Genomic DNA, 229981 nt, shown 5'->3' on the forward strand with positions numbered 1-229981 from the left:
TTAAATAGAGGCTTCCATGCCAGGGATCAAACGCCATCCCTCTTCTCCACTCTCTCATTAAGACGGAAAACCCGAGCGCCGCCATCCGATCTGTCTCCATTTTTCCTCAAAGGAGTCTAACTTGAAAGATCTGCGCCTGTCGGATTTACAATGGTGGGCGAGTGGTGTTTACTGAGACGCAGCTTTGCCAGAAACAACAGTCAAAGAAAATAAATGGAGCCTGCCTAGTGTTTCCACAGGAGTAAGGAAATATGGAGCGAGACTTGTGCCTTGCTGTTTGGTAATTAGTACCTAAACATCCCTGTCCTTGGATCCCATCGCTCACATCCAACATTTCTCCGAGCTGGATAATATACAGTGGAGCATTAACGTCAAACACGTCTGGTCATGGGGCCTGGCACGCTACATTAATCTGTTACTGCGCTCCCAGTGGATCCAGCAGTCGCTGGCCTTGGCTCGGCCACCACAGCACAGGCAGGAGTGTGTAGGTTGACGGCGACTCACACACACGGCATACTTTTATAGCCAGGTTTACTAAACCTTTTCAGGCCGGGCATAAATTGTGTAAATTGAGTCTTGCTTTGAGACCCGAGCTGAATAAAACAAACTGGTGTGTTTGACGTGTGAGGACCCACCAGAAACAGACCTGTGATCCAATTAAGAGCCAGACCCATAGTTTAAGAAATACTGCAGTGTAGACTTCAATGCCCCCTTTGCAAGAATAAGTCACATTTAGCTGCTGCTTACTGTAGATATTGTTCCCAGGAGACAGACACATATGTTTCAGCCTGAAGTGGAGTTTGGTTTTCTTTCCTCCTGCCCGTCTCTTTTAGTAGAAACCTCCTATTATCTGCGTTGTTTTAACTGTGGTGGTGGAGGACAGGGCTTTGTTTGTTGTCTTATTTCATACGATGTCCCCGTCTTTTGCTTCAGACTGTACAGTCTGTTAGTGAACATCGAACAGACGCGAGCCTTCACCTAACGGCTCCTCTCAAACATCAAATAAATCCATCCATTTTTAAATAAACCACAGAAGCTGCTCACATTTTGACGCATTATGTCCACTGCCCAACAAATAGATTTGAAACCTTGTTCTCAATTTGGTTGAGTTAGTCTGTTTCACATAATCCAAAAAACAAAACAACAAAACAAACAGTTTCTGGAAAAGATTTGTTTGCTCAATTGTTGTCAGTTTTGATTATAGTTGTCTTTCTTATAATAATATAAATAAACATATTTCATATAATGGGAAGTGATAGTTGTCACGTCTGGCTGCATGGACAGAAAACAGCACCTGGAACTTTTTCTTGTCCTTCTTAGGATTCTGCAAATATCTTCAGAGCAGCGTGAAGGTGGTGTTTCAAAGACAGACAGGTTTTTTTCTTATCTCTGTGACTTGATTCGAGCACAGTTTCAGCTCTCTGTCGTCACTGACGCACTCCACACGTTCACTAACTGCTAGGATTCCTGGTGCCACTGTAACGAATCAGTCATCTGGAAGGTGAGAGTGGAGGTCCTACAGGCCTGAGAAGGAAGCGTCTAATCACAGCACATGAGCTATGTCATAACAGGAGATCGGGAGTCTCATCTCTTCCACACACACAGAACATCTCAGAGAATATCAGATTCTCAGTAGGTCCCCCAAACCTCCTCCGCACGCCTGCCCTTGGAGGTTTGAGTGACTTGTGGTGAAGCTTGATGGGGATTATTGATCTGCCTGGCGCACGCCTGCGGTTTCGGCGCAAGACTGACGACCTCACCAGAGAGAGTTCTTGGCACGCGCCGGACCCAGTCTTAGATGAGCAGAGGAGCCGTGTAGGCCGGGACATGCTCGCCGGGGCCTGTAGTTTGGGCTGCCTGAGCTCGGAGCCAGGTGATCAAGACATTTTTCTGTGTATTTAAATAATCAGGCCCAAATGTAGACAGATGATAACAATAAACATATCTGATTGGCTTTTTGGAGACGAGTCACTGAAATGAGTAACCATGTCTGCAGAAAGCACAGCCCGGGGGTATTTGTGCTGTTGGTTAGATTTACTGGTTAAGTTTTTAGTTCCAGTTGTGGACCACATGAAATAATCCATGGTCACTGGAGAAGGATGTGGACACTGTGCTAATTATGTGAGATGATGATGTCAGGTATTAATACCCACTAGTGAGCCAGAACTTTTCCCTCTGTGCTGTGTTCCAACGTATATAACCGCACTGCGGCGACCACACTCGCTATACGACCACACTCACATCCACATGTCGGACATGTCTGGATCCTCAGCAGCCCTCACACATCCGCACTGTCAGGCGGGCGCTCACTTTATCATTCGGAGTTGTAAATCATCGCTTCGCCTGCAGGAAACACGCTGCATTTTATTTTCCAGTCATAAACCATAAAACCTGCCTCTAACACGAGTTATGATCCTTGGAGACATAGAGGATAAATGTCTAAAGCAGAACCAGACATGATGGCGGGCATTCTTCAAGCCCCTTTTTTTTTGCGCCTGGCATCTCCACCCGGCTATAGTCGTGTGGTGGATTTTCCAAAAAGCTCTAACATGATCTAAATGTCACCTGGGTTGTATGTTACTCAGCAGTGAGCTGGATCTCTGCGACTCCCCTGAATTACCAGTCCATTAGTTCTCAATTAACACTCACCTGATAAAGTTTTAACAGCCCCTTCATCTGACAGGGAAAACACACAGAGCCCCTTCATGCTTGGTTTCAGCTGAAGATGGGACCCCTGCCCAAAATTTTTGAAATTTTATTGCCTGGCTAAAAACCTATGGAAAAGGCCTGCTTTGCATGAATATTTGGCGCAGAGCGGAGGTTTATCCTGTCTTATGTTCTGTACACTCAGTTGTGCTGCAGCAGCTTTGCCCTTTTTTGACAGTTGAGATGGTGAATAATTTGAAACACTGACATGAAGCAAATGCTTTGGACAAAGAGGCCTTTTGTTTGTGTGTTTGGTCGCTGTCCATGGTCCTGACACTCACATTTTCACAGTCATTCCTGTTTTTTTCACAGGCAGTTGTATCAGATTGCATAATCTGAACTGGCGAAGCTCATTAAACGTTTTTTCTTTTTAAGTTTCAGAAGTGCACTTTTTTTTATCTGAGTTGCATTTCACTTAGCAGCAAATGGTTTCATGGAATCAAATGTTTCCAGACCTGTGCATGGTTTGATCGAGCGATAAACAGGGTGCCCGGCTGCCTTACAGCCACCCCCCCGCGTCTGTGAGGTTCTGAGCTGCTGCCTGGATGCAGCTCACCTTGTTCACTGCTTTTATAACAGGTCAAAAGACAAATTGGCTTTTACAATTACCCTGTGAGCAGAGAAGAGCTGTTCATATCTGGCTCTCATTTACAGAGCAAAAGCGCTCGTACAGACACAAGTCAACAATGTGGGGTGTTGGAACATAAGAACGACGACCAATAACATAGTAAGTACTAGTTTGGCCACAGGCAGCCTGCCTTTGGCTCCATGCTAAACCATATGGGTGGGCCCCTCACCCCGGTCCCTAAGGTTAAATTATAGAAGCCACTAGAGTGCGCCAAAGTACACAGTTATTGTTGACTCAGTTTGAATTTCTCCTTTACTGGGAGGCGGTGGTTCAATTACAATCAGATCAAATTAAGATCATTTTTGTGTACTTTACGGTGGGCACGGGCTGATCTCAACAACGGCCCTCTGATGCATGTGTTACGTTCTGATGGCGTCAGATTAAAGAGGCCGAGGGAGATCAAGACTCAACAGTCAGGGAGCGCGCTGGAGAGCAGAGGCCCGGAGTTTATCTCTGGCCTAAATGGGAAATCAAGATGGTTACATTTCGGTTTTAGGGCAGAAAAGACAAGCACACACACACACACACACACACACACACACACACACACACACACACCCACAGAGCCCTGTTAGAGGAGACGGAAACATAGGCAGAGATATACTGAGTGGTATGAGACCCTTGAGGATCACTTCCCGCCTGAGCTGCTCCTCTGAAATGTTTGCCGAGGTCAAGTAAACCGTTTGTATTGGGGCTTTGTGTGTGTGTGTGTGTGTGTGTGTGTGTGTGCGTGTGTCTAAATGGAGTGGTTTTGTCTCCTCGTAAACTCCTGTTTGTGTTCCTCTCAGTTGATTGCATAATGTGAGGAGTAGAGAGCAGTGTGCGCTTTGTGCTGCTGCTGCTGCAAAACTACTTACAACCTGGTAGAAGAATCAAGCGGACATCATCTCCGGCATCATGTTCAACCACCAAATTTAACAAGGACGAAAAACTCCATACCAAGCCCGGCTAAACGGTGCTGCTGTCTCTCCCGTGCATGCAGGGCATTATGCTAATTTCTCTGGGTGTCTGGATCCCGTTGTTCCTCCGGAGTTCATTATTATAATTGCTACACATGGCTGAGAACGCCGAGAATGCGAACATGAAACCAGCAGGAGCCTTTTCCGTGCAATCTATATGCAGGGAAATCCCAAGAACATTCCCAATCTGACCCTTAAAAAAACACATGGGATGGTGCAGCTCTGCTTCTCTCTTTCTCACTCTTCCACCATGCGTACGTGTGTGTGTGTGTGTGTGAGAGAGAGTGTGTGTGCTCACTTAGATTGGCTCTATTATGTCTTGGAATAATGTAAAACAGCTTCCCTGGTTCTCCCTGTCGCTGTTCCTGTCTCCAGCTCTCTGGTTTCCCAGTGTACCTTTGAAACGAAGCCATGGCAGTGGCAGTGTCAGTGGCAGCAGTAGTCTGGCTGAGCACGCCGGGGCCCCAGTCTGCCTTAGTCCTCGTCCAAAGACAATGTTGGTGTAGACGGAGCGGCAGGCCCAAGATGACACCATTAAACGTGTTTCCTACATGGAACATACTTGCAGATCTGCTTGTTAACTGTTTTGCTAAGTGATTTTAGAGAATTAACGGTGTACTCAGTGGTGGCCACTTATATTTAAACGCATAATCAGCAGACGGGGAAATCTACATATCAAGAAAAAGGTAGTGGACGGCTGCCTGGTTAAATTCTTAATAAGTACACTTCTCATTTATCCCTGAGTGAAAATGTCTAAATGGATGAATATGCAAATGTTGTTTATTACAATGATTTGAAACAGTTTTGGCTTCCTGTTGAGAATCAATTCAACAAATAACTGTACAAACAAACTCCTAGTCTCAAGTTCTTCACATACACCATTCATTAAGTAACAATAAGCAAAATACTTTATTGATTTGAGGAGGTTTTAAATATAAATTCTGCTGGGACACTGCAAATACCCTAAAGGTTCTACTGATACATAATGATCTTTAAATTGAACAAAGCACATTTCCGTGAAAAGAGAAAATTAGGATGAAAAAGTTAAGTTACAAAATTCCTATTTTATTCTTAAAATAAACAAAATGTACAATCACAATGCCAATTTCACTCACTGTTGTCAGTTTTGTGTGCCCCATAAAAAAAAAAAAATCAATCTCACTTGATGAACTTCATGAAACGTACCAGCAAAATCTAATAGACTTTCCATTAGTTTCAATTTCCTGACAAGAGTTCATGAGAGAAGAAGCATAACAATGACATAACAAGTAAACTTTACATAAGAGCGGGGTAAAGTACGGTTCCTGGATATCATACATGGGGTCATCATTAAATAATACAAGGTCTCTGATGACAGTTTGTACCCAACAGTTTTACCAAAAAGACAGAAAAAGATGAACGTCTTGTTTTCTGAGGACGAGAGAGAGAGAAAAAAAAAACCAACACAAACAAAAGCAGATGGGGACAGATTGGGATGTCAGTGCTGCGCTGGTGTGTAAACAGTTTTTAGAACATCATTTCCTGCTCAAAGTTTGGAAAGAAACAACTTTAAATAAATTGCAACAGATGCGCATAGTTACTGTAAAATAGAGACAGTGGATTAATTTGTAATTGAAAAAAAAAATAAAATTCAAATAATAGAAATCTACCAGGTTTTTATTAGCTCTTTTTTTTTTTTTTTTTTTTTTTTTTTGTTAAATGTTACACTGTGACAGCAAGAACAGTTTTTGTTTGGGGTGAAGCAGTTGGGATAATTTACTGTGACATGTCCAATTTGATTAAGTGAGTTCAGAACATGCTCTGCAGAGACTGGAAAAGAAGAACTGCGTGCAAACCTTCAATGAGAAGCCTAATCCTTGGCCGGTGCCGTGTTTTTCTCAGCTTTTTCAAATTGGGTTATTATATTACCTACATGTACTGAATATCATATTGTATGAAATCTTTTTTTTTTTTCCTCAAATACCAACTGCCTTGTGAGATCAGATTCAACTCCAATATAAATGGCTTGTTTGGCCAAGTGTTATCCATTCTGTGTGTGACTCCAGTGGCGTTACATCTGCACCCAGGACCAAAACCACGAGCCCTGCTGGCAGCCAGACGCAAGTGCTGCTCAAAATAAAACAAGAAATAAGTGCTTTATGAAACAAATATACACAAGTCTCCCATATTTTTTTGGTTACCAGTTTGCTGCCAGCAGCTGCATCCAATCACCTTGGTTTTTGCACTTTTTCCTTTTATGCCATCACAAAAAAAAAAAAAAAATCATTTATTTTAAATGGGAAAATATCAGACCTACGCTGGTGCCACACAACTATTTTAGATTGTGACACTGGTTAATAAGAGCGGTTCAAATGTAGTTAAACCATGTCAGCATAAGCTAGAAGAAAGAGAAAAAAAAACATCCTCAAAGGAAAATAAATAAACGTCTGATGGAATGTCACAGTTTCTTGTGTCTGTCGCTGTGATATCCGCTTAAAGACTGCAGAACAACAATGCAAAGAAACAAAAAAAAGAAGTACCCGTGTGTGTCACACACTCAGACAAACTTTTACAAAGCTATCTTTTGCACAATATGAATTCTACAACACACTTGGCAGTTTGTCCCTTTAGTCTTGACTCAACATTCAGCCAAACTGGATATAAAAAAAAAAGACATGCACATATAGCACGTCTGTGGGATCATCCAAGGATTATTTCAGTACTCGAGCGTTTGTTTTACAAAACAAGTGAACCTTAACGTCTGACCTGCTTCTTTGGAGTGCACCACTAGGCGTGGCGCTGCTGTAATCAGCTGCGTTGGATCACACGTCAATTCATGTGTAAACGTACCGTTCCTCATCCGGACCAGAGAATCGATATGTACAGTATCTGTGTGCATGTGAGACCAGACAAATTAAAGAAATCCAGCAGATTTTTTTTTTCCAACAGATAATTATTTTCCCTCATTGAAACTCTCTTTCATGCTGTGTTGCCAACAGGCACAATACGAGTTATTGCTCAATAAATACCAAAGGTTTCATTTCAAGCCAAATGTATGTCAACGCCTAGCTAGGATGTTGGGCTTTTAACGTGTGGAGCAGTTAAACTGAAAGTTACACCAGAAGAAACATGTTGCAATACTCTTTGGAAAACACATTTCATATTTGAAACGATTTAAATCTTTGGGTACTACAGAAATTAAACCTCTCACTCTCTTAAATTACCTATAAAAACAAAAAACAAACAAAAAAAAAACATTTTAACTTAGTAGATGCATCAAAAATATTCAGATTACACTTCTTTGACTCAAGTTTCAAATACAATACATAATTTATGGCTTTATAAGTTAAAACTAAGAAAACGCCTCAATCTACATCAACATTTCACCCACAATATACAAGTTAAATTAATTGGTTTAAAGCAAATTTACTGTCCATACCACTTAAGGTAACATATGTGTTACTCTCATCGCTTGCTACTCAGTGCTTAACTTGCATCTTGATATTTTCGTAGTACAAAAACATGCTCTGCAAAAAAGCCTTAATGAAATACAAACACTATACAAAAGAGGCAGTCTTTTACAAATATTGGTGAAGTATCCCTTAGCTTGCGCATAATAATAAAAATGAAGTAATGTCTTATCCTCTTGGGCCTAGCAAACCGAAATTGTCTTTCTCATTATTGCTGTGAGAATGACTCCCTTTGCAGTGCCTTGGTCAAAACACATTCCAGGAAGACGAGTCCATACAAGTCTGGTCTTTTTTTGATCTCAACCTTAATTTCCAAGCAAAAGGTAGAGATAGCTGATGAGAGCTCCAAAATCCACCAAAGGTTTTGTGCTTTCAAACCATGACATCAGTTGACTTCCAGTCTCCGCCTCCAGGTTTTCTTCAGTATGGCCTCCAAACAGCTTCATCCATGCGGCCTCCAGGGTTGAGAACAGTTGGGGAGTTACTGTGGCTCCCGTCGCCATCCACCCCTCCCTCTGTCTGGCTGGGCAGATTGGGGTTCACCAGAGAGGTGCCCGTGGAGGCGCTAGTGCAAGGCGGGATCATCCGGGATGGTGAGCGATCCCCGCCGGGAACCATGGAGAACTGGTATGAACCGGATGATGCGCCGTAGTAGAGATAAGGTGTGCTGCTGGTCTGGAAAGGTCCACTCTGGCTTTGGGTGGAGCCCGGGTAAGGAGGGGGAAGGTATGTGTGGTAGTGGGCGCTGCCCAGTGACATGGCAGAGGTGACAGGCGGGGTGTAGGTGAAGGTGGCTGGGTAGTGCATCCGAGGACTGGAGAAGCGACTCTCTGTGAGGGAGGAAAGCCCCGGAAACTGACGCTCAAACTGACCAGGGAATGGGCTCAGGTCAGAGGAACCTAAGGACACACACACAGACAGAGAAACACATTCAGTTCTTTAGGATTCTCTGACATCAACAGCGCAGCAGATATTATTATGCAAGTCTAAACAATTACACGTCTTCCTTCCCGTTTGTCAGTTTTGATTATATGAAATGTGGCTTTGGACTCCGCTATTTAGCATTCGGTCTTGTAAAGTAATTGAGTTTAACAAATAAGTCCCCTGAGAAATCAAACAGTAGTAAACTGAACTGAACGTAATCAATTTCAAGCCAGAAATGTGTATTAACCAATTTGGACTGGCTAATGGATTTTGTGGGCACGGTTATGAAAAAAGCCTTTATCTCTAAATATTGTGATATCCATCAGCTTCGGTGGTGCTGCTCACATCAACTCCCGAGTTTTGATAAAGTTAACAAACACATCAGCAAAGTCCCACACATGTATATGGCTTAATATGTTTATGCCTCTGCATACTGATGTTTCTGTGCGTGTTGCGCATGTTTATGTGTATCTGAATAATTGTTTATGCATGCAAATGTGTGTGTGCAAATGGTGTGTGTGCGTGTGTGTTGTGGGGGGTGGTGGTGGTGGTGGGGGGGGTGGTTGTGTGAATACTGTATGCACATAAAAAAGCAGTTGGGATGAATCAGGAGCTGCACATGTGGAAACACTTTGAGCAGAAACAGTTTCCATGAGATCCATAATGAGGCAGGGCTGAGCTCTGATGTGGCTCCTCTCCTCGCCTCCCATCGGCTCCAGCGTGTGTGTGTATGTGTGTGTGCGTGTGCATGCGTGTGAGAGAGAGAGAGGGAGCCGAGAAGGAGCTGCTCCGTCTCACCCTTCGTTCCTCTCTTCGCTTCATCCCTTTAAAAAATACCCAAAAACCACTAACTGGCTGTGGCGAGCTTCGCACTGGGCGCAGAGTTTAAGGCGAATAGGAGGTCCTCCCCTTCTCACACTCCCTCCCTACCATCTCCTCTCAGTGGTTTAGTCCAGCCATGGCGCTCTTATCATAAATCACCAGGCGTCTTCCGTGTCACCATGTCTGCTGTGTGAGGGGTGGCGGGGAAGAGGAGGGGGACGTGTGTGTTTATGTGCGTGGAAGAATTGCGAAGCCCGGGTTTGTCACTAGCGTCAGATAGCATATGCTGCCAATTAAGGCCTTTAGACTTCCTCTTTCCACAAGAGCAGTTTGATTCTAATAGAAATAGTAGGTGATTGTCTCCGCTGTAGAGGAACAGTGTGATCTCAGACATGACCAGCGCTGTTCAACAAACTCCTGCCTTCTGCTTTTAACATTTGGACCTGTTTTAGTGTTCAAAGGGACGGAGTGACGATCATCCAACTCTGACATTATTGGAAAACGGAGGGGGCCATTGTTTGAATCTCTGAAAGATCTTTTACAAAAATTAGCACCTCGGAATTAGGTTTGATTTGTCTGATGAACTTTCGTAACTTGTTCTTAGCAAATTTAACATGTCAACACAAGAGCTTGATCGCGTGAAGATGTCTGCGGTGGAACGGTGCACAATTTGCACTGGTGCATCCACATCGGCTTCTGCTTGTACTTGTCGGTATGTTCTGTGGCTGGATACTGTTACAGTGCAGCCTGGCGAGGTGTCAACATGATCTGAAAGCCTTAGTCACATCACTTATGAGGCATTAAGCGCTCGAGGTGCGCAAGTGGGCGAAGGCGGGAGGCGAGCTTTTGGCCCCTTGTGTCACTTTGAGAACAAAGCCTGGTGCTCGCGAGATGAAAGCTGAAGGGAAAGACCAAACTAATCAATGTTGACAGGGCAGCTGGCTGGATTTTAAACCCCTTCTAATGCAGAGTCACACGGCTGCATCTTGTAATCACTCACCCTGGCTCGGAGCACACACACACACACACACACACACAGGGGAGGGTGTAGTATGTTAGCACAAGTAAACAGAAAGAAAAAAAAAGTAGGGTAGAAAAAAAATGTCACATGGCAGTGAGTCAAACAGGTGTATGGGGGAGAAACTAGTCTGACGGCATGTAGGGATTTTAAAGGAACTTTCCTATCGGGGGGCGAAACAGAGACAAATTGGAGCACAGATGCTGTCGTTACGGCGAACAGACTGGGCTAATGCAATTACCCAGAATGCCTTGTGAGAGTGGCGTATCGCTATAAAGACACTTTATTTGTCAGTCACGAGCCTGTTATTATCCCTGGGCCTGTTATTACCCATACTCCTCTGGGATCAAAGACTTGGAGCGAGGAAAAAAGGAAACAATCGTTTTTCCTCCGCTGTTTAAAAAACGCCATCCAAACCGCTCTCTGGAGAGACAGTCGGACTCTGACAACATGCCTCGTTCCTCATGTTCATTTGAGAATGAGCTAATAGCAGCTCAGCGCTCTGTATTAGTCTCTGCTAAATAGTAACACACTGATGTTTTTTTTGGTGTTCAATGAAGTCTTTGTTTATGTTGCTGCTTTCTTCTGCGTGTGCGGCTCTGTGTGTGAGCGTCTGTCTTTCTCTCCCCCCTCCCCTCCTCCTATCGCATGAGAAAATTTATTATCTGGTCTATTTGTAGCAGATCACGGTGGTTTTCACACAGTGGCAGAGAAGTGGTTCTACCTGGCAATCGTCTAGGCACGTCACTGATGGCAGGCAGGCCCGTGCCTCGGCTGGACGAGAGGGGGGTGGTGGAGTGGACTGAGGGGGACGCCATGGGACTCAGGTAGGATGGGTACGTCTGTTCATACGACCAGGGAGGAGAGGACTGGGACTGACGAGGGTCTGATGGGGAGAAATTGAGCAAGGGAGGAAAAGGAGGAAGGAGAAAAAAAAGCCCAGAAAAACATAAATAAATAGAGAAAAACAGACAAGAAAAGAAGGAAAGAATAATTACCAGTGGCCCATCAGCTGGATCAAATGTTCTCATCTTTTGCTAAACTGTGCAGCAGATTGACAATGACATTCAGTACAGCTGTAGACATTATTAGGGCCTCTCTTTCTCTATGCTTGTGTTTAGAGGTAAGTATCAGTTGGGCGCATTATGCAACATCCTCTATAAGGACACATCTAATGTTTACCTTCCTAGAGAAGATCTTCCTGTTTGCCTTATAAAACATTGTGCTTGCAGCTGAGGCACAGAGAGCCTTGCTGGCACACAACCAAGGTGTAAACACAGCAGTAGACAACCAAGAAAATAACTGCTGCACAGTGTGTGTGTGTGTGTGTGTGTGTGTGTGTGTGTGTCTATGCTGCAACACAATGTGAGAGTTGATCAAGACTGCATTGTATGAGAGCTATTTTTATGTGTTATTATGAAAGTTTGGAAAAAAAAATGTATAGTGATTTACAATCTACTTGTACCCAAGGGGCACTTCTGCAGTTGTCAGGGTGTGTGTAGAAAACTGCAGATTTGCTCAACTAATTTAATTAAATCAAATTAAGACCTCATAAAAAATGTACTGATAGATTATTGGTTGACCTAAATAGCTAAAATGAATGGCTAATGAATAGGTGACATACACACTGGACACACACTAAACTGTAAATGGATGACATAGTTAGTTAAAGGTAATGGATTAACAGGTTAGTTAAAAGAGGTCAATATACAGTAATAGATAAAGAGCTCAAATGGCTAGAAATAATGATTTAAATGGTGAATTAGTTAATATGAACATAATTGTTCAAACAGTTAAGAGCAATGGATGACTATTTTTAGCCATTTCATTGCTTGAACGTCTGCCAGTCCAAGTGTTAAGTATTAAGAATGCAAATGATGAAGGAGTACTTGAGGCAGGGTTATGGGGTTAACTCTGAGGAAGGGTAGGAACCACTCCTCTAATCAATAAAGCTGCACTCTGAAGTTTCACATTTACACTATGGATGCAGTTTATTGCTATTAAATTTATGTCCTATCCAGTATATTATACTCTTTACACACTGCAATGATTTTTCACCATCCCTCAAATGACCCTCTGAGGAGTACTACAAAGCCATGGCGGAGAGTAACTAAGAGCTAAATGATGACCTGTGATGAGCCTTCAGGCGTGTGTGTGATCAGGTAGCAGCCATCCTGAACCGTGAGAGATGGTGTTACCTTCTAGGATGTAGATTGATAGAGTGACGGGGTGGAGAAAGACAGACGATCTCTGAGGGAATGTAACATACTGCACTAGGCGCTCCGTGGCGTAAACTGCTAGTCCCATCAGGACATGATTGCATTTGAGGTTTGACATTTCACCTTGCATACGGTAAAATGTGGCCATGATAGCGACGCTGATATTCAAACAGTGAAGTGTGCTTTAGTGTGGTGTATTACATGAAGAACAAAACATTTGCTGCACACGTACAAGAAAAACTGATGAGAATTTTGTAAAGTAAACTATTTACACTTAATTAGTGTAAATAGTTTGTGTCCTTTGAACCAGGCAATTAAAATAAGATTAAATTAAATTTAGATAACAGACCAGTTTTCATTGTTTAGTACAGGGAAATAGTGCTGCCGTTATTGTACAACATGACGCCTGAGAAGCTTATTCAGTAAATAAATGTAGTATTTTAAATTGAGATTAACAACCCAACATTAATAGAATAGAGATTTAGCACTTTGCTCAACTGTACTTGCTTATTGTAATGGAGCTTGAAACCAGTCTTTCCTGGGTCTCAGGTAAAGGCTGATGCTGGTGGGGGGCTCTCACCTGTTATCTGTGTCTGTCCCTGCGGGTTGAAGGAGTTGGCTGCTGTGTTGAGAGTTGGCCGGGGAGCTTGAGTAGGAACGGTGACCCTCACCCTCATCCTCTCAAGCTCACTGAGGCGGTCTGAGAAGAGACCCGTCTTGGGAGGATCCTCGAGTTTTTGACGATGCCCTACGAACACAAGAACAGCGTTTGAATTCGTACCAAGCTGCACCAGATGGAATCCAAGCTGTTATAAAAGACAGTTTTATGAGGTATCATTGTGATGACCGCTGTGATGTTGCATGAACTACTATTTTTTTAATTAACCTAAAATGAAACCGAGTACATTTAGCTCTGTCTGAATAGTGATCTCAATTTGTTTGTTTTCCTCTTGGCATCCAGTTAGTGTGTCAGTTATCCAGTAATGTACATTTAATGACTCATTTCTTCTGTGTGCCATGCCTTAACTGTTAAACATACTTTGTGCTCCTAAACAAAGAGAAGGTAGAGAGGCTTTTCGGGAATGGGATGCTACATCCTGCTAATTAACAAAGACTTTTTATAACTATAAATTATATAACATCATCTTGCATGAGATAAAAAGCGAGAGTTAACAAGGAGATATGCAGAGAGACAGACGTTGCATGTATGTTAGGGTTTAACCTGAGGCTTTTTCCTCAGGTAAACACAAGTTCTCACGCCATCCCCCCATTATCCCCACAGGAGTCGTAAGCTATGCCAAACATATTTTACCCGTTCCTTTCCTGCATTCCTCGGCTGATAATTTTACACCCTCTATATCCCTGATTTTATTCCCATCCGTCTTTAAGGCTGGTAATTCTAGACTCCTACAATATACAAATACAGTATTGGAAACGCATAGATGTGCACACAAACACAAGACAATGTATCACCCGCATTGTCTAAGTTAGCCCATCCCTATCCGAGCAGCCCTATCTGCCCTATCTGCAGCAAAGCTTGCCCAGGGGCTCAGGTGACTATAGTTTAGCAAAGGTGGGGTAAAAACAGAGGCCTGTGCACACACAGTCCTATTCTAACACTGACACAAGACTATGTCAATGTGTCTGTCTGGTTTTGCACAAGTTCCCCTGTAAAGGCGGTAAAGTAAATATGAAACAGAGAATAGAGACTCCTGCTGTGCTTGGCAGTGCTCCAGTTGGCACAGGCCAAAACAGCAAGCTACCTCAGAATCCAGCCCAACCTGCCTGCTTCATGGGCTTGGAACAAAGACCTGGCACTACACCTACAGCACTGGGTTGGTGTTATGAGAGTAGAGGAGAAGAGATCAATCAAAAACCAAAATCATCTGTGTTACTGAGTCACCATTAGAAAGATCAGAGCACAGAAAACTAGCTCACAGGGTTTCCTAATAATCTCCTACCTGAGGAGGTAAAGTCGAAAGGTTCATCCCTAATTTCTTTTTTTGGACATTTTATACATTCCCTGCCGCATTCACAGTTAAATAAATACAAAATTACAGCAAGAAATCTATTATAAATACCACATTTTGCACAACTTCTCAAAGAATTCTTCCAGTAAAAAAACAAACAAACAAACCAAAATAAAAAAAAAACTAATAAAATCCTCTAAATGCTTTTTTAAACCATCTGAATCTCCACAACAAATGTATTTATTCTGGATTAACTTTCTGGAATTTGATACCAAATACTGCTGCTATGAAGTGAGACTTGCAAATAGCTGCAGTGAAAATGCACCCAGTGACTGTCAGAGCGTGAACTTTACTGCAATGACGTTACCGGACTGGCATCATCCATTTCAAAATAAACAGACAATCTCATAATCGGCTTCTTAACATAGTTGCTTTGGAATGGAGAATAATATCAGCTACTTGAAAACCTCAGCTTATTAAAGACTTTAGAACATAAGTCATGTCCATATTTCATTAATAATATTTCTTCATCGTTCCTGTGGATAATTTGTGCCTCTTGCTGGCATTCCTCATCTCTCTGTGCAAGCTGTGCCCAGTCAATCACAGCGTTTCCATTTTCAACAGACCAAATTTCTATTCTAAAAAAGCCTCGGGACACAGTGTGGGCTTTGTGCACTGCCCGTCTCCTAGTGATGGGAATAAATAGCAACTGGAGACCAAGGGAGATGGATGGAGACAGAGGGGGACAGACATGAAGGGGGAGGAGGCACATAAGAGAAGAAGAGACCCTGATGACCAGTAAATTAAGAGCTTTGGATGGGTCTGAACCAGTGAGGAGTTAAGGCTCTGTGAAGAGTGCTGAGTAGAGGGAATGGCGAAATAGTTAGAGAGGGTTTAAGATTTCAAAATCTTGGAGAGGATTTCAAAATACAGACAGATATTTACATGGACATTTAAAACAATTTGGGGCAGTTTTAATCAGTCAATTTCAGTATGAACGCAACCCAATTTAAAGGAAACCAATGTATTTTTCTCCTATAGGAATGCAGTTTGTCAACCACTGCATTAAGGTCCAATTTACACTCCAAACAGCCAGACCTCAAGTGCATTAGTTTAGTGGGCCCTGACAGTAAATACAGTTTTACATGAGTTAATTACACCTTTTAGACGACAACTGTTGCCAAACACAAGACATCTCAGCTGTTTTATCGGAACCCTAGCAGGGTGGAGGAATGAGCCAGGGGTATTTAAAGGAGCGGGAAAGGCGGATGATTTCACTGCCGTAGGGAAAGTCCCTGAGATTCCCATCATCCCTGTGAAAACAGCGGAGATTTTCGATAGCGCCTGCCACTTCCCTGCCCAGCCAGCGGCCGGAAACATGGACAGATTCAGACCAGATGTGAGCAACTTGCACACACACACACACACACACACACACACACACACACACACACACACACACACACACACACACACACACAGAAAACACACGCATGCAAGAGTGGATGTATGCAAACACGCGTGGACATGCAATCATGCACATTTGCACACATGCGTGGTGCATGTACCTTTGTGCATACGCGCGCATGTGCGCACATAAACACACACACACACACACACACAAAAAAAAGATTCATAATGATTAGATAACACCTCTATAGATAGTATCTCTAATCACACACTGATCCTAGAATAGTATTATTTCAGCTGTCTCAGAGACATAAGTCTGGATTCAACTCGCCCCTGCTGATCTGATAACAGTGAGTAAAAGCAAGTAGGCAAATATAACATAAGTCTTCTGTAAGTAATGGCAGCATTAGATTGGATCTGAGTCTGAGCACAGAGATTTTTGACAGATATTTAGCTTTCACCTCTTATGTCCAGGCTCAAAATACTTCTAAAGTCCACTCAGCTATGGTATGGCTTGTTTTGGGATTTTACACTGACAAGGGTATCAGTGTAGTGTAAAACCTAATTAGTTCATAGGGCTAAAGGCCTTAAAGAAATAGTTTGTGAAATATGCTCATTGACTCTCTCTCCAAGTGTTAGATGAGAAGATTAAAAAAAGAGAAGCTGGAGCCGGCAGCTGGCTAGCTTAGCTTAGCAAATACTAGAATCAAGGAAAAACAGCAATCTTGTCCAAAGAGAACATTTTCTTTTGTAAAGACTGAAGAAACAACACATAAAGAGTTCATCAGTGAGCTTTAGAGCTGCTGAAAGACTGATGTACCTTTAGATAGAACCGGGCTCAGGGAGTGAATGTCTACAACTATAGAATTATATTTACTACACTGACAAGAATGGTTTTGAGACTCCTCTCTCTTTTGAAAATAATTCCACAAATGTCCTTTTAATATTTGTAATATTCCTTTAAATAACACAATTCTCCTCTGGCACAGGTCCCAGTTATCACTGCTGACACATCTGAATTCCCCTCCCTTTCGCCTGACTAAGTAACATGTGAGGAAAATGTGGAGCGCCAGAATATCTTGAATAAATAGGATAATTTAGAAATTCTGTGTCACGTCATGCCCTCTAAGCCCTTCAGTCTGGTTTATGATCTCTGGGTGAGTTTGGATGAATGTATCTTTGGGACTAATTCAGAATCCCCCTCCCACCATGCGCAAGGAGCCTGGGTTGAATCAGCCAGTCTGTGTTTGTGTGTGTACATGTGCGTCAGTCATCTCACAGTGGAACAGCCAGTAAAGTCGATGAATGAATACACTGGGTCCATATTTCACTTTTTTATTTGGAGTCCTCACAGTGGCCATGTTGTTTTTGTGAGCGGTCAGCAACAATGAATTATTTCAGGTGGCGATCTGAAGCTGGCAGAGCATGGCTCGTGAGGAAAAGCGCTGAGTGGGTGACAGCCAGACGCCCGTCTACCACGGGGGTCTGGTATAAAACGAGAAGAGAGGCAGAAGAGAAGGAGAAGAGGGGATATAATAAAGTCAGATTTGAAAAAAGAAAAAAAAGGAGTGAAAAGAGGAAGAAGTGAAAAACAGAAACAAGAGAGGAGGTGTGGGGGACGAGGTAGCGAGTAAAGGAGAGTAGGAGAAAGAGAAAAAGGGGGAGCCAGGCTATCATGGAGTGCTGCCAGCTGTCTGTGTGGTCCATGCGTTCCAGCCTGAAGGAAGCAAGCCAGGCAAGGGAAGGGCACACACACACACACACATTTCCATAGACACACAGATATACACAACAATTCCCAAAGGTGATACATTTATTGAATGCAAAAACACTTTATATGCACACTTGGACAATATTGTGCATAGTCTGACAAGCACATACACACACAGACAGTTTGGCTTGTGTGTGGTTTTTAGACAGGCTCCCTCTGCACCACTGTATTCACATTAGTGTTTTGATTCAGAACAGCAGAGAATGGATCCCCCTGAGATGTTTTTGTTGCAGCTCGGGGCCAACCAGCTCTTTCTAAATCTTTATCTCTTTTTATGATTCACTTTTCTGCCTCCCCTTCTCGCTCTTTATTCTTCTGTCTTCCTGTCTGTCGCTCTCTTCCCGCTGAATGATTATGTGTTTTGCATTGTAGAGGCCTTGGCACCTCTTCAAGGAACTTCATAAGACTGACTGCCTCTAGACTTTTTTCCTCTTCTACTCCCCCTTCTCTCTTCCCCTCTCCCCCTCTTCATTCCTTTTCCTCCTGATGTTTGGGTGAGTTTTATTTGTCCGGCTCCCATTGTTAAAAGCTGTTTTGAGTAAGGCCCCAGCAGATAGGTGTGTGTGTATGTCTGTGCGTATGTGTCTGAGAGAGAGAAAATAGTCTTGAGTCCTCGAAAATCATCTTCATTATCTGGATGCTGTACAAAAGTATAATCTATTTTTGGACAGGTTGTTTGAGGCAGTAACTAATGGAACGATAATCCAGATGCATAAATATCCTCTTACGACTCGAGATAATTCAGTGAAACTACAACTGGCTGACATCATCTAAATATTGTGGTATAATGTAATTAGCATTTGTGAAGATGTTAGCATTTAGTACTGTGCAATGTCTGACAAAGCAAAAGCCTTAAAGCAGGTAATAGTTCCCTAAACATGTAATGGCATGTGTGTGTGATGACACTATTTGGAGGCCTTTTGATGTTGTCATGACAGACGTGCTAGTGGAGGCATCTGACTTACTCATACTGTTTCCAAAGTTGTGAAGGAGGCAGCAGTTTTTAAGGGGTTTTATATAGGGTATAGCCTACTAACCACTCCAACATCGCTGTTTAGGTGTATGTGTTGCCTGATCTAGCTGGAGCCATATCTAGTGTGTAAGTATGTATTGTGGGTGAGTGTGAGTATGTGTGTGTGTTGCTGGAGGGGTTTGACTTGGCAGACAGGTGTCCTGAACCACTAATATTGACTACAGGCCTGTAAGTAACCAGGGCCTCTTCACCAGACCTGTTAACACCCTGACCAAAACAGAATCAAAACTTAACCTCATCCCCAAACCCAGAACCCCCCCCAGACCCGGTGGCTTCAAACACCAAAGCAGAGACAGGCCTTACCATTAACCTCCACCACTGACACAAATCACACACGCACACACACATTATACGCACTTAGTTATGCACAATAACCACTGCAATATGCCACAGCAAGAGTGTGTGCAACGCCAAAATGGTTTTTGTCACCTCCTATGTTTATCTGACATCAATCAAGCATAATGAGAACAGTGGGTTTGGACAGAAAGCCTTGTATATTGTGTTATTACGACTCGGCTATTATCACTCAGGAAGTTTGTCTCAGCTGGCTGTAGCCCCCGTCAGGAGACAGAACCACCTATAAAAGCATATTGGTTTAAACAACCACTCCCTGTCTATTAGCTCAAAATGACATTTAATGAGGCCTATTAGCTCTGCTTTAAATCAGCACTGTGGCTACGCTAGACTAATGACACCAATAATGCACACTCTCTCTACGGTCCATGCCATGTGCGTGCACACATGTAGACACGGCACTACACGACAAACATGCATTTGCAGTCATACGAGCCTACAGACATGCCTATACACATGAATACACACACACAGGCATATACATGTACAAACCCACTCTGCAAGTTGTTGATGCAGTGGCAAACCACAGGGTAACCAAGAGCTGTCAAGTGATTAAGCACAATACGAGCCACAGAAACCGAGTTAGCCTCCCGCTAATAACACAGTGGCCAGAGGGACCTGACTAACCGCTTACTATACCCATGCACACCCATATACACACTGTAAACCACTGAGGAAAAATCTTTAGAGTAGGCCACAATAATATTCGTCGCTCTGACCATGCAATTAATTAACTAAAGCTCAGCACCACAGTTTAGAGATATGAGCCCCCTTCATTCATGGGTGGTCCCACACTGATATTAGATGAGGAACTGCTGGGGGAAATGACATCCCTCAGGAAGACTCATATGGCTACCATAAGGCTTATCAAAGACACAAAATGTCCTTCCTGAATGAGACACCCGCAACCAGGCAAGCCATTAACAGGGATAAAAAAAAAACCCACTAACACCAGGAAAAGTGTAAAAAAGTCAATAAAAGAACAGAGAATTGTTTTTAATTTTGGCTTTTTTCAGACCAGACACCGGCCCACACAAATCTAAAGTTACTGTCAAGTTATTTTCCACAAACAACACAATTTTCTACAGAGGAAGGCAACAGAGTGCCAGTGTGTGACAACTTCAAGACAGCCTACTGTTCTTTCTCTATGTGGACCCTTTCCTGTAGGGGCCCAGTGTACCATAGGCCTCCTAATTACCCACTCGTTTAACACAAAATAGAGCTGTAATGGCTGACAAAGCCCCCCCATGTGTCAATGAAACGGTCATAGATAGAATCACGGTTCTGGAGACAGCTGGTGCTCTCTGCTGTGAGTTTCTCCATTCTGAGGGGAGGTGCAGTTGAGAGGGCACATGTGTGTTTTGCCACCCTCCGACCTCAGCTTAATGACCCCTGAGAGGGAGACGTGTTTTGGCTGCAGTTTCTGGGTAAATTACACCAAACTGCAATTCTGACCACTTAACAGCAAAGTAAAGAAGTTCAGAGGTTACGTATGATGACATACTATTTAATGCTTAAATTACTGTCCTGAGACTGAAGTTGGAACATGCAACCTTCAAAGCTTTTCCCCGGACCACAAATTGAGCAAATAGAAGGGAAGAACAGTGGATGAAAGTGTCAAGCCTCTTCCCCTCACCTGATATCCAAAGGTAGTAGTGCCTTTCACTTCACACATGTCCGCGCTTCCAGTAAGACGTTAAGGATGTAACTCTAAGACTGCGACTTTGCTGAGACCAAACTGGGCTTTTCCAAACAAATTCGGCCCTGATTCCCATCTGCTCGACACCAAATAACAGGACTTGTTTGAAAGTCGTCTGACGGAGGACAGCAGATGCACAGGAAATGCTTTTGATCAAACAACAGGCCTCTAGAGTGAGGAGGGATGAAGGAGGAAAAGAGAGTGTGATTGTGAGTACATGTGTGTTTGAGGACAAGCATGTGCCTTTGTATCAGGATGGGTGTTGATGAGTGCTGAATGCACAGTGTGTGAAGTGTCTTTTGGCACCACGAGCAGGTTTCCTACATTGGAGATTGACGGTGGCATTAATTCCACTGTGTCCCGGCTCCTGCGTGTCTCTGTGCTTCCTGGTGCCATATGTGAGGGTAGGGAGGTGGGTGGGTTGTTTGTGATGTGATATTGTTCATTGAGATGCCATGAGAGGAGAATATGTTTTTTTTATGAATAGGGAGGAGGTTTAGGGAAACAGCTGCATGCCAGACCAGTTGGCACTGATGGCTATAGTAAAGTTTTTTTTTCCTCCTCAGTTGTTTTTATATGGCCCATTAAAATGAGCTGATGCTAGCACTCTGCTACCCAGTGTACCCTCTCAGGAATATTCTGCCTACTTTTTATTTCTCTTCTTTCTCCTAAACTGCCACACGGGAGGCTGGGTTGCTTTCGCAGAGGTCAGCTTGATAGCTGATTAACTCAACCAGAATTTAGACATGTACTTGCTTTGGTCAATCTACCTATTTTATTGACCTGTCACTATTTTAGTTGGACATTTTTGCCATTATGTGGGTTTCCATCCAGCTGTTTTTATTTTCAAATTCTATAATAAAATTTAAAAAAATCTCTAAATATCACACGACTGCATATGGTGAGAAAAGCATCTTGATTATGCAAAATGCAAAATGTGTAAAGGAAACTGATTTAGTAGACCATCATGATGTACAAAAACTGTCCACCAGAGTTAAAAAATAGTGGCAGTTAAAGGCAAATATACAAAATGTGGACTGATGAGAAATGCAACATTTTATATTTCCATCATGTTTTCTACATTCCCACAGTCTGAAGTTTAATTGGTACTGTATTATGTCAATTTTATACGCATTCTTCTTTTGCATCTCATAAATCAGCTTCTCATGATGGCAATGCACATTGAGTTTTTTTTTGCTGACTTCCTTTAATTCCAGTTAAAACTTGCACTACATTTGCATAGAAACCCACTTATTGGCTAAAAGTACAAAGCAAAGCTCAGTTAAAAGGGCATCTATTTTCCACAGCCTATCAAAACAGAACCAGTGTAACCCTTTAAAAGAAACTTAAAAGAAGTATGGTGTGCACACAGAGTAATCCCAGACTGTATGTGCATGCATTTGTACTCACTCCTGGGCTCACGAGGTCCATCCACGGTGACCTTTATGGCTCGGTGGTAAGTGGCCACTTGTGGTGGGTTGGTGAATACTGTGATTGTCAGTGTGAAGCTCTTGCCTGTGGTGACATCAAACAACATCAAATGACAAACCATCTGTACAGACAATGACCTGCATTCATAGCTAAACCATCCCTAAGTCACAAGTGGGGCTGTGATCGCATAATACCCAGTACAAACTGGGGGAAATCAACTTTAAAAAGATCAGTGACCAACGACGCAGGCTGTTCGAGTGTGTTCAGTAGGGACTGGAGGAGCCAGTTTCTTGTTATCCAGACTTTCTCCCTGTCTAATGCAGTTTGAGTGGGCGAGAGGCATTTTAATAGTCACTTCCTTTCTCGATAATCCCCAGCAGTTGCTGCCTTGGGGTTGAGTGTGTGTCTGTGCAAGTGTGTATATTATGTGAGAGCACCAGGAATGCTATGAATCAGAACGCAATAGCCAAGTCAGCAGCAGCACTAACGTCCGTGGCATGTAGATGCATCCTGTAACCATGGCTACATGCAGGAAAACGGAAGTTGGGGGGCAGGTTGATGCAGCGACTCATCTATGCAGCTGTCCATTCAGTCGCAACCATGTACCTGTGTGTGTCGTCCCCTCTTCCGTTCCACACACTCGCTTACTATAAACATGCCTTTCAAAAAAAAAAAAAAAAAAGGCAGCAGATCAGTCTGGGAGATAGCAGATCCCAGATCAACAGGTGGCCCACATGCCTGATTTGAGGGGCATACGGGTGAGGCAGAGATAGTGATCTATGATAAAAGTATGCTCTCAAGTCGTGCATCACCTCCCTGTGCTCCTTACCATCATCACTGCTGTCATCTGCTCCCTGTGATCTCATTTGAGCTTACTGTCAAGGCAAGGCTGTGCACTACTATACTATTAACTCTAATGATGTTATCACAAGTATCTGATTACTCTTAGTCTATCCATGCTGTCATCATGCTGTGGCACCATTTCATCCCTGTATCAATCAATCCTTGTCCATCTCTCTTGGCTCTCTCTGTCTCTCTGTGCATGACTTTTAGCTATCTAACATCCTATCAGTTTGCTCTGTTTATACTTATCTCTGTCATTGCTAGGTATTCATTTCAGACACCTCGTCGTCTGATATTTCCTGGGTCCTATGTCACTTCCTGTCACTAGATTCTGTGTCACAGAGAACTGACGCATGCAAGATCTCCACAGCAACAGGTCCCGTCACCATGCCTCCTCTACGCTACATACTTATTCAGCTCCTATCCCCTTTGACTGCCTCTGCTCCCTCTCTTTTTGACAGCTACAACAGAGAAGTAAACCGAAAAAAAAAGTCACTGGTGGAGCTGCTGACAGCGCTTATCACCATCAACTTGTGGCAGGCGACCACTTTCTGTGAGACCTGCAGAAAATAAAAGTCACTGCGAAAATATTTCCAGTAAGTTTGGAGAGGTGAAAGAAGGTGAGAACACATCCTCACTGTCAAATCACAAATAAGACACAAAATGATTCAGGAACATGATGGAAAATTATGCAGAGTCGCTTTAGTGATGCCAAATATTCCGAGAATGCCATCTGACCCAATCTGAGTGTGCCTCTGCTTTGCTGTCTGACAGCCTGAGGACATGTGCTGAGAGTGATTAGCTGCAGGCTTGCGGCACCACCCAACATGTTTATAAGCCTGATCTGAGCTGGGTCATGTCAGGTGAACGTTAAGTAAAGGATAAAAAAAAGAAAAAGACGTGTTACATGTTGTCAGATCAGCACTTTCTTATGTGGCTGATTCAGAACTGACTGTCTTTGTCCAACGTGTTTTTTTTATTAGGCTAAAGGGCATACAGGGAGCTTTTTTACTTTACAAAACTTGTCTGTCTCAGCCACGTAAAGATAAAAAGAAACTTCAAGGAAACTCAAGTTAAAGCAAAGAAAGTGGTAGCAATGTCTCAGATGGGCAGTGGGCCCAGAGTTATTATGTGGTTGCCACGTAGGGACTGTGACCACTAATCCACACCACTGAAACTAATATGTCCTTACTGAGTCGTGGTAGTTTCCAGTGAATGGAGCACAGACTGTTTCAGGCCTTACCTCTGCCACTGCGGCCCACGAAGCGAAGGTCATTGAAGCGGGCTACCTGGTTCTTCATCACACCTGAGGCGTTCCGCAGCTCGGCGGAGTAGTTCTCATCGTTGCCCGCCATTACTGTGACAACAGTGCCATCAGGTATGTCTCCCAGGGCAACCACCTGTGCAAAATTAAAGTGGCAGAAATATAAAATTAATAAATAAACTATTTTGATCAATGTGTTTGATCAATAAAGAAAACTGAATCAAGCCCTCATCATGTAGCCAAAAATGGGTGAAACATAAACCAGTGATTTATGTATTTCTTTATGCTAAATCATATTATCTTCCTCTTTTCATGGTTAAATGAAAATATTATAAAAACAAAAACAAGAAATGTTAAAAGCTGAGTGAAAGTAAAGCTCCGTTTCACTCCTAAAATAATGAATCAAGCTAATGTGACAGTCCTGTTTTACATTATACTATTCTCCACCAAATGATGTTGATAAATGGATTTAATTTCATTCTCCTGAAACGGTTTGATATCATGATGAATGCGATTATGTGGATCACTTCTATAATGCAGTATTAAAAACAAAGGCACACAGGCCTCTTGTTATCATTTAGATTCCTGGATGCAGATAAAAGGGCATGAGTAGGCCTACAGAGCAGCAATAATTACAGAGCTGTAGCAATAAGAACAGTTAAATAACACATATATTTTGAAATGTGTCACATTTGATTTGAAGCCACAGCTACAAATTTCCACTTTGGTGTCTTTGATCCCTCCTTTAAATAATATCTGTCAAGTAATTAATAGGGCCTGTTCTGTGAAATATCATGGGAGCAGAAATTGTCAAGGCTTTAAATACATCTACAGAGGCCTAAAATGTAGAAATAATTAGTCTTACATTTTCTGCTCAGCCAGTGAAACTCAAAATGTGAAGACTAATTATGAAAATGTGGAATAAAAAAAAGAGGTTCACTCACAACAAATGATCCAATATAAGCTATTTAACTTATCTGATGTCTGTTTACAAAATCTGAAGAGAAAACAACTTGAGCATGTGATTTATTTTATTACACCATCATTTCACTTTTTTTCTGGGTCATCACATCATTTAGTTAACGACATTATTTTTTTCCCCAAAGAATAAAAAAAAAAACATATATTAAAAATATGAACACATCATTATATTTTGTCACTGCAGCATCCATGTCTGAATGATGATTTTAATAGCAAAATTCTGAAACTATTTTTTTTTCCAGAAATGTTATTAACACAACAAAAAGCTGGAAAAATCGAAACTAATCCGACATTAAATGTTGTGTGGTGAACCTTTTTAAAAAACGTGCATTTCTTTCTGTTATAATCAGCTTTTGGATCAGTCTTCCAGTCAGCACTGAATCCCACTGTGGTTTAGTCACCTTTTCGTTTAGCCACACGACTTGAGTCGGGACTCACCTTAAAGGCGACAGGCAGCGTCTTGTTGCACCGCCAGTGGGAGGGCAGGACCGAGCAGAGGAAGTTGGGGCTGTCGGTCCGGACCAGCTCGGCCGGGTGGTCGGCGATGATCTCGGCCATGCTGCGGTTTTCGTGGGGACGCAGTCTTGGCACCGCCGCGGCGTCCGGCTGCCCGGCTGGAGAGCTCACATCGTTCATCTTCCCTGGAACCGGCTGGAGGCTATTGGACGGCGGACTGAACCTCCGGCTGGCGCTGGGATCTACGGGAATTCGCATCACAACAGCGTGGATTATCAGAAAAAGGCACTAAAAGCTTTCCAGATCCTTTCTTTCCTTTTCTCTCTCTCTCTCACACACACTCTCTGGGAGAAACTCAGAGTGTGCGCTGCCGCTGAACCTCAGCGCGTCTGCCAATGGAAAATGGGACTCGGTGAGCGCTCACCGCGTTTCAAAACCCTCTCCACTACAAACTTTAGTGGGCGCCTTCAAACGACATCAAATATACTTCTCCGCGAAGAAAAACAAGCCTTGAAAACTTGATGATGTTCTAAATGACAAGCTTTTTTTTCAAAGTTCTCGGGAGAAGAGTCCATGCGCCATAACGCAGGCTTAGCTGTTCGTGTGTGGGTATAAATAACATCAAATAAATGTCCGGGCGCTTAATAGGCTATACAATTACAAAAAAAAGCTGCTCTAAAATGGAACAGTCGACCCAGAGGCTCAAAAAAGTTTTTGTCTAACTTCCCTCAGTGAAAAGTCAAAGCACTGCTCCAGGTGCGTCATTGAAGTCTTTGTGCCAAACTGAAAGACTCCCTGAAAGCCCGCAGGCTATGTACACACAAAAAAAAAAGGTTTCAAAGGCTTTAACAATACTTAACAGAGCTCTGTATAAACCCACGTCGCCTGCAAATAGTGCATGTTCTTTTTTCCGTAAGGTCCGCAGCTTTTCTATATGGGGTTAAAAAGGTTGATGAAACAGAAAAAAAAAAAAAATCATCGCCGGTGAGATGAAGGAGGCGGAAAACGAATCCCGTTTTTGTAGCCGTAAATGTGGTTAGTGTTTGGAGGCCGGGGTTTCCCGTGCTCAGGCTTTTTGTGGTTTATATAGCTCGAGCGCCCCAGCAATTATTGCGCTGATGCGACTCCAACACGTGGTGTCTGGAGTCAGATCCATTCCCTCCACCACAATCTATCACGCCTGAACAGAAGACCGGACAGGTCTCCGCGCAACGTCGATACCTCGGTGAAACACACATGGAGGCGACGTTTCACGCCTTTCCTCCCTGTCGCTGCCCACACTTTACGCACACACACACACGCACACACACACAGCCTGCTCCTGGCTACATACCGACATATTACCACTCCTCTGGACCGTCCGTGCGCGCTCCTAACTCTGGAAGTGGTCATTTCCAGTCAGTGCACACTCACCGGTCCATCAGTCCGTGTTGTGTTACCACAGTGTGCTGACAACGTGCGGCGGCTCGCGGCAGCGTTCAGAGAGCCGAGCCCGAGTGAGAAGCGACTTCCACTCCATAAGGTAGGAGTGAGTGAGTCACCGGAGAGCGGTGAGTCAGGTTGAGAGGACAGGAGTAGAGTTTCACTCGGGCGCAGGGGAGAGCTGTTGTGCAGGTGTACAGGTATTCTCCTTTACACGGTGCTTTACGTTCATCCCCCCCCCCCGTGCGGTGCTTTCTTGTAAGCCGGCTGCCTTAGTCAGAGGCATTCATGGAAAAATCTACCAACTTGTTGCGCCTCGCACAGCCTCTTAAAATGATCACACAGCCACAATCTCATTACATTTAAACTATATCTAATTCATTTAGAAGGTCAGCACGAGTTTTCATCACCATGCATCAAAAAGACTGACGGTACTGCAGTTAGGTACGAAGGGTTTATATGCAAAACATATAATGGGCTTATAAAAAAATGAGGCTCTATAATAAATTACGCAGCAGTATACAAGTATGTAGAATTAACTAAAACAATACTATGCTGCCTACATATTAATACTATGATGGTAGTACTCACATGACCTTACCCTACAATACACTGTAATAAATATTATGTAATATCTTCAGTGCAAGACTTAATTGTAATGCTGTATAGCTACTTTTATTCAAGTAAAGGAACTCAGTATTTTTTTCGACTACCAAAAAATATGTGCAAGATGATGCAAAAATATTTTTTCAAAGCAAGGGGGAAATCAACAAACCGAAAATGAGCACACATATTGGTCAAGCATTAGCTGCACCACTCGAACCATACATCATTTTTCAAAAACTTTCTATCCAGCGTTAAAAATCACCTAATAAAAAATTAGAAATATTTATTTCATGCTTGAATAATATTTGGTGTGGGTGCTGCTCTGACAGCAGTCACTGAGAAAGCCTGCTTTGCCTGCCCCTCATGTGTCTACTGTAGAGGGCATCCTCTACCCTCTGTGAGCTCTCCGAGAGGCTCCAAAATCTCAACCAGCTCTCATTCACCATCCCACCCTCTGCCCTGATTACCCATCAGTCTGCCAAGGAGTCTTTCTGAGTGCCACATCACACAGCAGCATGTGTACTGCTACTCTGTGTTCCTTTTCCGTTGCTCCTAAACATGCTTTTATTGCAGATTTGAAGACAGAGGCCTTTGATAGTTCAGGCTTGTTTGGAAATAAAAGGGACTACTGGGAAGCACAGCTGTCAGGTTATTTGGATTCTGACAGGGATTTTGCAGCGTGTTTTTATGCTGCGGAGTTGGATATTGCACTAAACATTTTATAATAAGATTTCTGTGTTGAGACAAGCACTACAGCCTGAACACCTGAAATAACTTGACTCTTTGTGTTTCATAAGCATGTGGGTGTGCACTTGCAGACATGTCTGTTGGCATGTGTGTTTGTGCTTGTGTGAAGACATGGGAGGGATATATATATATAAAAATATATATAGTATATATATATACATATATATAAAGTCTGAAAGCCCTGACACGCATCTGGCACCTCGTCATGTGGATGGGGAGGGGAAAAAAAGTGATTGAGTTACGCTTCCCCTCCATGTGCCCCAAACACCAGAAATATGGTTCGCATTGTCCAACATTCACAAAGATCAACTAACAATTCATGGATGGATAAATGTGAATAGTAGTAATTAAATCTATAATATAGGTAAACATGGCCTTGCAGGAACCGTGGAGCTAGTTATTCCAATAGAGTTAAGTTTCAGCTCTGATAATAGCTTTCTTTTTCTTTTTCAGCGCTGAATACATTTGAGGTAATGTGGAAAAATATCCTTAATGCTATAGTGAAATTTAACCTAGGAAATATTAACAAGGGCCCAATATCTACCTTTACTGAGAACATCAGTTTTATTAGGATAATTATTTTAATGCATATTTGATTTAACTGGTTTTATTCAGACTTGATGTGGAATTTTATTTTGTAATTCTTTCTTCGAGTGATTTATCAGTAAAAGCACAGCAGTAAACACGTTCTATCAATTTCACATCCTCCAACACATTTTAAGCCAACTAATCAGTCTTACATTTAGATTTTCTCCACCATTATTGTCCCATCAGAAGCAGTGGCAGGAAGCCTCTTGATTTCCCCAGCCCAACCCCTGGCCCCTAAACGCACCCCCACCTTCCACCCCGGTGTAGTCGTGACTTAAACCCTGACAAGGCTGGTTCATCAAAGAGTGTTTGTCCCATCTGACTCCGCTTTGCCTCTGCACTGTACATCCAGCATCTGTTATCCAGCTCCCTACAGGATACAGCCTGCATTCATAGAGTAAGGCCTGCTGTCTGGTTTTCTGTTATTCAGAGGTATAGGGCGACCCCTGAGTTTAATATCTGTGTTTGATGTCACAGAGATGTGAGGGAGACAGTGAAGGAGGCGTTAATGTGCCGGAATACATTGTTCAATTTAGAAAAACAAAAAAACAAAAAAAAACAAAAAGAAAAACACTTCCTCCGCTGCAGTGTCCTGGATTTAAACCAGCCAAAAAATCAACTTTTGATCAAACGTGAATGCTGGAACGCTCATGCAGCGCTGGACTGATCCCGCTCAGTATTAACAGACTTAATAATACGTAGAAATGAATGTGGCGTAAAGCTGTTCGTTTAATGCGGCTGCTGCTCGCCTGGTGCACAGCTGGATCGTCTCTTTCAGCTCTGGTATTATTCATCTACTGTGTTACACTGGCTTGGAGTCACTGCACAGTAGGAGAAGTCACTAACAGTGAATAACCACAGTATACCACACTGAGCGGGATGTGCGTTTTATGATTTATGGTAATATTGTATTTCTTCTGCTCTGTTTCAATTATTTGTTTTCAATAAAAATCAAACTCAGCTGACACTCTCTGACTAATTTTCCTGTCGAGATATCAAGCGTGCAATAAAAGTTTCTGTTCTCATTCCCACTTGGAATGGCAAAGACTGTGTGAACCGCTAATACAATGTTGTCAGCAAACTAAGCGTGCAAAACCTCTTTCTTCCCTTGTCTTTTTGTACAGTAACTTTATGTCTGTCAGCTTCTTTACATCTTTCTTGCTCTTTGACATCCACAGCAACACTACGCTCAGAGACCTGTGAGTATTCACTATTCACTATTAACAACACCTCCTTAGGAAAGATGACAGGACACTCAACTCACCCTTGATGCTACAAAGTACATCAACAGTCCTGTGCAAAGTTGAAGCAGGACACACCCAAATGTATGGGATCATGCATGAATGCACTTTAACTTTTATAGAAAAGTAATAAAAACGCTGGTGACCACTCCTCCTCTCTCCTTCTCTTCACAAGCGTATACTCTCATCATTGCAGAGGAAAAGTACAGCCACTTAAGACTCAGGATTAAGGTTCCATTTCACAGTGGTGCATTTTTCAAGACACTTAATTATAGCTTTCTAGAGGAGGGCTGTGACGAAGCCCAGGCTTTTTCAGCTCTAACGGGATGTTTCCATGTTTGGCAGGGTACCAACCAACTTGGCTTGCCAGCTAGTCAATCAGCAAGGCCACCAGGCAAGGCAGCAAACCAGCCAAATATCCAGTCTACTAGCCATTCAACCAAACCAACCAGGATAGCAGACATGTAGCTGCAAAACTACCCATGCTGATCAGTTAGACTTAGGCTGGTATCCGGCCAACCAAGCAGTCAATTAGCTAGCCAGTAGATGAGGATGATGATGGGCAGAAACTTTATTCCTTGTGACCTCATCGACACAACCTCACCGACTCACATCCACGCACTCATCCCAGATCACAGCTAAGCCCTTAATGACTGTTTGTCACTGAGCCCGTGACATCACCGTGAACTGTTAAGATGAGGACACCACGTTCTGCGGTGTGTGTGTGTGTGTGTGCATGCGTGCGTGCGTAAGTGTGTGTATGTCCCGGAGCAACCATTTTCACGAAGTGGATTCCAAGTTCTGTATTAGACTTTTGAGATGGCTAGACTGGCTTTCTCTATGCAGTTTAATGTATTTACATGTTCAGCGAGAGATGCAGAAAAAGTTTGTGGCGTTTTTTTCACTCTGTTCTTGAAATAGCACGAGCAGCGTTGGAAAAAGATGGAGACATGATGGGGGTGGCTGCTCACTGCTTGTGGCAGGAGGGTAAAGAGGGAGGGGGTATGGGGTATAAAGACAATTTCCTCTCTGCTCTTATTGCTCTCACTGTCTGCCGCCTACTGCCTTCATGGAGGTCCCTAATTGAGATCACTTGTACTTAAAAATAGGAACAAAAAAGGAACTTCTGTGGGTTGGGTGATGGAGAGGAGAAAATAAAGCAATAATATGTGATGAAGGCTGCCATTAAAGAGTTCCAATGATAGATCAGAGCGACTGGGGCACAGGGCTGAGAACTCTTTCTGTTCCTGCCAGGGAACCTTCAGATGTTGATGTGTCACACACCACCTGCTGTCACAGCTCTAAAACTGTGCGTGTGTAAGAGTATATTTGTAGGTTTTCCTTGTGTGTGTGTGTGTGTGTGTGTGTGTGTGTGTGTGTGTGTGGTTCTTTGATGGCGTAGGGTGACAGTGCCCGGGGCTGAGGCCAGAAATGTGCCATGAAGGAGGTTCAGTTTTTCCACTTTTATATGCGACTGTGTATGCTACAGTTTGTCTTTACATAGCTGCAACAAAATATCTTTACAGTCTTCGTGAATATTTGGCCATCCTTCTCTATGCAGCCTTTGTGTCATTAGCTGTGCTATTAGTAGCCCTTCACTTTAATTCAAGCGTTCCACCAATCAAACCCTCCCTGGAGCTGCCTTTCCCAGACTTAGTCTCGCAGTGTCCCTTAAGGCGCGTTGGTTTTCCTTTCAAACCATCTATCACTCAATCAGGTCTGAACGTGCTATTAATCAAACAATGATCCCACCTCCTTGGAGACCAGTTTGAAGGATTGGCTTAAAGAAAACGCAGCAGATCCAGGAGTGGTACCGGACCACGGCTGGGAACAGGAACCCTGTAAAGAGCGTTTTTCTTGGACTGAGACCCTCTGTAGGTGCTAAAGACAATACAGACACTCGGGCTAGGCCAACATTCCACTTTACACTTTTCCCTTCCTCTGTGTATTTCACTGGTCTACTTCCCCTCTGCAAACTAGCCGGCTAGTATCAAAATATTTATAGTACATCTGCAAGACATGCTGTTCTCGTGTATCCAGAACCATTTAGCCCTGTGTTCATTATGCGAGGTAAAACTAATACCAGATTTATAGGGGGAGATTTCTCTCTATTCTCCCTGTCCGTGTAGTGCGATTGAGGATGATTTATGTGAGGTAAGGCGGCACAGGCAAGATAGATAGAGTGACTATGCGGTGAGAGGCAAACAGGCAGCGGCCCAGACTAGCACTCGCAGGGGGGCTATCGTCTATCGCTCGCCCAGTTCAGTCCACTGCTCCTGTTTTAAGAGTGAAGGAAGGTAAGGAAGAACAGGCAGCAGCTGGAGGCAGGGAAGGAAATGAAGGAGACAGGAGGCAAGGATATATGTATGTATAGCCATGGAGACTGGGTGGAGGAATGTCCAGGTGCACCGGGTCCAAATCAATGTAAGGAGCTGCGGAGGAGGGCCAGATGGGGGGAAATAAAGTCTGTCATGGATGCTCAATTGCACACAGACATAAACATTTAACCAAAAACGGAGTAAACTCACACCTGGAAATGTACCATATACATTTTTTGTGTGTTGGAGCATATAAATGTATTAAGTATATCTGTTTTGCTTGGCCATCTTCACAGCATTAGTATCGTGAATGGCTTTCGCTGCAAGTTAAGTGAGACCTCCTGAAAAGTCCTTCAACTGCATTACCACTCTATTTCTAGTGGGTAATCAGTTTCAACCTCTCAGTCAAGTGAACAGGTCCAGCACTTAGACAACAGCCAATCAGATAAACAGGTAATTAAATAACATAACTGGGTAGACACTGCAAGCAGCCACAGCACTGGGCGTGCATCGAGTAACATCACTCAACTTCCGAGAGTTTTGATCTTGCTATTTTTTTCTTTTTTCCTCAGAGTCTATCCAAAACACTGAGCCTGAACTCTGCAACCCGAAGCCGTACATACTAGATTGAATTCCAAACCATTCAGATGTCAACATGTCCCCAAGAAGTCTTGCCTTGTACAAATTTTAAGGGGCCTTCCACGTAGCTTCCGAGTTAAAAAAATTAAGTTAAGAGAGTCACGGCTGAAGCTCACTCAGAGATGTGCCTTTGCCTAAAACCTTAGCCTGTAATTACACTGAGCCTATTAGGCTATTGGTCAGAAATGACTCACAACAAAGTGGGGGTGTGGAGGGTGAGAAAACAGACCGGTGGATGCAGTTCACTTTTTATGGCTTCCAGCCTGAGATGTCCTCAGGCAAAATCAATTCCAGCCACCTTTGGAAAAGATGGTTCAATGTTAGAAAGCATTATGAAAGTTGAGGGAAAACATCATTTCACAGAAGATATATGACTATTGTCTGATTATGTGACCCGTGACCCTGGATTTTCCACATACACTCAGAACTTGACGGTTATTCCAGAACTGGGCCTTTTCATGTCATGTCTGCTCTGCCCCTAGCTGAGACTCCAGTGACGCCAGCTTTATAGCGCCTAAATTGAGTCCTGAGCAGGGAGACTCATCAACTGCAAAGTCCCATGAGAAACATTAATTATGTTGTGAAACACTGTCCTTCAAATACAATCTATTCTGTGGTGTTGCATTATGGCAAAGCTGAGAATTTGAACGTCACACACATAAAGAATCCCTCTCTGGCAATGGCGTTGTTGGGATGTGGTCTCGGGCTGACAATTAAATTGTCCGCTTGCAATATACTGTCACTCTGGAAGCATACGATTTATGACAAATCATTTTGCGAGAACTGATCATCTTAAATATTTTAACTGTATTTTATGGTGTCATAGATCACTCTGATATGTTCTTGTGTCCTCCAGAGACTGAATACTGTCCCCAGTAGTTGCAGAACTCATTTACAGACAATTAAAGAAGCTCTTAGCAATTTAACCTTCTCTCACTGAACGGTTTAAAAAAACCTCCTCCACTAAATTAGTCTCCTTTAGCAACTTTCCTGAAAAAGAGGCAAATATTCGACATCTGACAAACCACAAGTATTATCACATACCTCTCTCAACCATTTTCAGGCTAAGCTAAGCAGTTTCTACCAGTAAAGAAAACCTTAAAATCATAAAACAGGTACACAGGGTTAAAATCTGTAAACATTAAACCTGTGTTTACATTGCAAGGGATTCTTTTTCATCGGTAATTGCCTCACACTGTGAGCCTGATGATTGGGTAATATTTATGATGGGCCCTCAGGGTGTGCTTCCCACTCAGTCTCTCATATGTCTATAAAATCTGTTACCCTCTGCTCAACTGCTGCACAGACAAGGTCCCATTAGAACCTGATTGTATATGTGCTTTTAACTATGCCTGTATAGTGGCTTTAATGTGCGTAGGTCATGTGCACATGTGTGCATATCCATGTGATGTGAGTGTATATGGACAGTATGCATGTGTGTGTAGCAATAAAGGGGCTGGCTCTGAGACTTTGGTTAACCAGACTATAATTTGGAGGCCCAGTGAAGACTCCCAGCAGCCTCTCACTGTTTGTTTACCAGAGAGACCAGCTCTACTGTTTCTGCTGCATCTGCAGGGTCCTGCAGGAAAAGGGCGTGTATATCTGTCTGGCTGTGTGTAGATGTAATCATGTGTATAATGTGCTATACATGTGAAAGCGATATTTTAGGTAGGTAAATGTATAGGTGAAGATAAATTTGTCTGTGGGCATAATGAAGACCATTTTAGCTATCCATTTTAAATAATATATTACCATATTTTACTTCTCTTTTTAAGAAACAAGTCCTTCCAATTACGTTACAGACATCCCTCATTCCATTTTCTCATGCATCTTTAAGCTACAGTAAATCAAAGCTAAAATATATATATACACCACCCTTTCTATCCAGAAATGGTAGCTTTGTCATAAATAAGAAAACAAAAAGAGCCCAACTTGACAAAAAAAACACCCTTGCATTAAAAAGTGTTTGTCAGCAAAAAAAACAGCTGCTATTTTTGTTTGTGCCGAGTGCAATTCTCCCGAGACTAAACTGCTCGCTTTCTGTCCCAACTGGGCTTTGTTTTTTTTTTTTTCTCCACCAATTCTCCTCCCATGCAGGAATAAAAAGAAAACAATACAATTCAAAAGACCGGAGCTCTCAGCCTGTCATTTAGCTGTAACTTTGAATTGCCTTTGCTCTGCGTGAGCTGTTTTCTTTCTCACACACACACACACACACACACATAATTATTGCAGCATCCTAAAATTCACGAGAGGAAGAAAGAGGGAGTAGGAGAGAGCGACTTTCAAAATATCACTCTTATAAAATATTCCTGCTCCTCTGGGATCTTCCTTTGCTCATTCAGCATCAGGAGGAGAGAAGTGGAAAAGGCCTGTTATTGGTCCCCGTCCAAAAAGGAGAAGGAGAGAAAAGAGAGAGAGAGAGACCTATTTCCTTTGGGGAAAGGGAGAAAATAGAAAGAACAGCGCAACAGTTGACGGAAAACTTTTAACTGCGACAACAAAATGAACTACAGACGACTGTAACAGGGCAGCTGTCTGGATGAGTGACAGGATTCAGCTCCAGACTGACAGCCCGCTCCAGCGAGGATCAGACAATATGTGTGTATTTAGACTTTGATCACACAGAGCTGCTTGTCGGAGCAGTATGATTGGATTGAATATGTGTAAACTGGAACAGCTCAGGGATCAACATAAAACACCAGCCACTAAGTTCTCAAAAGTCTCAGTCATAGGGGAGAGCTTTGAAACAACTTGAACTGTAACATCGGGGATTTTGCAGTTTTGTAACACTGCTGTACAAGCAGAAATTGTTTGAAACTTTTCTCATTTTCTTTCACAGCGGGAGTTATGAAGACTCCTGGAAATTTGCAGCGATGTTGTAAGAGAGGTAACACTTAACATGTACAGCCAGTATAGAAACTGTTAATGAGTGACTTGTAACACACTATGATGTAGTTGCACTGTAGCTGTCAACAGATCTAAGGAGGCTGCTTTTTAATTTACTTGTCAGCAACTCTAACTGTAAAACATTCAAACAATGGATGGGTGATTAACAGTGCCATATAACACAATTCATGAATAATGGTTTATTAATTCACATGAAGTGCTATGTTTATTATATTTATAAATCATCTTTATTGTATTCATGGATGAAGCATGATTTATAATGGCATTTATTTGTGAAGTATGTATTTATTAACAGTGTCTTCCATAACTCCCCATATATTTGCTTGCAAGTGTAGTTCTCATTATATCGATTGATCAAGTTGTTTGTATTTATTTGTAAATACTTCTTCACTATCTATGACAACTGAGCAACAGAGCAAACTACATCCACAGTGATGAAGATTAACAGATGTGGCTGAACGCTGAGAAATTTGTGAGGGGACCTGGAGTTTTTCTTTATTTCCCGGGGCGGTTGAAACTCAACATGTCTTCATTCATAAACAGTTTTAAACCTGCCTACGGGAGTGTAAACAGTTACTAAACGCTTCATACTGTAACTCACAATCCGAGCTGTGCTGTGCTTTCTTATTCATTGTTCTGATTTTCAGATGCAGTCATCATTCATCAACTGAAGTTCATTCATCAACTGAAGTTCATCAGTGTCCTTATATAACCCATTAAAGTTTTGAATCCCAATTATCTACGAGGCGGTTTCCCCGTCTCTTTCCTTTGTCCTTTCTTTTCTCTCTGGAGGCCACTTTACAAATAACAACTTCCATTTCTAGCTTCCCTCCCATCCCCAGAGACTTGTCAATATCAGCTTCGCACACTATTCAAAGTTCAAAGACTAGCATCCCACTGCACACACCTACACACACACTCCTGGCTCCTTCTGTGTCCCTGGGGCATATTTGATTTCAGTGTCTGTGCACACATTGGAATATGTCTCTGTGCACGGTTGTGTGTGCCACAGGTGGTGCTGGTGACTCTGATTATTGCGGCGACCAAACCATAGCCGCCTCGCCACATTTGTCATCAACCTTTTCCTGAAAGCGTGGGTGGGAGGGGAAGGATGAAGGGAGGACATAAGGGGTAGGAGGAAGGAAAGGGATGAAGGAAGAAGAGGAGGATAGATGATGGTAAATGGCTACCCCCGCAGTGCCATATGGGAGGTGGTTTGAAAGAGTCGGTCTTGTGTTGCTGGATGCCCGGTGAATGCAAGCCGATCCTCCCCTTTGTGTAGCATTTCCTCTGTCTCACTTACTCTTTTCTCTCTTTCTTCCTTTGAATGTTTCTTTCTCACTCTCTAATTTTCTCACATTTTAACCCTCACTCTTACATCAAAGAATAAACACGAAACCCTCTTCTTCCACACACACACTCACTCACTCATATAAAGGCGGTCAGACATACACAGTTTTCAGACCACCATAAAAGGCCTATGGAGGCGTTGCTGAGTGGGTGGGCACTCAGATTTTCAGGTGTATTTGATCTGTTGTGTTCACACCTTGGCGTTGGCAGGGGGCCCACTGTGTGGGCAGGTAATTTGAGCAAATTAGGAGATGGGGCCTGTGTGTTATTAATGACACCCCATACCCTTCACTGCACGTCCACCTATTGTTCCCTCCTCCGCACACACCTTTCTTTTCTTCCGCTCGGAGTCCCCCTGGTCCCATCTGCGCCTCCAGTTCAACTCCCACCCTCCACCCCTCTAAAGGCGCAGTGTATGGAATGCATACACACACACGGTGCACATGGGACAGGGGCAGCAGGGGAGGGGATTGGTTCCAGGTGCCAGTTTGAGTGAGAGCATTAATCAAGCAGACAGATCTTCCTGTCACAGACTCCTTTAACACACGCGCACACACACGCGCGCATACATCGATATATACACTTTTCAGTAATAACGTTAACACAGTAGCATTTACATACTAATCTCAACAGCTTCTTGTAAACGTGTGCTGACTGATAAATAAATACAACCTGAGAGAAAGTGAGCACTGATCCTAGAGTCTGAACACACATCGTAACAAGGTGCGCCACATTTATCCCCTCACACAGCTCCACTTATGTGCTGCCAAGCTACTGATGACAGTCAGAACTCAGTGTAACTATTTGTTACTCCTTTACTAGAAAATTAAGTAAAATCTAATCCTTCTGTGTTTACACTCTGGCACATTGTCTGTTACCTCACACATCAATAATCAGTACTGCTTCAAAAATACAGCCAACACGTCCAACCTGTGCTGCTCGATTCATGACCTGCTGCTAAGTAGGTTTATATATTTGGGAGTCCGAGGGGATACCGCATTCCTTTAAGATTAAACTAAGGAGGGGAAAAACCTTCCCTTTTCTCCCATTTGGTGTAGAACAGATAAGGCCTTGTGTAGGTGCTGTGGCCACGCTCTCACTCACATCGTTACAGGCTGAACCCAAACATCCAGGAGGGTCGACACTCCATATTTCCCCTTATAGAAACACAGAGCATGGAAGCGAATCCGCCTTAGCCGTTTTTTTTGCGGGAAAGTGAAGGAACACTAAACTATGATGTTCAGGTTTCCTGTGGTTTGATTTTGCTGTATCAGCTTTGCTTAAAGCCGTCGTCTGACTTAAACGACTAAAATAAAACCTGAACGCTTGAATGGAACCGAGAAAAGACAGAACATAAAACAGAGAAAGCAGAGTAAAATAGATTTATGAATCTGGGTTATAATACTGGTGTTCAGTTTCATTAGGGTGAACTGGTTCCAAGAAAGACCAATTTTCAAAGTGTTAGGTAGTTACTTCCTCTCTGAGGGCTTATATCGGATAACAGTAATTCGCCCAGCATGATGCAATTGAAATGGATGAAGGGCTGCAGGATCTTGTTAAGTGTGAAAATAGCACAGCACTGCATTAAAAGCTTCACTAGCTAACGCAATGGCATTAAGCTACGTGGTAATTATGGTGCATTCAAAAATCTTAGCTATGCATAGCATGAGTTTGCAGAGCTGCCCAAATAACACTATTTGAACTTTTAAGCTGCACGCAAACATTTCAAAGATGTTCAATATTTGCACGGATTTGTCGGAAAATTGAGCTTGATGAAAAAACAGAGGACATAGCACTCAATAATGTTTAATTAATGAGCTTATCGTCCATCATAAAGATTGTTTTCAACACTTTAAACGTACAGTAAGCACAATCAACTGGCAGTGTGCCTTATTATTCTAGTGCAATTAGCCCCACAGCTACTGAATATGAGGATACAACAAGCAAAAATACACAATGCCCTGTGAGTATTTAACTGTATTCTTTGTTTGTTGTTGCAGTCTCCATATTTCAGGGGTGAGTGCAATCTCTCTCCGTTCCCTTCTTGTTTCAATAACTCCTCACTGCTTAATTTGGAAGAAGGAGAAGCAGATATGGTCCATCAGTAGTTCAGTACTTTTCTGGACAAGACAACAAAGGCTGGCCGTTGACACTAAAATCAAAATGCCCTGCAGTCAGGATTTCTTTTGTTTTCTGGATTCACTGACTGAATTTGTATTTTTGTTGTATCACTATTTCAAATGGATCAAAAATATGAACTATGACCATGCAAATAAATTCATAAATTCAAAGAAAAACACAAATGAGTTTCCCACAACTTTCCCTTCTGAGTAGTGGGAAAGACACATTTCAGGTCATTGACATCTCACACATTATAATGTTCCCAAGACGCCCTCATTTAGACCTTAATAACTGCCTGAAGCTTATTTAAGGCCATAATCAGCAGCATTCTCGTATGGGAGAAAATACAGACCAATTAATCTATCTTTGATTAAACACTGATCACATTAGCACCCACTAACCACTGATTACCCCCAGGAATTATGCAGAATGTGAACCTCCAGCACTAATAGGTTCTAATACCTGGCACAGCTCGCAAACACACACACATCCCTATTTTACTCCATCAATACGAGCCTGCTGGGATTAAATAACATGTTTGCCTCAGAGGTACAATTAAGCATCGCTAAATAGAGTTCCTTTGAGCCAGGAGTTAAGAGAAGAGTCTGCGCTGCACAGTAGCAGTCAGTGAAGCGCTCAGATTTTTCCCTCTGGCTTTTTCAAATTACCTATTGATGAGTGGGCTTCACTTCTCCCCCTTGGTTGTGGGGTTGGGATGGGGGGTGGATGTCTGGTTCACTTTTAAGATGTCTCCAAGAAGCAGGCCTGTGGTTAGATCTAAGGCAACACTTGTGCAACAGAAGCTGCCTTTCTCAAAAATATATACATTTTCCTTGCAAATTATCGGAGATTTTCTTTGGGGAAAGTTTTCCGCCTGGAGTCTTCGGATATTTACCCACATCGTTCCGCTTTTCTTTTGATCGTGTTGATTTGGGTCCGTCTATGTAAGCAGTTTTTTTCTCTCTCTCTCTACTGAGACTGCACAACTTTACTAAACGATAATTGCTCCCATGACTTAATTGTCTATATGTAATTAAGTTTGTAATAGAGAAAATAGGCACTTAAATGTTCCCAAGAGAGGCATGGTGGTTGAGTGGGTGCCACACATGTTGAAGATTACTCTGCCCTCCCCACTTGTGTGCCAGTATGAGGAGTTATAAAAAATGTATTTGAGGCAATTAAATGAAAACTGCTTGATGTAAATGCCAAGACAAATTTTAATGAGCCCCCTTTTCTCAGTTTGGAATATTTGCCTGCTCCCTCAAGTCAGCTCAATTTATCGCTGGGAAAGTGTGCTCCGTCCTAAATTAAAAATGTCCTTAAATACAAATGTACAGACGGGATGAGTAATGTGGCTTTCCAACTAACAAAACAATATTTTGTAACTTGTGTTCTCAGCAAACTGGCTGACGCTGGACAAAATGATCCAGGAGAAACATGGCAGCAGGAGAACTTAAAGAAACATATATTAAAATAAAGAAACAAAAAAAAAAGCTAAACTTGAGTTCTTGTCCAGGAAGTAGACAAGCAGTGTGGAATGGACAAAGGAAAAGAGTCAGTGTTAGCGGATATGAGGATACCTATTTAAATTCAAAACCCATGCTGTAAATTTCATATTCAGTTTCACACTATTTCAGGTTGTTGAACTCTCAACAAACTCAACAAACTCAGAGCCTCTCTCTGTCTTGATCAAAATCAAAAATCCTATCAAAAATATTCTAGGTGACGACTTGAATAACAGTTTTTTTGCCTTGCCTTTGTCATGAGTTTCTCATGGTAGAGTACATTACATTTATTTATTTGAAATGATAAACATAACAGAAACCACCGGTGGTCTTGCAAAATCACACTGCGCCGTCACGGGGACTTTTTGTGGTTGTACTGACAGATTTACTACCCAGCTGTTCATAAACAGGGGCAACATCCGTGAGGTGCAGCACAAAATCAACAGCATTTAATAACACAAATCAAAGAGTGATTATCTCCCCTCTGTGCTCCTACACCTGAACATCTGCACACATCTGTTCCTCACTCTCCCTCTGCCACTACAACAGCATGCTTTCAATTTCCTGCAGCGCTGCTCCTCTCCTCTCCCGCGCTCCAACCCCAGACACACCGAGAGGTCGGGGGGTTAACGTGGTAATAGGCGGTGGTGATTGGTAGAAGACGCTCACTCTCTCTGGGCTTTCAAAGTGTATTAGGAGCCACCCTGCTTCTGTGTGGAGCAGGCGCCCCGAACAGCTGTGTCTGACCACGGAGCGACTTCTTAACAACATCGTTTAAACATTTGATTTGGACAGGGTAGCGGAGGCTTCGGACTAGAGAGAGGGGTGGGGGGTCTATTTCTTGTGTCGCACAGGAATGAAAATGTTTGTTTAAATTTGAAAATTCATCTGGTAAACCTAAAACGTAATTTATTTTGCTTATTAAATTACACTGTGTAAAGAAACTGTCACAACAGAATACAGCAAACCCAAAACAGAGGCCGCAAACTGGAGCATGCGAGCTGGCCTTCACAGGTAATTGAAAATCATAAAGTTGACATGGCTACTGTTCACAGGTTTTGAGTCTTTGTGGTCTTATTCCTACAGATCCACCCTCCGGTCAGGGAGGTTGTTAAAATAGATATGAAAAGTAGAAATGAACAAACGGAAAATAAATAAATAGGAAAAAAACTGGAAAGTGAAATTGTGCAATTCTTTGAAAATATAAATGTTTGTATTGGCATTAACAGTATGTTTCAGGAGGGTTTTTGTTACATGTATGTACAAATCAGGGGTTTATAATCCAAACAAATTTTAGTTTCTCGTTTTAGTCATTTGCAGAGAAGCAATAAGTCGATAGGAGTGTGAATAATTTATTTACACTTGCATCATGATATATACTATGGAAGCTGACATGGAGCAACTTCTTGTTTAATGTGGATTTATGCCTGTTGATTAAATGCTCCCTGGAGGCTGCAGAAATCGACAGTGATTAATTAATGGCAGCGGCGAGACTGAACAATTTCAGGAAGCGATTACAGACCTTTCTTGGCAAATTAATCAATACTTCTTCTTCCCTATGCATAACAGAGACACCCAGCACACACAATCCAGTAATCCCCACATCTTGATTCAATGCTCAACTGTAAACTGTCCTGTGCAGCGTCTGTTTACGTTTGTCAAAAATATCACCCATGCTTTTGTTTTTGGTTCCACAATGGCATCGCTTTGTAAATCTAAGCGTATGTTGCACAAACATGTCATCTCCCTCTTTCAGAAATATTTATAAACATCACGTAGAGTAAATACTAGAATCCATAAATACGGAGAGTTTTTTTTCTTCTTCTTTTTTTTGTATTTCTGTACCACAGAAAACCTTGATGATAGTGAGGTCTTTCTTGGACCACAAAAGCTTGGATCTTGAGAGCAGGGTCCTCGATGACCTTAGCTGATCCCCTTCACTCATTTGGACCCAAATCCTTGACCCAAATCCAACACCCTTGCTCCTTTCACCCAAACTTCTTCATTCTTCCATCCAACCCTCAACACCTGACCTCAGGTCCTCTCTATGACCCAAGCCCCTAGCCCAGTTCCAGACACAACAGAGACCAGCAAAGCAGTACTCACCCCAGAAGAAGTTTTGTTGACATGGTGTCACTGTGCTGAAAAGGCTGTTAGATGCCATAGCTGCCTCTGATTGCAGCAAGTCCCACTTTTGTTCCTCTGTGGTTTCCGTGACCCTTGACACGTCCTAAACCAAGAGCACGTAGCATGTCATAAAGGAAAAAAATGGAAAAGCCATCCACAAGACATGCTTTACGTATCAACTATTTGGATGACCACAAGTAACAACCAGGTCTGGTTTTATAGAGAAAAAAAAATTGCAGAGGCAAATATCGCCTTTGCGGATAGATCAGATGATGTCGGACTTGCTTGCTTGGCGAGTGTGGTTGGAACGTACTTACTCGCTTAGCGCCGTCCTTGTGACTGGTGCTGGCCCGCGACGATTAACCATTTACACTCCAGGTCGCCCTCAAACACCAACCCCGAGCCGCACGTCTGTGGTTCTGTGGTTGTTTGGGAGGCGAGCAGAGCCCTCACACAACCCAAAAGGCACCAGCTTTAAAACTTGTCTCTTTCCTGCCCTCCATGTGCCGTCACTGGAGAGCCTGGGTCACATGCCCTCTGACGTCATCACGGCACAGCAGTTGAGTGGGACAGCCTACCGTTGTGGCTTTCTTCCCTCTCCTTTCCTCTCTTTGCACTTTTTTCTCCCCTCTCTGGCTCCCTTCTCTCTCTTCTCTCTTACGCGTGGTTCGGCTGCTTTTCCAGGCTCTCTGGGGGATCGGGCTCTGACGCTCCCATGAGTCAGGAGGCTTCAGTGGGGGCAGCCTGTTCAGCCGCCCATGCCTCTTCAGCATATGGGGAACAGCGCTCTCTCTGCTTTGCTCTCCCTTTACTCTTTCATCCCCCTCCCTCTCTCTCTTTCTATGTCTCTCTCTCTGACTCGGCTGCTCCTTCCCTCAACTCCTTTAACAGGCTGCCGTGCTGCTCCTGTCTGCCTCTGAGCAGGGAGAGCTGAGCTTGGTAAGATTTGAGGGTGTGAGTGAGGAGCGAATGGCTGGCTGGAGGTGTGAGACGGGGTGTGTATGTGTGTGTCTGAGCATGTGTGCATTTGTCTGTGCAGCAGGGAGAATGGGGAAACAGAGACAGAAAGCCTGGATGAGCGCGCGTGTGTGTAAGGAGAAAGCAGAGGTGGCGTAAAAATCGGCTCATTTCTGTGTCACTTTGCTTTCTCTTTCTCATGTTTCACACTCGCAACGTTGCTGTGTCACACACAGCACGACTGTTATTGTGTTATTACCGTAATAAGTGTCTGTGTGCATGTGCGCATGCAAGCCTGTGCCGAGCTGTAATTGGCTCTCGCAGAAGTGAGAGAGATGGGGGCGATTCCTGTAAGAGGTTGTAAATCATGGCCACCTGTCTCCTCTGTGAAAGAGATGCCTCCTCACAGCCTTGCTAACACTCGGAGACACACACTATAACACAGACACCCTGAACAAATAGCCTGCCAACATGCAGTGTAACGCAGGCAACTCAAGACAATCAAGGATGAGTCATCACACTTCATACACAGAGATTCCCACACATGCACAGCACACACCCTCGCAGGTAGAGGTAGGGTATCACAGCTTTTCTTTCATCAGTGATCGCAGGTGTTTGTTGTAACAGATCAAAAATGCCGACTTGTGTTACTAAAGAAGAAGAGGAATGTGCGGCATGAAGCTGAGAGTTCAGTCAGGTTGGAAAGTGTTGAAGTAGCACAGTCATCTTGTCACTAGCCAGTGGTGAAGAATGACTAAACCCCCTAAAGAGATTAAAACAAAAGTGCTTTTGTTACTGCCTGTAGAAAACTTTCTAGCTTTAATCTGCAATTTGTATAAATCTATCAGTGCTGGTCAATTATAGCTTGGTTTAAAGGATTGGTCCACTCAAAATACAGAGAGATATTTTTGTGGTATTTAATACACGGATCTCACTGTGAATGGTTTTCACTGGAACTGCTTTGTAGCAAAGAAATAGTCCCAATGAAAACTTTGAACACTGCATTAGATTCACGTTGCTGTTCAACGTTTTAAATGTTATTTTAGTTTTCTTTGAGGAGGACAAATAAACGTAATTTTGGGTGACAGCAGAAATTTCAGCAAACACACATCTCGTTGGACGAGTACAACCAAAACTTTCTGCAAGGCTAGATACCACAAGATAAGTAAGAAAACATGTCTTTTTAATACTTTAACTGTGAAAAGGAAAACTGTGAGATAATAAAACAGGCTGTGTAATGACACTATTTTACATTTATACAAATAATATATACTTCTGAAATTTCTTTTATGGCATAATATAATGTAGGTATGTTAAAGTTAAAGTTTTAGAATATTCTACGAAAAGACATCACAGCCATGAGATAACATTAAATGTAAGTACATCCATGATGTACATTTTAATGCAACAAATACAAGTGATATCTATGAACAAATTAGTATAACTCATGTTTGTACACAAGAAACAGCATAGCAATTTGAGATGTTCTGTATTATTCATAATTAATAACATCTGTCTGGTAAATTGTGTAAGTGCAAATCAAGTAACACTACCCTTTGTCCAAAATACTAAAACTAAATATGTTATTTTTAGCAGTGTATTCTTAGCACTTATTTATTTCAAATCGTTACTACTTTAATATAAAAAAAAGTGAATAAAAATGTCAAAAGTGAAATACAAACGTCCCCCTCAAATTCCCCGGCACAGCAGCATTTCCACAAGTCTTCACCACCTACCTTATTTTTGTGCTGTGAAACATTTTCTTTGGCCCAGGACTTTGTAAATATTTGCTGTCTAAAACAAGAACATGCCTCTGGAGTTGTAGCTAATGTTACAGAATCCTTAGGGAAGAGCTATTGAAATGCTACAATTGCGCTGAATCTCATGAAAGGTACACAGCACCTCTTTCCACTCAGAGATTTACCCATCATCATAATCATGTCACCCGTGCAGTAAGTAAATATATTCAGAACTATTCAACAGCAGTTTTTCTTAATACCAAAGACATTCAGTACTTAGTGTGGTACTTGATACTGAAGTATTTCAAGAATAATATTTAAGCATATATATAAACATTTTTAAGGTTACTGCAAATGGATGTTTTGCTTTAGGACAGAGAGCAGCATTGCTGTGAGTTCCGCCGAGCCACAGTAAATTACACGCAGTTTGATGGGAATATAATTTGCACATCATGACTAAATCTAAAACATGAAATGAAAATAAAGCATAAATGTCAAGCCCAACTCATATGGTAGGAAACATAACTTCTTGGGTGGCATGGCATGTGATAAACAACCTTGATGGCAAAACTCTGAACTGTGATGATGTTGTAGTCTCAGATATCGCTGCATGAATTCTTTAAGAGCTGCAAAGATTGTAAGTACAAGGAACTGACAATGTGTTCTACCAATAAAGTAACAAAGTTTAGTTAACCATGACCAATATTATTTTATTTGCCCAGCTCTCGGTCAGGTCAGCAGTACACCCACCTTAGGAAAACTACAACAAACCCTTTTCATCACTGAAACCTTGACCACAACTGCTGCTCTTGTCTATAAGCAAGTGTAAAGACCCCAGAGCTAATCCAACAAAGTATAAGTGTAAATTGTGCAAGGTTTCCAGGACGTGTTTTTAGGACAGTGTTGGGCAGTAGCACATTATTTAATAACACTTTGGAGTAATATTAATACGTTTTGAGAGTAATGACTAGTGTGAAGGATTACAATTTGAATTTCACTAATATAATTTTACTATTTCTATTAACACCCCATTACTTGTTTGGTATCTTTTCAGGAGTTATTTAACACTCAATAGCTTAGCTCTGTGCACTCAGTCAGTATACTGTTCTGGTTCACATTAGTTTGGTGCAGGAAGGACTTGGGTGTAGGAGGTTAGCCTCTACCAAAGAGGATAAATGGAAATCCTAGTAATTCCAAAGCTGTCATAATTAAATCTTGTGTGTTCTTAGCTGGCTTTGTGAATGTTAGCCATGGACATGTCTCTCATATTCAGGAGTCACTTAGATGAGTTTGCTTAGCGTTGATGAGGGAGTCGAGAGCGCGAGGCTAAGCCAGCAGCTGAATGGCCAGTGTGGCTGCCTGCTTCACAACATACTGCAAATGTCTGGCTTTCCACTTCTACATGTATTAAATCCAAGATGAGTGGGTGTAGGGGATTTGGTTAAATGCACCTGAACTGAGCTGGGGTGTGTAATAAAGGTAAAGTAATAACACATTACATTTAATGATGGTTAATAAGTTAAGTATTGTAATTACTTTTTCACATTTAGTCATTTGGCAGATGCTTTTATCCAACACGACTCTCAAGGTACGAGGCAGAGTAAGCGTAAGGACATCTTGCTTAAGGACCCCAACTAGAGGTAGGCCACAGCCAGAATTTAAACCCCAGTCTCACACACGGAGGACGATTCAATAAGTAATAAGCAGTTTATTATGGACTTCAAGTAACTTGTCCACTCACTCTCTTTAAAGGCTATTTATTAAACTCATTTCCACCTGATTTGAATGGTTTTAGTAATCAAATCAAGAGATCCCATCCGGACCTTTTTTACAGGTTTAATGTGTATCATTATACTGTGTGCCTATATATATTAATATATATATATATATATATGTGGAGGCGTATAGAGTAGCTCAAGAAAAAAAAATCACGGGAGGTACTGCCAGGTTGGAATGGTCCTCATTTTGCTGCAGAGACAATTTTGTAATATATGTATTCCTTGCTGTAAAAAAAAATGCTTTTATGTGAAGGTAATAATGTTAAATGCTGGAATATGACGTGGAATATAATATTTCATTCATTACTGGTTCTCCACTGGTGGCCGCATACTACTACACTTGCTGTACTTGTGTGTGTGCAGAGCTGAAGAGCTTGGCCATATTCTGAGCTCTGGCCAAGGTCTGCCCTGAGGACTGTGGTAGATGGCCCACCCTGCCAGACACTTTCTCTCCCCTAACACTCAGGACCACACACCCTCAAATGGGCTCACTTTGTTATCACAAGCTCTCAAAGTAACATAATAGAGGTATCATGTGTTGGAACATACTTAAAGTTATACATGCTATTAGCACAGTGTGTGATGCAGTGCTCCTACATACGGCAGACTACCTATTTCCTCACTTTGTCACAGCAGCTGAAGTCCACAGTGAACTGTTTTCATAGAAAATTATTTCTTACACCAGAGTATTTCTGGAAAAATATTGGGGGATAATGACACCTAAGATGAGTTAAAATTAACTCAGACTTAGGCTGTGAGGCTGTTTGTATTTGTCTCTCTGCAAAAGCTAAAAATGACATGACATAATTAGCCTAGAGCAGACATTACACACATGGAGGTATTACAGTATTAGAAAAGGAAGGGCTTATTAATAGCCCTTCTGGATCGTGTTGTGTACTCTTTCTGGCAAGGTATTAGAACGTCCCGGCAGGGCAAACAGGCAGGTACAGTGATTCACTTTAACAGGCAACATCTGTAAAACGCCAAGGTAGTTTACACTGTGGCTGAGCCCGAATTAACGTGCTTTTATTGGAAAAAAAACACCGCTTGCAATCAGCTTCTGTTGGCTGCTGTACTGATGCTGTGAACGTAAATATCTCCTTACAGTGCTGCTCAGGCAGGACGATGACCTGGAGGCACAGAATCATGGGAGCAGAGGCAAAAGTCATGGAGAAGTTGACTTCAGCAATCGGGGGAGTGCAGAAAGTTAATATACGATGCTGCGTCGCCAAAAGTGTGTTGATGTTCGTTGTGAATTGTTTGGTAATGTACGGTACGGTGTATTCTTAATGAAAAGTAGATATTTTTCTTTGGAGTCCAGCAGTGGTATCTACATCTTCCAGTGACTTAAGGCCCTTTCTTGTGGTGTCTGGATAGCTGTTTTTGGAGTCACAGCTTTGAGGGAAAATAAAGTCAGCCTTTAAGTAATAAGGGGAAATGTTTAATATTGAATGGCGTGTGCACAACCTAAACACACATTAAAAATAGCTCTTGGAGTTGTGATTACATAAAATTGCAAAAAGGGGAAAGTCAGATCATTGGTGGAGACTACGGTGAGGAGGCTGTGGCTGACCACCAAGAGACTGAGCCATTTCTTTTTTCCTCCATCCCTCATTTTAATCAAGGGTCAGATCCAGGATAAACAGTGCCTACCTACACTACAGTTCAAACAGTAAGGCCCGCTGAGACCCAAGCGATGATTTCTAAATGTTCACTGACAAGTTGGTTTAATTTGTGTGCTAAGTACATGGAGGTGGACTTAGATATATCTTTCTTGCTTGCCATTTATACCACTCTCTTGCTATTTCTCCACATCTGTGAAACTTTATAGTATATTTATATCTGTATGAAAAGCTGACTGGGCCTCCACATCTCCTGCTGGCTAGTTTATATAGTGTGCCACGCTGTGTTAAAGGTGAGCACAGATGCAGCTCCAAGGATCTGACTGGAGACGTGGAATGGCTTCTTCATACCAGACTCTCTGAACACGACTGAGAACCTCATTGATGTTCATACTTCTACTCTAACTCTACTCATTCTCCTTACAGCCCATGTCCAGCGTACAGTATTGTTGCGGCCACTGGAAACCCTGTCATTGTGTGGTCAGTTGTCAACAGCAGAGAGATTTTACAATAGCTGCTAGGCTGAGGTCAACAGAGTTCTAGTGGCTGAACTGCTAAGTCAGCATTATAATTACACTGCGCTGATGATACAACTCCACTACAAGGCTTAGAGTCACATGATGCCCACGGTCACATGATGCCATCACACTAGGCAAATGTCAATAACAAAAATGACTGTGTGTCATGCCTACAGCAAATGTGAGGAAGAATATGTTAACTCTGCACTGGCCATGACTCAAATCTGGAGGTCATGACAGCAATTCGCAACCTGAATGAGCTTATACATAAGCTGCCCATTATGTGTCTCAGAAACTCAGTTTACTTGCTGTCGAGAACAAAGTATGCCTGATAAAGGCAGACGGCTCACTAGAGAAACAAGCTATTATGAGGAGGAGTTCGGCACTGTGTCACTGACAATGGGGCAAACAAAAGGCTCTGTTGTCTTCTCCAGCCGGTGGGTTATTTTTTTTTTTCTTTCTGGGGGCTTTTGTGATGGATAATTGCCCTCATCACATGATTTCATAATGCTATGACTCGTCTTTCAGTCCCTGTGTAACACAATAACAAGATAAAAAAGGGGATCTAAATCTGAATTTTTGACATTGTTTAGAAGTGGCCGCTTTTCTTCATTGTGGTGTATAATTTTAGAAAGATGTATGAGCAGGACGCTGACTTGAACCAGTCATAATACAGCCTGGAGCACAGGCAGGCAGTCCAGCTTCCAGAGTTCACTGGCTGTATTGTCTTAGGATAATCATTTAAAAGTGCTCACACAACTGCACCATAGTTTACGATTTTATATCTTATTGCTGTCTAAATATCAAATTCAAATCAGATGGGCATGGCTTCAACTCAGCCCAGCTTTATACTGACATTGCCGTACTTTTTAGAATGATATAAGATAGCAACACTATAATATATTTGACATTTGTAACTATCATTTTCTTTATCTTCAACACTAGAAGCACATTAAAACTGTTAAATTGTTTTGCATTGGGATCTATTAGGTGGTATTTATGACCTGCACCTCTTTTAAGATGATTAATATTTCCATGCTGTCAACAGTATGCTACAGTCTGCAAAAACACAGTACAAATGAGAGTCTATGCAGCTACCCCAAGGACTGGGTTGAACTGTAAACACTGTTCTCCATACAAAGCTGTCTGCATATGTACTGTACGTACATGCACAGAAGTAAACCCTGAGGGCAATGTCTATTAGATGCTTGGTAGGTATGCAATTTTTCTTCTGAGTCAGCAGAGATCAATCCAGGACAAGCCACACGAGGAATGTATTTACTCTTCATGAATAAAAAAAAAACCCTTAACTTCAAACACAGTGCAACTATTACATATAATGTATGCTGGAATTTGACTAACCCAACAGCATATTGACACGTAGGAATGCATAAACTGCAATAAACCTGGGTAAGGCACTTGTAAACACATTCTTAAAAATAACCTGCATTCCTCTATTCACAGTTAAAACATGCATGCGGATTAAGTATGCTTGTAAAAATTAGAGGCTTACTGTGCTTCTGGGAGTAGCTTTGTAGTGAAAGCAGGATGCAGAGAAATGCATTTCAACAGAGGTGGGTGTTCTATGATGATATAAAAAGTGACATAGAGCAAAATTAGAATTTGCACGCATACCTGAAATATAGCTTTCTGATTTGTGGATTCTCAGTATTCTGATTCCTTTCTTAAATGAAAAAGTCAAAGCATAATGTAAAAATACTCAATCACAAGCAAACGATTTATAGAAGCAAAATATTCATATGTACATGTGCCATTAAACTTCTATCATGCAGAAAAAATATGTATTGTAACATTTTACTTAATTTTATATGATATTGGATTTGTAGTAGTTGCTGTAGGTGAATTTAATTTGAGTGTTTTATTGTGACAAAAATATTTACATTTGTTTTATCCTTACAAATGTAAGGAGTGGCAATATCTTTCAAATAAATGCAGTTTCACTTTACAATACAGTGAAGTATGGAAAAGTACCTCAAACTCAGGAATAGTTAGGTATATAACTAAAGTAATAAACACTGTTCTCACCAGGCATACTGTTAAAAGTGACCATATTAGTAGTGTTATATTATTTTATTATACTATACTACTACTTTACTGCAACAACAGTGATGTATAATAAAATACCAACAACAAAGAAAGTTGTGACTAATTATTTGGAAAAGTATTAAGTCAATGATCCTTTTTAGATAATCTGCTTTCAGTGCACATTGCACACACATTTTCAGAAAATTTAATCACAATAAATAAAAATGAATCATACTATATATTTCTAAATTTGGGTTATAGTGGTGGTTGTTCTTGTAGAAAAAAACTCTCAGGTATTTAAATGTGCTACTCCAATTATTAAACATAAGAATTAGCACACATGATATACAGTACAGCATTATTAGGACACTTTTTAAATGTAAAAAGGTGGTGTTATTTATGAATGAGGCTGAGCTGAACTGTGGCTTGTGGCAGCAACACACTTAAATACAGCAAGAAAAATCATTCGAGAATCCTAAATCAGCAAAAGACAGCCAGCAGCTGCAGTTGCACGTGACAGTGCATTAACAATTAGATCAACATTTTATTTATAAAACTGGCCTCATCTGGTTTAAGAGGTAGTGAAGCTGCAGTTAAAGGTCCTCTGAACAGTACGGTCACATACTGTTGCCTTTCCAACGCTATTTTACAGATGGTGGTTTTGGGATGTGTATTTGTGAATTACAATGACTCCCTTTTTTACTCTCAAAACATTCCAAGAGCCTGCAAGATGAAATGCTGGAATCTGAGGCATGATGCTAATTTGAAGACAGAATAAATCTATAAATCTGACTTAGTCTCTTGCCTGAGGATATACAGCCATGGTAATTACAGGTTGACTTTACAGACATGCAGACATCTCTCATCTGTATTGCTAATAGTATAACCAGCAGGCTGCTACGTGCTTACTCAATGTCTAGCAGTAGGGGTGAGCAGAGGTAAGCTGTAACAATGATATCATTATAAAGTAAAAATTGGTTGGCTCAAATTGCATGTTGTTATGACAAAGATTTACTGCAGTTTAAAATGAATTATCTGTTTGTTGTTACACTGCATGTCAGACGTAGGATTATCCATTAATTATCAATCCTGAATAAATCTGAAATCACAACTGGAAATCACATTTACAGAAAAGAAATGCCAGATGTGCAGTCCGTACTGTGGCATTAGACGGCAGTTAGAATTTAAACGTATTTGTGAAAGCTTTGATTGTCCCTCACGAACAAACAAACAGGCATCCCCTCCCACTGGCAGAATGACTATCTGAGGAAGCATAACGGATGATCTGGGAGGACAGTGTTGCATCTGGTTTTAGTTAAATCCTTGTTTTGCTGTGTCCTTCAGATTTGGTGCCATAGACCCAACTGCTCAAGAAAGTAGAGTTCATATGGACACAAAACCAACATGTGGTGCCTGGAAGACTCCCCACAGAGGTTAGCTTCAGGACTAGCCGGCCCAAGAGACAATGGTTTAGGACACGGTGGATTGGATCGCTGGTGCAGGCCATGAAACGAATACTTGAGAAACTCAAGATATTAAATAGACTGCTGGCCACGTGGGGGGCTCCACTGAGCTAGATTCGTAGAGATGAATCATAATGTAGACACGGTCAGATTTAATCTACACACAAAAAAATGTCTCCTTTCTCTGTTCCTGATTTTATTTCACCATGAAGTTCAGAGTTTTCTCAGCTGACTGGGTGGGCTGGGCGAGTTCCACATAAGTGGCAAATCAGAACAGGTGAGTCTTCTGTCCAAGCCAATCAAACCATCTCGTTCTCTAGCCAAACTTTTATGTGCAATGCTAACATACCCCGTCCACTGACGATGGTTCCGCCCTGTGTTGGTTTCCTCCTCTCTTTCTGCATTCATAAGAGTTCATCAGAGGCAGTCATATTGTTTTTGCATGGTCAGACTTTTCCGGGTATTTTTGCGGCGTCCTGTTTGCACACCTGGCGGAATTGTGAACGTTTGTCTTGGGTCATGTGTGTTTACCCACCCCAGGCCCCAGAGGTGACCCCATCATGCCACCGACAGGGAGGCCAGCGCTTGCGTGTGGCGATTACCAAAGTGGCCAAGCTTGGAGAAGGGCCACACTGCCTGTGCTGCCTTTCAGCAATCTGGCCCCGCTCTGGCTGCGCTGGGAGGGGAGAGACTGGGGGGGAACTTGTTGGCAGGGCTCTGCAATGTTTTCAGAAGCACAGACTTCTGGCAGCATCGTTCAATATGATGGAGAAAAATGCCTGTTGCTAATGAAAGCCAGCAGTGTCTCCAATTGGACTACAATCCATAAGGCATTATGTAACTCAGATACCGTAAACATTTCAAAATCGTCTCTCAACAAATTATCAGTGTTTATTTTTTCCGTATTATATCTGATATTTTTGAAACTGTTTATAATTGAAGGATCTGCTCTGAATGTAATGTATGAGTACATTTCTTTCGAAACCAAGGACATTTTGTCTAAAATTTCATTATCAAATAGTCCAAATAGTGCCAAGCATAGTTTCTGGATGATGAGACATTTTACTTTAAGGACCAAATTTGTATCAATATATAACCAAAACACAAAGACAGACTTTGTGGTTTTAGGTTGACGCTAAATGTTTTATATAGGGGATAAAATTTCAATTCAGTCCCTGCGACAAAATCAAGATCCTGGCTTATCAGATATATGCAAACGCTGCATCTGCAATAATCAGCAGCTTGTAAATGCTCCTCTTTCACTTCTGTTTTGACAGTGGTGTTTTGGGCCCGAGCCCAGTACTGCACCTACAGTATGTATTAGACAAATATTATCTTGTTCGGAAATATGTGGCTATATTGAGAAGGGAATAGGGTGAGATGATTTAATGGGCACATCAGAGGGATTTCTTAGGTGCCAAAGTTTAGCAATTTTGGTGGTCTTCTCTCAGAGATCAGACACCAAAAGGGTCGTTTGGGAGACCACAAGATGCAATGATTCAAGAAGCACTGAGGGGACATGAAAGTGTGCAGAAGATGGAGGGGTCTGGATAGCAATTACTGCTCATCAAGGAAATTTTCAAAGGCTGGCTAAATTGTTGAAAGTCTTGCATTCGATAGATTTACAACTTTTCCCCTTGGTCTCTTCCCTAAAGAGTCTGGGTGGGGAGGCAGCATTTTTGTGTGCTCACAGACACCATCGCTACACAATAAACTATAGGTTCCTATCCACTGAGGCTGACTTTTGTTTCACATTTTTGGAGTTAATTGAAACTTTCATTTCAAACCCAGAGACATTCCAGCCTGTCCAGCATACAGTACATATTTGGTGTACTGTTTACCGATTGCTGCTTAGGGAAGGTGTAGTTGAATCCACTGAAATAACAAAAACAAGCCAAAAATCTGTCTCAGTCGTTCTCCCTTTGATTTTTATGCTGACGACCGGCATAGAAAATATGATTTTGCTGCTTATTTAATGAACAAACTTTCGCTCATAATAGATTGAAGGAGCATTTCATTCTTAGGGATTCAGTGCTGTATTTGAGAAGTGAAAAACTTTCTAACTTATACATTTCACTTCATACATCACAGTTAATGTCAACTGTCATAAAGTTAAAAATAATATTTGTCTTATTGTATTTTTCTCTGTGTCATGAAATTTGATGAAATGTTCTAAAGTGCTTTTTGTGTTATCGTTTGGATAGCCAGCCACAGCAACAGATATTTCCAGAAGGCTCTACTAAAGTTACAGCATGAGGGGAATGAATTAATATACCCAAGCTCTGCTTTTTCACTTTAAAATGTAGAAACACATAACCATTATGAATGCACTGAAAGTACTTGTGAATTCCATCATGTATGACAAGTATAATAATTATTTTCACATGTTCACACACTTGTTTTAACAAACACAAGATGTGTAAACAGGACACATGGAATTAAAATATGTTGTCATTAACATACTGTATTTCTAGAATAGTAAATAGTATTGTGTGTATATTTATTTTCAGTGTTATTTTTATGTATAAAATTAGCACAGTAGTGTTTTATCCAAGATTGTCTCTACTGAGGCAGTTCATTGTGGTACTTAACTTGACTGCATTACATAGTGTTTATGGCTGATCTGTTGTACTGAAATGCTTTAGCTGTTAGAAAGTAGACACTGTATGTACAGCTATTGGCCTTTTATCGGCTTGTCCGAAGAGAATCCAAAGAGCCTGTTTAATTTAATAAAATATTTATGTGATAACTGTGACAACAAAAATGTGAATCTTGTGTGCACCAGTTTCCAATTGCAACCTAGCAAAAAAAAGCACTAAATGTGCAGGGACCTAACATTTATGTACAGATGTGCATGTACAGACTCTTTTGTTTTTTGTTATTTTCTTTAAGCGAAAAAAGACACAAGACAAAGACAGCTTGGCAAAGGAAGTGCTTAAACCTGAGGGTTCTGCCTCAAACACTAGTGTCAATCTACTGTATTGATAATGTTTTCTGCTTAGCTTGGCATTTCACAACTTAAAATGTTACAATGCATTTGAAGTGTCTATAGCTATATTCATACAGCTTACTGTGCACTTCAAAGCATTTTAATTCTTTTACTTTTGCCATTTCTAGGCTGTTTGTTTGGTAAAGACACAAACTCGAGTAGCATTTTGATAATCCTCTGAGAACCTTTGTGAAGGCTTTGTAACATGTAGACACTTGGGTGGCCGTAATAAAGTTGACATTTGACATTTAGAACTGCTTGCATTCATACCAGTCATTACATCAGTGCTCCCTAATGGTGGTTCTTATTTTAATGGGCAGGATTATATGAAAGGACTTGACGTTTATACTGAATTTGTTACACCTAATTAAAGTGGACTGGTGGGATGGATGAGTCTGCTTATTCACAGGCCCTCCAGATTCACAAATATCCTTGACTCTAATGCAACCACATGGCTTTTGTGTTGTTTCAGGTACAGAATCTCCTCATTTCATTAATTTTCAGCGAACCTCAAAATGAATGAAGATAAACTTGACGTATTATTCAAGTGTAAAGTCTGTTTTGGCAAAAGATGAATGATGACGCTGTAATTCTGCATAAGACTGAAAGGCTTTTCGGAGTTCAGGTCTCACAGTATCAAGGCCCTAAAATTGACATTAACCCCTGTTGTGGGAGCTCAAACACAACAGGGGAGTCATCTGAGGCTCAGTGTAAACTGCTAGTACAAGGTCTCTAAGCAGCAGTAGTTACCTACTCTGACTCCACTCTTATACACAGGGCCGAGTTCCCTAAAGCATCTCTGTGCTACAGTAGGTTCATCTAGGTTCCAGTGTAAGCTAACGTTCACTTTTTCAAGAAACATCAAAGGACCAAGTGTTCTCTTTCCATTGCTTCAATTACATGAAACAAGACTAAATACTTTACACAGAAAATCTCTAAACCATAACTACTGCTTCACAAAATACAATTTCATCAGACAGCTCATGCAAAAACAGGTCTCAAGGGAATTGGCTGACTGGTCCCACCCACTCACTTTGTCAGCTGGAGAGAACAGAAAGACAGACTGTCACAGATGCTTTTTGTGTGTGTAATATAAATGCATGAATGTGCATGTACAACACACACAAGTGACTCATCCATTTCTAACAAATGCCTTCATTTTAATTTCAATTTACAGTCCCGACAGCTGCAAGATACAATATCACCAGAGAAGATATCACTGCTTCCAGAGCCGAATCAGAAGACATAAAGACTACCCACCTATTGAAGGCATGACAGAATCTTAGAGTTGCTGCCAAGGGAGGGAGATCCCCTGCTAAACAATATGATATCACTTAATCCTGATCCTATTCCCCAAGCCCACATAGGCTTTCCACTCAGCAGTGATGACTGGGCTCTCTTCTGATGAAAGAGAGACGAGGCCTATTAACCCTTATAACTCATTGGCTCATCTGAGTAATCTGGAACAGGCACAGCTGTGTGAAGGATTGAAGAAGACAGAATAATGATTGGAAAACAACCAACAAACAGACAACTTCCTATCCAACTTTTAAAAAAATCCAACTGAAACGATTAGGTTTCTACACACACACACACACATATATATATATCCTTGCTTGGTAGTTAGTACACCCTACATGGTGTACTTTAATTTGTGAGATCTTCAGTTATAGTATGAGGTTTCTCAAGAACTAGTTGAAGAGCTCACTTAATTTACAAATTACTTTACTTTTTGCAGTTGGCTGTTCAGTTTAGTAGTATGGTCAGTCTATTGCTGGTTTAAACTGGTGAAAAGTAATGTTTACAAGTCAATTGTTGCTATGTCATTTGCTTTCTTTCAACAACAAAGTATGGTGTGTCATAGCGGAACTGAAAAAACTGGTCATAAATAAGGGGAGGTCCACTGCTAAAAGCTAGAAGATGACTGTGCACCGCTTTCAGTTGTCAGTCAGCTATCACCGTAGGAAACGCTGATCCAGAGGCTTGTAGTGTAGACAAATATGGCCATAAATGGCCTCACACGCTTTTGATATTAAAAAAATATATGCAAAATAGCAGCAGTATGGGCCACAGTAGTGGCCTAGTTGTTGCCAAACGTGGACTGCATCATCTTCTGTTTGTGTCCAGCACTGTTGCACGTCATTCCCCAGCTCTCATTTGACATAAAGGCATAAAAGATGGGTAAAAAACACAGAAGCAGTGAAATAACAATTTTTTTTATTAAATGAAATGACCCTTCCTTACACAGCTTGAGAAATTACACTGCTGCTCACTTGTATCAGCTTTATTAAAATTCCAAATGTGCAGTACAGAGCATCTACTGTGGCTCATTTAAAAGTTGAAAGGCTTGTTTTAGGCTGCAGTTTCTCCAGCTTCCGGACTATATAGGTCAGGGAAACCTGCCAAAAAGCTTCCTACATATTGGGCACATGTGTTATGCCACACATCACTGACTGACATTTGATGTTTCCAACCTCACCACTTCCACCCCTCTTATTCTCCTGTCTCTTAGGGCTATTCTCACCTCTCTGGTCTGCTCTCCTCTCTTGCTTTGTGCTTCCATTTCTTTCTCCTCTTCTTTTTTCTAGTCTTGAACTCCTCTTCCTTTGGATAGTGATTGTGATGGAGAGGTTAATCCAGCCAGCATATGGTTGCCATCGATGGCAGATCTCTCCATAATGGTCGATGGACAGTGTAGGCTAATCACAATCTTTGATCCTCCATGAAACCCTCAACTCGCGTGGCTCTGATTTCCCCGCATCGTTGCCACGCTGAAATGAGGAGGCCCTGCCGCTCTGGAAGTCATTTTCGGCTTATTACTTAAGCCTCAGCATATCCCCATTGTCTCTGCATGCATTGGAAATGACTAGAGGCTGTGCTTCTGTGCAGTCAGCAGTGCAAGCATTGCCTCTAACTGGGCTGCTTTGTTGGCCAACTTTGTGCCTTCTCGCCCTCTTTCCACAGCAGCCAACTTTTGATGAGAGCTTTAATTTGATGTTGTTAAGGTTGTATGGTTTCAACTTTGCCATTTCTTTGGCTTATTATAGTCGAGGTTTTTTCCCATGCGAACTCATAGGCTGTTGGGTGACGTCCTAAAATGGCCTCCAGATTTATTGGTGAGTTTTTTCCCTATCTGAGCCAAAGCAAGAACATTACTCAGCAGCAATTACTATAGTAGTTGACAATGTTCCTGCTTGCCACGACCTACGCACATCCAAACGTCAAGGTGTACAGTGATTGAGTAATGCAATACTTTTGAAAATGCACAATTACAGCTTACGGACTTGGGTTTGTGACAGTGTCATCTTGGTCGGACTGATAAAGCACAGAAGCCGAGCTCAGGATTGTCACTAGGGCAATCACCAACACCTCAGCAGTAATTAAAGTAAGACTTAGAGTGGGCATCAGTCACGTCCATGTTCCAATGACTCATGACCCCCTTAGTAAAGCCTTTGCAGACACACACACACACACACAACCACATACATGCACATCTCAATGCCGCCTGCACACACATGGAATCAGTCAATGGGCAAAGTAAGTAAGTTCATTTACATAGCACCTTTCAAGAGCAGACATTACAATGTGATTTACAATAAAGACAAAAATAAACAAAAATCAGCAACAGACATGGGATGCAGATATAAACATCTAAACTAAAAACAAACACACAATGAGATACTAAAACTAAACAAAGGCCACAGCCACAGCCAACCAGCAAGTCTTGTTTAGAGAAAATCAGATCCCTGCTAGTGATGTGGGGCTGCAGCAGCTCTCTAATGTAGGCAGGTGCATGTACATGTAGAAGCAAACCAAACAAATTACATGCTGGTCAAGACTCAAAGCTTGGTGGAGATGCCTTAGTTGCATAAAGTAGGCGTAACAGAAGAGGAGAAAGAGCAACGACTTTCAGTATCAAAAAAGATCCAATAGTACCAACGCAGAACCGTTTCCTGCATCACCTTGCATCAAAAGATTACTTGAGACTCTGGGAAGAGCTGTTTCTGTTGAGTGCAACCGACGGAAACCAGACTGAAGCTTGTCAAGAATGTTGTGCTCATCTAAGACAGCTGTAGGCTGCCTGAAATGGATAATCTGTTTACAGGGAGAAGAAAGGCAGGCTATCAGGTTGCCAGATCTGGAACGCATTGATCTTGATGCTACTCCCATTGTCAGATGAAAATGTGGATCTATTTGATATATAAGACTAGTCACAAAATATAAGTACAAATGTTTCAGACTACAAGCAGCTTCAAACTGTGAACGTGAATAAGAGTCAAGTTGCATCTGTGCCATTCAGTGACTGCATCCACATTGCTTTTGTTGGTTTATTTCAAACTTTCACAGCTAATTAAAAGACCAATTTCAAGTCAATATTTAGACCATAAATTCTGCAACAAATAAAAAGCCACACGCATAAAACTCCCAATTACTTTTTTTTTTTTTTATATGAGGTGATGTTTTCCATCAAGATTAAATTAAAAGTTTTGACAGCTCCTTTTTGTCCAAGTGCAGGCAGATACACTCTCTCCTGAGAACTAGAAACAAGAAGGATAGTTGACACAGCCTGTATGTCAGCTTTTCTCTTTCAGCCTGATTTGAGGCACACCTTTCTGTGTTGTTGTGAAGTAAATGGATATTTTCCTTGAGGATACCTTACAGCACAGTTTGTGTGTTCACCAGGAGCTTTCAGTGCGTAGTTGGAAGACTGACTAAGCTGCACACAGATCTCTGGTTTAGCTCTGAGTTTGCCTTCTCCCCTTCTCCTGGCCAAAACTATTCAGATAAAAGTCTGGAGTGTAACAAAGTGATTAACAGTGGTACGGTATGAATGGCTGAGGTTTGCCATATTTCTCCTGCTGGGTGGTAACCTAATGGCCATATTAACATTAATTGAATTTTCTCTCATCCTGTCTTTTCAGAGAGTGGCTTCATTATAGTGGGGCCATTCCTGCTTACACAACACAAGAAAACAGCAGACTGCACAGTTTGAGAGGAAAACATTTCAAAAACACTACTGCGACATAGCAAAGTTTCCCAGGAAATGGGAGGCTGTTTTGTGACTCTTTGTCTTTTCTTTTCTTTTTTCTTTTTTTTATCAAACAGAAGCTGCGCACTACTTTAAAGAGCTGTTTGTGAACATTTTCAGAATGAGAAATGCAAACCATATCCTGTTGTTGAAGGACTGCTGAAGGATCTTTATTGCCTGGTGAGGCAGCAGCAGCACATGCCAATGTCCCTCTCTGAATATCAGGGTAGCTTGGTGAAGGGGCAGCATGTTTAGTCATACATTAGGGCGAAGGGCACTTAAATGCTACCTGATGTGAGCGGGAGTACATGTGGACACTGGGGTTTTTTAGGCGTGCCTCAGAAAGTATGCACAATAATTTTGCCATTTACTGTGGTCTTGTGATGGTGCACTGCTGCTATTATATTGGTCTGGAATGTACCATTCTATTTTTGAGTAAGCCCACTCAGTGGGTTGTAGGCCACTACAGCCACTTGCCCAAGTATGACTTTTACAACAAAGCCTGACGATTGGGTCTAAACCACCCGACGATGTTTCTTTTTTGACGCAGAACATTTTTGAGGTGATTGTGTCAACATTTCTACACTGCAACATCCTTTATAAAGAAATATGACTGACGGAGCGGACACAGAATTTCACCACAGTGTTTTCCCAAAATCTATACAACAAATTGCCCAGTTGGGATTTCCAAGGTTTCCATTCAGTCCTTAAAAAGAAAGCAGAGATTGATACAAATATGATGAGGAAAACTGTCTTTTTTTCCCCTTCTGATTGCAATTTGACCACAATTTGTTATAGATCTCAGAATTGTCAAGAACAGTCCTTATACTGTGGCTGTCTGTCCCATTCATCAGTTTGAATGGAGTTTGTAATTACAGAGCAGAGCAATTGTGTTTAAATGGCAATACAGTTAACAGTTTTTCACATAAACTGTCAGAAGCTTGAATCTGAAACGAAGCAAAATAAGCAATATTTCTGTGGAGATTCCCTGCCAATAGCTTGTACAAAATAACAACTTCCCATTCAGGCCAACTGCTGAGGCTGCCCTGTTTATTTTTCTGAACAGAGTTCATCGATAAAATTTCAGATTTAACTGACAGACTAAAAAATATTTATTGAAAGAGGACCACAGAAAAGAATTTTAAAAAAACTAAAAAAAGAAAGAATCAAAAAGCATCCATCATCACTGTTTGGGGAATATATGAGCATCGTACAGCTGTCATTTCATTTCCACTCGCACAAGATTAAATAAAGAGTGAGCTGCAAAAAATTCCTCTTTACTCTGGAGTCTTTAGCCCTCTGGAACTCTGTTTGACTGACCACTTGTCAAACTGAGAATGAAAAAAAGGTACACTGTAATTATGACTCACCACAAGACTCAAGCAGTTATTAACGAAAATAAAATATTAGTCCATATTTTATTTTAAATGACTGGAGCCTAATTACTTCAGAAACACAAATATATTGTTAATATTAGAGTTATTAATTAGCATAGGATAAATCTGCCTATGATTCTGTGCAGTTGGAATCATCCATGAATATTGATCCATCATGCAATGTCAGTAATAGTAGTGGCAGTAGTTTTACTAGTGGTGTAGTTAAGCTTTAAACCTCAAAAGCATTTCATATGTAGGCTGGCTTTGATTTGGAGCTTGAATGGGGGAATAATGGGAGGCAGACGAGCTCCGGAGCGCAGCCACACAAAGGCACCGTGCCTCTCTAAGGGGTCTGGCTGCCTTGCTGTCTCAGGGCCCTGGGCTGAGGTTGAGACTGAGGCTATAAGGTTGGGGTTTCACGGAAGACTGAGCTGCATGGGGGTTAGTAATGAAAGGCCTGGATGGATGAGGAGAGTCAGAGGCGTGTCATCCTCTCCTGCAGCCTGACCCTCACCTCGGAGATTAGTTCATTACAGAGAAGCATCAGCAAAGCTTTGGGAGTGCAGGAGAGCAGGCTTCTATGGGAGGGTTGAACAGTGGGTAAACTGAGGTATTACTGGGGATGGGCTGGGGTGAGATGGGACACAGACGGGATGGGGTGACTTGGGGTTGTGGTGGTTCTTTTCTAAACAGAGCTCCTAGAATAGATCCATCCACTATTTGAACACTCAGTCAAAAAAATAAAAAAAGGTTTCTTTTTAAATCAACTTAAGCAAAGCAAATCTTGAATTTGATGAAAGATTAAAGTGTGGTGAGTGTATGAAAAAAGGGAAACATAGAACTCTCTACTTCTGTAGCAAAATGACAAGGGCTGCTAGGAACTAGCACTTGTATCTTTAATAAATCTGAAAAGTCAAACAGGAGCTCTAATAAAGAAATAAGGGAATATGTGCAGTTTGAGGGGGATGACGCGCTCTAATACAGCTGCAATAAAGTTTGAGTGTCAACTATGGCTGATATATTTGAAGTGGAAGGGAAGTGTTTAATACAAGACATATGGTTTTGATAGATTGCTGATGTTCCACGCCATGAACTGCACAAAGATGTAAAAGAGACTGTATAGAAAGTGGTCAGTGATAAGTACATGATATAAGACAGACACGGAGCAATGCCATGCAAGTTCATTCTCAAACTGACTGTTCAATTTCATTTTCACTTTATTTCAAGTAAGATCTGAAACAACTTATAGTTTCTTATAGTTTTGTGGACAGATGATTTAACATACTATTTTTTACTACATTGATACCCTTAATGAGCAAATAAGTACTATACACACTATAGTGCGCTTCAGTGCCTCAACTGTACACAACCAAGTATGTCCAAATATACCATGTCTTACAGCAAATCTATTTGTTTCTTCAAAGTCTTAGGCCAGCTCTTTGTGCCTCTGTTGTCAGAAAAATAAATACAATTACTCAAGACTGGGGCATGAATCTGAAACACTGTGTCCCACAGAGCAGCTGGCCAGCAATGCCAATGTGCAAATCCAAACAAATTCGAGAACATTCTTGAATGCTGTAATAATAAAATGTAGACTTTTAAAGAATCAAAAAAGTTACTAAAGGTATCTCTAGAATCCAGTAGTGACACAAGTACTTTTGTATGTGTTCTCAGCCTTCTGAGGCTACAGCAGTGGCCACCATTGATAATTGCAAATACCATGGTTACAGGTAAGGGTGTTGTATCTCTACAATGCTAAAATATACTGAAATACATATGGCATTCCCAAAATTAGGCTCTTTATGCATTGTCGGTCTTGCTCACTTAGCATTTTTGCAGCTACATTACCTGTGTTCCATATTTTATACTGTTTACTTGATCACTAAAATGACATTAATAGATTCATAGTCAAAACAATACTTCAGTGCACAGTATTTCTAATTAGGGCTATATAACCTTCTTCTAAGTGTGCTTCTGTGGAAGTTTGCAGGTTTTGGAAAATGCTTAAAAACAGGAATAAATGTATTTATTGAATTCATTATCTAGTTTTTAATTCTTGATTCTAAAAGTTACTTTTTTTGAAGGTTTTGCCCTTTTTTAAAGGACATCATCATCGTTTCTCTTGATGAAATTAACATATACAAGTCAACAGAGCTCAACTTGACTGTGTGTAGCTGTGTTGCTACTCTTTTCAGCAACACAGCTACACACATTCACACCTGGTAGCTGCAAATATATTCAAAATCATCAACTGCTATGCACAAAGAAGCTCTGCTGGAGTGAATGAGAGTTAAATACTTTGTACGAGGCAGCCTGACAGTCTTTATAGGCTTTCAACAACTTGCTGGTCACAAATCAGTGTCTCTAACCTTTAAGCTTCTACTTAAAGTTTAAATGGCCAATTTCGTGCTACACTGTCTTCATGCAGACCAGCTACAAAGTCAAGCACTTCTTTCTCACTGCTCACCATTATGTTGTGGTACTCAGGCTTCATTTCACAGATGCTTAATGGATGTTTTTTTTTTTTTGCATGTTTATGGGCGTATGTGTTTTTTTGCGAGTTGAGAAAGAAAAAAACCATGAGGGAGGGTGAAAGATGGAGGACTGTGTGAGAGAGAGTGGGAGTCCTGAAATGAAACGCTGACATGGAGTTTCCTTATGGTGCATAAACGGCCCGTGAGTTTGGAGGCGTTGTTGAGACTACAGAGAAACGCTTTCCTCGTTTTTGCTCCGGAGGAACTGACTGATCACCGGCCAGTTTGCTCGCTTTCGAAAGACAGTTGTCTCTGTAGTTTCCTGATCCGGACCAAAACCCTTTGTGACTAAACAAATGGAATAAATTACCCAACTGGAGTGAATTATAGATTTTCCCCCTAGAAGTTGCTGGCATTTATTATATTACAAATGCCTTTATGTTAGGAACAGAAATTAAATGGGGAAGTCGTAAAAGTGCACTCCCAGACTTATGGCAACAGCCTCCATTATTCTGTTAAACAGAAACGGTCCTCTGGAAGGGTCAAGCATTTATACTTCTTTATATGTTTATATCATTTTGAAGAGCCCAGTTATTAGTTCAACCTGGTGACCCCACAGACGCTTTGCCTTCTGTCAAAGACGACATTTCCTACAGTGTCAAATGGGCTCCAGGCGTAAGCCTTTGAGCCCAGCTGCTACATCTGCTCTACATATTCATCCCAGGGCCTCTTTAATTTTTGCCCTGCGCCCACACACACACTCTCCCGAACACACACACAAACAGAAAATACACTTACCTACACGCACTGCACATGCACAGAAATGTGTACACCCACAGGATTGAGCATATAAACATGTACTGTGTGAGGAAGTGGAAAAAAAAGTTTAATTATTATGTCAAGCTTGAAGAGGAATGAGAGTTAGAGATATTCATTTAATACAAGCAAACAGTTCTTAATAAGTTGTGACTATCTTGGTGTAGAGCTAACAATCTCATTTCTACACTATCAAATGGAAATACACATTGGAAATTTAATGGGTGCAATGTTGTATATAAACATGACTGGCGATTAATTTAAATTAATTAACCTTCAATAAACATGTACTGTAGCCACTAAATTTATGGATGCTTTTGTAATTCATTTTACTGTACATTAAACTGAAAGAGTTCATTAACTAATTTGTGATAAATAGATGACCAAGAAGAAAATTTATGGTCCTTTCACTCAATTCACATACTGTACATGGCAAAACATAACAGATAATTGATTATCATCACTTACATCACACTTACACCCTACCTAGCTGTTGAGTCAGTTATCCAGCAGATAATTATTTATTACTGCAAAGCTAAATGACTCTCATCTTATCAAATGTTATGTTGTGTTGACAAGCAACAGATGACGACCAACAACCAAATGATGAGTGCAGACGGGTGTACTGCAGCAACAGCCTATAGAAATGGGGGCTGAGAACACATTGAGTTATGAATAATAGAAATAAACAGAATAAAGAAAGAAAGAAATCTGGACTGAACTGTTTTTTTTAATATTTATATAAATGGACTGTGAGTTTAAGCCAGTAATTTTAGGCCAGGGTTTGAAAATGAACATGGGTTACGTGCAGTATTTCGTCAGCAGAATGCTCCAGGCTGTGAGCTACTGTTTTCCTTGAGATGGAGAGATAGAGTGCTGTTTGCCAGTGTGTCATGGTTTGTTAACAAGTTTCCGACTACCTGCATACAAATAAATCAGCCAAGTTCCTGCCACATGGCTTTGTTGTTCGATATTTTAGTGGTTTTATATGAAAAGCCATAACTCACTCAACAGTAAAAACCCTGCTGGTTTGAACCCCCCACAAATGCTGAGTTTGGGTCAAGGAAAAAACAGCAAACTGTGTGACAAATTACTCCTGGGGAATAATGAAAGAACCTACTGGACTTGAGTAATTGAGTTACACAAAACAGAAACGTACAAAATCAGCATTGCCTTCAAATGCAAGTCTCTTTCTCTCCCTCTTTTTCTCTCGTCAGCCAATCTAGTCACTATTACACCCTATGTTCCCACTGAGTCATATTATTTCCATATTTATGGCGGCAGCAGCTCCACGCTTTGATCTCCTGCCTTGTTCAGAGGCTGATCCTGTTATGGCTTGTTCATGTAAATACTTTGAAGTGCTCAGGATTAGAAGATTGCGACCCAGTTAAAAAACAAACAGTTCTTTACACAGATGATTTATTTATAAGGCCCCTTAAAACACAAAAAATCATTTTGTAACTGTAGATGGAAGTTTATTCTATAATTGTTGGTAATTGTAGAGCCACTGTTTATGGGTTCTGACAAAGTAAGATTCTGAGTGATTGAATTTGTGAGTGTATTTCTGCCACACACAGTATTTAGCCCTTTAAACTTGACAGCAACTGGGGTTTGCACATTGTAACCATTTGCTGACCATGAGAAATTTAAGTGAGCAGAATAACACTGAGCATGCAAGCATTTCTGAGTTTAACAAGATGAGACACATGCAAACACGTTCTATATCCATGCAAACAAATATCAGACCCAGCAGCCATAATGTAGGTTGCTCTTGGGCAGAGAACATTCATGGTTGTAATTTTTTCTTGCATGGCTCCCCAAATAGGCCTATATGTTGATGTTAGTGTTTCCATTTGTTCTGCTTAAAATGTATATATATATATATATATATATTACTCTACTTTAAAATCTAAAAATGTTGCTCCAAATAAAAGTTGTACTTTCCCTTTGCATGTGTACTCAGTAAATGTATTAAACCTTACATGCACTTAAGTAACAAAGTTACTGGAACTGGACTGGACAATTATTTTATCAGCAGAGTGACAGAAATCACTGTTTTGTAAATTTCTTCTCTTTGGCTGTATTTGTGTAGCTGCAGAATGTCAATGTAGGGTGAGAGAGGAAAATAGAGTGGAGAGAGACAGCTGATACACAGGACAAACTGAATAAAAGAAATGCATGCTGGGAAGTAACTTATTTAGGTTTTTGTGAGGCACGTTTGTTTCATTTTCAATCACACTGTGGCGGCATCGCTCTGTTATGATCCATTACTCATTCATCCATCTGCACCCTTTGGTTATCTACCAGGGGAAAACACAGTACTTATCCTACCATCGAAGTGCCTCGCTTACTACATCATCATCATCATCATCATCATCATCATCAGTAATGGTTTATAAAAAGTCATACATGAATGTCACAGATTCAAGGACTGCTGTGACTCAGGTCAGTCACCTGAGTACGGTTACCTCTTAAACCTGGAACATGGTTCCTGCTGAGAACCACATGGAAGCTCTTCTGACTGTGCACCAACAATCAATGTGTACATATTTGTGCAAGCCCTGCTTTAGTGGCAGCTGTGGGACAGTCTACAGCAGCACAAAGGAAGCAATAGATCTAATCAAAACCAAAAGGGAAAAACTAAAAATACTCACTAAGAGGATAAATACTAACAAACAACAAATTATGAAGAAAAAGAAATCACTGCAAAGCAAGTGTAAACTAATAATACTAAATGCTGACAAGGAACAAAAACTAAGAAAACTAAATCCATGCAAAAGCAGGAAGCTATGAATTTGGAAAGGCAACAAAAATACCACTGCAGAGAATGGCACTAACAATTACCTATGAACAGTACTAGCAAACAAAAAGCAAAGCAAACACTAACATGACTAGGAAGCTAACTAACTAAGCTTACTTTACTAACCATAAAGAACAAAGCTGGCGGTCGGAGAGAAGACAAATTGGAGAAAAGGTTGGATGAATGTCAAAAAGACACCAGCAAAAAAAACAAACCAGTGAATAACTACAAATCAGCTCCCACAGGTGATCAGCATTAACTGGTGAACCAGCTGAGGCAGAAACCCGGAAGCAAAACAAACAGGTGAGTAAACCCAGGAAGTGATGCTGCCCCAGCTGGTCTGAGGGTGGAACTGTAACAGGCAAGTCTTAAACCTAGACAAAGGAAACTATTAAGTCTAAAAAGACACACGAATGATACACTTTTTGTTGCGTTTCAGTTCACAGAGGAATAGCTTGACATTTGATGTAGAATTAGCTTGTATAACTTAACAGTAATGGCTCCATCAATGATGGCAAGGCTCCCTAGTCCAGAGGTAGCCTCATCCATGTGGCCTTATGCAAACTGTAGATGGGCAACAATGTTCTTTTCAGAGTACTGACTTCCTTCTTGCAACTCAAGAACACAGATATTAGCTCATTCTAAAGAAGCCTTTCCTCCTGGACTACACACCCTTTTCTTGATGTGATCGTTGTTGGTTGTCCACTACTGTGGACTGTTCTCCATTTATACACAATATGCCGGACAACTGGTGTCCAAAATCTTTTTTTTAACTCTATTCTTTTGCAACTTTGCAGCTGAACAATAAATCTTCTTCCAAACCTTCTCTGTTGAAGCCAGGATCACACTTTTAGATTTTTAAATAATGCAGGACCACCATTCCATTGATTGAAAACCTTGACCCTAATTTCCCCTCCAAATGAATTGATAATCCTACAGGTTAACATACAAATATTTAAGATTGGGTTATTGTCTACAATAAATATATGTTCTTGTATGTTTAAGTGGGTTCCCTTTCAGTCACAGTAGACTGTCCCCAAGTTTGAATCCAGGTCAGCTGGCTGTGGCTTTTGAGTGGGGAGTTCACATTTTCTCTGCACTTGCGTGGGTTTGCGTGGCTACTCCTGTTTCTTCCTACAGTCCAAAGACATTCAGTTAGACTAACAGGTCTAAATTGTGAAAGTGTGAATCTGAGGGTAAGTAGTAGGCTGTCTCAGTGTGTCTCCACATGTTAGCCCTGAGATGGACTACTGACTTTTCCAGGGTACACCCCGCTGTTTGCCCAACATCAGCTTGTATTGGCTCCAGCCCCCAACCCTCAAGAGGATAAGCAGTTTAGATAATTAATGGAGAATCTTTAGGTCATATTTATGTAGAAACAGAGAGAATTTTAAGAATTCACAAACTTTAAAGCACCGCTGGAGATTACCGAACTCAAAAGGATTCATTCTCTGGGGACAATTAATGTAATTAATTAGACCATATATTTACCAAATTCCATGACAATCCATCCAACAGCTGAAATATAGAATAATATACTAATATTATCTATGTAGCTACATACATTTACAAGTGGGTGGAACAATGAGGCTTTTAGTGATAACAGGTGCTCTCTGATCCTCAGTATAAAACCTCTGAGTCATCCAATCCTACTCTGAAAAAACAAAAAAAACAACTCAATTACACCCAACTACACTTTTCCACACTGTCTAGAGAACAAAGACACCGTGCTCCTTTTAAGTGACAGAAAGGCAAAAATAAAAACAGAAAGCCAACTAAAAGAGGAATGTGTGGTGGTGGTTGCTCCACATCCCCTTGTACTTGTCAAGATATGTAAAGCGTTTCTTCTCTTCCAGCTTTTATGAAAGCCTGTTAACTGTCGCACAAGTAGTGACCGCAGCTGTTTTGTGACATTTATTTTCTTGTCATTTCTTTTCCCATCGTTCTTTAATTGGCTTCTGTTTGTGCCCTCCTCTTATGTGGTCTCTCTACGCTGAGCTTAAATGAATGTACACTCGAGCTTGCTTTGAGGAGAAAAAAACCTAGACTAGTTTTTCAGTGGTGGAGGCCTAAATGTTGGAGGTCACAGAAATTATTATCTTTAATTTTGAGGCTGTGAGTCTCTTGATTTTTGGTTGCTGCATGTGGGTGACCTCATCCACTTCATTGCACATTTCATCGCATATTTCCTGTCCTTTTGCCACTTGGTCTGTGGTCTATCGCCCTTCATCGTGTGGTCTCCCTCTGACCAAATCACCAAGCTGTGGAAATTGCACATTGGGACAGACAAAAGGCTAGGGTATCATTTGACTACTGTATGCTGTGGCAACGTATTAAATGAATAAATTATACTTAACAGTAGTAAGACAGATACACACAGTGCCTGTACAGTTTATATTTAATCTCCCCTTTAAGTGCCTCCAGTTCTTTTCTTTCTGTTTTCTGATATCTTCAATCTTTAAATCTTAATTGCGTTGTTATTATCAAAAGATACAACGCCCTAAATAAATATCAACTTGTTAAATTCTCAACGTTTAAAAAGATTTTCGCCATAAAACAAATAAAGAAAACACAGTAATGGTTGAACACTGTATATATTTACCACAACAGGCCACAGAAGCTGAATACTTTTGTAGCTATGTGAATAAGCCAGATAAAACAATCCATAGCCTAGAGGTTGCTCACAGAAAGTGTAACCGGCAGACCTTATTGTGCTTTTTGGACATGTGTGACTGTACATTCCAACTCACTACCCAAGGCCTTATAAAGATAGTAAAACGACAAACACAGACAGCAACCGGAATAAAAACAAGCCTCCTTAAAGCACAGGCACGCACATACACACACACATATACACATTTACTGGAAGAGTGACAGAGCACTGCAACAGGAGAAAAAACAGAGAGAAAAACAAGTGGGCAAAACCACTTGGGGAAAAAAACACCCTATATTATCAGGGGTGGAGATCTGCCACAAACACATTCCTGATCCAATACTCACTTCATCCCAAGCTATTTCAATATTGGTAAATACTGTAGTGTGTCCACAGACTGGAGACTGCACCTGACAGACAGGACACTAATGTTGTTGTTGTCAAACAGGAGCAATACTAACATTAAAAGTAGCACATGTATTGTAATATAGCTATACAAAAGGTTTTCTACAAAATCTACTCAAAGTCTCAAAGTTCAGTTTGACATCAGAGTTTGTAACTGACGTTTGGCAACGTGAAATTTGGTGTCAGATGCAAAGATCAGTATCATTTCCCTGCATGGTAAATATAATTAGCTTAACACAGCTTAGCACAAGAAGTTGTTGCCAAGAAATAGTCTGAGACACCACCTACCATAAAACCCCAATGTATAATTTTTACACTTTGGTTTTTGTATGGATTAGGCAAGCAAGACATAACGTGTTAATTAGTGAGCTCTAGAGATGCTGGTAGGTGGATTTTTTTAAATGTGGGACACAGCCAGTCTCGCTGTTTCCCTGTTTCCAGTGTTAAGTCTAAACTCTGCTAAGCAGCTGCTCCGCCGTGCTTTCATAGTTTACATACAAACACAAGAGTGCTATAAATATTCTCATATGAAACATAAGCATGTATTTTCATATCCCAAAAAAAGTCTATGTTTCTAGAAATATTGCTTTAATCCATTACTCGCATATTGAGCGTGTTGCCTGTAAAACCTCAAACCTACAGACAGATATAATCTAAATAAACTAGAAAACAGGGTAGGTCAGGCAGTTCCTATGAACTAAGGTTAGGAGCAATACGCATTATAATATAATAATATGCATGACGTGTTTGTCTAAGCTTTGTGTATTTGCAGTTGTTCTCTAAAAATGCAAGAAGCAATTTTGTCAGACTGTAGAATGCAGCTTTGGATGCCTGCCTGGCCAAAATAGAAGGCAAATATATTTTTGATTACACTGAAAAGAAAAAGGTTTGACATGGAAAGTTAATGAATCAGTAACAAAAGAGTCCAAACTCTGCAGACAGCAGGACAGAGAGTCATTATATGGTATGAGGAAAATAGTAATGGTGTGTAGGGGGGTTAATAGTGGGAGAGAGGAGCAGCAGGAAGCGAAAGATGTTGATGAAAAGGAAGCGAAGAAGAGGCAGAAATAATAAAGAGACCGACACGCTGACAGGGTGAAAGGTCACACCCCTGACACGTGTAGCTAGTTGAACCTTTAACATTTAGTGGAGGTCACTGCTGAGAGGCTTGGAGGGGAAGCGCTTTATTGTTCTGGGTTACGAGCTCTTCGCCAGCGCTGTTAGAAGCTCCTAAATCACACACACGCGCACGCACACACTCACACACTCTCACACACACACACACACACACACACACTGCAGGTCATTCGGGGCTGCCTGAGCCAGATACTGCATGGCCTGAGCAGATTTTTCCCCCGGTAAAGTCTTTATCCTAGACGCCTCACCAGTCTATTCCTAGAAGCTGCTGAAATGGAAAAGACGAGGTGGGTTTCATTTCGGACCATTTTATGATTTGAACTAATGTATATGAGAAGACATCACCTCATAAACCAATAGAGTTCCCTTGCTCATGCACCTACTTAATGCATGATGCAGTGTATTTTATATGAAACATGAGCCCTGCAAAATGCATTCAGATAATGACATGAACCGTAATCATGAACACATTCGTTTGTATGATTACATTACTACAGTAATAGTAGTTTGATAGAGAAGTAACTGGCAACTATGTTGATAATCAATTAATGGTTTTTAACCAAAATGTCAAACATTATCTTGTTGAAGATTCTCAAATGTGAAGATTTGCTACTTCTCTTTGTTGTACATAACAGTAAATATCCCCGTCACTTGAATTTATGGGCTGTTTAAAAATATATGTGATTCAAGCTTTTATATTAAAAAAAACAAATAGTCCATGTAATTATGTTTGTATAAGTGTTCCACTTTCTTTTAATAGTGTTTTTCCTTTTTGTGTTAATATCTGTTGCGCATTTATTAGCTTCAGCTGTACTTTTTAGATTAGGATTTGATACAAACATGTTATTTGTGCATTGATTCAGTGTTAACAAATCATCTAACGTAAAGTATATTGTAATCTTTGATGGAAAGATTTTACTTTTGATATTTTCATTCAAAGTGGTAGGATAATGAATACAGGTCTTTTATTATATATTGCATTGCTACATTGAGTGTAATAGTAGTTTAGTAAGAGTTTTCACTTCATTAAAAGATCTGAATCCTTCTTCCATCCCTGCGTATTGTAGTTTTAAATATTTTACAAGGAAATTAGTACAACAGGAGAATTATGAAGTAGATGTGTATTTACTTCACTTTAATATCCAAATGTACTTTTTAGGACTTAAAAACAGCACACTTGAATGTGATTTCAAAGCGTGTGCTGTTCTGACAATGTGTCCCCAGTTCAAACCTTTAAGACCAGATTCAGATCTAGTTTGACCATAATCTGTGTCTGAACAGTAGGTGTTCCTCACTGATTTATTGTAAACTCTGGTGTCAGTCTGAGAGGTAGCAGAGAGGAGTGTGATGATGATAACCTCAAATGAATTCTCCTCTCTCCACCCTCCTCCACAGTTTATTAGTTTAGGCCAGAGGCCACTTGTAGCCTTGCAGAGTGGACGGTAATTGTGTGCGTGCTCCTTAAGCACCAACCGCAGCAATAACAGACTGAATTATACAATAAATTCCCTCCAGATGTGTTCCCTCTACTCCCACCCACCCACTCCAATTTGACAGTTCGCACACCCACAATCTGCGCAAAGAGGCCTTCGTCCATACACACACACACACATACACACGTGCACACTCAGGCATACACTCGCTTACAAATGTACATACACACATGCGGTGGCTTAGTTGTAGTGTTTGCATTGTCAGATTGTTTCCATACTGGTGTTAGCTTGCTGCGTTTCCTCACTACTGGTGTAATTACAGGTCGTATTAGCTGATAGTGTTTTGCTAACCTCCTAATAGATGTCCTCCTGCCTCGGAAACCTCACAGAGAGTCCATTCAATAATAAGCTCCTTTTCTAATATCCAATCAGACACAGACACACATACACAAAGAGACACTGATGTTTAGAAGTAGTCACATATGCACGGTCTACTTGTTCAAAAACAAGAAGATGCAGAGCTACACGTATGATGTGGAGTTTGTCATAAATGTTTGATTAGCATCACAAATGTGGCACTATGAGAAAATGCAGTGAAAGTACATCCTGGATAAAAACCAGAGCCACCCTACATGGGAATCTACCCATCTATTTCTGTCTTATAGAGGAGGCAGGAGAGGAGGAGGATAAGGACAAGAGGAAGAGAGAGGAGGAAAGAGCGGTCAGAATAATTATTATGTACACCGCTGCTGAAATGTGAGTATGTTTTCTGGAGGGGGGTACTTCTTCCAAAATATTTTCATTCCAGATTTTTGTGTACTTCAACCTACCACCATAGAAACAGGGTTTCATATTTTCTTATGGCTAAATATTGCCCAGCTCTCAGCCAGCCATGTGCTGATGCAGGAGCATGGTAAAAGAGAGAGGACCACCAGTTCGGCTGACTGCTAGAGTTCACGCTCTCTTCATTTTCAAGCATGGTTGCTTTGCTCTTGATGTCAAGACATCAGCCTCAGCATGCACAGTGCCACCCAGTGTTCAACTATGAAGATTTTTTTTCACAGCAAAAGAGAATGGACAGATGAGCAAACACATGCTCAGTATGGTTAATCATTTTGGATAATCAGCATGTAAGTAGAAATTTTAATGTTGTAGTTAGTCAAGGCAGAGGTAATCTATACTGTGTTATATACTGCTGATGAATTCTACATCAAAGCATATGTGTGTATATGAATCTTAGAAAATCTTGTGAGTGAAAAAAATAAAATATTTCCATGTGAAGTAACTCAAAACTCAAATTGTAATACTTTAAAACTACTTTTTTACTTTTTAACAATTGGTAATAGAAAATGTGTGTATACAATTCATCAGTATTTGTAGCATTTTCCTATTGTTTTACTTAGTGATTCAAATCTAGTTTGACCATAATCAGAAAGGCCAGAAAATAAAAGGCAAGGTTATGCAACATGGCTCCTCCAATTAATATTAACATAATGTTAAATTTAATAACGTTATCAAGCAACTGCATCAAGGAATACTTTATTATCTAAATGTACTTTTAAAGGCTTGCTTTCACTCACAGGTTAATTTGAGTTTTAGTCCAGTCAGAAAAAAAAGCAAAGATATTTCAGTTTTCTGAAGCTATAAAACACATTATAACTTTATTTACCACTCATACAGCACAGTATTGTTCATTTATATTGTGTGAATATTGTATATTATAATAATATTGTTAATATATTTATTATTAAATTCTTCAAGGTAACAATTCATATTATTTTCAGTTATAGTATATATTTTAGAGTGGTAAGACAAAATATGTGAACCTTTTGGAATTTCATGGTTTTCTGCATTCATTTGACATAAAATGTGATCTTATCTTCATCTAAGTCAAGATTATTAACAAATATAATGTGCCTAAAATAATAAAACAATAAAAATCTGGTATTTCGTGTCTTCATTGAGAACAACCATAAAAACCTCAGTATGTGTTTGAATTAATGACCTCAAAAAAGTTAATTGGAGTCAGGTGTTAGCATACTTGGAGTTTTGTTACATACAAATTAGTTTGGAGGTGTGGACTAGATTAATAATTGTTCATTTACATAAAGCTGCAAAGGGTTAAGAAGTCATTTCAAAGACTTTAGAAATTCACCAGTCTACAGTTAGATAAACAACCAACAAATGGAGACACTTTGGGACTGTGGCTACTCTACCAAGAAGTGGACAGCCAGTCAAAATGACCCTAAGAGCACAACAAACACTCACTAATGAGGTAAAGAAACAACCCAGAGAGACAGCAAAAGATTTGAAGGCATCATTGAAACTGGCTAACATCTTTGTTCATGAGTCTAAAGTACATAAAACATTGAACAAGCAGGGCGTCTATGACAGAACACCACAAAGGAAGCTGCTGCTTACTAAAAAGAACATTGCTGCACTACTGAAGTTTGCCAAAGAGAACAATGACACTTCAGAGTGGTATTGGCAAAATGTTTTGTGGACTGACAAAACTAAAATTTAACTATTTGGAAAGAACACACAGCACTGCATCTGGTGTGAAAAAGGGCACAGCATATCATCATGAAAACATCATCCTAACTGTAAAGTATGGTGGAGGAAATATCATGATTTGGGTCTGCTTTGCTGCATCAGGGCCTGGCAGTGATTGAGGGGAAGATGAATTCCCAAGTGTATCAAAAAACACCAGAGCAAGTCCACAGCAGAATGGCTTCAGAAAAACAAAATCCACCTTTTGGAGTGGCCTAGTCAGAGCCCAGACCTCAACCCAATACAGATGCTAAGGAACAACTTGAAGAGAAACACAAACATGAGACATCCAAAGAATATGAGTAATTCTATTAATGAGTTTATCTAATAATTGAATTTCCCCAATGTGGGATCAATAAAGAATATCTTATCTTATCTTATCTTATCTAATAATTCCACATACTTTTTTTACTAGCACTATGATGTTTTTATGGTTGTTTCAATAAAGACATGAAAGATTTCTTTGTGTTATTATTTTAGCCACATTATTGACACATTTGTTAATACTCTTGACTTAGATGAAGATCAGATCGTATTTTATCACAAATTAATACAGAAAATCATGAAATTCCACAAGGTTCACATACTTTTTTAGCCACTGTATGTGTAATGCATGCATTACTGTATATACTATTACCACATCTACAACTAAATTATAATACCTGGAATGTAATCAAACAATGGTCATGCTTCACATATTTTAACTGACAGTGCTACCTCTGTTACACTGTCACATGCTGATGTTGTGTTTGCCAGGTAAAAAGCTGGTTTAGACTAATTAGTAAAGGCAGAGTAATTTGCCTGCAGACATGTTCCAGAGTAAAACTCTCCTGGTGCTTTGCTCAACCTGCTGTCCCAGGTGGCTGCAATGCTTGAATGCCCCCTTTACCTGCTCCAAATTATATGGAGAGAGAGAAAAAAAAGTCAAAGAAGAAGAAAAAAAAAAAAAAACACGTCATAACAGGAAACAGGAACAGGAAAAAGACTTGGCGGACTCTGCAGAGGCCAGGTGCAGAGTTTGGCTTGACTCCCCCTCTGCTCTCTATCTTGTGTGGGTGGGAGGGCGGCTGCTGGTAGCGGAGGCCTTTTCATCGCCAAGTTTCTTTATCAAACCCTTGGGTCTAGTTTGTTCCCCTATTGCTGCTGCTTGGTGGGTTGTCGTTATAAATAAGACTGCAGGATATGTGGGAAGCTCCCTGGTGGATCCCTGCCTGACAACTGCACACACAGAAGGTCAAGTGAAATATCAGCTACAGCGTTCATTTTTTTAATTACTAGAAGCCAGCTTGTAAAAGCAGCCTTGTGAGCCACCGTGGTATATTTTACTTTTTGTGTTTTTTCTCTAAATCTTTCCTCCCTTGCAGTTTTCTGTGTCTTTCCTGGGTTGCATTGCTCTGTGATCTTTAATCACTATGTTAAGAGAAAGAGATGGTCTGCAACTGCTACTTCCATTTATTTGTCCCATCAAAGACGGCATGCTCACTCATGATTGCTTACAAGATACATCTCCCTCATCCTTTCCGAGCTTACTCTTGGAAATTTACAGCTCAGGTTCACTGTCTGTACAACGAAGGGAACAAATTAATTTACAGTCATGCTGACCAGTTTAGAACATGATGACGTTTAGGGGAAAGAATTACTTTTAGCTTTTCCCAAAAAGCCACACTGTAAAACAGTGTGAAAGGGATGAAATCAGATACTAAAAGTGCAAATTCTAAAATTGCCAACATATACAGCCTTGACTTTTTTATTATATTCCCTGCTAAGGATCCATTCATAGAGAATATTAGCACTGAACCATTTGCACAACTAATTATTTGCATCCATAGTAAGAGGGTGTTGTTTTTGTTTATTTTCATTTGAGTGGCTCTCTGCTAAGTTCGTCATTCTGAGCCCTTGTGGCCTTCTGGGTGGCCATGGTGAGTGCCAAAGATGCCCTCGCTGTGTTTAATCTTTGACATTTATTTGTTTGCTTTGTGAATGAATATGCAAGCTGGAAAAGATCTATTAGTTCTAGTGTGTCCTCGTTACAGGGGGCCGTTCATCCTGCTAGACTGTGGTTGGTCAGGCAGCTGCTCCTCCAGACCAATGTCCAGACATCGTCTGGCACCTCACTGTTAGCTCGTGTCTTACTCACTTCTCACTGCCAGTGTACAGATACAACTTGGCATGTGTCAGCACATTGAGGGTTTGCTATAAACGACGCCGGCATCACAACAGCAAAAAGAGCCTAGAATAAGTTCAGGTTTATATCTCCAAAACCTTTCAATAACCCAATTACTTAGTGAGGTAGCTGTGGTGCTTTTAAATATTGACTTTCTTATTTGCACATTTGTTGTTGTCTCTCATAACAGTTCCAGGGGCTATGTGCTTGTTTGCATATGCATGTGTGTGCATGTGCGTGCTTTTCGTTCCTCCTCAGTAGCATCCACTAGTCCTCTAAGAGATGGCCTCACCTCATCTGGCAGCCATTACCTGCACACATGCGCCTGTCTGAAGGTTGATCTGCCGGGTTAAACAAATCCAGCAAGCAACACGGCCCGCCAGGAATCAGCTCCATACATCAGCTGTGAAACAGCCAACATGACAGGGTTAGAGCTGGCTACCGTTAGCTGCGCACTATCATTGATCTCCCAACACCAAATATGTTCGAAAATGACAAACTCACTTTAGTTCAGGTGCTGGATATGGTGATCAAATATATTGAGATATGTGGCTTCTGCTGAGGGTTTTGTAGGAGGGAAAAGCTCCTGAGTTTCCTTCTGGAAAGATGTGACACGAATCATTTCTTAAGCATGAAGTTCCAAACTAAACAGTAACAGACATATAGTCTCGGTATTGAATGTGGAATTTGGTAATTATCTGAAGCAATATGCTTTATCCAGCATTTTGGTGTGAGACGAGGCATAAATGCATAACTGACTCTCAGCAGGGATGGCACGGAATTGACAATTCGACCAAGTTTGTGGAGTCTGATTCAATTCCGCTCCCAATCAAAAGCGCTCGAGATTCCACTTATGTTTATTACATTTCCTGTTTCTCACTTCATCACATCGGAATTGAAACTGACAGGGTAATTATCATTTCATCCTAAATTGATCCCAATCCATGTGGGCTGGCTCCAAACATAAAGACACAAGAAGGGGAAAAAGAGAGATGGAGGAAGAAAAAAAAAGCATTTTGGGAGCATTTGGCGATGGTTCAGTCATCTGTAAGACGTATCGCTTGAAGGGTGGGGAGAGATGGAGGGAGAGAAGCAAGGAGGGAGAAAAGGGAAAGGGAGACGTTTGGAGATTGCGTTGCGGGTGTTCCCTTGATGTCCCCCTGACAGGAACCAGATTGGGAGCCGCACGGCGTCGGCGCTTTGGCTTTTTATTCGTCTGGCTCCGCCGGGTTTTTCCTGGCCTGAGTAGGCCCGGTTCTGAGACGCTGTGGCCCACTCATGGAGCCAACCCGTAGTTTAAGTGAGAATAACAAATGCTAGAAAAAATAATAGGGCTACAAAAAGAAAAAGAGAGAAGCAGCACAATCCTACTATTGTTCATTGTAGCTAGGGAGAAAGCACAGTCAAGCCACGTCTTTGGGACATTTTACTGGCTCTAATAAAGAGTGTGTGGTCCCTGTTTTGGAGAGCTCTGCCAGACTGACAGATACGCTCTACGGTAGTATTGGATGGTTCCGTATCATGTATTTTGAGTTGTGTTACTTGGCACAGCTCAGATGAGACCTGTCATTCATCATGCTCTTGCCTAGCTGAAAGTAGTGGTCCGGGTTGCTTATGATGGCATAGTGTGCAATATGTGGAATAAGTAATTATAAAGGCGCTTGTGGAGAGTGGCAAACAGGGAGAAACCTCTAAGAAATCTCACACGCTGTAAACTGACAAAATTCTCCACTCTGACTGACGTGATTTAAGCATTCAGAATTAAAGGTTTTATTGATTATGCGTATTGTGTGGCTTAGACATAAGGGGTTATACAGCTTGAAATTAAGCATCTTTGGATTTTTTATAGTATTATAGTATAGCTAGTATAATGAATAAATTCAGGTTTCTTTATGTTCATATTATTTATCGTTAATTCTGGACTTGTAGCACACGCACTGCCTGGTTTCTACTGTGAGGGGTACAGAAACACAGTTTGGTCTGTACTTAATCAGTTCTGTTTTTAAGTGTTCTCTGCTCAGTTTTCCAGCACAGCCCTGTGAAAGAAAAACGTCTGGTCGTGGGTGGCTTAGCTGGGTCACTGAGCCCACAGAGTAGAGCATTTCATAAGAAAGAGCCCACTTAATTCTGAACCATACATCGCATTAGCTGATTTACATGTGGACAGCTATCATTTTGTGAGGACTTTGACATTGATAAATGAGGTGTTTTACCTAATAGGTAATAAAAACAAATTACAGGTCTTAAGAGAAAGGATGTTCTTCATTTGGCTCTGTTTTCTGTCTCTTCAAGGGCAAGGGCCAGATTGTTTCCATATGATTGTAGCCTTCATTTGTTAGGACTACAGACAGAGATTAATAACAGCATTTTCTGATGACTGATCCATACTTTGCCTTAGAGTTATTTCAAGAAACAAAGGTAGGAACGACTGGACATTAAGGACGAAAAACTGTTTTATCTGCACATTTGGCTTGAGTCGATTTTCTATGTATTTTAATATATTATAGTAAGAATGGCATCAAGAATAATTTCTTTCTATGATTCTCAATCTGTTTCTTTAAATAGTCTTTTAAACTGTTTGTGCAAATTAAACTTTATTAATTACAGGAAACTAGAATCTCTTGCCACCACTAGAAAAACGCGAAGTGAACACATTACTGGTATTTATATCCTCCAAGCTGTGTGTGGAGAGCAATAAACATTTCTCTGATTAGCAGGACACAATAATACCATGGTTAAAAAAACATGATGTTTTCACTGTAAGACTGTTAATTATGGAGGGTATAAATGCCTCAATGCAGCAATTATGTGGCTGCTGCCCTTGTCCATGATCCATCAAATACCCTAAAATCAAATTAGTGAAACCATAAACAATCTACTTATGGTCAGTGGGGATTCACATGGTTTTCTCACAGGGTGAAATGCTGACATACAATGTGAAATGACAAATGACAGTCCAGAGATGAGAAGAAATCAGTGCTTTGACCAGAGGTTTTTTTTCCAAAGAGAAAATATTAGCCCAAACAGTACTTAGTAGGTGAGGGTGTGTTATTCTTAACCGGTTTGAATCACTACTGGACTCTGCAGGTCCCAAAGAGCTCGTATATAAGCTCTCTCAAGTTTCTTCAGCTAGGAGTGGAAAGGCTTCCCTTCTGGCGTAATGCAAGCCTGACAGAGGACAAATCTGCCTCTATTCCTGTCTCAGCACACAACCCAAAACGATGAGGCAGCCACATCCACGGTCACAGAGGTCATAATTTTCTACAACCTAATCGGTCCTTACTTGGTGTTCCTCTTACCTAGCTAAAGCTCTGCAGGTGGTGATAAATTAGCACGTTGAATGTTTCACACAATGTATTTAAATACAATATAAAAATGTAGAAATATTTTATCAAAGCCTCTACTCAGATATAGATGGATTACATGATATGTCTGCAATACTCTAAAATGGAGAGTCCATATGTGCATGCTGACATTGAAAAGCCAGAGTCATTGCTTTTTTAACCCTGAAACTGGAGAGTTATGTTTTGTCACAATCCTGCAGTCATCAGATACAGAAACAAAGATGATACTTTCCCTGTGAATTGAATTTTGCTGGCCTGTCCTGCTTGTAAATGTAACAACTGCACAGTCAGACATAGGTAATTTTAAAAGTGCCACATCCAATCAGCGCTATCACCACAAAGCATCACAGCTTGCAGCACAGTCATTCTCTTTGCAGGGCCCTCAGCTGAGGTGATACTCAACCGCTGAAACACAGTACAAGTTATTGATACAAAGCAAAAAGAAAGGGTGAGGAAAGAAAAGGGGGCAGGAGGGATTTGGGGGTGAAACAGTCTTGGATCCTGTGGTAAGTGCCAGAGGGACACATTTTGTTGGAATACAGGGTGTGCTGAGTGATGGGAGAATGGCTACAGCAGTGTTTAGAAACACCAGTCGGCCAGTCTATTGCCTAGGAGCCTGGGTGTCTGCGCTGAGCTCTCCCCCCCACTGCTCTAAGTAGGATGGTACATGCAGCCTCACTGCATACCGCTCCTGCGCGCCGCTAAAATTAGCCCCCCTGGAACCAGATGGAATTCTAAACAGAATAAACTTTTCTTGACTTGATTATATTGAGCCTTTCCAAGCTCCGACATTAAAAAGAAAGAGAGAAGGCAAAGAACGAGGGGGAACCTTAGAAGCTAATTGCCGTGGGTCTGGCGTGCACATTGGGCATTGTGTTGAGTCGAGACGCTGCAGTAATGCTGGAGCCTTTCCCCAGGCCGTGTCTCCCAAAGGGGGAACTGTCACATCTTCCATGAGTTTGTGGTGGGCTTGCAGCTCCACACGGACTGCATATGAAGACGCTAATTAAAAGCAAGTGATCCGTAACTGTCTGGCTCACCAGGCCGTGCTCATCCATGTGGCCCCCATCGGCTCTCATAGACCCACTGGCCCCTGATGTTAGGCCTCTGCGTGGGAGTGATTTAAAAAAAAATTACATGATTCCCTTATGAAGCAACACACTAGCAGTATTACTGTTTATTTATAAGATTCAATTAGGATTTTTCAGTAAGTTGTGGTACAAAAATATTTTTTTAGATTATCAAAATATAAACTAAAAATAAACTCTGATACCCAAAAAGAAATAGTGTTATATTTTATCATTGTATTATCATGGAGAAATAGTGACAATATAAGTGTGTTTTTCATTTTACTTTTTATTCTTATGATTTCAGTTCTAGTTGATTCTGTGGCATCCATGGTTACAAGGGCAACATCAAGTAAAGCAAAAGGCGATCAACTGGTTACAATAAAAATAATCCAGTGATAACAAATATCATGACTGACCATATCTAGTTTTGATGACCAGTCTTGGTTAGTGGTAACCTTAGTGAAAAATCAAAAATGCAGTTTCCTGATTACTGCTTTGCAGTGATAGATTTAAATTAGCCGTAACTTAATGCAGTTTGGATACGGCTGTGGGATGGTAACTGCAGTGGAGCTGATTTCAATTAGATTGCTGGATTACAAGCATACATCGTTTCCTGTCTATCATTCATTGTTGTGAAGGGAATCGCAGGAATGGAGTATTCCAGCAACAACAAAAATTTATGGTGAGGTCGTTACTCAATGTAAACACTGTACTGTACAGTACACTGAATGGCTACTGCCTTGCAATCAATATTATTAAATTTTGATTTAACTAATTGATTTCAGGATTTTCGAGATTGTAACTTTAATGCAAAGTGTATTTAGATGATCTAAATGAAAGCTCTGTTTGTAATTTTGACACAATGTCAGTGTAACCCTCTGTCAAATAATCCTAACAGTCATCTCATCTAGGCTTTAAACAATATAAAAAAAAACTGTAAAGTCAACAATAGCTGTAGTATAACAGATATGTGTAAACAAAGGAACCTAAAGAGCACTTAGAATACAATAAAAGTTTTTTAATGAAACAACCCACAGTCGGTAGACAAGATGGAATGGGTCTTTGACTCGCTCCAAACAGTGACTTTGATTACAAAGATTTGTTTGTTTCCACAAAATGACAGCTCAAACCCCAAGTCCTTCTCTAAACCTAAGCCTCGCTACACTCCAAACTCAGCCCAGTGGTTGGCCACCTACAGAACAGTGAAAAAAAAAGTTGACTAGGGAAAAACCCTTTATATCAAAGGCTATCTTCTGGTGACTCCCCGGCTCGTGTTTATCAAATGCTGATTTTAATGCTCCATTTTTATCATGGCGATTAGAATTGTTTAGTAATCAGTCAAACCGAGACTTCCCCTTGTTCGTGCAAGTGTAAACACTTGTCTTCTCAAAACAGCTTCATTTGGATTAAGAAAGGACAGAAATGTCTTGGTGAACATGATGGTATATTTTAAGTGTTGTTTGCTAAAGCAGAAGCACATGATGCAATGCTAGTGTTTATGGGGGGAAAAGCAGCAACTGTGCTATCAGTCATATGCAAGCCGTGACACATATGACCACCATGAATTGGCCTTTTCTGCCTTTGTGAAAACGTCCCATTCCATCATGGTTTTTCCACCCTCTGGCTTAGCTCTCTTTTACAAATTTTTTATCATCCCCTATTTTTAATAACCTCAAACTTGCTTTAATCATCTTTGAATCTAACCAATGTTCAGAGTTTGTGGTAGCTCGACCTGGGTCTGCTTGAAGCCTTGTGTGATTGTGATTGAGGTGAGGCACTGAACACTACTGCAGTAGCTCATTTACGCTTGGGCTGAAGAGTTTCCTAGACGTTAGGAAGGAAAACCTTTGAAGGAGGGGGAGGACGAAGGTAACGTGAAGTGGAGAGTGAGAGAGCGACCCAGACGGTGACTTGGCTGGGGTCAGGTGTAAACACATGCACAGCTGGCAGACAGATGTGCTCAGACAAGAGCCAGTGACCATGTCTTTGGTTACTTCTTCTCCACTCACCTGATGTCCAGCTAATTCAGAGAAACAAACAAAGAGTAAGCTGCAAACTGACAATGGGCATGTCAATGTGTGTGCAGACATGATCAGAATACGCACAAGGGGTCATGTAAAGCAGACTGTAAAAAAAAAATCAAAATTGGGGCACAAAGAAATCAAAAGCTCTGGTTACTCCACAAGTGGCCTCTGCTCCTCTGTTACTTAGTTGAGCGAGTGTGTGGTCGATGAGAGAGAAAGTATAACATTTCCTATTTTCTACTTTACTGGAATAGTCTGGGAGACTCATCGGATGGGATTTTAAAAAGATCTTTCAATGCACTGACATCCATGAATGCACCATGATTACATTCCTTTCACCCAGAGCTTTCTTTTTTCTTCCTTCACTGAGCATGTGCCAGGCCAAAAAGGCTGGACAATTTTGCGCATTTTTGCGGATTTTCTGAGACCCCTAATCAAACTTTCAAACAAATGATCTCATGATGTAATGGACTAGAGAGATGCAGGCAACAACAAAACAAAGTCTGCTCTACTGCTAGAGCAATAACCAAAGGTTTACACCCCGGCAAACACTTTAAATATTTACCAACCTTACTAAAACAGTTGAGGATTATCCTGTATTGTTATAACACTGAGAAAAGACTCTCATACTTTCCATATTTTCAACTGAATCCATGAGGCTGAAAACAAGGAGGGGGATCAGATTAAAATCTCTTTGTACATAAACTACCCATTGACTCACTGTCTTCCTGTCGGAAGGAGCAATTAGCTCTCTGAGACAAAGATCTCAGACATGTTAAATGGCTGAAAATAAATAAATATGGGTATTGCTGTTAGACTTCAGGCCCTGTTTCAATTAAAGCAGAGGCCGGGGTCTGTGTCTCTCACTGAGCTGCTGGCTCCTTCCAGTTCTGCTTCTATGGGGATTTTTTAATTGCTATGTTTTAGCTGAGAGGGAAACAGACAGGGGAAATGTACTGTATTCATCTTGGCCTCCCACTATGCTTCACTCATGAAGGCCTGGGGTGATTTGTCTCTTTAGCGCAGAATGCTGTACAGTGAAGTACAGTGCTGGTCAGACAATGCATTCATTCTTCCCATCATGAATGGAGATTTTCTTCTACAGGTCTTTTTTTTCTTTTCAGCGGATTGATTTATGTGACATAATTTATTATGACCAGCTACCCGAGATCCAATTTCAGGAGGTAAAATGATCTAGAGATTTGCTAAAATCACAACACCTTCAATATAAAAGCTTTTGACAAAGTCTGCACTTGATATTCATCATTAGATTAGTGGTTGGCATCTGTTAAGCCTTATATAACTGATAAAAGTAGTCTGTGGCTCTTATTTTAAGGGTTACATTCCTTTTAAAACATTCCACACAATCTGCTGAAGTTGGTTATACTTTCGATGGAGCGTAATATTTCAAACTCCTCAGTCTTTTCCACTTTTTCCATCCATCCAGCTGATGGCAGCCATGTCAAATATCAAAAAGTGGAGTCTGCTTCCTCAAATGACTGATGAGCAATGGTAGCCAGATCTGTGTGTGTGTTCTCTCGTTCCCAGCAGCCAGACATGTGGGTCATAGAGAGCGACCAAATACACACTTCCTGATCTTTCTACTGTCAGATCAACACTTTCTGTCAGCATATCTGTCTGTCTCCCTGTGCCACTCTCACTCTCTCTATCTTGTCTATACTCTGTCCTCAGGCATCCCATCAATCATCCTTGTTCTGAGCCGCACAATCCCAGAATTCTCTTCATGTCTCAGGGAATGTTTAAAGGTCCCTTTGTCCCTTTGAGAGTGGTAGCGATGTGAATTTCCTCTCAAATGCGATAATAAGATGACAGTTACTCTGTTTTCGGGGACGTTGCAGTCTCTTTCGTGTGTCTCTCAACACCCATAATAAGCAGTGTGTGCCTTCTGTGGCAACAGTTATACCTTTCACCCTTTCCTTCTCCCTGCGTTGCGTGATTACACGTACACAGATGGTTTGAGTTTAAGCTCTGCCGCCACGCGCTAATATCAGACATGCTTTGAATTTATCTCACATCTTAATGGACGACAGCGTAGACAGGCAGTTTGCAAACTGCCAAGCCATTCCTCTCGCCCTCTGTTTATTACCATATTTATTTTACTGGATTCAAGAAATGGGGCAAATTGGCTCCCATGAGAAAGAGACAGAGGCATAACAGCTCCACGATGAACGGTCATGTATTTAACTGTTAAGACTGCGGTCATAAGATCTGTTGAATGCTTGTCTGTCTGATAATAAACTTCAATACAGAGTGATGTTCCAGTCCTGAACAATCAAACCATTCTCTTCCATCCTATTTCCTCTTGGAGAACTCCCTCAGGTACTGAAATCTCTTCCCACCTCTGGCAAAATTGGTTCAAAGCATTTTTCTCAAGTGTCCAGACTAATGAGGTGATTAATGATTTTACTACCCCTGGTCTTCGGATAAATAACATCTTCATAAATTGTCTTGACCCCAAAGGCCACGGGAATACATTGAGGTACTTGTGGTCATTTTTATTTTTATGTTAGACCTCTCCAGTAGTTGCAGTATCCCATTTCACTACAGTGGCACACTCACTTACTGAAAGATAAACTCCTTTTGTTGATCTAAAGTGGTTTGCTTACGCTTCATCAATTGGTCTGGTCGGTGAAGCTGCAGTTTTGGGAGGAGAGCAAAAGTGGCAGGGGAAACAAAGACTGGTTTATGGTGTGTGGCCATCAGACTGAGTACATCAGCACTGTTCGTCAGGACCCAAGAATAGTGTGGAGGGCTGAGTCAGCCTAGCAGCACCTACCCACAGCTAGAGGGAGAAATGTGTGTGTACTTGTGAGATGGCCAGATGCAAAGGGAATGGAGAGGAAAAAGGGGGAGAGAAAAAACAACCAAAGGTTCTAGTTAAAACGAGATTGTTAAGGATTCCTGCTGTGGGATTTACTTTTTTGCCATTCATCGTTTGACTCCATGACTCCCCATCTGACCTTGTAGCACACAAACACAAATGAGGAACTTGGCATCTGTAACAGCCCTGTTTACTGGAAATGTTGCTCACCAGGGACAATAAAGACTTATGATGCATACAAGACTCCTGCCAACCTTTTCTGCTGTGGCCTAATGTAACTCTCATACCCACAAATGCATGTCTGTACTTTACACACAACAAACATGATAAATACCATGCATATGTCCCTCATAACTAAATACAAGGATTGAGTAAACCATGGATAAAGATTCCCATCCTTAAATGAAGGCAGGGATGAAAATTTGTCTTTGTCTCTGTTAAAGGGCTTAGTAAAAACCCACATTAAACATTCAGGGGAATGACATTAGGTGTGCACATATGGAAAGAGGTATAACTATTAAAACACCAACATGCAAACACATAACTTAAGGAGCTACTGTTTATAGCAACAGGACCCAGCATTGTCATCGGCCTAACACTTAGGGTGTTGTGCGGTGGAAGGACGAGCTGTTTATTTTGTTTATCACTTCACTCTATTGCCAGCATATGGAGTGTGTATGTGTGTGTGTGTGTGTGTGTGCACATGCATTTCCATTTGCAAGTGATCTCCTGTGTTTTTCCTGTTGCAGAGCACAGAAGCGTGTGGTGTGGAAGCTCAAAGCTCTCGCCCACATCAATAGAAACCATCCGTCCTTACAGCCACAAACCCTCCTTCTCCTCCCCCCTCTCAGGCATAATAACAGAGCCATCAAATAGTCATATTTATAATCTCCGAACAGGCCAATTTTAAAGTGGTCAACTCCAGAGGTATAGGAATTGTTGAGAGCAATTTGCGGTTTTCATTCTTAAAGAGGCACCATCCCAGTGGCAAATGAAATAAAGTCAGTTTCCTTTTTTTTCCATTTGTCAAAATAAAAGCTGGGTCCAATTACATATGTGGTTTTATTTTGATATCATTTCAAAATGATTTATTTAAATTGGGTTGGGCAAAAATGATTTTATTATAATTTTGCTGCATGTTTGTGTGCCTCAGAAATTAGAGCATTTATCAATTTCCAAAATGTAATGATGAGATTGCACCAGCCTAGTCAAGCATGCTCTGGATGGTATACATATGAAAGTGATTAGTGTATCTCTTCAGAAGTTAGTACTCTGTGCAGTATTTGTTATTATTTGTCTCAACTCAGTTGAGATGAAATCAATCCATTTAGCATCCTGTATAAATTTATTCTCAAGACACCTTTTACAATGATACATTTACTGTCTTTATCTGAAACACAAGTTGTAAGAGCTGGAAGAGGGAAGTTGAATGCAAGCGAACAGCATCTGGTTTATCGTGAGCAGAACCAGCAGCAGATCAGCATACATAAATACATTTCATCTGGTCATTACTGTGCAGTTATGGAGCCAAGTACTCCTGCCAGTTTCCAGCCTCCTGTCACTTGCCAGTATGTGACACTGATGAAAAATGCAGCGTGTTTCAATCACCACAACATTACCATTCTGTTTTTTCTATATGTTGAGATCAAATGACTTCCAAGTGTTGATCTAGTATGATAAATGTAGTGCTGTCTAACACTTAATTCGCTCAAAATTTGTTGTGTACTCTGCATTAGCCTTTTAACTCATTACGGTAGATGTGTGACATAGGTCAATTAAAACTGGGTAAATTTGACCAGTCAGGAATGAAGCAACATTTCATGTATACAGTAATTCATAGTTGTAGCTACTGTACTACTGGATTAAGCAGGAAAAGATAAGCAATGTATCTACTGTATTTAGCTTCCAGTAATATAACTTGTTATTGGCTGCGATATTTTGACTACTCACAAAGCTATTAATCTGCAGTATAATAAACAGGAAACATTTAGCAGTTAAGTTTTGACAGAGATACAATCTGTATGAGGTGAATTGATGTACAGTATAACTACCCAGCCCATACTCTTTGGGAGCATTGGTTGTGCATGTCGTCAGGAATTAACGTTAACATAATCGCGATAAACTAATGTCTGTAGAGGGTGTGAATAATCAACGATAAAAAAAAAGAATGATAAATCTATGCCAATGCTTTCAAACTGTATTCTCAATAATACAATGTTGTAATCTTGATATCAAGTCATTTCTAGCTATAGCTAAATGGCAATGACAGCTTTCATAGTCTGACATCTTCGAAAAAAAAATAGCAGTTGAAAAATATACCATCAATAAATTATCCAATGCAAAGCTATGGACTCATTACAAATGACATTACAAAAATCGATGAAAATCGATTTTTCTGAAACTCATCTCAACTGGGCATCAATATTTTTGGTTGCAAGTAACATCCCCTCTCCTGTCAGTTTCACTATTTACTGTCCAATAAAGGAAAAAACAAATAACCAAAAGTGTTTATATTAACATGAAAAAACCTAAAACTGTTTTCTTTAAACTAAAATGTGCTAAAATAATTTACTTTGCTCAAATTCATAATGCAAACACTAAAATGATGTCACAATTTATTGCTGTAGAAAGTAACACAGCCAGTGTATTCTAGAAATATTTGCCGTTTCAAACTACATTAAAATCCAAATGAAAAAACTCAAAGGCTGCATTGGGAGAGGCTGCATTTCTCTTAACGGCCAATTATTCTGTAATTTCCACTGACTTGAAAATGAATACTGTAACCATCTTAATCCCATTGTTTACTGATGCTGAATACTTTGAGTTTTGACCGTGTGACATGCAATACAAGATTCATGGCTATTAACTCAAACCTCCTTTCATCCTCCCATCCCTCCTTTTTTTGCTCTCTGCCCTTCGAGGGTTGTGCTCACGCATGCCACCCCAATAATCAGCCATTCTGATATTCAAATGAGTACCGAAAACCTTTATTCACACACATGCAGTTGACGACTAGAATATATCAAGGGACAGCTGGCATGAAAATGGCCTCTCATTTTGTCTCTACTTTGTAAAAATGGAGATTAAAATGGATAGAGTGAGACATAAGGAAGAAATATTGTCCAAAAAAAAAAAAGTGGCCAAACTGAGGGAGCTGTAGAGCTGGCTAAATTACACCACTGTCTGAGCAGGAAGGAAACCAGGCTTTATACACTCCTCTATAACTTCCTGTTAAACATCCGCAAATCACAAAGTCACAAAGCAATTTTTTTTTAAAAAGAGAGTATACCAGAGACCTAGTGTCATCAAACACTGTCTGAGTATTTATGTGACTTGACTTGTAGGAAGCTGACCACCACCAGCTCCCTCTGAGTGTGAGCGTGTTAATGCTGGATGGGAAGTGTGTTTCTCATAGAGGAGGTTGTTATCAGCATGGCAGTGATGAGAGACGAATGGCGTCCCATGGGGCCAGCTCAAGCCCCTGCACATGTGCACAGCACTACCGCTCACTAAAAATATGACTCCTGGATACTTTTCCAACTTCTGTCCATAAATCAGCAGCTGGACAACGGAGTTTGGATTTGGCAAAGTATCAGACATGCCTCAAGTGACCAGGCCTGTCCATCATCCTGCCACTGCTGGCTCAAGCTGCTTAATTAATGTGGCAATTGAATGCTGCATATCATAATGAACACACAGCCCCCTCTATCTGAGCCTTCCTGGATTTGTTATTTTTGGTCCCTGTTAAGTATATGTTCCTGTGTATGTTGAGATATTTATAGGTAATGGATCTATTAAAATGCATGGGAATGAATTAAAAAACAAATAAATGCAAAGGTGCTCAAACGAGTTTGGAATGTTTGGAAAAGGGATTTTCAGTTTCACATGTTTTCACTGCATAGCTGTCAAATTTATCACTTTCACTTTTGTTGGTGTTATGCCGTCGCCTCATTTCATCATTAAGAACACACAGACGGTTTCTGCTCTGTTTCTGCCCCTCAATTTTATGAGGATTCCTACGGCAGTGTAAAATATTCTAAGGAAACTGACTTAAAAGAGTTAAATGAGTAACCTGTGCAAAGAGAAGAGAGAAAAATCCCTTCCTCCAACCAAGTCACAACAGAAGGACCTTTTTCCACCACTGGCTATAAAGAATATCTAACATTTACACAGGGCTTATAACTGAGTGCTAAGAGAGTACACTATGAGAACCCGATGCTCAGTCTCAGAAGGCGAAAAGGCAAACTATATCAAACTGACAGCCACAGGTAGAGGTTAATGACTCTCCATTTGTAACTCTTTGTGCGTAATGCCACCCCCACCCCTGGTTATAAAGACATCATAAATCCTGAGTGTCAATCCCCTGCAATTCTCAAACTGAAGACAGGCTGATTTAGCAGACTTTTCATCCTTTACCCTCCCTTATATCCCACCCCCTTCTTTGTGTCAAAAAACTATTCCCTTAACTCTCCTTTTCACTTTCTCTTCTCCAGGTGTCTGGACTCTGACTTAGCATCACAGCTAGCCAACCAACACACTCACACACACTCACACACAGGAAAAGGATCTGCTTCTAGGGAGGGCTAATAGGACATGACATCATTTATGGCTGACTAGGGGCAATGTCAACTTTCTCTGGTGGGATGTTTTTCAGTAAAATTTTCAAACCTGCCACAGTGTAGAGTTTAAAATAAAGGAAAGCAATATCCATTTGGCCTTGATGCAGGCAAAAAGCTTTATGTGTGTCCTTTCACTGACAGTGGAGGACCTCCCTCTATCACAAATCATGAATTCTGATCAGTTTGACCCCAGCCTGGGCTGGGGAAGTGAGCTTGTATATAAATTTGGACCCTCTGAATTATACCCCGAGTCTTCTGATGGTGAGGTAGCTGCATTCACATAATCTACTTTCCAGATTAGTGGAGGAAAATACTGTACAATACTGTATGTCAAGTGTCACACTAGGTATTTAGGGGGCTTTAATCTTCAAATTTGAGGTACCTGTTGAGATTATATACCTCTCCAATGCTAAAACATTTCTTGTAGAATTGTTTCAAAATTTCTACTTCAGTAACAAATCTAACACGTATGTTTTCTTGTCTCAGGCATCATAGTTTTTGTTGTACTGGGAAGACCTTCAGTTAGTCGACTTTGAACCCCAATCCAATTCTTCTGTGCAACTCAAAACCATAAAGACCAATTTTTAAAGAGTCTTTGTTTCGGTCAGTGAAGAAAGGAAACAGCCTTTCTTGGATATGTTTGTACTGAAAATAGTGTACCCTTTGTTTTAAAAGACTTCCATTTGTTATGGCTTCATGTCTCTATTTCTGCTGTGAGGTTGGGTAAAAATGTAATCTTGGTTAGCCTTTCGCTTTGCATGCAAGTGTGTGCTTCATGGTACATTTGTGAGTCACTGACAAAACTATAGGCATAGTCTTAGTAGTCTTTGGTACTAAGAAGAGAAGAGAGCAACCCCAATAATCTTGTTTGACAGCTGGGAGCAGGGGCAGCTCAGCAATGGTGTCCCACAATGCAATTGTAAAAACAAACAGCATGTGAGTGTGTGAAGAGGGGCTGGAGGTGCTGTTCACCACATTCTGCAGCCACGTATGTATATACACATATTCTACATATACATGCAAACTCCTAACAGGCCTTGCATGTGTCAGACTTAATCCAGTCCACACGTGTATTATGACAAGCACAACCTCACTGCGTCCCAATTTCTCACTTTCTCTCTGTTGTTCCTTCAGTGCAGGCTGAGGGGTTTTAATCCTGTTAAGACCTGTCAGGACTAATTCAACGACAGGTTGAACCACCAGTGCTAACCCAACCACCACCACCCACAGATCAGGAGTGTTGACACAGGAGTGAGAGCAACTGTGTTTGCATCTTTAGTGGTTAATGTCAAACCATCATGGACCATTGCTGACTATTCAGCTGAAATATGCAGTGATCTTCAATGAGGCAGGGAGATACCCATTTTCAGTATCAAGATAATAATAAATACCAATATAATAATCAGTGAATTCTGCCTCAACCAAACATATACATTATGTGCAAGTTTGTTACCAAAAACATTTTAAGTACAGCAGCCTTCCCCAGACTGATCATAAATCACATAATGAAGTGGGTTTTTCACATATGGTACTTTCTGCTCACTGTCATGGATGACATCTTATGGAAAGGAAAATAAAATCTGAATCACACAACAAAAAGCATTTTTAGTGAATGATTTTTTATTTTCCATTATATTGTCAGTGTATTTTCAGTCATCCAAAAATTTAACTGATTTTAAAGCTCTGTGGGCTTAAACTGATGAGCCTGTACTGCACAATGCATTAATAATAAAGACTGTTTTCAACTTTGATTTTGCACTTGCCTCTCTATTGCTGAGTATAGTGGTCAAGCTTTACCGCAGGGTGCAGAAGTAGCCCTGTTTGGACTTACTTAACAAACCTCATTATTCGAAAAGGGAATCTCTTTATGACAGCTACTTCTAATGGCTCACTATTCAGACTGGCTGGACACATAATGCTTTCAACAGCATTGAACCAACAGACCCCGGCCTTGAGCCTGTGAGCTTTTGAACAGACACAAAGAAACGTTAAGAGCATACATGCAATTGATCCCGTTTAAGGGTCGGCCCTGCTATTACCGGATCTGCAGGACATAGTGTGTTAACCCATAGGATAGGGGTTCACACCAACACACGCGCGACAACACACAAACACATGCTGTGGTTTCTCCTGCGGCCGCTAAACTCATTCAGACTCTGACCACCATCAGCAGGCCCCCTGTCTCACTGGCTCCCCATCCCAGGGGAATCACACAGCATCGCAGCTGGGCATGCACATCCTCGGCTGTGGGCAGAGCGCAAGCAGCTAGGGCTGAAACTGGGGACACATATAGGGCAGAGGAAGAAATCTGAGAGGAGGACTTATTAAGGAAGAAAGAAAAAAGGTAGATGTGAAGAAGCAAGGAAAAAAGGAAATGGTTGAGGGGAGGTCGATGGGGATTACATATCACATAGTTTATCATACACTAAAGTCCCAAGTGTGCCTGTCATCCTGGAGACTGAGGAAGGCCTGAGTGCTGAAGAGTAAAGGTCTGTGTGCTGATGGAGATGAGGCGATGGTGACATAGGCTACAACATGATCATTGTATAAAAGGAGGAGTTTTCCGATCCTTGTGGTGATTTCTGAGTGTAAATGCAATATATTAACTTGGGGATGAAACTATTCCTTGAGGTAAGCTTTATTTAATCATATATTTATATACAGTGGCAAGAAAAACTATGTGAACCTTTTGAAATTTCACGGTTTTCTGCAAAATCTGATCTGATCTTTGTCTAAGTCAAGAATATTAACAAATATAATGTGCCTAAAATAATAACACAAAAAAAGGTCTTTCATGTCGTTATTGAGGATAACCTATGTTATTATGTGAAACCTTGGAATTAATAACTCTGTGTTTTGGGTCATTGTCCTGTTGCATCACCCAACTTCTACAGCTTCAGTTTCAGCTGACATACAGACATTCTCTCATTATTCTCAAAACTTTTCTGATACACTTGGGAATTCATCTTCCCCCCAATCACTGCAAGCTCTGATGCAGCAAAGCAGGCCCAAATCATGATGTTTCCTCCACCATACTTTACAATTGGGATGATGTTTTCAGGATGATATGCTGTGCCTTTTTACACAAGATGTAGTGTTGTGTGTTCTTTCCAAATAGTTAAATTTTAGTTTTGTCAGTCCACAAAACATTTTGCCAATACCACTGTGAAGTGTCATTGTTCTCTTTGGCAAACTTTAGGAGTGCAGCAATGTTCTTTTAATAATCAGCAGATTCCTTCATGGAGTCCTGTCATAGACACCCTGCTTGTTCAATGTCTTACCTACTGTAGACTCATGAACACAAATGGGGGTCATTTTGACTGGCCACCCACTTCTTGGTAGAGTAGTCACAGTCCCAAAGTGTCTCTATTTGTAGATTGTTTGCCTGACTGTAGACTGGTGAATTTCTAAAGGCTTTGTAATCCTTTCCAGCTTCATGATCATAGATCCTCTGAAAGCTCCTTCTGGAGAGGCATGGCTCACATAAGCATGTACTTCTTGTGCGGTGCAAACTCAAAAGGTTTAAGTGGTTTTTGTCAGTCGTAGTAGCACTAGTCCACACCTCCAAACTAGTTTTCTTAACTTATGCTAACAGCTGACTCCAATTGGCTTTTGGAGGTTATTCCAAGAGTTCACATACTTTTCCCACTAGCACTTTGATTTGTTTATTCTCAATAAAGACATGAAAGACCTTTATGGTATTATTTTAGGCACATTATATTTGTTAATACTCTTGACTTAGATAAAGATCAGATTACATTTTGCAGAAAACCATGAAATTCCAAAAGGTTCACAGACTTTTTCTTGCCACTGTGGTTCACATGGATGAGTATTACTGCTGCTCAACACACTACACTGTGCCACAAACTGCAAAACTGACAAAGAGAGAGAAAATAGCGTGGGCCAAAAGAAGAGAACAAAAAACTCCAGTACTATTACTCCAGTAAAAATGCCTGTGATTCATCTTTGTCCACTATTGTTCTGGGCTCCCATCAAATTAAGAAAAAGCTGTGTCATCATGGAGGAGGCAGTGGAGGGTAATAAAGGGAGAACTCTGGCTTGTTCCCCAATTTGCCCTCTTGGCCTTCTGATGCTTTCTTTTCCTGGATCGATATCAGCATATCGAGGGTGCGAGAACTGAGGTAGTGGAGGAGGCGAATAAGTGACTTAAGACATTGAGAGAGGAGAGATAACAAGAAAGCAAGAAGATCATAGGAGAAACATTGCTATGCCTGTCTGTCTGACAAGTCCGACTTCCCTAGAATCCTTTAGTAGTATAAGGGCGTGCCAGCCCCACATAAACACAGTGAACCTGTGGAAAGTTTTACTCTTCTCTGGAGGTTCCCCCTGTCTCCTTGCTCATTTAATTTAGTATTAATCAGGCCCTCCACATTTTGACCTGTTTGAGGAAAATTTCACTGGTGGTAGTGGTGCGTGCCCTTTAATCTGACATCTTCCATATTTCCAGTTTGTGCTTGTTATAGGCAAACAGATCAGCTGCCAGTTCATCCGTCTAGTTTACCTCTCTGTCTTGGAAGGTGCCATTCTGCCAAACACTTGTGTGGGTGGCTCTGAAAATTGGCCACACCTCAGCCCAAAAATCCCCACCCATCACCTTCCTCCCTGAGCTATACTTTACGTTTAACATCATGTGACAAAGTCTTTGATATCAGGCTTGAGGCCAAGAGGGAATGGATGATGGAGACAGCGAGAGACATTTGCACAGGCTTGTTAAAAGTCACCAATTAGGAAAAAGGCCTCACACAGACTGGCTTGGGCTTTGCCAGAGCATAATCTCAAACCAAGACAGCATCGCCATCTGCAGGATGGCAACAGAAACCAATATAAATCTGTCACCTCATTCGGTACAAACAAAAACATTCCTATAAAATGAGGAATAGCGTCAGGATATAGTCTTGTCTTGACACCATAGTTCAAGCAAATGGCCTCCTTCACTCCAGGTGGCGCTCTGGCTCCTTACTCAGATCATGACGTGCTAAGGGCTGGATGATGGAGTTGTTTGTTTAGCCAAGAGTGTTGACGCCCACCCACAGGTGCCAAAGGTATAGCGAGTACCTTGCCAACTGTTTGCAAGCCATGGCAGCCCCTGCACTGCTTGGCTTCACCCTGCTTGACTGCCTGATCTCACAGGAAGGGAGGAAGTGGTTGAATTACACAGCAGCAAATTTGAGGTTTATAAAGGGAGAAAGCTGTAAAAAAAATCCAAGGGCAGTTTCCTTTAACTCAGCAGCTAGTCAGACTGAGGTACTAATATGTAATTCTTTCATTGTCAATAGTCAGAGTTGGAGTTTCTCTCAACATACAGTCATAGAAAGCAGAGAGAAAGACATAAACACTACAGTTTTGTGTTATGATTCAGTGTATCTCTTAAGTATAGGTGAAAGGCAAAAGTTACATTTTAATGGAAACTTGATTGCCTTGTAAAGTTACATTCAAAACACTGTTAAACTGTTGTTACCTGTGTAGCACCAATAAACTACCCAGTACATGCTCACCACAAGACCGGTAATCAGAGAAAGCTGAATATATCGATCATCACACTTGCAGGTTAGCAAATAGTCAAAACGTAATACAGATAGTCCAAATACAAAGTCAAATAGTTGCCTCCCTATGATAGCAAAAAAATCTCAAATTTATTTGAGATGTGAAATCAATCAGGCATGTTTTGCATTTGGGTTTCATGAAAGCTTACCTTAACGTGGTCCTTTCTTTGCAATGAAGTAATGGGAATAGGGGGTGAACTACTGAGAGCTGGCAGATTTGCCTTGCTTGTTATTGCTAGTACAACGAACCTCAGTTCACACTCAACTGTGGCATATTTGGAAACTTCAAGCAAAGCGACAAGAAGGAAAAAAAGCTTTTAAATCAGTACCACTCTTCAGTAAATTACAACCCTGCATTTTAATTTCCTCTCTCTACACAATGTTATTCATTGGCATCCAAGCCAAACATGGGCCCCTGCAGCCTGCATAGCTCTGCAGCACAAACTGTCCTCTCATGCAGTTGCTACCTGTCAGGAGCACAGGGGTGTGACTACAAATAATGCATCCCTTGATATAAAGCTGAAAAGTGTGTAAGGTGGTAGAAAAAAAAGCAGAAAAAGGAACAAATAGAGGCCAAAGCAGGTAAATGAAAACTGAAGATACAAATTGCTGCCAATGCTGAATTTGAAGACTTGAATACCAATATTTCATGGCAATAATATTCCAATTACACCCTAAGAAGAAGAGAATGAGCATACCCAAACATGCTTAGTCTATGCCTCGGGAAACTCTCTAAGCTTCTCTAACCACTACAAAGAGACAGACTTGGCTGCTGAAATAACATTAAGAGCCTGCTACTACAATAGCAAAGCCTCATTTGTTAGCATTACATATCTAAATACCATCTGAAAACCATGGCTCATTCTGATTAAGCAGGGCCTTGTAACAGTGTAACATTTCAAACAGTTTTTTATCCACACTACTGTGTAGGTCCCATTACTAAATATCACGCAACCATGTAACCCTTTCACATGGCTGCAAACAGGAGGGGTTGCTACTTCTTCATCATGCAATGCAGGAGCAATACTATTAAAAAAGATGATTTGCTATCGTAGTATATCTGCTTTTGTCATAAGATCAGAATACCGTATGACTAAAATGATAAGCATCTTACAAATAAGAAAGCGTGTAAGAATTGTCATTAAGAACGCCATACTAATGTCAGCCAATGTTCTGCTAATTCAGCTGTTTCTGTGCCACACAAGGTGACAGGATAAGGTACCTGGCTTTTGCTTAGGCAGGCCTTACATATCTATGTAATCCAGAGAGACAGTGAGGGCAGGGCTTATTAGAGTTATCCCAGAACAATACAACATAATCATGCCATTACTCTTGAGCCATTATGCCACATTGTTGCTGCGGGTGGGAGACACTGGATTTTATTTCAGTAGACTTAGCTGACCTCCGCTTCATCGCCCTCCAGAACAGAGGAACTACAGCATGCCGTCCTCTGTGCTGGCAGTCAGCCTAGCCAAACACTAACTTTCACAGACAAAAACAAAATTGTTTCATGTGTTTTACCCCCATTTCTCCCCGTTCTAAAATATTAAATAAACATGTTTCTACTAACTTCTTGGTCTTGTAATTTTGTGCTGTTGTTGCAAAATTCTGCCAAAATTCCTCCGCACACCCCTCCATCTTCTTGCTCCACTGTTGATTATTTTGCTTTTTGTCTTTTCTTTCCTCCTAAATGTGTTATTCATCCTGTTCCGTGTGTCTCCAGGCACACTTCAGAACTGGATATAAAATAAGCAGTCGCATTTTCACCCCCTGTCGTTAGGCCTTGACTGCATATACCTGTAACAATAAACAACTGGGTTTCTTGGCTTGTTTATACTCATCTCTAACCTTCTGAGGACAGAAGCACAACAGGAACTAGACTGTGTGTATGGACTTGCTACGCAAAAGCCTACAACAGAGCATTGGGTTGGTGGGTGCTACTAGACCATGATAGAGCGGAGGCTGCTGGCAGATACCGTGCATTCTGTCTGGCAGAGCTGAGGTTTACCTTGGAGTGACACCAACCATCTGCATGCTATAAGACCTAAATTGCAAGCTTGATGTCCAGCAAGCGAGACAAAACTGTTCCACATATATGAGAGTGTATGTGTTTGTGTATGTATGCGTAGGACTGTACAAGAGAGCCAGACAGGGATAGAACTACAAAGACAGAGAAAGGCAGCCAACGCTGCAATCGAATGCAATAGGCATCAGTTCTTCTGAGCTCTAAGGTAGTTTTAGTGTCTCTGAGTTCATTGTTCTGGTCTTTGGTTTAGCCAAAAACATCTGAAAACCTTTGTTTTGGTTCACTTTCATTGCTCTTATTAGTGATGTTTTCAAATGTAACTGCTGGTGGTTTTCATTAGAAAGGCTCTCATAAACACAGAGAACTACCTTCAAAGCACAGAACAGCAGGCAGACTAAGAATATCGATAAGATATCAATGTTGTATGTTCAGCATACAAGGCAAGCAAAATATTAAAGTCAAGGAGAAAGACAATAAAGAGCTACAGGAAGAAATGTTTCTGTTTCATCAGATGCAGATGAGATTGAACTTGAACCTATCAAACCTTTCGGAGCACTGGCAAAATAATAAATCCAGTTACCACTGACTCCTCTAGATAATAGCAACTAGCAATACACTTAAGCTTGATTTATGGTTGTGTCTAATGTCAGCAAAAAAAAAGGTGATCCTGAGTATTCTCTTTTTTGGTTACATGGCAGTGGCCCTTTCCAATCCTTAACTTCTCCTTGTTTCCCACTTTTACTTGACTGACATAAACACACTAAGGCAGACAGCACAAAATAATAGCATTAGATAACCCGTCTGTATCATATACTGTAGTAACTGAAAGTATGTAAACACAATTATCTGATGATAAACAAATAAACAAAAACCAATGTGGTAGATGCAATATCTATCTATCAATATCTTTTTGGCTGCAAAGCGTCATGTCCGTGACCTTTTTCATAAGATGAACCTTGCATTAGGTTCAGGCATATGGAATTTGCTAGACTGAGTCCGGGTTGCCTATTTTGTTTGGATTTATCTTGATCATCTCCATCATGTCAGTAAACCATATGTTTCAATCATTCCATAAGATGGACAGATACATTACAAGGAAACAGTGAGTATATATATTTCAGTGGGCAATGAGCGGTGCATCTATGAGTTGAGGAAGGTTGAAGCAGGGTAACCTTGAGAATTGGCAGCTCATGCTATAAAAATGCCTCTCTCAGTAAATCTAGTCAGGATTATGAGTTGGCCCACATACAACCGTCATGCATTGAGTCAGGTATGCAGTGAATGTTTCATAAATAATGACACGTCAGACAGCTGCCTTTAATTCAGCTGACAAGAAAATTAAAAGCCTTCATTACCCTAAAGTTATCTAAGGGAAACAAACTTTAACAACTCAGACAATCACAGTGTGAATGTCGTCTGGCCAATCCCCAGCCAGCTCTGAGGCTCTGATTGGTTTTCCAGAAGGATGTGGGACTCACAAGTGTGGCAGCTGCTGAAAATAAAGTGACAATTTTTAATGGGGTTTCAAACCTCAGCAAGTCACTGTATCCTGCCAAGCCCTGAGAGATGGCACATGTCCAAACCCTGGTTTTATCAAACAGGACATGAAGCAGTGCATTTGTTCTCTCAGCTCATGACCATTAGGAAGCCTGGATGCAGTCAAGCATTTTCTAAAGTTGCATTTCCCATCAGCAGGAAATTTTTTATATGTGCCATACAGGCACATACACTAACATACTTTGAAATCACCTTTTTGAGGTAAACGCTTTCCTGACAATCAATGGCATCAGGAAACGCTGTAAAGTTAAGTTAAACCTAATGGGGTTAGCACAATTTGTGAGGTCTGGGCAAAGCTGTTTTCATGGTGGTGATAAAATCCTAATGAAAAACATTCACTGAAGATTTTCACTTAATATGTAACTTGAGTGTAATGTGTGCAATACTGCTTCAAATATTTTAGCTGTCTTACATTCAGTCCAGTCTGCACTCTGTGATGAAGGACAGTTGAAGTAAGTGTTCAGTCTCGCACACACACGCACGCGCACACACACACACACACACACACACACACACACACAGAGAAGAAGTCAGAAACTAACAGGAAATGCAATTACTGTCTGGTCTGGGCACAGCATTCCTCAACAGTATGGCCAATTTCACAGCAATTTTAGTGAGTCAACAGGTCGTAAGTAATCATAATGAGCACCTTAATGTTTTCACATGGAGCAGAGCACCCTTTTGTGGTTTTATCCCTTGGCCATATGATCCTTCTAATCATCTACAAGCTATTTAAACTGTACACAGGAGCTGCGGCTCGTACTAGTCCCTAGAGGAGGCCCACTGCCTCCATGTTTGTGGAATACTGTCATTTAAACACTGTGTCAACAGGTATCAGATTCCTCACATGGTTTCTCTTTTTCTCAAAGGCTGTCAGAGTACAGTAGAAGTGAAGACTGTGCCAACAGTGTGTTGCCTCAGGTAGTAAGTACACGCTGCAGGTTAGTGTTGCTCTTTTGATATTGTGTCTGACAGGTTAGTCTTTTGGGAGCTGCAAATAACATAAATAGAAACTTTAAACAGAATGGCTATAGGGCAGATGTTATCTCTAAAGATTGTCTGTCCTAGTACTTTAACAAAAATGGAAGAAAGTGAAATAAGATCTGGTGTCAGTGTTTAAAGGGATTTCTTAAAAAATCACAATACAGTAGCGAGTCTGTTAGAAGTCACTGAAACTGAAAAATTATGGAAACCTACAGACCTTAGTGATCTCCTGACTTGTCCTTTTGTGTGATTATTTCACATGTGTGACTTTGAATTAAATGTAAAACTCAATCATAAAATAAAAGCAATGACATTTTTAGATTAACGATCTAGCAGAATTATATTATCACTGTAAACGAGTTAGCATTTAGCTGAATGCAGCCATCCTTCATAGAGCTTTATAGAGCTAGTGGACCCTTTATTTAATTGTCTTAGGCATTTCTCGATGATGGAACTAGCTGCCTAACTCTGCTCTCTTAGCAAATGACTAAAACGTGATATCAATGTAAATGTCACACAAGAATCTGGTATCATATCAGGATTTCAGTCTCCCTTTTCTTTTATTATTATTCCTTTTCTCAGACCGAAAAAAAAACAAAGACATTAATAGAAACCGACCGATAAAGACTGCTTCATGAATACAGAAAACAGCACAACCTGATACATGACAACATATACTATACGTTCACAGACACACATCAACACCACACAATCTGTGCTTGTGCCTGTGAGTCCAGGTTGTCAGTGCATACCTCTGTCAGTGCCAAAATGATTAAACAAATACCCCCTTTGTGCACACCAGCCTTGATTAAGTTGAGTTGTATGTTCTCTTCTGAAAAAGAAATAAAGGAAAGAGCCTTTGGTGGCGCCAAAATTCACTTGCCCTGTTAAAACATCATTCCTGTCAAAGTTGTTTTTACTGTCACACAGAAACTAAATTTATCCCGAACTCCCTGAGTACTCAGTTTTTTATAAAAACAGAGCGAGCATGATTATTTATGTGAAAAATAATATTGAAACTTCTGTATATCTGCATTAGTGGTCACAGAATGCTGACACCAATAAATTTCAGGTGGAGATTATTTACAGATAGGAATGGAAACAAAATTGTTGCTGGTTTATTTAATAGATTGTGGGATTCACCTGATACGAGCCCAGCACTGGTAAGTAGGAACAAATTCAATGAGAATTGTCATCATTTGTTTCCTCTTCTTTGAATTTTCCCAATTATTATTTACAATGTAACTGTGATATATTTTTATATTATATCTGTTATCTCATGAAATCATTCCCACTAAGGTTCACAATTTTCGTCTTCTGTCTGTTAGGTTAATTTAGTAGAATAACTTTCAACAGCTCTGTATGTCATTTATTTTCACATTGATCTTTGTGTCAGAAAGATTAAAAGAAGCTCTAATTAGAAGACTACACTAAAAGTAAGTAAGTTACACTTTTTGGCTTATATTTAGGATAATGCATAATCTAGCACATTCTATAAGTGTGTAATCTATGCAAGTTATATCACAAAACTGTAAATTATCCTATGCTGTGAACAATACATGAGATGAGCAATCCTGCCCTCTAGTGGTTATAGCCTGACTTGCAACGTTTTAATCATTACTTCATGTGCCTATTAATAGCTTTGTTGAAAGAAAAGTTGTCAATTTTGACCATTAAAAGTTATGTTTAAAACAATACCAGCGAGACAGTTTCAGCTCTATCTCTCAGAACACATGGTGCCATATGAATAATTAGGGGTTCTATGATAGTAAATATTATAGTATATTTCTGGGGTTTCAGCTGGATCATCCTGGGCTCTGGTTAATTATAAGGTATATTTTCAAAAAATCTGCAGATATACTGACAATGAAAAGAATGGATAACCACAATTTCTAATGAGTTTGATAGGAAAAAGATCATTAACAAAAACTGAGATTAATTCATTAGTCCCAGTGAATTAAAATGGAAGTCACATTACTATCAGTTGCTGGAGGTGGCATACACTCTAACCAGGCTGAATCTTCCAGGCTTCCAAGGTTTATTTTGCTTATTGTTAGTTGAAAGTAAAAACTTCTGCTTTGTATGCTTAATTCACTAAGAATACAATTTAAAATTACTTACACATTTTAAAGCTCCTAGAAAACATAGTAAACTGGCTCACACTGCAGTTCATCTCATGCAAAATATGGTGCGTAGACAATCATGTAAGAAGCATCTTCATGCAATTTATCCCTGACACACTTCTTTCTCTAGCATGCCGTTTCTCTTTCTGAGTTACAGATAACTGAATAATGAATGATCCTACTGTAAGACTCTTTTGATTTAATATTCTTACAACAACTGCTCTGTGAATTTTCGCAGAGACAATCGTGCCTTAGAATACATGAGGCAACGTGACTAATTATATGCTTTCTCACATCTCTCATTCATAATAAATGGTAGGCAGGAAGCCACTACTACCTGCCCTTCTTTTTTTATGGTTACCTGACAACAATAAAGAATTGCTCCAGATCTTTTCTGAATAAACTGATACACATGATACAAATTATTACAGTGTGCATCGAGTGCAGGTATCAGCAATAACAATTTTAGAGGTTTGCAGCTGTTTTAAAATAGAAACAGATGTACCGGGACTCTCACCTTGTGTGCTGGTCAATTTAAGACTATAGCCCACAGTGGAAAAAAAAAGGTGTGTCATTTTATTAAAGCATTAAAGCCACTAAACGTGTTTTGAGGTAATCCACAGATTAATTTCCATTTATCAGGTCAATGAAATTCCCTTTACCCAGGCCTCAGGTCATAGAGAAGTTAATTCTAACCTCTTTGCGAGTTTGTGGGTGCAAATCTGTGTGTTATGGTAGATCTACTCAAAGTTGCTGATACCCTTGGTAATCCTTCTGCTCCAGAATCCTTCCAGGTGACATTATCTGAACTGCATAACAACTCTTGATAATGTCGTCCGAAGGAGATTTACACCAAGAAGGAGAGATATATTTTAATGTAGTGAAGGCAAAGGGAAATATAAAAATATTCATATGCATGTACTCCCCAAACTAGAACCATAGGATGCAAGATTTCCCTTTAATGAGAGACCGCATTGGATACACAACACAGAATATCTGGTCAGTTACAATGTTGTCAGTGTTGTCTAGTAGCCTGTTAAATAGCCTGGTTTTTTGTTATTATTCATTTATAATTGTTCTATCTATCTCTCTATGTGTCTAGCTATCAGCATCCCAGCTCTCTAAAGACCAGGACTACCCATTGCAAAACCTATTATGGCCGACAGCGATTCATTACAAATGGTTTCTTAACTACTTAACCATTGCCTCAGTATGTGACATGTAGATGATACTGAGGGCTAGATATGCCAGCCTGGGTGACACTCACAAATGAATGTCATTATGATGATCAAAAGATAGATGTCTGCGTGAGGAAAATGTGACCTACACAACATTTTTCTAGGTCTTTGTAGTTGATTTATATGTATCTTATACACTTACCACTTACATTTATCTAACATAACTACAGTACAAATCAAAACCCATTGTCATCTCTAAATAAATAAAACACAAGCAAACCGAGACACGCCGCTAAAGCAGAGAAAACAAGCAAGACTAGAAATGCAAAGATAATGCATCAAGTGTATGCTTTTGTGTCATTTTATAACATTCCCCTCCTTCCCTACAAACCCAGGCCATTAGCAACACATGATAACCTATTATGCTGTGAGAGCTTTTAACACATTCACTGGTATAGCACTATATGTGATCAATGTGAAACCACTGACTGCAGAATCTTCTGAAATACTTTTGAAATAAATGTCCAGGTGCCTTGAACACAGTCTGCTTTTCAACAGCTTTTTAAACCCTGTTGTTTTCGCTGTCCTTCTCACACACAAAAAGGTGCAATTATCACACGCTCACATACTGTAAATATAGAGAAGGTGCTAGGTGAAGACATGCAGGCTATATTAAGAAGTGTCAGGACTTCACTTATCCCTACAGTAAATACAAAATACTTTAAAACTTCCTCACAACATGACGTGAAATTCCATTAGTTCCATTAGTAAGAATGACAGCCAGCATTGTCCAAACAGTGAATACACACAAAACCAAAGTATCTGACAAACATATTGTATAGATATGATAGAATTTAACTTGATAGACTTTCTGGCAACATATACTATAAGAATAGGCCTATTTTATTGCAAAGAATTCAGTAAATGTTGTGCGGTGCATTTAAAGCTATGCAAAGTTCAGAGTCTTAAATATTTACAACCTCTACATCTGTGGAAACACTATGTAAAATATCAACCTCACTGAACTAAGATGCATCCACACATGGATATTTATCCAACTCTGTTTTATCTTAAATTCCACCTACAAAGGCATAGAAAAAAAAAAGCTTCTGTCCTGTCACCATTTTGAACATAAAAGGTACAACAAACATTATAATCGAATTTAGTTTCAAATAGCTTGGTATTAATTCATTAATTTATTAACATAAGATATTAAAAGCTTTTATAACCATGCTGCTTTTTCAAAGAAGCTTTTAGAGATGAATCGTATTTTCCACACTCTGCTAGAGTCAACATCATATTATGTAATTGTGTGTGTGTGTTTCTTTTAAGGACATGCAAAATGTGTCATAAAGTGATTGTTTTGTAATTATAATCCGCATTAGCAGATGTGTGTGTGTGTGTGTGTGTGTGTGTGTGTGTGAGTGTGAGTGTGAGTGTGTGTGTACAGGGTTGCAACTATGTGCTGCAGGGTAGAGGGGCTCTGTCGATCATTTTTGCTATTGTATACTGGCCAGTAAATTTGTCCATGTCGCAGGTTGTCCTGCCCGTGTATTAGGCGTCAGGTGCTGCATTGCACAAAAAGAATATGAGGGCTGGCACAGCTGAAACTCCATCTTTTAAATATTCGGTTGAGTTGTATTTCCGACTAGATGTGACTGTGTGCTGAAGGCGATTTTTTCCCACTGGAAATTTGTGTTTGTTTTTACCAGTGACTGGACAAACATGCATGACAAATACATGTCCAAACTGTCACCTACTGTGGATTTCTGGGCAGGGATGTACCTGGTGATAATTGGTAAGTATTCTGCTTATTTATTTCAACTGCAGTGGGAATCCAAAATGTCATCTAATATTCATATTTTGAGTTTGCTTAAATCTATTTTAGATTCTGAAAAGTCAATCCAATGGCTGTGGAAAGGTAAAACCTATTAAAGACTAATGAGAAAAGATGACTTTAAAATGCTTCTGAGGGAGACGTATGGTTCATCACTCTTCTCCTGCTCCCCGTTTTGTGCATACAACATTGTTTTCTTGATTTCCTTTATAGTTTATGTTGGTACAGGTTGTGTCATATATTTAAAAAAAAAAAAAAATCCATTTACATATGTAGTTTTGGTACCATTTTCTTGTACTATATCTTATGTAGGTTTTGTACATTTGGAAAACATATTAAGTTTTTTTTTTTCTAACATAGCATGGCAATATTTTTGGAAATGAGGTTAATCGTGGAGTTTCTAATCCACCAGAAAGTAACTATTTGTTATGCAGCCCTAGTTATGATCATTGATAAAGGGATATAAATGGCTAGGTTTATAATGTTCAATATAAACTCCATATTCCACATATAACCAGAACCAGTGTACTAATGTCCATACTGTAAATAGGCACATGGTTGGACTGTATTTTGTCATACACTACAGTCACTGGAGATGCTGACAGGTTAGATAACCCTTGTTCAGGTGGCATTATCAAACGCTCTCTCCCTCTTGTTCTCTGCACTAGCAATGACGCACACAAATGTGTGTGTGTGTGTGTGTGTGTGTGTGTAATATAAAGGACGTTACCTCACCTCACTTCGCCTGGTCTCACTTTGCATTCCTTGGATTAAATGAATGATGAATGAATCCACACACCTGCACTTGGTCAGATGTTTTGCGGTTTCCCTTGTTGTGAGGTAGACCACAAAAGATGATGCATTGCCCAGTTACAGCATCAGGCCAGTAAAGTGTGAAGCAACCTGGGGGTTAAATAAGGATCAGCTTTCACTGAGGGGACAGTAAATCAATATTTCTGTTATTAACACTGATTTAACAGTCAATACTAAACACACACGTTCCTGTTTCATGTCTGTATGTCTGTCTGAATATCAACGTGGCCAGTAAATTGCAGAGTAATCTGCACTCGTGATGATTCATTTAAGACAAATTACCAATGCTCAGAAGCCGTGAGACGTGCGTGATGATCTGATGCCCCCAAGTGAATCGGTGGGGGCTGTGCATTGATGATGGGATTTCATCTTAGTTTTTTTTTTCTCTAAGCTATTTCTAAGAAGCTATTTGATTACATGCTTACAGTGTACAGAAAAATGAAGTTCAGCTGGCAGTATGATCAGAACTTCATGGTACTGAATAGAAGACGACCAAGAAATATTGCCTGTTGAAACTTTTCTAGCTGATCAACATTATAGTCTATGATCGTGGTGGGTGTAGTTTATTCCTCTTCATTTGTGTCCTATATTTACTGTAATGTGGTCCAGTGTGCATATCCACCAGCCTTAGGATTGAGGGGGAGAGAGGAGACGAGGAGGGATGGAGAGAGGGGGGACAAAGACAAACACCTAGCTAAAAAAAGAGTACAACCAGCAACCACAACAACAACACAACAAATTAAATAAATACATGATAATGATAATAAACGATGTTATTATGCTAAAATGTCCACTACAGCCTATTGTAAAATCACAAAATGTGAATAAAACGTGCACTGGTGTAACATTACAGCAACTAGATACTCATTTTTAACAACAGCTAAGTTAGCTACTCTATGGGGAGCGCAGCTAATTAGCATTCAAGAGCTAAGGCTAGCTGCCGACAAAACCCTAAACATGCTAAAATAACAAATAGTGCAGACACTGACCAAATATCAACCAAATACTAATGTAAAATAAGAATAAGTCTGACTCATACCTGTAAAAAAGGGGATGTCACAGTCCAAGTTCAGCTGAAGCTGTGATACAACTGAAATACACACAATCAGCTGGGATTACACAACATTTATTATTTCATCTGTCATGTTGACAACAATCTCCAGCCAAACACCTGACAAATCCAGGGACTACACAGGAGCTGCTCATCATCATAACAATCAATTAAAAAAAACGAGCTGTGGCCACCTGGTGGAGAAAAACAGAGCAAAAGATGTACAAAAGAAAATATGGAATAAATATAAAATATAGGAGGTTAAAGTTGGAGTTACCATCATCATGTGGTGAAAAAGACGAGTGAAGAGCTCTGATGTAGCCTACATGCCCACTTAATACACGTTAGAAAGATGATTGATTAAAATTAATTAATATAACTAATTAATTAATAATGTAAAGCATGTGTTTTGTGTCTCTGTCTGTTATTGCATTTGATTTGATTGTATCTTGTCATGCGTCATCCGTACAGAATTTCTGCTTAATTCTGACCACTTGTGAGGGATGTTATTGATGATGGCCACAGTAGCCTGTGATAGTTTGTGTGTCTGCATGGATGGATTACTGAGTGGACCTACACAGAACAGGCCCACGACTCCAAAAGGTGAAGCGGTCTTTGGGATGGAGCTGTATCAGGGAGAACATATTTCCTGCTTGAAAGTCACTGTTAAAAGGTGTCAAATGAGCACAAAGGTCCACATGATAACCAAAATCACATTTAAGTGCTCATTAACCACCAAGAAATCTAGTTGCATGACGGCTCAAATTAATTCAGCTGGAGAAGGACTATGAGGAAGTTCAATCACATGTCCTCGACCCTGTCCATTTGCAACCAGGACTTGTAAATCTCACTGATAGCATATCATATGTTGTTTTTTTCATCTTTACAAAACTAGAGATCTATACTTAATATCTGTGGCGTTGTGTGAACCACTGAAGTCATACAACAACTGTATTGCAACAACATAAATAATACAGTATTTTAGCATGCATGCTGCTGTACAGTACAGTAGCTGTACAACATGTCCCTTCCTGATGAGACATTTTTGTTAACTGGTGGTATCCTCAACATGCAGCTAGCCTCTATACACTATTTTGAGCTGTACAGCGTTTGTAGTTAACCAACCATAAGACTGAGCCTGAAGCAACAGGGCTGTGAAGAATCGCATCCAAGAATACACAACACATTACTCCTCAAACAGAAAACTTGCAGCAGCAGGAAACCCTGTTATTCCTCTTTCTGCTACGAAAAATCTGTGTGCACATGATGATCACTGAGGTGTTTGAACTGCATGATTGGGTGAGTCCTGATCCTTGTTGTGTGAAAAGGGTAAGAATAAAGGCAGAATTTAACCAATATAATTTTTACAAACCCTTATAACTCACCACAGCTGCATTAATCCTACCTGGTGTCAGCATAACCGATGGACAAAAAGTGTGTGGTCATCACAGTAAAAGCACTCTATCAACTGCTGCATGCAAAAAAAAAACAGTTAAAGGCATTTTGTTTGACGAGATTAATGATGCACGTTCACTTTACATTACCTTGATTAATCTCCACCTTTTCCATGTGAATAACAAAAACATCCCACAGAACAGTGAAGGTCATGTCAATACCGCTGTTTGCCTTATGATCAGATGAAAAGAGGAAATGTGTTAAAACACCATTATTATTATGTAGGCGCTCAGATCAGATGCATTGTTGTGGGCAGTGGTTCTCTATGCCCACTTGTGCTGTTTTCAGATGCCACTTTTATTGTTTTTCTGTCCTTTTCTTATGCTTCTCTGCAGCCGTCTTGTCTGTTTTGGGAAATGCGGCAGTACTGGTCAGCACAGCTCGCCGCCTTGCCTTCCTCAAAGCTCCTGAGCTGCTCACTGTGAACTTAGCTGTGACTGACATCGGCATGGCCCTCAGCATGTATCCTCTGTCCATTGCTTCAGCTTTTAACCATGCCTGGATTGGAGGCGACGTCTCTTGCCTCTACTATGGCCTGATGGGCATGATCTTCAGCATAACCAGCATTATGACTCTGGCAGTGATGGGGACGGTCAGGTACCTGGTAACAGGAAGTCCACCCAAGACAGGTAGTGTAATCATAAAATTCAATTTGAGAGGGATCAAATCAAAATCAAATCATAAGTTCATATTGAATACCAGTGGGCTTGGGGGAAATCAGTGTTGTAAGCAGGAGGTCGTATTGTCACAGTGATTCACTCCGTGATGTAAACCTAATTGCGAAGAAAGGTTTTCATATTTCTAATCCATGGTAATCATTACTGGTATTGACATGTATTATTAATGAGACTGAAAAAATTACATGAGACAGGGTCACAAGTAATTTAACATCTGACAAGCTGATCTTTACAACCATGACTCCCAGTCAAATGTTTATTATGCTCACTGAAGAAGTCCAGTTCTTGCAGGCAGGTGGTGCTGGGTGTGAACATCATCCCTCCACTCACTCACTAAAGGCTCTGCTTTTGGAAGAACAGATGGTTGCAGGAAATGATCTTGGTTTGTATATTTGAGTGTTCTTAAAAAATCTTTTTAAAAATCTAACTCAGTCTGTCTGGGAGTACTGAACTAACAATACTTAGTGTAAGCAAGAAAACAACTTCAACTAATAAACACTGTATGTGTTTTTTCCTTTCACCTTTCACTAACCCTCTCTGTCATTCCAGTCCCCTGTCTTTCTCCTCACCTGCAGTGCACCAGCTCCTTATTTACCTGCGTATATAAAGTATAGTGGACTGGTCAGATTGTTGAATGTGTCTTTGTGTAACCGTGTTCCAGGTTTATTTACCTTCTGTATGTGCTGCACTGTGTTGACTTTGATGACAGCCTGCCTTGTCTTTGCTTTTTCTGCTGTTTTCATAATGACCTGATCATAGTTTGGCCACAGGTAACTTACGACTGCCCTTTTTTTGCCCTTCAGAAATAGGCTCTGACACTTATCTTAACGTGAAGAGGTGTCATAGGGCTTGACTTTTTTTAAACCAATAAAATTGTGTTAATTATTTTTGCATGATTACAAAATTTCGCATTCATATTTATTAATGCACTACGCAGAACGTAGCACAATATGCTTTGAATTGACACATTTTAAAGACATTCATACTGTATAATTATTGCAGACCAGTGGCATAGCATGTTGGGCCCCCTCACTGCTCAGCCCCTGCTCCAGAGTCAAATAGGTATGGAACGAGGTGCTCTCTTCCCATTGTGTCTCTTCAACAAGAGTGATTTGTTTTTGACTGTGTTTCGAACCCACCTGCTGACAGAAGTGGACTCACAGGTCTGCACAATGCACTGTTCAGATCTGAAGTGTGTGTGTGCTTCTCTGCAAGCCTCTGTGACGTCCTCTGAGGCATTTATGTTTATCTTTAGAGAAACATAATCCCAGCATTATGTCCAACGTCAACACTCTTAAACATAAACACGCTCCAGCTTCCAGTTCCCAGAACTGGAATAGTTCAATTCTAGGAATAAGGTTGTAGAAGCTGACACTTCAACATCCTAACAGCATCCTCCTTCTGTACTTAGCTTTTAGCGTTTTGTTGATTTAACTAAGCTATTACATCCGTGTTTGTGTTGGGATTACCTCTAACAGAACCCTCATTGCAGCTGGAAAGCTTTGAGAGCTCATTTAAGGAGCAGAATCTCTCCTGCCAAACCTCTTCGGCAATTTTTTCATCTGTCTCTGAATGAACTATAATAGTTTTGCACCATTTTCACTCGCAAACTCCACAAGACATGCTGTCCCAACAGCCCTGTAGTTGCACCTTATGCTACATAATGTAAAAATCATATACGAGTTATACTGTATGGTTTGATTTGTACAGATAACTAGAGTGTATCTACAGTATACAAATCAAAAAAAAATTATTATAGCTGAAAGGCTGAATTTTAAATCTGCTTGTGCACAGGTATCAAGTTCCAGAGGAGAACCATTAGTATCGTCATCAGTGGGATCTGGCTGTATGCTGGCCTGTGGGCCTTGTTTCCTCTGCTGGGCTGGGGCAGCTATGGACCCGAGCCATTTGGACTTGCCTGCTCGATAGACTGGACTGGCTATGGGCAGTCCGTAAACCACTCCACCTTTATTATGACTCTGTCCATTCTCTGCACATTCCTCCCCTGTCTGGTCGTCTTCTTCACCTATTTTGGTATTGCCTGGAAACTGCACAGGGCCTACCAATCTATCCAGAGCAAAGATTTTCAATGTGGAAATGTTGAAAAGAAAATCACTCTTGTAAGTATGAAACAATCTGCGCCACATTGATTCTGTCATTCAGCTTTGTTCCATTATTGAAACATTCTCAAGAGACAAGAAAGTCCATAATCGTAATTAAAAGATCGATCATTCAATTAGAGCATGGTGGGATCACTTGTCATGATTTTCAGGCTATATCTGGGCAATGCATAACATGACAAATGTTCAAAGGCAGGATCATTTAACTTTAGCAAAGATGATCGTGTGGGTGCAGAGTAGATATTCATCTTTTCTTTTTATTCTTCCTCCTCTTTACAATTGATACAGCTTTAGAAAAACGTGTTGTTCATCTTTGTTTTTAATTTACAATCTCTAATCACGTGTGTATTTACTTATGTGTGTCTGTACATGTAAGTGTAGTGTGATAAGGAAGGGGCTAATGTGACATGTTATACAAAGCACTGAAACAATTGATAGTTGTTATCTTGAAACTGAAGGTTATTACTGTTGTTCACTGTTCTCTACATGTAAAATTTATACAATCAGCAGTTGACTGAAAGTGTTTTTTGTTTCAAACACAAAATCAAGCCGTAGTGTTTCACTGATCTGTGCATTTGACGCACCACAACCGGTGAGGTCATATACAGGTCACTGCTCAGGCTTAACACATTTGGATTTCAGTGAACACAACAGATTTGTTTGTGTTGTGGCAAATGCTCAGCAGACATGGCCGTGTCTCAATGTGTGTGCACAGACACTCAGTTTGTACCCGTAACATCTGGCTCGTGTTTGTTCTTCCATGTGAATGCATTTTATCTAACGATAAAACAATAAATTATTTTATTTAACTGACCTTGCTTCCCACAGGAGGATTTTTTTTTTTAAATCTTTGCGACGTGCTAAGAAGAAGTGGGAACTGGACATTTTCACAGGATTGCTAATAAACATGATCATCAGGAATAATTTCCAATCAGACAAATACCTCACATCCTAACGGACTCTAGCTCATTTCAGCTAACCAGAACCAGAAATTGCTTGATATTTTGGTCAGTGTCATTATCATTGTTATTTCGCAGGGAGCTGTAAGAGTAGATCAAGATCACTCAAGCCCACCAGGCTCTGTCCAGCAGTTCCTACACTTTTTGTTGATTTTGAAGCAGATGATACAAAGTAATATGTGATAATTCATTAGCTTTCTGTGTTTTTTGTCATCGTTCAACGTTCTCCATTGTTTAAAAGGCTCTTCTTTCATCTGCTCTTTTCATTTCAGATGGCTGTATTGATTAGTTTAGGTTTCTTTATTGCCTGGACCCCTTATGTGGCTGTCAGCTTCTGGAGTATGTTTCACCCCCAGGAACAGGACCACATGACTCCATTCATCACTCTGTTACCGTGCCTCTTTGCTAAGAGCTCCACCGTGTACAACCCTTTCATTTATTTTATCTTCCAACGTACCTTGTGGCACGAGCTCCCGCAAATCCAGAGGCTGTTGTTTTGTTGCTCTCATCAAGTCAGTTCGCCTGCGAAAGAGGCAAAGCTTGAAGGTAAAAGGGTCAAAGATGAAACCTGTGTGGGTCTAATGGGAATTTCTGGCAAACAGTCTGGGAGTGAGATCATCTCTTTGGGTTAATATTGTTTTTTTTTCTGTTCTTATTTGACTTTTTCCTGTCACTGACTGAATATTGCTGAACGTTGTGGGAAATGCTCTTATTTGCTTTTACCATACACGTGATGCATTCAAAGAATAATACCAATCTTGCATTTGTTATGGTCAATATTTAATCTTGAATTCTTGAACCAGCTGTTGGTGAGCTTGGCTGAGGACTAACAGAGGAAATGAGAGAAATACTGTAGTGAGCTAGTTTTGTCAGTATCCACATACCAGCACCTTCAAGCTCACTCATTAAGTTATCGTCATTTCTGTTCAAAAATCCAGTAAATGTTGCAGTTTTATGACTGGTTATAGTTCGGTTGTGCCAGGTTTGCAACTAAATCTTTTCCTAACATTAACTAAGTGATGTGAATGCCTAAACAATAACTTGAATGCCCTAGTCACAAAAACTGGATGTTGTAGCCTACTGAACAATGAAAAGAAAGACTTTTCTTATAGAAAGTTCAATCTGGTTGCACTTATGTTCCCTGCAAAAACATGTTTGCAGTTTCTTTTTAGTTGAACAAAAATATTATTGTTATTATACAGTGTTATTATTATTATTAGTAGTAGTAGTAGTAGTAGTAGTAGTAGTAGTAGCAGCAGTAGTAGTATTGCGACCTGAACACAAATAATGAGCATGCACTTTATTTGACTGTATTTGTGTGTGTGTGTTTAAATCACAATAAAGAAAAAATATATTCACATTTATTTTCACTTCAGTGTTTCACTTTTTGCATTTCCAATTTGGTATTGGTCATAAATGGTTGGGGTGTTTTTGTTGTCTTTTGTTGTGTAAATACTAACTCCATGATGGAATTACATGTGACCTGGGAGCCCAGCTGGAGAACATTATATTGACAACTTGACTTTTGTCTCAGGAATAACCTGAGGTCAACACCTGGTCAAAGTGAGTACATGAGTAATTTCACTGTAAGCTCTGACTAACATTGATATATTGACTTAGTTAATATAATGAAGTCGTATCATTCAAATGGCATTTCATCCATCCATCCATCCATCCATCCATCCATTATCCTAGCCACTTTTCCTGTTAAAGCGTGGGTGCTGATGTATATCCCAGCTGTCACTAAGAGACAGGCAGCTACTGGACATTTGTTAATGTTGTTAATCTTCTGTCTATATAGTTTCCTTACGAACACTTATCATCAATATCATTTTTTATTGAAATTTACACAGGTAACAACCTCGGGGAATATCTGCAGACTAAAGAGTGTATGACTATATCTTCTGGGATTTTAAATTAGGATGTCAATCATTAGGTACTGTGTGTAACCAACATCTGCCTGGCCACTTCACTCTCTAAATGCAAATGCTTTTTCTAAATTTAGATTCAGATTCAGATTCAGTACAGGAAGTAGTGTAGGTTGATTTGTGCAAGAGTAAGATTAAAAAAAGAACATGTGGATCTCCATCTTGTCCCTCTGTTACCATCTGCCAGCTCCACTAGTTTTCAAGAGTCTTTGTTTTATGTACCACCCTCCCCTGGGTGGTTAGGGTTCAGGCAAGGTTGGGTTCAGGTTACGGTTAGAGGATGGAATTCTCAGTGGGCATGCAGAACTTATAAATAACTTATATTTTTGCAAAACACAACTTAAGCCTCTAGTTGCCATAGTAAAAATGAAAGTGGTGATTTAGTTCTGGTCAGAGTCAGGTCATTGGCCATGGTCAGAGGAGGTGGGGGTGGACGGATGGGCCAAAAAACACAGGATTTCCTCCTGTGAGACTCCAGTAATGTTTTTTTTATCTATAACTATTGCGTTATAGCCTCGGGGTGCAACAGCAGCTACTGCTGTCAGCACATCAAACCGACTATAGACTTACTTACTTACTTTCAGATACAAAGTGTTTGCCACTGCACTGACCATTGGGTTCATATTCTTCAGAATTTCCAACAGTAAGACTACAGTCACCACATTCATGGGGTCAACAATACAGATGTGCCTCTCCCATGCTAAGAAGCCAACATTAACAACAGTTTTACAACTTACAACAAACTACCTGACTGTTAAAACACACCAGGCCACATGGCTTTTGATCACAGGGTGACCAGGGTCACAGAGGGGTGCATGTGTGCTCTGCTGAGCTCAGTACTATATATAGTATCTACCACTGGAAGGAAGTTTTAACAACCTGAGGAATTTAACATGATTCATATTTTTATACTTAAAAATGATTTCCTTTTATATTTTAATGAAATAATGAAACGTCATTAATATAAGCTGGACCTAGTAGTATTTTAACTAACATTACATTACTGCTTTAGTACTTTACTCATCTTCAGTGTTGGCTGTTGCTTTTTCAGTGTACTAGGGATGAGTGCACTTATTTCGCATATTGGTTAGCAGTTAAACAAATTTGGAAAAAAAGGTTTTGGTTATAATTTTTTATTTGGGTTTGCAAATTTATTATTGATCTCTTCCCATCTCTAAACTATCCTTTGTCACAGTTAGCATTGTTTTTGTGTTTCTTGGCCATTTCACCTCCATGTTTCCAAGTAGTTTTGTTTTCTCCCTGTCAGTTAACTGACACACACACACACACACACACACACACTAGCTTTGCCTCTCGTTGCTCTGCATGCACCTGTCTTCTGTTATAATTAGTTCTCTCCCATTATTTAATCATCCACTCTTTAAACACCGTGCCCCTGTGCGTTGGTCTTCAGCATGCCTAACCTGTCCGCTGTGTGTTGGTTTCCATGTAATTTTGAACTCTTTAGCTTTTTTTTTTTTTTTTTAGCAATGCCTGGATTCTGATCATTCATTAAATAAAGCTGGAAATCCATACACCTGTCTACAATGGGTACACTCCATGCCCGTTTAAAGCAGAAACATCTACAGCACAAAATTTAGCTTTCGTGGCAGTTGAGTATGTTTTTTAATTGATATTGCATGTCCATCACATCACTATTGATTGATTAAGACAAAACACAAGATCTGCACGTCTAACACGAAATCATGTAACAGGAACACAATGTCGGGCTGAATGAATGAGGTGACGTGGATATGCAGTCTATTTATTACCACACAATAATTGCAATAATTGAAACCTTCGCCTCCACAGAGAAAGACAACATCATTAGCGGCTCTTTTCATCAGCATCACTGTCAAGCTGTCAACACCTTAACTGCTACACATGCCTTTATAATACCTCTTAATGGCCTGGCTAATCCTACCTTTTGGTAGGATTTTTTTTATGGGAGGTGCAGGTGAAAAGGAGTTTACCAATGAGAGATACAGCTGAGATCCCTACATCCAATAGTAGATGTAGGGATTTGTAGGAAAACCAATATTATGACCTTGAAAAAATGTAATAAGAAAAAGGGTTTAAGAAATAAAAAATCAATCATACACACTCTCTCTGCATGTCAAAATGAGCTGTACTAACTCTATAACTCTATCTCCCTGCTTTCATCACATCTCTTTCCATTTTACGTGAGGATCATTAGCATCTAAATTAGTCTGTGGTTAGAGGAGCGTCGTTCGTGGCTGTTTCTGCACGTTGGCGGGATATTGGAGCAGAAAAGGACCCTTGAGTTCTCTAGTGCCGAGGTAACAAAACAACTCTTAGAGAGATCATATTTTCTAAGTTCAGTCCACATTTGTCCACAAAGCTCTCTTGTCTGTGTTGTCAGGAATTGACAGGAAATTGCATTCATTGTGAATGTTTAATGTTCATGGTACTGAATCAGGTTTCTTTTCTGATAGAGCTGAACAGGTGGCAGCCAATTAGTGTGGTGGATCAGCTGCAAGCAGTACTTTCTGTACGCCATCTGGAATATGTTTTGAGGGAAGCAAACAAATTATGGTGAAAAAATAGAATGAATGAATGATTTCATACAGTAGTTACACACATTTGTCTTACTTGATCTGTACTTGAGAGTGAAATCACTTCTACTTGTGCCCTCGCTTCTTATTTTAACTTCTTGTAACTTCTTGACTCCAGCTCTTTCATTTATTCATTTAGCTTCTGGCATCATGTTTTCCTGGATCCTCAGCATCTTTGTTCTTTCACTTTAAAACCTCCATTTGCATAGATTGTGTTTCGTTGTGGGTTTTGGTAATATTTATAACCTAAACACTTACATGCAAATGAATCCTGAATGTGTGCAGATGATACCTGTCACTTGTCACAATACAGTTTAGTCCACATGCATCAAAGTTAAATCAACACTTGAATGCAGTGTGAACACCTCCCCCCCCCCCCCCCCCCCGGCTACACAAGGCTTTTGTCAGACAAGCAACACCTCAATCAACACATGTCATCTCCAAATGCTTATTACAGAGAAAAAAAAAAACAAAAATAGAAAGAGCAACATTCATTACCTGTTTGAAATTGATTTGTGCTCTCGCTAAAGAGCATTTTACACTTTGGCATCCCAGGGTTATCACACTGTCACTTTTCCCCGGTCACAAACTCCTTTGTAGCAGTAAATTATTACTGCTCTATCTCCTGCACCTTTTCTGGCAGACTGCCTGGACAGTGAGGGTCACTGAGTCTCCACAATGGATGTGTGGACAGGTGCTGACAATGCCTCAGAGATTTAAAAAGTAAAAGACAGATTGAAAAGAAAAAAAAATCAATCTGCCTCTGGATCTTGAAGATTTTTTTTTTTTTTTTTGGCACATGTCACAGAAACATCTTGTTTTTATGTTCTTTAGTTATGGTTCCTGCTGATAACAAAAAAGATAATCAATCAATCTGAGTGTGACAATTGATTTAATTCTCCAACTACTACTGAAACTTCCCAAAAATAGAAAGTAGGGAGAACATGACCACACACTAAAGAGGTGGTAAAAAAAATAAACCAGGGACATAAAACAAAACAGGAATACTACCAAATAAAACTCAACTTGGAGACACAGGTAGCTCCGTTAAGTGTATGAATCATTTCCCGTCAGCACCAAGTCTGTAATGAGGCCCAGAGCAGTAGAGATGACATGCCCTTGTCTTAGCTTCAGCCTTTACATAACCATGAAGCAGCACATTACAGCAGCTGCCCTCTGACCCTGTAGAATATAGTATTATAAATCATGCAGCATTTAAAAATGTAACCTTACTGGGAGCTTCATCTGAAGTAGTCTACAGCTTGAGTTGATGGGTTAAGAAATGCACATGCATTCAAAGTATTATGAACTGATGCAGTAACTCTGATTGCTGGTTTAGTGTAGCATCCCTATAAAGGAGAATAAGATGCATCTCTCATCTTTTTCCCCTCATTGACTGAGCTTATCTCAGTGAGTCCTACAGGCTGGATCGTAGCCCAGCCCATGTGCATGACGACAGGCTGGAGGCTGCAGCTGGAGCTGAGGACCAGCTGCATCTCCGCTTCCTGCCTTGAGGACAGGTGACACCTCCAATCAACATCGGAACATTTGGATCTCTTCCATCCTATGAGGGCGGATCGCTGCTTCTCGTATCTCGGCACCTCGTCCCAGCTGAAATGGACACGTACAGCTCCACGTTATCACCCGCGCTTGACATCGGCACAGGCTGTTACCTGCTGGTTGTAGGTAAGCCGCGTAAAACCTCAGGAACATGTGGTGAGCTGGCATGGAGCATGCAGAAATACAGTTAAACTCTTCTCTAAGAGAAACATTTTAGTTTTACACAATCCGGTATCTACTCATGCATACTGGATTTTCTTTTCATTAATTCTGATTATTGGCAAATAAACTTTTATAGGTGAACGGGAACGGGTCTAATTTCTGCTGTTGCCATTATAGTGTAGTGGTTATTGTTAGAGTTGGCATGAGTCTAAGGATTAATGAAGTATCATCCTCTCAAATAACCAAAACTCATGTGCAAAGGCAGCCTTAGAGCACACAGACTACATTTCATATGACATACTATGGGACAATGCAATATCTATGTATAGTGTCTTAATGGCATTAAGTGCTTAAGCAAGAATATGCATAGAATATAACTCTTCATATGCTCTACAGAGATGACACCGCTGCATTATTCCAGCCGTGCTCTCACTTATTCCAAACATACGTTACATATGCTGTGGGATACTCTACTGTGCAGGCTGAATTTCTGTAGCTTTACATGTAGAGTGATTCATGTGGGGATGATCAACACAGTTTTTCATGTCATTATCCTGGATGTAAAAGAAGTGTATGTGACATATTTCACATTATTAGAAACGATCACTGTGACATATATGACAAATAATATTTCATATAATTCATTCATTATATATCTCATTCCCTTTTATTCTCATTCTTCATCCTTTCCTCCGGTCATCCATGAATCCTTTTGTTGCTTTAGAAGAAAACTACACTCCATCATAATAATATAATAGCGTTAAATTATTAAATTATTATTATTACATTATTATTATTATTATCATTTATAACCAATGTGCAGTACGAAAGTACAGAGCAGTAAATTCTTTATCCTGTGCATAAGGAAATGTCTTCCATTGTGAACCATGGCAGAAGTTATGGCTCTCTTTTTGCTGTAACTGTTGTTTTTTGATCCCTTAAGGCCAAATATTATGCAGCTTCTGAGCCATGATTTTGTGTAAGCAGTATAAAAGGTGGCCCAAGGTCCAGCGCTAAAGTATGAACCTTCCTCACGGTTAAAAATTCCCTTCAGAGAAGACAGGGTAGCCAGCTACTGTAGACATCAACAATAAATGGACAGACAGATGTATAAATAAATACATTTGATTGAAAGCCAGCCTTGTACTGTTATTGTGTAGGACCCATAGTGAAATTTATTGGGAAGATGAGGAGGTAGTCAGGGAGGATCCACAGGTGAACTCAATGTGCAAAACATACTGTATATTTATGCAGTGCATATACACAGATGGCAGTTTATAAGTTCCTCTTACTGTAGCTAAAGTAAATGCAATCGAGTACATTAGGCTTTCAGTAAATTCTCTTGTATCAATTTAAAGGTTAAAATGTTCAGTTTTTGTTGTTGCTGATACAGAGAGGTGTCTCTGCTGCTGTTGAATTTCACCACCTTACACTCTGAGGTGCTCCATAATTGCCCCTCATTGATTCTTTTTTGTTTTTGTGCAGTAAGTGGTGAGAGCAATTGACTCAGGTGCACTTCCATGAAAGGGATTTTCAGTGAGCCGTAAGCTGATCGGGTCACTGAGCTTTGTGCTTAAATGGTCCCACAGGTGATCCTGTGATCACCTTAGTTTTGGATAGGCACATAGTCAGAGGATAGAAGGTTAGACATCAAAAGATTATGTCTGTGTCTTTGTGCTGAAGAAGATGCAGCAGTGCTGCCAGAAAAACAAAACTAGCAGCCAGGTCTACTAGTATTGTGGGGTACACCACACATAGTGTATAGTCAAGATAATTCCATACTGTTCCTGTGCTATCATAGGTTCAAATGTCTATAAAGCTTCTATTTTAGACTGACTCTATTAGAGGACGTGTAAGTCTCCAGGGCTAGTAGCTTCATAAATTACTGATGGCCATTTGGATTTCATTCATTCCTCTTCTTCTGAGTAGCTTGTGTCTGACTCAGAATTTAGATCACCTGTTCTTCCCTGTCATCTGACTGTCGTGTCAGATCCGGGATGAGGTCATTTCTGACATGTTTCTGTTACACAGCCGGAACCTCCCTAGTGCATGTGTGGTAGTCAGTGAAGGTCAAGTGCTCACTAGGTGTTTTACAGGCACCAGTAGTGTAGTAGCAATTTATCAATTTCCTGTTCCAACCAACAGCAGAGAAGTGTTTCCCTTCCCACGTTGATGAGAGGCTGATGAGATCATGTCTTCAGGGGTTCCTGTTAGACATGAATAGATGCTTTCTGATGTTTATAGCTCTACTTTGAGCACTTCGTAATGACTTGTCATTATCTTTTTCCTGGTTTTGTTACCTCTTACTAGAAGAGCTTAGACTAGAGGGACAGAGATGGGGTCAGGATTAGATAGAGACTTAGAATGGATGGAAGTTGTTCAAAGCAACTTTGGTGTTTTTATGTGTCTGAAAGAACATTTAGCGAAATGTGACGACAACACCGGCACTTTTACAGATAAGAGTGCTTGTGTTGTTGTCACATAATAAGGTCTCCCACAACCGCAATGATCAAGGCCTGTGAATGCCGATGATTTGTTTGTTCCAGTGAAATTGTCCAGCAACGCTCGTCACATACAAAAGGGAGGTATAATTGGCCCGAGAGACACATCCTCTATGCAATCATCAGCTTTGTGAGATAAATGTCACTTTAAAAAAGGTGATTGCAAGTTCCATTTCTATTCACCAGGCTATCATTATGGCAATTGAACATGATTGTTCACTCAGACTACTTTGTGCTCTCCTTCTCCTCCCCTCTCTGTCTCCATCTCCTGTCTGTCTCAGCTGTGCTCTCCATCTTAGGAAACCTGCTCATCCTCATAATGGCATTCAAAAGGTCATCAAAGATGAAACCACCAGAGCTGCTGAGTGTGAATCTGGCAGTGACAGATCTAGGAGCAGCGGTCACCATGTACCCATTAGCTGTGGCCTCAGCGTGGAGCCACCGCTGGCTTGGGGGAGATGTTACGTGTATTTATTACGGCTTGGTAGGGTTCTTCTTTGGCGTTGCCAGCATCATGAATCTGACCGTCTTGGCCATTGTGCGCTTCATTGTGTCCCTCAATCTGCAGTCTCCTGGTGAGTAATTCAGGAATTCAAATCACAGATACAAGTGCTACCTGATATTTTAAGATCTTAATTATTTGCAGAGTATAATCAGTATGCAAATTGTATGCAGCCTCTGTGAACTCACCTTTTTAATGCTCCAACAGACAATGACCTTGTTCACACAGTGAAACATCAGTGGCAAATAATGATTCAGTAGTAATGCCATAGTGAACCATTTTAGTGCTAAAGGTTCTTTCCACCAAACATGCAGCATCACACATAAGTTAAAACAATTAAGAAGCTTTCTAATGGCTACACTTTCAGAAAAGAGGAATAACTAATGAATGCAAGATTGCAAATTGAAGCTAATTAAAGCTACAGTCTTTTTTTCTAATATTCAGTAGTATCTAAAATGGATGTTAATGTACAGAGTTGCTGTCACAAGTTTCTGTGACACACACTCATTAAACAGCACAAATAGTGCAGAGACATTCTCTTCTAAAGGTGCATGGGAAGATATAAGAACACACTGTATGCACAGAGTAAACCTCTTTTCTAATGGCAGATACAATAGCAGCTTTATGTCTGAGGTGGACAGACTGGTTTTGCAGCGCAGACAGAAGAAAACAATGTACAGTAGAAAAGTCTGTGCTCTCGATTTTAGTTTACAAAGAGGTTTCATGAACACCTATAGCCCACAAACTGGCAGATGTAGGCGTAGTAGATGGGATTACTGGGGTGAAAACTAGAATTACAAGGTTGCAGTTATGTGCTAAGTGGACAGTTGTGGCAAATTTGAATTTGAATTATTTGTTAACCTGAAGATGATGCGACTTTGTCGCCTAGACAACCACCAATCCCTCTTTTTTCTATCCAGAGGAGAAAATTGGCTGGAAGAAAGTGAAAATGTTGTGTATATGGACATGGCTGTACGCTCTGATCTGGGCCCTGTTCCCCATTGTGGGCTGGGGTCGGTATGGGCCCGAGCCCTTCGGCCTCTCCTGCTCACTTGCCTGGGGACAGATGAAACACGAGGGCTTCTCTTTCGTCATCTCCATGTTCTCCTTCAACCTGGTCGTGCCTTCAGTCGTCATCTTCTGCTGCTACTTTGGCATCGCCTTCAAGCTCTATTTCACCTACAGAAAACCAGAAAACAGCAACAGAGTCCCCAACATCATCAAGCTCCACCGGAGACTGTTAATAGTAAGTGCTGCATTTTTACTGCCTTTTATGTCGTGATGATACAGGCATTGTGAAACAGAATCTTATAAATGAATGTAATGAATCTGAAATTTGACTACTTCTATTCTCCTCCCAGATTGCTGTCCTGATCAGTGCTGGCTTCATAGGCTGCTGGGCACCGTATGGCCTGGTAAGCTTGTGGTCCATTGTTTGTGACAGTAGCACCATCCCACCTGAAGTCAGTCTGCTGCCGTGCATGTTTGCAAAGAGCTCCACCGTATACAATCCTATGATCTACTACATCTTCAGCCAGAGCTTCAAGAGGGAGGTAAAACAGATGCGAGCCATGTGCCTAGGCTCTAGCTCTTACCACGTTTCCAACAGCATCAATGACAACACCATTTACATGGTCAAAATCAAGAATTCAAAACCCAAAATAGCAGCAAGGTCTACTTTACAAGACATCACAGAGACGAAGACAGTGACTTTGTCGTGAAAGACGTTTTGGGACAGGCTTCCGGAGAACGGCGTTCTCTTCGAGGAAGACCTCTGAGCTGGAAACTGTGGGAACGTCAGTGCTCTCGTAATGACGGTGGTCCTGGGAGCTCAACACACTGCAACTTAAGCTGAAAGAAAATATCTACACCAACTTAGTAAGATGCTGCAAAGTGAATAAATCAAACACTACGGCATGTCACTGTGACTGTACCTGCTGCTCATTTCCAAATCGTTTTTTTTCCTAAATGCTGCATGTGTGTGATCATACTTGTGTCAGTGACGTCTTCCATTGCTTGTGATCTGTCTAACAAATGTATTTTCTTAAGTTGCAGTGCGACGAGCTCCCCGGGGGGCCACCTGAATAACGTGTTACTTCACAAATATGATCCAGAATAGAGCGCACCTGTTTGCTGCAGTATAACTGATGTGTGCAACCTTGACATAACAAGCAGGGTAATAGTCACTGTGTGTGTGTGAAGTAGAGAGTGTGTGCACAATGCTGTATGTTAAATGTTTTCTAAGGTTAAAGCCTAAACCAGTAGGCACCTGACTTGGGAGTAAACCGAGTGATTGAAGAAGTGACCACTACTGAGTAATGAGTAATAATGAGTAACCACTATTTAGTTTTGTCCATTATGATGCATTATACATGTTTAAGCAATTACACAAGATGTCAACGAGGTGGAGAGAGTGGCATCCACACAAGATAACAGAAACAAACATGCATTTTAACACATTACAAGGCTTTAATCCTTCTCTTCTTAGGGTGATAAATAGTTTATTTATTTTATGACACAGGTCTTTATTTTCTATTGAATTAAGAGTATTTTCAGTGACAATGTAAGTTGAGATCCAACATATATGCTACAAATTATGTATGTGTTAAATGTTTTAATCAAAAGATGACCCTAATGGGTTCCTAAAAGACGACGTCATTGCCCAGCAGAGTCTAATCATGTGTGGTAAGAGTATCTGCATGTTGTTTACAATGGGGAATCTAACCAGTCATTATATTTAAGGGGTAAGAATGGAGAATAGACAGTAAGAAAAGAGAGAAGACTGATGTGTGTCTGCTCGATATTAAGCGACACAAACCCGTAAGCAAAATTCTGTTTACTACAACGACACATCGACACATGAAAATGTGAATTGGCTGCTGAAATGCTTCTAAAACATTAACGTTTTAGAAGCATTTCGGCCATCTTGTGCTCTAGCTGTGAATTATGTTGAAGATCGACAGATAAGTCAACAACAGGCCCAGTCTGTTCATCCTGGAAGAGGGTTCCCTCCTTAGTTCATCCTAACAAGGCTTTTTCCAGTTTTTTTTTTTTTTCTTTTTCTCATTAAAGGCATTGTTTGTATCCTTATCTGATCCCAGGGTGTGAGGACAGAGGGTGTTGTTTTCTGTACAGCCTGTTAAAAGCCCCTGTGGGCAAACTTGTGAATTGCACTGTATAAATAAAACTTATCTCGACTGCTTGGTTATTACCTACTATAACTTTGCTTAACGCATCAGAGAGTTACATAAGGCAGCTGAAGATGTGCTACTAAAGGTGAACATGTTGACGTTTGACTCATTGATGATGGTAATAGATGTTCCTCCCCGTTTCTGCTACCCTACCCCCACCGGAGGCCTTTTCTACTCTTGACACAGACACAGCCACTAACAGATTCTGGATTCTGGATAGTCTCTGCCCTGTCTTCCAGGCCTGCCTGTACATCAGCTCAGGAGTTGAGTTGCTCTCAAAGACAGTTCTCATGTTCCCAGCTAGACCTTTAATACAACACCACATCAGAATCAACATAAGCTCTTCAGTGACTGTTTCCACTAGAGTCTGCCAGAAACCTGGGGGTGATCACTGATGATCAACTGAGCTTTAACCAGCACATCTCCTCTGTCTCAAGGGCATGCAGATTTACCTGCTCATGTTTCATCTTGACTATGGCGATGTATTACTGACAGGGTTACCGCCATACACTATCAAACCCCTCCAGATGATCCGAAATGCAGCAGCATTTCCTGATCAGCCAAAAAAGGACACGTTACACCACTTTTCAGATCTCTGCACTTGCTTCCTGTAGCTGCTGCTCTGACTTAAAGTTCCTTTCCTTAGCTTAGATATTTTGCTCATCTTGTATCTCACTTGTAAATCGCTTTGGATAAAAGTGTCTGCCAAATGTTAATGTATCTGTTAATGTCCAGATTTAATGGTGATCCAACTAACAGTTGTTAAGATCTTTGCCTCCAAAGAGTAATTGCCATCTGGTTGGTGCTATAGAAGAAAACATCCCAGAATCATCCAATCGATTGGATTGCTCATTTACTTATTGTCTCTAAGGACAATTACTGAAGGTAATGTTGCTGCAATCCATCCAAAGAAGTACCCCCACAGCACAAATACTGAAATAAATATACCAAACTGGAGGTGCTGCACTGAAAATGAGCAGCATATAACGTGGTATCAAGCCACAAATAACCAACTGGAATCAGAAATTAACAGTACTGTAAGATATTGCCATAGAAAAACCACTGTGAGGGTCACAGTCTCAGATAAGTACACATGCTCCAGCTCCATCAGCTACTTGCTACAATTCTGACAATGTCAAAATAAATTTTCCCCCCAATATCTATAAACAGTTGTGAGATGCTACCAGTTTAAAAACAGACCTTGAAAAAGCAGCACAGATAGCAGCCATGTCAGAAAGAAAAGTGCTGCAGTTGACACAACCTGTAGAGTCAAATTTCCCAAGTTTATATTCTTTTATTCAGAATCACACTTTGAAAAATACTATTTCCAGCAGTTTCATGTCAAATTGCAATCACCAATCTGTAATTCTGCCTTTGAACTAAATTGGTTAAATTATAGATGATGTTGCGACAGGTCAAAATGAAGGCCACTTTCAAGATGATGATGTCTGTGAACACAAAAGACTGGCGTAATGGTGCATAATAGGTTTGTTTTGATGTGAATTTCTGTCTACCCACCTCCAATGTGCTAGTTCTAATTAGAGCCTGCTAGGTAACTGCACAATTCACACAGCCAGCTTTACAGAGCTGCCTAGTGCTTTGTATTTCAAAGCAGCAAAAATGCTCTGCTCATCTCAAGCCAATTATTATACATTATTTTTATTACATTGGGTTTTAAGTCAATGTTAATTTGTTGAAATGTAGTGTATTTTTTGTTTACAAGTCTAATATTGATATTTATAATATTTAACTGTGGTATGGACAGTTTACAGTGAAGCCTGCAACAATCAAGTTGGTTGTTCTGCAAAGGGGGGAATAATCAATTCCATCACCATTCTCCACATGAAGTGCTTATATGTGCTGTATAAGTGGCGCCTACACACACACACACACACACACACACATACATATATATATATATATATACTGTTAATTTGACCATACATCCCACCAGTTTTTAATGATTCTGCCTGGTGTAATTCCAACCTCGTCCAACAAGTCAAACTGATTTTGTACAGAAGTCTGGGTTCGTAGGAGTAGCTGTAATCACAGCATGAAGAGATTGTTCTTGTCCTATTGTTATTTTTTTTCTTCTTCACATGGCCTGTCGGATTTTTTCCAGGCTCTTCTCTATGTTGTCAATAACCTCCATTGCAGCTTGGGGGATTCTGGTTCCCGGGCCGAAGATTGCGGACACACCGCTCTCATACAGGAACTCATAGTCCTGCACACAAAAAAGGGGAAAGACACAATTTAGATGAACCCCAGCTAAAAAGGAATTCAGCAAATGTGCAAAGTGCCCATGTGATTATATTTATTATACTAATAAAAATGTGTCTGGACACATCCCAAAAGAAAAGGGATGAAATGTGTTTTGCAACACTTGAGTGTAGTGTTTCTACCTTACTGCTGCTATAAGGCTCAGCTTGTAAATTACACAGTCAAAGAGAGAAAAGTAGATGAGCTACAACTAGGACGGTCTTGAACCTACGTGTTGGATTACAGCAAATCCCTACAGGCAGAATGTGCAGTCACAGGGACTTTCAATTCAAGCATGCACAACTCAAATCCAATTAAACATATGTCAAATCTTAGGTAGGTATCAGAAGAAGAGGAGAAAGATGATCTAACAGGCATGAAACACGTCACCTGTGGTGGGATGACACCTCCGCAGATGACCAGGATGTCTGGCCTGTTGAGCTTCCGTAGCTCCTTGATGAGCTCAGGGACGAGAGTCTTGTGTCCTGCAGCAAGAGTGCTGACCCCAACACAGTGCACGTCAGCATCGACCGCCTGCTGGGCGACCTCGATGGGAGTCTGTAAGACCAAAAGTGTTAATAATACAATTAATCAGTAATCATTAATAACTACTAACTATATTTTATTCTACTTAGTGAATGCTGAGTAAGAGAGTAAGCTGACTTCAATTTAACACAATATTCTACTCATGTGTGACAACTTCAGTCATGACGAAGTTACATGTCTCTTGAGTATATTTTCAAAAGCTACATGTATTTCCCATTTACCACATTGTCCCCATCTGAACACAAACCGCAGGGTGTATAGCAGCATCTGTGCTAAGCTGGAAGTGTTACATGGACAGCCGAACCTGTCTTCCATTGGCTGATGGGTCTGTCCACTCTTTCATTCATGTGTAGGGTAGTGTGTTTACTTTTCTGTGCACATGGCTTCAATAACCCACCAATAAAGAGCATGGTAACTGACATAATTGTAAGAAGAACTTATGCTGTCTTTTGTTTCTCTTCTAAGACTTCAAACGTACCTGAATCTCGTTAACTCTGTATCTTGAATAATGAACAAATCTCCTGCAGGTTTAGCTCAATAAACTAAAACTACAAATTCACTTTGATCTATTTTTTTACCCTTCATACAAACTACACTGTTCGATTAATAGGCATTAAAGGTTTAGGTAAAATACTTGTGTTTAGCCCTCTACTGCATGAAACTGACCTGAAACAGTGGTCCAATATCCACATCAAAGCCAAGGTCGGCAAACCCTGTGGCGATGACTTTGGCTCCTCTGTCGTGGCCGTCCTGTCCCATCTTTGCCACCAGCAGTCGAGGGTTCCTGCCCTCGTGCTTCTTAAAGTCTGCAACTCTGAGATGTGAAATAAAAAACAAAGATCAGAAATACAGAAATACAGAAATCATGTCATCTGTCACGTTGATAAAGATGGTGTCTCGTTTTGTTATCTACCTATTGTTGGCCAGGGCGATCTCTTCGTGCTCTCCAAACTCGCTGCGGTAAGCCCCGCTCACCATCCTGGTGCTGGCCTTGTGTTCACCAAACACCTTCTTCATGGCATCAGTTATCTCACCAACAGAACACCTGTAGTGAGGAGCAGACAGAGAGGCCTCCTCAATATGTCTTCACATTGCAGTGATAAATAAAGCAGAAGGCATAAATTAACTGAATGCCTCATGTAGAGCTGAGAGTGACCGTTACAACCAGAGCTTTTAGTAATTGAGTATTTTAACCTGGCTCGGGCGGCCTCCACAGCCAGCGCCAAAAGGTTGCCCTCCCTGGTTCGTGCACACTCCTCGATGGCTGTCAGGCACTTCTTTGCTGCATCGGGGTCACGAGTTTCTCTCACCTAAATTAAAGGAGGCAACACGGCATAAAACATGGCACTGAGAGATTTTAACAGCCCTGCTTACGACATGTATACCACTGGCAGCCTGTACAGCCAGCGCATATGAATGTGTCCGGTTATGTCAAACAAACAACAGCTTGTCATCTGCATTTATACATAGTTCAAAACCAGGGTACATGCACTGAGGAAGTGTATGGACACATAACGTTGGGAAATATAGATGAAAACTACTAGTTAATGTTGTCTTGATGTTTTGTTCTGTTTTCATTCCTTTACGTACCTACCACTCACCTTTTTCAGTTTGTCAATCTGTTTCTGACGTACGATAGTGTTATCTATGGCCAACACCTCCACAGTCTCCTCTTTTTCCAGACGGTACTTGTTCACTCCTACAATGACTTCTGATCCTAAAAAATAGGAAAGTGGGGAAAAAAAAAAAAACTTTTTAAGACATAGAAAACAAAAATCCAAGCAAGAGATGGCACAGCACAAAAGAAAATCTATTTGAGAAGATCACAGGTCAGATGGAACCAGTTCGGATCTGTAGCAATTTCAAGGAGTATAGGACAGCACAAGGCTCGGAGGAGCACTGTATTGTCTGTAAGGAAAATAAAGCTATGACTGAACACACAACGGTAACTTACAGAAAACACTTCCTGCCCTAGTTGTGTTGCCACTGTGAATCAAAAATCGGCTTGTGTTAGCTCTTCAATAGCAGCTTCCAATTTTCTATAGTTTAGGACCTAACAAGAAAATTCCAGGGATCAGTAAGAGCATACCAAGTGGTCTGAAATGGCATGAAACAGCCTTTTCTTTGTCTGAAGTTAAAATCATTCCATGCTGTAAAAAAAGGGAGCACAGCAAAAAAATCAAATGTTTAGATGCTCCTGAGCAAGAACCGTATGTTGTGTTTTAACTGTACATAAGACAGACAATAACATCTTCAAATGACATCACGTTACCATTAGGGGAAGATTGCAACAAAAAACTAAAACTTCCATGCTAAATTTATTTAAGTACTGTACCCGAGTCGATGCGCGCCTGCCTTCTCGCTGCACATTCCTCAATACGAAGTTTGGGAATACCCTCCGCCACAGCTCTGGCCATTCCTCCCATGTCTTCAATGTCTTTAATGAACTATATAGAGGACAAAGAGACAGTTAAAGAGGCTGTCTCTTTGATGATTGGTTACTTCTGTAGTCACTTCACATCAACATGTTTGTATGTGCTGGACATTACACAGGAGCTTTAGGTCATGGACATGGATACTTTGGAAGGCTACCTCTATCACAAACCTTCAGGGCTGCGTTGTAGACGTCATCTGTGAGAGCCTCCATCATGTGTGAGCCCCCCCATGGATCAGCCACTTTGGGGATGCCCGACTCTTCCTGGACGATGATCTGGGTGTTCCTGGCAATGCGAGCGCTTTTCACTGTGGGCAAGCCCAGAGCCTCATCGAAGGAGTTGGTGTGGAGCGACTGGGTGCCCCCAAACACAGCAGCCATGGCTTCAATCACTGTGCGGATCACATTGTTGTACGGATCCTAACAACAGTGGAAAGTTGTAATTAATGTCACTAAATTAAGGCTTGTTCTTATTCTTATAATGAGTCATATTTACTTGTTCAGTGAGAGACCAGCCTGAAGTCTGGCAGTGTGTGCGCAGGAGAAGAGACTTGGCGTTGTTAGGCTGGAAGTTCTCTTTAATGAGCGTAGCCCACAGCCTCCTGGCTGCTCTCAGCTTGGCTATTTCCATATAGAAATTCATCCCGATACCCCAGAAGAATGACAACCTGACAGCAGGAACAAATAAAAAGGACAAATATAATCAGCTGTTGAAATGAACTGATGATTAGTTCTGATTAGTTTAACCTTGGTTTGGGGTACAGCAACCTTTATGTCACTTACCCATCAGCGTTCATATGAAATGCATTCTCATTTTAGCAGCTGAAGGTGTACTGCCCAACTTAAAACTGCAGACCATGATAAATAATATGAGAAGGCAGACCATAAAGAGTGTCTGAATGTGTGTCAGAAGTCAAATGGAACAAAAGCTTCAGTTTTCAATTACATGTAACAGAGAAAAAGGTCAGATTTGGCAGTTTTTCACTCACTGTTCTTGTAAAATGACTGTAAGAATCAATAAAACACCAAAGACGTTGCAATCGATCTGTCTGTCAGTCAAATAAATCATTAACCGATGAACAGTTTCAAGCTCTACAAGGACACATTATACATGCATCTATGTTATACGTGTATGAGCTTTTCTTTTGTATCGACATCACACAAATTCATCACACTCACCCTTAGATTTTACCACAAAATATATAACCCATATATAATATATGATCCTAAGTCATTAAGAAAGAAGAATGTCAAATGTTAACATTAACTTCCAGTCTTTAAGAGCTCACACTCATCAACAGTCTAGGAGAAATTGCAACAACCTGCAGCTTACAGAGCAGAACAAATTCCATTTCATACAATTGAGTGACATTTCCACATTGATTCAAGGCAGCCTGTTTCTGAAGAAGTCATGTGGAACATGGTCAAGCTGGACTGTGTCCCCAGGGTGTTCCCGAGGACTGGATGCACATGTAATTCGCCTGAGTAATTGCAAGGCAGCAAAGCATTAGTTTAAGGACACATGAAGAGGGGATAATGGAGGCACACTACCAAGCACAAAGACAAAGGCCGGAGTTGGTGAAGTGCCACAGTTGAGCTACTGACTGAAAAGACAGCTTAGTTTTAACAAACAGGAACTAGCTGGACTGACCCAAAAGGAGGGGTAACATTAAACTCATCATGTGACATCATGGCCTTTAACATTATTCTACTTTGTTTTTTTACTGTTTTATATTTGTTATGTGTTTAGTGTTCAACTTATAATTGAATCATATTTTAAAACGCACCATCAAGCTACAGGTGTGCTGTTCAGTCAAAGCTCGTCTCCTTTGCACTTAAACAGATCCTTAGCTTTTGTACCTTGGAGCAAACTCATCGATCGTTAATCCTGCCTTCAGTCCGGTGCGACAGTACTCCAGGCCATTGGCGATGGTGTAGGCTAATTCCAGGATGGCATCGGCTCCAGCCTCCTGAAGATGGTAGCCACTGATGGATATAGAGTTGAACTTCGGCATGTGCTATTAACACAGTCAAATCAGTAAATTGAAGAAATTATAATATTATAATCAACATGTTGTGCTATAAGCGTCCTAAAAAAACACGGTCAGAGTTCAAAGTTCAGCTTCGTTATAAGCAGGTTTCTTAGTAAAATGTGTTGTACATACCTTGGAGGTATAAGCAAAGATGTCTGCAATGGCGTGCATTGAAGGCTCTGGGGGGAATATATAGGTGTTTCGCACCATAAACTCCTTCAAAATGTCATTTTGAATGGTGCCAGTTAGCTTGGCTTTGGACACACCCTGCTCCTCTCCAGTCACAATGAACATGGCCAAGACAGGGATAACCGCTCCATTCATTGTCATTGAAACAGACATTTTCTCCAGCGGGATCCCGTCAAAAAGCATCTTCATGTCCTCAACCGTGTCAATGGCCACTCCCGCCATGCCGACATCTCCGTGGACACGGGGGTTGTCTGAGTCATAACCACGGTGCGTCGGCAGGTCAAAAGCCACAGAGAGACCCTGCTGTCCAGCTGAAATGAGAGGGCAAAGGGTAAAGTGGGGTAGAGGCAGAGTAGAACTGGGGATGTGATCTTCTAGTAAACACTATTGGAAAGATAATGCAACTGACTACTAAACAAAAACAACCGAATGTACCTTTAATGTTATCCTTATAGAACCTGTTGCTCTCCTCAACAGTACTGAAACCAGCGTACTGTCTAATGGTCCACGGTCTGTAGGTGTACATGGTGGGATAGGGCCCCCTAGTGTAGGGAAACACCCCTGGCAGTTCATCAGCACCAGCAGCTGAGTCTGCTTTGGTGTACACAGGCTTGATGTTGATTCCCTCGGGTGTGCGCCAGATAAGATCCTCTGGGTTCTTCCCCTTCAGCTGTTTCTTAGCCAGGCTGGCCCATTCAGGATGCAGCTCAGCGTGGTCCTGACACGGTCTGGAAGTGTGAATCAGAGAGCGGTGTGTGTGCGCCCCGGAGGAGACTGAAGCTCTAATGAGGCGGTGGGCAGCCAGCCTCATGCATGCCCTCTGTGCAGTCAGCATGTTTATTGTTGGCTCAGTAAGACACACATGGAGAACCTGAGATTGAGGAGAAACACACAAGTAGAGAAAGAAGTTTGATTAGATTAGTTAGATTAGTTGTCAAACTGTAATGAGTGTTAACTTCAGACATTCTCTACAACCAGGTTTAGTGGATAACTAGTGGAGTAGTCGCCTAATGTGACACATCTTTATAAACAGACACATCACGAATTGATGTGGATCAAAACACAGTAACTAATGTGTGACATCATTTGAGATTCAAATAATCAGCACAGCCTAGCTAGCCATTTAACGTAGCTTTTTTATTATTGACAGTGCAATAGAAACAATAATCAATCCCTTTGGATTTCTGTGACCGACGTGACAAGACATTTTTAAAACAGCAGCAGCGAAAATATGAGCTAGCTGTAGTTAGCGTTTTAGCATCGGAGTGGCTAGGCTAGCTTAACAAATAGCGCCACATAACCACGGTACATGTCCTGTTTTTCGTGAAAGTCACAAAGACAAGTGGTGATTAAATCCATGCGAGGTGTTGTGGTGGTTTCTCCAGTGAACGGAAGAAAAGCTAAACGACTGCAAAAGTTAAAATTGGAATAACGTCACTTGAGCTACAGCTGTTAGCTTGATGCTAAGCAGCGTTAGCGTTGCACAAAGGAACTAAAGCAGCACCTGCTAACCTGAGACAGTTTGCAGCGACATTTGTTTTACAGATGCATTTCAGTGTAAACGATGATCATTTTCTGACCTTGTCTGTTATGATCCTTTAACTTTAGGTTGACAAAAGGCGTGTGTTCGTCTATCCAATGAAGATTCACAACATTACCAGTCAACCAATCACAGGCTGGAGTCAATGGATAACCTTTGACCTACGACACAGGAAGTAAATACTTGAAGTCAAGATTGTTGAATATTGTAGAGATCAGCAACGTCTACTATTGTTATTCCATAAACTGTGCATATTTTAACATTAGTAGAATGGAGATAGTTAATGCAAATAATATAGTTTTATATATATATAAAAAACATTTTTTTATTCTTTTGTTTTTTTAAATGAATTAGTAGTTCATGCCAAACAGTGTATGCACTGTAACTCCTTTGGTCCTTTTCTATTATACATATACATATCACAAAAACCACACAGAACACAGATTTCTCAATATAGTACATGCCATTTTTATTCAAGAGTTGGTCGATAAACTGTCGTAGCAGTAGTGATGGCTCTTGCAGAGATCTGTACAGTATTGGGTTGAATTAGGTAGGACAGGGCATTCTTGCGGTAAATGGTTATGAGGGATATAAAATATACTAAACATAGCAGCATCATTCAGAGCATTCAGCAGGACAAACCTTTATCAAAGTGGCAATGCAGACAGTGGTATATAATGCCCAGTTAGTATACAGAACAGAAGTATTGTACTTTCAACACACGTACCCTACCCTGTGGTTGAAACTGTAAGGCAGTATGTTTGGATTGCAATGTAGTACGGCGTTTCTTCAGATGACTGATTTCCTCTTGAGTCAACAAAATTTACAACTTGAAATGAAATGCAAACAAAAAGCATCTCTAACGAACAGAAACCAAAGTGTGGTATGTGTGTTTATGTAAAAGTCTTGCACGACGTGAAGATTATCTCGCAGTAATCTATTCTGACATGACAGCAACGAAGCAGTGGCGGATCAGTTTATATATCGAACTGAAGACAAACTGTAGAAATCAAAGAAGAGCAGTGAGAATGGTGAGAGGCAGCAGCCAGGTACGGTCTCCCTGTGGAAAAATGTTGTGGCGAATGCATCTTCATGAACCTTCAGCCTTTACATTTTAAACCCAGGCATCACTCCAGCTTGAGCAGTTCCACATCGAATACAAGTGTTGCATTTGGGGGGATGACGCCAGGGTGGCCTGTCGGTCCATAAGCCATATCTGGTGTGCAGGTGATTTTAGCCCTCTGGCCCAGGCTCATCTGCAAGACACAAAGAAATAGTTGAATACAAGGTTTTTACCATGTATAGTACTGGATAGAAGAGCACTTTCTAACACAAAGGTAGTTCCACTTCCCCCCAGTCTCTAGGCAAGTTTCATCAGTAGCCAGATCTAAACAAACTGGGCATCATTTCCAGGGAGGGACTTTCATCAGCGGCGACTTTTCAGCTAGAGGAATCTTGTAATCAGTATGTTATATCTGACTCTGGAGTCACAGATATCTGTGTTTTACCTTCTGTATTATTAACTAACAGCTAACAAAAAGGCAACTTCGCAACCAAATGGGTAAAACGACCTCTTTGCTAAGTGAATAAATGAACTGCAGTCACAATGGGTGAAAGGAAAGATGTGTTTTAACCATCCCGTCTTACCTGTGGTATTCCTTCCTCCCAGCCCTTAATGACCTCTGACCTTCCAATCTTGAACTTAAAGGGCTTGTTCCTGTCTCGTGAAGAGTCAAACTTTTTCCCGTTCTGCAGCATACCTGCCCAAGAGAGGTCAGAGCAAAAAAAAAAAAAATCATCTGTATGAGACCATATTCATATTGGTAATCTGATACTAAATAAACACACGTGAACAACTATTTGTAGACTAATCTGCTCCTATAACTGCTAGTACTGTTGGTACTACTAGTCTGTGTGTCTGTGTACGCCCTTTCCTCCGTTACTAACATTTGAAATGAGACATTTTAAGATTAGAGGAGTAAAGCTGCACTGGCTGGAGTCTGAGGCAGTGTTCAGACGAGGCTTCTTATCAGAATCTTGGGTCCATTTCAATTACACAAATGAACAAAGGGAATGCGAATCAGGAAGCACTGGCCTGGTTTGGGGATTATTTTTAAAGTTAACTAGGCCATTTCTTGCCTGTATCTAGACCACAGGGGAAAAAAGGCAAACAAAGACAGAGCAGGGCTCCTTCAAAACGCTAACCAACCATTGAGGCACAATAATAACACTACAGGAAGGAATGGAAACACTTGCCCGACTTCATTCACGGCCCTCTTGGACTTCTCCTTTGCCACTTGAAGGAATTCAAGCTGTCATTCGAAGCAATGGTCTGTTACTCCTATAATCTATTAGTGTTAATCCATAATCCATAATGGCAATTTTATTTGAGGCTTTTATTTTGAAGGTTTTCCTTTGATTTATTGTTCTCTGCAGTAATTCACCAAGTGTGAATACTCGGCATTTAAAAGTTGTGTGTTAACTGACGTTAAGCATTGGTGTCTTGCTCATCCTCATGTGGATGTTGGTACTGTACTTCTTCTCCTCTTTCATTTCCCCTAAATTTAGTAGGTTCATCGTTTCCAAGAATCACAGTAGCCCAGATATCATTGGGGCAGCGTGGCCCAACCGCAGAGTCATCAAGTGCACACACCAAGGCGAATACCACCTGCTACAGGGCAATCGAGAAGCCCAGAGGCAACAGCAGAAAAGTGGTTTCAGTTACTGGCAGCGGTGCCTGCTGCTTGCAAGGAAACACTCATTGGCAGTGTTCACAGGTGGGAAGCCAGTGAGGGATCATATCCCAGGTATTGCACTAATGAGTCCGACGGGCTGGTTGGGCTGTCTGTTGAGACGCTGCTGACGGAGGGGAGATATTGTACACCTCCACGCAGTTCTGGTAAAGACTTCACTCCGTTATGTAGAAAGTGGCAGGTCTAAAGATAACAGGGTTTACAGCAACAGGAACTCTTGTACACACTTACAACTGGACCAACCAGTTTGAGAAAAGCAATGGGGGAGAAAACACAACATCACTGAGGAAAAACTAGACAGCAGCAGTGTCCCAAAGAGACGTAAACACCACTATATCACTGATTCAACTACTTTTCATGATTTAAAATCTGCATTTTAAACAGTGCAGCTTCAGGATCCAAAACTAGTCTTACACCCCACTTGTATCACTGCTGTTATCAGTCTCTGGACTGCCATTCATGGGTGGGGTCTCTGCAAAAATAAAGCAGGAACCGTTCCTTCCTGACACTGGCTCCCAGCCTCTCTCCCTCCTCATGAGGGGCTTGCACTTTGTAGTGCTCTAACTAGATCTGCAAAAAGACACAGGGGTGGGGCTATTTTTACTCAGCTTACTGTATCCTGTCTCGCCCCCGTCTGGGACGGCTGCCAGTACAACAACCCCCCCCCCTCCTCGGTCCAAGCGTGGATGAAATGAGATGCGTGTAGTTATCTGTCTATGACAAACTTAAATGTGTCTCTGCATTTCACAGCTGAACACGCACATGCTTTAATAACGACAAGAAAACAGCATTCACCAGTAGTAAGCTGGTGAACAAGAAGGGGGGGGGGGGATCTGTTCTGTACATTTTAATTTATTGATTCCTGTTGATCTCAGGGGACGGTGTTGTTGAGGACAGCTGTCTGTGGATCATAACATCTATATTTGAGCATTCTCACCAACTACACGCTGTCATTTATCCAAAGAAGAAAAAAAACACATTGGTGCACCTCTTGTATAAGAGTCAGGAAACAGGCAGGAGTCAGGAAATGGGCAAATGGGAAAATCACCACAGACCCCTCTCACCCAGGAACACAGCCTCCCCCCCCCCCCCCCCCGTCCCCTCTGGCAGGCATTACAGCGCTCTGTCTGACAAAACTGGCCGACACCAGAACAGTTTCTTTCCACAGGACATCCACACTCATTACCAGCTGAGCTCGTACACTTGCTACACCGCAGCTACTTATATTGTACTGCACATGTTGGACACACTGACACTCAGTCACTACACCCCCCACCCCCTCACACGCGGAATTGTGTTACGCTGTAAACGCACACTGCGCCTTGAGTACCACAGGAAATTGGGTTGCTGGGACGGCCACACACACTTGTAGTCAGACTTCTGCACCTCGTTTTAAACTCTACTGTCCTTTAACTGTACCAGCAGCCGATTCCTTGTTTGTTTTTCAATCAAACAGATTCTACTTTTCATTTTGAAGCTGTATGTCGACGCCTGGCATTGAACACTTCCCATGGCATTCAATCACAACATTCCCCCCTGGGAGGCAAATTTAGCGACTCCTGACATACAAGCCAGTCCATCTATTTCTGTGTTCCACACCGAGAGCCGTTAGTTTCAACAGCACGTTTTGTGCTGCAAGTTTGGAGCTCAAACATGGTAAGGAATGACATCCACATTTAGACATGACATCACATTCGCTGGGCCCGCTGCTCCCGAACCTCAACAGGCTGCTGCGGGGTTTTCGCCATATCGCCTGACGTCAGCTCTGCGTCTCCGTACCGTACCCGGCTTCTCCCGTCAGTAAAAGCCCGACGCACAGAAGCATAACACGGTATAAAAATAAGCCAAGAAACACAGATGAGAACACATGTAGGTCCGAGTCGACCCACAGCAGCCTGCTTGTCTGGACTCTGATAGAGCTGCAGCCTCTCAGGCCAGTGAGAATGAGTGAGGGCAGCTTTTGGAACTACTTTGTCCTGCGTCAGCAGCCCCCACCTCTCATTAAGAGTCAGACGAGGGTCACGCTGATACCTGTGTGTCCGCAGGTGAAAGTGAGGATTAAAGAGCTGCAGCCGTGAGAGAGTGTGAGGCGCTTTCTTTGTGAAATGCTGGAAACACAGAGGTTTCAAACCCCCTCATGCACTGGGAGCGTCTCTCTCTCCTTCCCCTCACTGTTTATCTTTGCTATCTGGAAAACTAACACCAGTGCAGGGCGCAGCCTGTGGCCCAGCCAGCTGGAGGACTTGGACGGGCCTGTGTTCCAAATCGACGGCTTGCCTCTATTAACAGTGATCTCATCTTGTCTTTGAGCTTTTAAATAAAACAAATATGTCTTATTAGTCACTGTGTTTACTACAGCATATTGAGCTGACAGGAGGAGGAGTTCTTGAGTTACGCTGGGTTAACCTGGTAGGAATGGGAGGAAAATATAACAGGACAGGTAGATACACGTTGAACAGGAAGCCACTACTGTAGAACAAATAGTACTTAGTGTCCAACAGATCGACTCCTGGCATGTTCTCAACACTCCGTGTCACAAATTGCTGAACTTTTCATTTCCTTCCTCCCACTGCGAATGCGTTTTCCTTCCCGTTGCAGCAGCGTAGTCACACTCCAGCTCTTTCTGTGGAATAACTCCGCATTTCGCAAGACGCCGCTGCTAAAGCACCAGGAGGTCACGGGCGTAGTCAGACAATATGAATCAGACGAATCAGGAACACACGCTGAGCGTTTAGAAACCCACAGAGGTCATCCTCAGTATCCCAGTACCAGCAGGTAGCACTAACCAGGACTGGAGCGCTGGGCTTCAGTAGAGCATCTTCACATGCTGAGAGATATCATTTCCAATTATAGTCTAATTCGCTACTGCGCTGGCTGATCTCTGCAGGGATCAGGCCAGAAGGGGAAATCTGATTACTTTTTCCACTGCCCTGAAAGAGCCCAACAACACAGGACTTATCGTGTGTTGGCCTGTGTCTCTTCTGACGATAATCACACACACACACACACACACAGTAACTTCGATGCCATTTTAATCCAGCTAAATACTGCAAACAAGCCCGTGGAAGGAGAGAAATGGATCTACTCGCAGGTTTGGATCCAGTCTGAGTTACAGAGAGAACATCTGCAGACACAATGCAGCGGAGCGTGCAGTTACTTTTATAACCACGTAATAACCCTGTGATCCGCAGACAGACGGATGACATGTGAACTAGGTTTGTTTACTTTCTGTCTGACCTAGTTGTCTGGGCTGCCAACCTCGGGGCACAGAATAACCCAAATCTATTTCCCAAGCATCTTTTTTTCTGCCCTGCTTCAAAATTGGAGCGATCTGACAAACAAGAAAAAGGTGTGTGTGTGTGTGTGTGTGTGTGTGTGTGTGTGTGTGTGTGTGCACTACGAGACGCCAAAACGTTCCTTTCAACAAAAGCGAATCAATATTTTTTGGTTGTGGTGACAGCTCCGCCCAGGCTGGAGCGGCGCACAGGTGCATACATGTCTTGCTGAGTGTGTACACTGTGGGAGCCGGGCTGCAGACTGAGCCATGAATGACACATAGAAACAACATTAAAACACACACACACACACACACACACACACACACACACACACACAGAGAGGGATGCATTTCCTGTCTGAATGAGGAGGCAGAAAAAGTTGTCTGGAAGCCAAAAGCAAAAGAGAGAGGGAGTTACCTATGTAGTGAACGACGCACGTCTGGCCCTTCTTTGGAAACGTTCTTCCTGTTGAGAGAGAAAACAAGTGTTACTGTGTGTGTGTGTGTGTGTGTGTGTGTGTGTGTCAATCATGTTAACAGTGACTGGGTTAACCCCTGTGAGGCGCTCCCAGCACCTCTACCTCTCTGATCTCTGCAGAAACACTGTGACACACAGTCAAACTTCAGCCTGGCAGCTTCTTGTTGTTGTTTGGTTGTTGTTGTTTGGTTGTTTGTTTTGTTTTCCAGATGAAGCTGATCACATTATTACTGAACAGAAATCCACCCAGGAGGCTCCCTGACCTCTCCTTTCTGTGGTTACCCTCAGGGTTTTCTCCATCTCTCTTTGAAAACACAGAGGTTTCTAGAAATGCGCCGTGCAGACTCCACTGATGATGATCAACCCCAGCGTTTGAGCTTTTCTAACCACTGACTGGTGCTGAACTTGACATTTGATGAAAATCGTGTCCACATTCGTCACATTTAAGTAAGATTTGAGGGAGACTGTGGGGAACCACGGAGCCCCCAGCACCGATCAACCACCCCCGCATCAAAACACACACAGCGGATAAAGCAACTTACCATCACCGGGGGATATCGTCTCGACTTCCACGCCCATGGCTGTGCTACTTCCAAAGATTAGCTCTGAAGCATAAAAGCTTAAAAAAGCCTTTCTGAGCACCGATGTCGCGTCCTTTGCGGCTGCTAGTCGGGCTGTAGCGGTGGAAACATGCAGTCACCGATCACCACCGACCCGCAGCTGCAGCCCACCAAGAGCCCACCAAGATATTTTCTACTTCTTGACGAGGCAGCGTCGAGATCTTCAACTGCCCCACGCACGTCGTCTGCAGCGCTGCCCCCCCCTACGTGCGCCACACTGCGGATGCGCCGAGTTTCAAATGATTCAATTGACGATTGCCATTTTATTTAGTTTATTTTTTAGTTAGCTATATGTTTCGCCAAATTAAGTATGTGTTGTTGTTTTTTTCCCCTCATAAATCGTCATGTATATTAATATTTACACATACGCAGCGACCTCTGTCGCTGTCAAACAACACAATTACGATTCTACTACATATCCCATGATGCAGCGGAACGCGTCTGATAGTTTTGTTTCCGGGTCAAATGAAAATGAACGTTGGAGGCACATTTCAACCTGGAAACATGTGAATCAAAACATAAAAAACCCACTCTCTGTGCTTCACACGGCTTCTATGTGAAACTCCTGATATTTTTTAAGGTATGCGTCAAATAAATTAGACTTCTGTCTAGATTTAACGCTAATTATGAGTGTTTTCATTCATATTCAGGACAGCTAAATGTTTGCAGCTAGCTAATGTTTATCACTTTTAGTTAGCGCTGCATGCGAAATAACTTCACCTCATGTTGTTATTTAAGTTATTTACTTAAACAATATCTTTTTTTTTCTTTTAGGACTTACATATTCAGCTTAATTTAGTATCAGAACTATCGAATGTGGTTTAGCTAGTTAGCTATCATATGTTTTAACATGAGTTTCTGTCTTATCCTGTTTACATTTGAAGTGATCGTGGCAGTTTCTCCAGATCTTCAAGGGTTAAGACTCTTACTCAACACATACTATTGTTAATACCCTGAGCTCATACCAGGACCTGTGTTGTTAAGGTCATTCAGGCGTAATCAGCTATAAGTGTTCGTCACCACTGCCTCAGCTCAGGCAGAGGGGATTAAGGCATGTACTTGGAAGGAGACAGGAGAGAGGCTTTTGCTATTCTTAATCTGCATAGGTAGCAATAGCTGCTTGTGTACAGGGATTCTTCACATCAGACACCGGGCTCTATAATCAATGTTTTGATTATTTCCTGTTACCTCTTCTTCATTCCTGCCAGAATGGATCTCGGTAAGGCAAAGCTACTGAGGACAGGACTCAACAATCTACATCAAGCCATCCACCCTGTGCACGGCATAGCATGGACCGATGGCAAGCAGGTCTGCCTGACATCTGTCTTCTTCGTCAACGGCGAGGTGAAGTTTGGGGACACCAATGTTATCGGACAGTTTGAGCATGTCTTTGGGCTTTTCTGGGGCCCGCTTTGCTGCTCTGACTCCCCTGCCTTGCTGGCTGTTCAGCACAAGAAGCATGTTACCGTGTGGCAACTGCAGCTCAGCGCCCTGGAGCAGAACAAGCTGCTGTGCACTCAGACGTGTGAGATGAGCGAGCCTTTCCCCTTGCTCTCTCAAGGCTGTGTGTGGCATCCTAAATTGGACATTCTGGCTGTGCTGACCAAGAGGGACACGTCTGTGCTGTTTTCTGTCAGAGTGGACAACAGGAGAATCAAAGCGGACATCAAAGGTAGCGGACTCATCCACTGTGCATGCTGGACTAAGGATGGTACACGTTTGGTGGTGGCTATAGGCAGCGCTCTTCACTCTTACATCTGGAATGACATCCAGAAGAGTCTAGTGGCGTGTTCCTTTTGTCCCATCTTTGATGTGGGTGGCTACATCTGTGCCATCGAGGCCACGGGGGAGGCTCAAGTAGCTGTGGCCACAGAGCTGCCGCTGGATAAAATCTGTGGGTTAAATGCAGGCATAGCCTTTGACATGCCAGCAGAGACAGAGTCCCTGCCGAGCCAAGGTTCACAGGTCGTCATGTCAGATGACGACAGCCTTCTGGACTCAAGAAGGAGATCGCTGGAATCTGAGAGGTCATACATCCCCAGCTCAGGCCCTCTGGATCTCACCCATCTCCTTGCTAGGCATCGCCGCTCTGACCCCAGCCCACTTATCCACCTTCGTCGCAGAGATACGCTGACGGGCTCTGGACAGGACTCCTCGCACCTCATCTTGGTCACCTATGAGCGTAAGGTCACTACAACCCGCAAAGTGAGCATCCCTGGGATTTTGGTTCCAGACATTATTGCTTTTGACCCACGTGGCTCCACAGTTGCAGTGGCCTCCAACACCTGCAACATGGTGCTTGTGTACTGCATCACGGCCTCTGCAATGCCGAACATTCAGCAGGTCTCCCTGCAGACGAACGAGAGGCCTAAAGGAGTCTGCTTCCTGAACGATAAGATGCTGCTGCTGATGGTGGGAAGGCAGAAGACCAACGATCCTGCCTTTCTTCCAGCTTCTAACACAGATAAATATATTCTACGTCTAATAGTCAAGGATTTGATGTACACCGGCGACACTCCTGTCACACCACCCCCCTCTGCTCACAACCACGAGTCCACCTCTAATTTCTGCGCAGGGATTAGGAGGCACTCAGAGCACCTATCCAGGGATGACAGGGAGCGCCCAGGGATAAAGGACCTGTTGTTGCCTGGGGGTGGAGTAGTTAGTTCACCTAGCAACAGGCGCAGGCTGGTGGAGGAGGTAAGGAACAGCGAGCCCAGTCTGGTCACCAGCTCCGTGGACTGTGCATCAGACAAAGCCCTCTCTAGTGCCTCCTCGATCACGGTGGAGAATTTTGACATGGACCACGTCAATCGCATGGCCAGTCTGGCGGTGGCCGGCCAGGCCAGCAGAGACTCAAGCCGGGCCAGCTCTCCTCGCTTCGAGCCGTCTGACAAGCTTCACACCGAGCCGACGTTGCCTATGCCTGAAAAGTCAGCGGGCCCTGCCAGGGAGCGAGCGCTAGAGCAGCTGGTGCACAACATGGAGAGACTTTTTACGCGCTTTGCAGATGTTCAGCAGTGCCTGGCAGAAATCAGAGATTATACACATAATGGGAAGAAGTCCATGAGTGTCTACCCCAATGCCTGTGAACCCCCCTATGTCAATGTCACATATCAGGTACAGTGGTACTCACGGCATTTGTTACATGTAACAGACTGTGTGGGGATGTTCCTAAACCCCAGTTAGTGAGGATTAGATTCACTTTCTTGTTATAATCGCTGTCAAAAGCATGGCAAGAGTAAACATGTCAAAGTGTCCTTAGAAAAGCCGCCAAAGAAGCTCCATCATCTGTGTGCTGTCCCACAACAGTTCCCTTAAGGGCATTAATAAAAGCACTATCTTTCATTATTCATTTGCAGGTATCAGATTGAGAAACCAGTTAATAGTGGCAATAGTAAAATATATATATATCAATTTTTCCTTCTTTGGATATTTTTTTCTCTAAGGCAACTTTTTCCTTTCCTGTTTGTTTGCACACACACAGAAGCAGTTGTCAGAAAACGTTTTCATCGATGAGCGGAGGCCAGTGCTGCTGTGCGACGGGAAGCTGTGTCTGCGTGTCCTCCTAGACCTCTTCAACCTCACTATTGTGGAGATGATGTACGGTACGTGCAGCTCGTCCAGTTTACAGCGCACCATTCTTTTTCCTCTCGATATCACTGTGATTTTGTTGGCGTAAAAAGACTAAACTTTTCTTTACTACAAAGCAGCATCTAAGGTTCATCTGTGTGTTAATAATGTTGTGGCTTAATAAATGACATAGAAGAAACTCCTTGTCAGGCTCTTGGGAAGGTCTGGGATTATTTTCAGCAAGCTCGTCAGAGGGGCTTCTCCACTGAGGTCACCTGAAAGTCATTAAATGGATTTTCTAAGTCGATCTCTCTGCTGCTGCACTTTTAAGCCTTCATTTTGTCCACTCAGAATGATAAACCACCTCTTATTTTGTTGTACAATCATGTACAACATGTTCTCACTCACACATGTAAGCTATAAATGGAAGTGATTAAAAGCCTATGCTAGATTAGAGGTTTTAAACACAAGCAGCTTAACACCATTTAATGTCCGTAGTGTCACTGTTGTCCTAAACGGACACACAGCAGTAACTCATATATTTCACAAAGCCAAATATTTAGTAGTGCCTTAGCAGTCTACTACTTGATAAACAACAGGACTCAGATCTATGAAAGGTCATGCTGAGCCAGCGGTCTTGTGTTCTTTTTCCAGGTCCATTGTGGATTGTACTTGTGGCAGATGCAGATGGATTTGTGCCTCTGACATTTAAGCCCAAAGAAGAGCTCACGGTGCGGAATGGAAAGAGGAAACTTATCCTGCGGACTCCTAGCAGTCCAGAGAACTCTGGCCCATCTAGTCCAGCTCCCAGCCAAAACCCCAACACAACCTCAGACACCTCAGCATAGTGCCTCTAGTGCATATCTCACTTTATGGACTTCTCTCTTCACTTCCCTTCTATTTCACTGGATACACGTGTGCAAATACACAGATAAATATATTACTATTGTTTTGTATTTTTGTATGTGAAAGAAGTGGTGATTTAAAAAAGGGCTCAGATGGTATGTTTACAGTTTTCTGCTTTGAAATGGAAGTTCACCTGAAGCTTTCATTCTAATAATAATAATAATACGTGACACTCCACTTTCGGCTTTGTGTATGTTCTACAAATCTTGAAGATTTGTTTTCTCATGTGTGTCTCATCACAGGCTTAGTGTGATTTGCTGGTTCTCTCCAACATGTGTCCTGCATGTGTAACATTATTTAAGTTTAGTAACTCAACTGACCACTAGAGGGGGCAACACTCAACACAATCTTCAGTGTCACTGAAGGTCAGGGTCGAATTGGAAACCAAATAATTTACAAACTACTAAAAAACATGTTTTGTCAGTGTTTTGAATATCAAAACTGCATAACTAGTACACACTCCTCGCTTGTACTTATTTTGCTTTTACAGCCTGTTCAGCAAAGAAGCACAAGACGCATTTAATCACAAATAACCTCTACATTTATTCATTTTATCTCATCAACTCTTTTGTAATCATATATCATAAATAAATAACAGTGTTGTTGAGCTAAACACGGCAAATAATAATATAGCTACATTCATTTATATAAATTAGGTAATTTTATATATATTTATTTAATCAAGATGACTATACAGTACATGTGAACATGAAACAAAACATGTTTACGTTAAAACAAGTTAACTATTTAGCAGTGTAATATACACTAATGAACAAACTTCCAGCTTTACTGGAATACGTGGCTTTCAGAAATTCACTCTGTTCAGGATCCACTTCACACGTTGCTCAGATCTTCCATCGTCCTGGAGCCGATGCTTTGTTTCCTGTGGGAGACATCAATACTAAGAGCAGTGGTAGAAAGTACAGTACTCAGGCGCTGTACATGTAGTCATTAGTCTGAGGTTCTTGTACTTTACTTGTCTATTTTTATTTTCAGCTACTTTATACAAAATAAAATGCAAATACATAAAAATCATAATATATGAATCACTGTTATGAATTAAATCACTGTCTTTTAAATGGCCCAATTAAAAATAATTTGATCAAATATGACATGAGAGCATGTTAATGCATAATAAATTAATGTAATGGCGGACGCTCTGCATGACTTTTGTTACTTCTAGTACATTTTGCTAATAATATGTCTGTCTGCTCAAGTCTAATTGGATTTTGCAGGATGTTTATTACTGCTGTCATATCATTGTATTGTTACTTATACTGATCTTAATACCTCCACCACTGATTATAGTATATTAAGTATTTACAACATCAGTGCTATAATGACACAGCTGACCACGGTGGCTCTGAACAGTTTCTTCTCTAACTTACACTGAGTGTAGAATTAATTTATGAGCTCCCAAGGCAGGATTAACCTAAGTTAACCTATGTTTTATTATTTTTTTAATCTATGATTCTTTCTCACCGTAGCTCCTCCAGGCAGACTTTGTTTCTGAGTCGTACATCTTCACTGATGGGATACAGAAGTAGGATCATTAACCCTGTGACGATGAAGGCCACTGGGGCGGCACCGATCAGCAGCTTTAGGGTGTACACCACAGGAGCAGGCTGCTTGCAGGCGCCAGTGTCGTACCCCGCAAACCTAGGCGGACACACAAGCATGCAGAGAGCCCCTTTTAATTCAGGTTACAATAAATAGACGGATGAATTATACATCATGTCAGAGGGGTGAAGGCATGTTTGCAAGGTATCATGACACACTAAGCGCAGATACAGAACATTATGCAGTGTGTAAATGAATGGGGTGTGTAGGTGATGCTAACTCAGACTTACTCCAGGCAGAGGGTGGACACTCCCAGGGAGATACCTGAAGCAAACTTGGTGAAAAACACGTAGAACGAGTAGAAGATGGCTTCATGGCCTTTAGAATAGGGGTTGGCCAGTCTGAAGTCATCCACCACATCTGGCAGCATGGACCTGGATTCCACACACACACACACACAGTTGAACCAATCAGACTTTTATTTGCAGGATTGTGTGAGCATGTGTCCTTTGTCTAAAATGCTCAGTGTCACTCTAAGACATGGTAAAATGTTAAATTAATGTGAGACTCAAACACAACCTGTGAGGATGCTAGCAGCTGATGATGTGAAGCCTACTTATAGTGCTCTGATAAACCTGTGGGCTAAAATTACAGAGCTAATAGCACGATTAGATGATGAGCAGCGGGCGGTACCGCTGCCCTCGGCTCACAGACAGGATACAACAATCAACCCATTCCAAAATAAACATGCCTCTGTGGGCGGCCTCTGTAATTTGGGGTTTGAGGGAGGGGATGAGATGAGTGAGGAGTCGTCCTTCAGTCACTGAGGCGACTGGAAAACAGATGTACAGAAGACGAGCCCAGTGATGGTATTGAAGATCTATAGCAGAGTTCCTCTTAATAATGACATCACTTTCAAGACCATGGACAGGTCCCTCAGGGCACCACGTCACCACTAACAGCATGCTGCCGCACTATTGTGCGGACGGATTTAATATAATTAATTAATATAAATATTTATACTGGTTGTACTGGGTTTACACTGGACAGAGGGAGGGAGAGGATTGTAGGTCATGTTATGGACTACAGTAGAAAACTAGAGCACTGGACCTCCTAATAGATGTTTCTACATTAAAGGGCTGTGTCACTCAAACTGACTCAGATATTGAAACCATATTCCTGAGTGTTGATGAGTGCAGTGTGATCTAATGTCTTACCATGGCAGCAGAAGTGAGGCAGCCACACTGAGTCCCGAGGAGACAGCCACAATGTACGCCACCGCCACATTAGGGATGAACACCAGCATCAAGGTGAAGGGCATGATCCACTAGTAACACAGACAGAGCAGTAATACGTTTTTCATTCATCGTGTGCTTCATATTCTTTAACACTATCTTGTATAAAAATATTATTTTATATTTGTGAGATCGAGGTAACACTTCCTGGCTTGTCCACAAGATGGCACCAACTCTGAAGGCTCATACTCCTAACAGGGCTAATCTGGCAAACCTAAATAAAAACAATATACTCACTGTGATGCCACAAAAAGCTGCTGTCTTCTTCCCAAACCTTTCCAGAAACCATTGCCACAGTGGGATGCTTATGACTGCAGAAACCTGGGTAAACAGACCAGACAGAGTGATTGTGATTCAGCTGTGTGTGAAGCCACTCATACCAAACATACGGTCAAACTATAGAAGCTTCACAAAGAATATACCTTGTGATACCAGTATATTATTGTATTTTAGACATTTTGAACAGTATATCTTTAGATACTTGTGAGGAGGTGTACTCACCAGGATTGTCAGCACAATGTTGTGGAAGTGATCCTTCAGGTCGGCAGCATACGTGCAGAAGAGGACAAAGTTGCTCTGTACCAGCTGCAGAAATCAGAGATCAAACATTCAGATATTCAGTCTTGTCTTGTCTTCTCAGCGCTGTTGCCGGGCACTCAGTTCGCTGTGCTCAGTGCCCAATGAAGTGACGGGAGAAGCTGCTGACGGTGTTTTGCAGTGATTTATTCCCACTCTGGGGCTCACACGGATGACAACTGATACCTCCTCTGAGATGAGAGGGGTGAAAATATACAGAAATAGATCCGATGAAAAACTTGGAAAGTCTGCAATAATTTAAACAGCCGAAACTTGAGGTGTCAGAGTCGTAGTATCTGCCTGCAAGCGACAAACAGCAAGAATATGCAGTGCTCGCATCTCTAGAGTCCTGAGACTTAAAACATGCTTTAAACCATGAGCTTTCAGTAAGTGCTCTTCTACATTGATCAAATAAACATTGAGCGCCTGCGATTCTGCTGCACCGTCAGGATCCAGGACTGGCTCCATTTACTGTAACGTCGAGTGTCATGGCTGCGAAGTGCTTCCTAAATAAATTTGCATTTACCTGAATTGCGACAGTGATGAAGAGGAATGCCGCGGTTAGAGTGAGGTACGGCCCGTGTCTCATCACCAGGATGAAGCCCCTATAGAAGGGGAGCTGCTTCTCAGTCCTTGGGGCGTATGGATCTGAAATGGTTACATGTGAAATAACAATATGAGTGTGCAGCGTATCAGATAACATGCAGGGAGAGAAAGTTGGTGGATATGATGTTCACTGGTAATCCTGGAAGAGCCCCTGCATTGCAGTGAATGCTGTTTTTCCCACTGAGAGTTGTCATTTATAGCATAATAAAGTTAAGGAAATAGCAGATTTCCGAAGAGTCGTTCCACAATGTTTCAGAAAAATACGAAAGAAGCAACGTGTGCTATTTAAACTATTTCAAAAAGCAGCAAATCATCACATTTGAGAAGCTGGTACTAGCTCATTTTTGGCATTTTTGCGTAACATTAGACTTGACATGACTAGTTAGTTGTCAGAAGTTGACACATTTCAAACAAGAAACATGAAGACTCACCGTCTCTCTCTTTGACTCCCAGGAACATCACCAGTGTGCAGATAAGCAACACTCCTCCAATTACCCCAGCAGCCATCATGTACACCTCCTTCTGCAGAGAGAAAGAACAAACTATGTCTGTATATTTCTATTTTGAGCTTTTCCACAATGTTTAATTCATAAGGTTCTCAAATACCTAAAAAATTTAAGGACCTCATTTCAGCATGCTCTATATGTGACCATTCAGTTTTAATTAGTTAATCAGTTAAATGAACTGGTGGATTCATTTATTTTGTTCTTTACAGATCACACTCGACACTCATCATATCATTTATCGCCTGTGCGTTTCTGTGCTGTTCACACACACATGAGTTTAGACTGTGAAGTTTGCCATGCGCGTCCATTGTGCAAATAGAAGCATAAACAGGAAGAAACCACAAAGATCTGTATCCCAGAATATAGCCTTAACCATTTAATGCCATACCCCGACAGGAACCTCTGCCTTAAACAACTTCTGTTTGTTTGCTATTTTTCCATGCGGCTCAACCCAGCGGTTCTTTATTATTTATGCACATCAAACACTCCCTGTTTCCGAGGGCAGATTGAGTTTGCCCAGACGGTGTGCCACCCTTACCAGTGACCGCGGAGGAATTTAGCAGGCGGCGGCAGAAGGTTTGGCATGATGACTGGGTTGCCTCGATAGAGTTCACCCAAAATCCATTGGAGAAGGACCCATTTGAAGCCCAAATAGCTGTGGTGCAACTAAAATGCATCTCTGCAAACTCAAATGTGGACATGAATATGTCCTATCATGTTCCTCCTGTTCCAACTTTAGGCTTAGCTGCAGCCGCCTTGAAGTACAGGTCTAGTACTTTCAACATATTTCGAGTGATATACAGTATAAACAGGACTAATGACTTGCAGACTGTGGACCCGTCAATGCAGCAGGGCCACCGTTTGGATCCTGATGTGAGGGAGGAACCCTCCCCACCCCCACCCCCACCCCCTTTGTGGTCATGAGAGGGGAGCTGGCTCAGGATGTTGGGTTCAGATATCAAACAGTGGCATCTCCTTTCAATCCCATGGGTTAAGGCATGGGCCAGTTTGGATGTTAGAACCTGTAGACAGTCTGTAAATATGGACTCAATTTTTAACAATCCTCCTTTTCATTCAACGCTGCTTTTTTCGACCTCAGATATTCAGTAAAAGTAAACCACCTTGAGCACACACCACAGCTCCAAGTTAAGCAAGAACAGTGATGACAGTCCAAGTTATTTTCAAACCAACTCTGTGGCCTAGTTTGAGCACACCTGGGCTCCTGGCTTGGCAGTGTGACACTTACAGCGTGTGACAGGTAGTCCTGGGAGTGCACGGGGCTCTTGACAATCTCTGCCCCGCTGCTGTTGCCAAGGTAACCGGCAGTCACGTTGTGAGTCGGGCAGTGCTTCAGAGTGTGAGCGCTGGCCACAATCTGACCTTGAATGGCAGCACCAACGAGGGTCCCCAGCACCTCCATTGTCATTCCTGGCATCACATGAGTAGAGATCCAACTGTCAGTGCTTCAAAGTAAATCTCACATCTTAACCTAAACAGGTAGAAACTTTAAAAGAATAATTCAGCATCATATGAACTGCTTTTGGCGTATTAAAAGACTTTACGGTAGGCAGTAGCTGAGTCTCTTTCCTTCTGGTCCGTGCTCAGGAACATGGTGAGAGCAGAATAAGGCACATGGAAGCACTGCAATGAAAGAGAAAGATGTCTGGGTAAACAAATGGGAACAGAAATAAATGCTAGTCTGGCACAGCAGCAGTTAAACAGTCCCAAGTCTCAAGAGGTGGGAAAAGGGTAATGCTTTAATGCTTTTAAGAGTCTATTATCGACCCTATTATTGCTCAGCTAGGCTGGATGGATTGTCATGACACGGTGTACAAGTCATCAGAGGGTGAATCCCGATGATGTTGGTGGGTGGTCCCCTCACACTTCCTCCAGCGCCACCATGAGATTGACATTTGTGGTTTCAAATGAAACGTCTCAACTCTTTTTGTTGAGACAGAAAAAACAGGCTGTGCCGTCATGCCACATTAAGTATTTCCCTGCAGCACTGCAGGCTCACAGAAACGCCACTCTCCCAAAAGATACTTGGTCTTTTGGTGTTTTGAAGATGATGGTGGAGAGCGATGTCAAACACGTCGGCCGAAATTAATCCTCCATCCATTCAGGTCTTTCCTTTAATTTGTCACACGTCTAAGTATATGTACATATGAAAAAAGCCATCCGAGCAGTTTCCATGTTGTGTCCATGTTTTCTTCTACCTCACCACCTCTCTCAGAGAATGGGCAAGCAAACCAAGTCCTGATTCACTTTGTAATTTACACAAGGGCTCAGTCAGCACTGTGGCCAAACGACGAGCATAACTACGACAAAAATAAATGTGGCCGAGAGAGGATTTCTTTCAACTATTGCTTCTACACAGCATGTCATTTATGGGGCCTATGCAGGATTTAAACATTTATAGAAGTGAGCCTACATAGCCACCTGGAACAAACACGAGTGAGGAGTGATCAATTTGATGGAAACCCATTATTAGTTTTTTACATAAACAGACGATATGTTGCACTGTAACCTCCGTTTACAGACTGTGACCCTCTGAATGATAACAGCCGGCCTTTCCCAGCAAATGCGACACAAACACACATCCAGAGACAATGAAGGGAGGCTAAAAGTGGTAACCAGCATTTATCCAGCAAGAGGTTCCTGGCAGCACTGGCCATATACTTATCAAGTAGTTAGAATGACATGCCACTACAGCTTGCCGCAGTGTGGCTACAGCGGTTTGCGCGCTCTGTGGCATATGTTATAAGGGTTACCCGAGAGCTGAGTAGAGAAAAAGAGGGGGAAGAATGATCTGTACCATAATAACAAAAGGCAACCTAAAAAACTACACTTCCCCTTTGAGGTGTAGTATCTACAGTAAGAGTTCTGGGCTCTAATCTGCTGCTCAATTCAAAAATCAGGGTGTAAATCACACTAGAAGCTGTCAGAGTCTTGCACAGGATGAGTGTAATCATCTCAACTCTAAACCGTTTGCGTCATTTTATTTCTATGTTATGTATCATCTGTTAATCAGAGCTTTTATCTCCTGTTTCCCCGCGTCATGACTCTTCTGTAGTTGGTGTTACCTTGGTCATTCTACCAATTCATATGTTCCTGAAAGAGCCTGTGTACTTACAGTGATGAGAGTTTGGTAGAGGCAGTAGAAGCCTAGGTACCAGATGAACCTGCCAGTGATGAAAGGAGGAACGAACCAGAGGTAGAAGTAGGAGACCACCAGGAAAGGAGTGCAACCCACCATCCTACAAACAGAGGTATGACAGGTAAAATCACACATTTCTGTGAAAAGGTGTTTTAGTTTAGTAGAACATAATCTATACTAAATATATTTTCTTTGCAATCAGGTTCTAAGCTATCAAAAAATGATTATGATTTCAATTTGAAGCTGTCGGATAATAACAACGACTGTGTTTTGTAATCGTCATAGCATTGTTAAAATCAGGCCATATCTGTGGCACATCGCACTGAGGCCAAGCTGACCGGTCGGTGATTATGTTGTTGTAAGTATGACAGGAATCTGTCCTGGGAGGGACAGGCGAGCAGGGAAATACCAAAATATTTCAAACCCACACATGTATCATTGACTGATCACATACACTCACCCACATGCACATTACGTCAATATGAAGCACACATTCAGGCCGATGCAGCATGAAGCAGTTCTGCTGTGTTGTGCTTTTCCCAGAACTTGGATGGAGTGATACAGTATGTGGGCCATGTATAATTCATAAGTAAACAACTGGAATGTATCATTTTGGTTAAAGTGCACAGCTGTGTGTTTCAAAATGAGCAGAAGAAGGGTGCATTATGGATGATCAGCAGTATGACCTGTCTGCAAACACCAATATATCATCCACCCTGTTCTTTCTTGCTTTCAAGAGCGAGTGGAGTTTGTTTGTCCTGTGGTCTAGCGGCCGGAGCAGCTGTAATACAAACACATCTACAGATAAAAAAATAAAGGGACTGGTGGAATTTAGGTGACTCTGACAAAAAAAAAAAAAAAACACAGCTGCTCTGACCTTTGACCAGCTGTACACTGTGAATTATGAAGAGAGAAAGTGACAGAACGAGGTAGAGAGAGGCCAGTTACGGTTATTTCTAGCATCGTCCAGCCCCGTCCACCTCACTCTCTTCCTGATTGTTTGCTTAAACAAAGGCGGCTGACAACGCTGGTTCTGCAGTATTGACCGCTTGGTCATGGGAGCGATGAAAGAGCACCGGGGCTGGGTGCATGGGGCAGTGAGAATGTTCCTGTGAGATAAGTGTGTTCAGGGAAAGGTAACAAAGGCAAATACTAAAAAAAAAAACCTCCACATACTTACTAACACCTCCTGCACACATGAATACACATTCACACCTGTCTGAGTGATTTGCACAGTCTTAATTAAGGCAGAGCAGGCTGATAGGAGGCTGGCACCTCCAATTTTCTCCTGTCTGACTTGTTCAGAACATTTGCAGCATGTTAATTAGATAATGTGCTGCAAAGCCAAAGGGATTTGCTATCTCAGTTCATTGAGGGATTGGTAGTGTACGTACTGTATATTCAAGTGCTAAAAAGTACAGGACTGAAGTATTGTAAAGTACTGAATGCAAACTTTTGATGCCTAGAGTATTTCCATTTTGGTTACTTTACACTTATATTCTATATGCAACTAAATCTGATTATGATCAGACACAATAAGGTGATAGACTTATCAGTTCAGATTTGTGTTTTCATTCATTAACCAACTACCTGAATTTACTGTAACATAGCTACAACCAGCTGCACTTGTAGCTGCAATATTGTACACGCACAGGTGAATTTGTTTAAACCCTACTCACAAAATGATAAAAATAGCAATATCCAGTGGACTTTTTGGTGCAAATGACTCCATCTTGGAGGATTATGTCTGGTTGTGGAAGACAGCCAGAGGGGGTAAAGCACTTCCTGCTGAAATGGCAGAGGGGACTTTCCAAAGGGGCAAAAACTAAGGGAGTGTCTTACACTTTCATCACAAATACTGATGAACACATATTTAAAGTACCCACATATACAAACACAGCGTATTCACATGGAAACACACAAGCTTCCCGGGGGTAATTAAAGTTGATTTAACAGCCATCAGCGTCTGTCTGCGACTGAGCATGGCTGGCCACAGTGGACCTGGTCCCCCTCCAGCACTGTCAGCTTGTGTTTAATCTATGGTTTATTCAGTAGGCATCGGATGCTGGCTGTGTAATTACAGTACGTGTCACGCTACTGTGTTCAAAAGACATACAGCGCACACAAACACACGCATACACACAGCTGATCATAAAGTGGTCTTTAAAAGTGGTCATTAATGAAAACAGTGGTAATAGCTTCATATAATCCTCTAATATGAAGTCACAAAGTAAAAGAAAAACTCGCCTTTTATAGGCAAGCATGAGAAACGGAGACAGAGAAACAGGTTGGATGATGCCCAAGTGTGAAATGGGGCGTTACATAAATGTAATAAAATGTCACCAGGCAGCACAGTGTCAGAGGAACTTCCCCGTCTATTGTTGTGTGGCATCAAAAAGCCGATCCCATGCCACTAAAGCATACAGCATGTATAGCTCATCAGGAGGGACATCAGCGACGGTGTAATTATGACACAATGGCAGTTTTTTTAACCCAGTTGTCTAGCTGAGGGGCTCGGGATTGAGACTAGTTTCAAGACCAAAACTATTACACATGGCTTCTTTTTCGTTAAGGTTTTGCACAAAGATAAGAAACCTGTAGTAGAGCAAACCAAACTCCAGTCAACAAATTACAACAAATCACTAATGCAAACTTAGATATATGTCAGCAGCAGCACTTCAACATGTTCACTTATGAAAGGAGGATAATTTGGCCCAAGGTTATGAGCTTAAATAAACAAGTATTTAATCATCTTCTTTTATTGGCTCTTTGGGAGTATAGCTAACAAACATATGAATGTTGCAATTTGAGCCGTAATACTGCCTGATTAATGCAATATCATCTCTTCTCTTCTTGATGGCTGCATTACAGTTTAATAATAACATTTTATTCATTCATATCACTTTGTAGCTGATCAACTGTTCTAATCTGTGTATATTTATATAATATCCTGAAGGAAAACAGCACACACTATCTGTTTATCTTATCAACTATCTACGTATCTATCTTAGATTATTTTCTTTATTAAACAAGAGATACTAAATCCTATCTCACTTGTATTCAAGTGTGCAGTGAGCTCACCAGGGCATGAGTCTGCCAATCTTGGTCCATCTGCTCTTCATAATGAGGAATCCAACAATAGGGTCTGTTACTGCACCCCAAACTTTGCCAATGAAGAGCACCATGGAGGCCTGGAAGGCGTTGATCTGCAGAGCAGAACAGAAACAGATTTAAATTTAAAAACTCTGGCAGGCCCAAACTATTTTTTTATATATACTAGGAGCTACACACTGTCTCCTACTTTCCCCTCATTACCTGGGCGACATCAAGCAGGTAGATTTGCAGGAAGAAGGCTGTGGCACTGGCAGCCACCTCCTTGGGTGCGCCACCAATGGCAAAACACAACTTACTGCATAACGACAGCTTCTGGCTCAAGACGGTCTGTGAAAAAAAAAGGTGGCAAGGGAGAGAAACATTTGTGAATAAGATAATGGTGTTTTGATAATGAACAAAATACTGTAACGTTTCTTCACTGTATGGATTCTGAAATGTGGAAACTAAAGGTTGCGAACCACTGAAAAATTATTTCTCACACAAAATACACAATGAAGCTGCTTATTGTGGAAGTATAAACTAATTATAATTCAAAAACATGCATTCAAGGATAAAGCCAATAGATGTAATGTAAAAAAAATAGAGCGTAGTGAGTATGCATGTAATACTAATATTTTCATCAGAGTCATTATTAGACTGGAGAATGATTCATTCTCAAAACGATTCATGTAAGTTACACAATAGGAAATATAAACACTCACAGTTTACTGGACTCTACAAAGTCATATATGCTATTTTAACCCAAATTTATTAAAATTCAACCAGTGAAGGTTTTTCAGTTTTTTTTACCCTGGAAATGTTTCATATTTCAATACTTGAGCAAAGGACGAGCAAATTCCTGCTCACACCTAGAGTGGAGACTTCTTTCCAAACACACCAAGCGAAATAAGGTGTGTCGCTCTCAGATAAATTTGGCCATGGGAAGAGGTTTATGACTCATGAATAGTGAATGCACGGTCTGAATCCTTTCGAATACAGTTTCAGGCGCCTCCGAAAATAACATTCCTTCTTCATCTTAAATTGCAGCAATTCAATGACTCAGCACCTTGTAAAGAAAAGGATCATAGCTGCTAAAGTGATCCCACATAACATCGTATGTGGCACTAGGTACAGTATGCGGAAGATCTAGACACTGATGTTTTGTCATGAATTTCACTCCCTATAACAGACAAATAGTTTCCGAAGTACTACCTTATATGGGTCAGTCCCACTTCTTCACCTCCCGTAATGACAGGTTACTCTAACAGATAAGAAAGATTCTCATGTGCTGTAACTGTGTGAATCAGATGAGGACCATCTCCACCCTAATCCCCTTCCACCCGTCGGCTGTTTGCACTTTGGTATCCGTGCAGACACCGCGGCACACAGAGGGGGCCTGAGAAACCCACCGAGTCGTCCACTGCTCCGTTTCCATCAGCCTTTTCTGCTAAAACCATCAGGCATGTGACTTTTCATGTGTGCTTTTGCGTATGTGCATGTGTGTGCAGCGACAAGGGCAAGCTTTTATCTCCACACATGAATAAGACGAGAAACCACAGTCTAGGGAGCGCAATATTTACGACTGTCTCCGCGGCTCTGCACACATATCAACCTTTGCCTGTTCCCCTTTCTGTGCAACCTTTGGTGTCAGTCAGACACACACACACACACACACACACACACACACACACACACAAAACAGTGTCACTCCACATCCAGTGGCCCAGGCTTCGCCCACAACTACTCCCTTCAGAGTTTTATGAAAGAAGGAAATCACCAAAGTAACCGCAGCCACGGCCGACACACTGTTATTATCCAGCTCACGTTTTCTCTTCCTCCTTTTTTTGCCCCATCAAAACATGGAGGGGTTTGAGAACGACAATTACCAGGAGGGAGGTGTGTAATTATTCAATCGCAAGACAAGCGGGTCAGAGGTAAGTAAAGGCTGCGCCGGCAGTTCTGACTTTAAAACTCTCTCTTCTTCCACTCTCACTGCAATTACCCTAATTGGAGAGAAAAATCAAAGTCTTTGGTGTCTGGAGACTGCTGCTTAACTGATGATGTGCAAAAATATTCTATGCACCCAGCACGTCTCTCTCTCTCTCCCTCTCACTCCAAACACTTATTCTTTTCTTCCAAACTCTTATTCTCACTCTTTCATTTGAGAGTTGTTATCATCAAAGAGGACAAAACAGGATATCCCGTCTGCTGTTTTCTGAATACACAAACAAAACCTCATACACATATCTTAACACACACACATACTTAAGACTGAAGCATTGGTTCAAAGTAAAGGGAGCATCTGCAAAGTCCAGACTGTCAACAAGGAAGGGACAAGGACAGATAAGACTAATCTCCAAAGTTAATGAATCCTTAACTGTTGAGGGGAAAACAATTTAACAGGCCTGAACTGTGCTGAAAGTAATTTAAATCAGGATTAAGAATAATTCTAGTCCAAAGAAAGGAGGAAAAAAAATCTCTACAGCAAGCTGAGCCATATTTCCAAGTAAAATGTGTACAATAATGTTTGTATGCTAAACTTAAGCTGGTAAAACGGATCCATAAATCAGTTTAAACGTTGATTCAGTGATGGATTTTCTAAACATTTTGTGTATCGAGGTCACAACATAGATTCCATTCAGCATAGTCAACAACTGTAGCATTTTGTCATCAGTTCAGATTACGGATTATGAGTATGAAATAAACGGTTGATTATGTCAGTGATGGCAGCAATCCATGAAAATGTCAACAGTAATGTGGTGATGGCTAAAGCTCCAGATAATGAATGCAAAACCTATACAGCACGGACTGGTCCACAATTTATAGTCATTTATTTTGTCTTTTGAAAATGCACCATATGCATGGATATCACCAGAGTGACAAGTACTGTTTGAAGTACTTCTGTGATGGATTGAGAAGCTCTTCATGTGGAATTAGCGGTGACAGTTTACGCATTACTGTCTGCAGATCCGTGTGATTTTGCCTCATTCACAGAGAAAGAAAAACGTCTTTCATCCATTATGTCTCAGTGAGACATAATGGATGAAAGACGTTTATGAAGTGAAATGCGCTCATTTAACTGAGAGGAAGCCGAATTCAGATACCAAAGCTCAACTTTAAGTATTTTAGAATCCACTCAAGCTGAACCTTTATTTAAAGCATTCAAAGCATATATTAGGTAATGTGTTAATCAAACATTTAGGTATATATTTTTTAATACACTAGGTATCAGTATGATAAATTGCAATATAAGTAATGTTGTTTGGTCTCTAGTACTTCAGTGTACTTGTAAATACACTAATACTTTTTTCCCTGCAAATACAATGCAAAAAGATACCAATTAAAAATGAATGGACCTTTTTATCAACTAGTGTTGCCAATATTGGGAGTGAGATACATCATCTCAAGGGTCATCATGCCTTTGCTGTGCAATGAGAAAATGGACAATGGAGAAAACAATATGAAAATGTTATACTTGTAATTTGATAACGACTAAATCACTTAAGTTGCATGATTTATGCATGTTGTGATCCACTGCAATATTTTACATTATTTTAGATTGAACTTCTGCCATTTCCACTTTTTTAATGCGCAAACAATAAAATAACTTGATTGCTTAGCTAGATTTAACCTTTTTTTTCATACTTCGAGTTCATTTAACTTCCTTCTGTAGTACAATAACTCGATTTCTTTTATTTAACTCACGTTTTTTAAATTATGAGTTAAATGAATAGTGTTGATTCTTTTTTAATGTAAGTCTCAACAGTCAAATCCATCACCCCAGAATAAAAGTAAAACAGAAACGGTGCATATTAGACAGAGGTTTGGCAGAGATGAGACACCTGCAGAACTGGTTAGATTTGTGATGTAATGCAGTTTCATAGACACTATGAGCCAGTGTAGCAAAGAAGAAAATGAGTGACTAAGTGCCATGGTATTGTATTACAACAGTAACTGAAACACTGTCTGTATAATGTGGTATCTATACCTGGCTAAAGGGGCAATTCACAATGTAAAGGCTTGTCTGTCCTTTCCTTTGACTAAACAGCCTGTGGGCCAAGTGCATGTGAGCAGCATCAATGTGAGCACACCGCTTCACACTGGTAGACAGATACAAACACAATCTCCCACAAAAGAGGCTTCCCTACTTTCCAAATTTATCTCACAAAGCTAAATAACACAAGATAAAACTGAAAAGGGCACTCCAGTGGTTGCAGAATCTCAATAAGCTGTTCCTTTCTACTTCCTATCCACCGTCTTTTGCTTTCTATTAGGGCTGTGATTACAACTGTTTCCATCACCAAAGTCCACTGATACCACCAGGATGAGACAAAAGAAAGCAATCATTACGCAGATCATCCCATCAACCGGAGCGACCGTTCTCAAGTGAGGACAATCAACTAGCAGACGTTGAATCTGCTCTCTGGTGGATTACAGCTCACAGGAAAAACAATGCGGCCGATTAATCACAAACCAATACGCAGCTAAACAGATCAAACTTTCCATCTTTTTGTTCTCTCTATCCACTCATGCAAAGCCACTCGCAGCCAAACTAAGCTGCAAAGACCAGATAAGATTAAAAACTGTCTCACTACAAAGGCAGGGTCCAAACAAGGCATCCAGGCATGAGAGATAAAAGAGCGCTGTTACATGTGATAACAGCCTGGGCAACAATACAAAAAAAAAAAAAAAAAAAACACTAGAAACAGGTGATCTTACCTGCTGAGGAGTTTTCGGGAACAGTGGTTCAGTGGGCTTGATGAGCTTCCCCTGCACTCTCTTGTCTCCCTTGGCCATGGCTGAGAGACTGTGCGTGAGGCGGCAGCCGTACTTCTGAGGCTGTGTGTGCGAGGGAGTGTTGAAGTAAGTGTGACTGTGGCTCCTCGTGTGAGCAAGAGTGCGAGGAGCCTGCCACTGGGGGGTGTGTGACAGAGGCTGGAACTGGATGTGGCTCTGACTGCGCGTGTGTGCGTGGTGCATGGCTCCAGAGGCTTGGAGCTCCTCCTGCTCCTCTGTGACAGCTCTGCCGGTTTCTGCTGCCATTCACATGCTGTGGTGTCCTGGAATGTGGCCAGGAGGGAAGGGCAAAGTCAGACAGGCAGTGGCACAGGTACACACACACACACACACACACACACACACAGACACACACACATACACATGCAAATGAATAGGCTGCACACACATGCACTCAATGACATCATGTACTGTAACACACAATCAGAAGAAGTTCTATAAACACACACGACCAGCAGCAAACAAACATTTATTCTTAGATGCAGGACAACCTAACAAGAAATCAGACACATGCACACGCTGTGCCTTGAGCAACCCTTTTCACATAGCCCACGACAAGTCCAGATTCCCATCGTGTGCTGCATTTGACCTGCCTGCACGTCTGACTGTGACTGTGAAGAGTAAACACTGGCGCAAAAACGCTCTGACATCCCGTGTAGTGTGCGTGCGTTGTCTGCCCTTACTCTTACTGCAAGTGCATCCCTCATAAAACAATTAATAAAAAAAACAGACAGGAGAAGACGCAACTCTCTTCTTACCCCGTGTGGATGGGAAAAATAGCTGGCGCTGTGAGCGGTGCAGCCTGTGAGTTGGTCGGGTCAGCAGCGTGGTCAGACGGGCACGGTGAGAAGGAGACTGCAGCGGATGGAGATGCTCTGCGCTTCTTAACTCGCAGCCTGCACTGCGCCCCGCTGCGGCCGTCACGGTGCACGACACAAACACACGGCGTGTTGGGAGGGATGCGTGTGTGCGTGTGTGTGTGTGTGTGTGTGTGTGTGTGTGTGTGTGCATCTTTGAGGAGCTTATGGCAGGCGTTGTTTGGACATCAGCAACGCTTGTTGTGGATGGGAACGCACTGCAATGAGGCCATGTAAACGAACAGCTGTTTCAACCTTCACCTTTCTTCCATGCTCTCATAGACTAGTGTGTTTTTTTTTTCTAGTTGAACAGTAACAGAATTATGCTTAGAATAATATTATCCTATGTAATAATCTGATAAAACTTCACATATTCAGATGAAAAACTGTCTTTTTCACATAGTGTTCACATTCTATTCATTGAAAACACACACACACACACACACACACACACACACACACACACAACACTTTCAGATTCATTTAAGTGAACACAATTCGCATGAATTGCTGCAGTACAGGTGGAATGTCTGAAATGCTGTTTGGTTTCATTTGAAATTAGATGTGTGGCTTCTGGGAACAGGCAAGCGGAAATGTGTGTGTGAAAGGAATACTTTACATATTTCCCACACTGTCTTTATTTCATTTCATCATCTTGATAATGATATAAAACATTCCAACTTACATACATTCCTATAACAAGATGTGGTCTCAGCATGTGTATGTTAGACCTGTACTTAAAGGGGCCCTCAGAGATTGTGTATTGCACTTTGATAATGTTGAGGGGTTCATGAGAGACAGATTAAAAGAGAGTGGTCAAGCACAGCGGAGTCAGTAAAATGTGTGGACTGCTCTGTGGAGGCACAGTAAATCTGTACAATACTTTCTGGTCAAATTCAAGAAAATGGCCTGGAAATGAAAGCTGTTGACTAACAACAACTTGTCTTGACACTGCTGATCTTTAAGGAAACAGAAGGAGAGAGAGAGTCAAAAAGAAAGCAATGCGATACTTGTTTCTGAATATTCAGTTACAGCGACTTTCCTCTGTCAGAATATAAGATACCCCTCAAAAGAAAGGTTAACACAACAACAACAGGTAGCAGCTGTTCTCATATGGCTCTTAAAAAAAGGGTGTGAATGCCTTGTCCTGTTGAGCAATCTGAGAGATTTGTTTGATTCTTCGATAAAAACTCATTGTGTGACTCATTGTGTAGATTCATTCTTCATATGCTTAACACTAAAGGATTATATTGTTCTTCAATTAAGACCCCTAACTCTGATGAAATACAATTGTTTTGTAATGTTATCTTTACAGATCCAGTTCCAGTTTTTGACTCATGCTGTATTTAGTGTCATTGGTCCTTACAAAGGACTTTCACAAGCATCTCCTTCAGTACAAGATGCGTACACTCCACAGCAAAGCCTCTCTCCAGACAGCCATAACAAATGTGATGGAGACCTCAGCTGCTGAACCCAGACCTCTCGATAAATTCCAAGCATGCAAACTCTAAAAACAATCTACCAAAACCACACACTGACAGTGAAAAAGACGCCGCGGCAGAAGAGTCAAGCATGTGACCTGCATTAGACTGGATATGTTTCTGATAAAGCGTGAAGAGGAATGTGCAAAATGAAAAGCTGGCTGCTGCACAAGTAAAAGAATCATTCTGAAAGGAAATGTGGGAGTTAAAGGTAAAGTAATTCCATGCGTGCTTAGCCTTATTAAATATGTAGCATAAAGGAAATGTGCTCTCTTTTCCAGTTTAGCCAGTGCCCCCACTGGCTGCCAGCCAAGCAATGCCGGCAGCCTGCACGTTCAGGTAGAAATTCTAAAACACGGAGCCCGTTCTCATGGAAAGCCAATTCCAGAGAATGATGATATCCAAGGCATTTCTACTGCTCACTCTCTTCCTCTGACCTTGACCATCCTGCAGCTGTCATCTCTTCTTCCTCAGCCATGAGCAATTACATACCCTTCCTTGTTCTGTGCACCTTCCCTCTCTCCCATTGCTTTAAATATTCAAGATGGATAATGGTGTTCGCCTCCTTCTCGAGGCCAGGCAGCAAGATTGGAGACAGAGAAGAAATGTAAAAGCACATGCATGTCCTTACACGTGCCAAGAAGCACGAGACTCAGGATTTAAGATTAATAAAAGACATCTTTCTCCTTCTTTTTTAGCCACTGACATCTGCAACCTACTAATCAGTATCACACACAATGATCAGTGTGGGTGTTATACTTTACCAGTGAGTTCAGTAACACCACTTCAATAACATATTCTCCATATTCTCGAAGTCTTTCCTGCCTCCTTATTTTAAGCTTTATTAAATCTCTAATGACAGCACAGACGTTACGTTATAGCACAAAATTAGGTGCTGCTGGGTGCCATGCCATAATTGCCATTATAGTCACAGTAGCTTGAAGGTGGTGGAAGCCCTTGTATTATCTAATAATTCAGTCAGCCATCTTCATGCAACAACTAGGACATGTTAATACATATTTAAATTCCTTTTTAAATTATTTGCTTGACATTTATTTTATATAGAAGAATAAATCATAGAAACATACAGTTTGAGGAGGATTTTTTATTGTACCTTGATATGTGCTATGTCTTTAAATGATGCATTAAAAAAAATACATTGCATATTTAAAATTCAAACATCCCACGCCAAAAACAAGGCAAAGGGAAAAAAAAAAATCCCCACAAAAACAGTCCAACATTAACAACAAGCTGTTTTTTTTTTTTATCATAATAACGTAAAAACAAAACATCCGGTGTTAAATAGAATTAAAATAATTTAATTAGTGTAAATAGTGCAGAAAAGTGGTGATCACAGTTTGGGAAGACTTTAGAGAGTTGGTGGATGGTGCTCATGCTGGTACTGTCTATGCGTGTGTTTGTGTTTGATGGGGGGGGTGGAGGGAGGGTTGAATGTAGTACACCAACAGATGGGCACACATGGTTGACCATCTGCACGGACTACAGAATTGGTTTACCTTGACGTTTTTTTTTTAGTTTTGGGGTTTAGGGAGATCTGCTAGCAGGTGAACACTCTCCTCTAGAGAAAGGAGATAAAAGAATTAACAACAGCTTCTCAGCAGCACCTTTGTAACAAACAGACAATATCTCCATCAGACAAGCCCACACAGGGACTGTAGAGGGAAATAACAAATACCCAAAGCAGCAAAAGCAGCAAAATAAATATTTTAAGTTATAAGAGGCAATTTGATTGCTATCAGGGCAATGGTGATGTGTCAGTGAGGGGAAAGGTGGCATGCTGTGGAAATGATGGGGCGTGTAGGTCAGGAATGACCAAATGGAGCCTGTGTGTTCAGGGGTCTCTGCACAATGACAGCATTGGCCAAATCAGCCTCTTCCAGACTTAATTCTTTGTCGTTGAGCTCTCGGAAAGGAAGAGATGTCGTCAGGACGAAAGGTGGGCAGCTTCTTTGGCAGCGTGCTACAAAGTTTTGGACATCAGTGATGCTAGACGAGAAACGGCATTATAGAAAAGAAGATCAGTGAAGGAGTATGAGACAGTACAGAAACATTCCCGCCTGAACATAACTATTCCTTTTCATGAGCAGTCCCGCTCTATGCTCTCCTCTGACACGTCAGTTCTTTGAAAGCACTATACTAGAAACATCATCTATTATTAATTACGAGCATGCATACATATGCAATCCTATGGCAGCCCTGGTTGAATGGGTTCAGTCCTGTTGTTTCTTTAGCTACTAACACCGTTATATAAATGCAGCATCTGAGTTACGCAATCCCTCTCTGGGGATTTTATAGATCTACTCCATTGCTACATCTCAGATTATGTTTTCTGCAGCCCCATGCACTGTGGCAGGGGATATAACATGCCCCATTCCTTCAAACTCCAGACTAGAACAAAGCATTATATAAGCCTCGAACAAAGCTCCTCAACACCTCCCGAGCTAGTACAAACAAAAATCTTGTCATCCCTTGAACTACTTCTTTCCTGTGATGCTTGGGAATATGCTGTTTTCTGACAGAAGAGCGGGACTAGAGGGTGTTGAGATATTCCTTTCACAGAACAGTTATTCTGTCTTTAATGTGTACATATTATCTGATGATGTCAAGCTTACTGATTGAGATGTAGTGTGTAGTATTTTGGCCTTGTCGTTGTGTCATACGCACCGATGCGATAGGTTAAACCTCTGCACCAATCTTCTGCCATCAGCCAACCAGATCTGCAGGGAGGTAACAGGAAGGGCGTGGTCTAGTGTTACCATGGGAATAGGAGGAGATTCTCCATCCTCGTGCACAGATGGTGACCTGGCCACTACTCTGGGTGCAACACTGAAAATGGAAAAAAAATTATTTATATTTAAAAGCACATCCACTATTTTTGTGATCGATTGGCATCAGGAGTGGCAGACAAAATGTTAAAATAAATACTTCTGGACTCACTAAAGAGTTATATTTATGTAGTGATTATCTAAATCTATTGAGGCTCTCTGTTTATCAGGCTGACTTTTCAGTTAGGTCAGACCTGCTTGTATGTTTTTTGATCCCTGGTTTGTGAGGGACACCTAGTGGTATTAAGTTGTATAGTATATTGAACTTGAGACAGAATGTGCAAGGTACAATCATATATATAGTAAATGCACACTGTAGAACACTGTAAAATGTAAAAAACATTTTCTTAGTAATATGATCACAACAACAATCTCCTACCTGCCAAGCCGGTATCCTCGGCCACTAAAAGGGTGAAACGTCTTTTTCTTGGGAACATAATTTTCCTCTGTCAGATCCTCCACGCTGATCTCCAGCTCCTCCTCTTCTGCTCGGCTCTCCCACTCTGCTGGAAGCTCCCTGGGATACATTAAAGATCAGGCTTTAATGTCTAGTCAGATCAATCAATATGACAAATGAGCACTAATGAGCATTATGCTTTATCTGTCTTATGTCCCTTGCTTGTGATGGTAATTTCCCTGTGGGCACTAATGGTGGACCATTGAATGAAAGGCAAGGACAGACATTATGCTACATATGTGTTACAGTACATATAAGGTTTGACTATATATACACACATGGACACAGTAATTACAATTTTCAAATCATTATTACAATTATGTTATGCTGCACAGAATTGTCTGCACATGAGAACCACAGTGATCCATATTTGTGTAACTCACCCCCTCTTAATTGCATCTAGGAAATCTTGGTTCTCTGGTATGGAGTAGCTGCGAAACTCCTCATCATTAACAGTGAAGCCATCCTTCCACAGCCTCACCACCATTTCCACCTGCAACGAATGCCACAAACATGAGCCCTGATCAGTCCGAGACATAGAGGTGCCTTTGTGTGCACATGAATGCAATTAAAAATGCATTTATAAAAAGTTCATTACTCTAAATAAAATCATTTTTAATTTTTTAATTTCAAAAATATATTTTTCTTTGATGGCTGTGAAATGGGCATTTGCTGAGAAGTGAATTGAAGTGAGTTGGGGTGAATGCGTTACTGACCTTTGATGTCCCTGAGGCATCATAACAGATCTTCTCCACCTCATCGAGGAGGTCCTCGACCGAGAAGCTACGCCTCATTGGAGTCTCCTCTTCATTTTCTTCACTGACAACCCTGGGGAAATAGGTAGGTGAGTAATTCAGTCTTTACATATCTTAATGAATGTAGCATGCAGTCACAGAGTTTATGTCATTTAGTGTCTTCTTTTTTTTTCTCCACATGAAATACTCATTCACAGCTCCTGGATTTCTAGGATCTTTTCAGGATGTTTAATTTTCTAGGATGTTTAATTGTTCCTTACATTACACAGTATAAAGAAATATAATATGCATTGAATTTGCTGTGACTTACCAGGTTTCATCTTTCTCATCTCCGACATTGTCAGTCTCTTTCATGATGTGCTGTGTTTTCCATCTAAGGGAAAAAAACACCTAATGACAAATCTACAAAACAGTGGGCAAAGCAGTTGTCATGATGTGGCTTTGGTTACAAATATGCCCTAAATGTCCAGCAATCAGTCACTAAGTTAAATCCACCTGTTGGTTTTTATGGTGTATTGGTAAGGGGTGAGCCTGGGGAAAAAAACTGAACTGCTGGCCATGATTGACAAGTGTCAGCAGACACAATACATCGCAGCTTGCTGCGCATGGGGCTGTGTATCCGCAGATCAGTCCCAGACTCCATGCTTACCCTCTGCCCACCACAACATTAAAACCCCTGGGCACATTTAATGTTGTGGCGGTTCATATACATTTACTGTCACTGTAATCCACCGATTAAAAGGTCATTTTAAAAGAATCCCACACAAAGCAGCCTGTAGCTTGATCGTTAATTATATAAGTGGGCGTCATACGCGCACATAGAGCCAGCGACACAGGACCTGTGCACAATAACATGGATTACATAAACATAGACGCTCAGTAGATGCTCCTCAGCATGCGCGCGTTAAGGTTAATGCCAAATACTGATTTTACCAGTCCGTGTTTTCTTGGTTAATCCCGGCCTACACATCTGCAGCCATAAGTTTCAGGCAGCGGATCTCCTGCTGAGCAATGTGTGACGTAGCACTGCCGAAAGTCGACTCCTCCTGTCGTAGTGACACAAAAAAGTGCCGAGCTCAGCACAACGACAGCAGATCCATATGGTAGGACAGAGGAAAACACACCTGATGCATGACAACAGCCTTACAAAATCTACCTATTTATCGCTACATTTATTATCTAAATCACTGGCTGTAATGTGCAAGGCGAGAAATGAAGGATTCAATAAATTATTAATTAACTATATGCATTGAGATGATAGCAGAGCCAATGGGACTTCCTACTTTATTTGACTTTAAGGAATCCCGTGCACTATTATCATGTACGTGTTTTTATAGTAACCGTATGATAAGTAGGCTACTAGTTCATTGTGATCGTAGTGAAATGAATGAATGCACCTGCCAAACAGAGCCACAGCCACTTGAGAGAGAGAGGTAGAGAGAGGTAGAGGGAGAGAGAGAGAGAGAGGGGGAGAGAGAGATAGACGGAGAGAGAGAGAGAGAGAGAAATGGCGCCTCGATGCTGCGTTCAGTGAGGCAGTGTTTGGAGCCGGTTAGGGAGATTCAGTAAGGGCACACAAAAAGGTAAAACATGGTGAATACTAGGAAAAGCTCACGGCTGGGGAGCGGTCCTTTCATCTCCTCGAGGACTAGGTCGTCGTCGAGAAACGAGCCGAACTCTGAGGATCATGTAAGCCGGTTTCTTTTCTTTGCCGGCGTGCTAGCTGGCTCTGCTAGTTGGCTAGGTAGCCGTAGCCGTGGCCTCAAGGTGCTCCACATAATGTGTTATTCACAACAAAATACGGACCGAATTAAAGCTGACACCCTCTCAGTCACATAGATGCACAATAAACTAGCTGAATGCAGAAACTCCTGTACGTGTCACTCCCACTAAACGCTTTGGACAGCTGTCAAATTACAAGCTAGCGATGTTAACTCCTGGCTAGCCCCAAGTTGAGTTCCCTTTGTGTTTGGCAATTTTACCCGGCTGACTTGTTTCACCATTGTCTCTACTAATGAGCCTCCTAAACAGAGACAGCTGGGGTTTTGACGTGTCTCTAATAGCAGTGCTTCGTGTCACCATCATGGAAGTATCGTCGTAGTTTTCTGCTCAAATGTGTAGCGATAAAACGATAGTAAAGCTAGCGTTTGTAGGGTTACAGCTAACCCGACAGCTAGCTTCAAGTGGGGGAAGGGAGTCCCAGGTTCAAAACAGTTGACTGCCTCAAGTCCCGTATTTAGCAAGTCTGAACTTGGTGAACTCTCTGTTGTAAAGACCCCAATAGACCCCTATACAACCTGTTTATATACTAGGTGTTAAGACAAGCTGCTATAACGTCACAATGAATTATATTTTTCTTCTTGATCGACACGTACACTTGATAGGAAGCTCTAGTTTTTACAGAGATCGTCTGACCTACAAGCTGTTTGACAGCCTTTGTCTAAAAATGTAAACACTGAGATTATGCAAGGCAAGGGGTTCTGTCTTTCCGAGGTATATGGCATTATTGTAGCATAGTTTAGCATAGTCGAACAACATAATTCACCATCACGTAATTTGGTAGTCATTAGCGCATTCTTGAGTTTTAATCGGCTGTTTGGCGAGGTTTATATTTTTCCTAATTGTGGTTGAAGAAATTCAACCCATTTCTGGCTTGTATTCATTCCTGTGGATTGCAAACAGGCTAACTAATGACACATGATCATGCGATCTGCGATTGATGGGCTTTAGGATGATGAACTTGCACATAAACAGTTATTTCCATGAATGAACGTCTTGCTGGATATCAAACTCATAACCATTTCGCCCTGTGATACCTTGTTGCAAAAACCTGTTGCTAAAACTGATCATTGTTACAACATTTTCACAAATGTTTTGAAAAATCATATAAATTAAGAATGATTTCAACATGCGGCTGTCAAACCATTTCTGTTCATTCATACTCTGTTAGTACATCTTGCACTTTTCAGTCTGTCTTCATCTAACCAGCTAGTCAGACAAACGTTTCTGCAGGCATTGCAGACAGTTGCCTATGACAACAGTGAGATATGCTCTCATATCAGCAAGAAACTTAAGCTGTGAAGGGTGTAAGCATCAAGGGCATATGTTTAGTTGCTGTTCTGATACAGAGGATAGGCTACATTAAGGAGTTGGGTACAAGGTGTCTTGTCTAATGACACTCTTTGCTTGTTCTGCCATTTGGAGTTTGGTGTCTCCTGGCTTAAAAGTCCTTTGTGTTGTTATAGATATTATTTTTGCTTAAACATTTTAGTATTACTTGTTTAATATATAGCATTTAAGGAATTATTGACAGGATGGATTCTTTATGTGACTGTCATGTTATTTCGTCTTCTCTTTTTCTGTTGCACAGTTGTTCTGGTTGATTCTTGCATTTCTCCTTAGTCCTCTCAAATTTTGATATGGTCTTTGGTTAATAGAAGGAACCCAGTAGTGATGTGAGCAGTCCCAGCAGCCCACGGTTGGCTCCACCTTCAAAGCGAACGCGACGACAGACTGCCTCTGAGCCCAGCTCCAGTGATACCTCCCCATCCCCTCAGACTAAGGCCAGGGTCAGCTGGGATCTTCCCACATACCACACCAGGTCAGCCACTGGCAGTTGTATAACTCAAAAGTATCTTTGAATGATGCATTAAAGCAGTGAGCAGTATTGGACAGATTATTGATAGACAGGCATATTACTACATTGTCTTTGTAATAACACGAAATGTTATGTTGGGACAAACTTAAAGTTATGGAATTGTTAGCTGATTTGTCTGTACACATTTGTTGTCAAATGTTCATAAGTATTTTCACTTTGTCATTTTATTTCTAGGCTGTCTTCTCGCATAATGCAAAATGGGCATGGTAATGAAAATCCTTTCAATTTGTTGAAGTTTTTTGTTTTTTTTAGTCATAAATTTAGCATATACATCCGGCAGGGAATAAATTAAAGGATTTGTTCCTAATTGAATTTTTGTTAATGCTGCAGCCCATATGAGTCACCGTAATGAGGAGAGTGCAGGTGGAGATCACTCTCACATGAACGGTCACGTGGAGCTGAAGAGGAGCTGCCGAGTGAGGAAGAGCCAGTTTGAACACCTCAATCAGAGCCTACTGTTTGACCAGCTGGTCAACAGGTAGCTAACACTAACTTTACTTTCATTGTTTTTTTGCAATGCTGCTTCTTAACCAAGAGAAGTAGTCGGAATGAATTCTTGTTTTTGGGAGAAATATAAGAAATCCAAAACATTTGAAAAGTGAAAAAGTGAAGATGAAAATCTTGGCCAAATTACAGATAAAATTCTGTAAAGATGCCTCAAGTTTGTCTTATTTTATGCTGTTCTGTATATGTGTAGCACTGCTGAGGCTGTCCTTCAGGAGATGGACAACATCAGCAGCATCAGGCAGAATCGTGAGGTGGAGCGACTTCGAATGTGGACTGGAGACACTGAAGAGGTAAGTGTAGTACTATAATAACACACAATAGGGAGCTGGAATAGAGCTATTGCCTGTGATCTGTGAACACAAATGATTGTGTTAAGCTGCCTTTCTTTCAGGAAAACATGGACATGTATTCCCGGGTGAAACGCAGGAAGTCAATGCGCAGGAGCACTTTCAGCATGCCTACACACCACAAAGTCATGAGCAAAACTGAACAGGAGGAAGAAGAGGAGGAAGGGACAGAAGGTCAGTTTTCACTAATGTTATCCTTATGAATCAGTGATGCGAAGGAGAGATCATGAAAACTTTATGAACTACCTCTGTCTCAAACCCCCCCAAAATGTAGTGTCAGTGTTTTAGTGCACTTTGGGTGAATCTTGTAAAAGCTTATACTTTGTAGTATTTTGATTTGAAATTTGAAAACTACATTTGTGACTTTCAGAATCTCATGGTGAAGAAGAGGAGGAGGATGCAGAAGATGACGATGAAGATGATGAAGGAGATGAAGTGGAAGAGGCAGGAGAGGAAAATGACAGACCATACAACCTGAGGCAGAGAAAAACAGTGCAGAGATACGAGGCACCACCTATTGGTAGTTTTTTTTCTTTTTAAATCAGACTTGCCAATGGTTTAGCTGTCTTGGGTATATTGTCCGTTAATTTAATTAATTCTCCATTCAATCATGTTTGCAACTATTTAAAGGTGGATATGTGACTATTTGCTTTGTTTGACTTTTCAGAGCCTGTGAACAGAAAACAGAGCAACCCCTCACTTTTTGACACTCACAGGTCCCCAGCAAGAAGAAGCCATATAAGGTTGTTAGAAATTTTGTTTGTGAGAAAAACCAGTCAAGTCTGATGCTAAATATGTCGCAGTGTGCTAATGTTTAGGCCAATTCAAGAATTGGAAGTGTGTCTGACCATGGGCAAAAATTAACCATACATTTGCCTTAAAGCAACATGACTAAGATGACTAAGCTGTGGTAGCTGTTGTTTTAAGGTTTCTGCTGACGATTGAGGATTGTGAGGTTTCATGAATTTAATCTAGATTGTTATACTTTTCCAGAGTGAAGAAACATGCCATACACAGCAGTGACACCACCTCCTCCTCTGATGAAGAGCGGTTTGAGCGACGAAAAAGCAAGAGCATGACCAGGGCTAGAAATAGGTAATGACTGCTGCTATCTTTTTTCTGTTTTTGTTTTTAGTCCTCTTCTGATTTAATTTTTTGTTTTTTCCTAGGAAATGTAGGATTCCTAACACTGGTTCGATAGTTACTGTTGTGTATAGGTGTAGGATGCAATCACTCATCATTCATATTTGCTTCACAGATGTTTGCCCATGAACTTGACTGCCGAAGACTTGGCTAGTGGGGTGCTGCGTGATAGGGTAAAAGTGGGTGCCAGCTTGGCTGATGTGGATCCCATGAATCTTGATAGCTCTGTGAGTAACGGTAACAAGAGGACTGCAGGAGTGCAGATTTAGGCTAAAAACTCTGAAGTTTTGTAGTTTTCATTAAGTATAGCAACAGTGTTTTTAATGATAATAATCAATACATTTCAAACTGATTTGTATTGGCTTACATTTTTTTCCATAGATTTTTAATGTTCACAGGTGATGTGGGAAATATCTGTTTTCTCCTCAGGTGAAATTTGACAGTGTGGGTGGCCTCAGTAATCACATTCAGTCGCTAAAGGAAATGGTAGTGTTCCCCCTGCTTTATCCTGAGATCTTTGAGAAGTTTAAGATTCAGCCTCCCAGGTGAGAAGAACAAGCATGTTATAGTTTATTTCAAGATATGACTATAGAACAGACTATATATATACATATACTGTATATATACATAGTTTTTCCGTTCTGTTCTGCAGATTTGACAACTGTGTGCCACTTAAAGGTGCAATTTGTTTCTCTATGTAATGGCTAAAGCAACACCATATTTCCCTTTTTGGGATTAATAAAGTTATCTATCTTACCATCTATCCATCCTAAGATATGTATATGTTTAAAAAGTGACATTTTGCCGTAATTTATTAGGCTTTTTCTAATACCTCTCCCTTTTCATGAAGAGGGTGTTTGTTCTACGGCCCACCAGGAACAGGAAAAACCTTGGTTGCGCGGGCACTTGCCAATGAGTGTAGCCAGGGAGACAGGAAGGTTTCATTCTTCATGAGGAAAGGAGCTGACTGCCTCAGCAAATGGGTTGGTGAATCAGAACGCCAGCTACGTCTGCTCTTTGACCAGGTGAATCATACAGACAGCACCCTCATGAGATTAAATAAAATGTTTGGACAACATCTGTGTAATCGTAACTCTTGACCTGAATTGTCTTGAATTTGAAGCTGACTTTCTGCTGCTGGTAGAGTGTTTTTTCCTATGATTATTATGTGCTTGTTTATTTGATATTGTCATATTTCTTTTGACAATTTTTGAGAAAGGTGACTTCTTGAATGTAAATAAATTGGACCTAACCAGCTTTATTTAATTTGTATTTTATTTTATATATATATTAATTTTTTTTTCTTGATCTTTCCTATGCTTTTGGTAAGGCGTACCTGATGAGGCCATCCATTATTTTCTTTGATGAGATTGATGGTTTGGCTCCTGTTCGCTCCAGCAGGCAAGACCAGATACACAGGTAAGACAAAGTGATTGTAAACTTTCATGAATATACTATTTGTATATGTTTTGCTTGAAAACATAGTATCTTCACCACGGTTCTGTATGAAATGGCTTATGAGCATTTATAGTCAAGCACCTGATTACTGGCTATGAAGTCACTTTTCGTCTGAAAAATGCTAATCACATCAATGCATATTTGTTTTAGATTTCTTTTTACACATAAGAGCATCAACAGTTTAATCAAAAATGGGAAACACATTAGCTGTACCACATAGTTCCTTTGTACATATGTATGAATGTATGAATCTGCAGTGTTCAGGTGCTGCTGCTGTTACGTTATTTACCAAAAGGTGGCACAGCTTTGCTAGAACTGCATGTCCAAAACTGCTGGCAGAGCAACTTTGATTTGTGGAAGAAATTGACCACATCTGGATTTTAGGTCTTCATACTACTGTAACTCTGAGTCCACATTAGTTTTTTGTTCTTATTTCACACTGAGAATAGACGTAATCAATGATCACAGCTTTATGTCAGATTTAGACCATTCCATTTTGCATTGTAATTATAATATGCCTAAATAGCTTGCAATTGAACCTCGAGAAAGCGGTTTCCATTTAAAAAAGAAAATATCTGTGAATTAGGATATAAATGTGGACTAGAGCTTTTTCAAATCATAAAATGTCCAAGTGCTTAAATTTCTTATGAAGATGCTCCCCTATTTCTTTCAGTCTCTGAGTACTATTGCTGCAAATATGTTTTTGGTTACTGTCATGCATTATACTGCCAAACTCTTATTTAACTTTATTGTAGAAACGCAAGGCATGTTCTGTGTGTGGTGTTACCTTGGGTGTAAATTTAACACTGCTATTAATAATAATGAATTATTCATATAACACTCAACATAATAAAATCTGTCCCATCACCTCCTTCATTCTATGTAGTTCCATTGTGTCTACTCTGCTGGCCTTGATGGATGGCTTGGACAGTCGTGGGGAGATAGTGGTCATTGGTGCTACAAACAGACTCGACTCTATTGACCCAGCACTCAGGAGGCCTGGACGCTTTGACCGGGAGTTTCTGTTCAGCCTGCCCGACAAGAAGGTGAGATGGAGTGAAACATCAATATTGTGTACGTGTGCACATGGACACAGTATTTGTCATAAGATCAACTTGTTTTCACTGCACCTGTCATTTCTTTAGATGTGTATTTTATTGTAGGAATGTTTTATTTCTATATATAAAAGATTTTATTTTAAAGCATAGAAGTCCAACATACAGGCTTCATGTTCACCTTAAATTAGCTCCCCTCAATAACAGCATACAGTATCACTTACTGCACAAAGAGTGCTATACCCCAGCTGGCGACATGTTACAATGATGAAGTAAGTGTTTTACTCTTATGAGTCCTGTGACAAAATTAGTACTTTCAGCCCTTTGGTTATCAAGAGTCTCCTCTGCTGTTTTTCCACTGCAACTTGCTTTGATCTAACAAGTGAGTGGCAAAGGAGATGCTCATTAGGTTTCTGGAAAATTAAAAATCTAATTTATAATATTTATTGCAGATCTAAGTGCTTTAATCTAGTGCTTAGGGAGAATATCTTGCTACATATGAAACAATGTTAAACATTTGTCATCGTGGCAGTGCGTCAAATAAGTTGTTCAGTGTAGATAACCCCCTCCAAATCAAACCTGTCCAATGTGGTGTCTTGAATGGTCTGTCTACACAGTAGGATCACTGGTAATCAAAGCCTAAGCTGCAGGCCATTGCCGACTACTCTCATTAATAGTGAGCTCTGACCGATTAAAAACCTTCCTCCGCTCTTCCGCAAACAGCGAACCTGTCTACACATTCAAGTTCAGCTTCCTCCTGGTATTACCCAAGCTAGAACCTGCATGAAATCTGGCTCAGCCGTGCCATTTGAAAAGAAGTGGAGATGTGATGAAAGATGATGAAAACTTTTGCCCTTGATTCATGACAAAGACTACTCTGTTCTTAACGCCTGCTCATCAGAGGACCGTCCTGTGGAGATATTGCAATGAATTTAAGGGCGTTTTGTGCAGAAGTGTTAGCAAGCCCTTCAGATAAGCTCATTCATGTATTTGAGTCAGTTTTTATTTTTGATTTGGTATTGTCAGGTCTAGCTAGAATAAGGGAAATACTCAGTGAGAGATGTTTTTAATTGATGTTCCTTATTTCCTAAGTACCACTGTTGTGCTGTTTCTTTAATCTTGTTTTATACCGCCTACCATTTAAATGACATCTTAATTCAAACCTCTTTTACATTGTTTGTTAGTAGTGATGGCAGCCATTGTGGCCTTTAAACCTGTTACCTTGCTAGTGTTGTTCCTGTTAGACTACACTGGACCTGTGCTCCCTCATTTATCGACTCTGCTTTGTTTCCCTTTGTCAACCACAAATCCTGTTTTCAGGCCAGAAAGCACATCCTACAGATTCACACACGGGACTGGAATCCCAAATTGGCTGAGCCATTTATAGATGAACTTGCAGAAAAATGTGTCGGTAAGGGTTACAGTTGTGTTTAAAACATTATGTTTAAAACTTATGCTAGCTATATATATATATATATATATATATATATATATAATATTTGCTAAACAAATTATTGTGACTTTTGTATATCTGGCTTGCTCCCAGGCTACTGTGGTGCTGACATCAAAGCACTTTGCACAGAGGCAGCCTTGGTGGCTTTGCGACGCCGCTATCCCCAAATCTATGGCAGCAGCATCAAACTGAAGCTGGATGTCACCTCCATCGTCCTGGGGCCTGGCGACTTCAGCAAGGCCATGAGGACAATCGTTCCAGCCTCCCACAGGGCCCTGGCTCCCCCAGGCCGAGCCCTGTCCCCCACCCTCAGGCCCCTGCTGGCCAGCTCTTTCTCTTTGGTGCTGAAAGCTCTGCTCCGAGTCTTCCCCCATGCTCTGTGTACTGACAGGGACAACACACATGGTAGGGATCGTCCATGGCTGTACTATTTGTTTTTGCCTTCCTGCTGCTGTTTGTATTCTTCTTTCAGCCTGACTTTTGCTCTTGTCTCCCTTGCCACCTATTTCACTTGTTGGTGTGCTTTCCCTGCTGGTACTTTGTAATAAGGTGGGAGAAAGAGATAATCAAATACTACAGAGTGCTTTGTATCACCCTCACACAATGAACATAGAACCTGTGGTGAAACATTTCCCTTTGAGCATGCCGCAGTTATTGGATAACCAGTCATTCTGCTAGCACTTCAGTAAGTCAACAAAAGAGTGTTTACAGCAGATTAGCCACAATGCAACACTTGACCAGTGGGAGATTGCTTCCCAGAGTTGTACTTCTTGCACCCAGTAATGGCATGAATATCCCAGGGTGCTGTATTACTTTAAATGCCTACGTTACATCTCCCCTAATAAGCCACCACTCGCATTTTTTAATTCTCACTTTTTGGTTAAATGGCTTTGTTAATGTCAGTGTTATGGTTGCTTTGAGAGTTAAACTTTAAGGAACAAACTTTTAAGTGCATTTACCACCACAGTGCTCAATAGATCCAGGAAAAGTCAGTTGCTAGATATACAAGCAGTGTTTGTCTCTGTGCTAGGCGGTGACAATCAACTGCTTGAAGAGGACTATTACAGCGATGATGACAATGAAGGCTCTGCTTCCATCTATGAAGTCCAGCCTGCTGCATCTCCAGAGAGATGGCATTCCTCTTCTGCAACACATAGACCCTTCCTCCATTTATCATCGTGAGTTTATTAAAGAATTGCTTTCATGGACATCTGGTTCTAAAGTTGCTTTCTGACAAAGTACTGTATGTTTATTTAAAGTGCAAAGTCTCTGGTGTAATAGTACACTGCTACAAACCAAATATTATTAAGTCTTATATCAGTGTCAAAAAAAATACATCAAAGTTCTTAGTCACAAACTCTAAACTAAAGACTGCATGCTAAGCATAACAGTATTCAGGCAAACTATACCAGTTTGTTCATTGAGCCGAATGCTGATATACAGTGAAATTGGTTTTATGTGGTCATAGGATGTTGTTGACTGTACAAGAAATGTTCCATGGCTGCAATAATTAAGGTTACTGGATTATATTTTAGTCATGTATCAAGTATTAGGGGCTACTATAGTTGTAGTGCTTCTTGGAAGTATGTTTGTCTCCTAGTAGAGGACAGCCTCTTAATTACACTGCCCATCCCAAAAAAAAAAAGCACACACTCTATATTTTGTTCAACCACCTTTTGATTACAGCACGCATTCGCAGTACTATCATTTCAATAAACTTCTGCAATGTCTCATGTATTGATGACGGGAGAGACTATGACTCTGTGGATGGCCAATCCATATGTTAAAACGATTTGACATGATTCCTGAACCACTCTTTCACAAAGTTAGATGAATCCTGGCATTGTCACCTTGGAATATGCCTATACCATCAGGGAAGAAAAAAAAATCCATTGATGGAATAACCTGGTCATTCGGTATTTTCAGGTAGTCAGCTGACTTCATTTTTTGGACACATAACGTTGCTGAACCTAGACCTGACCAACTGCAGCAACCCCAGATCATAGCACTGCAGGCTTGTACAGTAGGCACAAGGCATGATGGGTGCATCACTTTACCTGCCTCTCTTCTTACCCTGATAAGCCCATCACTCTGGAACAGGGTAAATCTGGATTCAACAGACCACATGACTTTCTTTCACTTTTAACTAAGCACAATTTGCTTAGTTAAATCCAGGTGATGACTCTTTTTTTGGACAGGCAGTGTTTATTGTAAAATGTTATTTTCAAATCACAAGAATGTTTGACTGATCAGTTAGAGCAACAAACAGAAATCAGTGGTTCTGTAGAGATATTACTAAGTGGGGAAAACGAAAGAAGGTAATAATGCAGTTCTCTATTCAGAATTACAATCTCTGAGGTGAATGAACTGGACTGTTCAACTGTTCAATAGATAAGAAGATGGGGCTATTCATTAACTGGAACTATTTAATGATGAAGCTAATAAGCAGTTATCAAGCTACTCGTCTAATGCAATATTTGAATGACTATAATTACTAGTGAGTGATTGTAAACTGACAGATACTTTACTTCAAACTTAAAGACTTTAAACTCCCATCTGCTTCTAGCTCTGCCCTCCAACAGCCCACAGCTTACCGACCTCGCCTGCTGCTGGCTGGGGCTCCAGGCTCAGGACAGAGCTCCCACTTGGCCCCTGCCTTGCTGCACCACCTGGACAAGCTACCAGTCCACCGCCTGGACTTGCCCACTCTCTACTCCATCAGCGCAAAGACACCAGAGGAGTCTTGTGCTCAGGTAACATGCACATTGTTGTATCAGAAGATGCAGATATGCAGATACATACAAGGTTGTCTGTGGCAGTGATTATCTTGCTTGGATTTTACTTAAGGAGTTTGTACTCTTTTGGTATTAGCATGCTTTGAGTATTGTTATTTCAACTTTCAGTGATTTACCTTTGGTTAAATGTTGCTTTCATTTACACTATAACTTTTTATCTATTCTGATTTCAGCAAAAACGAGTACTTGACCTTTGTGTGGTTACAGGTTTTTCGTGAGGCCCGTCGTAGCATGCCCAGTATAGTGTTTATGCCACATATCTCAGAATGGTGGGAGACAGTGGGTGACACTGTGAAAAGCACTTTCCTCACCCTGCTCCAGGATGTGCCCTCTTTCAGCCCTGTCCTTATTCTTGCAACTGCTGAGAGCCACTACTCACAACTATCAGACGAGGTAGGAATACATTATATGCACATACACTTGAACTAAAATTTTCAGATTCACCTGAAGGCTTGCCGTATGTTTTTGTTGTTGCTGTTGAATAAGAATAATACAAAAGGTGTACCACTTACAAGGATGTCGTCATTATTTTTTGATCATATGCTGTCCCATACTGCTATGCATGGATTGTTGAATCAGATTATTCAAGTACAGAGATCAACTGTACTATTGAAGAGACAAAGTAGAAAAGGCTGCTCACTAATTCAGCTCAACACTGTTCAGGTTGAAAATATATCAGCCTAATATCCTCAGACAGCTGGTTAGCTAATGTTAGCACTACGGCAGGGTACAGCCTGAATAAAGTGGAATCCATACACTGAGCATTCATCTTCTAAGCTTCACATCTTGAGGCCAGAGATAATATCTCTTTAGCAAATTAAACGGAGAGCTCAGATAAATGTGCAAAGTTGTTTTTGTTTTTTTTTTTTTTTTGTTTTGTTTTCCCAATTTGTCCCTCTCATAGATGTGTTGTATAGATTTGCTATGAGAGGGACATAGACAGCTACCCATCCACAATTGCAGCAGCCCTGTAAATTGAGGTGGGTTTGCAAAGCCTGTACCTTTTTACAGATTATGGGATTTAAGGCAGGTAATTTAGCATCGAACTTCCCTGTTAATTTTTTATAGCACACTACACACATCATGTGACCAAGTATGTACCACTTACAAGTAATAACAAGCATACACAGAACATTTAATGCAGATTTACATGTTTACTAAGTAAAGATGCAAATTAAAAGATTGATAATAGGAATAAAAATTGCAATTAATTGGATATTTCTGGAATCCATTTTATATGGCTGTAGAGGTCAAACAAGGGGTACTTTTTAATGCCATAGTGGAGCATTAGTTCTGACATGGGGTGTCTGTGTCAAGGTTACATATTCTCATTGAGTTTTTATCTACTTGGTCTCAATCTCCCTTTTCTTGGTCTTTATCCCACTGCTCACTTTTCTCCCTGGGTATTCCCATCCCTGCTCCTTCATTCTTCCTATTGGATTTATCATTCTCTTTATGAAAGGCAAAGCGCAGTAAGACCACCCGTAGTGGGTTAAGCTGTGAGGTAGGGATTGCGATTGAGTAAATGAAAATGGAGAAAATTGGAGGGGAAGAAGGCACAGAAAAATAAGGGGAGGTGGGTCCTCCCTAGTGAGGCAACAGAAGGGCTTTAATTAGCTTTGGGAGTTGGCAGCCTCATGTCTTGACCCCAGGACACAGTCACACCAGATCAGTATGTTTGTGCAGACTTTGCAGGTTTTTTTCTGTTTTGCGCTGCGAGTATATGTGTAGCCGCGGCTGCTTCATTGGCAAGGCTTCAACCCTGGCTATACTCCCAAGGAGAGGGAGGCTCTCGGGATGGTGCTTTTTCTGTAGTTTGACTTATTAGGACTCAGACACCTATGCCCTTTCTTAATGTCTCTAGTTGTAGTTGCCATTTTTCCCCCCTGAACCTGTTATGTGCTACCATACTGGACAGTGGAATTATCAGCACTACTAATGCCAGAGTTTTGAAGTCTGGGAGCTTTTCTCCTAGGAAGTGATCAAGTCAGCAAGTCTCGCTGAGGAGTGGGATTTCCCCCTTTGTTGTCACTATTTCAAAAATATCAGTTGGTGACTGAAATTGGTGTAGGCCTGTAAGTATATGTATATGTCTGTTAGTCTGCCCATTTGTTTCATTCTTGTAAATTATATCTTGGAACCTAGAGGGAATGTCTCGAAATCAAATGTCCACTTGGACTAAAGAATTAACTGATTAGCTTTTGGCGGTATAAATCTTATCAACACCTGGATGGCATTTTATTACATATGGCACAAACATCAACTTGAACTCATGGATGAACATATTAGAATATGAATCTGGACACACATACTTTTCAACTGCTTCAGCTGCTACTGTAATTTATACTATATCTTTATTTAATGCTAGTGTGAATTTGCACTTTGCACTTGTTAACCAGTTCATTTCTCACTTTTTTTTTTACAGTTAAACTGTGAAAATCAGTTCTCTAATTTTTAAACTACTTTTCAAAGAGAATGTCGTGTTTGTAACACAAGGTGCTTCTTTGTCCTGTTCCCACACTAGCAACACATTAGCAACATTACTTATATTTTTTGTTTTGTTATGTCATATTCATATAGTGATAGTTTTACAGTGTTTTGCTGAACTGCTCCCCATATGTTTTATTTACTCTTGAATGGACAGTGCCGTCAAAGAGTAAAGCATCCAGGCCATCCAAGTAACACTGCACTGCACCTGGACTACTTTCACCACTCAAATTCTCACAGTTGAAATCCAATTGGCTCTCAACTCTACTGACCTTCAATGGATTGGCTACACTGTAAATTAATTGAAGATTGATTTCTTTGAAATGTGTTAAACCTGTACTTACAATTGCCCCTAGTGGATGCTTCAGACAAGCTTTACTTGACTTTACAGGTTGGTAGTTTTCATAATAACACCTGTTCATTGAACCATTTAATTATTTACAATACTGGCAATGCTTGTTATTTAGGAGAATAACTTGAAAGTTAAAGTTATATTGAGACATCCTTTGACCACATAAAACCTTAAAGAGCATTGGAATAAATGTCTTCAGCTCCACCGTAAATTGTGACATAAATTATACCTTACAGTTGCTTCATACAGGCAAGGCTTGAACATTTTTGGTTTTAATTTTTACGCATGGATGCAGTCTTTGGTGTTTGAAGTGATTGCTGTCTCTGGGTGTGTTGTTTTACTCTCTAGCACAGAGAATGCAGTGACAGCTGCTGTCTCTGCTCCAAACCTCAGCAGGTAGCAGGCAACATCCCTCCCCAGCCAAAACTGACACTATAGACTCCCTCCCTCCTTTAACAGCAATTCAGCATGTGTAGATTGACTTCCTTTTCAAAAGAAGACTATTAGAAATAGCTAGAACAATTGAAAGGGTGAAGTAATAACATTCAGTCTTTATGTTAAGCACTGTAATGATTTTTGGTATGTGTATTGTAATGTATGAATTGTTTGTTGAACGTTAATGCTTTCACCACAGTTTTACGATAAAGACACAACTGTTTATGCGACAAGAATCGAGTCTCAGTAAACAGTGTTTTTATAATTAAACTTTTTTTTCCACATTTTGTCCATTGTTACCTGAGCACCTAATAGACCTGTGAAGTAGTGGTAGAGCATTACTTGCAAATTATAGTGAGCCTGTGGTGTCGGTATGCTAAAAGTGCCTCAAGCTCTGTAATACACATAGGAGCCATGACAAAAATTAGCAGCAGTGATGCACTGTGACAAGGAATAAAACCAAACAAACCAAAAAACATATGGTTGCTGAATCACAACTGAAACGTGATTCAAAAAGATGGGTGGTAGCATATTCTTAGTTTAAATGATTACGGTCAATGATTCAACTCACAACTATTCTGAGATGCCAGTATTGTTGACCGTCAGAAGGTATTGTTTGTTTGTGTTGTGGGGGATAAGGGAAAACAATTTGAAAAAAACAATTGTAAAATGTGTTGTTTAACCATGTTTGAGGGCACATGTGTTTATAGTTGCTTTGAATGGCAATGTTAGAAGGCATGTAGAAAAGCCTGCTACTATAGAGATAGGTGAGACAAGAAAATTGCCCAAATGGGGATAACTAGGTACACTCATAGTCACACACTTGAGGACAGTCTTTCCTCGAAGACATTACAAATGCCTTTGAGGCTGGTGGTCTTCAATTCTTATGGTAAAGTGGTTATGAAGAGAATGACAAAAGAGCTTAAGATGGATATTCAAATATGTCATACTTTCTCAACTTGCATTCCCAGTGACAACGTGACATGAGATTTTAATTGTGCAAAATTTGTCAAATTGAAAAGAGTAGGGGTGACAAGGTTTCAGATACAGTTAGAGGTATACTTAATGGGTCAGTATATTTCAGATTAAGTGACTTTGGGCACTTACATGGCATACATGTCTCCTAAAGCCAATCTTTGAGTGCTGCACTTGAACACTGCTGGTCATACACACACTAAATTGATGCTTTGCGATCAATGTGTGCATTTTCACACTAAATGTGGGACTGATGAAGCTTAGATGAGTAGTGAAACGTTTTAACCAAACAAGAAGGAAGTCCAGTTGCCATGACTCAACTTCCAGACATTTAGTGTGCCGCAGCTTGATGAGCAGCAAAATAATTTGACATCTTTTATTATACAGGTCTAGGTCACAGTGACAGCAGTCTAAGCAGAGTAGCCTATATGTCATTTTCCCTAGCCACATCCTCTAGCTCTTTTTTGGGGGATCCTGAGGCATTCCCACATGGTTTCAGGGATGTAAACCCTCCAGTGTGCCTTGTGGCCTCCTCCCTGCTGGACATGCCCCAGACTACTAAACAGGGATTCAGCTTGGATCTGCTCTGAGCTCTTTTCAGTGGCAGCATTTGTGTTATCTCATTTCAGGGACTAGTCACCACAGCCCATGACCATAGGTAAAAGCTGAAATATAGGTTGTGTGGAGAATTAGATCTTCACCTTTAGGATTTTAACCATGACAATCCAGTATGTCACCTGTGTTACTCCAGAGATTCAACCTGTTTTTTTGTGCTTTGTTTACAGTACAGTACTGCCAATTTTTAATTGTGTGTTCCCTTCTCATTTCTGATTACTGATTATCTTTAGATTGGTGATTCATTATCTTTAGATTTGGTTTCTTAATTTGAATTCAGGAACAGTTATTCACTTAAGCTGTGCCAAACTGCTGACAAATTTTTACTTGTGCCATTTTTTTTTTCCCCTTTAGAAATAACAAAACGGATATGTAATATCAGTGGCGCTTTAGGCTGTCTTACAGGAATGTTTTTAGTTTGCTTTTAAGTTGTTTTAAAAGGTTAAGAATTAATGAGGCTAGGAGAACAGATGTCCAGTTTTATTTTACAGTTGCTGCGCTTCCTTCCTCTATACTCTAACCCTCTTTTTAACCATTCATCTATTGAAACATTTGTGCTATCCCTCCTTGTGTCAACATCTTGGCAGCTTTTATCCTGAATAAAAAAACTGAGAATCATTACCTGCTGTGTACTACATACTCTTTGACTATCTTTGGCTCTCCTCCTGTCTTCTTCACTTTTACTTTTTCCCCTTTTTTTCCCCTCTTGTGAGGGTAGAACTCAAAAGAGAACAGGAGATGCAGGAGGAAAGGGAGAGCAAACATGCAATAAGGGAGAAGATCGATATGAAAGAACAAACGGGCGAGATACAAAGTGGGAAGTAGGTGCTTAGTTAGAAACAGAGGTTTTCATTTGGAGCAGCCTGAGCACCATCATGAAACTGAACTGGGGAATTTAAATCCCCCTGTAGCCCCCGTAAAGATGCACAGCAGAAATTAAGGTAGAGTGGCCTGGACAAATGTGGTGAGCTCAGAGTCACATTACACAAATCGAGTAATGAATTGGTCACAACCCCCATTATGAATGAAGATTTATCAACCTGTTTTGAGATGTTAATTTGTTTTTACTATGGGATTTGTACCTGATTATGACCTATATCTACAATATAGTAATACCTGTACAGTCCATATTTCAAGTATCCAACATTTTACACATTCCTCTTTATCTGGGCTCAAACCCTTAAACCGTTACACAATCTATTGTTTTTGCATCTTAGAGGCAGTGCATTATTGACAAAGGATCAAACAGTTTGATCAGGTATCATTTTGTATAATTGAGTGATAATCAATTTTTCTTTCATCATTATTGCAAGTAATGTGGGCATTTTTACTTGTTCATGAAATCCTTAACATCTAAGCCCTGTGCTGCGTTTTACTTTAGCTTGATCTTGAGGTTGGTCAAAACAGGCATATTATTTACACACTGCTTTCTCAAGAGTCTGGTATTTCATTGGACTAGGTTTTTTTTTATATGTGACATACATAGATTGGCTTGATCAACGCAGTACATTTAGTAACTGTAGAAAATGAAAAAATTTATTAGAACGAGCATTACAGAAGTAAGGTAAAATCTAACTACTTTTACATGAATCTGAAATTAGGTGCACTCCATAGACATAAAGCATAAAAGCTGCCATATTCTCTACACTTCAAACATTTTCCAAACTTTCAGTTTTATTGCAAAATTGAGGTAAATTTGAAGGGCTAACAATAGTGTTTAACTCCCTAACTGCTCAACCCCCTAATTGCTTTGCATGCAGGTGAGAAGTATATTCCAGAGGAGCTATGGAGAGGTATTAATGTTGTGCCCTCCAGGAGAAGAGGACAGGAGGAGTTTCTTCTCCAACCTGCTGTTGGTCCAAGCAGCCAGGCCTCCACCACGCCTCAGGAATAAAGGTATTTGCTGCATTCACTCGTGGTCTAGTTATGACTCATCTCTGCTGTCACTCCTAGAGGGCAGTGTTGTCTGCATGGTCATTTTAGCTGGTCCTCACAATGAGAAGGGCGTTTAAAGAGCAATTTCCGGATTAAGACTGTTTTAGGGTTAAGGTTAGAATTAGGTTTTGGTAAGGGTAAAGTTTAGTGTGAGGCAGTTAGTTGTGATTGTTAGGATTAGGGTAAGGCAGTACATGTGATAAATTAAAAATTGAAGAGTCGTAAAAAAGTCGATCTACATAGTAGATTAACATGGCCTACATGACAGTAGGGGGCTAGGGAATGCATTTTATCAATAAGTGTCCTCACAATGACATGCCATACAAAATTATGTGTGTGTTTGTGGGTGCAATACTTTACGTTTGTGTACTGGTGGTAAATGTTTGACATGTAAAGAATTTGTGTAATTTCACTTAAAAATATTTAATCAAATTTATCTGCTGTTCCAATGTCAAATCTATATTTTCCTAGTCATGTTTATATCTCAACCACATCAGAAACGGCCACACCATACCCCTATCCATCCCTCCAATGACCTGTTAGTCCCAGTCCTAGCCCTCTGATCCAATTCAGTATGAGAGAACTGTCCACTTGAGCTTTCAAATGGAAATGGGTCAGAGCGTTCATCCACTGATTTCTCATTGATGAAAGCTGGGAGACCGCCTGCTTTACTTGCCCAGCGCACTACAGGGGTTCCAGCCTGACTGAGGCAGAAGTCTGGTTCCTAACTGAGAGGCCAGCAGAAAAGCAAGGAAAGGAATTGCGATAAGAGGGCCACTATTAGCCATAATTAGAATCACAGTTTGGATTGCTGCTAGCGAGTGAAGCAACCTTAGGTGCTTTGGAGCCTTCCTAACGATGTCGGCAGATGCCTTTGGCTAGGACTGGTGTCTTGGGAGAGGAGGAGAGAATATGTGCTTGCCTTGCTACATCACTCTGTGATTGGCCAGAGGCCATTTCTTAGTGTATTTCAAAACCTGTGTTTTGGAAGAAGTGTAGCTGCATTATTTTCTTCAACTCTGAGAAGTTTAAAAGATTTTTTATGGGTTAAGTATATTTGGTCTACACTGTATATGCATTGTTGTTAAAAGAAAGTTGTCAAGAAATAGGTTTGCTGGAAATGTGTGGTCTAACCAGTGTGCTAGCTGTGGGTTTATATTTTTGCATAGTTGGTTGTAGTAATTTTGCCCATAGCTGAGTCCTTTGTGTTTTTGTTGTTTAGCTATGAGCAAACCTACAGATATACTTTTTTGGTGTTCAATTTTTTGGATCTTGCCTTTAGACAGAAGTGGTGTGAAAATATTTAGTTAGTGGTCTTGGGTTTTTGCTTCTTATTTTCTTCTTTATTTTCCAACAGAGAGGTGTGAAGAGGTACTACCAGTGGCTGAAGCTCCAGGCCCTAGAGTTCTCTCACCAGAAGAACAGCGTCGTTTGGTTGAGCAGGAGGAGAACACATTACGGGAGCTCAGGCTCTTTCTCAGGGATGTGACCAAGCGCCTGGCCACTGACAAACGTTTTAACATCTTTAGCAAGCCAGTTGACATTGAGGAGGTAAGGAGGACTGAATTTGTTGGTTAGGTCCAATCTTATGTTTCATAGTTTGACAAAGACAAAGCACTGAAGTTTTATGACTTTATTAAAATGACTTATTCTTTGCGTGTCAGGTGTCAGACTACCTAGAAGTGATTCGGCAGCCCATGGACCTGTCCACTGTAATGACTAAGATTGACACCCACAAGTACCTGACGGCGAAGGACTTTCTTGTGGATATAGACCTCATCTGCAGTAATGCTTTAGAATACAATCCTGACAAGGACCCTGGAGGTGAGAATGAAAATTCTTTTGGCATATACATGTAAGATACTTTACATTAATGCACATGTAATATACACAAATGCATGTATGTGTATTTAGTCACATTCTTGCTTTCCTACTCTGTCTGCTTTAGACAGTGCATCTTTTTAATATTAGCATTAGACTATTCAAATAAGCATGACTGTGTGTTGTGTATTGTTGTATTCCATTAGGCTGTTATTGTGTGCATAAAAAGTAACGATTTACCACTTACTGTGTTTTGAAAAGACCTCCGTAGGAGTAAAATTACAGAATATCCAGATAGTTGATATTCTGATGGACAGAAATCCATATCAAATGAAATGCATAGAGCAATTTTATGTATGTAGCTGAAGAAGGCTGCATATGCAAGAACATTTGTGTCTCTTATGAGACACACAAAGACACACAAACACACACAAACAAACAAGCCTGTTATTTGCAAGAGCTTACTGATAAATTGGATTTATACTTACCGTTTAAATGGGGTACTTACTTGCTTGACAGAGAAAGGCCAGAAAGAGAGATGCATGTTTGTGTGTACATTTGAGAAATAAAATGGTAAATGAGGACGTATGAGGAAGTATTTTCTGCTAGAATGAAATCCTCAACAGCAATACTGTGATGTTAATTGAAAGCTGCACACAGTAGGCCTTCTCCCGACCATTCAATTGATGTGACCATTTTAATTCACGCCATGCGCGTTTAGTTGCTTTGGTTCTCTTGCAAGGATATAGCTCCCTGATACTAATGGGAAGCAATTCTCTGCCAACCCAAATGAATAAATCATATCTCTCTTTGCAGGAGAGGGTCTGGGTCATTTGTTGGAATACAGAGTGTACAAATGATACACTAAAGGGAAAAAATGCAATTAGGTAGTTTAATAAAGAAGGCTAACGAAGCCTCTTGCTTGCTCTTCCAGTGTTTGGCCCAGGGAATATGGCCCAGACCATGCACAATTATTCTGTTTGGGAAGTTCTACACCAGCTTGCAAAGTGCTGGGAAAAAACCTCATTATCCCTCAGTGGTCTTGTTCTCCTTGTCCTTCACACTATCTTTATTTTACTGTCCTCCATGTACAGTTGTGTTGGCTTCCTTGTCTTTTACCTTACCACCTTGCTAAATAATTACTTTGTTATGTAAAAAGGGGCAATGTCTCGGTGCTCCTTAATGTGGCTCAGTGCCACAAATACTTCTTTATTGCTTTAGAAAAATGGCGATAACAACCTTTGGACTGTGAAGGAACAGCATTGTATGTCCGTGTGGTCTCGTCTGTTCTAGACTGGGAGGTTAGTTGGGGCCCATAAGGGTGCTGATGAGCTCTCGGCATCCCACCCGGCCTTTGACACCTCTTTCAATGATAGGCATTTTTGCTTTTATATATGCAATTGCAAGCACACACACTCAGGCATAAGGAGAAAGACACACACACACACGTTCACATGCACACAGATTGCCTCCATCGCAATTAGGCAGTCATCCTCCAATTAGACAAAGGAAGCTGGCAGATTGTGACCCCTCTGCCACTCTCTGCCTGTTCTGTTCTCCCTCTGCCTGCCATAATGAGAGGCGGCTTGTTTACAGTGGCTATGCTTTTAGCCTGCTTCTTCAGCTCAGCCTTATTCCCCTTTCCCCATGGGTGTGGGAGCATGGAAAAAAGAGGATTTAATGATGTTGTCGTACATCTAAGGAAAAGAGATATATAAGTTATTAAGGTGTAAGGAGTGTGTGTGTGATAGAGTATGCATTTAAAAATATTTCAGGTTGTACAGTATATGTTTGCATCCACCTTTCTACTATAAGTGGTGATATAAAGTCTTTCATGCATTACTGAGTTCTGCCTGCTGAAAACTTTCAGCAACGCCAGCTCTATCCTTTTTATTCAAACTGTGAGAAAATGCTACCATCTCCTTTCTCACAGATGCAGTAGGGTGGGATGGGGTGGCTGTCGACTCTTTCCCTTACACATATAATAGGCTAGTGTGTGGTGAACATGGACCATCAAACTGAAAAACTGACGTCCTGCAGTAATGGCTACTAATAAAATAATGCTTCAAGTATAGTAGATGCACTTTTGGTAGCAATTAAAGCATTGGGCTTGTGTGGACCAATTTTTGTGTAGCTTGGGCTATGTTCTTGGGGTTATTGTTTTGCTAGAAAAGAAATACCTCCTATGCCCTGATGCAGACAACATTGCGTTTTTTTACATTCAGTTTACAGTCTACCTTCACAAATCCTTCCAGGGCCTTTTTTTTCAAGAAGCATCCAAATGGCATGATGCTTTTACCACTGTGCTTCACGTTGTGAATGGTGTGTTTGTGATGATTTGCTGTGTTTGCTTAATGCTAAATCATAGCGACCAGTCTAATGGCCAGAAAGTTCAATGTTAGTCTCATCAGACCAAAGAATTTTCTTCCAGTCGCTGATAAGCTGTTTGATTTCAGATTATATATTTAATTAATTTAGCTGGTTTTGTCAAAATCCGACTTTTTTCATGTAAAGCCAAAAAGTCTAATTAAATTGAACAAAATAATTTAGGAAACTTCAAACCGGGGTGAATAGTTTGTTTGGCCACTGTAAGTGTTTCATGTCATAGCTCTTTCTCTACAGGAGTAAAACAACTTAAAGCCACTGTGCTTGAATTTAGGTAAACTCAACTTACTGCATGGACTTTATATGCACAGATTAAGCTCGAACAAGTTTTATAATAGGTTTCACTGTCTTCTCCTTTCTCAGACAAGGTGATCAGGCACAGAGCATGCAGTTTAAAGGATACAGCCCATGCTATATTTGCTGCCGAGCTGGACCCTGAGTTTGACCGGATGTGTGAAGAGATCAAAGAAGCACGCAGGAAAAGGGGTAAGAAAAACAAAACAAAGCAAAAACGGCAGTAATATTTTTTTCAGTCACTAAAATAGGACACTAAATCAATTGTACCTAAAAGTAAACTTCTTGTTCTTGAACATATCTCTGTAAACATTTGCAGGCCCAAACACATAGCTAATTACAACATAGCAAATCATGAAAACCACAGTCATTTACCACACATACATTCTAGTAAGCCCTGTTTTTGATAATATGGGTTATTTGCATTGCTCTATTTATCAAGAGATTGTTGTATTCACTTTATAAGTGGTAGAAAAGGCTTAATATTAATATACCACTTAACTATAGCAAACAAACAAAAACTGAATTTACAAGCATTTGTTTATCTAATTATGAGCTCTAACCAGTCCATATTGGCTGTGCACTTTCTCCTTCTTTCAGTTTTGTAGAGCCATTGATAGGTCATTTTATAGATTAGAAACCTGCTATAAGAAATAAAAACCAGTAGGGTAGTCCAGTAGTACTTGATGGTTCAGTCAGTTTTTAGTGCCGAGTATGTGACGCAGGAAGGAGTGATGCCCAAGGCTCCAGTGTTCCAGACAGTACCTTCTGTGCTAGCTGTCTGCTTGGCACTCTCCATCTTTACACTCCCCAAACACCCCCAAGCAGTGATGAGTGGACTTAGGGTAAATTTAGATTAGGCCTATGCACATAGAAGCACACACATGCGATATCAGTAAGTAATATGCCTAAGCTTTTAAGTACTGAATTTTTTGTTAGTTGTCAAATATTGAAACCCAAAGGCATGTAATCATATGCTTGCCCACATGGGAATAGTCTAATTAACACTTATTGAGGCAGAACACAATGTCCACATAATGGCACTCTAAATTACCCATATACTGTAAACCAATGTTTAAATATACTTATCTCTTTATCTTTATAAATTTCTTTGTCATGAGCAGTATACTTATCTCTAAATGATGTGTGTGCGTGTGTGTGTATATACAGTATATACACAGGTACAAGCATTTCACAAAATTACAAAATGGCACACTTGCTTGTCTCACAATCAAGTCTAGAAGGAAAACTGCATTGTGTCCCTTCTGTCAGTGATGCAAATTTATGCAACATTTAGCAAAGACTACAGAATCACAAAGTTATCTAACACCTACACTGTGCTTTTCTACTTTTATTGAAGAACCACATCCTTTTTTATAACTTCCTGTTATTGTATTTACAGAATTTGAGAAAAAAAAGTAATTCTTCTACTGCAGAAACACATCTAAGTGTCTAGTGCCCCATGAAATATCTTTTATCTTTGAACCAGACTGCACTATGCGTGTCCCTCTTTTGCACTCTGGCCAGTCCTGATTGTGTTTGGTTTATTTTTTTAGTCTTTTGACATGTGGACTGCAAAAGAAAACCTACATTCTTTTTTTAAAAGAATCCCACCCTATTCCATCCCCCGAGGGTGTATCGACTTCTCACTTCAGTCACAGAAGACTGGCTTTTCCATGTCAAGTGGTGAAACTTATTCAAACACAAATTTCCAGAAGTCACTCTGTTGCTTTTGATTTCTGCTTTAACAGCTAAAAGCACATGATGCTAAATGAATATTGCAGGAGCAGAAGTCAACTGCCTGAGAGGAGGAATACAGAAGTGTAAATATTTCATCTTGCAGTAAGGTCCTGCTGAAAACTATCAATTAGCTCTGGACTGCATGATGTCCAGTAGCAGCAGTGTTCAAAACTTACAGTGCATTTGGGGGGAATTTTTTCTCCGTGACCAGATGAAAGGAGCTGTGATAAATTTGACGAAAACATAAAAATCACTTGATGCTAAAACTTAAATGTTTAATTTTGAGAGACTTGAATGTCTCTTCGCTCCACTTCTGTTTGTCATTTCTGTCATGCTGAAGCTCTCTGAGGGAAACACAGATGCAAATAATATCTTTGTAGTTTTTGTGGTGATACTTGTGCTGATTTATGCTGATTGACATGTGATTGTACCACATGTTGTTGCTCACCGTATCACAACCCTTTGGTCATCCTTATTTGTCAGATCACATTTTTATCATTGTCGAATTACTTTGACAGTCGTTTGGTGTTTATACACAAATCTCCTTACACACAAACACTTTCTGCTGTCAGCAGTAAGAGTTTTACATGCTACATTTGCACATGCAAAGAGTTTTGTTTGTTGCTGGTAACTTATGATCTGTGGATACTGCAGACCTTCAGGCACCAGCTCAGCTGACGGCAGTTTTGGGCACCGTGGCAACAAGGAAGCATCACACTGCAGGAGAGGAGCAGGCCAAGACCAGCACTCAGGGCGAGGCCACTGACAAGCAGTGCACCACTAGTGAGTAGTTGGACACAGTCTTTTACACCACACAGCTATAAGTGCTTTTATCCTTACTAAAAAAAAAAAAAAAAAAAAATTTGTTTTGAACATTGAAACTCACAGAAGTAATTGTCATCCACTATTTTCTCTTCTCTCTCTGTTTTTAATAAAATAAACATATTGGTTTGTTTTTTGGTGTAAGATATTGGCCAATGATACTGTATAATAAATGAAACTCGCATTGGGTGAAATCGTGAGCTAATATCTTGTAGCACACTCTTTTGAGGTAATCACTGCAATCTAGCACTTTTTGTAGCTCTTAATGAGACTTAGTACTTTGACCCACTCTTCTTGAGCAAACTGCTCCAGTTATCTCAGGTTTGAAGGGTGCTGTTCTGTTTCAGCTTTTTAAAAAGATGCTCAGTTGAATTAAGATCAGAACTCACAGCAGTTGCTTTGGGTCTATTTTCATTTATATAGGCATCTATACCAATCTTTTATGTACTTTTAAAACTCAGTATAATTATTTTAATCAGGTGTAAAGATATGAATACTTTTTGTCACATCTGTTTACAATATATTTATCTAAACAAGGTGACTAATGATAGATGTACGTGATGCTGTACACCTGCCTGCACACATGTGCATACATATAGCAGTGGAGGTGCAACACAGTGAGCAGCCAGGTTAGCAAAGCTGTTCTCTCCTAACCACTCAGAACATGAGCATGGCCACTTGTGACAAACGGGGCTGGGCATGTGGCGGATCAGAGTAACGAGGTGGGTTTTATACATTATCTGAAAAATGCCCTTTAGCATCTATATCAGGCAAAATATGGAAAATGGAGTAGGCTAAACATAATTTACAAGACGTACATAACCTATGTAAAGGATGTGGAATGTGAAGTGACATATTCTGTGACATAAAAAAGTCAGCTTTCTAATGATGTCTTTCTAGCCAAGGTTTAAACTGATTTATGAAGTACTGAAGTATGTGTAGTTCAGGAGTCAGACACAAGGTGGTGCATGTCTCTCATGAGAGCATCCCTAATAGAACCCCTGCTGTGTGGGTAAACCATTCCATCTCCCAGGGAGATGGGTCCCCTCTTGAGAGATGAGGGCCTGTGTTGGCTACCATAAATACTGTGAGACTCTGGGCACGTCTAAGTCTTGAGCTCACTTCTATTTATCTTGCCCTGTTCGTCCAGGAAAAAGCCGTTGTGAAAATGTATGATTTAATTGTACCATTTTTCTTCATTGTATTTTCAATCTAGTTTACTATATCCAGTTTGGATGTCAGGTTATAACTTGAAATTTGATTCATTAGGCTGTCGAGATGTATACAAAAAACCATAGTAAAAATTTTAAACAAAAAACAAAAGCTATGGAAATAATTATGTAAACTTGACAGACATCTTCCTCTTTAAGGGAGCCAGTTAACAGCAGGCCTGTACATTTACCTGTTACTTTTAGCTCCACTTTTTATATACACAGCCAAATGTCACAGATGCAGACCACTAATTTAGAACTTCTTCCTAGAGTGTGTCTCAGCTTCCACCAGAGGCTTAATTAATTAAGCTAACTAAGGTGATTAATTTATGACATTGGCAGCCAGTTCTCACCTGGAGCACCTCAGCAAGGCAGCTATTAAGCTAATTGATCACAGAGTCAGTTATGTCTTGATATGACACAAGCTCATAATCAAAGCTCAGTGCATGTGATGAAGGAGATGCCAATTCATGTACCATTACTCAAAAGAAATTGTTAACTGCAGCCAGGTCATCCTGAGGTTGTTTGCCCTTTCTTTCCCACTTCTGAGGAAGGGTCAGTATACTTGAAGGTTAAAGTTATCCTAAATCATTACCTGCAGGGGAAGCCTGTCTGGAGCTGTTCTGGTATCTACTGTACTATGGGGCTTTTATCTGTCTGGGCCACCTCTCTGTCTGTCTGTCCCCCCCCCCCCCCATGCTTCTTTTCCATTTGCCTAGAGCTTAGAATTGCCTGTGACATTCAAATATAATGGAGAGTGGTAGTAGGGATGAGATGCAGCATTTGGAACCGTGGAGAAAGAAAGTTACGCGAAAGGATTTTTGAAGGCTAAGGATATTTCTGAATCAGGTGTTAAAAGCAGTGGCTGTAGATAAGCCCAGCTGCTGAGATGTAGGTGGCTAAAGCAGCTGGCGCTCCTGCTAATGCCAGGTCACTCGGAGTAGTAAGATGGGAGGGCTTGCTGCTGTTAATGCACGGGAAGAAGAATGTGGTTTCAGTTTGCCTGTGTAGATGGCTCTATCATGCTTTCACTGTTCCGCATTTCTCACAGCCCATCCCTCAACCCTCCTCTTTTATCCTGCTAGTCCTTCCCATAAAGAGCAGAAAACACAAGGCCCATTTCCTGGGCCACAGCCCTGGCTTCATTTGTAGTGCATCACTACAAGAATCCGGTTCACATAGTGTCGTCCTTTAATTTATTATTATTATAAAACCACCTCAGGTTTTCTCATTCACTTCACTCATGACTGTTTTTGAAAGCTAAATTAGCTTGGGGGTTTTCTACAGTCAGGCGGCATATGCTATTGATTGCTTTACTAAATATCAGTGTCTTATAATTCTCTTCTTTTCCTTAAATGTCATACTCAGACTTAATTGGTATGCTGCCTTTTTTGTTTGCATTTAAGTTGTTCAGTGTGTGTGTGTGTGATTTTCATTTTACTTTTTCTTTGGCATGGTTCACCAGTGTTTTTCCACTGCCAGTTGACAAAATTGTCCTTATTCAACTGTTGAACGGTTTGTGGAAGAATCGAATAATAATGCAGGCACTGCATAATGTGTCCTCCACGTCACTCAATAGCATGCCCAAGGCAACAGCCACCAGGCCGCTTTCATGTAGATGGAGCACTGCTGCGTCTTGCCTCTACCCTGCCTTGTATCTGACATCATAGTAAATGGACAGCTCCTCTCCCTATTGCCAGTGTCAATCCATCACAAGACCTTGATGGAATATTTAAAGTCATAATAAACTCCACTGCCTCCTTTTACCTCAAGCTGAAGTAGTTATGCTGAAGTGCAGAAAATTCTTTTTTGCGTAGGACAAAAGGTCAGCAAGCACACAGCCTGTAGCATGCTGTGATGCTCACAGGGCAAAAGGAAATAGATTAATTAGAAGGCACTTTTCATTTAGGAAATAAAAAGCACTGTTGAAGACACATCTCTTAACTTGATTTTCTAATCTTCACCTTGCCTGTTTACAAGGACATAGGCTATACTCTTAAATTGTAATTCTAATATTTTACATTTAATTTAAATCTTACAGCAAAGGTTAAAGAAAGAACCTGTTCCGTTCCTATTCCTCTTGCTTGTTTTTTGTCATTGTGTTAGCAATTTGAAAATTGGAAAGGACAATGTAATTATAGGTCTTTACACTAATGGATTCCTATATTCAAACTGGACTATCTTCTTTCAGTATTTATTTTATATCAGAAGTCATGTTTCGGTTTACCCTGCATTCACCACAAACACTTGTGTACAGTATTTCAGAAGGGAGTATGGTGATAATTTCCTTGTGTTCTGTGGATGTAAGATCTCTTTAGCTTCATGGGGACTAAAAATGTAATTGTACTCGTGGTTAATGGTAGACAACAAAGCATCTTGTCTGAAACTCAGATGGTGATGTTATTAGTTATTAGAACTGGACACTGATTCTCCTCAAGCTACTTCTTGGCCACTAGCTGAAAACACTTTTGCGTTGCACAGTCTTACACTTTGAGGCACTCACTAATAAAATCCATGCAAAGCCCTGAGCAAATAAGCACTGAGCATAAGCTGCCATTTTGTGGGCACAGATGCCTCTTAGATCATTGTGGCACCAAGCATGAAATGAATGTAAAATCATCCATGATGCCTCTTGCTTCCATTTATTGTTTTAGGGTGCAGATGAGCTGACATCAGCATTAGTGTCTCTCAAGATTCATTCTGTGTCTGACGGTCTTTTCACTACCTGCTTACCACAATGCATAGTTCATGCTACGTGTAACAGTCGATAAGCTCAGGTGGTGTACCGCTTTGCAGGTTTTTAATGTCTTCTTTTATTACTGTTCAGTGCAGATAATCATATACAGTATATTATTGTAAACAACTTACATTTCTGCCTGAAAGAAGTGAGCCTCAGAGTTGCATGGGAAAGACTGAGCATTGATGCTTATTACTGTTGTGCATGCTCAGTGACTACAAGCTGTGCTTGGCCAAGGATGTTACAAAGGTGATGGCAAGGTAGAAGAGAGAATAAGTGAGCATAGATGAATGACAGGAGGTGGCTTCTGAATGCTCGACAGAAGGAGTTATAATGCAGGCAAAACCTCATTATAATAAATGATTATTGGCTTTCAAAAAAGCTGTCAGTGCTATCTACGGCAGGGTGAGCATGTAAAATACTACAAATGTATAGGTGTAACTGTTTAAAAGTGTTCTTTTGGTAATTTATCATTTTACATCCGCTTTCTCTTTACCTGAAGGCTAAACACCTTACATGCACCATCTAAATGGCTAGTTAGTGTGTTGGCTAGACCTCAAATGGCATTCATTGTTTTTAGATTGTGTTTTCATTGTACGCATATCTGTCCATCACAAATTACATTCATAGGCTTCTATGGGTGGTAGATGGTTTAGATTTTCAGAAACGATTGGCTGGCCTGCTATTCCAATTAAAGCGGATCTGGTGCTGTGCTTTTCGCCTCGCTTTTCTCTCAGCACTAAAGAACAGTCCAACAACTCAGCATTTAGGCTGTACTACAGGCAGAAAATTATGCAGGGCCTCCTGGGCTTTTACTCTCATTGTTTTTACCATAGTGCAGTTGATTAGTCAATTTCAGTAAACATCAGAAGCTAGTAAATGCTGCACAACCTAATGGGGTGCGTTCTCTCTCTCTGTCTGGTTCTGATAAGTTGTAATAGGCTTGAACAATTGCACAAACATGATATATTAGAGCTTGATTAGTTTGAATGACTTATGCATTCGTTGGTGAGATCCTTGTTATGTTTTGCACTATTGAAACCCAGTTTGATGGAAAGTCAACTGCTATCTGTTTACTTTTAAGAACCACCTATTTATAATGTGACTATCTTATATAACTCCATCTATTTGAATATCATTATGTTTTGGTATTTCAGTTACTGGTTGTCTAATGTAAAATACATTTCCCCCCACATTGTGTTTTTAATGCAACTAACTACTGTTAGTTGCAACTAACTAACTACTGTTAGTTGCATTGTCTCAAAAATTTGTAGACATATGCTTTATATATGCTTTAGATGTTTTCCATTTATTGCCATTTTTGGCACTAATATTGCTATTTTATCTTTCCAATAATGATGGCTAACCTAATGTCTGCATACTGATGGATATTCCTAAACACAAACTCAACCATTCATTCTCATCAGTCGGAACTCTTAAAGAGACTTCCACATTAAATGACAAGAGTCACATTAGGCGACTTAAGAACAGGAATGCATGCGGACTGGGTTGTTAATTACATCAAATTACTCCTAGAATCGCTGCTATACAGACATATTGCCACATCTCCATTAAACCCTGGGATGAGATGCATTTTCTGTCAGCACTTTTGTCCCTTTCTAGCTAACCACTTATTATGTTTTGTCATAAGTGTCGAGGGCAGTTATGTAACTCATCAGAACCACATAGCCAAAGTCAAGCCTTCATAGACTTGACTGTTATTTATCAAGCCATCCTATCTGTGACAATATGTTAGGGGGTATTAAACAATGTACATTCAGTTTCAAGAAAACAGATTAATAGCTTCTAACTGTTTTATGACCCCTGTTTCTATTCTGTTGCCGTGGAACCATCACACCAAATTCTAAATTCTTCTCTCGCTCTCTCTCTTACACAGACCTTCGCAGGTCTGGCAGCTTAAGAAAACCATTAAATTGAGACATGTCGGTATGCATCCATACACGGACAACTAGCAAACGCAATTTGGTCCAACAACACCACAAATTATGTAATTAATTATTAACAAACAGTTTCAAAATAGAAAAATTTTAAACTTGGAAAATTAAAGAATTGATTACATACAACTTACATATTTGGTTCTACCACATTATATGATTTTTTTAAATCTAAGGTGATGGTGAAGGTGAAAATGTACAAAAATCTAATCTAATCGGCCCTAATTTGTTAGTTCCATACTATCTCAGATGCAGCACCAATCCATAATCATAACACTAAAACATTGTTTGATGTGGTTTTAACAGAAGGAGACTCTAGAATATAACTTTTGAAAGCTTAGCGGGTAAACTTGGTAATTTGCTATGATAATATGACATCATGCATGTGACTGCATATATAAAAAGTCAGTAAATAAAAGGAATAACTGGTTTTGTATAGCAAAGAGTCCCTATGTAAACAATGTCTAATTTAATATGCTTTTCTTTCGAGTCCTATATAGCTTAGATGACCTAAATCCCTTAACAGACTCACATGGTATCTCATTGCTGTCTAATCTAATCAGTTTAACAAGTGTAAGAGTTCCAGCAAAGTACAATGACTGTTCTTCACAGTGAGTATGATACACCTCCAGATCATGGCTTCTGATGGTCTGTAGAGTGTCGGCAAGCAACTGTAATGTTATATCCAGGAGAAATCGAACAAAACAAAAGCCATTGGGGCTATTATTAATTCTGTAAATTATGTCACATGGCAAGTTATCTTAAATTGGGCAATTACATTTTTTTAATTAATAAAGAAATGTCAGTTTCATCACCTCTACATACTGTGGAGTTAGGCATAACACTCAGCCACTAAACTGTAAATACTCACTACAATTGCCACTAAACCTGAAATTTTCTACATGAGCCCAAAATATCACCTTTTACCAATATGGTTCCTATCTTATAGAAAGAAAACTGTGGCTGTTCTTGAATTTGAGGTTGTAAAAATACTGTCACATTGCAGTGCCTATATTCCCTCTTCAACAAGTGGTGTTATACCTTAAATATGAGTCAAAATGAGCAAACCAGTGCATATATCTTTACTCCTGCCCAGCTTGTCTGTATGCATGTTTTTTTGCCTTGGGTGACAGACCTTTCCCCCAGAAGGATTTGATATTCCTGCTTTGTATGTACGTGTGTGTATAGGCTGACATCTTCAACAGTACTTGGAGCTGCTGGTGCATTAGGGCATATCTGTCTTCTGAGAAGAGGGCACCATGGGCACAGTGATCTCACTGGCCATTTACTGAGCAGCAGAGAGGACAGGAAGAGACAAATAGTGACTGAATCCGATATTTAGTTTCTCCACATTGTAACTACATTTCCCATTTGTATTAATATAAAATGAAGACTTAGTCAGTCGTTATTTGTATATGACAAGTTTTGAAAATGCTGTATCAACTTGACCTTGTTGCTTTTTAAAAAAGGTTGCTACCCTTAGAAGGGGGAAAAAAAAAAGTACAGTGGCCTGCTGCACATTATTTAGTGATTTTACCCATACCAGTGACAAAACAGTGCTACCTTGGAATAGTCTTGGAGCTCTGTGAAATGGTTTTATTGACATATTTCAAATTCAGTTTTAAAAACAAGCAAATTTATTGGTTTTAAAAAGCAGGATGACAGCTTGTGTAATCTGTTGGGTTCATCCATCCATTAAAGATAATTTAAACCACTCACACGGCTTCTTTCTGTTACATGAAAGTTTATATGTATTAGAAAAGATTAACTTGATGTCAAAGTGTGTGGGCCAGTAAATGCACCCTTTTATTTTTTTTTGCTACACACCACATACATATGAATATAACAGGCATGTGTAAAATAAATTAATACGTTTTCAGGCTTAAACAGTGTTTCGCAACCTTAAGGGAAGGCACCGTGATATTGTTATGTAGGCCTTAATGTGAGAGAAATAGAGTGAAGGAGGAAAATAGAAAAGGTGACACAGCAATTGAGGGAAGTGACTGATCTCCTTCATTTCAAGAAGCAAGGATGGGATCATTTATTGATCTAGACATTTCATTAACCGTCAGTGTGAAGTGTCACATCAGGTGACAAACAGCTGTCTTCGTTTCATGACCCAAAGACCCTGAAGCTCTGTGTTACCATAACAACATTTCTGGCTGTCTTTGTCTTCAAAAAGCAAGCATTTGCAATTGTGATCACCATTTTTTCCTCCTGTTTGCTTTTCACTCCTTCTTTTGCATACATGTACTCCTTAGTTCAAATTCTCAAATTAAATGTGGTTTATTCTGGTCAGAGAGAAACCGGTGTGGGTGTGGGATATATATATATATATATATATATATATATATATATATATATATATATATATATATATATATATATATATATATATATATATATATATATATATATATCTATCTATATCTATATATATATATATATATATATATATATATATATATATATATATTTATTTATATATAAGTTTAGAGGTGCAACAATTGTTCGATCAACAGCAAGACATTGTTCTTTTTTGGTCAGGCACTAGTAATTTTAAATAGTTTTTAGAAATTTGTGATGGGTATTAGGAATAATCATTATTTGTAGCCTTAAATTACTGGTTGGAAATTGCTGGTTACCTTGTGCATGAATTGCTGGGTTAATACTTGAGATAAATTGAGATCAACTTAATGGAAGCCCTTTGAAATTACACTTGGCTTGAGGCCAATCTGATATATAGTCCTAATTTAACCTCTACCTATGCTTTGAATTTTCAATGGAGAATTTCTCTGTTATTGCTTGCTCAACAGGGTAAAGGTATCACATAAAAATCATTATTTATACATGCTCATCGCATATACTATATTACCTTTTAAAGATGTGATTCTTTTGACCTGTCTTTTAACTAATGTCTCGTGTTTATTCCTAAGGGAAAAATTAAAATTATTAATTTAGTTAAAATTATTAGGAACCACTGAAATAATAATAATAAATTTATTCAGCGGTGATGGCTAAAGACATATAGCTTTTGGGGTTTGGCTAATTAAAGCGTAGAGAATAATTCTGAAACATTCAAGTAGGGATACATTTGGGAAAATGTCTTATTACTTGTGCTATAGCATAACCACAGCAGAGCCTTGTTTAGAAACCTTACTTTCTTCTTTTTTAAAATGAAACATAGCAACAAAAACGGATGTCTCTGAGCACAGATGCAGACATTTTATTTGTTCTCATCCAGGGTATAATAAATAATTGAATGATAAATGCCAATTTTTGGATGCCTGTGTCTATATAGATATTGATGATTGTGATATCCTAGAACCATGGATATACTGTCAGTACAGTGGGTCTGCTTGAAATATACAAATACAAAATAAATTTAGTTGTTTTTAGCTCTACACAGTATACATGTACAACACACGTATATAAATTACATTTATTTTATTTATATAAAGTTTGTGTTATTCTTTTTTTAAGATTGGGACACAATAAGTGTAGGTAATGAGAGCAGGGACTAATAATTCTTCTTTCATTTTACAAAATTGAGACCCTAACTCCAATCAATTCTAGCAAACCAGGATAACAAAAATAGAGCTTAATGCTGAGTTGTGCTTTGACTATGCTTATAACATACTATATTTAAGTGGCATCATGCGCAAAGCCTATTTGTTACAATGAGAGAAACAGATTAGTAATTGAGTACAGTCATCTAAACATAAGAATGAAAATTATAAGCATAAACAATAAATTATTCAAAACAATAGTTACAAAATACTAAAATACAATACAAAACGCATTCTAACCCTTGTTGAACAAACATTTAAAAAGGTAATTTTAAGGTTGTTTAAAATTTTCCTTAATTTCTGCTTTGAGTCTAAGATGAGGTTGATAGTCTGCATTGTTTAAACTGTAATCTGTTTCATATTGCAGTGCACAAATGTCATATGGTTATTACATTAAAAATGCACCACAACACACCATTTGTATATTCAACATATGTTCTATGACAGAATCTATATTAAGGAGATTAGAAGATAATGGCACATTTGTCCAGGTTAAGAGATAATTTTGATTTAGACTGTGGGATTCTCCAGACCACTGTGAAAAATGTTGACCTGTTGATGTTACTTGATTTGCTTTATTTGTGCACCACAGGTTTTGAATATAAAAAGCATCAGAGTATATTTAGTAGTAAAATTGTAATACTCACAAGCTCAGGTTGTTTGTAATGAAAATGGCTTTATTTGTGAATTATGTTTTTATACAATAATGGAACTAGATTAAAAGAGAGATACCCAGTCCTCTCTGATTGTTCAGAGGTGGTACAGAGTTATACCCATTACCTAATACGGACAGTTTTTGGTTCTTTTAGACAGATGGAAAAAAAAAAAAAAAAAAAAGCTAAGTGAAAAAGACATACTTGCATAAACTCTGGGTGGGAAACACTAAGAAACAAATCTGGAACATACTGAGAAGAATTTTGGGCTACTGTGCTTTAGAGACTTTGATCCTGCCTGGCCATATATACCCGTGCAGAGAAAATGTCTAACATTTAGGACAATATTAAAGATATCAGTTTTTGCATCAACATTTTCTCCCTGTCCTCTCGTCAATACTGGATATAACTGTTTTGATGAGTTGTGATTTGATATTCAGTGCAACAAATTATTATATAAAAAAATCTGTGCGTCAGACACACTTACTCACAATTCCACCCAGAGGCATTACAAGTATGCAGCTCAATGGTCCATCAGTGTCACTGGACTGATTTATTTATTTAATACTTGCTGGTACTGCAATTTGGAGATATGTCTCCTGGGGCTTTCTGCTCTCTAAAGTTGTATTTGTCCACGTGTGCATGCATGTGCAAATGTGCCACATACTGACAAATATCTGTGATGGCAGCTTGAAATGTTTGTGCCACTACTTGAATCTTGTATGGGTTAGGCACATTTAATTAATACAAAGTGCACTGGTTCTCTAATTCCTTTTATTCTTTGCTGCACCCTCAGTGGTTGGCTGTTCATGCTCTAAAAATGTTCATGCATTATTTAAGATTGGACTATGATGAGTCACTTATTGTCATTCTGGCTCACCTTTTCCACCCTAAATACAATGCTCAATAGCTCTGATGGTCATAGCTGACCTTAGTAAGACCTCTTTCATTGAATTATGGTGTGGTTTGTTTGTGTAAAAATAAAAAATACTGTGGTATCTAGAGAAGGTTAAAAGAGAAGTGAAAGAAACTAACTATCTATCCTCAAAATTATTTTTCAGAATAACAGTAATGATTTTTGCCTGCACTTGGCTGTGTTTTGATAAAAGGCACAATATACTAAAGAAATGTGAATATATAGCAAGAAAAAATATGAGTTTTTCAAATTATTATGACTTTCTACATTAGTTTGTTATGAAACGTGATCTGATCTTCGAGCCAAGGGTATTAATAAATATAATGTGCCTAAAATAATAACACAAAAATTCTTTATTAAGAACAACCATGAAAACCTAATAGTGATAGATATGTAAAAAGCATGTAGGCCCTTGGACTTAATTACTGATTAATACCAATACTGCTGTGCAGTGTGCTCTTTGGCAAACTTTAGGTGTGCAGCAATGTTCTTTTTAGTAAGTAGTGGTAGTAGTAGACTACTTGAAGTAGCTTCAAAGTGTGACATCACAGATTAGATCACAATTTAAAACAAATAATGCAGAAAACCATGAAATTCCAAAAGGTTCACATACGTTTTCTTGCCACTGTATAACTTGGCCTGGAAAAGCAATATTTTCTCTAGTAAAATTGAAGAGCCATGCAGTGACTAATTGCTGGACATTGCAAGGTGACAGTTCTAAATGAAATCTAAATTCTGAAGGTTAAATAATTAAAAAAGAAAACGTGGTGAAAACTGAGCATTCGAACTAGTTGAGAAAGAGATATGTTCTCACACAAAGAAGCGTAATTGATGGGATGCCAGCCTTCAGAAATATCCAAGATGTCTGGCAGGTTTTCTTTTTTTCAGTCTCCCACTTACAACAAGGTTGCTATCCCATGTGCCAGTCACTTCTGAAGAAGAATTGTGCTCTTTGCTTGCTCCATACCCTGTGGCTGTCACTTCTTTCCAGATCCGTTTGTAAGGAAGCAAAGACCAAAGCTGCATCCCACCTTAAAACAAAACCTCCCAGAACCCCTGTCTTCACTTGAGAGGGCATTATGACAAATGAGCATGATAGTCAGTTGTGGGAGGCCTTGGCATGGACATGTGTCTTACGTTCTCCAGCTCTGGCCTCTACAAGGAGTACTGACCAGTTCCTGTCCTGTCTTCAAGTATATTAAAAACCGGTCTGTGTAGATATTTTTGGAATATATATCAGGGACCGGTAGTCATTTTCTTTGATTCCCTAAGTCATTGTTCTGCACATGCCGAATGCTAGCAGCTTTGTTTTTGAAAGGTATCCATTAGTCCCCTAGCGTGATGACAGATTTAGTCTGAGCAATGCTTGGACACTTGGTTTGTGATAAAATGAGAGTGCAGTGAAAATTTCAAGGCAGCACTTGAGCACATGCCAGTTGGAGTTTAAAAAGCCAGGCAAAGATGGATTTCAGATGTAATGTGAGAATTGAGGCATTGCAAATTAAGAGACACAACAAATGTATATATTCTCCTTTATAATCTAGATATGCCCTGCTCAAAAAATTGAGAAAAGCTTTAAGTCTGATAATCACAGCAGTCAGAGTACTATTGGCAATGACTTGGAGTTCCTCGTGTCTGCACATATTTTGTTTTGCACTGGATTACCTGTGCAACCTGCAGATACTGCCTCATGCTATTGTAATAGTGAGAAGGACACTAGCAAAAAACAACACTTGAGCAGAATCAGTCAGGAAAGAGAAGGAAAAAGTAGTTGTCTGTGGCCAGCACATAGGAGACCACTCCCTTTTTTGGTTCTGTCTTGGTCTTGCCTCTCCTTTCCTGTTGACACTTTCATTTGAAGGTCAAGTCATTAAGTCAATTATTGACAGTCACTCATGCTTCCTAAATAGACAGATTTATATAACTGATGTCCAGCTGACTGGTGTTGTGCTGTGATGAAAAGGAGTTTTTTTTGTAGTGTATTTACTATTATTATTATTTATTATACATAATTTTGTGAGGTTTACCAGTACAATAGTACCATTTTGTAATGTTCTCAAAAATATGTGTCATAAGATGTAGTACACACACAAATCTAGCTTCTGTATAAATACATGCAAATTGTTGGTACAATTATTTTACAGCGTTAGCTGGCACCAAGTATACTCCATTCCCCTATGGTTCGTCTGGTGTGCTGGCTGTGGCTGACAGGAAGTGCTTTGCTGGCCATTAAGGGGGTCACTAGAGAACACATTTACTGAAAAGGAGCCCATCAGCAACTACTGATTGACTATTTAACCCTTTGTTTTGCATTTCTAGGGGAAAAAATACCAGTAACCCTGAGGCTGTATTTTTTTTTTTTTTCCCCTCCACATTACAAACAAGTACTTAATGTAAGATGTCATTTTCTATCTTCTGTTGTGCAGTGTGTATAATCACATCTGTAGAGTGGAAAGATGAGCCATGGCTAAAAGCATTGGTGGAGAGAGGAAATTTGACAGGCAGCATGCAGGCATATCATAGTTTCTTATCTGAGTTTGCCTGTTCATATACAGTAGTTGTGGGAAATGTGGCGCAAATACAGATTATATCACGAGGGCTCTCAATATTACTAAGGTAAAGAGCTTTGCTCACAATACAGTGTACAGTAAGATCATTGTATACCAACTTAAGGAGTTTTGATCAATTATTGCTTTGAGAGCTAGGCCTCTATATGCTTCTGCATATGATTCCACTTTGGACCTTGGCAGAACTAACATTGCTAGGATGTTATGGAATACCTTTTAATTAACCTCCGAGTTATACAGTATCTGTGTTCCTTACAGAATTCAACAGTTGCTTTTAAGCTCTGAGGATCTTTTGGCTGATTTTGGTTTAGGGTGTGTGTCTCACTGATGGGTCATGGCAGTAACAGTCACTGTCAGGTTCAAATACTCATGTCTCTAGGAAGCTGACTTGTGTTTCTCTTTGCGTCTATCCTTCTCTCTGACTTTGTTGCTCTAGGCTCTATCTCCATGTATCATTCTAGAAAATCAGTAAATTAAGGCAAATGCCTTAAACTTTAACTGCATGTAGCATTTTGGCTTGCTTGCTGTGACACTTTTACTGCATTCTCAGCAAGCAAGCTTTGGTTTTCCCCATCTTAAAATCCCAAGCACCTTCTGTAAGTGTCCAACATATATGAAATAGCAGCACTGCTGATTCTGTGAGCTACTTCCTTACAATAGTGGTCCCACACTGCTTGTTACTTTTTTAAGAAAAACTAAATGTCCAGATTTAAATGCATTCATCTAGTAAGCTCTGTGTGTAGGAATGCAACCTCTTGCCCCAGAGAATTGTTGGACTGGTATGCATGTTAATTTGTGTAGAATTTCAAAGAGTGTATTGGGCATTTGCTATGAAGTATGAAGATCTATATTTTGCCCCAATTAAGAGGGAGTTAATTGTTACTTGAGAAGTAATGACTTTTGAAGGTGCAGAATGATTTGAATGTTGGTAATATGAATCAGCTGCTTGGACATCTGTCTGGAATAATACTTTAGTGTGAAGGTTTAGTGCTCACATTTTCCTCTCTTGTTTTCTCTCCTTCCTCTCTCCATCATAGATCATATAAAGAGAAAGATTCGCCGACGGCCATCTTGGGGACGGGGCATTATCCGTAAAAAGAAGAATTACAAGAAAGGAACAGAAGACGAGGAGGAGGAACATGAAGCAGAAGTGGAAGCTGCAGGGCCTAGTGACTCATGTTTGACACAGGATGAAGAATCATCTTGTGATACCATGGGCCCCCAGCCCAATGGCCACCATCCCCAAGCCCCTTCCACAGAGGAGGAGAGCTCCAATGAGCCCCGTGTTACAGTTCCTGCTGAATCTTCATGTGCCAGTGAACGTAGTGAAGAGCCAACACCTAAAGAGGAGGAGGTCCCCTCAGCCAAAGAGGCAGATACTGAGAACAGAGAGAAACAGACTGACCTACAATTCCTTAGAGGCATTTCTCATGCAGAGGCACACGGGGATAGCCAGACCAAGCAGACTGACTTCCAGCCTGTCATTAAAATGTCCAAGTCTTCAGATGCTGAGGTTCAGCCCCAGCACACACTCCTTGTATCACAAGTGGACTGTGTGAATGGAAGTGAGTCAATGGACAGCTTGGACTCACAGAGCTTCAAGAGGAACAATGAGGCTGAGAAAAGGACTCCTCAGAGTGCAGGTGAAGGCTCTAACAAGCCAGAACAGGAAGAGCACAAAAACAAACATGAGAGCCATCCAACTCAGGAGCACCCTCTCCAGGATGGGAGGGCTACAATAGAAAGTGCTGAGGAAGAACAAGATATAGAAGGTACAAAGTTATCTAGGCATTTGATTAACTGGAACATAGTGCTTTTTCTGTCCCTGTCTAAGTGATGGTGGCAGTTTTGTCTCTGCTGCAGCTTTGGACTGTAGATATTCCTTGTATCACAAGCCCAAAAACTCAGAAGCAGTCTCAGTAATTTAAATTTGGTGCTGTTTCTTATTAAGAAGTTGTGGCATGGAATGGCTTTCCTAATAGGACATTTGATAAGATTTTGAAGAAACTGTGTTCTTTACTGCTGAGCGATAACCAAGAGGGACTTTTTAAAATATTAAGTGAAACTTAAAACTTGAGAAATCTGTCACCATACCTCTGTTCTTTTTTTGAGTAACTTTACTTTTGTATCTAATGTAGTTTGCTTAGTGATGCATAATGAAGTAAACCTTTGCTGTCTAGGGTGAAATAGCTGAGCATATGTTTTTACTTAAAATATTAGGACATGCTATCATCAACATTTTTTTTTTTCATTAGTAGATGTTTTAAGTTTGAACTGTGTCTGAAAGAACATTTTAAATGAGAAGAGCCACAAGATCTCAACTCCTTGTTTGTCTCTTAATTTAACTTGCTAATTTGATTTTTCCTGTTTTTTCCACATTGAGTGCTTAGCCCACCACTTAATTATGTTTTGATTATCATCTAGATCTTCTGATTTACACTTGGTTTAACTTTTAAAATAGAGCAGAGGACATGAATAATGCAGCATAAGTCATTCACAATATAAATATACTATACCCTGGCTTCACAGATGATAAATATCTAGAGACACTGCAGATCCCTTGAAAGTTCTGACTACCTTTCTAGACACTCCATACTCTCTGATATGTATACTGACATTTTTTTTCTGTTGGCTGACTTTTCTTCCTTCTCTGACTCCGTGATGCCATATATTTTGTTTCTTTGCCATGAGCCATTATACTCTTTCTGCTGGAGTGTAGTATTCAATTCAGAGATAAGCCAGTAAGTTTATGTTCAATTATAGCCCTGTGATTTGGCTTGTGATGAGCAGAGGCCAGCTGGAAGGCTGAGGTAATGGTGCTGCTAGAATATGGAGAAGCCATCAGAGGATGGTACGATCACACAACAGAGCACAAACAAACTGTGGCTTCTTAAACAACAAACAAGATTGGCTACTCTGCCCCCATTCTCATTACAAGCTGAACCAGGATTTTTATTTACCATGAAAGTATTTGTTGAACACTGTTGTAAATGGACAGGGAAGAGGTCTGATGTAAAATATTGTGCACCCAGTAGTGGCTAGTAGCTTCAAACAGATACATATCATAGTGTTGCATTCATCTTTTTGCAGTGGTTCATGAGAAAAACAGGAAGTATTACACATATAATAGCTCAAACATTCGTTTAAAGTATTTTTAAACTACCACAATGCATTAATTATTTAGGTTCCTCATTGTCATTTTTACACATTTCCACCAATGATTCATTTATCTCTTCATAGGGGATTCCGAAGTGAAAAAATACAAAAGGACTCCGTCAGAGCAGCTAAAGGGATGTGCAGAAAGAACAGATGAAGAGCCACAACCAGTCTCTCCGCATCCTCCAGTAGTGGTTGACCACCAGCGACTTCTGGTAAAATCTTTTCTAAATCTGTTTGGGGTTATGGGTCAGCATATTTTCAGTACAGCATGGAAACTAAAGAAGCCTGGATGTAAATATGAAACAAAATAATGGCTGAATGAATTTTAACTGTTTCAGTGTCAGGCTCTTGGTATTTTGAGATGCTTTTGCACCATCAAGACTGGGACAATTGAAAACAAGAGATACTTCATTAAGAGAATCTTAAATAAATGTATTGATCCCATGAAAGGAGATTGAAGTTTTAAAGAAGCAGGGTAGACAAATTATCCTATTATGAAGTGTCCTTAAAGTTAGAAAAGTATCATTCATAAAAATAATACTTTTCTAACTTTTTTCAAACCAGCCTACAGTTGGAACACTTTCACAATTGCCTTAAAAAATCATCAATAACGAAAATGTGTTTTTCTTGTAAATAATTTGTGATGTGTGAGTCAGTTTTAGTTGGGGGCACTTTAAATTGTTGTTCTAGTGTATGTCTAACCTCATGTGCTTATAGTTACATATTCTTAAGTTTATTGGAATATGAAATTGTCCAATGACTGGACATTGACAGTAAAGTACATGTTAAAGTAGATTCCTTTATATCTAAACATTGTAAATTCATTCAAGCATGAAAGATGGCGATTTATATACAAATTTTTCTATTCAAGTGGTGTTTGTTTTACACCTAGAGATTTCCATAATCATTGTTGTTCTTCACTCCGCTGTCAGTTGTAGCTTTGTTTTGTTACTGTAGCATTTGTGGACATGTTAAGTATTTTAATTAAAAATTGACCCAGAAATCTGCTTGAAAGGCTTAAAGACAGGAGCCTCAGGGGTGTGCATTTGCTCTTGCTCTGTATTGGTTAAGCAAAGCCTCATTGCCACTCAAAGACTAAAGCATTATCTAACCTCTTACAACCCACCAGGATTTTAGCTTTTTAAAATCCCAGTCCGTGCCCCATTACCATTTTGCTTGATTCTACACAGTCATCATTCTAATTCTTAAAGGATGAAACGGCTAGGGTGATTTGGCATTGTATACTGTCTGAGGATTTGAGATTTAACAGGTACTGTGATTTATATCAAGGCTATAATGCAGCAACATACATAGGAGTATTCTTAAGTGGAAAATATGGTCACACAAAATATCAGTGATTTTTATGGTTGCTATCACTTCATATATTTAGTTCATTTTAATCACCAGTTAAAAATCACTGATGTGTTAAAGTGCTTGAAAAACATTGCAGCTCATAAAAAAATGTAACAAATTAAATGATTAGGCAAATGAGAAATAATCTTTGAAATGAAAACAAATATTTATACATATTTATATTTGATTTCCTGTATGTAATGCACTAATGACATTAGGAAATTATAGATGTTATTAAAAGTGTCACGAGGCAATAAAATACAAACCTATTTGTGGCAACAGAACTAGCTGTAGTTAGCTGTAACATTTGCAACTAATTAGACTGTGGTTAAAGAAAAGAAGAGCTACAATCTTTAAATATTGGTTTAGTTATTGTCCTAAGTTAATTTGGGTGCTTTAAATGTGCATGAGAACAGTGTTAAAAAATTACACTCATGATCATACTTGGCCTGCTCCCTTTGAAAACAAACCATCTTTAGTGTGCCTGCAGATTTGGCTCGCACTCTTCACATATTATCTTGCTGTGACACCATGTCACAGACGTTGTATGGTTCTCATCTCAGAAGCCTGAGATGAAAATTGGGGAGACTTAATCATGGGTGACCAGCCTTAAGCTTCCCCCAGATCCACAAGTCTGTCTGAGGCTGTCGCTGTCACACTGTCCCTCTCAGATGGATAACTAACTTCTAAGGCTTTTTCCTCCTTTCCCATTACCCCATGGTTATGCTAGTGTCTTGCTCCTATTTTCCTCTTTCAATTATCAGCATGTTTTATCCCTTCTATTTGAATATGGGGGGAACCAATTACAGAGGAAGACCATTTTCCCATCTCTAAATCAACAGGTGTTGTTCCTGCAGCATTTGAAGGAAACAGGGTTATGACTCAAACATGAGCTTCATTCTGCCCCACTGTATCTGCCAACTTGTACCAGGATGTCTTCAAGCAACAGAGAGTATGTGAAGCAGCTTTGCGGTACTCTGCACAGTCACGCTGGGGTCTCACCTAATACCCCAAGTGTAAATTGGAGACTCAGCTCAGCAGGCTCCCTTGACAGCGCTCCCCCCTGATCGGGCATGGGGGCTTGGTTTTAGCGCACTATGTGTAGTGTAATTGGTGTTCTTCTGACGTGCACTTAGTTCTTTCCTCCATACTCTGAAGTGACATCCAGCTTTCAAGCCATTATCTGGTGGCTTTTACCCATGTCCCATGGGGATGATGAGGATGGTGGGGTACGTATCTTGCCTTGCCAAACCTGACTCCATCTTTCAAATTGATTGACAGACTTTTTAGTTGGCCTGATCTTAGTGCTTCAACTGGTTGCCCCTATAAAAAGCTATGCACAGCACTAATCTGGAGGTTTATTTGTTAGTAGGGGGAAGAAGGGAGATATCTTAAAGAAACAGATCGTGAAAAGAGGGGACTGTGAATAATTGCTTTTTCATCCCTGGCTTACGGAACAAATTGAATTTCCGGTGCACAGGATGAGAGTTGCCATTTAAGCAGATATTTGCTGGCAATGCTGGGATGGCACACTGCCTGATTTGTGTTAGGGCCCGTAGTGAATGGTGTAGTGTTCCTTCTGTCTTCCATCAGTTGTATTCATTGATTGTAGAGGGCTCATTATTTCTGACTTTTAACTTGATGGAAGAGACTCTACAATCTCTCTGGAATTAAATACCATCAGAGTGTTATGAGTTTGTTCACAGACCCTACGTTCAAAGCCCTTTAGGACAGAAATGGTATTATTTCAGTATTCCCGTCCTGCCTTTCAGAGCCACGGCACAGTTATTTGCTCTGATTCACTTAGTAAAATCAAGTTCTGTTATTGCCAGTTTCACTGAAATGATGCTTGATGCTGTCTGGATCAAAATGATTTCCTCAGCATGAATAAATAGGTCCTGAGGCTTGTTTCTCTCACTACTCCAAAATGTCTCTTATTCTCAGCTGTTTTCTTTCATCAGTAGTCAGACACTTGTCCACAGATGGACTGGAAGAAGTGGTGCTGACGATTGCAGATGAGAATTCAGTAACAAGAAATGCAATCTGGCCCAGCAAATTTTCCTCCATCTTACCACAAACACACAGATTATCATCTTCTCTGCTGTTTCCTTTAGTAGCTGCCTAGAAAGAGCTAGTGTTTCTAGTAGCTGGCACAGTATGGAGTCGTTTGGCTTGATGCATAGCTATTACAACAAGTCAGGATTTCCTGTTTTAGAGAAGCCTGTCAACTGAAATGGCCCCATTTCAGTTTGCCATCTTCCTTCATTTACTAAGTACTAATAACAGTGGAGGCCCAACTGGCAAACTAGCCATGCCACATGTCTGTTCAAAAGAGAACAACTTAATAGTAGTGCTGGACCAGCATTTGATTGTCAATAAAAATAAATAGCATTTGAAGTGCTGCTTCTATTTTCATTCATTCCCACTGATGGCATTAACACTGCAGCTAGTATCATATAATTGCACTTGTATTGCTTTGCCTCTTGGCCCTGCACATGAGGTCCAGTAGTGTGGAAAACTCACGTAACATAGACATAACGGTCTCTTATATTTACTTTACTTTTATTATGCCCTTTTGCAATGGTCACCTCATACATTCTATATAACCCTTTTATACAGTCCTGCTCACCATTATTGGCACCTATGATGTAGAATATTTCCCAAAAACATTCGAATAAAACAGTTTTTTTTCTACAGAGAACTCATGTTTTATACTAATGTGCAATTGATAAACAACAAATTAAAATAACAATGGGATGAAGAAATGTAAAGCTTGCTGCGGTACTGGTATTGGCATACTTTACTGTAAATCAGTATAGAAACACATTTTGACTCACTTGTGGAAAAACGGACATTGTCAATGCTCATTTGACATGAATTTTCCCAAAAATGATGACTTCAGTGTTTTATAGCCACACACCTTTGTCACAATGGTGAGGACAAAGGAGCTGTCTGAGGACATGAGAAGTGCTACTATTGGCAAAGACCTCCGAGGGTATAAGGCCATTTCCAAAGACCTTGGTATCCCTGTTTAAACAGTGTGCAATGTTATTAAGAAGTTGGCCAAGCATGGAACTGTCAAGAACCTCCCTGGACATGAGGGGAAGAGGAAAATAGAATTCGAAGGTTGGTGCTTATGTCAGGGAAAAAAACCCAGGTCAAACATCCAAAGACCCAAAGGCTGATCTGGGACAGGGGGGTTATGGTTTTAACAAGTACCACACACCACACACTAAACCAAAGAAGACACCATTGCTGAAGAAAAGTTATAAAAAGGAACAACTGACCTTTGCTAAAGAGTACTTGAACAAACCACAATCCTTCTGGCAAAATGTTCTGTGGTCAGATGAAACAAAAATAGAGCTTTTTGGCAATGCTTACCAACAGTTTGTTTACAGACGGCGCAATGAAGCTTATAAGGAAAAGAACACCCTCCCAACATTTAAGCATGGTAGAGGAGCCATAATGCTGTGGGGCTGTTTTGCTCCATCTGGTACTGGAGGCTTTGGCCGTATCACAGGAATCATGAAATCAGAGAATTATTAAGATTATTTTAGAGCAAAATGTTCTATCCAGTGTAAGAAAACTTACACTGGATAGAAGTGAAGATCATGGGTCCTCCAGCAATACAAAGACACATTGCACACATTCAAATGCACAAAGGAATGGTGGAAAAGGAAAAAAAGTACTGTTAAAATGACCAGCAATGAGTAATGATCTAAAATTTTTTGAGCTTTCTTTCTGAAAGCCATTTGGGAAAAGAACCCTGCAAATGTTTGAGAGCTTGAACAAACTGCAAAGAAAGAGTGGGAGAAAATACCAGCTAAGGAGATGTCTACAAGAAATGTTTGTAGGCCGTCATTGCTGCCAAAGTATGTGCATTCAAATAATGAGGAGGGTTGACTTTATTATGGATCATCCCATTGTTTCCGTTTCTTCTTTAAAGTTAAAAAACAATCTTCTTTGTTAAATTATCTTTAATTAAGAAAGTCCATTTATTTCTGAAGATACTGTGCAGGTGATGCAAAACATAAAGGGGTGCCAATAATGGTGAGCAGGATTGTATAAACTAAAGATTTAGAGTTTGTGAGATTCTGTACTCATGATTTTTAAACGGTACATAAAAAGAGGGTTATCATCTTTAGCAATTGTAATACTAGCCAACAGTATTGGTCTACCAATGTGAATAAAATATAGAAAATATCAGATAACAAGCATTATTCTAATGCATATAAATGTCTTAGACATGCTTTCATATACCTAGTGAACTGTGTATTTTGATGATAAAGCTTAAAGGAGACTAGGCTTTGTGAATTCACAAAGCAATCATTCTCGTATTGCTAAAAAGGAATCTGAAATGCTTAGTTATCTCAACACCCTTCTCTACCTAACACAGCATTACATTAGTGTGACACATAAATCTGTTGCCTTGATGTCTTAACCTTTGTGTCCTTTGAGGTTTATCCTAAGGGTAAGCATAGTTGGCTAATAGATAATCCTTCCTGTCCATCTTAACGCAAAACCTTTTATTAAATTTTTCTGTTGTTTTTATTTTGAAAACAACTTCCTACATGAAGTAATTTTGCAAAAATTAGTGGAGGTGCAGGGTTAAGTCCATGCTAAGGTTTTTTCTCCTTTATTACCTGGTGGTATTGGATCCCAGCTGTCTTGAATATAAAATGTATTTGTAAAAAAAAAATCATGTAGCCTACTTACCACATTTATTTTTTGTCGACTTATTCTGTATCAAATGCAAAGTTCATTTCAAACTTTTTCTTCCAAAAATTATGAGCCCTTTATCATTTTTACATCTTGTTTCTCATTGCTCTTATCTCTCTTCTTACTTACCCATACCCTGATAAGTACTCACTGTCTGACGGTATTTCTGTCCTAATTTACTTGTGCCTACACATTTCCACCACTTTCTCACTTGTGAAAACTGCAACTGTAATTGTAACTAGGACAAAAAGAAACTGTGGACAAGCCAAGTCTCTTCATAAGAAGAAACGAGCAAATGGTGGAGAATAGTGAGAGATGAATCACAGCAAAGGCTCTAATAGTACAGTGTGACACAATTTGACACTGCTGGATTTAATTCTCTAGTATTTGGAGTTGATTTGGGGAAAGCTATAACTACAAAAATCACAGTGCTGACAGTTAATGTCATCATGGCATTACTAGGTTTAAAGTCATTCAATTTTGTAAAGTAACTGGGTTGGATAACATCAGAATGGTTGAAATGGATAAGGTAATCAGTAAGGAGAAAAGTTGAGTTTGTTTGTTTAAGTCACACATTTAACATCCATGAGCCAGTGCCTAAGTAGTTGGTCCAAATTAAACTCAATCCTTAATCCATAGTTAAGAAAAGAAATTTAGGATGATTGTCTCAGCAACTTTGTCTTTGTTGCAGATGTGGTCTCACTTAAAATTCATTTAGAATTTTCATTGATTTGATGTAGAAGGAAAGACAACCACTGCATATTTAGCATGTGTTAACCCCAGTAGGATTTTACATACCGAGCTCAAAAGGGATGGCCATTTTATTTCCATGTCCTGAGACTAAATTGAATAAAGCCACAACTTGTTATTCATGGAAACCAGAATCATTTATAATTCATTTCTTTGCTAGTGTTGAAGACAAAAATATCTAAGAAGAAGAGGTTGGATTGTTCTCTTAGAGGCAGATATTGAAGTAATAATCATCTCCCTGGTGACAGGGACCGTTAGACTTCAAATCCTTGTTTTTTCCCCTCATTGCCTGGTAACACTTTTTCTCTCACTGGTGAGGAATGATTTTCATACTCACTCACATAAACACATTGAAACTAGTGAAGTATCCCTTAGTGGAAAGAGTAAGACCCTCTACTACATTATTACCACTTGTCTGCATTAAAAAGGTTTTATATACAACAACCCTAAAGCACATAATGATGATAAATTCAATGCAGCATAATTTTTTCACATTCTGTTAGTGCAGTATGAAATGATTTTACCTTCAACATTTCGTGTTCGCCAATTAACATTATTTGTTGAAAAATTATTAACTGTAGGGTAAATTTACTGAGGCATCTTACTAATTATGTTTAAAGATTTTCTGCATAGCAATGGAGCACTGTTTTTTCTGACCACCAGTGGTTGAGATTTACATCTTACGCCAATGAGGTACAAGTGTACTTGGGTTGTAGGCTAAGTGGGCAACTAGGACAGCCCTATAGTAGTTAATGACATAGGTGACATACATACATTTAGTAATATGTACTCTGCAACACGGATAAGCCTTGTAGCTGTGTTTTAAAAAAAAGAGTTACAGGCTGGAGTGCTGGTTTAATGTCCCAGTGATCTTACATAAACTTAACCTAGAAAGCATGAGAAATGCTCTGAGTAATACTGTCATGCTGCTGTATGTCATGATATGACTAGACTCTCTGTCTTTTGGTTGATAACTCAGAGGTTAGGTACCAGAGCTGTATCACTGTGTGATGAATGTCTAGGTGCCCAGTCTTTAGCCTGAATCCAGTTGTGTGAATAACTTCTGGTTTGTTCCAGTTATTTTCTCGCTGATAGTTTAGTATTATTAATATTACTTAGATTTCAGTAAATGCAGTTTAAGTAGTAGTGATTGTACAGTCATAAAGTTGAACCAGTTGGCCAAAACTCCCTTTATGACCAGATCCTTTCTCACAGGCAGAATTCTAGCACTGATGTAGCTCCATCTGTGGCCCTAAGAAACATGAGGGTAGATAGATATTCGAGTAAAGGTGTTGAAGGAAAGATGGAGCAGGAAGTTTAGAGGGGTGAGGTTAAATGGTCTGTGTCAGTAGCAGTCTTTAACGCTTGGGATTACTGCCCTTTTGTGTGCAGTGAGCTCATTCAATCAGAGTCCGTGTAAGACACACTCACACCATTTACTCCACACTGTTGCAGACATCCTGATCATGCTGACAAAGGCTGGGAAGTACATGGCTGCAATCAGCTGGCTAACGGTCAAAGAAGAATAAATTGAGGCGACAAAAAGAAGGGTGAAGAGGGAAGAAAAGACCTAGACAAAAAAGGAAAGAAAAGACAAATACATGTGATATTTGGGGAAAAAATGGGGCTGAAAATAACAAGCAAAAGCTCTATAAAACATTGAAAAAGGCTAGAGGTGAGAAGATGCACTATAAAGGATTGAATGTGCACTATAAAATAGTAAAATGCACTTAAAGCAAGACATGGGCAACAATGAAAAAGAGATGAAAGAAAAGTCATAACAGTGTGTTGCAGAGTCTCACAATATTATTCATGTGAGATGGACTGTAATGATTCTAATTAAAACTTTTATGCATGTGTTGTTAAAATTGACATCTCACTGTGATGGACTCCATTTGGTCCATTTTTATGAGTTCACATGGCTGGGTGGAACAATGAAACCTGAGAACTCCCTTGATGTTAGAGCAAAGTTACTGTATAAAAAGCACGAAAAGAAACCAATAAAATATGCTCAATAATACAGCAGCTGGCAGCACCTTCTGAATGCAGCAGTGATGATCATTATCACTTTGCCTGAATTCTGATATTGGATAAAGTCCTAGTGTTCTTAGCTTCTGTATGAACCTTTTATTTGTCAAGGGACCCAAAGTTATTAGATTGGCCAGGTGGAGTTTTTATGTCAAAGGCATATTACTAGTGAACCCTCCTACACTGCTAGATTAAGTTATGGAACTGTGAATATTTGAAAGGTAATATCTTCTCAAAGTCGTGTTTCCAGGCTATTGAGTTCAGTAGAAGTGCTCATTGTCACTGGGAGTCGAGCTAGAAAAGTACTTGCTTTCAGTGTCAATACAAAATTAAATTAAAAGTATCTTTATTCTCTTATTGACATGTTTAAAGTCAAGTTAATGTACTATTAAATATTCAAAACTTTAAAACATTCATTTAGATAATGTTTTTAAATATAAAGTAAGATGAGAATAAGTTAAACTATAAGAAAAACTGTGCAGAACAATGTGTACATTGCTGTAGTAGTGAAATGGCTACCTAGTGTCTAATCCTGTAACAGGTGTAATTTCTCTGTCTTAGTGCTCTTGTGTTTAGTGCAGGGAGAATTGGTTTCACCAGGTTGTAACATGAATCCATGGACTTAATTGCATTATATCCATAATGTTTCCACATTTCAAGAAATACATTTAAAGTAACTTTTCAGAATAATTATGCAGAACTCTTTTGGGAAACCGCTAAAAAGTCATTGTGGATACCAAAGGTAGCTGGCAGGATTTCACCTTTTCTCAGTCAACATGTCCTAACAAAGTAGGTTTTGCTCTTAAGGTCACGCGTTTAAAGTTTGTCTCAGGAGTTTTTTATTTTATTTGAAGCTTCACTTTGAATCAAGACAACTGTTCTGTTGTTAAAATGGAACTTGTAGTCAGATGGTGTACAGCGATAGATTATATAATTACTGCAATGCTAACCTTTTTGCCTCTTAGGTTTTTGTCACTGTAATTATCTTTCAGATGTTAGCTTATGAAAGGATTTGACAAACATCCACGTCTTATTAATCTTGACATTGCTTTGGTTTCATGTGTTTAACACATAGTTGCAGCCTCTCTCTGCCAAACACACACACACATTTTCTTTCTGTCATTGTTTCTGTTTGCCTTGTGTCAGTGATGCTAACTTTAATTATTGTGCCTTTGCTGATTCAATCCATGCATTCTGATGAGCCCTGTGTTTAAATAGACGCACACATGCACACAGTCTTTGGCTTGGATAAAATGTGAGGAACAGGTCAATTAAAAGGGCCTTTGACTGTCCACAACGTTTTAATTAAAGTAGCAGTGAAATGTAAACTTGGTTCTAATTATGATTAGCTTTAATTAGCTGTCACTCTGATCTTAATTGCTTTTGAATACAGCTGACCTCCAAATGCGAATCTTTATGCACCAACATCAGCAGCTGGCTTGTTTGAACAGGTATTCGGTATTATCTGATTGTGTCGATCTGTTTGTGTAATTATTTTCAACCTGTCATCGGTACACATTTATTGATATTAGTAATGTAGTATTTTTGCAGGTTTTATAAGCATATAAGTTGAATACTTTTTATTTTTTTAATGTATTTTTGTTTGCTTCTCAGGCTCTACTGGATACGGTAGTGAAGAAGAGTGAGGGCTACAGCGTGGAGCAGCTGGAGCGTCTGTACTCTCTTCTTAGCCAGTGTATCTACCAGCACCGCAGAGAGTACAACAAGACACAGCTTCTGGAGGTAAGCTGCACTATCCTATGTGCCTGTAAATGCTGTCCAGTTGTCATCACGTTATATAAAAATATTACAATAAATTACAGAGGGCAGGCAAAAAGTGGGCACAATTTCTGAGTCAGATTTAGTTGTAAGTGAATGTCGGGCCCTTTGTTGCATCTGGGACATCTTTAGTGTTCAGTACAAAAGAGATGATACCAGTACTTCTGCAAGATTTTACTGAGATGAAATGGCCTAGTGGTTTTCATTTGTCTTGGACGTATGAACTTGTGCATACAATCTGATAGCTTAAAAATGCTGCGTCGCTTTTGTTTCAGTGGTTTTAAATGACTGGTAACATTTATTACAGCAATAATATTCCAGGTATTGTGATAAGTGGATGGTAAAAATGTTTTAAATACTGTAGAATATCTCTTTTGGGAGCTTAGATAATAGACATCCACACACCGAGATAAGCTATGAGGAGATGCAGGAACACGGACCGAACACATATATGTTTGAGACAGAGAGGGATGAATAAGTTAAGGAGCTGGAATCTGGAGTAGTTCGTAAAACAACCTTATATTTCACACATTGCTCATTTGAGGATGTATTAAAATTTTTAATTTTTCCTTTACTACCTAAAAGAAGGAATTACAAATTTAAATGGTGTTCTGTGTCGAACAACCGTCATCTTAGCAGCTTAAGAAATCAAAGTAGAATTAAATATTTCCTACATCACAATTTAGCCTGATGACATAATTGTCTTATTTATATATTTATTTATTTAATTGACTAATTTGATATTTTTTACTAATAATGTAATAATTTAATTATATATATAAATAATCTCTTTTTACTTTAGCATGGTAAATAATTGACTAGTGAACTATCGGTAAAGGTCATAAACTGAAAAAAAAAAAAAAAACTGTATATGTATTTATTGTAGCACTGTTTTTTTATTCAACAGTACACTTCTTGCATACTGTGAGTAATGGTTAACAAATATATGGTCCGTTATTTTCTTTTGACATTGTTCCATGCAGAAAAAGCTGCTGTATATTTTCCCAGAATCCCATCTGGTCATCTGCTCCTGTAAGATGTCAGTGCAGACAGTGGGCCAGGAATGGCAGTGTCCTGGTTCTGGTAGCCAGAGCTGGCTGTCAGAATGTCAGGGAGAGGAAGCAGCAGAGAGAGCAGGAGAGAGCATTCAGCCAGGTGGTGCTGCCTGTCGACAGGCCGGCTGGTGGAGGAGGGGGTGAAGGCGCATGTCTGGGTTCATCTGATCCTGCCAGCCTAAATTGGTGTTTTGAGAACAGAAATGTCAGCTCGTTTGGCACGTGTTTTGTTTGCCTGTGTTTCTAACTTACATCTCGACTCCGCAGCAGGTCATCTCCTTGTAACTCCTTAGAGAATGCAAAAACATGCACACATACACATTCGTATGCAGGCGACTGAAGCCATTTCCACTTAATGTTGCACTCCGTTGAAGAGCGTGGTGTTTCTGTCTACGTCGTGGAGCTGAGTGTAATGGAGTGTGTCCAAACATTTGTCTCCTTTACTCTCTCCCTGTCCTCCTCTGGGTATGGCTTGTCTCAGTCTTCTAGAAAAGCTGACCTTTCAACAGATGGAGTGGACTGTATCCTGATTCCAGTTAAAGCCAGAGGGACCGTCTCTACTCTGTATACAATAACACAACAACCATGCTTCTAGCTACAAATTGGCGCTCACGTTGGCCTAGGCCCAGTGTTGCATCTTGCTCGTGTCTCAGACAGCAATTAAAGACTTTGTAGGAGCTTTGACCTTTAACCTGGATTTCTGCACTACTGGAACGGTGCAAGCCACTGGCCACGTTAGCTGAATGTCATAAGAGTTTGTTATTTCTCTGCTTATTTGTGAGTTTGCTGCTGAAGATTGGAAGGTGGCTGGTCATTTAATATACTATTTTGTACTATGTGTTTATCCAAAGCATCACATTTGATTTCTAGGTCCATAAATCGACTTGATTGCGTCTTAAGCCTATTCTTGCCGACAGGTGATGAAATGTAGATGGTGAAGAACTTTGGAGCTAAACATTTGGCTTTGATGTCAGACTAGCAATTCTTTTGATGCCCTCTCTCAAGGCAGTCTGTATCAGTATTGAACTTTCATATAAAGAAAAAAAAACATTAGAAAATCTGCAGAGAAATCAGCCTCTCTCTAGCTATACAAGATAATGCAGGGCAACCTTGGCCTTCATCAAATCGTTTGTCAGTCGTTTATGACAACAACCACCTTCCTCAACATATAATACACAAGACTGTTCTCTATAAATTCACTTTTCTCTGTGGAAGAGGAAAACTTCCGCTGTTGTTTTTGCTCTCCTAACCTCTATGCTTATGCTACAGAGAACCCCATTCTCTCAGAGGATGTAAAAAATTTGATCTGGGAAATAGAGCCTCAATTGGAAGTAGATAAGAAAGGTTCGAAGCAGGCAGGTACACCAAAGTAATTTATAAAAATCCATGTAACAAATAGATTGAACATTACAAATTGATAGCATCTTAACAGTGTGGAGCACACTATGCTGAATTTTCTTTTAATGCAAAGTATTGATATTCCATTGGGAAATAAAACCTTGCTATGTTGGTTAGTTTCCATTTGTGTTGGAGAGAGATCTTCAGGCTGAACTTTATGCTGGTGCAAGAGAGATTCTGTGCTGTGGAGGATTGTTTGACTGTGTTTTCAGGATGGCAGGGTGATAGGCCTTTATGCAAACAGAGTTGAGATCACAGAGGTGTGAAGTGTTGAGGTGGCAAAAAGCTTATTTGCGTGTTGATGTGGGGGTGTACAGTGAGACACAGCAAACAGACAGGTGTGAAAAGCTTCGACATGTCTAAATATGTTCTGTGTCTGATGAGCTGAAGCTTTCAGGGAATTTTCTAAATTAGTGAATTTTATTCAGCTGCTTGTTAACTTGACTTTTCATAGCTCCATTAGGTTTTACAGCTTGTGTGACCTGGTGTTGATAGCTGTGGGGGCATGATAAAGTGCTAAGTGCTTAATTGATGTTAAAAAATGAAGTTGGAAGGGAAGTTAAAATCATGCGCAGATCAGTTCTGTGACCTTTTTTAAATGTATTCAGAACAAAGTGCAAGATATGTTGGCTGTAGTTTATTATATCCAGATTGTTAAATGAACAGCTGGTCACTTTTAGTCTCATTTAACAGAGGACTTCAGCACCAGGTGAACAAATGACTTTGAATTCTTAAGTTAACAGAAGTGTGACATTCAGTCCAAACATTCAAGAGCATTTCTAAGTTGAAAAAAGAAAGATTCTCACAAAAACACAAGAAATACACTTAATCTTTAGAGCTACAAGAAACAGTTATTGTACTATTTTCTCGATAAACAAAATTCCTGACATATTCAGTTTACTTGTTTTGTCTGAGTAATAGCCCACATCTCAAAGTTATTCAGTTCAAATGGATTCCAGAGATTTCCATTAAAGCTGGTGCTAAAAAACAAAAGATAATATTGGTATTGCTATTTTTAATTTCTTAGCAGGAAATGCTTTTGTATCTGCTACTAGTTAATTACACAAATACAGTAGCTCTGTCATTCAGCAAGTGTGTTTGTGTGTGTGTGTGATGCAAAAGTTATTAGTGAAGGATTGTCACTCCTTGGAGAAGTTTACCCCACTTTAGAAGTATAAAATTGTAACATTAATTCTGTAAAGTTTTTTTTTCTTTCGTTGTAGATGTTGAAATTGGTATCTTGTAGTGGCGTCTGTCGCACTGACTCAACCATTCAGATGAGAACACACACAGTGTAACATCTTCAAGGCATTAATCATGGTCTGTTGCAGGCTAACATTCATCTCTCTTCCTCCAGCTCTGTTCAGATTTAGTCAGTGTCAAACTCTGCTGTTTTCATGCTGAGAAAAATCGCCTGTCTCAATCCAGCACAGCTTTGCTTCATTTTACATCATTTATCATGGTGAAAGCTGTTGTTTGCTGTGGGAAATTTCCAAGTAATATTGAAACCGTGGTGCACAGATGCTTTATACACACACCCGAGTTTGCTGTGTTGGTTGAGACTAAGCAGTGTGTATTTGTGTCTGTGTCTGTCTGTGTGTGGAGCAGGAGATGGAGGAGAGAATCCAGCATTTTGATACATTCCTGTGAGATGGAGAAAATGTACCTATCAGGTAGATCCTGAACTTGCCTGGGACCACAAAGACACACAAACTGAATGAGAGTGTGCGAAGGAGCTTCTGAGTCCAGCGCCTCAACACAAAAAGACACATACAGAAAATCTAGCTCCCTCTTCTTGTTGGGAGGGTACACGACGAGGACGGGGTTGAGGACAGAGACATTAAATGGTGCTATCGTCTCAGGAACCTGGCCAGATCCAGACCGAATCTACACAACCAAACCCCTGGAGGTGTGTCAATCACACACTTGCGCGTGCACACACACACAACAATGGTGACGGGCAACCCTGGTGCTACTTGGGTGCTATGCTAACTTTTATCCATGCTGCTCTTGGGATTACTTCTTAACTTGGACGATTAGTGAAACCTACAGATCGGGTGATGTCATATTGCAACCTAGCCGCCTCTCTCCAGCGCAGGCTATGCACACACTTACACACACACACACACATCTTTACACTTAGGTCTACATGCATTTCTACAAGCACAGACCTGAATTATACTCAAATCTACATATACACACAAACGCGCACACACAGATCCTCACCAGCAGAAGTGTGAATGCAAAGTGCTGCTAGGAGATGAGGACAGATAATGTTCTGAATCACTGAACTGTGTTGCTAAGCCCATCTTTCCCCCAAGTGGAATGCTTCATCATAGGCCAGTTATTACCACGCTATTATGCGTTTCATTTTTTCTGCCATTTTAGCTCCTTGATTAGTTCAGTAACTGAGCCACTGTCAAGGATACTCACCCAGAACTATAGATTACAAAGAAGTTTTAGTGAGACCACAAACTTGATGAGGTTAGCACAGCAGGACTAGAACTGATTATGTCCTCTTCATTACAGCGGTCATCAGGTGTGGAAAGCTGTTTCCCCCCCCTTCAGTGTTTTGTCTAAAAGTACCTGGTGGACAAGCATCGCCTGTAGGTCTGCTGTAAAACCACCTCACTTGAAAGATTTGCTCACAGACCACCCCGGTGTTCAGTCTTAACAGATTGTTCTAAATGTTTTTGCGGTAGCTGACCCCCCCTACATTCACAGTATGAATGTTTTCCCTCCCGCTCAAACTGTGCCCGCCAGTTGATTTTCCTATCGACACCCCGGCTGAGGAACTGGAAGCAGTACAAATTGGAAAACGTCTGTAGTTTGCACTGCCTAGTGTGTGCCTTATTTAGAGCCTGATATGAAACTTTGATATATTTAGGAGGATTTTTTATTTAGTACTTGTGACAATGAACAGGCTCCAAGTTGGGGTGGGTCTTAACCACTAAGGTCATAGTGACCTTAAAGCAAAAAATAAAAAACTAGTTGTATCTCAAATGCCATTAGGTCTCTGAACAACATATTTAGGTTCCACACATCTGGTTAGTTTAAGTCCAACCTGGGTCAACAAAATAAAACTATTGACTGAGGCATTTGAAAATCTGAGGAATACAATATACTTACTTCTGTGGC

The 229981-nt window shown here is 40.5% G+C and overlaps 9 protein-coding genes across 11 annotated transcripts; 4 read left to right on the plus strand and 5 right to left on the minus strand.

Moving 5' to 3' along the window:
* Positions 1-5337: 5337 nt before the first annotated feature.
* Positions 5338-43893, minus strand: runx2b (RUNX family transcription factor 2b). Of its 2 annotated transcripts, XM_026341891.1 has the most exons (8): positions 43829-43893; positions 43491-43614; positions 25920-26179; positions 24480-24636; positions 22373-22477; positions 13306-13473; positions 11231-11392; positions 5338-8641 (listed from the first exon to the last, which is right to left on the minus strand). In XM_026341891.1, exons 2-8 carry the CDS (start codon positions 43546-43548, stop codon positions 8163-8165), a joined length of 1389 nt encoding a protein of 462 aa, XP_026197676.1. In that variant the 5' UTR covers positions 43549-43614; positions 43829-43893; the 3' UTR covers positions 5338-8162. The 2 variants fall into 2 exon arrangements, with proteins under 2 accessions (XP_026197676.1, XP_026197677.1); XM_026341892.1 differs by lacking the exons at positions 43491-43614; positions 43829-43893 and adding an exon at positions 27271-27464.
* Positions 43894-108516: 64623 nt separating this feature from the next.
* Positions 108517-116335, plus strand: opn8a (opsin 8, group member a). Its single transcript, XM_026341819.1, has 4 exons — positions 108517-108589; positions 112283-112576; positions 114419-114744; positions 115976-116335. The coding sequence occupies exons 1-4, from the start codon at positions 108517-108519 to the stop codon at positions 116333-116335; spliced, it is 1053 nt and encodes a 350-aa protein (XP_026197604.1).
* Positions 116336-121799: 5464 nt separating this feature from the next.
* opn8b (opsin 8, group member b) lies at positions 121800-126653 on the plus strand. The gene is made up of 4 exons (XM_026341820.1): positions 121800-121893; positions 124712-125005; positions 125853-126178; positions 126294-126653. Exons 1-4 carry the CDS (start codon positions 121824-121826, stop codon positions 126651-126653), a joined length of 1050 nt encoding a protein of 349 aa, XP_026197605.1. The 5' UTR covers positions 121800-121823.
* Positions 126654-129397: 2744 nt separating this feature from the next.
* mut (methylmalonyl CoA mutase) lies at positions 129398-137249 on the minus strand. 2 transcript variants are annotated; one of them, XM_026341665.1, is made up of 13 exons: positions 137165-137249; positions 136020-136455; positions 135528-135895; positions 135223-135380; positions 133859-134030; positions 133534-133782; positions 133264-133375; positions 132530-132645; positions 132123-132238; positions 131842-131973; positions 131595-131742; positions 130773-130940; positions 129398-130347 (listed from the first exon to the last, which is right to left on the minus strand). In XM_026341665.1, the coding sequence occupies exons 2-13, from the start codon at positions 136417-136419 to the stop codon at positions 130219-130221; spliced, it is 2268 nt and encodes a 755-aa protein (XP_026197450.1). In that variant the 5' UTR covers positions 136420-136455; positions 137165-137249; the 3' UTR covers positions 129398-130218. The 2 variants fall into 2 exon arrangements, with proteins under 2 accessions (XP_026197450.1, XP_026197449.1); XM_026341664.1 differs by having other exon boundaries at positions 137097-137231.
* Positions 137250-137568: 319 nt separating this feature from the next.
* fkbp1b (FKBP prolyl isomerase 1B) lies at positions 137569-144427 on the minus strand. The gene is made up of 4 exons (XM_026340989.1): positions 144175-144427; positions 143573-143620; positions 138772-138884; positions 137569-138380 (listed from the first exon to the last, which is right to left on the minus strand). Exons 1-4 carry the CDS (start codon positions 144209-144211, stop codon positions 138252-138254), a joined length of 327 nt encoding a protein of 108 aa, XP_026196774.1. The 5' UTR covers positions 144212-144427; the 3' UTR covers positions 137569-138251.
* Positions 144428-144711: 284 nt separating this feature from the next.
* On the plus strand, positions 144712-149112 carry wdcp (WD repeat and coiled coil containing). Its single transcript, XM_026340986.1, has 4 exons — positions 144712-144832; positions 145461-147372; positions 147740-147860; positions 148480-149112. The coding sequence occupies exons 2-4, from the start codon at positions 145462-145464 to the stop codon at positions 148671-148673; spliced, it is 2226 nt and encodes a 741-aa protein (XP_026196771.1). The 5' UTR covers positions 144712-144832; position 145461; the 3' UTR covers positions 148674-149112.
* A 186-nt stretch (positions 149113-149298) lies between these two features.
* Positions 149299-165165, minus strand: mfsd2b (major facilitator superfamily domain containing 2B). The gene is made up of 15 exons (XM_026340987.1): positions 165080-165165; positions 164244-164584; positions 159747-159872; positions 159513-159637; positions 156408-156531; positions 154837-154915; positions 154521-154702; positions 153200-153290; positions 152689-152810; positions 152088-152171; positions 151824-151907; positions 151509-151618; positions 150582-150725; positions 150214-150390; positions 149299-149614 (listed from the first exon to the last, which is right to left on the minus strand). The coding sequence occupies exons 2-15, from the start codon at positions 164565-164567 to the stop codon at positions 149566-149568; spliced, it is 1821 nt and encodes a 606-aa protein (XP_026196772.1). The 5' UTR covers positions 164568-164584; positions 165080-165165; the 3' UTR covers positions 149299-149565.
* A 3029-nt stretch (positions 165166-168194) lies between these two features.
* ubxn2a (UBX domain protein 2A) lies at positions 168195-171767 on the minus strand. Its single transcript, XM_026340670.1, has 7 exons — positions 171651-171767; positions 171028-171090; positions 170679-170790; positions 170346-170455; positions 169885-170022; positions 169345-169506; positions 168195-168666 (listed from the first exon to the last, which is right to left on the minus strand). The coding sequence occupies exons 2-7, from the start codon at positions 171069-171071 to the stop codon at positions 168483-168485; spliced, it is 750 nt and encodes a 249-aa protein (XP_026196455.1). The 5' UTR covers positions 171072-171090; positions 171651-171767; the 3' UTR covers positions 168195-168482.
* Positions 171768-172219: 452 nt separating this feature from the next.
* On the plus strand, positions 172220-228594 carry atad2b (ATPase family AAA domain containing 2B). Its single transcript, XM_026341244.1, has 28 exons — positions 172220-172406; positions 174155-174318; positions 174550-174581; positions 174706-174853; positions 175073-175172; positions 175274-175403; positions 175600-175749; positions 175897-175972; positions 176223-176324; positions 176488-176599; positions 176802-176917; positions 177223-177397; positions 177703-177791; positions 178717-178876; positions 180206-180296; positions 180432-180743; positions 181369-181516; positions 182905-183091; positions 183341-183526; positions 189758-189893; positions 191290-191483; positions 191597-191756; positions 194502-194624; positions 196827-196955; positions 211640-212374; positions 213843-213973; positions 224226-224354; positions 228452-228594. Exons 1-28 carry the CDS (start codon positions 172308-172310, stop codon positions 228491-228493), a joined length of 4356 nt encoding a protein of 1451 aa, XP_026197029.1. The 5' UTR covers positions 172220-172307; the 3' UTR covers positions 228494-228594.
* Positions 228595-229981: the final 1387 nt, after the last annotated feature.

The sequence above is a fragment of the Anabas testudineus genome, chromosome 24 (assembly GCF_900324465.2).
Source record: "Anabas testudineus chromosome 24, fAnaTes1.2, whole genome shotgun sequence".
Classification (NCBI taxonomy): domain Eukaryota; kingdom Metazoa; phylum Chordata; class Actinopteri; order Anabantiformes; family Anabantidae; genus Anabas; species Anabas testudineus.

Excerpts from the sequence above, each read along its gene's own strand:
- atad2b (XM_026341244.1), top strand. The coding sequence starts at position 172,308 with ATGGTGAATACTAGGAAAAGCTCACGGCTGGGGAGCGGTCCTTTCATC. Across the intron at positions 172,407-174,154 it reads AGCCGAACTCTGAGGATCAT|AAGGAACCCAGTAGTGATGT; the intron begins GTAAGCCGGTTT and ends TTTGGTTAATAG. Across the intron at positions 174,854-175,072 it reads TTTGACCAGCTGGTCAACAG|CACTGCTGAGGCTGTCCTTC; the intron begins GTAGCTAACACT and ends GTATATGTGTAG.
- mut (XM_026341665.1), bottom strand. The coding sequence starts at position 136,419 with ATGCTGACTGCACAGAGGGCATGCATGAGGCTGGCTGCCCACCGCCTC. Across the intron at positions 135,381-135,527 it reads TCTTTGCTTATACCTCCAAG|CACATGCCGAAGTTCAACTC; the intron begins GTATGTACAACA and ends CTGTGTTAATAG. Across the intron at positions 133,783-133,858 it reads GCTGGTCTCTCACTGAACAA|GATCCGTACAACAATGTGAT; the intron begins GTAAATATGACT and ends CACTGTTGTTAG.
- ubxn2a (XM_026340670.1), bottom strand. The coding sequence starts at position 171,071 with ATGAAAGAGACTGACAATGTCGGAGATGAGAAAGATGAAACCTG. Across the intron at positions 170,456-170,678 it reads ATGCCTCAGGGACATCAAAG|GTGGAAATGGTGGTGAGGCT; the intron begins GTCAGTAACGCA and ends CATTCGTTGCAG. Across the intron at positions 170,023-170,345 it reads CTAGATGCAATTAAGAGGGG|GGAGCTTCCAGCAGAGTGGG; the intron begins GTGAGTTACACA and ends AATGTATCCCAG.
- opn8b (XM_026341820.1), top strand. The coding sequence starts at position 121,824 with ATGGACACGTACAGCTCCACGTTATCACCCGCGCTTGACATCGGCACA. Across the intron at positions 121,894-124,711 it reads CTGTTACCTGCTGGTTGTAG|CTGTGCTCTCCATCTTAGGA; the intron begins GTAAGCCGCGTA and ends TGTCTGTCTCAG. Across the intron at positions 126,179-126,293 it reads TCCACCGGAGACTGTTAATA|ATTGCTGTCCTGATCAGTGC; the intron begins GTAAGTGCTGCA and ends TTCTCCTCCCAG.
- fkbp1b (XM_026340989.1), bottom strand. The coding sequence starts at position 144,211 with ATGGGCGTGGAAGTCGAGACGATATCCCCCGGTGATG. Across the intron at positions 138,885-143,572 it reads GTGCGTCGTTCACTACATAG|GTATGCTGCAGAACGGGAAA; the intron begins GTAACTCCCTCT and ends TCTCTTGGGCAG. Across the intron at positions 138,381-138,771 it reads GGGAGGAAGGAATACCACAG|ATGAGCCTGGGCCAGAGGGC; the intron begins GTAAGACGGGAT and ends TGTGTCTTGCAG.
- mfsd2b (XM_026340987.1), bottom strand. The coding sequence starts at position 164,567 with ATGGCAGCAGAAACCGGCAGAGCTGTCACAGAGGAGCAGGAGGAGCTC. Across the intron at positions 153,291-154,520 it reads AGGACTACCTGTCACACGCT|AAGGAGGTGTACATGATGGC; the intron begins GTAAGTGTCACA and ends TTCTCTCTGCAG. Across the intron at positions 151,908-152,087 it reads ACATTGTGCTGACAATCCTG|GTTTCTGCAGTCATAAGCAT; the intron begins GTGAGTACACCT and ends CTGTTTACCCAG.
- wdcp (XM_026340986.1), top strand. The coding sequence starts at position 145,462 with ATGGATCTCGGTAAGGCAAAGCTACTGAGGACAGGACTCAACAATCTA. Across the intron at positions 147,373-147,739 it reads ATGTCAATGTCACATATCAG|AAGCAGTTGTCAGAAAACGT; the intron begins GTACAGTGGTAC and ends GCACACACACAG. Across the intron at positions 147,861-148,479 it reads TATTGTGGAGATGATGTACG|GTCCATTGTGGATTGTACTT; the intron begins GTACGTGCAGCT and ends TTCTTTTTCCAG.
- opn8a (XM_026341819.1), top strand. The coding sequence starts at position 108,517 with ATGCATGACAAATACATGTCCAAACTGTCACCTACTGTGGATTTCTGG. Across the intron at positions 108,590-112,282 it reads GATGTACCTGGTGATAATTG|CCGTCTTGTCTGTTTTGGGA; the intron begins GTAAGTATTCTG and ends GCTTCTCTGCAG. Across the intron at positions 112,577-114,418 it reads AGGAAGTCCACCCAAGACAG|GTATCAAGTTCCAGAGGAGA; the intron begins GTAGTGTAATCA and ends GCTTGTGCACAG.
- runx2b (XM_026341891.1), bottom strand. The coding sequence starts at position 43,548 with ATGGCATCTAACAGCCTTTTCAGCACAGTGACACCATGTCAACAAAAC. Across the intron at positions 22,478-24,479 it reads CGTGGGCCGCAGTGGCAGAG|GCAAGAGCTTCACACTGACA; the intron begins GTAAGGCCTGAA and ends ATGTCACCACAG. Across the intron at positions 13,474-22,372 it reads TGGACCTCGTGAGCCCAGGA|GGCATCGTCAAAAACTCGAG; the intron begins GTGAGTACAAAT and ends TTGTGTTCGTAG.